The sequence below is a fragment of the Pagrus major genome, chromosome 22, assembly GCF_040436345.1.
Source record: "Pagrus major chromosome 22, Pma_NU_1.0".
Taxonomy (NCBI): domain Eukaryota; kingdom Metazoa; phylum Chordata; class Actinopteri; order Spariformes; family Sparidae; genus Pagrus; species Pagrus major.
Genome location: NC_133236.1, coordinates 23,313,459 through 23,601,816, shown reverse-complemented (window position 1 = coordinate 23,601,816; position 288,358 = coordinate 23,313,459). Strand labels below are relative to the sequence as shown.

Sequence of the window (288,358 nt, the reverse complement as noted above, 5' to 3'; positions counted from 1 at the left end):
TCACCAAAAATACAAATTTCACCGGAATCCGATGGGGACTGCTGTGTCTCGTTCAGCCAGTATAGGAGCACATTTGGGAGCGATTTCGAGTCAATCGGTCCAAAGACCTGGAAGCTATTGAAAAAATGGGCCACTTTTTTCTTTAAAATATTCACCAAAAATACAAATTTCACCGGAATCCGATGGGGACTGCTGTGTCTCGTTCAGCCAGTATAGGAGCACATTTGGGAGCGATTTCGAGTCAATCGGTCCAAAGACCTGGAAGCTATTGAAAAAATGGGCCACTTTTTTCTTTAAAATATTCACCAAAAATACAAATTTCACCGGAATCCGATGGGGACTGCTGTGTCTCATTCAGCGAGTAGAGGACCACATTCGTGACGAATTTCGAGTCAATCGGTCAAAAGACGACCGTAACCCTAACCCTAGCTCCATAACCCTAACCCTAACCCTAACCCTAATGCCAGCCTTAAGGCAGTCTCATGAAACATTGTCTCTTTTCACTAAAATATTCACCAAAAATACAATTTTCACCGGAATCCGATGGGGACTGCTGTGTCTCGTTCAGCCAGTATAGGAGCACATTTGGGAGCGATTTCGAGTCAATCGGTCCAAAGACCTGGAAGCTATTGAAAAAATGGGCCACTTTTTTCTTCAAAATATTCACCAAAAATACAAATTTCACCGGAATCCGATGGGGCCTGCTGTGTCTCGTTCAGCCAGTATAGGAGCACATATGGGAGCGATTTCGAGTCAATCGGTCCAAAGACCTGGAAGCTATTGAAAAAATGGGCCACTTTTTTCTTTAAAATATTCACCAAAAATACAAATTTCACCAGAATCCGATGGGGACTGCTGTGTCTCATTCAGCGAGTAGAGGACCACATTCGTGACGAATTTCGAGTCAATCGGTCAAAAGACGACCGTAACCCTAACCCTAGCTCCATAACCCTAACCCTAACCCTAACCCTAATGCCAGCCTTAAGGCAGTCTCATGAAACATTGTCTCTTTTCACTAAAATATTCACCAAAAATACAAATTTCACCGGAATCCGATGGGGACTGCTGTGTCTCGTTCAGCCAGTATAGGAGCACATTTGGGAGCGATTTCGAGTCAATCGGTCCAAAGACCTGGAAGCTATTGAAAAAATGGGCCACTTTTTTCTTTAAAATATTCACCAAAAATACAAATTTCACCGGAATCCGATGGGGACTGCTGTGTCTCGTTCAGCCAGTATAGGAGCACATTTGGGAGCGATTTCGAGTCAATCGGTCCAAAGACCTGGAAGCTATTGAAAAAATGGGCCACTTTTTTCTTTAAAATATTCACCAAAAATACAAATTTCACCGGAATCCGATGGGGACTGCTGTGTCTCATTCAGCGAGTAGAGGACCACATTCGTGACGAATTTCGAGTCAATCGGTCAAAAGACGACCGTAACCCTAACCCTAGCTCCATAACCCTAACCCTAACCCTAACCCTAATGCCAGCCTTAAGGCAGTCTCATGAAACATTGTCTCTTTTCACTAAAATATTCACCAAAAATACAATTTTCACCGGAATCCGATGGGGACTGCTGTGTCTCGTTCAGCCAGTATAGGAGCACATTTGGGAGCGATTTCGAGTCAATCGGTCCAAAGACCTGGAAGCTATTGAAAAAATGGGCCACTTTTTTCTTTAAAATATTCACCAAAAATACAAATTTCACCGGAATCCGATGGGGACTGCTGTGTCTCATTCAGCGAGTAGAGGACCACATTCGTGACGAATTTCGAGTCAATCGGTCAAAAGACGACCGTAACCCTAACCCTAGCTCCATAACCCTAACCCTAACCCTAACCCTAATGCCAGCCTTAAGGCAGTCTCATGAAACATTGTCTCTTTTCACTAAAATATTCACCAAAAATACAAATTTCACCGGAATCCGATGGGGTCTGCTGTGTCTCGTTCAGCCAGTATAGGAGCACATTTGGGAGCGATTTCGAGTCAATCGGTCCAAAGACCTGGAAGCTATTGAAAAAATGGGCCACTTTTTTCTTCAAAATATTCACCAAAAATACAAATTTCACCGGAATCCGATGGGGCCTGCTGTGTCTCGTTCAGCCAGTATAGGAGCACATATGGGAGCGATTTCGAGTCAATCGGTCCAAAGACCTGGAAGCTATTGAAAAAATGGGCCACTTTTTTCTTTAAAATATTCACCAAAAATACAAATTTCACCAGAATCCGATGGGGACTGCTGTGTCTCATTCAGCGAGTAGAGGACCACATTCGTGACGAATTTCGAGTCAATCGGTCAAAAGACGACCGTAACCCTAACCCTAGCTCCATAACCCTAACCCTAACCCTAACCCTAATGCCAGCCTTAAGGCAGTCTCATGAAACATTGTCTCTTTTCACTAAAATATTCACCAAAAATACAAATTTCACCGGAATCCGATGGGGACTGCTGTGTCTCGTTCAGCCAGTATAGGAGCACATTTGGGAGCGATTTCGAGTCAATCGGTCCAAAGACCTGGAAGCTATTGAAAAAATGGGCCACTTTTTTCTTTAAAATATTCACCAAAAATACAAATTTCACCGGAATCCGATGGGGACTGCTGTGTCTCGTTCAGCCAGTATAGGAGCACATTTGGGAGCGATTTCGAGTCAATCGGTCCAAAGAACTGGAAGCTATTGAAAAAATGGGCCACTTTTTTCTTTAAAATATTCACCAAAAATACAAATTTCACCGGAATCCGATGGGGACTGCTGTGTCTCATTCAGCGAGTAGAGGACCACATTCGTGACGAATTTCGAGTCAATCGGTCAAAAGACGACCGTAACCCTAACCCTAGCTCCATAACCCTAACCCTAACCCTAACCCTAATGCCAGCCTTAAGGCAGTCTCATGAAACATTGTCTCTTTTCACTAAAATATTCACCAAAAATACAAATTTCACCGGAATCCGATGGGGTCTGCTGTGTCTCGTTCAGCCAGTATAGGAGCACATTTGGGAGCGATTTCGAGTCAATCGGTCCAAAGACCTGGAAGCTATTGAAAAAATGGGCCACTTTTTTCTTTAAAATATTCACCAAAAATACAAATTTCACCAGAATCCGATGGGGACTGCTGTGTCTCATTCAGCGAGTAGAGGACCACATTCGTCACGAATTTCGAGTCAATCGGTCAAAAGACGACCGTAACCCTAACCCTAGCTCCATAACCCTAACCCTAACCCTAACCCTAATGCCAGCCTTAAGGCAGTCTCATGAAACATTGTCTCTTTTCACTAAAATATTCACCAAAAATACAAATTTCACCGGAATCCGATGGGGACTGCTGTGTCTCGTTCAGCCAGTATAGGAGCACATTTGGGAGCGATTTCGAGTCAATCGGTCCAAAGACCTGGAAGCTATTGAAAAAATGGGCCACTTTTTTCTTTAAAATATTCACCAAAAATACAAATTTCACCGGAATCCGATGGGGACTGCTGTGTCTCGTTCAGCCAGTATAGGAGCACATTTGGGAGCGATTTCGAGTCAATCGGTCCAAAGACCTGGAAGCTATTGAAAAAATGGGCCACTTTTTTCTTTAAAATATTCACCAAAAATACAAATTTCACCGGAATCCGATGGGGACTGCTGTGTCTCATTCAGCGAGTAGAGGACCACATTCGTGACGAATTTCGAGTCAATCGGTCAAAAGACGACCGTAACCCTAACCCTAGCTCCATAACCCTAACCCTAACCCTAACCCTAATGCCAGCCTTAAGGCAGTCTCATGAAACATTGTCTCTTTTCACTAAAATATTCACCAAAAATACAATTTTCACCGGAATCCGATGGGGACTGCTGTGTCTCGTTCAGCCAGTATAGGAGCACATTTGGGAGCGATTTCGAGTCAATCGGTCCAAAGACCTGGAAGCTATTGAAAAAATGGGCCACTTTTTTCTTTAAAATATTCACCAAAAATACAAATTTCACCGGAATCCGATGGGGACTGCTGTGTCTCATTCAGCGAGTAGAGGACCACATTCGTGACGAATTTCGAGTCAATCGGTCAAAAGACGACCGTAACCCTAACCCTAGCTCCATAACCCTAACCCTAACCCTAACCCTAATGCCAGCCTTAAGGCAGTCTCATGAAACATTGTCTCTTTTCACTAAAATATTCACCAAAAATACAAATTTCACCGGAATCCGATGGGGTCTGCTGTGTCTCGTTCAGCCAGTATAGGAGCACATTTGGGAGCGATTTCGAGTCAATCGGTCCAAAGACCTGGAAGCTATTGAAAAAATGGGCCACTTTTTTCTTCAAAATATTCACCAAAAATACAAATTTCACCGGAATCCGATGGGGCCTGCTGTGTCTCGTTCAGCCAGTATAGGAGCACATATGGGAGCGATTTCGAGTCAATCGGTCCAAAGACCTGGAAGCTATTGAAAAAATGGGCCACTTTTTTCTTTAAAATATTCACCAAAAATACAAATTTCACCAGAATCCGATGGGGACTGCTGTGTCTCATTCAGCGAGTAGAGGACCACATTCGTGACGAATTTCGAGTCAATCGGTCAAAAGACGACCGTAACCCTAACCCTAGCTCCATAACCCTAACCCTAACCCTAACCCTAATGCCAGCCTTAAGGCAGTCTCATGAAACATTGTCTCTTTTCACTAAAATATTCACCAAAAATACAAATTTCACCGGAATCCGATGGGGTCTGCTGTGTCTCGTTCAGCCAGTATAGGAGCACATTTGGGAGCGATTTCGAGTCAATCGGTCCAAAGACCTGGAAGCTATTGAAAAAATGGGCCACTTTTTTCTTTAAAATATTCACCAAAAATACAAATTTCACCAGAATCCGATGGGGACTGCTGTGTCTCATTCAGCGAGTAGAGGACCACATTCGTGACGAATTTCGAGTCAATCGGTCAAAAGACGACCGTAACCCTAACCCTAGCTCCATAACCCTAACCCTAACCCTAACCCTAATGCCAGCCTTAAGGCAGTCTCATGAAACATTGTCTCTTTTCACTAAAATATTCACCAAAAATACAAATTTCACCGGAATCCGATGGGGACTGCTGTGTCTCGTTCAGCCAGTATAGGAGCACATTTGGGAGCGATTTCGAGTCAATCGGTCCAAAGACCTGGAAGCTATTGAAAAAATGGGCCACTTTTTTCTTTAAAATATTCACCAAAAATACAAATTTCACCGGAATCCGATGGGGACTGCTGTGTCTCGTTCAGCCAGTATAGGAGCACATTTGGGAGCGATTTCGAGTCAATCGGTCCAAAGACCTGGAAGCTATTGAAAAAATGGGCCACTTTTTTCTTTAAAATATTCACCAAAAATACAAATTTCACCGGAATCCGATGGGGACTGCTGTGTCTCATTCAGCGAGTAGAGGACCACATTCGTGACGAATTTCGAGTCAATCGGTCAAAAGACGACCGTAACCCTAACCCTAGCTCCATAACCCTAACCCTAACCCTAACCCTAATGCCAGCCTTAAGGCAGTCTCATGAAACATTGTCTCTTTTCACTAAAATATTCACCAAAAATACAAATTTCACCGGAATCCGATGGGGTCTGCTGTGTCTCGTTCAGCCAGTATAGGAGCACATTTGGGAGCGATTTCGAGTCAATCGGTCCAAAGACCTGGAAGCTATTGAAAAAATGGGCCACTTTTTTCTTCAAAATATTCACCAAAAATACAAATTTCACCGGAATCCGATGGGGCCTGCTGTGTCTCGTTCAGCCAGTATAGGAGCACATATGGGAGCGATTTCGAGTCAATCGGTCCAAAGACCTGGAAGCTATTGAAAAAATGGGCCACTTTTTTCTTTAAAATATTCACCAAAAATACAAATTTCACCAGAATCCGATGGGGACTGCTGTGTCTCATTCAGCGAGTAGAGGACCACATTCGTGACGAATTTCGAGTCAATCGGTCAAAAGACGACCGTAACCCTAACCCTAGCTCCATAACCCTAACCCTAACCCTAACCCTAATGCCAGCCTTAAGGCAGTCTCATGAAACATTGTCTCTTTTCACTAAAATATTCACCAAAAATACAAATTTCACCGGAATCCGATGGGGTCTGCTGTGTCTCGTTCAGCCAGTATAGGAGCACATTTGGGAGCGATTTCGAGTCAATCGGTCCAAAGACCTGGAAGCTATTGAAAAAATGGGCCACTTTTTTCTTTAAAATATTCACCAAAAATACAAATTTCACCAGAATCCGATGGGGACTGCTGTGTCTCATTCAGCGAGTAGAGGACCACATTCGTGACGAATTTCGAGTCAATCGGTCAAAAGACGACCGTAACCCTAACCCTAGCTCCATAACCCTAACCCTAACCCTAACCCTAATGCCAGCCTTAAGGCAGTCTCATGAAACATTGTCTCTTTTCACTAAAATATTCACCAAAAATACAAATTTCACCGGAATCCGATGGGGACTGCTGTGTCTCGTTCAGCCAGTATAGGAGCACATTTGGGAGCGATTTCGAGTCAATCGGTCCAAAGACCTGGAAGCTATTGAAAAAATGGGCCACTTTTTTCTTTAAAATATTCACCAAAAATACAAATTTCACCGGAATCCGATGGGGACTGCTGTGTCTCGTTCAGCCAGTATAGGAGCACATTTGGGAGCGATTTCGAGTCAATCGGTCCAAAGACCTGGAAGCTATTGAAAAAATGGGCCACTTTTTTCTTTAAAATATTCACCAAAAATACAAATTTCACCGGAATCCGATGGGGACTGCTGTGTCTCATTCAGCGAGTAGAGGACCACATTCGTGACGAATTTCGAGTCAATCGGTCAAAAGACGACCGTAACCCTAACCCTAGCTCCATAACCCTAACCCTAACCCTAACCCTAATGCCAGCCTTAAGGCAGTCTCATGAAACATTGTCTCTTTTCACTAAAATATTCACCAAAAATACAATTTTCACCGGAATCCGATGGGGACTGCTGTGTCTCGTTCAGCCAGTATAGGAGCACATTTGGGAGCGATTTCGAGTCAATCGGTCCAAAGACCTGGAAGCTATTGAAAAAATGGGCCACTTTTTTCTTTAAAATATTCACCAAAAATACAAATTTCACCGGAATCCGATGGGGACTGCTGTGTCTCATTCAGCGAGTAGAGGACCACATTCGTGACGAATTTCGAGTCAATCGGTCAAAAGACGACCGTAACCCTAACCCTAGCTCCATAACCCTAACCCTAACCCTAACCCTAATGCCAGCCTTAAGGCAGTCTCATGAAACATTGTCTCTTTTCACTAAAATATTCACCAAAAATACAAATTTCACCGGAATCCGATGGGGTCTGCTGTGTCTCGTTCAGCCAGTATAGGAGCACATTTGGGAGCGATTTCGAGTCAATCGGTCCAAAGACCTGGAAGCTATTGAAAAAATGGGCCACTTTTTTCTTCAAAATATTCACCAAAAATACAAATTTCACCGGAATCCGATGGGGCCTGCTGTGTCTCGTTCAGCCAGTATAGGAGCACATATGGGAGCGATTTCGAGTCAATCGGTCCAAAGACCTGGAAGCTATTGAAAAAATGGGCCACTTTTTTCTTTAAAATATTCACCAAAAATACAAATTTCACCAGAATCCGATGGGGACTGCTGTGTCTCATTCAGCGAGTAGAGGACCACATTCGTGACGAATTTCGAGTCAATCGGTCAAAAGACGACCGTAACCCTAACCCTAGCTCCATAACCCTAACCCTAACCCTAACCCTAATGCCAGCCTTAAGGCAGTCTCATGAAACATTGTCTCTTTTCACTAAAATATTCACCAAAAATACAAATTTCACCGGAATCCGATGGGGACTGCTGTGTCTCGTTCAGCCAGTATAGGAGCACATTTGGGAGCGATTTCGAGTCAATCGGTCCAAAGACCTGGAAGCTATTGAAAAAATGGGCCACTTTTTTCTTTAAAATATTCACCAAAAATACAAATTTCACCGGAATCCGATGGGGACTGCTGTGTCTCGTTCAGCCAGTATAGGAGCACATTTGGGAGCGATTTCGAGTCAATCGGTCCAAAGAACTGGAAGCTATTGAAAAAATGGGCCACTTTTTTCTTTAAAATATTCACCAAAAATACAAATTTCACCGGAATCCGATGGGGACTGCTGTGTCTCATTCAGCGAGTAGAGGACCACATTCGTGACGAATTTCGAGTCAATCGGTCAAAAGACGACCGTAACCCTAACCCTAGCTCCATAACCCTAACCCTAACCCTAACCCTAATGCCAGCCTTAAGGCAGTCTCATGAAACATTGTCTCTTTTCACTAAAATATTCACCAAAAATACAAATTTCACCGGAATCCGATGGGGTCTGCTGTGTCTCGTTCAGCCAGTATAGGAGCACATTTGGGAGCGATTTCGAGTCAATCGGTCCAAAGACCTGGAAGCTATTGAAAAAATGGGCCACTTTTTTCTTTAAAATATTCACCAAAAATACAAATTTCACCAGAATCCGATGGGGACTGCTGTGTCTCATTCAGCGAGTAGAGGACCACATTCGTGACGAATTTCGAGTCAATCGGTCAAAAGACGACCGTAACCCTAACCCTAGCTCCATAACCCTAACCCTAACCCTAACCCTAATGCCAGCCTTAAGGCAGTCTCATGAAACATTGTCTCTTTTCACTAAAATATTCACCAAAAATACAAATTTCACCGGAATCCGATGGGGACTGCTGTGTCTCGTTCAGCCAGTATAGGAGCACATTTGGGAGCGATTTCGAGTCAATCGGTCCAAAGACCTGGAAGCTATTGAAAAAATGGGCCACTTTTTTCTTTAAAATATTCACCAAAAATACAAATTTCACCGGAATCCGATGGGGACTGCTGTGTCTCGTTCAGCCAGTATAGGAGCACATTTGGGAGCGATTTCGAGTCAATCGGTCCAAAGACCTGGAAGCTATTGAAAAAATGGGCCACTTTTTTCTTTAAAATATTCACCAAAAATACAAATTTCACCGGAATCCGATGGGGACTGCTGTGTCTCATTCAGCGAGTAGAGGACCACATTCGTGACGAATTTCGAGTCAATCGGTCAAAAGACGACCGTAACCCTAACCCTAGCTCCATAACCCTAACCCTAACCCTAACCCTAATGCCAGCCTTAAGGCAGTCTCATGAAACATTGTCTCTTTTCACTAAAATATTCACCAAAAATACAAATTTCACCGGAATCCGATGGGGACTGCTGTGTCTCGTTCAGCCAGTATAGGAGCACATTTGGGAGCGATTTCGAGTCAATCGGTCCAAAGACCTGGAAGCTATTGAAAAAATGGGCCACTTTTTTCTTTAAAATATTCACCAAAAATACAAATTTCACCGGAATCCGATGGGGACTGCTGTGTCTCATTCAGCGAGTAGAGGACCACATTCGTGACGAATTTCGAGTCAATCGGTCAAAAGACGACCGTAACCCTAACCCTAGCTCCATAACCCTAACCCTAACCCTAACCCTAATGCCAGCCTTAAGGCAGTCTCATGAAACATTGTCTCTTTTCACTAAAATATTCACCAAAAATACAAATTTCACCGGAATCCGATGGGGACTGCTGTGTCTCGTTCAGCCAGTATAGGAGCACATTTGGGAGCGATTTCTAGTCAATCGGTCCAAAGACCTGGAAGCTATTGAAAAAATGGGCCACTTTTTTCTTTAAAATATTCACCAAAAATACAAATTTCACCGGAATCCGATGGGGACTGCTGTGTCTCATTCAGCGAGTAGAGGACCCGATCGTGACGAATTTCGATTCAATCGGTCAAAAGACGACCGTAACCCTAACCCTAGCTCCCTAACCCTAACCCTAATGCCAGCCTTAAGGCAGTCTCATGAAACATTGTCTCTTTTCACTAAAATATTCACCAAAAATACAAATTTCACCGGAATCCGATGGGGACTGCTGTGTCTCGTTCAGCCAGTATAGGAGCACATTTGGGAGCGATTTCGAGTCAATCGGTCCAAAGACCTGGAAGCTATTGAAAAAATGGGCCACTTTTTTCTTTAAAATATTCACCAAAAATACAAATTTCACCGGAATCCGATGGGGACTGCTGTGTCTCCTTCAGCCAGTATAGGAGCACATTTGGGAGCGATTTCGAGTCAATCGGTCCAAAGACCTGGAAGCTATTGAAAAAATGGCCCGAGGTTTTCATGAAAAATGGCCACTTTTTTCTTTAAAATATTCATGAAAAATACAACTTGCACTAAAATCCAATAAAATTGCAGCCTAATTCATTGATGGTCCCCAAGTCAGCCTCCAGCGCAGCGCAAAGTTCTGGGAGGCAAGCTAACCGTCCTCCTGCTGCCAACACTGGGTAAAACTAAGTAAAAAAAATACAAATTTCACCGGAATCCAATGGGAACTGCTGTGCCTTGTTCAGCCAGTAGAGGACCGGATTCGTGATGAATTTCCAGTCAATCGGTCCAAAGACCTGGAAGCTATTGACAAAATCGGCCGACGTTTTCCTGAAACATTGTCCCTTTTCACTAAAATATTCACAAAATATACAAATTCTACCGGAATCCAATAGAAACTGCTGTTTTTTCTATCCGCCAGTATCGACCAGTATAGGACCACATTTCTGATTGATTTTGAGTCAATCGGTCAAACGACCTGGGAGCTATTGAAAAAAATCTCCCGATGTTTTCATGAAAAATGGTGACTTTTCTTTAAAATATTCATGAAAAATACAAATTGCACTAAAATCCAATAATATTGCAGCCTAATTCATTGATGGTCCCCAAGTCAGCCTCCAGCGCAGCGCAAGGTTCTGGGAGGCAAGCTAACCGTCCTCCTGCTGCCAACACTGGGTAAAACTAAGTAAGAGATGCAGCTATAGTGCAGAATAATGTAAATTATTGTTGCATTATAAATATTGAAGCCAGTAAGTGTGGTTTAACTACTTTATATAGTTTATCTCCCCTTGAAGATCAATATAGTTTTAGTCTTAATCTGTATTATTATTTGAAATTATTTGTCGTATTAAACTTAACCTGCAAAGGAATAAGTAATTAAAGCTGTCACATAGCCTAAATATAGTGGAGTAAAACAGTACGATGTTTGTCTCTGTAGGGAGTGGAGTAAACATATTGAGTGGCAGTAAATGTAAATACTCAAGTAGAATACAATTACCGCAAAAGTATACTGAAGTGCAGCACTAAAGATTTTTATTAATTAAGGTGAAAATCAAAAGCTCATGATCCATGTCTAACTTTTGTGTCAATACTATATTGTACCTTTACTCAGAAATCCACATTCACATCGTTTTAAAGCTTCAGTAAACAACTTTTTTTGTCTGCTGCCTGCCAGATCTGTCCAATATTAATGTTCAGTTCCTTTGACTCGCTGCTAATTAGAGCCGCGCTTTGCCATTATAGATCCATCCAGCTGTGTGTCACAGCATTAAGGTGGCATGTTAAATAACACATCTCATGTTTCAGTAACACAGCCTGTTCATGTAGAGCAAAGCCGACAGGGGGCAGCACTGTACAGCTTTTATTACCACACTGCAATATCTTAACCTGTTCAAACACATGTAATTCAGTGTTGTTTAGTGACAATGATATTGTCTGCTTTGTATGGGTGTATCAATATTTTGGACGCCATGGGACCCCAGTTTCTGACTATTTTTAGATTATTTGTATGCCGTATAGTGTGTGAATCTTTTGAACATCTACTCTCAACTCATTTAAAAGGTTAAAGAGGATGAGAGGACATGGTTGGGAATGATTGAAGCCAGACATCAAGTCATTTTTTCTTGAGCAAGTCAAGTCAAATCAAGTCACTTTCCTTACCACTTACCTGGAGTTTCTGACCTTTAAAAAGAGAAAAAACAAGGTATTGGTACCTGGTTGGTTGACCCACATGGACAATCATGTCTGTCCTACTGTCTTGTAAAATAACCTCATGAAGATCTTTGTGCTGGAACATTGTGAACAAAAGTTAATTCCTGATTGCAAGTGAAGAGGACAGTGTTGGGGAGATATTATTCTGAAGCTGTCAACCTTCGCTCTGCACCTACGCACCTGTCAATACACAGGGGTGCGAAAGGTTTTGCTCCATGAAACAATGAGATACTGAAAGCCAGAATAAAAAACACTAAAATAAAAATAAAATAGAAACACGAAATAGACACAGACAAGTCAAGTCATGTCAAGTCACAAGTCTTTAACTTCCATGTCCTAGTTAAGTCTCGAGTCATTCATTTTCGTCAAGTCAAGTTGCCAAATCCATTTGTCAAATCGGTTAACGGCCATAACTGTAAGTGGAAAATCAAAATCAAGAACTTCCATGATGCACAGTAAACTATGTGATGAGGAAGTCAAATAAGACCTCATTTCCGGTGTTTCAAAGGGATAAATATAATAAATAAAGAGGCAAGGTTTCTTGTATGTGGAACAAAGTGATAATCAAAGCAGATGGCCTTGCTCCCTAGACAGTGTATGGTGTGTCTATGTGTGTGTGTGTGTGTGTGTGTGTGTGTGTGTGTGTGTGTGTGTGTGTGTGTGTGTGTGTGTTTGTGTGTTCATCTCCAGGTTTGGACAGCTGCAGTCCCACCAGAAACTTCGCAGAGAAGTGACACACACGCACTACTTCAGTTCAGCTTTCTCCCTTTATAATGAAGGAAAGTAAAGAAAGACACTGACACCAAAGCTGGTGTGTGTGTTTGAAGGCCTGTTGGCAGACACTGCTGACAGTAGGTGAAGTGTTTTTCAGCTGTGTGCCTTCCTGCGGGGCGTGAGACGGCTCCTGGTGGCTCTGCTTAGTCTCCTTCGTGTCTGATGGTAGAATAAAAGACACTTTTGTGTAGATCTGACTGCGAAACATAATCCTGTCTGTCTCATGACACGCAGAGTAAAAATGTGACTGCTCCTTCAGCAGCTGAAGAGGGGCAGTCGAGATGGTTGCGATATTAAATCAAGTCTTTTGAAGACTCTTCGGCTGCATCTCTGAACAGAACACAAACATTAATTATGTCAGCAGAAGGAGGAATAAAGCTTTGCTTACGACGTGTACAGCTGAAGTGTTTGGATATTTTCACTCTTTTCATGTAACTGCTGGTGCAGTGGCCTTCACTATTTTTATCAGCAGTGGCAAACTTTGGCCAGAAGATGGTAATCAGGTATCAGAAGCCCATCTGTTTGATTCATCAAAAGCAGGAGTCTGAATAGAGAAGTTTCAGGGGATGATATGGCCTCGAGCCTATAACTTGAAGATCATGCCAACTCTGCAGTGCATCAGCGGATTTAAGGATTGAGCCAAACAGATGTCTCAGTCATACTTGCTGGTCTCATTTTATGAATATCAAGACATCAAGTTTGATTCTGAGTATGTGAATGAAGACAGCAGCATAAAAAAACATCCAGCATTTATTTAAAGGAGACCTACAATTTTTTTTTCTTTTTTTTCCCTTTCATTCAGTGTGTTTTATATGTTCTTGTCCATGAAAAAGGTCTCAGAAGTTACAAAGCCCAAAGTCAGCACCAACAGAAGCTCTTCTCTCCCACAGAAGATACTGCTAATGAAACGCCTCGTCAGTATACTCGCCTTTGCACTTTCTGACATCGCACTGCGTCACCATGTCACACATTTGCATCATTCATCACAGTAGAAGTGAAGCTAACTGGAAGCTGAAAACAGAGCCAACCAGAGACTTGGTGAGCGGAGCAGGCTCAGGCGTGTGTGTTCTGACCAATCAGAGCAGACTGGGTATTCAGAAAGGGCCTTAAAGAGACAGAGCATTTCAAACAGAGGGGGAATACAGTGTTGCGACACTGGAGAGTATGAGAAAACGTATGTGTTTTTTGAGCTTTAAAGCACGAAAACTAATGTAGATTAAATTACGAACCTGAAAATGAGCATAAAAATGTCTCCTTTAACATAACAGAAATAACAAAAGGAGCTGAAGGAATTAGTGAGGGAATTTCAATCAGCCAATTACATAAATCATGAGTAAAACAGATAAATCCAACTCCTGTAATTCAAGCTTAAAAAAATTAAGAGAAAAAGATAATCAGGATAAGCGCACTCAAGTATGTTGGAAAAAAAATTTCGTGCCTCTGGAATAGATAAAATATCTAAGATCACGTACTGACTAAAAAGAAATCATGCACTGACTGAAAGGTCAGAAACAAGAGGCCATGAAGAGCTTTAAAATGAATTTGGTTGTCTCAAGGTGTCAGCTGACATGAAGGCAAAACACAGGCTGCTGCCAAGATCACTGCATGAGGAGAGACAAGCATGTCAAAGAATCTGTGGAAATTGATTGTATGTCTAAGTATTTCCAAGATGATTGATCAAGCTTTGTAGTATTCTGCTCCAAATCTTATCCAAATCTTATCCAACAAAAAAACACACACCAAGATTTCTTGCAGAGGGAAAGACAGCACATGTGTGATCTCCCTTCATTTTAAGCCAACTGCTTCTGCTTGTCCATATTACATCCTCTGCATGCTCTATCAGCGTCTGCCTGTGCAGAGTTGAGGTTTGGTGCTGCAACACAAAGGTGAACACAAAGCAAACTGACACCCAGCAGAAATGTTTGTGTGTGAGCTTAGAATTCGACAGTTTGATCAGAAATATCAGCCTCTTGTTTAGTTTGGATCGACTCTTGATAACAGGATTATATATATTGTGTGCACTTCATTTACTCAACAGCAGGGAAATGAAAACATGAGCATCTCAGCAAATAATGTAACAGGTGTGGGTGTTTTTCTGTGACAGTCCAATACCTCCAGACTTTTGGCAACACCAACAGAGATGACAAAGTGGAGCAGACAAATGTTTACCTAGTGCCTAATAATATCCCTTCAGGGAGGTGGAATTGAGTTGCAAGACAGTAAAACAACAATAGAGGACAAAATGGACCGGTTGCTGAACAATACCAGCTGCTCTACGGGAAGAATTTTGTTTTGTATTGTCATTTTTTTAGCCTAAAACATACACAACTTGGAAGAAAACATTGTAATTCCACTTTCAAAGCAACATTAATCACCAGAATATATGTTAGCTAAGTATGTTTCTGCAAAACCACAGATAATTTCAAACTTAACTTTTCTTTATGTTGCAACTTGATGTTTGTTTAGGTTCAGTTTTCTATTTTTCCTTGTCACAACGCTGTGCTTATGTTTTGACAGAAACCACTTAGTGAGGGTGAGGAAGATACATGGTTTAGCTTAAAAGACCTGTTTTGGTCGCCACAAGAACAGCTGGATATGGTCCGACTTCCGGTTAAAAAATACTGTGTTTGGTCAGCACAAAAACAGCTGAAAATGTCACCAGGTCTCCTTCAAAAACACCCAGTTTTGTCTGGAGAGTGCATGGAGAGGCTGGGCGGAGCTTCCCACTCACCGGAGCTGCTGACACACGCTCACCTGCAGCAGGTTGGCAATTAGCGCTTGCTGATAAAGCCCTGCTCTCCACGTTACCTGCTGCCAGATAATTTCATCAATTCGATGTGGTACATGGCTCCTGTTAGATCGTCGTTTGTATGACTTTTCTCTCTCGGAGATCTAACATTTTTCGTGTTCTCTCTACACCCAGTGTTCACCTGCATGCCGACTACCAGTGTTTCCAGCTCCAGCCGTTCCAGCTCTCTGCACCTCTGCAGCCAGCAGCCTCACCCTGTGCTCACTGGAGTCCCAACCCGCCGTGCTACCACCAGTGCCACCGTGAGCTATCACGCCTCCACCTTCACACAACCAGACGGGGACTCCGCTTGGGACTCTCTTCACCTTTTCCTGCAAAACCCTGAAGTGAAGTCAATAAATTACCTTATATCCTACTTCCTGCCCCCTGTCCGCATTTGGGTCTACACTCCACCAACCAAGTGTAACAGAGAGCTTGTTGCCTCAAAAACAGCTGGAAATGTCCCCAGCTCTCCTTAAATTACACCCAGTATTGTTATCAAAAAAACAGCTGGAGATGGTCCAACTTCCTATGAAATAAAGCTGGTTTCGGTCACCACAAAAACAGCTGGATGGTCTGACTTCCCATTTAAAAAAACGCTGTATTTGATCAGCACAAAAACAGCTGAAAATGTCACCTGGTCTCCTTAAAAAACACCCAGTTTTGTCATCACATTAACGGCTGGAGATGGTCCGACTTCCTGTGAACAAAAGTGAGCTTGTTGCCACAAAAACAGCTGGAAATGTCCCCAGCTGTCCAAAAATATCAGTTTTTTGTCACCACCAAAAATGGCTGGAGATGACCTTGATGACTGAGCTGTTAAAGTCAATGAATCCAAATAATGCAAAAGATCCTAAAAAATATATCTTATTAATACTGAATAATCATTGGACTTTCCAACAATTACAGGGAAAAAAGTTTCTCTTACTGTCTGTGTAAAGTGGGAAGATCATGTTGACCTTTTCATTCAAGGGATAGATACATAAAGACAATGTCGAGTGAAGAAGGAGACATTTTTGCATGGTCCTTTGATATGAATGGCACTGAGATAAGGAAAGATGAGACTCTGCTGTAAAACAGCGACCCAATGATGCAACTCACGCTCCGTCTTCACACCAGGAGTCTGATCTTTCCCTCTTAACATGCTCAATTATCGCAAAATGTGATTTTCTCTCATCTGGGCATAAGCAACATGCTAGATTAAAAGTCAGGGCTTTGTAGACACAAATTCACACACACACATGCACACACTTGCTCACAGTCACAGACATTGCCCTCAGTTATTATGCATTCATAAATCAAAAGGTTGTGACGGGAATTAATCTAAAACGATGGTGAGTGTAAGTCACCGGATGCAAATATGACAGCTTTATTAGAAAACTAGATTGCTTGAATTTGTCTGAATTAATGTGACACTTTTTTTGATTAAACAGCACACTCCCCCCTCCCCTCCCCAGCCTCTCGCTCACTGAGTTGGGGCTGAACGGGGAGGGGAAAAATAGGCAACAGCAGAAAAACAGAGGTGGCTCATTCCAACTCTGTTTTCTCTGTATTTATAAAAATGAGCAGGGCTCCTATTCTGAATAGATCCAAACTTTCTATGATCCAAACACATTTAGAAAACCATGAAGAGTGCTCTGAGTGCTAACATCTGTACACTAATATACTTGCAATGAGTATGCTAATATGCAGATGTTTCGGAGGAATGATGGTTGCTGTATGCTAATGTTTGCTTATTAGCCCTTAACAGAAAGTACAGCTGAAGTTGATGGGAATGTCACTAGTTTTGCAGGTATTTGTTTTTTTGACCAAATTATTGGACAAACACATTTCTACCTGATGATGGTCAGCTGTTTCGGGAGTTGTATAAAGTTAAAGGCCTACTGCTGGTGAAAACCTAACATTTCTTGATCTCGCTGCTTCATATTAAAAGCTTTTAAATAACTAAATAACAGAAGGCTTTTATTGTGAAGAATTAATAGGAAATTAATTGTGTTTAACACTGAATTAGCTTAGCTTTGTTAGCGGCTATTTTTCGGTTGTACTGTGAGGAGGCCACTACTCAAGACAAGCCTAACCCTGAGTAACAATTTACAGACAAACCTTCAAGTGGGTATCCCTGTTGTAATGGCAACGCAAAGTCCCGCTGCTCTGGGCTGACGTGCCCAGTCAAACCGAGCCAAGCCAAACTGCATTGCTACAATTGCTACACTTGCTAATATCACAATTGCAAGCAAATATCAGCTAACAACAAGCTAAGTAAGCTGTAATTCAGTGCAGAGAAAACAAAGACTGGTGACATCTATAAATGTGTTTTTATTGTACTCAGTGTAAGAAGTAGTCTTAAGAAATGTCTTAGGCTGCATCCAAACGTCCGTACTTCATCGCTCTTGCAGACTCGCGGGCTTTGTGGGTGTGTTCGTGGGAAGTTTGCGACCCTTGATGGCTGTCCAAACTCACATTTCATCCAGTCCACAAGGGCCCTCAAGAGGACTTTCTGCAGACTTCCAGGGAGTCCGCTTGGGCTGCAGACTTCACCGGACTTCACTGAAACAGTTACCCACAATTCACTGCAAAACGGACGCGACATTGTAGAATTTATTAAGAATGCGTAAAACAATACTTTACTATAACATTACTTGTATCATGTAGGCTAAAAAACAATAATCTACAAAGAGGGCAATACGCTACTAATAAGCAAGCTAATAATGATGGTTAATATGTGTACTATTTCTGTCACTTGAATTTTGAACAAAAAATTCACAATAAAAGCCTGCTAACACTAAAAGGATGCTCAGGGACGTGTCTTATTTTTTTTATATTAACTGCTATGACATACTGTTCAACCCCGTTGTTCAGTATTTGTCATACCTGCTTCCTTTTCTTTCTTGCCCTCAAACATTATTTTGTTTTATTCTCTGATGCTTTTACCCCCCATTTCCTTCGGTGCTCGCTCACCCTGCAGCACCTTCTCTCAACATGAGTTAGGAGAAACACACTTTATTTCCTCTTGATTAAAGTCAACAGGAAAGGACGAAGAGGAAGATTTTTGAGATGAGGAGTTTGATGACTTCAGACTTCTCCTGTCAGTGCAGTTTTTCTCTCTTATACAGATAAACCACCCCCAACGCATGTATGTAAAATAAGAGTGGCAGGTGGCGGCAGAGAGGAACAGGGGAAATATATATATATATAAAAATAGAGATGTAAGTCAGGGGGGACGTGAGACAGGTTTGTGGGTTATGATGGGAATATATGGAGTGACTTGGCTGATCTGTCTGGAGTAAAGTTATTCCACCTTTAGAGAGGAGGGGGAGGGGGAGGAGGTGGAGAGGGAGAGGGAGGAGGTGGAGAGGGAGGAGGTGGAGAGGGAGTGATAACCAGGCTGCCGCAGGGAGAGAGAAGCTAAGTGGCAGCTAACGACAGAATGCAGATCACAGGCCGACGTGCACAACTACACTGTGGCCTGGAGGTTTGAGCAACAGAGTTTTGTATTCAATACAAACAGCCTTGTGGAGCTGGAGCGGGGACTACGTGATGTGCGTGCACGTGTGTGTGTGTGTGTGTGTGTGTGTGTGTGTGTGTGTGTGTGTGTGTGTGTGTGTGTGTGTGTGTTTGTGTGTTGGAGGGGAGAATTCTGGATGTAAGGGCTAAAGAGTGCTTTGGGAGCGAAGCCAGGAGGGATGTTGCAGCAGCCCAGGCGGGATGACTAAAGCATGAAAGGAGGGTTGGGTAGAGTCCCTTGCGAGGGGAGGGAGGAGGGTGGGGGTTCTGATACAGTGGATGGTGTGGACTGCAAAACCTGCAGCAGCACATCTACGATACACAACAGAACAGAAGCTAGCCTTGGTGCAGGTGGAAACATCCATGAAACAACCGCAGACCAAAAAAAAAAAACACCTTCTGTGTTCCTCTCGTACTTTCTTTGGCTTACTGAAGCTGCCGCCTTCAGATCATTCAGATGCCTCTCTGGTGCATAAAAAAACCTCCTGCCTTCAAAAATCCAGCATTGGTAGAAATGCTGAATATTTCAGATGAAACCGCAGCATGAGCCACATCTTCATTTACTTCAAAAAAATGAAAATTAAAAGCAGCATTGGAGTAACAAGTCTTCATGTGGCTGCCGGTGGATGTCTTATGGTTTGGTGTTAAATGTGGGACGGTTACAAAAACATCCAAAATGTTAGAAAATAAAATTATTTTCTCTCTCTATCGCTATGCAGTCCCAAATGGCGTGGGAGCCTCGACTGATCATTTACACTCTTGGTGGATTCTGCTGTGCAGCTGCTTTCAGTATTGGTGCGTGAATGTGTTCAAATGTGTGTGTGTGTGTGTGTGTGTGTGTGCGTGTGTGTGGGTATATGTCCATTCTCCCACTGCTGTCTTCCCAGCAGGAGCCAAGCTTCTTAAAGAAAACACACAACATCAAGCGGCGGTGAGATTTGCTTTGTGTGTGTGAATGTAAGTCGCAGTGTTTGCGCTCATGTGCTGTAAGTCCACACGGGTTCGAATGCACCTTCTCAAGTCTGGAGGTGTGTACGTTGGCGCGTGCACACGTGTGTCAGGGTGTTTCCATGTGCCTCATTGTGTCTTTGCATGTGTCTGCGTGGGTTGTTACGTGTGATAGTCATGGGAGTGCGATTCCTTTGATCACGACAGCAGCATGGAGAAACAGATTACCTTTCAGTGCTGCGGTGACAGAAAAGCGCTCTCAGGTTGACAAACCTCACCAGCAGATTTAATATCCTTCTCATTTCACCAACAAACACCGGGCTACAAGAAGTTGTACTGGGAGATGAATTGGATTTGTTTGTGAATATAATGCTAAGTAGTCTTGACAATATCTGTCTTATTATTCCATTTCTTGAAAATAGAAAGTGCGGCGCCGTGCTTCGCTGGGCTGCTTTAAAAAAAAGATTGAATCACTCCACTAAATTCAGCCGTGAGGAGATTAAAATGGATCCCTGAACTATTGATACAGCGCGAGGATTTGTCGGCTGGAAAATTATAATGAAATACAAAGATGTTGGTTATATGATGCAACCAAATTAAAATAGCATGGTGCACAGCAGAAACACATACACAAGATTGAATCAATCAAAGCTTTCACAGGAGTTGGAACTTGGAAACTTTTATTTGAAAATGTGAATTTTTCTGAGATTGCTGTATTTAGTAATAATCAGTCCAGCTCATTTCAGTCAGTCATTTAGATTTATATTCATATATTCATTGACAGATGCTCAAAAGCAGCTCTCCTGGCAATGCCTTTCATATTTTCATTTTTAATGTACTGTAAATAAATAGTATCTACTCAAGTTAGCAGTAACTAAGTCCTTATAACATCTCTGGTAGTGTTGAATATGCAACATCTGGTCAGACTTTCAAAATAAAGCTTGCTGACAAACGTTTCACATATTATGACACATTAAGGTTTTTTGACCTTAATACTTCCATATCCGGTCAAATGCTGAGTACCCGGAGAAAAAATTGAACTATTAAAACTTTCCTAGAACTGTAAGATCAGACACTTCCCATAACTACACAGCCTCTGCTTCCTCATTACAATCTGATTTCACTTATTTGACTACACCTTCATTCACACTTTCATGCTATTAAAAAAATCAAAGATCTTGGTAAGCTGTTTGTCACAGCAGTGAGCATGGCTGCATTCACACTTACACTGATATTAAAAATGACTTCTGTATTTCAATAATTATATTAAAGGGTTTAATATTTTTATGCAATAACCTGGAAATATCATTTTTATTTTGAAAAGCCTCCAATTTCCTGCTGTGACAGTAATAAGAGAAGCAGCAGGATGCTACTGTAACACTGGCCGGTGTGTACGCTCCGTCAAACTCATAATCCAGTCAGATGTTGGCTTTTGTGCTTAGCATCTGATTTCTGTCTCATAATATGGCTTCAAGAATTATTAATGATGGGGATCTGAGGATGCATGCACAGTAAACAGCTTTGTGTGATTATGATTATTACTCAGCAGGATCACGGGCGACCAACTAGAGTGCTGTAAACACCGTCTGTAAACACACTCTGGACTTTTTGGCAGCGTGGTGAAACTCATCATGGGGTGAGCGTGATCAAAGGTTGGTGGCACTGCTGATCCTCAAATCTGTTTTGGCTTCATGGGACGCCCGGGACGGAGGATAGCAGAAGATAAAAAGGCTGCTGCCTCGAATCAACACATAACTAGAGCCAGAGAGCTGTGACTTTGTGATATGTCCTGTATGTGAAATTGTTAGTTTATAGAAGTGCTAAATCTAGACAGCTTTGTCGAAGAAAGTCCAATAATGACACACACACCAAAATGTAAAGATTTACGTTATGGGGTCCAGCATTTTGGTCTGCACGAAGCTGTCAGACTCCGTTTGTGAGTGTGCGCCTGGATTTGGGACCAACAAATGCAGAAAAACAAGAGTATTTCCTCATATGTTAATCTGATTTTGATCAGCTCACCAGAAGTTGGCAACCTCTGCCACATGTTCTTCTGCTGTAACAACACTTTTGACCTGGCACGCCAAGCAACCAGCCCTCAACTGCTGCTGTTCAGCAAGAACTAAATCTGGCAACCCAGAAGAGGTAGAGGAGTTTCAGGAGGAAGTACAGCTTTCATCAGAGTTTTGTAACTTACTCAGGTTGACCTTCTGTTTGAACAAATGAGAAACATTTTTGTACATTTGTCACTTTAGACATTGTCGCGTTGTGACACTCACAAGAGCAGCCAATCATAAGAGCAGCAGCCATTTTGGATACAGTATTCCCCTGAAACACAAAACATCATTTTGTCAGAAAACATTGTAAGCAGCTGTCTTTTCATTCATTGTATTGTCAATGTCCGTTTGTGACTTTCTTAATATAACTTGGAACAATATAACATCCATTTCGTCAATGTACTAACTAAAATACTCCATTATCCTAACACGTACTCTGAGTTCATATTTGCCAAATGATTCCACAAACACTGATAAATCATCGTCGTTCTCAAATACGTAGTTTCTGCCTGTCCAGACGTGAACACTAACATAGCTTCTGAATATCTTCATGTTTTCCTAAAGCTCAATTTCCAGTGACCTAAAACTCTGTTTACATGTGTATGAAAGGTCAAAATGGGAAAAGGCATGTTTATGAAATACCACTCTGTGTGTCGACAGGGCCTCAGTCTCTCTCCCACATTCGCGGTGGCGTTTCAATCCATCATAAAGAAATGCATTTCCTTGCGTTGTACAACCGAAATTTCTAACACAAAACACAACTGTGTTGACACTCAACATGTAACTACTTGCCTTGACTGTTGCTATGAAAAGGAATGAGTGTACTATCTGTTGAATGAACATATAAACATCAAACTTTTTCAAAATGAAATCTATTCAAGGTGAAAAAAGCCATCTGAGGAATACGCTGTGTGGAGATAAACGGCTCTGATGGGCTGCTATCAGACTGATGGTGACATCTGTTATCACTGCAACATTATTAAACATTTAACACTAACATGTTTCAGTGTGAATGTGTGCAACAAGAATATGTGTCATACCTGGTGCAGATGTGTGTGTGTGTGTGTGTGTGTGTGTGTGTGTGTGTGTGTGTGTGTGTGTGTGTGTGTGTGTGTGTGTGTGTGTGTGTGTGCGTCATGTGCACTTTTTCATGTGTGTGCATACATGTGTGCATGTTCCCCTCCTGGTGCTGTTCTGTGTAATGCACCTAGCCTGAGGGCCAGGGTTGCCAGGTTGTGTAAATAAATTAAAGCAACAAATTATGTTTAAAAGCCTCTCCCTCAGGCCAGGGAAAACTAAGATCCATTATTCATAGCTTTTACTGCCGGGAATCTAAAGTCAGGTGTATGTGTGTGACTGACTGACTGTGTGTTCGTGTGTGTGTGTGCATCCATGTGTGTGTGTGTGTGTGTGTTTGTGGTAAATTTTGGTCAATTATTCAAAGATTAGCCGCCCTTACCCCATCACATTATCTTGTTGATGAAATTGAATACCATTTCCATTTTGATAACAGGAATGAAAACAGTGGACGTTGAACCATGTTTCTCCTCGTGCTGCAGGCTAAATCGAGAAATTCTTGCCGCGACCTCGGTCAAGAAACTTTTGAACTTTGAACACTTTTCTTTTTTTATATCAGCAAGCATCTTCCAGTAAACAGTGGAAGATGTACTGTGATGGAGAACACTGCTTATCTGAATATTGTTTTGAAGCTTTGAAATATCCTGATCCACATATTATCTTTAAAATCTTATTTGAAGATTTATCTGTAGGTTATATGCTTTGTGGAAATTCTGAGCAAAAATCATGTATCTGAGTAATTGGAGGGAAGCTCTACACAGGAGAGCTGCAGTAGTCTTTTCCAGGTCAGCTGACTTATAATTCTGCCAGCATGTCCTGGCCAGTATTAGGATGCCCCCAGCATGTAGTTTGTACTACATCTCCAACAGAAACCCAACAGTCTGACCACACCATCCCGGTTTCTGTAATCTCCACTGTAGAAAGACCATTATTAAAATGAAAATACTCATGTAAAACTACTTCAGACATTACTACTCTCTGCCTGTACCTGTCTAATCCCTGCCAGATGCCATATCCACTGCCCTCCACTCAGTCTTCACACACCTTGAAAAATAACAACAGCTACCTCAGGATGCTGTTTGTTGATTTCAGCTCTGTGTTCAATAGTGTCACCCATGAAGCTGACAGGAACTTAACACTCTGGACTTGAGCACCACACTCTGCAATTTGATAGTGGACAGACCCCAGAGAGAACGGATTGGCAGCCACACCTCCTCTACTTTAGTTCTCAACAGCGGAGGCCCCAAGGGCTGTGAGCTCAGCCACCTCTTGTTCGCACTGCACACCCATGACTGCACAGCCATCAAGAAAACTCCATTGTGAAGTATGTGGACGACACCACTCAATCAACAGTCTTGCAGAGTGGTGCACAGCCAACAATCTACAGCTCAATGTCAGCAAAACCATGGAAAAGACACAAACCCCTCACTACATCAGTGCAGCTGAGGAACTGTTTACAGAGGATTAATAGAAAAGCAGCCTGACTGGAAACATCACAAACTGACATGGTGAGTGCACAGCCCAGGACAGGACGGCTCTACAACGGCTGATTAAAATCGAACAGAGCATCAGTGATATTGGTGAAGTGAGATGTCTGCACTGAGCCCAAAGGATATTAACACCCACAGTCTGCTCTCCCTGCTGGCAAAAGATACAGAAGTATCCACTGCCATACCACCAGACACCAGAGCAGCTTCTTTCCTCAGTCTGTGAGACTCCTTCACTCATCCTCAACATTTTTTTTTCCTGTGTAGCATAAGGGACTACAACACGTGAACTACATTTCGTTGCACAACCCTGTGTTGTCAAATGAGCCTTGAACCTTGAACAAGATTCCAGGAAGGTTAGCTACTTCCCGCTGCTCCCAGTTTTTGTGCTAAGCGAAGCTAACCGGCTGCAGGCAGTAGCTTATACAACCATGAGAGTGGTGTTAATTTCCCTGTCAAACTCTGCAAAAAAGCACATTTTGGTGTTTCCCAATATGTCTTACTATGTTAAGTTTGGGAAAAGTGATGATTACAGTATGAGAATGCACTCCCGTTTTCCCATCCTGCATCACTTTGTTTAATGTTGTTTGTATTATCCAACCACACAGTTAAATTGAAAATAGATCATCATTTAACCCATAATTCTGTGCTTAATCGTTGTCTGGATGCTGCTCAGCTCCCAAACAAACCATTACCAGAATGAAAGTGCTGTTCATTTGCTGTTCATTTACCTAAAGGGTGATGAGATGTGGGGTAGGTGTATATTGGAGAGGATGGGGTGTTTGCTTTTTACAAATCAAATGCGCCTTTCATTAACATCTCCACAGAGAATAATGAGCTGAAGAGGTTGAGGAGGTTTTCAGTCATGTTATTTGACCACTCTGGATGTATCAAGACATATAAAGACATACCCTGCACTGTAAGTCATGTGGTTGATCAGATGGTTTCTCATGAGTCACTTTTAGCCGAACGAATACATGATAATGTAATGTATGATGTAATTTACCAAATCAAATCCCTGTACAGTCACTTCTGCTGCACTGGTATGCTTACTGCAATGTGGTTAAAGCTCCATTAGAGCTGTAATAAAGTTATGATTTCATTATAATTTCATTTTAATTTCGTGACAATTTCATTACACCAGGAAAACATCCCGTGAAAACTGATTGCGGGCCGACTCATTCTAATTAAACATTAATGTATTCCATTTACGTTCGGTAAATTATACAAATGTTTCCATTTGAGGCTGCTGACAACAAGATTATCAGAGATGAAGAGGCAGATGCAGATCATTTGATCTTAATGGATGGGGCTGCAAACAACTGGAAGTATCACATGAGACACATGCGAGAAAGAAACTGGGGCCTCATTTAGAAAAATGGTTTTAGATTTATCTTGAACATTGTTTTAAGATTATTTTGATGATGTTCTTACGTTCAATTCATAAAAGATGCTGAGCATAAAACACCTTGTTTAAAGGAGCAATATTTAGTTTGGAGGAAGACATTCAGAAGAGAAAGATCTTCATTGACTGATTTTTTTATGCCTAAACAAACTAAATAAACAAACTCTCTTTGTTTTCATGACTGAATAAACTGAATAAACAAACTGACAACACAATTTCATGCTGTTTTACTTTGTTTACATGCTATACTTAAACTTATTTTCCTCTGAGAACAGCTTGTTTATTCACTTCGTTTGTAGGATTACCTCATTAATAGTGTAAATATTAATATTCTGAGTTTGAATTTCTTCTCCAAAACTACATACTGCCCCTTTAAGCAGATTCTAAGAATCCCATTTGTAATTTATGCACCTGTGATCTATACATCTCAAACGCCAGCACAAATGAGGGTATAGTCAGGAGTAGTCATGGCTCAGCTTCATGAAAGACGAGTTCATGGCGGTGGAGATCGAGGAGATTGAAGCCAGACAACACGTATTATTCAGTCGACTAAACAGTGGGTTGACAAACAAAGCCACACACGCTCTTTGGGAGTGAGTCACCACTGCAAATTTCTCACCACAGGCTTGGATGCATATGTAACACCCCCACATAATCAGCAGGAACATCAATTAGGTCAAGTCTGGACTTTGCTTAGAGATAAGATGATTTCCAAGTCAAAGTAAGGTTTTTTAAATAAACATGGTAGACCCACATATATTTTAATTGAATTATTTTATTACTGTAATTTAAGAAATTGCAGAATGTTTGTGTCAAAAGCCATATCTTTTATCTCATGATATGAAACTTCCACCTCTCTTTATTTGAAGTGTTCACAGTGTTTCTGGTTTGGCTCGTGTGAAATTGTAAAGGTTATATGAGGCTACACGAAGTGTTCATAAATCGTCCTGGTGATCTCATTCTCAGGCTTACAGTCCATTTTTCAGATTTTCCCACCTACTTTATTCAGTCCTGTTTTCCTTTAACCGCGAGTCCTGCTGTCCTCTTTATCTCAAGAAGAATTATGAATTCTCAGTTTGGTCTTTTCTCTCTGTCGCCCACCATCATCTGCTTCTGTTGAAGCTCCCTGTTGGAGTCACAGTCTGATACCGGAGGGGCCCGCTGCAGGCGAGTTGATCCTTATCCCCTTTGAGTCGGCTTCCTGGCGCAACTGTTCATCTTTCTGCCCGGCAGGTTGTTGCTGTTACCGCACCTCATCATTTGCCTGGTGTCGACCTGGGGGCTTGTTAGTCATTGGTCATTTCAAACTCAGACCACCTGCCGTGCAGACAGATAGAAAGACTGGAGAGGGGAGGAGGAAGGGAAATGAAGGGCTGCCACATTACATAACAGTGTAAAAGGGCTGTCTTGGAAAGAGCTACCTCAAAATCATTGGTCAGATCACCTGTAAAAACAATACACATGTTTCTCCAGGGGGTGCATGTAAGTCAATGCAAAGTCTATCTTAAGTGACAAAAATATGTGCGTAGTCGTGACTTTGCATGTGTTTGTATGTTTTGTGGTTTGTATGGAAAAGTTTTCTGCATCACTGACAGAAAATATTGTTAAAATAACATAAAGAACATATTCATTGTTAATATAATTGTTTTGTTTTTTAAAGAGAGAGAAATTAACCCATGAAAGACAAAAATAAGACATTGAAATAAAATGTCAGCAACTTATTACTGGTAGAGATAAAAAAAAAAGAAATAAAAAAAAAGGCATTATATTTCTTTTTAATTATCAAACTAACAGTGGTATTTACTTTTTTCACTTTTGGGGCTCCATATTAGGGTGAAGCTTTAAAAAAGTATTGAAAACGTCGAGAAACATTGCAACAAAACTGGTACTGTTTTTTTTTTATGTACTGTATATTTAATCTTAATTCAATCTTTCAAAGCTAATCCAGAACATGGTGTGCAGAACGCAGAACAAAAGGAAACAAAACCAAGGTTTCAAATGGGCAGGGTTGTTTTCTTTATTATTCATCGATTTCCAGTTAATGACAGACGGATACAGAAACATAACTGTGATAAACTATACACCCCTCGTCCTCCCTCAGTTTCTCTGCATCCTCTCTTCCACTTCAGCCAGACACTTGTCTCTTTTTGCCCCCTCTTCCTCTCTCCAGTTCTTCGTACTTGTCCATTCTTGTCCTCTCTCCACCCTCCTCTGGTTCAGAGCTCATCTGAGTGGAAAGCTGAAGGACAAGCACAGGAAATTAGGTTTTCATCATATGCAGGTAGAAGTTATTACGGACTGTAACTGCTTCTGATGGAGTAATGAGTCTATTTAAGCAAAACATAGATAGGAAATGATTTCCTCTTTTCCGTCTGTCTGTTTGTCTGCTGCTGCTCTGGCCTTGCACCTTTAATACTGTTTATTAACTGCCTCTGTTCATGGTGGAAAAACTCTGACTAACATGTCATCATCAGTCTGAATGAGAGCGCCCATTAAGTGCCGCTGAAGTACTGTGAAATACACAATAAGTTCTTACTACAGTTAATTAACAGTATTTTTTTAATGGGCTGCTGGCTCTGATAATTGGATGAAGAAGATAAGATGGGAAGTTATTTTATGCTGGATGTATTTCCACAATTTAGCAGGTTAAAGGGGGCATCCTGTTCATTATAACCCTGTTAGTCAATGAGTGATTACATTCAGACAGCTACATCATTACTATTATCGGCACGACGCTGTGATGAGCATCCGGCCGCAGCGTACATGAGATGAGTTTGAGGCAGGATTTTGATTTTCAGTAAATTCACATGCCGACACATTAAAATTAAAATGATTCATCCATGATCTGGTGCATGTCACCTCCAGAATAAGACGTCAGGTGGGGGTCAGCATCTTATTCACAGTATTAGTTATTAATGATCTCCAGTGTGAAATGGTTAATTAGTGTGAGGTGATGTTTTCTTACATGTGAGGGTTTCAGTTAGCTGGTGAATACCTTCCTCCTCATCATCGGGAGCGACCAAACTGGCAGCGAAAGTCCAAATCATCTCCAACCAATCAGTGCTCTCCTGAGCTGTGACGTCAGCAGGGACTGCAGCAGGGCCTGCTCTTACTGGACGAACGCCACCTAAATAGAACAGAGCAAAGCAGTAGAACAATGCAATAGAAGAGAGGAAAATATGAGAAATATTTAGACCTGAGATATTTAATGTGTGGACAAAATATCCTTATGTAGGAGCCTAAATGCAGTGTATCTGATGGTTCAGTAATTTACATTTAATAACTTCAGTTCATTTGTATATAAGTAACTGTATAACAGGAATTTACAGGGATTAAGAAGCAATACTTTTACACGTTGATATTCTCAAAGTTTTGTGCAGTCAGGCAGAGAGCCAGACAGTTTTTTGACCTCCAGCAGTTGAACGATTCTTGCTTTAGTCATTGATAACTTTTGGAATGGACAATTTTCTGTACCACATTTTTCTTTTGTGGAAGTAAACTGTTAAACTTTATCGAGTGGTCCTGCTGATTGATCTTGACGTGGATGAAGACAAAGGGAATCATCGGAGCATCAAGCTGAGGCTTCATTCAGTGGAAACCTACACCTTACCTACAGCAGCCTAGTCGCAAGAATGAAATGTCGGCATTGTACTTTCTGCAAACCACACTATATGTTAAATTTGTACGTTTCATACACATCAGTGTTAGGCAAGTTACTTCCAAAATGTAATGTATTACATACTTCTAGTTACATAAATAGAAGGTAATACATTTCTTTCCAGTATTACTGTCTGTGCTGAGGATTGCCAAACACTGCTTTTGCGTTACTTTCACCAAAATAACAACAGAAGTACGAGCAGGCATTATAAAATGGAAGAAGCCTCTGCCTCGCTCCCGTGGCCCTGGATTAACCTGGTCGCTCTTGACAATAAAACCTTTAACTATCATTAATAAAATAGTTTATCACCATTTTTTCTTGTGCTCTCTGTTCTGCTCTCTGTTTGGAAAACAACTGGAAAGCTCTCGCTGCAAAAACTGCAAAACTCTATCTGTCAGAGCCAATTGGCCTTCTTAACTGGGAGCGCTTGCAGTACTCCGGGGGCTGTCCTGGGGTGAAAACTGAACAGAAACACTTTCATGTTGTAGGCAGCAACATATCCAAAAAGAAAATATGAAACAACACTGGGCAGGAAGAACAGAAAATATGTCTCCCGTCAAAAGAAATTATTTTTTTGTTAGATGAACTAACCATGTACAGCATGTCCCTATTGAGTAGGTCCATATTAAGTTAAAACAATTATATCGTTATGAGCCGCTTTGAACGAGCTGGAACTGTAGAAGGTTGAAAAAAACATCATATGGTTATCACATATATATATATATATTGTATAAATTCAGATGACATGTATAAAGCTGACTTTCTCGTTAGGAAGAAGAGGAGATGCTGGTGTCATGTCACCTCGGAGAGACGGCTGCCATGCGAGAGAAGACAGTTGGAGAGCACAGTCCGCTTCCTGTCTCAACCGACAAAATCCAGTACGACTAGCGACGGGAGATGTTGCGGACGGCTTTAAAGTGGGGAACAGTTTGAAAACCACCGCTTTCCTCCACTTTTAATCTACAAATTGGGCAACTTCAGCAACTGTTGGGACATTTTGCTGCTGTCTTTGCCAGACCTATGTCCTACACACACACACACACACACACTGTCACAATAGAAAATCATAAATTGAAATCTCAACATGTCCTTGTTTGCAGAAACGCACAATGGAAACACTTATTCTTGTTATAAGTTGCCTATAACACTGAAAACCTACCATAGAGTTGAAATCACTTTACACACGATACAGTTTTGACAGAAAATTAATATGATAACCTTCACAGAGGTAGTATGTGTTAAAAGGCACGTATATACCGTCTATATACTGTATATGTGTAGGTGTATTTCACCCCATGCAGCTGTTAGAGCTCACACACTGTGCTATAGTTCATTATACGGTTACTGTGAGTCTCAGTTTGGTCACAGAGAAAGCAGTATTGTACAATATTAATAGACATGTTTATATTAAGCACTAGTGAGTGAATGTGAATGTGAATGCAGCATCTTGCCTCGCAACTTCAAACCCCTCTTAGCGATGGCAGAAGGAGGAGGGAGACCTGAGAGGAGAGACAGCATGATGTGACGTTTAAAATACAGGTTGTAGAGAGACAAAGACGGAGAGAGGGCGGGCAAACAGACAGGAAAGATAACTGAAGAGAGAATCCATAAAAAGAACAATGATCAGCAGCCTTCATCGCACTGCGTATTTTTCCGTTTTCAATCATTCACACCCACACGCAGCTTTAGATTTATTGTTCTGCTGCTACGATGGCAAACATGATAATAATAAAAAAGAATGAATCACACACGAAAACACTCCTTTCATCGTACAGAACAGGTTACGGCTCCGACTATTGATGATGTCCGGGACATGCTGAACGAGAACACAGCAACAAACAAGACACAGCAACCACAGTTTCAGCAGCAGCTATTGCTCCCAGCAACATTTAACCATCTGTGTTAGTGTCAACTTTTAGTTTCCACTCCAGTCGACTGACGTTCTAACACGTGTTTCTAATCCTTCATTAATGGATAAATAAAATGTTTAATAATGCTTTATGGATCTGTTTTAAAGTGAAATTCTGGTATTTTCTAATTTGGGGCCTGTGTTATTTTTTGGTGTTTAAAGGCTGTAACTTCATCTTTGAGGGCCATCCAAGTAAATCCACAAAAGAGCTTGTTTTGCCCCTCAGGCTCAGATTATTATTCAAAGTGTCTGACAGTGTTATCGAAAGGATCCCTACAGAGATGTTTTTCAGAGTAAGATCCTTTTAGCTTAACCAGAAACAGCCAACATGTTGCTTTTGCCAGATCCACAAAAGTCCATTTACAGAAACAGTCATTTTATCACCATGAAACAAATTCCTTTCAAATGCTACAGGAACAAAACAAAACTCACCAATGGTTGGTTTGAAATGTACCCATAATTCACCACGTTAGATGGTAGATCCGTGCTTTTCACCTCTAACGCAGTAAATTCAGAATTTATTTTGACCAAACCAGACTTGATGATTGATGGAAATGTGAAAAGACAAAGGTTTATGGTGATAAAAATACTGTTTCCGTAAATGGATTTGGTGAGAGCGACGTAGCTGCCTGGTTAAACAGAAAGGACTGTACTCTTTAACAAAAAATTCTGTAGGGATCCTTTACAAAACGCTGTCGGGCACTTAATTAAGGGCGATTTAAGGCTGTGAAGGTACTGCAGGAGGTCTGAGTTTGAAATTGGCCATAAACTTTTTACGATTAAATATTAAGATTTAAATTAGTACTCAGAACTCTTAAAACAAGATAGTTGAATTAAGGTGTATCTTCATTTATCTGACCTGTTTTATCTGACGTCGTACTGTTTGTTTCCTATCAATATGTGTGTGTGCCACCTACCGACTTTAACCTGCAACCATCGGTGGAGATTAAGGTCAGTGGGTGTTATCACAGGACACATCGGTCTAACAGGAGAGCAACGTTATTTGACCGGGGAACAGACTTCGACACAACATCGGCACGTTTCCTATATCGCGGGAACAGAGTTGTGATTTAAAGTTTGGGGGCGGCCCCAGAAGATTTTCCAACTTCCAATTGGGCCACGTCAGTCTTAAATTTGGAAAGTGGACCAATTCTAAAACATTTCATACCTATTAGTCATTTATGCACCAAAATATTTGAACAGAGGGCTCAAATAACAGAAATCCTCCTCAGCCGAGAATGAGAACAACCTTCTGGGAAATACCTGCCAGACAGCCATTAACTGCTGATGCTGATGCTGATCAATAAAAAGTGCAGACTCAACGGCTAATTATACAAATAATTAATTAATGGCTTATTAGCATTTATAAATACAAATGACTGTTTAACTTATAAGAGTGAGAAACCTGCGTGTGATGCTTATTGACAACACTTCAACACCGTTAACAACGGTGGAGTTTGAATTTGTTAATAACTTGACAATGAATGTCTCACCAGACGGGGAGATTTTTAACAAACTGGCAACCCAAAATGTCTTTTTTATTAATGATTTACAACTCATGCATACAGCATTAATAAGAAGCTTTTAACTAACCCATTATAAAGGGTGACTTGTGAAACATATTAACTGATAAATTATTGTAAATATAATTTTTTTTCTGCTTTATTGGATGTTTTGCACTTAAGAGAAAGTGAAGTCATGGTTCAGCGGCTAACAAAGCTGGTAGAAAGTGATTATATTACACCAAATGATGCACTAGAGGCCCTTTTAGTCAATTATGCCAAAAATTATCATAATTATTTTTTGTTTTATTTTTGTTTCTTGGACCCTTCTGAGCTATTCACAATGGCTTTGTCCCAGCGGCTGCTCTCATTAATTAATCTCTTTAATTTTCCCTCTCCAGGTGGAAGAAGCTTTCTGCCTGTGTGTTGCCCGGTGTGGAGGACTTGTCTGATGGATCCTCATAAACAACTGATTAATGCACTGACATTTCTTTGATTGGCGCTCCAGACACAGAGCAGGAGACACCAGGAATAGAAAGCTAGCATTTCCCCCCCTGCTAACACCCTGTCGTCCTTTTCTTGTGTCTTTCATTCTGTCTGTCTGATTCACTCCTCTTCTCTTTTCGCCTCACTTCTCCCTTTTTCAACAATTTCCCGCCCAAGTCTTACTTTCATGTTCTTATCCTGTGTCTCCCCTATCCACCTGTCTGCCTTTGTTTTCCAGTTTTGTGTAGTTTAGCAGCCACATCAAAATGATAAAACACAAAGAGGAGAGAGTAAAAATACAAATTGTGCCGCAGAGATGAAAACAAGAAAGAGGCTCTGAAACAGCTCTCAGACGAGCAGAGCAGAGAGGAGCTGCAGACACATCTGAGCTGGATAAGGACTGCCAAATAATGCACAGCTTAGAGCTCTCTTTTCTTTTCATCCGTCTGTCCTGCCTCCTTTCCTTCCTTTCTTATTTCCTTCCTTCCCGTCGTCCTCTCTGTCTTCCCTGCTTCCTCGTTTCCTTCCAGTCGTCCTCTCTTCCTTCCTTCCTTCATATCGTCCTCTCTCTTTTTCCTTCCTATGATCCTTTCTTGGTTCCTTCCTTTTCTTCCTTTGTTCCTATTGACCTCTTCTCGTTTGTCTGTCTGTCTGTCTGTCCATCTGTCCATCTGTCCGTCTGTCTTCCTTCCTTTACTTAATAACATACAGGTGTGACACTGACCTTAGAGGAGTAATATTGTGGACACGTGACAGACGTTTTACAGTCCGTGACACTGGATGGCTGTTCCCGTCCGTCTCAGCGTAAAATCATTTTCCATTTCCAGAATAATCACATACATTAATAAACTTGTGTTTCTGCTTCTGTCTCTCTGTCAGAAGAAATAAGGTTTGATAAGGTGACTGACTGAACTGTTGGCAGTGCTGCGTCTTTGTCTCTCCACTCTCTTCCTCCCAGCTGCTCTCTGTTCTCTCTGCCTTGATCTCTTCTGAATCACTGTATTTTCTATACAGTCCGTCTATGCGAGCGTGTCTCTGTCTCCCTATTTCTGTATCTGTATCCTTTCCTTATCTGTCTCTACTTCGTCTCCCTATTCTTTGTAGACACACATACAAAACTCTCTATCTCTGCACATTCACGACCGGGAGAATTGCATTTCTTCTTTATTGTCCAAAAAATGTCTCCTCGCTGTTTCATTTACACACACTGGCCTTTATTGAAATGCCATGGTGGGAGAAAGCCTTGTGATTAAAAATGCAGTCCAGCTTTTTGTCATTGTGGAAGGGAAAACATACAGAGGACACCCTGAGAGAAATGTTTCCTTGACTTAGAGAAAAGATTAGTAACTTTTATTGATACCTCTGCATGAAATACAGCAGATCCATGAATCAATCTTACCCAAGGACTCTGTATTCCTTTTTCTCTGTTCAAGTGTGGTTGGATTATCATTTTTAAAACATATTTTTCAATGTCGGCGGTCACAAGAAATCACATCTATATAATTTAACAAATGATTTGGTTTGAAATCCCAACAGGTCTGAAGATTTACGATCGTCAGCAGACACGAATGTCACAACCCAGCATGAAGATGTCTGTTTTAAGCCTGTGTGTGACGGTTTCCTCGGCGTTAAGGACACAAACGCATGCAGTTTCACACTCATAAAGCAGGTACATGTGCTGAAATGTCGTGCACTTCCTGACAGGGGTTAAGAATGCACAGACTGGTGACAAATTAAAGAAAAGCCTTGAATAAATCAGTAAAAAATTACAATTGCATATGCTGCCACACAGGGCATGGCATAAATTTGAATTTGAATGAATATGGCCTTCACAACCACGAGTTCTCAATTAACCCAATTGTTCACCTATGGAAGGTTTTGAAGGGGATGCGTTAGCCTGCGTTCTTCACCAGCATTCATCCCCTCTAGTGCTTCAGACATTTGGGAAATTTAATAACCAGTAGCACCGAAGTTGTACTGGAGGCATGTGGTGGTTAAACACACAAGGCTTTCTTTAAATCCGCCATCCATCTGTAGCTGAGAGTCCTGACAAACACAGGCTGTTTGTAGTTAATAGCAGACCAGGACAAGAATACATTCTAGTGAACAGATAACTTAACTAACACAATTTTACATCAGTAAATAATGCTCAAAGGGTAAATCAACCTGGAATCACTTAAGCTAACACAGGTAGGATGATGTTCGAAGCAGTTGTCATGTCTCGTCTGAACTTAGGTCATGTTTTTGTGTTTCTGTTTCCTGTTTTATTTTGGTGTCTAACTCGCCTCTTGTTTCAGATCCCCTTCCTGCCTTTGTGTGTTTCCCGTCGGTGTGATTGTCTGCCCCTCCCTGTCGCTATAGCTTATAAAATCTGTGAAAGTATCCAAAAGCTCAATGGACGGAGAAATCTGTAACTAACTATACAGTCACCGCCCACAGCAATAACACCACCAGCACGGCTTTATTTGCTAACAGGGGCAGAGCTGATGCAGAAACACGGCGGGCGGGGGGGGGGGCTTAAAGAGACAGTAAACGATTAATGCTGCAGCTTTGGACAGTATGAGAAAGATAATGTGTTTTTTGAACATTGAAGCATGTAAACAACTAAAATAAAGTTATGAACAAGAAAATGAGCAAGACATGGGAACATTAAGAGATAATAGGACAATCCACAGACATTGCTGTGGACAGTTTTCTTTGAGGAACCATTTTCTACTAAAGGCACGAAATAAAAACTGCCCACAATCTCGAAAGGAATTTTCTGAAAACCTCAGTAAATGTGTGAAACGACCGCTTAGGGCAGAAAAATAGCTCTGTGGAACTTTTAAGCACATTGGCTTCATCCATTAGAGTTGTCCCGGGTCACAGCAGATGTTTAGTTTTTAACAGCTGATGAAAAAACACTTTCAGGTGGAAAGTTTTAACCAATAGAAAGCATTTTTTTTTTTCTGTTGATTTAGTGTTGAGTCACCCTTCGAAATGTCAAATACAGACCGCCATGTTTTGAAATACTGGACACATACCAGGCAGGGATGGTGTATATCTTCTCTGGTCTGTCACAGGCAACACTATAACACAAGCAAGCAGTGCAGTCAAACTGTTAGTAGTGGTTTGTTGTATTTGTTGTTTTTACCAGGAGATAAACACACGGGGTCGTCACAGTATGATGTGTAGTCTTTGGATGGGATGGCAGGTGATTGACGGCATGAGGATGGAGAAGAGGTGAAGGGTTGAGGGAGGAATGGAGGAAAGTGAGGAGAGGAGTTGGAAATGTGTGAGGCAGGACTATCCTTACACTGTAGGATAGTCCAAATACAGTACACAGTGATGTGTGGTAGATGTGGGAGTGGTGGCAGTGATAAGGAGCAGATGTGAGCAGAATGGATTGAAAGGTCATTATCGCAGTAAATCAACCGCACGCTGGAATACACATGTTACAAAATCAAAGTGATTGATTTGCTTCTGTTCGGAGGCAGCTTGACCTTTGTGTGTCAGGTTGATTAATTGGTTCACTACAGTGCATATGGCTCAAAGGTAATTCTTTCAGGCCAATTATTTTTTTTATATTTCCTAATCTGGATAGAGTAACTGAATGTAGGCGAAGTAGGAATGTCCTCGAAAGAAAAGCTAAATTTAAACCACCATAAATATTCATTCATTCAGTCTTTACTGGAGCACATGTTGAAAGCTTCCCTGTAGACAAATTCACTATTCATACAACTTTTTTTGCATGTTTAGCTGATATTCTAGCTATAAATTTAAATGAATTATTTTTTTCAATTTTTCAAGTGCTAGATAGCGTGATTTCCAGGATATGTCTTTTAAATTATTAGAAAATAACTATTTAAAAAAAGCATTAACAAAATGTCATTGTGAGAAATACTTGGAGCTGAGGTAAAACTGCATCCTTACATCATTTCATAGTATTTTAAACAATTTATCTACAAACTTTTGCTTTAAATGTAAAGTAAATAATAACTGGAGTTAAATTACAGTAACATAGCTGCATTTTGTTCCGTGTTTATCATTTCTGGGTTAGTTAACAATCTAGAGTCTCTGTTTACAAAACTAACACATGCTGCAGAGCGTGCCACGGATGCTCCTTCTTGTTTTCTCCTGTTACGCTGTAATCAGACGTCTCTCATTATCTCAAAGACATAAATTAATGGGCGTGCAGAGCCTTGTAAGCCTGATCACGGTGCCAGTGAAAGAGTCTTAAAAGTCTTAAGCAGAACTGAAAATGTTTGAAGGAGTGATCTCAACTGCCACATTTGCTTTAATCAATCAGTAACATAGCAGCGTTCTCAGGGAAATTCATTTTCTGTTATCTCCTGACAATGAAGTAATTAAAGTGTGATCACAGCGAACGGAATTTGATCACGCGAGACAATTAAGTCATGAGGTGGAGATAACAGGATTAAAGATATATGAGGAACAAAGCTGCTCGCCGTAGTAGTAGTAGTAGTGCAGCAGCAGACAATGTAAAGAATTTAAAAGAAGGGCACATAAACAGGAGAAATAATTACTTTAAACTAACAGATGTTGCAATAAAAATGGCGACGGACTGAAAGATGTAACTGTGTTATTTAAAGTGTGCGTGTTAACACCAGGAAGTGGCCTTTCGAACCATTCTACAAGTGTCAGGGAAAATGAGAAGGAGTGGATAGACCTCAGTATGTACACAGCTGTTCTACACTGGTACATACATTTCAGCTGGTGGACTTGTTCATGTTAGAGTCTCGGTGAACGTGAGGTGCCAGAAAATGCACTCCTAAAAATAGAGTCATTCTCAATACATCTGTCTGTCAAGTGAAGGGAAACACACACCACAACATGTGTGCCGCTTTAAACACAACCAGCGTTAAAGTTCCCTTAAAGTCAAGCGTCTTGTTCCATGTCACTATATATTTTGTAGGTATTTTGAAATGGTAGGCTTTTTATAGAGTTTGTAACTTCCTGGAAAAACAATGAAGAATGTTGATGACTCATCCTGCACTCAGAGGCGTACACAAATTTTGTGTCCAATAAACGTTCTCCTAATGTTTGTGATGTTGCCATGGACGAATAAAAAGAAAGATACCACCAGAGCGTGGAGTGTTTCTGCTGCTACATGTAGTTAGCTAGTTAGAGGTCTTATTCGCTGAATCAGCCCAGGGCTTCCAGGAGTCAAACCCAGGAAGAAAACCACCTTGATAATGTATTCCCTTAGAGCTAACAATCTGGGCAGAGTTTGTGGACCTCTAGCTCCATGGCAGGGGGCATAACATACATTAAAGTGATAGCTCGGGTCTTCTGATGTGGGGTTGTATGAGGTACTTATCCCTAGTCAGCTTATTACCTGCAGTGGATGATCGTCAGCTCTCCCCCTGTGTGGAGAAGCAGTGTGTAGCACCAACAGGGAAGCAGGACCTCATAGACAGCACACCTAAAAAATGTCCTTTTAAGTGGCGCTATATTTTGGATGTTTTTGGTGCTTTGCATTGCCGTCAGACTGTCGCTGAAAGTCCGACCCAAACAGCTGTTCTGCTAAATAATACAGTGTGCAGCAGGCACAGCTGCGCTCATGTGTAGGAATATGGATGTTGTACTGTTGAGGGAATGTACTGACAAAGGAAAGGGCTGTCTGACGGCAATGTAAAGCGCCAAAAATGTTCAAAATATAGTGAACAATTAAACAGATATATATATTTTTCAGTGGGCCTTCAGTAGTTCAATGCTCTGCTTACCTGTCGGTGCTACGCGCTGCTTCTCCACACAGTGGAAGAGGTGACGGTCATCTGCATGCAGGTAATATACTGACTAGGGATAAGTATCTCATACAACCCCACATCAAAAAACCCAAACTATCACTTTAAGCACTATTGGCTAAACGCTAATCAATATCCGCTACAAGTCCCTCCCTAGCTGCCATTAAATAGCACTCTACCAGCTGTCATGGGAACTTTAAATTAAGACAGACAGGTTATTATTTAACTTCCTCTCCTGGGATTGGCATTTCAACCCCTAAAAACTCATCTCAGTTCATCAGAATTATGTAGAAGTTTTTTTTTTCATGTTTCCAAAAACGAGATGGTGCGTTTCCCCCTAACTTGACAGATGGATGTTGCTGAAATTGATGACCTCCATGAGAGTATGTCCACTTTTGAAGTCTGCTTCAAAAATGTCTGAAAGGTTTGTTGAAAAATGTTTGAAATGAAATATGGAAGTGTAAATATGTGAACAAATGAGCACAGATGAGTTGAAGGAAAGTGTCATAAGGTCATAACGAAACATTACAGACACATTACAATCACATTTTCCTGGAATTATAATCATTGTTGAATGGTAAACAAATGTTTACTAAAAATGCTAAACAAAATTTATGACAAATAATAATCAACAATGACCTTTGTTACCTGCCAGAGTTCTGTAGTCAAGCAGGTCAAAGAGAACGATGGCGACTCCTGACCACGTGAGGATCAGAGCCACGACCAGCAGCCAGGCCATCGGTGAGCTGAAGGTCAAAATGACATCGTCCAAAAATGTCCTCTGTTTGGTCTGAGCTGGAGGGACCGCCCCCCCGCCGTTCGCCTGACTGCTCATTGGTGGAGAGAGCTAAGAGCAGAGAAAGAGAAGTTAGGAGGACATTCTTACAAAAGAGACCACGAGGAGAAAGAGAGACATAAAAAGATGTATGGAAGAACAGTAGAGGAGGCTCGGATTCACAAATCACAAAGTTTGGGCTAGTTAGCTAACTTAGCTAACAGATCATGTAAGCTCTTATGTGAAAAGTATCACTCTAAAAGCTTCTGTGTGAAGACTCATGAGAGACAGATTTTTTTAAGGCATTAAAAGCTGCAGTACAGACCGAAATATTCTTTTTCTAACATTGTATAAAGCATCAACTGTCAGCCATAAAAAACTGCCAGATCCCACAATCCCCACCGGGCAAACTGCAGCATCTCTCTTTATTCGACACTCCATGCCCCGAAAATACAGCTTCTTTAAATCTCCATGTTCCCAGTTAGACTTTCTCTTGTTACACTGTTGTTTTTACAAGCTGGGTAGGACTCCCAACGGCTAGCAAACTGGCCCGTATGTGTACAATTGGTCGAGTTTGTTTTCTCCGCTGCTTACAGCAAAACTCAACACAATACTGACATATATTCAGTTGATTTGGTTTGCAAACTGTCGCTTATTTGAACGTGCAGCACATACGACAAAGCAATTAGTATTCATCTGCTCATCATTTACTCGTGTGGCCCCCTGAGGAGTTACTCATGAGGGTCACCAGCTTGTTGTCAGCTGTGTTCGTTTGCTGTTGCTGGGCAGGTAATGTACAGTGAACAGCTGCCTGCTGGACTTTTGAATTAAGCGTATAAGAGCAGTGGGCGCTAACAACAATAGAAGAGTCGTAGGAAGGAAAATCAGTTGAAAGACGCAAAAAAAAGCTATGTAGAGCTGAGGGAAACTATAAAGTCAGGTGATACATTTCTGTGGGTTTGTCACCAGCAGCAACACCTTTCACATACAAGTAGTTATTTGATCAATCATTGATGTAAAAATATTGATTTTATAACTTCATTTTTGTTTGTTTGTTCTGTTCTTGCTTGCTGAGAAAGTAGAAGAAACTCAGTAGCTAATCGTCATAATCATGAAGTAATGAGGGACTACTTAGTAACTACTCAAGCATTCTGTCTCACTTTGCTTAAAGGTATGCAAAAAAAGAGTAACTAATGATTAAGTAATTAGTATTTAATGAGTCTACTTGGTAACTACTCAGAATGATGTTTCATTTTACTTGTCACAGTGACTCATGATTCAGTAATGAGTAATTAATAAGTTGTCACTAGCTTGTGCATCTCACCAGCTGTTCTAGAGTTAATCAAGAGCAACTCATGGAGAATGCGGTCATTATGTTGATTCATGGATACTGATTAAATAATCATTTCCTAATGATTTATAGACAATATAGTGTCTCCCTGTTCTCCAGTAACTCATCATTATCTAATACACAGTCCTTGAATCGCAGTTTTTCAGGAATTACTCGTTCAGGATTCATTTAGTATTTAGTATATTTAGTATATAGTATAGTATATAGTATTTAGTATTTGGTAAGTATCGTTCCTAATTGATTCCTTACTCGCTCCTCAGTAACTACTCACACTTCTGTGTATCTTATTGTAAAGTCTTACCATAATTTTCTTTAAGGCGACTTCACCATTAAAATTGTAACTTTATCTCAAAGCGGCGAAAGGATTGTAATGCAATTAGCACTTGCTCTAGAAGGTGATGACTGTCTGGCTTTGGTGGTAGATTGGTGGTAAAATGTCAAAATCAACTATAAAAACCTTGTGAGTATTGCGCGGGTGGAAGATTCACTTTGTCTTAAGGCCTTTTGTTGAGTGCAGCACGGGGTTACAGCCTATGATGGTGTTGGTACTTTAATCATATTGACATCTGCCCACCATGAATCCACCACTGAGTCCAATTTGTGTAACTCTCATCCCTCACTGATATGAATAATATTACAGTATGTACAGCAGCATGCCTGTTGCATTCATGCAACCAATTCTTCTGATTAATGTGCGCAGGAGCTGTTTATTCACATGGATGTCAGTGATTCATGCGAATACATTCTGTGCTTCTTTGTGTGGGGATGAGAGTGACAGATATGAGGAGGAGAAAGAGTGGGAGACAGCGAGGAGAAAGAGAGACAGACACCGATTGCCTGAGGCGATGAGGAGATTAGATTCCATCTCACTTTGAAAAATCTGCTCTACAAGACAAATTACTTCTCTAAAGAAAGTTTTCATCGTTGTATGGCAGTGGGGCCGTGTGCCGTAACATGATTACACTCCCGCGTTAGGTTGTTTGTGTTCATTATGTGGCGCGCTGCGATGAACGCCTCGGATGATTTATTTTTCCCTCTCTCTGCCTGCCGCTCACACAGCTTATCCGCAAATATAAAGTGATAGTTACACTGTGGTGGAGATGTGAATTAAAATAGGACCGGCTCATTTGGAAGAAATATGCCCTTCTCAAGGTTATTAATGAGGCCCTGAAGGATGCAGGATCTACATGAGTCCTGTACGCTCTGAGCCGGCCGAGCTGAGGCATTCAGCGCTATTCATTATGACAGTCTCGTTGACACAATTAGGTGGCGGTTTGGACTCTAATGGCTCTCATCTTCACTGTCAATTAATAGAAACAAAGAGTAGATCGGTGACAACGTTCCCTTGTCTCCTCATTATAGCATGTATGCAGCTCAAGGCACAATTCAGTTCTTCTCTCTCAGTAAGGGTATATGCTTCTGCTTGGCGTTAAACCCAATCACTTGAGTAAATTAGCCATAATATAGCCTATTATGGAGGCTGTGCACTCAAAACCAGAAGGAGGTGAACTCGACTGAACTGACTGTTAAACAGTGAATGCAGCAACAAGTATTATGATTTGATGCAAAGAGAAGGAGCATGTTGTCGTGGCCGGATTAGCCAGTTCGAGGGCAAAACATCAACGCAATCGCGGGATAATATATGTTTCAGTTATCTATTTTATGTTGTGACAATGCTGTGCTTGTTGTCCAGTTAGGTTCGGGCAAATTTGGCTACAAAATGTCCCGATAGGTTGCTAAAATTACCCAGTTGAAGTGGCCTATTTGTGGTTTGCAGAGACGTACAATGGCAACAGTTTTTTTCTAGCACTGAACTTTTGAACTTTTCTTCGGTTAATTATTTGACATAACAATATCAGTCCTGCCTCCATATTTGGACAAGGTTGAAAATCACGGGTCATGCTTTATCAGATGCTAGTGGGATTATAGTGTAATTTTATTAACATGAAGATGGAGACTTGTGTGGAAGAGAGAGTTTGAGAAAGAATGGTTGAGCAAAGGTTGAGATATCTAGACATTTAGTCTTTTATAGGCGATGCTGGATCGTTTTTTACAGCCTGTAAAGTACATTTCAGAAGAACATTTTCGTTCTCTTTGTAACAGCAGTTGCTTTCAATCCATCCTTCCACTGTACAGTGTGTATATGTCTTCCCGAGCGATTGTTTAATGTGAAGAATGGATGTGTTTTGATTCAGTAGCCGGTCCAAGGCTGACCTTTTTGCTGCTGCATTCACATAACAAACTACAAAATCAATTTAACATAATCCCTGCCCACGCACGCTTCGATGTGCATATGTGGTGTGTGCGTCAGATTCAAGAAAGCTAACCATTGATCTGGTGAACAACAGCTGGGAGTGTGTGTCATTTCAGATGTAGAGCTGCGAGCGCCTGCTTGCGTGATATAAAAGCTGACCATTGATCCAGCAAAGGCCCCGGCAACGGCTGGTCGGGGGCAAACATATTGATCCGCAGCAGGTAAAACGGTCACGATGGTACAATGACAGAGGGTTAGAGCATAGTCTAAATGTCCCTCAGCAGATGGATCAGAAGGGAGCTGCACTGTGCAATCATCCACTTCGCCATTCTTCTCCGAACCATGCAATTACAGTATACCATCTTTTATAGTTTGAGTCACAGCCTGTAAATATTTTTCCCTATGTGTCTGTCCTCTTTGCACAACCAGATGACCCGGTCCACCTGTTGTTACCACCGAGCGCCGAGCTGATCTTCACACGCACAAACAAGGACGCCAACTGCCGCCGCCTCCTCCACGCCAAAGGAATGAACAGAATTAGAACGATGTGCGTGCAGGCCACTCACCGGCGTCTGAGGGCAAATGAAAGGCGACAAATGGCGCTGACGAGAGTGTGAGTTATGAAATGCATTCCCCCTCATTATAAGCACCAACTTTAAGATCAGTAGGCATGGTACTGCTTCTAAAGTGCTCTTGTTAGGCATTATTATTATAAAATAGTTTAAACAGTAAACTGCTGCTCACATATTGATGCATCATTATGGTAATATGTCTGGTAAAATGACAGGGGTCATTTTTCTTGTTGCGTTGACACATTTCCGTACAGGATAAATACAGTTCTTCCACCACTTATCATTACGTGATACTACAATATCAGCCTGGCATCAACTTGGAGAAAAAGCACAGACGGATAATACATTTCCTGTAAGCGGACAGAAGAATTAATGCCCTAAAAGCTCTCTATGCTGTTAAATTCAGCTTATGTGCGCAGATAATGAAAGCAGTGATTTACATGTCAACCATTCCTCTTAGTTACATTTTTTTTAGCAATTACGTGGCGGTGCAGGGAGACGAGGGAAACAGAAAAATGAGTGAAGAAAAAGGCAATTGATCATTTCAACATCAAAGCGAAATACTTTCAAATGCAGTTGTTCCCAACCGGGGGGTCTGGACCCTGTAGGGATCCCAAGACACATCTGAGAGATCCCAAGATGATTTAAGGAAAAATAGTTTTTTCTCATGAAATACTGAATACCTTCCTCTCTTTAGTCCTCTAAAACATGACACGATTACTGTTTGATTGAGCTGCGCATGACTCACATATACACCGAGGCCATAATCTGTGTTAAGAGGACCTGAGTGCTGTACACGTTGCTTTATTTAGCCAAAAATGTGCTGACGCAGCATTCTCACTGTTGTTCTCCTGCTCTTAATTATTAGACGTGACAATAGAGCGACAGGCTACAGTGTGGAATACACCAAAACACTTGTTCTGAACATTTCTATCACACAATCACTACAAAAAGTTGAAAAACACAATCAAAGTTGCAGTTCGACGCCTCAAAGTTTGGCATCGCTCCCTCAGTCTCAGCTAACCTTTAGTAGATAAACGACGTGTTCATAGACCTCCGGCATTCACTCACATCAGTATCAGATCATCATTGTTAAGTTCAGCCAGATAGAAATGGATTTTTACAGCACCTTGGACTTTAGAGTTTGCTGGATGTTCACTGATAACCTTCAGTCCTTCAGCGGCTCAGGAAATGCAGCGTTACCATAGAAACAAGCATGTAACTCCTTCGTTAAATCCTTTTTGGCCCCGGTTGATTGCGAGGAGAAGACGATGGAGGCAACGCTCAAATCCGGCAGTGCACTGCAATTGTGTTAAGCTGGATCACAGCAGGTCTAAAAATATACTAAAACCTTCCCCACAGGAGTAAATTGGAAGGAAATCCAGTGAAGAGTTTCTTCGTTTTTTGTGTAGTGTTCTTGTTATTTTCAAAGTGCTTCCTGAAGGTTTTGAGTTTGTGTCCAGGATATGCTCTCAAAGTTTCAGTTTCTAGCCGGTCAAATTCTGGAAAGAGTGAGGCGGACAGAGATAGAGCGAAGCAGGGAGAAGGGGCTGACCTACTCAGAGTCACCCTGCCCCCCCTCTGAGGGTCCAAAATAGAGAGATAGTGGAAGTGGAGGGAGGGAGGAAACGAGGGAAGGGGACAAGAGGAGAGGAAGAAAAAGGAGTACAGGAGCAAAAGATCAAGAGATGGAGAGAAAGGGAGGATTAAGTGAAGGGATAAAGGTCGAGAAGTCTCCAGTGCTACGTGTCTCTGAAAGCTTATTAATCATGTTTTAATGATGGAGAGCGATAACAGCTGATGTTACATCGTGTTTCCCATTACTTCACTTCTTACCTGCCTTAAACTGGCCTGCAAAATCACAAGGCAGAGATCTCGAGCCATCACTGATGTTGTTTTACTTAATTTGTCTGTTGTAATCTGATTTGACAACATTTAAATGATTGGTGGGACCTAAACCAACAGCAGCACCTCGGCCGAACACGTTCACCTTGTGCCTCTGACAACAGCTTTCACTCAGAGCTTTAAACTTCTAAATCTTCCAGACGTTCTGTAACTTCCACCAGAGGAAACATATTTCCTCCCGACTTGTCAAACAGAGGTCACAGCGAAGAGTAAATAAGTGAATAAGTATCCAGTTGGCTCGCCCCGTGTGAGTTCTTAATCCCCGTCAGAACCTGTTTTTGAGGCCCAGTTTAAACGGCGGTGTGTGTGTGCGTGTGTGTGTGTTTGTGTGTGTCCATGTGAGAGAGCATTGGGAAGAGGTAACCTGACCCCCAGTCTGGCCCTGGGAGCCTGCACTGCAGAGGCTATAATTAGAGATACAGGCAGCAGCTGGTGTTAACATTGGACTGGACCGCTTTATATGTAGGGCGCACTGAGGGCTGGTGGGGACATAAACACACACACACACACACATGCATCATGTCCAATCTTCTGTAAGACCAAAGACAAGAAAAATTAGGACCCTCAACTCAACTTAAAAGACTTCAATACCCTCATGTCTCTAAATAATATAACACTTGAACTGGTGCAACTCGTTTAACCATTACTGGTGCCACCATCACTACACAATGTGTAACTTCTGCCTCGAGGGATCTCTCTATCAAAACAAAACAAAAGACGTTTGCAGAAAGGCTGGGCAGAGAGGAGAGAGTCAGCTGCTGTCAGAGCCAGACCTTCTGGAGGAGTTAACACCCAGAGTCACATCAGATCCTGCTCTGAGCTGGCGTTGTTTACCAATAAGAGGATAACTCAGAGATTAGTTTTTAACTTTTATCTTTAACTGAAAAGATGATTTAAGACATTTAAATCTTATTAATATTCATTCTTTAAAGTTGCTGCCATCATGATAAAAACAAAATATTGCTCAGTTTCACATTGTGGTGGATAAAGTTTCTCATTTTAACGCAAACCTTTTCAGTTTTTGTTGCTATGACCTATTTTCTCATTCTTACTACAAATTTTATTACTCTTCTAAGTTTGAAAGAACAAAGTTACAAAGAACATCTCAAGTTACACTGTAAGAAAATGTGCTGAGAAGCAGAGCTTTCATTATGTAACATAACTTTCTGTACTTTTTTCCATTGTATTACAGAATAAAGTGAAGGTGGGAATACTGGTGATGGAGAGCACATTTAAAGGTCCAGTGTGTAGGATTTAGTGACATCTAGTGGCTCTGAGGTAACAAAAACACAATGATTCTTATTTTCCGGTGATTAAACATTAATGAAAACATAACTATGAATATTATATTCCTTTTCAGGCCCTAAATCCTACACATCAAACCTTTAAAGACGCAGTGAAATTATAAAAAATACAATTTCCATGCTGTGACGGTGCCTTAAATATACTGTATGTAAAACAAAATCATGCTTGTGTATTCTTGATGACTCATCTTCAGCTCAGGTGTGTATAGATAGATTTATCCAGACTGATGTGATGTGTGATGACGAGCTAACCTGCCCTTCATACACAACTACAATTCACAATTAACCTGTGGGTCGTAGCAGCTACCTGAGTGATGAAGACGCATGTGTGTGTTGTGACCTGAATAGATTATAGACTGTCGTTGTCTGCATCAGACACAAAAAGTCTTAATCTCACGAGAAACAGCGGACATTAACTATAAACCTGAGTCACAATGAAATCAAAATAACCCTCATCCAAAAGAGAAAAATATATAACTATCCCCCCAAATACCTTTTACAAAGTCCATTTTCAGCCCGAACGAATGATGTGTTTCTTGACAAACACTGACAGTTTTCCTTTGAAAAAAAAAAAGTAAACATCAGACGAACATACAAAGAAAGACAGGCGCACAGTTCCCAGTCGCACTAATATTCAAAACATCTCCACCACCTGATAAACGTTTACCGTTGGCCTCATTCTGATTTTTTGTTATTTATCTGTCATTTATTTTTCGTGAGACGGCTGCCGCACGCACACAACCTGCATACCCATGAGTGATGAAACCAGCCATCCAAAGTAATTCTGATGAAACTAACAGCAATCAACAAGAACAACGCTCATGTCTGCACTCCAGTACACTGTGTGTGTGTGTGTGTGTGCGTCGCTGTGTGTGTGTGTGTTTCAGAGATAGGCTGATATATGCTGGATAATCCTTCCCTCCATCTGTAAGTCAAGATATCGAGGAGATAACACACAGAAACATCCTGGTTGCTGAGAGTCAATCCTTTCTGAGGATCACACTCAGGAGTTGAAGGATATTTTTGGCTCTTTGGACAAAAAGTTAAGACACTTTTCCTCGGGGCTCTGGTTTAGGATCAGGCCATCGGACAGGGTGGTGCTGGTGAAGCACCTCTAAAAATGGAGAACAGCTGGATTGGATCGGGACCAAGATCGCCTTAGGGAGACACATCGGGTCTCACGTAGACTCAAACCCCTAAAGCTCTGAATTGTGGGAAGAAGGGAGGTTACAGTCCCTTTCTTTTTGCCTTTCGGCATGGTTACGCTTGAAGATTAGTGTTACACAGGTCATTATACATATCTTTCACCACTGCTACAGTAGAGTCAGACCTTTAAGACTCCAATTACTGTCATGTCCAAAGGTCTGAATCCACCAAAAAACACAGCGGCTGGTCTGAAATTTCTTCATTTCAGACATATTTTGTCAGTATGAACCTCCTCGACATTTTAGATTTGCAGAATTCAGCCTGTTGCTTCTTCCCACACTGGGTCAATACAAAAACACAGAGAAGCTACATTTATGCAACATACGCTTTGAACAGCCTCTGCTAAAAATCTTAGCCACTACCCAAGTGAATTTTAACATTCACCATTTATCTCAAAACCATCTTTTAATCGTGCATCTTTGTTTTCAAACTTATTCTGTGTTTTGTGAAGAACTTTGAACAGCCACTGTGAACGAAATGTGCCAGATAAAGATATCGCCTGCCCTGTCCTTGCTCTGTCTGAATTAAAAGGCTGGTAACAGAAGCCTGATAACAACCCATTCATTTGAACCTGGTGTGTCAACATCTAAAGCATGCAGGACAGGAGGCGACCAGATTGAAAAACACTGCTTTAATTGACTGTTGAAAGCTGATTGAAAACAAATTTTCTATCAAACTACATGTATCATTCAAGATTACACAATTCTGATATATTTAAAGTGTATTATACATGCACATTTTCAATAAGTGCTTAGCATTTCCTACCTTATATATATGTCTTGATAGGTCATACAGGTTAGGGTATTCAAAGGCTCACTTAAAGGTGTTTCCTCAGAGCAGCAGCGACCAACAACACAGGATACAACTTGAGCTTATTTTTTCATGGTACCAGGCCACCACTCTGACTGAATCACCAGCCTGCCTTCAATTTCCCAGGAGATTTTGCAGGTTTATTGGGAATCAGTCCTAACGCCGACGGTGTCAGTATGCTATAGCCATGACATTGTGCAATCGACATTTACTTGTCATTGTTAGTTTAAGTAAAAGAGTGTTGTCAGCAAATGTCTTCATTACCTAAGTATCAAAAGTAAAATAACTCCTTGTGCAGTAAAAGTGTTTTACTATTAATATACTACCTAGATGATGTAGGATTATTATTATTACTGCATTAATGTGTATGTTGATCAGGCATCTCCCTCCAGGAACAAGATGGGTGGAGGGCGGTGGTCCTCAGGGTGATTCAGCTCACCTGTGTCTCGTGGCCAGTGTATATAAACTGGTTGAATTCAGCCAGTCTTTCTCTTATATCCACCCTATTTGGTTGTTTTGTACTTAGTTTGTCTTTGTCTCAATTTCCTCTCAAGTTATGTAAAATCAACTCATGTGTGTTTGTCCAGCCTTGAGTCGGGCTATGACACGTTTTAATGCAATAAAGATGTTTGAGATTGAGCTAATTTTAAGTACACATACTGTTGGGTAGTTTAATCCACAATGCATCATATTGTATTAGATCATTACATATTTGCAGCGTTGCTTGAGACGAGGCATTTTCCAGCTAATCCAAGAGGGATTTTAAATAGTTTATTTAGCATAAGAAGTAGGAGAATTTATTCAACCCATGAGGGGAAATTCATCCTTTGGTTTATCAGAAAAATTCAAATTCGAAACATTAAGATTTGGAGATGACTTGACAGGAAGGGTATGAAAAAAAACTGTAATCTGAAAAATAAATAATCACTAAAGCTGTCAGAAAATACAGTTAAAGGTGCAATGTGTAAGATTTGGCCATCAGGCAAATTCACTCTCAAAACAAATTTAGGAGAAACATATCACAAGAGTAACCACTAACTGCTGCTAACTGTAGAAGCAGTTAGCTAGTTAGCTCAGTTAGCCATGCTGCTAAGATAAGATAAGATAAGATAAGATAAGATAAGATAAGATAAGATAAGATAAGATAAGATAATCCTTTGTTAGTATTATTGTTTTTCACTGCTAGCACAGGAACTTTGGTCGGGGCTAGCTGGATAGCATGCTTACTTCTTAAGATATTTCAGGAACATAATACATAGACATAATAATTGTTTACAATCTGTTGATAAATTGAGTTAATTTTTGAAGTACCTCAAATTTGTACTTACAGCACTTGAGAAAAATTACTACATCCCACCACTGATTTCCATCATGCATTCTAACTCTACAGTCTAATCAACTTCTAGTCTAATTAATCAGATTAATATCACCTGTGTATGATTGCAGAGCCTTTAAATAGAACAACAAGCAAAAATGAACAGCTGTTTTTTTTCACAGGTACGTGAGGATAAGAGAATTAATTAGGTGTGTTATTAATTATCTGGTGAGATTGATACTGATATTATATTTGATAGCCTGGCTGCAGGTACACGACGAGGTGTCACTTACGAGATTTCTGTCTTCACTTGTTAAATGACAACATATGACAGAGTATGCTGTGAAAGAGAAAACAATATGCATTCTTTCTGCATGGCCTTCATTTACAAATGTATTTTGGGTCTGGCTCTGTGTGTTGTGTTGGTAATGCTGCCTCGGGGCTACAGCTACCTGTTCTGGGCTCCCAGACAGCTGCAGGCCTTTAACTGGCAGAGGACAGCGAGGACATTGAGTCTGTGATTAAAGCAGAAGTGAAGAACACAAGAGTCACACATCAGCCATACATCTCTGTCTCTCCATAACAGTCTCTACTTCTTCATTACTGTCAAACTCCCGTACCTACACACCTGCGTTCTCTCATTTCTTTCTCCTTCCTCGCTCCTTCAGCGCTTCTCTAACTTTACGTCCTCCTTTCTCCCTCACCCTTTGGCCCCCTTTTTTCCTCCTCAGTCTCCTTTTCTGTCCTCCTTTACTTTATTTCATCCAACCCAATTTCACCTCTTCCCTCCTCATTCCTCTGCTTGTGAAATCCCCTCCTTCCCTTCCATCTTCCCTTTTCACCTCCTGCCCTTATCTACCTCTATCGCTCTCTACCTCCGCCATCTTTGCTTCTCTCCCTCCCCAAATACATGCACGCACAAACACATGCACACACACTCAACTCTTCTTATTAAATTAGTAATAATGTCACCATGCTCCCTCCCAGGAGGGCAGTGTTATTGACTTCATTATGCAAATGTAAACCAGCCCAGAGCTATACTACTGATGGGATAAGACATACACACACACACACAAGCAGTGTTTGTAGGCCGAGCTTGCTGGCCAGGGAGCATTTCTTGCTGTTTCAGATAATTATGTCAACCAGTGGAGGTGATGTGTGTATTCACGTAAATCTGCTAAATCGAATGAGCCTGGGGCTTATTATGTCTGTCTTTGAGTGACAATGCAGAAAAAGACAGACTAGACGCCCACAATACAATCTTGTATCTGCATCTGTCACTTTGTGTACATATTACAAACAAAAGCGTAAAATTATAGTGTGTTCTTTAATCAAATTATTATTGGTTTGCTCTCCGCCTCCTCCTGACCACATTTCCATCAGAGCGAGAAGAAGTCTCGGGCTGACTCCTGGTTTCAAAAAAGGATCTTATTATTTAACAAAAAGGTCTTGTGTTGTCAGGTACAACCTCATCCTTTCATGGCAAAAACATGGACATAACTTTGACTGTCGCAGTTGCACCAACGGATTACATTGCAGTGGTTTTACACATGGCTAGGCAGATGTATTGTGTGTAAGCTATTAGCGACCTAGTGCCACAAGAATGGCAGAGAAAGTGCAGCTATAATTTCCCGATACTGACATACTAGCTTGATAGCGGTGAGTACTAACAATAGCCATGTTCCTTGTTTATGTTCATTATGATAATGTTAGGTGTTTTCTTTCATGTGAATGAGACATGAGGTCGTTGGAAAGGGTTAGCAATGACGACGATACTGCCAACTCCTCTAGCAAGCCTCCTCTCTCCTCTCTCCTCTCTCATCGCTCCTCACAATGCATTTATGAATCAAGACATCCTTCAATATGGTGCACTGAGATTGATTTGTGGGTCACAGGCAGGAGGATGGAAGAGAGAGGAGACCAGGTGTCCTGCAGCAAAACATTGAACTCCAAATTGCTGATTATGTGTGTACATGAGGGGACAAATGAAGTTGCTTTGAACAAAAAAATGTCACTTTTTTTAACAAATAGATTTTTTATCATATCTGAGATTAAAGAGCGTTTACACACACAGAACGTTTTTCAAAGATTTCATTCTGGCCAGCTTAATTTACATGCATGTTGGCTCTTCACTTTATTTTCAACGCCAGCTCTAACAAACATATTTGGCTGTGAACAATTCTCCACAGGAAACAGACTGATGGAAACACAGGCCAGGTGGATGTACCCAACAGGTACCTGAACGGCCCGTGTGCATCAGGAGCAATTTGGCTTTGTGGCTTGGCCAGGAAGTGAAATTCCTTTCATCTCAACTCTGATCCGCCGGCGGTGCGGCTCTTTCGGTCGTACTGGCGACGGCTGGTCACTGTCGCCAAACCACGCTGTGTCTTGATACAAGTTCACAGACCTGGAAACAGCCTGGACAGTATGCAGTAAACACACATGCACACACGTGCACACACACACTTTCAAAACACAGTATTGGCAGAGGCAGTTCAGACAGATGGAAAGACAGCAGAGAGCAGAGAGGAAGTGGAAATTAAAGTCACAGTGTCAGGAAGAACAATTATAGCTCAGGGAATGATATTACATGTACACCGGCTGACTGAATACAAAACAATTTTCATTTCATCATATCATGATATTTTCATTTATTTTTTATTATGTTGGTGGGTTGGTCCGTCTACTATTTTGGTCCAGACTAAAATATCTCAATAAATACCAGATGAATTGAATTGATGGAGCCTAATGACTTTGGTGATCCTCTGACCTATCATCTAGTATTATCAAATGTTCCCTATCCAGTGAAATATCTCAACATCTACATTGTTTGGCATAAAATATTGTATTTACCTTACAGTATACAGCACAGAGCAGTAACTACAGAAAATCGAACTTTCGTTTAGTTTTCAAAGTAGTTATCTTAAGCTGAATCATGATGTTTTCCTAAACCGAACCGAACTGCGAGTGTATGTCGATTCTTTCCATGTTGGCACGTGAGGTTAAAGGTTGCGGTGTGACTAATTCCTTTCCTGACTGGTTGTCTGAGAGACTCAGCAAACTGCTGATTTTGTTTCCATTTGCCTGTCAGAGTAACTGACTAACTGATATAAAAACAGCTATTAAACACAGTTATTCTGGGAGATGATGCCTAAGCTTCAGACTGTCTGGACAGAAGGCATTAGAAATGAGGAGCTGTGCACCAGACACCTCATGCATTTTTAACTAATCAATATCCTCTTTTCTACATCTCTTTCTCCGTCTCCATCCCTCCATTTTTTCTCTGCCTCTCTTTCTCTCTGTTGTCGTATTCCTTTGTACTGTAATTATTCTCTCTCTCCCTCTCTCTCTGTTTCCTTTTCTCCTTGAACTGCTCATAGTTCATAAATTTGTCTCGTCTCTCTCGTCTCAGTCTATCTTGTCCTCTCCATCTCCGTCAATCTCTGGCCATGATATCCTTCTCATCTCAGTCTGTTGTCCTTCCTCTGCTCTTTCTCTCTTTGTTGCTCTTAATTTCGCTGCAATCACTTTCCTCTCTCCATCTAATGTTCCCTGTCTCGTCCCTTCATTACACCATAAAAGACTAAGCTTGTACATGTAAATGACCTGCCCCATTTGACTAAGTTTGGAAATTATCTGTCCCAGTTTACTTTGTCTTGATAATAAAGTTTCCCTGAGCATCACAGCCCCGACATGCACACAGCTACCACTTCAAAGACGTTAACACAAAATGTTAAAGGGCTGGTTCACCAAATTGCTAAAGAAGAAAAAGAAAAAGAAGAAGACCCTTTCCTGGCTTAATTTGTCCAAGTTTTGACAGCTGGTTTCTATTTTGTAATGCTCACAAGAGAGAAAAATGACATTTAAAAAACTGTCACGGTAACCTTTTCTTAACAATGTCTTGGGTAGTCTGATATACAAAGGATGGACATAAAGTTCAATTTTGATCCAATTCCAAGTAATAAACTTGCAGCCAGTGTAATGTCATGTAGGGGAGAGAAATGGGTCATGATGTACGAGGTGAAGGCTACTTCTTATTCAGTTACCACTAAACAATATGATAAACATAAGGCATTTCTTTTTACTGTTCTCTGTTAATCATGTAACCATATGCATATTGACATGTGAGACGGCTTTAAGTGGTAGAAAACAAATGTTTGTTGCGTAAATTTTCTGATGTAACAAGGTGATCGCGCTCACACAACATCATTAGAGAAGCAAAGTACACCAAGTGTCCAGAATGTGAACTAATTGATGTGATATCGATACTTTGGGGATCAATCTGCTCATCCCTTTACTCCACAGAGCACATTGTTATCAGTTTTAGGTGGAACTACTACCACCAAAGAAATAGTCTCTCTAAGTTGTTGACGGTTTGTTGTGAAGATTATGAGAAATGGGTACACTGAGTTTGTAAAGAGACGCTGTTGTTGATGTTTTAATGAGATTTGTGGGTTTTGCTTTATATATTATTAATCAAATGTTGTGCAACCACAAATTAAATTCTATTCAGCGATATCTTGAAACCTTGAAATATGAAGCAGAGATAATGTTTCTCACAATCCCACCAAAAATCTGCACGGCCACATACCACTGAGAGTGAGTGGGAAACATTGACTGTATAAAAAATCGAAGAAGCTTACAGGTCTGAAAAACAGTATTCTTTTTAATGGCCAGCAAGGGGCGACTCTACTGGTTTCAAAAAGAAGTTCCATTGTATTTAAGCTTATGAGAAAATGACGTTACTTCATTGCTGATTAATTACCTCAGTTCACAGTTTCCTGATGAGTTTATGGTCTCAGTCGCCAGTTTCAAGTCTTCTCCAACACAGCATGATACTCATTTTGTAACTTATGGTCCCATTTCAAGCAAAATAGACGATAAAGTAGGGTTTCCTTTCGGGCATTGGCTATCTTGTGACTATCAAGTTGCTACCATGGTGTGTCCTACAATCAGGCAACCCAATCACTAGTATAAGTGCTGGAGCTGTATATTTCTACAGGCACAAAAAACACTTGATTAGGGTTAGGAAAAGATTATGTTTTGCCATAAAATACCTGTTTTGGTCCCCCCAAAGACAGATCGAGATGTCCCGAGGTCTCGATTAAAACGATTCTGTGGACACGTACAGTGTGAACATATCAGTGGTTTCACAGAAAGGTTAATGCCAACATTTTATCCTGCCGACTGAGCTGAATTAGGATATCCTCCCTAGCTCCACCATCTCATCCAAATATGGTCACATATCTGGCTCCAAAAAAACAAGATGGTGACGACTGTAATGCCAAACTCAAGGCTCCTAAACCGTAGAGCACAAACCAGTGGGTGAGTTAGTCAGGGTGGGTTTACACTTGGTGGGACTCCATTTTTCTTCCTATAATCCTTTAAAACATTTGTACTTGTTGAATGCACAAACACTACAGCGTCTGCACAAAGACTGTAGAATAATGCACCATAAGTCTTGCACACATGAGCACTCTCTGGACGTACGTACTTCTTTTCTCAGAGGGCAAACACCTGAAAGGTAAATTACCCCGTGATTTACTGCACTCAAAGCCATATCCATTTGGGGGGTAATTTAGTGGTTACTTACAGTGGAAGTCTCTGGCTAACAAACCAGAGCGACAAGGAAGTTTGATAGGAGTGTTCTTAGAGGTAATTCTGCTTTGTCTTAAAGTGGAGACACAGAAGGTAACAGATGAGGCTGTCCTTGACAATATTTTCTGCCATTAGAAAAAAAATAATAAAGAATCAGAAGCTGCAGAATTAAAAGTATTTAGTGAAAATTGACCTCAGGGTTGTATTTGATTCGGGACTTAAAGCTTGTTGTGATTTACATTATACATTTAGCCGCCGCTCTTGATAAAAATGACAAACGCGGCGAATTGCATTGAGCTCCCGTGAGCTACTGCTGCAATATCCAGGTCTAATAGCACTTACAGTTCTGCCTCCGGGCACACACACACACACACATACACACACATGACTGAGTACATGCGCTCACATGAACCCTCGCACACACACACAAACACACACACACACACACAGTCGAGACCAGCCTATTAAAAAGGAAAAACGCTTCCCGAGACAAGGAGCACAAATAAAACTGAATTACTGTGTGATTCATGTCTTTATCCACACGGCAGAGAAAACACACACACACACACACACACACACACACACTGAGGTTGTCTTTTTTATTTCTTTTTTGCATGCTAACCTGTTGAAGCATTACTTACCTGTGTGTGTTTGCGTGTGTGTGTGTGTGTGTGTGTGTGTGTGTGTGTGTGTGTCTGCTTACTGAGGGCTCTCATTTGTAAGAGGATTAAAATGGAGTTCTTCAGGACGCTGCTACAATAGTTAGTGCTTCGTGTTGTGTTGTTTTTAATTTTATTTTCATGTCCTTGTTACTTTGAATGTTGAGTACAATTGTTTAAGTGGACTGAACTCTGGCTATGCACAGTTTTCAGACTCCAAGAAAAATAAATACTGCTCAATTCCTGGAAAGAAAAACAAATGACTCTTCTTTTTATGTGTTGTAGTCACTTTTGCAAATGTTGTATAAGCAGTTGGATGTAAAAAAAAAAATAGTGGTGCTCATTGTAATCGTCTTATGCTATAATAATAATTCCACGGGTGACGACACCTCGGCTGTTGGACCACTCAGGAACATGCTTGAGGGCAAATAAGATAATTCTATAATTGTGAAATTAATGACAATCATTTCACAAAGCCTGAAGGAAAGTCTTTACAATGACTGTAGATTAAAGTCACTTCAAGGACACTTTCAAGGTTGTGTTACTCTTTCAAGATAAGAGAAAATATAAGCATATAAATGTATATATATATATATGTATATGGGAAAATGTGTGTGTTTCTCTAACCTGAAAAGATACAAATGTGTATCTGCTTTCATTAAAGATGATTAAATAACATGACAGCATCTACCCATCATATTTTAATTCATAGCTGTCTTTTTACTCAGTTGATCACAGTATCAGTTATGAGCTACAATTAGTGTTTCCAGATAATTGTCGTATTCGTACAATAATTTTGCCCTCAGCACAATGAATCATTTTACAAAAAGCCTTAATGTACGATAATTTGACCATTTTGTGACGCTTATATTAGGAGTACGTTGTTTTAGTTCATTTCCTGACATGATCAGGATAGCAAAATATGGATCATACTTCTGTGTTACCTCTGTCAAGCCAATCATGCTTGGTGTAGATGACAAACGTGATTCGTGAGCACAGCTGTCCTCTCTGCTGCTCGACTTGACGGTATGCTGTGTCCGGTTAGGGTTAGGGTTATTGGCTATTTGTTTGATGTCTTCTGTAATATTATACATTTTCAGCCTCTTTGTTCTTAAGGTTATTACTCGCGTACCCCCAAAATACAATACTTTAAGCCTCTGGTACGATGGTTTAACATTTCCCATCTGGCAATGCGGGTTACAATTAACATGTCACTCATCGTGAACACCAACTGTTCTACTCAAATGACTAATTGGCCATAAAGGTTAAATTATCAGCCTGGTTGCTGTAATAAAATGTTGGCAGTTAACGTTCAACATCTGTACATGTCACAGGCTTTACCTACCATATTGACTTTTCAACAATACGTCATATCACATTAACGTTACATGTTTATGACCTGACTTTAATATCTTGAGGTGGAGGGGATGGGATGGTGGTGGAGTTACAGATGAGAGGGGTGCCAAGCCAGTGACCGCAGTTCAACATTTGTAAGTGTGAAACCACGGGGTATTTTTGAGAAGACCTCGGGGCAGTTTCCAGCTGTGTTTGTGGCACAAACCCAACTGTTTTTGAGGACACCCCGTGATACCTCCAGCTGTGTTTGTGGCAACCGAGGCAGGTATTTTAAGCCAAAACATGACCTTTCCTAACCCTAACCAAGTGGTTTTTGTGCTTGAACCAAACCAGATCAGTCACAACATAAAATTGAAAATGAGGAAAGTTGCAACATAAAGAAATGTAAAGCGTCAAGATATCCGTGGTTTGTAGAAATGTACATTGCGAACATTTAGTCAGGTGACTGGGCTGTAAATTATGCTGGGTGAAATGATACAGCGGCTGTTCATTCATGTGTACAATATCTGTTGAGAGCTTCTGTGTTTTCTGTGTTACATGTTATTGAATATAATAGTCTATTTCAATAAGAAGCTTTATTTTGTGGCCACAGTTACTGTTGAATAAAATCATCCTGTTAACATGGATGTGCTTAACTTTGAAGTCCTTTCAGAGGTTAAACATGCTTCAACTTGAACACTTCCAATATCCACTGCAGGCTTTAATAAAAGCAAGACTATGAAGATGGAAATGTGTTTAAGACATTGAGGGGTTTTATTTGACCTTGTAAAAAATGTTCCACGGATGACTCTGAAAAGCCTCCGTGAAATTGACATCTCATTCGCTGTAAAAGTGAATACAATCTTTAGAGAGTGTTGAATTGTCTTCAGTCCCAAGGGCGTACTGGGCAGAAAATGTATGTATAAAAAGAGAGTGTGACGCTCCAAAAAAAAAAATGAGGGTCTTTATGAAACGCGTTTGAAGTACTGAGCCAATGGCTAAAAGCTGCTCTCTGGCTGCATAAGCACTTCAAGAGATTGGAAAATGTTTGCCAAGATGTTATTAAGTTCGGACCTCATCCTCTCTTTAGCCACCATGCAGCTCCGTGCTGGAGTTAAATGGCTCCCTTTATAGATGGCCACATTGTAAGATAATCCTTTCTTAAATACTATGGTGACAGGCAGGGGCGGACTCAGGTTGTTTGAGGGGCAGGGGCGGAAAAAAAAAGGCACGAGCTGTGTGTGAAGGGGGGGCAACAGTACACGGAAAGTCATGTTTATATTATAGTGAAAAGAAGGCATATGTGAGACAAATATGCAGCTTTCTTAATGACAGTTAATTGAGAAGATCAATATCATTCTCATGTCTGCATGGTGAATCTGAAGCTTCCACAAGCAGCCGGTTAGTTTAGCTTAGCATAAAGGGCTACAAATGGGGAAACTGCTAGCCTGGCTCTGTCCAAAGCTAACCAAATCCAACTACCAACAACTCTAAAGCCCACTATAGCATGCTGTATCTTGTTCTGTTAAATAAAATTAAGTGGAAAAATTACAATTTGCCATTTTACCAGGAGTTGTGGTGGACTGTTTTGTGGGTGGGTGCAGTAGCCTCCTGGAGTCTTGTAGTCAAAGCTAAGTGAACCGATTATTGGCGATAGCTTCATATGTCAAAACGTTTTAATGCCCAACTCGTCATCTACAGCAGCTTTGTCAGTGGCCTTAAGCGTCAAATTGTTATGTTTTACCCAATCCTCTAGCTTACATTACGTAATTTACGGACGTTAACTTACTTACGTAACATTGCTTAGAAAGAATCTATCCTGACTGTTGGTCACACATTGGATGTGAACTCTGTTCTCTGAGGGAAAGTCCTGTGCATGACCCATCCAACCACCCCAACCATACCAACCATCCCCTAACTTGGACTTTTCTCACTTCAGTGCACCAGAAGGCCACTTCCAGAACTACAGCTCCAAACTTAAAAGCTTAGGGCCACTGACCAGGCTGCTGTATTTGAAGCATTGGATGTGTGGACGGGCTGCATACTGTATTTTCTGTTCAGCAGTAAGAGTAGGATCAGTCTTCTCATGAAAATCCCTGCAAGAAGAAGAATAAGCGTATTATCCAAAATGTTGAACTCTTAATTGAAAACAGCAATTGTTTCTTTTAATTAACTGGATGAGCTGACATCACACACATCATCAAAAATAATAAAAGGAAATCCAAATATGTGTGACAGATGGCAGTGTATCCTTGAGATGATTTCTTCTGTATTGTACCCATTGTGCCCTATAAAACAACCGATCAATACATGTCTCTCTGTAATAATACACATTTTTCTGTGATTTCATTATGATTTTTGTTCATTGGTGCTAGTGATGGAAAAAAAGGACAGCCAGAGGCAAGCAGTCTTGTGACTGTAATTGAGTAGCCTTTATACTTTTTTCGCACGCTCTAAAATTAGTAAGTCTTCTTTTCAGCTGCTTCTGAAGAGAATGGAGCTGGAGAGTCGCCCACAGTTATGCCACAGTCAGCCAGTCAGCAGGATATTTCACTTAAATACTCTGAACTCTGTTATTCTTGCACAGGGGAATCTCTTTTCTTATGAAGAAAAGGGTGTAGACTCTGGATTGCATGAGTGGATTTGGCTGGTTGCTGTTGCCTTTTGATGTGGTCACAGTCAGGCTACACCATCAGCTCATTCGTTATGTACAACTGGTGTTCAAAATAACCTCTTAAAGAGCTACTTTTGCAGTTTTTACTTAAAGCAGCCATAATTCATCTGTTTTTGATAACAACGGATCAAATTACAATGTGTAATGTGACTTTGCGGTTCCCCCCAGCTCCCAACAAAGTGTTTGAGCTTCTTTCCGCTCATTGTTTTGGTTTTCCCGCCCACAACATCCAGGCACCAAACAGCAGCCAGACAAAGTTAGCAGCTAGCTAAGTAAGCTAGCAAACTAATAGTGAAGCATTTAGCGGCTAAAGATCCCCCAGGAGTTGTTGGAGACTAATAATGGTGCTAAAATTTGAGTGAACATTGGACTGACACCAGCCAGGTGGCTCTAAATAAAAGCTAATGCTGCTCTATGCTTGCTGGAAGTTGAAATAAGCAGCTGTATGCTTACAAATTCACCATATCAACTTAAACCCACGCATAGGTAGTGTGGGATCATGGGAGTTTTTGTCTTTATTGTTGAAGGTGCAACATGAAAGAGTTTTAGTTGAACACATAAAAAAAAACATCACCGACCAAAAATCAACAGCATGTGGAAAAAATAGCAACGTTGCTGCTACACGTTATGCTAACCAGCCTGTCCGGTCCAAAGCTCCCGTGCTTGCGGTGTAAACAACAACACCCCCCGGTGCTCTGACCTCCCAGTCCGGACTGCTAGATGCATGGCTAACCAGGCTAACAGCAGCTAATATTAGCAGCAGTCAGCGGTTACTCTGGTGATATGCTGCCACATTTTTGTTTGGAGTGGGCTATTTCTTACATATTGTACCTTTAAGCAACCGCCATCGCCAATGAACTTCTACTTACATGACTCAAGCTAAAATGTTTACGGACTAGGTAATGTAATGTAAAGTTTTATTCACGTTACGTTAAGTCTTGTTCGCTGACTTCCTTCCTCACTCTCTGACTCTCTTCCAGAGGTTAAAGCGACAGGCGACCAAACGAAATGGCTATAACTTCTAATAAACTTATGGATTTCTTTGAGTTTGAGTATTGTTGAGGACGCTTACAGTAATTTTTTGTCATTTCAATGCAGAAACTTAACATAGTGTACCTTTAAAAGGTTAGTTTGTCAGTGTTGTGTTCACAGCTCGTCTCCACCACCCCTAATAGACCAAGAAATCCGTTCAGGTGCAATTTTTAGGACATTTTGAACAAAAATAATCTCACATTTACTTTTGTTTATATTCTTATAATCTCCTCACTTGTGATTGATGTTTATCTCCACCTTTCTTCTACGTTTTATTTTGGTCTGTTTGCTGCAGTTCTGTCAAGACAACTCCCGAGTCTCTTAAACATAACTCAGTGTGTACTTTTTGTTGCCGTGATCTATTTTTTTCTTTCTATTTTTACATCAAAACCCTTAAAGTGGAGGTTACCGTTTTCTCACCAGCGCATTATCCCCCTCTGGAGTCTCACTCTCCCTCCTTACTCTTCTTTTCTCTCCCTGTCATGCCGCGTCTCCCTTCATCTCTTTGAGCCTCTTGTTTTCCCTCTCAATGTCTCTTTCTGTCATTCTCAAATCACATCTAAATGTTGTTTATCCTCCACATTACGTGGTGTAAACAGTATATTTGGATCTCCAGTGGTTCGGTCATTGAAACTGATATTTCACATATATGCTGGCTATTTTCAACTACCTGGGTCTGCAGTTAGATTGTTTTCAGATAGGACAGGGTGTAGGAGGTGTAGCATGTCAGAGTGGCAGACGGTTTGTGTGTTTTTTTCTTGTGTGTGTGTGTGTGTGTGTGTGTGTGTGTGTGTGTGTGTGTGTGTGTGTGTGTGTGGGCTGAGATAGGCTGGCAGCAGCAGGCATCTGGTGACATCTGGTCCCGACAGATAAAGTAATAAACACGAACTATCTCACTATCTGGATGGAGGTGTAGCCTCTCTCTCTCTCTCTCTCTCTCGTTCTCTCCCCCTCGCTCTCTCGATCTGTCACTTTCTGTCTTCGTCAAAATCAGATTCAAATAAGCTTTATTGACATGACAGGAAGGCAGCAGTATATGTTGGAAAAGCAGTGTGGTTTTTCAAATGAGACTGCAACAACAGCCTCGCGCTGTGTGTGTTACCTTTTTCTTTACTTTCAAGCTGACACTGATGAGGTGTCTCATTTTTTTGCTTCCCACATTTCCATGACAACTGGACAACTCCATCTGCTGAGGAAGGTCACGCCGTACGATTGAAAGCTCCAGACGAGCCACTAAGTGGAGATTGTTTTATCAAAATGCTGTTTCCAAGGCCAAGAATGAACTGAAAGAGACGGGAATGGTCACATTTTTCACGTCACTTTATAATCCACTCACACGTGGCCAATAAAAAACTGGTAAGACATGTAAATTGCTACAAATTGTCACATAGAGCCCCCTTTAAAGGAACATTATGTAGAAATTGGCATTTTGCGAGTTGTGGCGCCCCCTACAATTTGTCATACCCATAACCAATTTTAGATTAAAGGTGCAAAATATAAGGTGAAAACATTAATAAATCAACGAAAATGATGAACAGAATCTAAAGAAACAACACATATTGTGTTGCAGAGATATCTACTGAAGATAGCGTGCTACCAGCTAGTCCTGGCCTGTCCTGGTCCAAAGCTCCTGTCTATTGTTGTAAACACAAACACCACCCCGGTGCTCAGAGCGCCCAGTCTGGACCCCTAACTGCACGGCTAACTGAGCTAAGCTATTGTTTGCAGATTCTTTTTTGATTAAACGATTAATCCTTCAGTCAATAAAAAGTCAGAAAATAGTGAAAAATGCTTGTAGGAAGATCTGGGTGACATGTTTTCAAATGTTTTGTTTCCTCCAAGCAACAATCCAAAACTCAAAGGTGTTATGTCAACTGTCATAAAAGACTGAGAAAAACAGAAAATAATCACAGTTGAGAGTCTGGCACCGGCACATTTTTGCTATTATTCCTTAGAAAAGTGTCCAAATATCTGTTAATTAATTTCCTGTCACACTGTGCCACTAATTGATTAATTCACTCAGTTCCAGTAGCGCCGACTTCATATTCTGCTATTTGCTCTTTTATCACACTAACAGATTTTCACATGGATTAAATCTGAGACATATTCGCTCCTGAGCTGCCAAACCTCTGAACACCTGGGGCCTCGCCATCAAGTGAAACCACAGCCGTGGTCCCAGTGGTCAGAGGCCCCCAGGGCACGGACCCAATTGTCCCGGTCGGGAACCTTTGTGAAAGAGCAGAAGATGTGCGACAACGAGAAAAATGAAGGAGGCTGAATTTAGGAGCGACTTTAACAAAAGCCAAAGAAAGATGACAAGAAATGGGCACAGAGAGAAAGAAGAGGAGCAGGTGATGATGGACGGATGTTGAAGACAGAAGAGGGGAGTGGAAAAATGGGCGGATGGGGGCGATGGATGGATGACTTGGTAGATGAGATGATAAATAGAAGAAGAAGGGATGGATGGATGAATGGGTGGATGCTTTGACACATGGCCCCGGGGAATCAGCCATTATACATGCCACTGTCACTCAAGATTAGCGGCATAATTAAACTCCTGTCGCACTGCGTGTGGCTCGAATTCGTGCGTGCACGTGTGCGGTTGTTTGTGTGCGTCCCAGTGTGTGTGTGTGTTGTTGTCCTGGGTGTGTGTGTGTGTGTGTGTGTGTGTGGGAGGGGTGGAGTGTGACAGAGATTGATGGTGAGGGGAAAGCAGGCCATTATGTTGTATAGCTAAAGCAGTGATAGCCTCTACACCTCTGTGTCTGTTTAAACTGCTGGCCATTTTATAGGCGTGGCACAAGTGACCCAATAACACACACACACACACACACACACACACACACACACACACACACAGATCCCACACCTATAATTGCTTGTTTTTTTCCAGTAGCTTTTCCTTCGCTGCTTAATTTTGCTTGTAGTGGTGCAGCCGTGATGCCTTCACTGAACTCCAGCCACTGTGGGAACAACTCCTCAGAGCTGCGGAGCTTAAATTAAGTGTCATTCATAAATGGGGCAATCAACCTCTCAAGTGTTAAACCCAAGGCTCCTTCCAATAATTGATGGACGGTTGTGAGCAATTTTAATATATAACAAGAACATTTTAAGCACCATCTTTTTTTTCTTTTTTTAAAAATATTGAGCTTTAATAGCAGGTTATCAGGAAACCCTTCAGCTTTCAATTAAGTGAAAGAGAAATGAGAGGATGAAATGATTATCTTGACAACTCAGACAGGACCCCCCGCTGAGAGAGAGAGAGGGAGACAGAGAGAGAGAGAGAGAGGGAGAGTCTCATTGAGAATAATGGTTGAAGGCCATGTTCTGGAGCAGCTGCAGGCCGACCACCGCTCCATCTCTCTCCCTCTCTGTCTGTGTTTGTGTGTCTCAGTGAGTGAAAAGAGCCCCGCCGCTCCCCTGCCGAGCGGAACATCAGCCTCATCAAGTCAGCCACGGGAAGCCAGGACAGCGGCGGAAGTGAGACCCTCCAGCCTTCAAAATAAGAGCCCGGAAAAAAGTCCACAATTCTGAAGATGGATTTACAAAGGGGATGAAGAAATGACCTTATATACAATACAAATAAATCATAATCAAGACAACTACATTTTTTATGTGACCTTTTAGCACACACTAAGCAAGATCACGAAGGCTACTGATTGCATATATTGCTGACACACATTTCATGCACACAATTTGGTTACAAAGAATAGATTTCATAATCCTGCTGTTGGTTTATAAAGCACTGATGGTTTACGTTTCTGATCTGCTGTTACGTCATGAACCATCCAGACCTCTGAGGTCGGTAGGTACAGGTCGGCATTCAGTCCCTAGAGTCAGAACTAAACATGGAGAAGCAGCGTTCAGTTATTATGCGCCACATATCTGGAACAAACTCCAACTCTCACCTGTTTTAAATCAAGGCTGAAGACCTTTCTGTTTGCCACAGCCTTTCAACGAAGCTGTTTCAAGACTTTAAACTACACTGTGACTCTTTTAAATGTTTCTATTTTAGCTTACTTTCCTATTTCCTAACTTGCTTTAATGTTTTGTTTGTCTTGTCGTCCTACTTGTTTTTAATGTCTGTTAATGTCATTTTTACGCCCCTGTAAAGCACTTTGAGTTGCCTTGTGTCTAAATTGTGCTATACAAATAAACTTGCCTTGCCTACAATATTCCACAGATAAGATTTGTATGGGCTTTGCTGTGTTGAGGTGCATTCAGCTTCTGTATTCCCCTTTAAACCCAAAAGCCCATGATTTCTAGCTAACAATCTAGCTCAAACTTGTTGCACAACTCTAGTCCATGTGGACCAAACCACTCTGAGCAGTTTTGAATTAAAAGTGCAAGTGCAGCAAAGTATTCACAAGACGTCTTTGCATCGTAAAACGTATTTTTCTTATGATTGTAACATATGATCATTACAGAGGAGTAATAGAAAAGGTTAGTGGCGTTTTGACTTCCCGACAATGAAAGTACCTGGAGTAGTACCTTAGCGCCCGGCTAACTTTAAGGGGGATAAAGTAATTTAATCGTGCGGCTCTTCTAGACTTTACAAATGTAATTGGACCGAATGGCTCAAATTCTGAGAGTGAAACGAGCCATTTCATGGGGGTTCTGACACTCAAAATAATGTATCCAGCGTTTTACAGACGCTTCTTTCACAATGGGTCCAAACGTGATGTCAGTGACGTACAACGTAATGCTTCAGATAAAAATCACAGATGGGCTGACTTGCCTGCGGGAACAGTGTAGACCTGCTAATTTTGGTGGAAAAGTGGGATAACTCTGCTCGTAGTGCTCTGGAGAAGGTTTATTGCAAGTTGGTCCCCCTTTTTGTTTATTCTCATGTGTGGGTGACTGGATATAAATAGCTGGTTTCACACTTTTTGACTGATACCGCTTTTCCACCAAAATTAGCGTGTCTACATGGGTTTTTTAGACGCTAAAAATCACCTATTGATCACCTATCACCCATAGGAATGATCGGGGCTCCACCTCCAACACTGTGTCTAGAAATAAAACGTCCTTAATAGACCGCATCCCAAATTCCTTCTTTATGTACACTTTTAACGCGTCATCACTTCACGCGGCGGTATTGAGCGTGCTCACTCAGGTCTTACATTTGGATCAGAGCCGAACCTGCGTCTACTGCAGAGTCAACTGACCCGGGTGTAAATGCAGAGTTTACACATTCCCACTGCACAAAAAAAGCCTGATCTTAGCGTCTTTAAGTGTGATTTTCGACCAGTGGAAAAGGGGGCGTTACATGCATGAGGCCAATTAATCAGCTTTACGCCACACCTGCTGCTTTTATTTTGAAACTCCCAGCCGGAACAGCCCCGTTGTTGCGCGGTGTTTGACTTGACAGATGGCTGGCGAGAGACGCTCCTCTCGGCTGTCTCTCTCGGTCCGTTGGTCCATCCCGGTTCCCATTGTCTCCCTCCGGTTCGCTCCTTGAAGACAAAACCCGGAGACGACCCGCTCAGCTCAGCCTTTCATTTCCGCTCGTGTCGCCTCTCGCACGTCACGTTTGGACACTTACCTCGACCTGATATCTCACCCTGTGTCCCCTCTCTCCATCCGAAACGTGGACTTGCTTGTTTTTCTCTCTCCTGTCCGCCTCTTTTTTTTTTGTTTGTTTGTTTCATTCACGTTGAAGAGATTTAATCACCGGAGGAAGCGGGCGGTGAGTTAACCGAGCAGCGGCCGGCTGACGGGGGCTGACACACCGGCGGAGCTGATGGAGATGAGCCGGAGGAGGACTTCTTCTTCTTCTTCTTCTTCTTCTTCTTCTTCTTCTTCTTCTTCTTCTTCTTCTTCTTCTTCTTCTTCTTCTCCTTCTTCTTCTTCTTCTTCTTCTTCTTCTTCTTCTTCTTCTACTCCTTCTTAGCCAAAAGAGGCGCCGAAACCAGCTCCCAGCCTCTGTTGACACATCACAACAAACCCTAGCAACAATTTCCAGTGGATAAAACCCCAAATTAAGCGGAAAAACCCGGGATTACACGCAAGGTTTCTCGGGGTTGGGATGAAACCGTCGTTTCTCGGTTGTGAGTGACCGATACTTCCCCTGAGGAGGAGACAACAGAAGAAGAAGAAGGAGGCACTCGCACTTGTTTTCTCCACCCTGAAAACAAATTAGCCACATCCAAGTCCTCTGGATTATTCAACAAAAGAGCACTTAATCCCGTGGAAGTACATCCATCTGATCTCGCCAGCCCCTCAGTGTTTGCTGCACCGTGACAATTCAGTGTATTGGTGAAATAAGGATGCGGTCAGTGGACCTGGTGCTGGTGCTGCTGGTGTTGGCGGTCGACCGGACTCTGGAGTCCAGCGGGCGATGACTGGACAAGTGGACTCTGCGTGGACGTAGTTGGGAAGTGTCACTCGCATGATCAGAAATCTGAATTCATCCCTCGGTCAGATCAACATGCAGCACAGCACCTGATCTGTCAGTCAGTCAGTCAGTCGCAGAGGCTCGGACCAGGATCTGTGGATACACCAAGTGGACTTGAATCCTCCTGGAGGCCCACCCTCCATCTCCATCTCCATCTTTGATCCCCTGACCCTGTGTGTTGGGGACCACGCTCCCTGGCTGCTCACCTGTCAGCAACCCCCCCACCTCCAATCTGAATGAAGTAGTGGCCTTTTTTTATTCCCCCGAGCTCGGAGCCAGAACCCGGGGGCTGACACTCCGGTCTGTGAGGCCGAGCAGGGAGCGCCTCTACCTGGGCTGCCAGCCAGACAGACGGGGCCCTCCAGGGGAAGGGGGAGTGGGGCTTTTGGATTTTTGAAGGTCCAGCTGGAGATTTGGGAGTTTTTTTTTTGAGTTTCTTCTCCACGTGGATCAGTGGAGAGAGGGAGGAGGACACCATGGGGTGCTGTAGTGGCAGGTGCACCTTGGCCTTCATCTGTGGCATGCAGCTGGTAAGTTAAGATCACTATTGATCCTGTAGGGGAGGGTGGTGGTTAAGTGGGCAGATCAATCAGGAAGAGGGATAAAGCTTTTAAAAAATGCATTGTAGGAGTTCATGACAGGGAGGAAAAGACACATTTTTTGCTGGCTAGACGTGGAGCAGGGTGTGGATGGATGGATGGATGGATGGAGGGAGGGGAAAACAGGATGAATGACTGAAAGGTCACATTTCAAAAGTTAATAGGTGTTTAAAAGGTCATGATACAAGGCAGGATCAGGTGTGAGGGACAGATTGACGAATAGGTGGAGTGAATGGACGAATGGCTGTAGGTGGAAGCTCCAAGACAGTACTAAGAGTCCATACAGAGCATTGATGGATAGACGGAGGCTGGGAGTGATAAATTGAGCCGGTCGAGCCAAATGAGGGATTGGATGGCTTGGTTGGCAGGTGGATGGACGTGTGGAGCAGGTACATGTGATGTATGGGAAAAAATGTATGGACGGAGGGATGGGTGGAGGAGAGGACCTGGTACAAACTCAAGGAATCAGCTGCTGCTGCCATTCCCTCTGTGTCTGTCTCTCTTTGTATCTCATTCTCCCATCACCATCTGTGTCAATGGGAACCGGTGCCAGGCAAGACAATAGGGAGGGAGGGATGGGTCTGTAGGCGTGTATGTGTGCATACATGCGAGGACGTGCGAGCAGGAACAACCAGCCATTTCATTAGGTTGTGTAAATCCTTCATGTGAAAATCACATCTTGAACCCTAATGATGATCTGTAGCCTCACAGGAAACAAGAATGGCCAAATGTAGGTGATTTTCTGTCAGGTCAAGACATTTCCGTGACAGCTACAGTACAGTGGATTTGATTAGCAGAGGATTTTTCCACCTGAATCATTCAACAATTATACAGAGAGACATCCATCACAGAAGAAGGAGGAGAGACTTAATGCAGTATTAATTGATTGTTTTGGCTATTAAGAGCCGGTGGAACAAGCTGCAAACACAACGTTGATATATTGTGGCTTAATAAAGTAGGATTGGACGATTGATGAAACATTGTGATGGACGATCAACAGATCAACTCTCGCAGCCCTGCTTCACGACTGCCCGACATACATCCCTGTGTTGGATTTCAAAGGGTCTTCATCTGCGCGCTGGTCTGTAACTTGGCTGTGGCCAGCTTCAAAAGCTTGTAACAAAGTTAGCTGGCTAGCTATACTGAGCAAGCTAAGATAAGACAACACAAAAGTTAGCTGTTTAGCTATACTGAGGAAGCTAATGTAAGAAAATGCAAAAGTTAGCTGGTTAGCTATACTGCGGAAGCTAAGGTAAGAAAATGCAAAAGTTAGCAGGCTAGCAAGGCTGAGCAAGCTAAGATAAGACAAAAGTTAACTGGCTAGCTATACTGAGGAAGCTAAGGTAAGAAAACGCAAAAGTTAGCAGGCTAGCTCTACTGAGGAAGCTAAGATAAGACAACACAAAAGTTAGTTAGCAAGCTATACTGAGGAAGCTAAGGTAAGAAAACGCAAAAGTTAGCTGGCTAGCTATACTGAGGAAGCTAATCCTTTTGGTCACTCTGTTTTTGGTCTCCACCTAGTATTTTCTTATTTTCATTTCTTATATAAAGAATATTTGTTACTGAAGTGTTAATATAAAATAAAAAGCATTCACAAAACATTCTGAGTGAAGTGCAAAACTTTGATTTTGTACCAGCTGTCGAACGGTGGTTGCTCGCTGTATTGATTGCGATCATCATTAGGCTCCACACCTTGGCTACATTTAACCAAAGCCGCATTGTTACAGTGTGTGAATAACAGCCGTAGATGGAGAGGTGAGTTCAAGCGGGTTTCTTTGTAGGCTGCACTGGGAAATTAAGGAAATCAGTACCTCAAGTTGAAGCAGAGACGGGAGGTTTAGGCAAAGTGGTACCACTCACCACAAAATAAATGCTGCACTACTTTCAACATTATAGATTTATGAAATGCAGCCGTGTGAGAGTCTTAAGGAGGACTTTTTCTACACGTATGCATAGAAACTGATGATGTACTGTGATATAAACAGTATCATTGTTTATGCATGTGCACAGATGCATATAAACATGAGCTTGTGCTGTAGCATTCTCAGCTCATGGAGTCATGTACAGTGAGTCTGTTGCAAACTGAAGGCCTATTGTCATGTTGAATAGGACACTGTTACAGACACGATACCCTGTGTGTTGCCTGCATGCGTGTATTTGTATGTATGCATTGCACAAAAGCATGATATATGAAAATCACCTAATTTACAGAGAGGTTATTACTGTGTATGACCCTCGTTGCGTGAGGGCGTGCTGATAAAAGACTATTGTGCTGTGAAATAGGACATTTCTATGCATATTTCCATTCAAAGAAGGAATAACCGGCGTGTAAGTTAACGTGTCTGCGGCACAATGACATTGCCACATGTGCTGTACATGCATGAAACACGCCATTGTGCTGTAAACGGGGATGCTGCTGTGTGTATATCCGTAGGTGAAAAAGAGGGAGTGTATGTGTGTGTGTGTGTATGTGTGAATGAGATGCTGTCACAGTGATAGTCATTGTGTCTAATGCGGTGGAACTAATGCTATGCCATAGTCAACAACATGTTTTGCTCTGTTAACTGTTGTAATAGCTAAGCCAGCTGATACCACCACTAGCTGAGCTGGAGGTCTAACACCACTGTATTTTTACAGTTTGGCCATGCACGGTTAGCTCTGTTGTAGTCGCAGGCAGTTAGACAGAAACCTCCGTACGGTGAAGTCAATGAAAAAGACACAGATTCTTAAGATACTAAGATATTTTTTAAGTGTCAGTAGTAGAAAAACCACACCGCCCACAGTCCTCTTTGTCCAAAGCTTCCTAATTGACCACAAATTAAAAGAAAGCTTCTCCCCTCTGCTTGCTTCTCTGCTGCTTACCCCCTGCTGGAGGTAATTGTTTCTGCACCGCGAGCTTCCACCTGATATGTGACCTCGCAGAGTAGAAAACAATGCCGGTCAGCACGTCTTATGTAGTGGAACTGATGTCTTATGTAACTCTTAACAGCAGTTTCTCTCCCGCTTCGTTAGCCGGGTTAATTGGCATAATATAGGTGATGTCACCATAGCTGAGCAGAGATCAATGATCCAGGTTGGAGATATGCGATATCTGCTGTGTGCGAGGCTTATTTCATTCATTCTCATTGTTTTGGGTGTCAGACCACAACTCAAAGCTTTCCTGCTGTAGTTACTGGTTTCTTTAGATATTTAAAAGTAACTCATTATTATTTTAATGAGTGATTACTGATAGATAATACTCATAGATGCCTATCACAGTGTGAGATCTTCAGTTTGCTTGTTTTGTCTTGCAAACAGTTCAGTATACCATGACGAGAGAAGCAAATGAGAAGCTGTGTGGAACCAAAGAACGTTGAGAAATGATTTGAAAGATTAGTCGGCTGTGATAGTTGCAGATCTTTAATGTCAATGGACCAAATTCGATTAATGGAGTAATTGTTTAAGCTACATTTGAAAGGCTGTACGGCTGATCCTAAATTGAGGCGTCTCAGATTCAGTGGGAAACACTGATTTGAGGATTGGCTCGCGTGCTATAATCCAGGAAACAGAAGTAGATGGGGAGTCCCAAATTGATTTGAGAAGACGTCGTTGCTAAGCTAAAAACGTTATCCTGCAAGCAGTCCGACTTTGTTGCACATGCGTTGAGGGTGTTGGAGACTGTTACTTGGATCTCAGGTCGTCTGAAGACTTGGATCAAGCCAGGCGAGCTGTGTGGAGCCAATTCTTTGTGGTTGTCACTCTGTGTTTTAATACAAGTCACCATCTACAAGAGAGTGTTGCAACTCTGTTTGGCTGTGACGCTCCACAAATGTTTCGTGGACCACGAAACTTCCCCTGACTTTTCATCGGCATGGGGTTGAAATGATAATGACAGAATTTTGCATTTTTGGGTGAACTTATCCTTTAATACCGCTGTCTTGTATGTATGTTATAATAAACATGAAGCTACAGCCAGCAGCTGGTTAGCTTAGAAGTAAACAAGGGGAACAGCCAGCCACACATAAATCTGCACCTCTACAGCTCACTAATGAACTCCTTATATCTTGTTTGTTTAATCGGTACAAGACCAAAGTAGGAAATTCAATGACTTTGCAGTTTTACATGGGGGATTATGTGCCAGGCTGCGCTTCTACTGGAGTCTTGAGTCACTGTGAGGTTGCAAGGAAAAATGCGTGTTCAAGAGTCACTGTGAAGAAATGGTCTCTCCCAATCAAAAAAAAGGAGATAAGATGTTTAACCTACAGGTTCACAAGTGGTGTCAATCTCCAACGCTAAATCTTAACAAATAAGCTAAAAAGATACATTTTGAACTTCATCTTTAAAACACATGGTGAGGACGATGAAACATGCAAACTATAAAAAGTGTATCATGGTGTTCTGGGCCCAACTGAGAGAAAATATATAAAGTTGAACAGCAGCATAGACATCATAACAGATCAGATGGTGTTTTTACAAACACCTTTTACACACACACATACACAGACACATATGCCACCGGTGACTCACTTTCTGTGGCGATGGTTGTGGTCCTCGTTGCTATATTAGTTCACACACCCACCAGCTGCTGTCACAAAGATGATGACTAAATCCTCCGATGGCGCGATAGGTAAGAGAGGACGGCAACCGATGGCCTCGCTCCATTGGCTGGTTTAGTGGAGCTTGTGCAGACGGTTGGTGGGTGTTGATGTTGATGGAACGCTAATTATGTTGTTGGTGTGCAAGTTAATTGAATAGACTAAATGGAGTAGAATTATAGCTTAGTGCAAATTAAGCATAGAGCACAATAACAGTGAGATAATTATTGATGATCTAATAGAATAGATACATAATTGGTCTTTCGGAAAACAAAGACAAAGCTAACCATTAAAAGAAGTGGCAACTTTCCCTGAAACAAATTTTGAGAAACATCTTCAGTCACGACCCAAAAATGGCCGAACACACTTAATCTTTGCGCAACAAGAGGACGAGATAAGGACTGTAAACATACTGTAACGAGATTGGACATATAAAGCGGCCGTAGGCTATCGGAGACACAGTGTTTGTCTGTCTGTGGCGCTACATTCCAGTGACATTTCCACCATCGAGGGACGTAATGAATAATTTACCACTTGGAAGCTGCGACATGAATGCAGAAATTGTATCTCGGCATGTGAGCCGTGTGTGTTACCTGATTGCAAAACAGTGACTGTGCAGTCATTCGACACCAGAACTCGATGCTTATCTAAGATACGTTTCGGAAAAAGGAAACACAAATCAATGTTGACACGCTGGATTCCCCTCTTGGACTCTGGAAATACTCTGGCCAACATCAATTTTCACAAACTGACATGAAATAAGGACTTTTTTTGTGACTTTGGTTTAATAATATCGATCGGATTGGTTTGCAAATTGGAATTGTCCATTTAAATTCAAAGTTCTCCCACTTAGTCCAATCCTAGTTCAACTTCCATACAACTTTGCCAGTGATATTCAGTCTCAGAATGCTGGATATGCATCAAAGCTATTGGTTTTCCAGCATTTTCAAGCAAATCCACTTTGATTTGAAGGCGAACGCAGGCTCCTGCACTCTGGCAACAGACATAATCTTCATGACTCCTTCCTCATCGCCACAACTCAGTGAGATAAAAAGGCTTTGCTATCCTTTATGTACAAAGCTGCTTTCAACACGGGCCACACGCAATCTCCACTTCGAGTCTATAGATTTCCTGTCGCTTTTTCTTTTTCGCAGTCTCTAATTTGTCAGTCTTTTCCCCCAGGTCTATGTCTTTCTCGCCCTTTTTCATTTCTTTATCTGTCTCCACCTCCTCTCTCTCTCTCTCTCTCTTGCTCAGTCTCACACCTCGGCCACCGACTTTGACTGGCAATTCATTCAATGTGTTTCAATAGAGTCTGTGAACAAGACAGGCTTTCACCTGCCGGTCCTGTTGAGGATCGGGAGGTGATGTACTGTTCAATTGTGCCAAATCAGACCTCAAACCTGGTAGATCAGACCAAGCTGCGTTCATAGCGTTCAGGCTGTGCTCTGTGATTAAGGGCTATTGTACCATTCCGGCTTTCAACTGTCAATAAAATACAGTGTGTTGGAAAAGTGCTGGCATTTCGAGAAATTGCTGCTGAACGTAGGTAAGAAGGTTTAAAGTCAGTGGAATAGGTATTTTCCTGCATGGTTTTGAGAAACTGGTGATAAAATGTGTACCTGTTGAGGGAACGTGTTTTTACATGATTGAGTCTATTCTATCTTGAAGACCTTATTAATCAACTGTCTGCAGTTTCCAGCCAAATGACTACTGAACGTTTAATTTAATTTTACCATCCATTCAATAGAAAATTGAGTAATAAAACAAATCAACTCTTTTCTTTTCTCACATGGCACATATGCAGTTTAGGCAGATTCAAAACTCAAAATGTATAGTTAATATTTTAAACAATGGGTCACTGATTTCACACAAGAGCATATTTAGCACTTTAGCCAGTGCCAACTGAAATTACAGCCTTTGCCAGCTGTTTTTATCAGCTGCATCTCGCTAGGTTAATGCCGACACTAAAACTCCTTAAGTTGGTTCAAACTCACTCACTTCAATAGTTAGTTTCAGTCACAATGAAGCAAAAAAGCCTGGACTATAAATATGCACATGATAGCTACATGCATGATATTGCGCTAAAAGTGAGCTAACGCTACACATCCCAGGCTAAAACCAGGCCCCCAGGTAGAGCAACTTGAGGTCGTAAGCCAGATAAAGGGTAACTCCTCAGTAGTAGTATAAAGCCTTTTGTGGCTCCAGAAGGAGCTGCTTGTCATCTGATAAATTGCCTCCAGTGATGTCACTCAGTAGCTGAATTGCACTGTGGGTAAAGCAGGTACCAGGTTTTGAAAAGAAAGAAGAATGCTTACAATAAAAAAGGTGATATCGCTGGTTCTGCTATACCACATTTTAATCATTTGTTTTTAAACTGTCCATAAAGAGTCCAACAGTGTCACAGGAGTGCAATGCTGAACTAGTTCACTGCTTTTCAGAACCTGGCACCTGGCACCCACAATGCAAACACAGCTTCCTCTGGAGTCACAAAAAGCTTTATACTACTTTTTTTTTTTTTTTTTTTACATATGCAGTAGTGCTCCCCAAGACCTGTAAACACACTTTAAAGTGTAAAAGTGGTGAAGTTACCCTCATGCTGGTTGGCAGCGTACATTGGAGCAGGTAAACACAGACTTTAATGCATTCCTTAAGCTTTTTGCTCTGGTACTTTTGATTTTGGAAAGGCTAACAAAAAATGACAGGAACCTCCAAACTCTTTAGCTGGAGAGTATTGCTTCTGATAGAGCCTTATGCACACCGGTTTGGCATCGAGAGAAATCACAAGCCTGACATAAAAACAAAAAATAAAGCTCGACAGACCTTCAGTGCCTACTAGTCAAGGTTGCTTATGTATGTTTGGACATTAGCTGTTACGGGTTGGGGTTTAGCAAGTGGTCAGTTTCACTGTAAGTGTTTCTGCAGTATAGGCATGTTTATCTGCAGATGCTTGCAAGGTGCAGCCGAGGAAACAACAGGCCAATCAATCTGCACCAGGACACAGTGGTTACCATTTTTTGCATTGGTGCAGAGCTAATAATTCTGCTGAAGGAAGTAAACCTGCAGTGGCTCAACTCTCCCAAAACAATTACTGCGCTATTGACAGTCAACCTCAGGAGGAGATGTTCAGTTTGTTTTAGGGCGATGTGCTGTGGGGCTGTGATACACATTATCCCAGGTCAGACAAATGGATCCGCTCCGTTGCTGAAAGATATTTTTAATTACTCTGTCGGATCCTCTGCTTCCTCTACATCAGGACTCTCACGCAGAATGAAAGTATTTCTTCCTTCTTCTTTTTTTAGCTCTCAGCATTGATTTTCATCTTTTGCTCTAGTTCTTTGCAAGTTAACTACAAATACTCCCATCCTCCAGTACTGAATCATTATGAAGTTATATGTTTTTCACACCCATTAATGCCTGCTCTTGAAAGTATAAGTTCCCTGGCCTGACATTGCTGTTGAGCAGCAATACACTGCGTGCATAATCAGGGTGGTCGGTTGTCATGGTGAACAGTCATCTCTAGGGGAGGGTTTGAAAACTCGGCATGATCAAACGTGTCAGCGTCTGCATATCCACAAGTTTCATGCATTAGTCGGCTCGTATGCTCCTCTCATAACTAAATTAAACCATGGATGCAGTTATTAAGCATTAAGTACAGGCCCGGCCCAGATGTTCTTCCAATCTAATTGAACTCAAGCTGCCACAGATGAAAAGTTTTAACATCTGGAATGTCTGGAATGCTGTGATAAATGGCATGCAGATAATGTATGGGGGAAAATCTATTCTGTTTGCTCGTAAATGTGGTACCATTTGCGTTGTGCTGGAGAAAAAAAAAAAATCCATCAGCCGAAGAAGTCTGTCAGAAAGCTGTCAGCAAACAGCACATAATTCTGCACTACCTGGAGTCAATCGATGCATTAAGGTTTGGAAAAAGACCAACTTTTGCAATGGAAAGTGTGCAGTAAGGCGTATTTTACACTGGAATGTTTCCAAGGGCTGGCTGAGCAGAAGGCTGTTAGAGCCTCTCAGCCTGGATGTTAGACTGCCGCTGCTGCTGATGATGACGAGGTCTCTTTCAAGGAACATCTGGAGGTGACAGAGCTTCTCCTGTCACCAATTGATCTCAGATGGCTTAGATAGAGTAACGGAAGTGAGAAGTTATCTTTAGGTATTTGATCCCTACTCTTAGCTCCTGGTATCAGATTTAAGTCAATGAGTCACTGGTGCTTTAGAGAGTTGTAGACCCTCCCCCTGTCTTACCTATCCGGTGCTCCATCAGAAACTGCAATTCAATGTGTTTTCTCATGTTCACGTTCACATTCTCAAAGTTGGTGAGAATTCCATTAGTTGGTACCGATCCAGTAGCTAGAGATGAAGTCAGGCTGTAATCAAAGGATTCCTCCTCAGGGGACCACTAGACTATTAAACACTTCATTAAGGCTGCAACTAACTAATCTGTCAATTTATTTCACAATTAATCAATTAGTTGTTTGGTCTATAAAATGTTAAAAACTGGTAAAATATGTTGATCAGTGTTTTTCCCAAAGCCCAACATGACGTCCTCAATTGTCTTGTTTTGTCCACAACCAGAAGATCTTCATAAAATATTCAAATTGACAAAGCTGGAATCGGAGAATTTAGACTTTTATGTTCTTAAAAAGATGTTAAAATTGATAAATTGATTATAAAATTAGTTGGTTGTTGATTAATTTAATAGTTAACAACTAATTGACTCATCAACCGACCGATCAACCAATCGTCAGACACAAAAATTCTGACTTTACTCCATGTTTCCTATTGTAATAACTTAAGCACTTCCTATTTGTATTTAACTGTTTTCAGATTGAATTCTCACTCCATGTTCATCTCCATAGACCTCATTAAAAGCATTAAATCTTCCTGTTGGGCACAAAGTTGAAAAACTTTATATGTAATCTGTGTCCAACAGACCGCCTTATCAGTACCAAGCTCACCGCAGCATCACTGTTCTGCTTTTCTCTTTAGAAAGCTTTTCTCATAAACTGCAATTTTCCACACTCGATGTTTTTATTGTAGAAACACTAGTTCTTCTCCCAGTTGTGGCACGTCTTGTAAAGCATTCAGAGGCTCATAGCAAGGGTGCGAAACCATGACACTGTATCAACTGACAATGTCATCATAAAACAGTCTGTGAAACTGTGGAACAGTGGAAACAGTAAAAAGTGAAATCTTTTCTGTTTGACTCAGAAAAGCTGACTCAATCTATATCCTTCCACAGCTCAGTGGAGGCTATAAATTGGACCCTCACACACATGGATTATTTGTTCTATAGTCTTGGTTGTACTGACACACATTTAGTGTGAAATCACATCCACTGTATAGACCACTGTGGGGCCTCTATGTGGAGTACTACAATGTAAATTAGCACACAATGTTATCGAACAGCAAACAATGTCAATCATCACTGAATTGCGCGACTGCAATACTTAATTAGGAAAGGTTTGGGTTTTATGTGTAACTTTATCCAGTTATATTTCCAAACCATAGCTGCTACAGTCTGCGGTTTACATTCCAACATGTTTGGTTGAGAACTTGTAATATTTACTGTAATGACTTTGCAAAGTAAGAGAGCCAGCTGGCTCTGGAAATAATTTTTCCCCACTTCAAATTTTCCTTTTAATGACTTTCTCAATATAACTCAGCATAGAAACAAACAAGTCAAGGCTATTAATACTGCAGTGCACATGATTCTTGGAAGCTATTGCTATGAAGAGGAAGCCAGTTGGAGACCTAAATCTGAGCAGTTGTACATTTATAACAATTGCTGCAGTTATAGTTGCGAAATTCAGCCAAAATTGAACCCCCAGAATCTGAGACTGAATTCAGCCAAGCTATAGGCGAGTCCTGTGACTGGTTTCTGTTTCCTGCCATCTCACGTCGCTGCCTTTACTGCGGTGCCAGCTAGTGACAGCAGCATGAGTAGTTGGATTTTAGACGTTAGACAGTGGACCACAGCTGCCTAGGAAGGTACCTTATATGGGTGGTGATCCTAATGGTGCAATATGTAAGAATTGGCGAAGCTCAAAACAAACAAGGGACAGCATATTGCCAGACTAACTGCTGACTGTAGCTGCATTTAACTAGTTTGTTTGGTTAGCAGTGCATCTAGTGGTCCGGACTGGGAGCTTGGAGCACCTGGGGAGTGTTTTTGTTTACACCACTAGCACAGGACTGGATGGGCCGGGGCTAGCTGGTTAGCATGCTAACTTCAGTAGGTATCTTTGCAACGAAATACCGTATATAGATGTCATAATGTCAAAACTGTTATTTTTTCACATTCTGTTGATGATTTTAGAAATGTTTTTATGTTTTCAACAAAAAATGTTTACATATTGCACCTTTAAAATTAATCAGATTCGACTTTTTAGACATTGGTGACAGCAATAGCCCGAGTAGTTGAGGGAGGGAAAAAAAAGAATCTATATAAAGAGTATGGTCTCAGACAGGGGCACTGTTAATAAAGTAAAGGCTTGTTTGTTTTGCAGTTTCAGTCTTTTCAAAACTTGAAGTTTGCCACAACAATTGGAGCAACATCGGTTCTTCCTGATGTCCAAGACATTACTGTAAGAAGTAACAATTCATAGAAAATAAAGCTTAAAGTAGAAAATTGTTCACTTCATTCAGTTACTGTATAGATTGTAAAACCTCAAACTAAATAGAGGCATTTTTCTCAGAAGATATTTTGATGAGTCACAGCAGGAAAAGCTTAAACACTTAAATAAAAGACAGCAGAACTCTATTCAGCTGCTTCACTTTCACGGTCCCGGTATTGTTCATGCTGGCTCACTGTCTGTTATCGGAACACTTGAAAAGAAAAGAGCCGTCTTAATGTTGTTAGTAACGCCTGTGCTATACCACCATCACAAGTCAAAGTGTCCACTGTGAAAAAAGGCCCATCTTTAGCTTCCCAAACCCAAGAATCCCCAAGTTCACTTCCCTTGGTTGTATTTCATATATATCAAAAGATAATATAACGTATGAAAAACAACAGAAAGCTCAAGTACAAATGTATTAACTTTTATCCACATTTTTTCCCCCTGAAAAGTTTAGCATAACAGTGTTTTTAAATCCATCAAAACTTTCTTTAATACGTCGTTAGTGAGAGTTTTTGTAAAGTAATTTTCACTGCATCCTCCCCAAAATCCTTCAAAACCTTTCATCTTAAACTGGAGCTGTGGAGGGCACCGAACGAAGCTACTGCACCCAGTCACATTCGATTGCGTGTTCCTCCGGAGCAATCTGCTGGCCAATTTTCAATCTTCCTGCAACATATTCCCGAGTCATGACCACATCTTTGAAAATCGCCGCCGGTGTCAGACCAGCACTCAGCAGTGGAGAGTGAGAGGAAAAGTGAAGCGACGACGTGCAACAAAAAGGTCATGTACTGGATTTGAGCGAGCTATACCACGGGCGCGTGTGCCTGCTGAGCTGCGAAGATGTGTATCGACGGAGCTGGAAGCTGACCTTGTGCGTGACCACCACTGATGGATGAGCTGAGATGGTGTTTGGCCAAATACTGCTGCCTCAATATTTACACACAGGCAGACAGGCAGAGAGACAGCCTGACAAAAAAAGGGCAGACAGACAGACAGACAGATGCTTGATTTTGTCTCTGTTTTATTTTAATGCACTTCAAACTGTTGGTTGTGGCGCCGGCTTCCCGTTGCTTGCTGCTCCTGTATCACTATTTACCCCTTAAGGTGAAACACTCCCCTATTGTTCTCTGAGAACTCATATCCTGTTGATGTGGTTCTTGCTATTGTTGTTGTTGCCGTGAATGCTGATATTCCGCCTGTGCAGCCGTTTTGATCTTATTACATCAAAGAAGCGCTTGAATCATAATGGCGAGCGACTGCAAAGCAATGCCTCGAGCTTCATTACACATAATTATGAGATGGAGATATGACTGGTGTCAGATGAACACTTCCTATCAAGAGAAAAAAAAAAAACAACCGTGTTTCCAGAATGACAATGACATAGTCTAATGGATTTCGGGTGGCTGGGAAAGGAGTATGAACTTATCAACACTCGATATTTAGCTGAAAAAACGAGAAAAATTAGGTGTTTGAGGTTGGAGCAGTGATAACATTTCATGTTGCTGTTTTTATTGCGGCTTGCTGCAGAAGTAAATTCTATCTCTGCTAACGATTTGAAATTCCTCCCTTCAGCAGCAAACCGCTCGAAAGTTTATCATATTATCCAAAGCAGCATAAACATGGTGTCCAATTTTAATCTATTCACCATATTTTGTTCTCTTTTGGTTCCTTGTTCTAAGCCACCGTATTCTTCTCTCTCTGTGCCACTGTTGCCCTTGTTGCCTTGTAATTTTTCTCTCTGTGTCTCTCAATCTTTCTCCCAGGCCCTCGCTCTCTCTTTTATTCTCTCCTTCGCTGCTCTGCACAGACTCTCCCGGGCCATTTGAGTTGCTCAGGGAGCTGTGAAAACGATGTCTGTGTGTCTTTGCGTCTGCATCCTGTAGGGAGTGCCTCTGAATGTGTGTGTGTGTGTGTGTGCACGTGCGTGTGTTCACGTGCAGGGACAGCGGAGGTGGTGGAGCGTGTTAAGTCTTGCTGTAGAAAGCCTTACGACTGGGATGAGGAGCCAAGGGAGGAAGGAAGGAGGGAGGGAGGGAGGGCTAGAATAGATGGTTGGATAGATATATTCATAGAGGATAGATGAATGTCTCTGTATGGATCGATACTGGGACAGGGGGATTGAGATTTGGATGAATGAATGGAGAGAGGGCCGGGGGAGATGAGTCGGGGAAGCCGGGGAGGGGCAGATGATAACAAGAGGGGATGGATCGATGATGGATAGATTCGCAAGATGTATGGACGGACAGATGATTAATGGAGGAACGGGTCGTTTCACACTGCAAAGTTATCGGTAATGACCATAGATGGCAGACAGTGGAGAGAGCCAAATGTGTTGGGTGTTTACTTTTTGAAATTGGAACGAATGTGGGCCGAGGCACACCAAGCAGGCATCAAAGAACAAGTGGTGACAAGAGCTGACTGTTGGATCGCCTCACATTGCCTCCACTTGAAAATACAGTGAAGACTACAGCCGATGGCCTGTAAGCTTTTACGCTCTGCCCCTGCTTGAGAGGAAATACAGACATGGGCTGACTAGCGCTAAAGAGATGGCCCTGGTTCAGAGTTAAAGTCCAAATAGCGAGTGTTATCCGTCACCAAATGGGGATCTTGCAAAGACAGTTAACCATCCATATAATACAGAGTGAACATCTTCATCTTCTTCCCCAAATGCTGATTTGTATGTCATTTACCCAGGCAAGAGTAGAAGCTTCCAAGCATTTACCTGAGCCTTACTATTTTACATGGGAGACTCTTGACAAGGCGATACAACCTGCATGGCGAGGGTGGGGTAGCCGAGCTAGCGCTAATGCTGGTGAGCTAATCTGTAGAGCATTTTTACAGGAGGTGTCGTCTCAAAGTCTTCCTCAGCTTCAAATAGTGTTTCATGTATCGTCGTCCTCTGTGGTTAGGGTTAAGGATAAGTTAGGCATCATCGAGACGGTGGGTTGGGAAGAATTATTGTAAATGACTGGTTGGAGTTGGGGATATATTTGGGCCCAGGTTCAGGTAAGAGGAAGCAAAGAGCCCTCCAGATTAAACATCAAAATGCGTCATCATGCCCTCTCTACAGCGACACGTTTTCTCATCTGATGCCCTGATGACAGTGTTGCTTTTATTAAAAAATGGTACAATGGATACGCTTGAATAGGAGCGGATTATTGAAAATGACATTTGCTGTATTTTGACTCCATTCAGCTGTGTCCCCTTCATTATCTGATATTTCTCCAGCCAGTCATTCTGAACAGAGCTGATGAAAGTCTATTGCTGGGTTACAGACCCACACATTAAAAAAAGTGTGATAGTAGAACTGTAATAAATCGGAGTAACTCATATTGAAGGCTAAGGGTTAGACCTTTGTTTTACTAATTATACCAAGGCAGATATATTATGCGCTTGTTCATGAGTTACCTTATTATAGTTGACTGAAAGGCAGTTTACTGACGACTACTGACACTTTCTGTTGTCTCATTCTGTTACATGACTCACTCATTTACCTGAAAACTCTCCCTTTTCACATTAAGCCTCTCTTTTGCTTTGATGTGATTTGCTCACAGTAAGAGGGAGAGAGCAGTGGCCAGAAAGTGACTAAGTTTGAGAACAAGCCAAAATCAAAGGTTATTGTTGGAGAAAGTGACCGGCCAATAGGCCACTGACCTCTATTGATTTATCTACTAAAGATTTACTGTCACTTGGTCGATACAGGCTCTTCCTCGGATTCAGAGGTTCGATTCACGCAAGGAAGATGTGTTTTTTAACCCTGACACCGTCCATTCATGGCTGTTGAAACATGAAGAAAACTGCATGCAGACTTGTTTTTTTCTCTTCTGTTCTGCTTTGAAAGGGCAGGATCTGAAGTGAAGAGGATCTTTGTGTTCTTGTGCAAATTAAGTATTAATCATTTCAGGAATCAGAAAATATGGTTCACAATGAACAAATCCTTACCACCGAGTACATCAAGTGCTGAGTACCAAGCTGACTATCAAGCAATTCACACAGTAGAAATATCTCTCTCTCTTACTTTTCAGTTTTTGACCCAGTCTTTGTTCAGTTTATTGATACTTGTTGCTCAGTTTTGTAGTTATTTTTGGCATTCTTTAGACTTAAGTGCAGCAACACACCAGATGGTACAGCATCGTTGTGTACCAAGCACCAAGCTGAAAAGCAATGATACCCAACACAATGTCTCTTTTTACTTCTTACATTTTTTGCAAGTGTTTTAGTTTTATGCTCAGAATCTTACATCCTGGCTAATCATGACTTCTGTAATATTTGGCAGGATAATTTAAAAAGATAAGGAGAACCAGATGTACTGAACGGTTCTGATCTCTAGAGAACTATCAAATGAACACTTGCAATTGTGTGAGATTTAGCATATTTCCACTGAATACATTATTCTCTCATTCAATATATCTCTGCCAATACACCTCGCAAAATCTGTGGAAACAATAATGGGTACATATTTCTGCTGTTGCACAGTAAATACGTCAGCAGAGACAAGGGTCTGTTGTTGGGGAGATTGAGGTATTTAATGATCCTCTCAGTCCTCCTCCTGCACTTCCTGGTGTAAACATCTTGCAGTGTCGAGAGGTGACCTCTGATGGTGCGTTCTGCTGACCGCACCACCTTCTGCAAGGCCCTGCAGTCCCTCTCGGTGCTGTTTCTGAGCCAGCCGGTGTTGCTGCCTTTTAGGTCGCTCTCTGTGGTGCAGGTTTAGAAAGTCTTTCACACCTTGAGATGCAGCCTGAAGTCCTCGGGGTGTCTGAGGCGGTAGAGACACTGATGTGCTTTCGTCACCAAGGTTTCGACATGAGAGGACCATGATAAGTCCTCTGTGACGCAGACGCCGCCGAGGTATCTGAAGCTGTCTGCCTTCTCCGTCGGGGCCTCGTTGATCCTGAGGGGATGGTAATTCCACTCCTGCCTATCCTGCTATATAAAATACACTCAACGCACTTCTCAAAGTCCGCTATCCACTCCTTTGTCTTGCTGACATTCACTGGGAAGTTTTTTCTTCTGGCACCAGTTCTTCCTACTTCAAGGCAGACCCCTTCATTATTCGAGATCAGGCCCACCACTACTGTGCCATCAGCCGACCGAATGATGGTGGTGAAGTCAGATGCAGACACACAGTCATGTGTGAACAGAGAGTACTGCAGATGGCTCAGGACACAGCTCAGGCTGATATTTATGTCATTCGGGGCCAGAATGCCTAAAAAATTGTTGCGAAAGCCTCAGTACATCCGAGAGTATGCTCAAGAACTTGGCAAAAAAGACCATTCCGATGGTCCTACATTGTTTTCTTGCGAAAACAGCTCATTTTTGCTCGCTACAGTTTTTACCTTACTCTTTTATTGGGGATAAGAATCCAATTTCCCCTGTGCAACCTTCAACCACCAGCCCTGACATCATCCTCTTCATTTTAAACCTTTTTATCCTCACTCTGTTGTGTAGATTGTCTGCTACACCTTCCCCTGTGTTTCAATCATGTTTTCCACATTAGGTTTCCTGACTTGAGAATCAGCATCCTCAACTGTTAATTTTGATGTGCTCAGCTTCTAATATTTGCATATCCTGGATGAAAATATACAATCATTTGCCATGTTTGATGATATTTTTGTAAATTCGGATCTGGATGGAAATCTGGCAAATGCTAGAAATCTTGCAACAAATAGGATGCAAATTAGGTTCATTTCCTTCATCTGTGTTGGCTTCTACCTGAGCACAAGGCTCCAATGTCAGGGAATAAACATTGCAGAAAAAGCTTTGGCTGTCTGGAGCTTACTGCTATTCGGCAGGCTCATTTGTTTCAGCTCACATGAGACCATATTTCTTGCTTTCCAAAGCAAGCTGATGACAGAGAGATGCCAATAACACGTCTCTTGATTTATGACAGAGAGTCTCCCAGACAGGTGCGACAGTGCGCTTGACAGCTTTGATGAAAGTTATGCTGGAGATCATAACTAACAGTCCGTCGCTGTTTCATTTTAGGATTTTTTAACCAACAAAACATCTGTCATGTAATATTCACTACAACTGTATTTATTTATTCACCAAATGAATTTTTAGTGCATATTTGTTGCATAAACTCTTCTCTTGACAAATGGGGTAAAAACACTTTAGGCGAGTGTAAAACGTTTTCAGCAATAATATGGAGATTTTGTTAAATTTTGTTGCTTTCATCCTATTTTTGGAATTAGATTTGCATTGCAACTTGTTTTAGAACAAGCCATTGAAAACTATTGATAGATTAATTGACACTCTTTTACAAACAACTGCATCTTTTCCATGAGCAGCTATCGAAATTACCAAACACTGGCTGTCTCAATAAATTCTGTTATATCCAAATTTACTGTCCAAACCCCAAAATATATAGATAGTGATACAAATCTTCCTGTTTAAAATGCTGGAACTGCAGTGAGTGTTTGATATTAAGGTTGTTGTTGATTCATTTTATGTTACCTAAATGTTTAATTAGCACAAATCTTGTCCTTTGTTAAGCTAACCCACCAAACATACATGACTCAGGGAAAAATCTCCTGTAAGTCTTGCTTCTAGCTCCCTTGTGCTTCATGTGTTTGTAAATGAATATCAGGCGAGTAGATGGCTTCCATTTTGACAAGGGCATTCATGTTTTTCAAAACGCAAGATAAAGCACATCATTGTAAAGCCCTGATACTTGTTAGCCTCTGCGTTTTAGTAGCATGAAAACATAACGAACAAAAGCGTGTTTTGACAGCAGCTTCCTTATCTTAGATGGGTCACATTTTCACTGCTGCCTGCCAAGGTCTTCTGTCGCATCTCCAAAAGCTGCCATTATTTTGATCTATAAATATATTACTTGGATCTATGTTCTCCTACACACAAACACACACATACACACACACACACACACACACACACACACACACACACACACACACACACACAAATGAACCACATTGCCATGCAATGCACAAATTCACATCCATACACTGCCAGGCATTTACACACACTGAGATGCAGCCTTGCTGTTCTTCGCTCTGATGTCTTGCAATATGAATCCAGAGAATCCGCTTCTCCTCACTTGGTCCCCGAAGGCACCATTGAAGAAGAGTTTTGTTTCAGTTTTGAATCCCTTTAAGGACTAGAGAAGATATTGGCTGATGTGTGAGAGCAGAAAGCTCAACATTACACTTTCATCTTTACCTGTAATCATTTTTTTCCTCCACCACTCATCCCTCTCTCATGCCCTCCTCTCCTCTCCACTCTCTCCCTCTCCTGCCTCACCCTCTCAGTATGAATTGATTTAGTCTTATTACCTTACACACCTGCCCTCTGGTTTGGCTCCACTCTTATCTCTCCCTCTCACATAGACACACATATACCAACTACTGCTTTCTATTTTTTCCCCCTGCTCCCCCTGTCATACTCGCACAAACACACACAGACAGTAATCAGATCCGCCAATCTCTTGTATTTTTGAATACGGCTGCTAAAGTGAGATACGGATACAGTCTCAGCTTTCAGCTTGGTTTCCGTATCAGCATATCAGCCCAACTGTAGGCACGTCTCACCAAAATAGAAGCACAGTGTGTTTTTGAATGTAGGAGACATTGTGGTGGCAGTGGGGTTCAGTGTGTGTGTGTGTGTGTGTGTGTGTGTGTGTGTGTGCGTGTGCGTGTCTGTGAGTTGGAGAGCCGACACACAGACTTGTATATAGACCAGTGCTGGGCCTCAGTGGCATGCCTGCACTGGCAACACGGTTAGGACTTTGGTTCCCACAGGACCACCTGCATAAAAACTTCAGGTAAATATACGACTTAAAATAGAATCTCTGAATACGTATTGCACATATTGTAAAACAGTCTTGTGCCACTGGATGTGGGCTTTTTGTTTTTATCACCTTATATTTTATATTGTATTTTATTTTTTAATGTTTTACTATAACTGCAGGCAGAACAGAAAATAACATTTTCCCTCATAATTTAAATAGAATGTGATTTAAATGATGATGAGAGCATTTTCTGATCAACCATATGGAGCTTTTGAAGCTTTAAACAGTCATTCTTTCTAATAGCCAGCAGGGGGCGACTCCACTGGTTTCATAAAGAAGTGTGATTGTATGGAAGCTTATGAGAAAATGGCTCTACTTCTTACTTGAAATATTACCTCAGTAAACAGTTTCCTAAAGAGTTTTTGATCTCAATCTCTAGTTTCAAGTCTTCCTCAATGCAGCATGATGCTCATTTTTTAAAATTATGGTCCCATTTAAAGTAAAACAGACAGTGAAGCAGGGTATGATTTAGGGAGTGGCTACCTTGTGATTGACAAGTCGTTACCAGAGCCCCTCTCGAAGAGAGAGTCGAGTCATCTCCCTTCACTCCAATGGACCATTTTTTCACAGCAATGGCAGATTGTGGAGCCTCTCAATAGTTCCTGGAAGTTAGCCGCTAATACTAGCAGCGCAGAGTTTCAGCAGAAGAGCATTTATGGATATTGACTACTACTAACCAAAAAACGCTTTTCTGTCGAACGAATTGCCTGCCAAAAACTTCCAGAAAGTATCTGAAGTCTCCGTGAATCACCTGACGATCAGTATTTTGGACTTCGGTTTTCACGACTCTCTCTATTCAAGGGTCCTAGTCGTTACCACAGTGTGTCCAGGAGTCAGACACAATCAGGATATCCTGTGATGTCAAACTCAAGGCTTCAAAAGTGTAGTCCGAAAACCAATGGGTGGCGTCACTTGGTTTGGGTTAGGGAAATATTGCTTTCATGGCCAAAAGACACCAGAGTTCATCACCCACCAATGCCTAGCTTTCTCCCTGTCCTCAGACTATTGGTTTTGATACAAGGACATCATGCTTTTTCCAACTCTGCCACTGAAAGGGAAGTCATATTAGAGTTGTGAAGTGGAGGGTTTTTTCATCACCAACCAAGGTTCTGAGAAAGTGTGTCATTTTTTGCATGGTGACTGGCAGTTGGAGTGCTTCTAAGGCTCGTATGGGCGAGAAACTCTCCTCGGTGAATCACCATTATAAAAGCTGAGAAGCTTTTTTCAAAAAGAACTGGTACCGTTGAGAGGCTGACCATGACCCACATCATCCCTAGTTAAAATCCAGCTGGGGAACATTGTTGAATCTCTCTACATTTTCATTATACATTGAGTAATGGAAGAATTCAGAGGTTGCATTTTGATAAGAAATATCCAATCACTGAGCTTTGATTCATGTAATGTGTGCTGCTGACAACGAGCAGAAACGTAATGCTTTATTAAAAACTTAAATCACAGTCTGCAACTTTAATTAATTCACCTCCTGGGTCAACTTTGAATGATTTAGCAATTTTGTCGTCTCAACTGGCGGCCATAACATAAACATATAATATGCTATAATACTCCTGAGTTTCTATGGAAAGGAATTTACAGTCAGGATAAGTAATAAGTCTGTTCACACCAATGCAAGAGGTTGCTCAGAAGGAAGCTTTAACTTAGGTCACTTGATGTTTTTCACAAGAAACAAATGCGGTAATTTTTTCTTGTGGGGTCAGTGTCACTTGTTATAACCATTTAATATGTTGTGCTACATGACAAGTTGGATATTGAACCGAGAATAGTTTTTTGCAAACTGAAATTAACATTGGTAATTGTCATACATTAGCATTCATAATAAGGGCTGCAGGGACGCCACTTGCATCTAAAACAGTTTCAACAAAATAACCTTCATGACAACAAGATTTTTTTTTTGTAGGACTGTTCTTAAGACTGCCATCGCTGAGAGGTTAACCGAGTCCAGTGTCCCCTCGAATCCACCTCATGAGCAGAATTTAAAAAATGAGTGCATTTCAAATTAAATATATAAATAACTTTCTTCCTTCCTCCCGGCAGTCCTTATCATAAGGACAGCAACTAGTCAGTGACTCAGGAAGTGATGTCTGAATTGTGTTTTTCTTTTTCACCTTTGCTCGAGGGCAAATGAGTCGGTGCTTTCTTAAACTTTTCTTCAACCTCCTACTCATGGGCATATTTCATTTTTGGGTGATAGAAGAGGCTGTTTGTGTTGCCCTGCACAGTCAGCAGATAATCATCAAACTTTTCAAAGCCAAACCAAGTCCACACTTTGTCTTCTTTGCCGTCTGTTTTATTCGGCCTATCGGTGAAATTGCCTGCGGGACATTAGCGGCTGCATTAAACAGTGTGAAATCTCATACTGGGACAAACTATACACCCAAATTCCTGCCATATCATGGCTATCAGGGGCAGCAAATGTAAAAGATTTCATTCACTAAAACGTAACCTGCGCAAAACGTTGCCACACAAAGCAAGTCTCTCCTCTGAATCCGACATAATCAGTCACTGAGTGCGATGAAAGCGAGCCAATATCATTTGGCAATCTTTTCGGCCTTTTGCAGCATGGAGGACATGATTGATTGAAATAAAAGAGGACGGTGCGTAATGCCGACACTGTCAGCTGTCCAATCCCCAGAAAGGATTTTATGATTGATGGCAGGCAGTAGCATTTAGAAGTCTCACACCTCTGCACTGCACTCTCAGCACTCACGGTGATTACATCTGAGGGTGTGTGTATGTGCCTGTGTGCGGAGTAAGTGTGTATGACAGACATATGTGCAAGAGGAGTGGAGCGGCGGTGTTTTGTGTGCGATTTTTGCATGTGTGGGGTTGATTAGCGTGTCGAGTGTCTGCATGTATTTGTGTGAGTGCGTGTAAAGGTGATGGTGCAGTCTGTGGGATTTTGTGACTGTGTGTGTTGCTGTGGAGCCCCGAGTGCCTGTGGTGATAACGTGGGGAATAAAGGAGGGAGGGAGCGAGGCGGTGAAGGACAAGTGAGGATGTAGCAGAAAGGGATAGATGTAGGGAGGAGTAAATCAGGGATTGAGGGATGCACAAGAAGGATAAGACAAATAAAGGCAGAGCAGACAAGGTCAGAGGAGGGAGTAGAAGGTGTGGAGGATGGATAGATGGTTAAATAAAGCTGCAGCAGATAGGAACAGAGAGACAAGCTGGTGTTAAGGGAAGGAGAGGAGGGATAAGGACAGAAAGATGTAGGGAAGAAGTGGATTTGAGATATAAGATAGAGAGGAAGGAGTAATGTTCGAGCAGAGATATAGAAAGAAAGGTCACAGGGAACAGAGGGCGGAGGATGGAAAGATGTACGGAGAGGAGTGAAGGGCACGTAAAGGTGTGGCAGAAGGGAATAAACAGGTGAGCCGGAGGGGGAAATGTGCTCATGGTTGGGTAGCTTTAGCGATGTGTTAACTGCAAGTGGTTTGTGTGTGTGTGAGAGAGAGACTGTGTATTCAACCAGAACCAAGAGCATGTGGTCCATTTCAAACTGTAACCAAGTGGTTATTGTTGTAACTATGATGAAGAAGGTCCTCTAACCATAATGAGGAAGTCATTCTAACCCAAACCACAGTCGTAATGGCTCTGGACAGCTCCGACAAGTGACCGTCCTGAAGGGCAGTTACAAACAACACATTTCCTTTTTTTGAACAGTCAGGGGCCAGTCGGAGAAAGACCAAGGAGGCAATTGACGTTTTATATCAAAGACCATCTTTTAACAGAGTCAGGGTTTATGCTCTGAGCTGCATGTATGACCATCTGTTAGGGTTACCTAACCAGTCCCATGCTGGGCTTATGTAATGATAATTTAACCATGTCATGATAACTGTGCACTCCATCAGAATGTATCAAAACCTTGTGTTTTTTGAATCTTTCGTTTTTGTCAAGCTGCTTTTCCAAAGTTAAAAAGACCCTCAAGCTCCATTTTTGTAAATATCTCTGAACTCAGTCTTATCATGCAGATTATTTTCTTCATCTTCCTTGTTTTTTGTTGCGAACAACTTCCACTGCTTGGACCGGGTCATGGCATTCCTGTGTCATGTCTCTCCTGTGTGATCTTGTAACGTGTGACCCCCTGTCGCTGATCAGTCATGTAGTGTGCAAACCACAACAACTGCAAGACTCCAGATTACAAGACAACAAGTCTTGTAGTGCGATCTTGTGATTTATCTCTTAATCTACTGGTTCATTGTGTCTACAGATTGATTCTGTAGCACATACACATTCATTGTTTTTAATTGTGACAGTTTTATTTGTTCACACTCAAAAACACTGTCTACTTCTTGAACTTAATGCCTGACAAACTGTTTTGCATATTTAATAATTCAAGGTCCAAATTCTTTCACATTGTTCTTGTGCACCATTACAGCTGTCTCCTTGAATAATGGGAATGGCAGAATTACTGGGTTGTGTTTTTGCAAACACTCAAAAAAGTTATTTTAGATTACCAGCCTGTTCTTTCTTCAATGTTCTATTAAAAATGTAGATTGTGACCCTCTAAGAATGAAGAATTAATCATGCTGAGGTGTGTGTGTGTGTATGTGTGTGTGCGCGAACACAAAGGCGTCATTGTACCGAGAGGCACACCTGAATGTTGCACAGTCATGCTGCATTCAGGTGTAAAGAAATCTGGGAGATGTTGGAAATCTCTGATGTCTCATCGATTAAGTTTTTTCCTCTGATTCAGGTTGACGCCAGGACAATAAGAGTTTTTCCACTGGTGCTTTTGGCTGTTCCAAGTCAAACTGCGCCGCGCTGATTTGAATTTCCATCACCAGTTTAAAGGCGTCGAGTTGAGAAGCGCTGCACCGGGGATGAACCATCTTCAGAGTAGGGCCAAAGCCCGCCCGACCTGCCTCCAAGCAGGCTGCGGTAATGTCTTGCGACCGTGGCCAACCTGTGCCGTCCCCCATTCTCCCACTCGCACAAGGGTGTGTTGCTGACTCAGTTCGTGTCTAGAAAACCTGAGAGAAAGATACTTTAAAATATCTGTGTGTTCAGCTCACGGTTCTTCTGCAGCTTCCAACTGAATCTTTGTGGTTTGAAGTTTTTCTCCTGTGTCCCTGTTTGTACTTTTAGAGATCTGCTTTGTTTTTACTGTTTCATCATGTGAAGTTACTGCAGGTGAAAACATTTACACATTTTGCTGCTTCAGAATTAAAGCTTTTAACTAACAAATTAACAGGGGACTTTTATTGTGAAGCATTTATAGAAAATAAAACCTATTTATCACTAAATTAGCAGAGTGTTGTTAGCAGCAATTTTTGATGACACTGTCGGGAGGAAGAGTATTTACAGCCTCTCCTTTGATTACTATTCAAGACAAGTGGCGTGCAGAATCAGACCGAGTCCAGCAAGTAAATGGAAAAGCCCAAGTAGTTACTCATGAGGACATTGAGGTCATGTCCACTGTATTTTGCCAGATTCATGAAACTTTTCCTCAGATCACAGTGTTACATACATGTTTCCTTCGAGATATATGTTTTCAAGACATAACATTGTCGTTGACGTAATGAGTTTTGTTTGTACCTACATTACGTCTCACAAATTATGACAGAGCTGGGATTTGTATTTACGACAGTGGTGTTGCCCTCAGAAACTTTGGGGGGCGCCAAATCGCACAAAATGCCAGTTTCTACATAACGTTGTTTGAAAGTTCAAAGCTTGCTTTTGGTCAGTGGTGCAAAGTTGTGGATCGGTGTTAACCAAAGTAGCATATGAAACAAAAAAGTGGACCTTCAAGTTGATCCACTATTCCATCCAATTATTTGAAAGCATCGCAAAATTTGGCCATTTTGAATGCAGGTCTGACCAGGTTTTCATCTACCAATTCGTTCTGGCTACATCTCTGGTGTAAGCGGATGTGCTGCTGTTACTTGGATATCATCATGATCAAAGCGATCATACTAAATGGGCTATTTTAGGTCAAAGTTCTGTGTTATTCCGTCAGTTGTAAGTTGAAAGTAGTGCTAATAAAAGTTTGGTGGCTCAATGAAAGAATGGTATGTCGTTGCACAGGCAGCATATATTTAGCACGTATTTGCGTTCTACAGTATACTGGAAAGAGAAACCTTTTACAATCTGCTTTTATCTTATTATTTCCCCTAAAAGCCGCAGTGTGGCCGAGCTCAAGCAGCTCCACAGAACTGACTTCCCCGGTTTTCAGGAAAAGAAATGACATCTTTGAAACTTTCCAAGTAGAATCGAAGAGCCCCTCACTGCACCTTAAAATTAAATATCGATACCAAATTAAATTTGCTACAGTTTGCTCCGCTGTGCAGTTATCTTTTAAATATGGATCATTATTGATTTGGGGACCATTTCAGCGTCGTGCTGCAGAGTTTATTTGACAAGAACCATCAGTCTCTGACCCATATTTTACAGTTTAACCAGACAAAATCCAACAATCATCGCTGCGTGTATACAGTCCCTACAGCTGACAACTACAGTAGTCATAAGAAACTATCGTAATGCACATAAGCCAACAAACAGTCTGCTGGAAAACATTATTTCCTACGAACTTATTATAAGTCTCAGATCCATGTTCCACACTCGTACCATTTAGCCTTAATGAGGCATCATTTAATAAACGTCCCGCTCTATTGCTGAGTGGTATTACACATTAGTGATTCAGTCTGATTATGATTCTTAATAGAGGAGACTGAGCAGTTAGCCACCACAGTCATCAGTACAGTGGCAGTGAGAGACTAGCACCAGAGACGACCCTCAAAAAAGAAAAGAATTTAAACCAAAAACATAAATCCCATTCTTAATAATGATATTTACATAAATGTTAAATCAGTAAAGTTTACCACCACAGCATTCCCACAGTTCTTACCCCAAATGGCCACTAAACTGAAGTGCTGCTGACTCCCTTGTCAAGCCATTAGGCTAATGAAAAACAAACTACAGTGACACAAATACACAAATGCAGACTCGCACTCATCCTTTCAGTCTTTCTTTCTCTGGAGAGAAAGAAAAAAAAAACTGAGACTTTGTAAGATCTTTTGTTCGGTGCAGGCAGACGATGCTGAAACTAGCATTTTTGTTTTCTGCACACTAAAGAGTAATATCTTTAAGTAGTGTGACAGCTGGAGTCGCTGGTTGGCTTCAGGGGAAGATAGACACAGGCACAGATGCTGAAACGCACACACACACACCCACCCTCACACAGACTTGATGAATTGAAGTGGTTGATAAATCACATTACAGAAGAGCATTTAGAGGCCCACACATACAATGTTGTAGGTTGAAACTCTGGCGTCATGCACACTTGCAATCACACACAGGAACTTATTCACTGGTTTTATTATAAAATAGAGCTGAAACATGTAGTCACTACAGTACTGAGGTGTTTATATGTTTATTCAAGTAATTTATAAAGGATAGATGTCTTACGTTCGCTCGTTTCACTGTCTCAGATGTAACGATTTGCTTTTTGCTTTGTTTTATATTTTCGTAAACGATGTAAAAATGTGATTTATTTGTGTTTTGGACTATTGATGAGACAGAACAAGTGATATAAAGTCACCTTGGGCTCTGGAAACTTTGAAAACAAACAGCTATTTGGTTATACAAACAGTTACCCGACAGATTCATCAATAATGAAAATCGCTGGTGGGACTGCATTATCGGTTCATGTGACATTTATTTTTATGATTGATCGATTTATTGTCAAGTGCTCATAACAATTTCCCAGAGCTTAAAGTGACGTCTTTAAAATGCTTCTTTGGTCCAACCAACAGTCCGAAACCCAAAGACTCTTCATTCACGATCATGAAAGATTATAAAAAAAAACGCTGCAAAACCTTAAAGTTAATGAGCTGGAACCAGTAAATGTTTGAGATTTTCGCTTGAAAAATGACTGAAAATAGGGTTATTAAGGGTTAACTATCGAAAATATCTTTGGACCAGGTACGCGTGTCGATCTATGCATAGGTATGCAGTCTAAGGTAAAAAGTGAATTGCGCTTATAGGAGCACAGTGTGGCCTGGCTGTCATGTCTGAGGATGACTCACAGCCAAAGATCATGTAGCTGCTAGTCGTGGGGAGAAAGTGTGATGCTCTGGTTCAAGGCGAAGCCAATCAGTGCGGCTAGTTTATTATGCCATCGAGAGCTACTGTGGTTAAATGCAGGGGAAAGCACTTTTAGAAGAAGGATGAGCTAAAAGTCGAGCTAGCCAGGGCAGACAGGCTAACGTTAGCTCTGACTTCTGGACAGCTCTGTAACTTCATCTATGCTGACTTGGAGTTTCAGTCCAGTGTGCTTGTTTCTCCAGTGCTGGACCAGCCACAAAACAAAGTGCAGAAATGTGTTTTTTCTTAATGATTAACCAGGTAGTTGTCGGTTTATAGGTGTCAGACTATCAAAATCAAAATCAACCAAAACTAACACCTCTAACTGAAACAATACATTGATTCGCGAAATAATTGACAAGTAGTTCTCTGTCGATCAGCTAACCGTTGCAGATCTACTCACTGGTTGTAGCCAAAGTATAACATATCTATTTATTTTCTCGTGCCTTTTTATTTAGCAGTGCTCTGATTTCCTCTTGTTATGACTCAGCTTGCACCTGCGGTGCTATTTTGTCCGACAAATGAGTCAAATTTTTATGAAGCTATGCCAGCAACAATGTACAAAACAAATCACAGGTAAATTAAGGATTTGCAGAAATAACCCAGTTTGGAAACCAGGTCAAGTGTGCCAGGAAGCAGAGACTGAGCTAGCCCAGCTGAGAACACGCTGTCTGTTTAGCCTGTGGTAGCAGGTAGCCTGCTGATGAAGCGCTGCAGTGGCATCCACATTCACAGCATCATAAATGGCTTAAGTGCAATCTGCTTGTGGGCGTTTTTGTACAGTAAACACACAGACGAGCCATCGTGTCCACATGCACCGGGAGCAAGCGCCGACTGGATGTGCTCCATCGACAATAAATGGGCGATCAGCAATGCGGCCTCAGCGATAGCACCCGGAGTAATATCAGGGAAATATGGCCACATTTTCTGCCTCATAACAGTGAGCAGGAGGGGGAATAAAGCGTCCGGCGCCCATTGATGCTATGAGCGCTGCAAGCACAATGAAGCTCATTTAAATAAGGTGACAAAGTTGGCCGGCAGTTCATTGTCAGCTGGGAAACCACAGGTTCTTTTCATGTCTCCCATTCAGCCCGAGACACAAAGTTAATTCAGTCTTGGCCCGCGATCCCAACACAATAAACCACACTGATGCTATTGTCTCCTGACTTACTGAAGGGGCTGAAAGCTTTTTGGGTGGGGGGGGGACAGCTTATGTTTAGAGGGTCTACCTGGCTGTTTTTATGCCCCTGTCAGTTCTCAGATACAATAAGCTCAAACATGGGACTCACACTCTTTCAACTTTTTTATTATTTATAGGTTCAAGTTTACCAAAGATGATGCAACACGCGCTCACTTGTATTCCTCCTCTTGTACACGTCTATAAAAACACACACGCACACACCACAACCACCGATGATGTGGTTGATTTCATTCAGCTCCCATGAGGTTATTCAGGGAGAGGAAGCGGCACACATCTACTTACCATTCAGTGTGTGTGTGTGTGTGAGAGAGTGTGTGCGTTACTGTGTGTTTGTGTGTTAATGTGTTTGTGCAGCCTTAATGTTTCTTAGCCCGCTGGGCGTCCATCTGTGGGTTTGTCTGGTGTCATTTCCACTCTACATATCCCGCTACTCCTCACACACACACACACACTTAAAACACTAAACACACCGAACACACACCACATGCACTTCCGTCACATCGTTCATGCACAAATCGGACAAAATCCGGGGCTCGTATAGTGAACCACACACATTTAACATGCGGGCGTGAACACACAACGAGAGCCCCTGGGTACGATAGAGGTGCCTCCTAATACATCCTATTTATCATGCAGCAGTTGAACCCCCCTCGTTCTAACCGGCACACACACGCACACACACATTTTATCCTCATAAAAGCACCGCCTGCATAGATCGGCCATTAAGATATAAGAGTGTACGAACGGAAAAAACCACTGGTGGGCTGATAATTCATTTACAAACTGACTGACTGAGGAGGGATGGTACTGTGTGAGTGTGTGTGTGTGTGTGTGTGTGTGTGTGTGTGTGCGTGTGTGTGTGCGCGTGCGGTGAAAAGCAACACGCAAACCGATTAAGCGAGGGAGGGGAGGACGGAGGCGTGGGGTGAAAGGAGGAGAGAGGAGGACGACGAGATAATGGAAGCAGAGGCAAGAAGGGAAAAAAGAGAGAGAAAGGCTTATTGCAGGAAATGATTGAGAAAAAAAGAGAAGGAAAGGAAGAAGAGAAGGGTGAGGGAAAATTGACGAGCAAAAAAGCAAGACGGAGAGAAGAGAGGTTTTGTGATGAAGAAAGGCGAGAAGAGAGAAAGGGAGAGAGCCACTGGGAGGGTTGCAAGATAAAGAAGGAGGGAAAAGCCAATAAGCAGAGGAAGTCCAAGCCATTAAAGAGCCAGGAGGGGAAAAGGCAGAAGAACAAAAACGTTTGCACAAATTGAAACTCCTGACATCTATTTGAAATCACTGCAGCTGTACAGTTCTTGGTTGTACAACCACACGGCATAACAAGGTTTGACCCTTAACAGGCTCCAAAATCATGAAGTTCTGAATAATGCATCAAAAGTATAATTTGAAATTTAAAGACCGGCCACTCCTCTGTCTTTTTACAGAGTTGTCTCATCCCACTGAGTGTCTGTTGTCTTCTTCCTCTCTTATGTGCTTTTGTCAGAATCGGTCCGGTTTAGATCAAAGCGGAGCAGAGCAGATAAAACATATCGAGACAAATCCGAGCATTTCACTCTCTTCTGCTTCCCTCTGATAATGTCAGCATTTCTTTTTTGGTCTGGGCCGGATCAGACGGGTGGGGGAAAAAAAAGCAATCTGACAGACAGATAGAGGAAGAGCAGTGCTTTCAAAGGCAGCGGCGGAGAGAATAACAGATGGACAAGCTTTCCATCAAAGATGTGAAATTTGCTACTACATAGTTTGATTAATAAGGCAGAGATAGAGCATCAGACGGCGGGTGACCAGGCGAGACGGACAAAGACATGGAAGAAAGTGAAAGAAGAAAGTGAAGAGAGAGACGGTGAAAGGCAGACAGGTGCTTTTCTTCGGGTGATGTGTACTGTATTCATCATAATCAGTCGGTAATCATGGTAAATCACTCTAAAGAGCGTCTGCTGCAACCCGCAATTATTAATAATGACACATTCAGCTCGGTATCAGCCCAGGGCCGACACACAGTCCGACACACACACACACACACGTTCTTGTTAGTGGCAGTCGAATGGTATCCGATCGGTGGATATTCTGTTGTCTGCACAGAACAACAGATTGTGTGCTTCTATGTATCCATGTTGTCTGGCTTTTGTTTTGTGCATGTGTGTATTTGGATTTGGGTAGACTTGAATGCACGTGGGTGTATTGTTGTGTGTGCACCATTCAATTGCCGGTGCTATAAATAACCCTCCCTCTGTCTGTATTTGTTGGGATGGGGACATGCCATCAATTGTGCTTCACAGTTTGAGGTGACACTCAGATCTTGTTTGACAAGCTCCAGTTAATTTCTCTGCATAAAAAACCCTTCAAGCACTGAATTTGAAAGTCAAGTCAAACCCGGAATTAAAGCTAAAAAAAAATCAAATCACTCACCTGTCATTCAGTACGGTTACCCTTCTGAATGTACACGATATCGATCAAGATTAAAAACAGCTTTTGGCCGTTTAAAGAAAGACGGAGAAGAAAGAAATTTCATGTGACACCGAGACCGATCTGAAGCCAGACTTTTTTGTCATTGTTGTTTCCAGGCGAGGAGAGAGCAGCGTCCAGCTGACAGAAAACAAAAGAGCAACAGCAGAAAATAGATGGAGACAGAGGGGTGGACATTCACAGACAGAGGGAAGATCTGTTGAAATACCAAACTGATTAGCCGGTGTTTCTGACATTTAAATGCCACGTTTACATAAAGAAATGTTTCATAGGAATATTAATCACTCTAGTTAATTCACAAGGAGATGGGAAATGGATCCGTGGTGTTTGTGAGGGGAGACAGGGACGGAGGGAAGACGCTGGCAGAATGGAGTGTTATTGATATTAATGTCAGTGTCACAAAAATAGGGACTCTTGTATTTTTAAATGTTATTTCAGTATTCTGGCACCTTCGTTATAAGATTCAGGTATCTTGATGACCATCAAAACCCAATGGTGTTCAACACACCATAATACTGTACGACCAGCAATATGTAAGAAATACCATTTATTTAATAGCATTCATCCAAAGTACCGTAAAGTAGGAGGAATGCAAACATTTTCAGCGTGCAGTAGGTAGTTTCAGTATAGAATGAAACCTCTTTTAAGTCAATGGTCCGATCACAGCACAGCCCATTGAGCTAATAGGTGAAATCATGTTGTCTACCTTGAAACATGTTCATCTTCACCGCAGGGCTGAAACAACTTCTCAACATGTGGGCACCGTGATGCTCTGATACTTGTTTCAAAGTGAGCAAGAACCTGAAAGTGTTGCAGCACTGAAGCACTTTGTCAGTGACATTCTAAGCTGAGAATAAAAAACGACAGAAGGACAAAGGAGAGGAGAAGCAGACACATACACAGAAAAAAGGTAATTCCCTCTGTGGCATTTCTGGTTAGGTAGCAGGAATAAGATTTACGTAAGGTCTACCTGTCTGTCTTCCCACTGACATTCCATTTAAGCATTTCGGACGTCCGTGGGACCCAAATTGCTGTTAGGATTTGTTCAGGTGCTGGGGCTTATTACTGCAAATTAGGCGAGGAACTGGATTTTGCCTGTGGGCCAGCAGTAACTCATTGCTCAGTCCCAAGTAGCCTGTCTGGAGCTGCAGTATAGAGATGAGTGACCATAATGACAGCCTACGAGTGCTCCTCCACAGCAGAGCTTTCATTAACACGCTGCCATCTCGATCCATCTCGGTTGTTCCACATGACACATCAGGGTACTTACAGGGTGTTGCTTACTGGCTAACACTGCCTCCATCCTCTCTTTCCATCTGTTGACAGCCATGGCAGCCAGATACATAAAAACTGACATTATGACAGGCCAACAAAAGTGCAAAACAAACTAATCAAATGCGTATAGTTTGGACAGGGATCTACTGTATGAGTCGTGACAAGTGTGGAGTTCGACTCATTTGTTGGGCCAATATTTTTAGTATCAGATATTGGCAACTCATGCAGTGTTCTCTAAGTATGACTGATGGTTTTCCTTCAGCTAATTAAAAACAGATATTCTTGCACATTTTTTAAATTATATGTATTGTTATATTCCATTTTATGTATATTCAGCCTACTGAACGTAAAGCCGGTAATATTTCCAGTTCTGTCCAAATAATAGGCTGGGTTAGGGGCATGGGCTGAAAAGTGGTGGGGACATAAGTGGGAATGTAATGAGGGGATTGTATGAGGTCAGAGAAGATGGTTACAGCAGTAAGAAAATTGCTTGATGACGCATCAGAATTCATTTAATCTCATTTGTAAATGAACATCTCTTGGTGCTTTTTATTAAGCACATTTTTAATGTTTTTAAAAAGTGATAGGGACAAAATTGGTCATTTCAAAAAGTGGTGGGGACATGTCCCCAGTCCAAATGACACCTGTGGATCGGGGGACACACAAACCATCAGGGACCATCTAGTGTAAAATAATTTCTAATGATCTTTGGTTACATAAACGCTGAGGAGCGCTCAATCAAAACAGTGAAGCAAATGACGTAGTTTGATGATGTCATTCAGTAGCGTGGGATTGGGGTTGTTGTTGTCTTCATTGTTAGACAACCACCATTGCCAATGAAAATCTCCCAGATGAGGTGATGTTTTAAAGAACCCCTCCAGACATGTTTCAAGATGTATATAAAGCACCGCACTTTGACTAATCGTGTGTTTGTGATATGCTTTCTCCATAAAATTATATGTATTTGGTCTCCCTCATTAGAAACAATATGCAAACATGTGTCACTGCAAAACTTCAGATACTTTCACTGTAAAGTCCATTCTCAGTGAATGTGCTCTGGAGGGTTTGAGTTTCCACATCACACTAATGTATATTGAATTCTGGACCAGGATTACTTTGCAAGTATTTGTGATGTCTCAGATCATGGTTGTAGGCCTGTCTCTTTAAAATTTAATTTTTAATGAGCACAAAGAAACTTTACACAGACTTCTAGAGTCATTTTTGACTGGAGGAGGACTTTAAAGTTTCCATTTGGTCACATTCGTCGAATTCCTTGCTTAACCTATGACGTGTCATCTGAAGTTTTACCAGAAATTACAGCTTCAGGCGACCCATGAAAAGCAAACGTTATACCTTGAGTAAAACAAGGGGTTTGAACATTGTTTGAAACATTTAAAATAAGGTTGAAGGTACCCAACTTAACAAAATACAACATTTTAATGTGAAAATGTTACACATTATACCATTACAGGTACAATTTGTAAGAGTTCCCAAGTCGTATATTCGTATACTGACACTTTGGGATGGCAGCCGACCCAATCTACAATCTCAAAGCATCAGTATTTAACAAGCTGGGAATAAGATTCAAACAGTTCTTACAGTTTGGACCTTTAAGATTGTTTGGGCATGTCTCATTCAGCCGTTGGCACAGTGTGTTATTTTTGATTTTGAGAGAATTCAGACGCAAACTCCCTCCCCTCACCATAGCAACAATTCCCCACATCACATTACAATGCACTAAATTATTTGAACCCTCCTGTGTGTTTTTTCACCCTCACCTCAGCGTGTGAGAGCAACATGATGAAACGCGAGCACAGAACTAAATATTAGGCAGTTTCTCCTGAAGTGTTTTGATAATTTCACTTCACCTGCCGAGAAAGATCAGTAAACTTGAAAGGTGCACCTCGGGGCTTTGGAAGCGCTTAACACAACTCTGTGCAAAGTTCTGTTAACTCATGCAAAGGTAAGACATCTGCTGTATGAGTCACAGATACATTTCCACTTCCTATTCCCATGAAAGCTCTGTTTAAAGGTTTATGAGCACAGCTTTAAGTATACCAGTCTAATGGCCACACTGTAATGTTAATTTAAGTGGGACTCTCAGTTGGAGTTTGGCGCAGTCTATCTATAGCTGAGTGACTACAGATATTACGGCTATTACAGATATGACTGAACGGTTGTGACAATGAGTGGGCCGCAGAGGGGAAATTGGATATTTAATGGAGAGATCTTCACCTACGATCATCGTTGTTTCTTTCCGTCCCCGCCCTTCTTCCATCTCTCTTCCTTCGCTCCAACTCCTTCGCTCTGCCTTCCTTTTTTCTTTCCCCTACATCCTTTTATCTTCCCCCCTCTCACTTTGCTCGCCCCATCTTCCCTGCCGTCTCTCTCCTCTCTCTCTGAGCCCTAAGTAGCCACAAATGGTCCCTAATAGCCTCCAATGGAGATGAATTGATCGTTGTGTGAACCGAATCGATAGGAGATTGCTTTTCGCTGTACACAGTGGGATACGGCGCAGGCAGGCGGCCTTAATTAAGTTAACAGTAAACCACGATTGCTCGCGGAGTTTTATTAGCAGAATAAAGTTTACGATGAATACAGAGGGAGGAAAAAAAAAATGATGCTTTCGGAATGAAAGCTGAGGAGCGAGAAAAGGGTATATATATTTAACTCGATGTGTCTGATTCGTTGCTACTTGGTCGTGATGCTCCCTGTCTGACTCATAAAGTGTTTGTTGGACATTTTCTCACCTTCCTCCTGCCTGTTTTTCTTCTCTCCGTTCCTTTTCCGTACCTCCTCTCCTTCTTCTCACTCTCCGTCTCACCCTACCCCCGTCTGACCTCATCTCCCGCCCTCCTCCTCTCCCCCCTTCCCTCCCTCTCTGTCGTCTATAATGGGATGAGCAGCAGAATTTGATCAGCAGTTTTTTAAAGGTCACAGAACCAAGCGAAAACTCTCAGCCAGAGCGCCGAGGGAACGAGGAAGGAGAGGATGAGATTGAGGAAGGGAGGAGGCAGGCAAGGCAGAGAGAGCGAGAGAGAGATAACGGGGCTGGCGGAGTGGAGGGGAAGGAAGGAGGAAATTCTGCATGAGGAGAAGACGGAAGGTAAATGGAGGAGTGAGATAGAGAATGGAAGGAGGAGAGGGAGGAGGCAGATGAGGTAATTTGTTGTTCTATGACACATCCGATCTGGTAACAGATGAATGCATATTAAATATGTAAGAGAGTAGAAGAGGAGTGAGAGCGAGAGATGAGGGGAAAGAAGAAAGAGGTTGGGAGGAAATGAGAAGCAGGGAGAAGAAAGAGGTGGGTGGGAGAGCGAAGAAGGTAAGGACGGAGGAATTGAGAGACAGAAGATGAGACGTTTCCCTCTCTCTCACCCTCCCTACCTCTTTTTCCTCCGTGACTGTCGGATCCTAATCACCTCCTCCGTCTCTTCGGGGCCCTCTCGTCAGATCTCTTGGCCCGTCTCCTCCGTCCCCTCGCCAGCGTATTCTCTCTGCTCTCCTCTCTGTTCTGTCTTCCCTTCTCGTCTTTAAGATAAAAGGCGCTTTTATCGCTCTGCAGTGTCTCATAATGGTCACACGGTGCAGCTGTCTCCCTGTCTGGAGCAATAATAATTCTTTGATATCATTCTATCATTCATTATCAAATAGGCCAAAATCTTTCCCAAAACTCACTGAAGACTCTCCCTCTGTGTTCTCCGCTGCCTCTCTCTAACGTCTCTTTCATCACCCTCGATCTATTCCCCAAGCGTTCGAGTGTGAGTGTCTTTTTCAATCACTTCAGCTACATGTCTGCAGAGTGTGTGTGTGTGTGTGTGTGTGTATCCATGTGCGTGGGTGCTGGATGAAACACACTCACAGGTTTTTTTGGTTTTGTGTTGTTTTTTTTTAGAAATCCTTCATCTCCCTCCATAAATGGCCAATTTCTGTCTCTCTTTGCATTTTTACCCTCACTTTTTAGTTCCAACCTTTATTTATTGAACCAAAACGAACCACCTCCCGACTGATATACGGGAAAAAGACGACAAATGTCACTATTCAAAGACATGTTTGAAATCTTTGTAGTGAATTATACCAAAACTAGGGCTGAAAATTCCAAGGTGCCAGCCATAATCTTGTTTCTACACAAACAGAATAAGATAAAATAATGTTAAATAATGCAGTCGTTTGTTTTTGAGATCCCTTCAGGGTTCGAACCAGTCAGAGAAAAGTCAACTTTTAAAAAATAACAAGAAAACTGAGGTGTTTCCCACAGGGGTTTGTGAGACTATGGTGGGTGGACCTTGGACACTCAACGGGGGTCCGGGGGTGCAAGAAAATTTTGCACATTTTAAAGTTATGTGCTATATTATAAAAAACATGAACATAAGAACATAAGATGAGAAAAAACCTGAGCTTTGGCTCTGCTACCTAGTAATTACTCCAGTCCTCCCAGTACACTCTATTGTACAGCTTTGGCTATACAATTTCAACACAAGCCTATAGGCTATAGTCAGTAGTCAATACCAATCCATTACATTGTGCTTTAGTCCAGAGTGTAACTAAACATTGACTGAGAGACTAGATAATCATTGTCTTGTCCACACAGCATTTGCTACTGGAAAATCAATCAGTTTCATTTTGTGCGTGTGCACACATGTTCCTTCATGTCTTCCTGATGTTATTTTTCTGCTTTCATCACCAGAAGGACAGTTCCATCTCATTTAAGTTTTTCATATGAGGGAGAGGCAGCGTAACACTGTGTGTGTGTGTGTGTGTGTGTGTGTGTGTGTGTGTGTGTGCGTGTGCGTGTGTGCATGTACAAGGGGCGGGCGGATTTGACTGACTAGGAGTGAAAGATGCTTTGCTGAATTAACGACGCAATACATGAGAGAGCTTTAATTAGACTGTGGTGGGCCACTACAGTCTAGGTAATTAATAGGAAACACCGCAATTGACCAATTAAGGACACATTCATTAAGCTATTAACAAAACTCAATGAAATAATGTTAATATTTAAATGTGATGTTATTGGTAACCTCATTATGGTGACATCACTGCTTTTGGACAAGCGTGACGCTGTTTAATGTTGACGTTAGCTTCACAAAAGTAGCAGGTCGAGTTGCTTGAAGCCATCTCAGCTTGATGTGAAGCAGGACCACCGCCCTGCTGATGTTTCTGAACAGCAGAAGAGACTCAGCCCACTGTCTGCTTTGTCAAACCATCAAAGTGAGACCACAGCATTCAGAGAGCATGTAAACCAGACAACAGCTGAGACTTTCATTTTTGTTGTTTGGCCAACTCACGCAATCAACGTTAATTAGCGCCAGCTGGGTATATTTGCCGGAGAACGTTGTCTTTGTAGCAACGAAAAAACGGTTGCCGACTAAACCTTTCACCTTCTGCAGCTTGTTAAAACACTGTTGATGGTGTAAATACCAGCGCGGTGCTTTGGACTAGAAAATTGCACGTTTTCAAATCACGCTTTTTGTATAAAAGTGATCGTTAACCCTAGCTGTAATCCGTACAGTAGCAACAAGCAGATCGTTGCTAATTGGTTTACTTTTCCTTTTTAAATGAAGCGGCAGATATTGTTTCCAGTGCCACTACAAAACTAAATGATTTTGACCATGTTTTATGGGTAGATATCCAGTGAAAGCAGGAGAGTGACGGATGCAGGCTCCCAGCTAACCGCTGCATTTGGCAAACTCATGCTAACAAGAGCATCAGTCTACGCTAACAACACAGTAGATGGAATAAAGAATGTCCCTGAGGGCTTCATGCTGTTACTAGATAGATTGACAGAAATGCTGCGTATCAACTTGTTTTCCATGTTTTCTAAAGCATTCAGGCAAAGATAAGTGCTGTATTCACAGACACAGTTATTCATAGCAGACTTGCCATGTTTATTCAGTCCTGTAGATAGTTATGTGCAGCCACTGCAGAGCCATATCACTTTTATGAGACAAAACTCCTCAGTCAATACTTGGAATTAAGACTAATGTGCTGTGTCCACAGGTGGATGTACAGTATATGCCTAGATAAACAAGCCGAATGTGAACATGCCCCTGCCCCTGCGCTTTGAGCAGCAGAACTGAAATGAACATCTCTCTCGGCAGCATCAAAGCCTGTCGCAGCAGCTCCCATAGGACCCTGCTAGCCAGCTTGAAGCTCCACCTGCACAGCGCCGAAGCTTTCATCAGCTGTACACATCACAAAACTGCCATATCTGCTAACATAGCCCCTGCTTGCGACTGCGCTGTCTGCAGCTCTCCATCCCCAGGAGTCACGGCTGTTGAAAGGCCGGGCGACTTCACACCTTATCTGAAGCTCCTGTCATTTGACACATGCAAAGGATGCTGGGATGATGGCAGTGGGGGGCTGTGTGCGTGCTTTTGTCTGTCAGGAGAACTCGGTGACTTAATTACAATGAATGATGTACTGAGGCAGCTGAAGTTCGTTGTTTTGCAGCTGAGCCATGTAATGAGGGTTTCGCATCAAAAGATGAGTGCGCCGCAAACGAACAGATGGCCTGGGTTTGAATACTGCTCTTTATAGGCTTCCATAGTAACCCAGGTTAGAGCAGTAAATACCAACAAGAAAAGATTGTTTTTGTGGACTGACCCTTCAGGATGTGTGTTTTAATGACCAAGAGAAATCAATATGGTTTTAGCCTTTAGTGTAAAAACAAATTCTCTATCTGCTCCACCACTTGTGTGTCTGTGTGATTTATTGTGTGTTTTTTGGGGAGTGTGTGTGCGTCCCAGCTGGAGTGAAGACTGTTTATATTATTGGTGATGAAAGAGGGGCCCCCAGGGGCCTTCAGTAATGGGCTGGGAGGCCTCTGACTTCTTATAATGGCCTCTGTATGTGCGTGTTTGTGTCTGTGAGCGAGCGGCACAATTGCAGCACTATATAATTGTCAATGGGAGGACACACTTTTACAGAATAAAATGAAGCCGACTCACAAAGAAACAGAGACACAGAGATGGAGCCTGTCCCGACACATAAAGGCACCGACACAAAGAGACACAATGTCTCTCTCTCTCTCTCTGTCTCACTCTCTCACACACACACACACACACACACACACAGTCACTTACACAGACACACACTCGCACATTGTGGTGCCAGCTGAGCCCAGTGTGTCCAATAACAGCAGGTGCTGTCAAGTGCAAGCACAGCAGACCTGCCCTGACATGGAAACACACACACACACACACACACACACACACACACACACACACACACACACACACAACACACACTCACGGGTGGATGCACATATGTCAGCACACCACACACTCACTCACACACCTTCATCTCCGTGTAACACTCTCATCCAATAAACATTCTCATAGTTAAAGCTAATATGTCGGATAGGTGTAGTTTATACAAGGTTACAGTTTATGTGTGTGTTATGCAGTGTGTGTGTTTGTGTTTGTGTGTATGTGTGTATCTGCTATTTGGCTGTGAAAGTCTGTAGTGTTGCCATATGGTCTCACATTAGGGCACTCTAAACTCAGCCATCCAGAAGTGTGTGTGTGTGTGTTAGCGTGTGTGTGAAGAGAGTGAGAATAACAGGGAAAAAAGCCCTTTGTTTGATATGTAAGCTGTTGTGTTTAAATACTCGTAGTTTGGTAGTGTGGAACAGTAAATATTGGTCTATTTTGAGGCTGAATTCAACTAATAATGCTCTTTCTTGTTTTCTTTCTTTCTTGTTTTCTTTCTTTCTTTCTTTCTTTCTCTCCTTCTTTTCTTTCATGTACCTCCTCCTTTGTCTCCCTCTTCCTCCTCATGTCTCTCCCTCTCTCTATGTGTCTCCCTGTGTGTTAATATATCTAGCAGTGCCATATCGTACGCTGTGCTGACTTCATTAACTATCCCAGCATGAGGCTCCAGTGACTGAATGATAATAAACCTAGACACATGCACAGAAGCAGCAATGGGAGCCTAACAGTAATGCACAGATAACTGATTACAGTACTCCGTTATGATGAAAGCGCTAATTGTAAATACATTCCTCTTTAACCCCACGGACCTTTGAGCAACTCCGTCACTGAGGAACGGACTCGACCATCATTTAAACTCTCGTCAGGATCAAGTTTCCGGGAAATCACAAAAATAGACTGAATATGAGGTGCACAAGGGCTTCATTTACACTCAGCACTGTTATTTTTGTTCCCATTTTTCACAAGTTGAAGCAAAAGATATGTCACACCTGTCAGGCAAAGGCGAAGTGATCACCAACACAGTTAATTGATAAATGAATACATTTTCACTCAAAATCTTAGGGAACCAATTATTTCCTGTGCATCTTGTAATTGAACTTGTGAAAAAATGGCAGCAAAAACAACAGTGATGTGTTTATATTTTTGTGAAATCACAGCACAGCTCTCTATGTGATTGTAATGCGAGTTATGTGAGTATAAATTTCCAATACGGAGTAGTGGCTGATTTCCCACAACAAAACACAGAAATGTACACATTTTCAGGAGAGTAATCTGATGATTACATTTTATTAATTGTTTGATTGATTGCTTTGTTTACAAGATGTCATAAAATAAAATTAAAAAGTCAATCAATTTCACAGAGCCCAGTGTTTCTTCTATAAATAACTTTTCTTGTCCAACCACAGAAAAAAGGGTATTTAGTTAATGATCACGTATGAGAAAAGCACATTTTAGCAAGTGAAACCATCAAATGTAGCTTGAAAAATGACTGAAACACTCACACACATTTTCTGTCAATCGACTGATCGTTTCAGCTCCTCATCGTAGAATTTAATGTTAATATCAAACTCCAGTGGTTACGACTCATTTCAGCCTAAAGAGGTGGATTTACTGTTATTGCAAGTTAAAAGTTGTGTGACACAGATCACGTCCGTACTTTATATTTCACCTGCTTGTGCTTGTTTTGCTGTGACAGCCCACAGCTGTCAGATGTTGTTTGTTATTATTTCCTGCCACTAATCTCCTCTCCTCCCTCTTCCTCTCAGGTCAGTGTGTTGGAGCGTCAGGTGATAGACTTCCTGGGCTACCAGTGGGCTCCCATCCTGACCAACTTCCTCCACATCATCATCGTCATCCTTGGCCTGTTTGGCACGATTCAGTTCAGGCCGAGATATGTTACTGGGGTGAGTTTTACACTATCTCACACACACACACACACACACACTCACACATTCATTGGAAAGAGCCATTTTAGATATCCTTTGCCCTAGATTTAGCAAAGCCTCTCATTAGCCTCTCCTCAGCTCGCTCGACGTTAAATAACGAGGACTGAATATTATTAGAGTGTGTTACTTTTAGGCTGGAAGTTACTGAATAATTTTTAGGTTTCACTTTCATCAATGAAAACCACATCATAGTGGTGTCTTCTACTGTCCTGTGTGTACAGAAGAATGATAAACACAATGTGTTCGACAAGCGATCTTCTCTCATATCTTATAAACGTTTCTTTCTAACCTTGAGAGTGCACTGTAAAATAGTAAAGCTGTACTTATATAACAGGAAATGTAATATTTATCATAAAAAAAAAAAAAATGCCTGCCAGTGGATCCAACATAGAGGGAAGGCAATGTATATAGTAAATAAAAGGTTAGGACAGTGAGTGGGAGTCGGAATAACTTGCCAAGTGGAATTATTTGATTCTCTTTTCCGTCCCTGGCAGCTGTCTATAAAATGATTTGTTACAGAAAACTTTCACAAGTTCCCACAGCGGCTTGCAGGCCTCCACACAGCCCTCCCACACACCATATGAACCACACCCACCCGTCCCAAAGACCTGCACGTGCGCACACACGCAACAAGCAAGAACACTCAGATAATGAGTGTTAGATCCGAGCATGTAAATTCTGCCCTACCTCCATCACTCATGCATTGTTTCCTGCTTCTAACTTAACACACATACACACTCTTGTTATCCGCAGTATGTTCTCTCCCTGTCTGGTTTGATTCAGGTGATTGGTTGCTCTCTCCGCTGTTGTTTTTGTGCCTCTGCATCTTAACAACATCAAAAGTGAAGCCCCCCTCTGCCTTCTCTCTCCATCTCACTCGCTCAAATGCAAGACGTGAACATGCTTTTTTAATTCTCCGACAGAGGCCTGTCAGATCTCGCATGCCGCTCACTCTCTTCTCCATCCCTTCCCTTCTTGTTTCTCCTCTCTCTGCAGTACGCAGCCTGGCTGGTCGTGTGGATGACCTGGAATGTTTTCATCATCTGTTTTTACCTTGAGGTTGGAGATCTGTCCAGAGTAAGAAAACATTTTCTTGGATTATTTGTGCATCCTTGTCAAGTTGTGTACTGTACATGTCCAGAATAACATACATTACAGCACTGTTGCATGCTGGATTTCTGGAGCTAGCATGGATCTCTCAGGCCCCATTCACTGTCCGGTCTCCTACCAAAAGATGCAAGAATGAGGATGGCAGTATTTTACATTTTTCTTCTTTGCAACAAATCCAGTGAAAAGACCAAAACCAACAACGAGCTGATCCTTCTAACAAGTATTGTCTGTGTAGCGAAAGCCTCGAGTCCATGGTCTCGAGTCCAAAGTCTTCCGTGTTGTGTCCATCCTGGTTCTTTCATGCAAGATATAAATGTGGGTAGACCTTACTTCATTGCAGGAGAGTGGTAATTCACTTAAAGCTGTTTGGTATCTGTCAAAAAACGCCACAAGAAGAATCAGTTTAGCTCAGTACTTTCCTCAAATGAATACAAACCCATTGATGACTACCTTGAACCATGCACCACTCAGTCTGCTCTCTTACCTATACAGATCACTGCTCTCTGAAACTAGATTGTTGTCTTTTTGATATGCTCCCTGCAAGCCAGTGTCTGCACTCGACAAATATCACTTGCAAGGTAAAAGAAGTGCCACTCTGTTTGTGTCGCTCTGTGATTTGTGTACTTCACAAACATCCCGTTCAATAAAAGGCTGAGGAATGATCTCCCTACTTTGACTGTAAGTGCTGAAACAGCGTTCTTCCTGTCTGCCTCTGACAGGAAGGGTCACATAATTTCAGTGTCATTTTAGTGTAAACTCAGCTGCCATGATGGCAGGGGCAGGACCCTGTCAGTGGCTACTTCCACACGCTGCTTACTGACAGCGTTACACTGGAGAGGAATGAAGAGCAGGTCAGCGGCCTGGAGAGATGGATTCAACACCTTTTCAGGCTAGAGTAAAATCGTGAGATGATTACGGTGATGTGATTGAAATAATTCTCTAATACTTCTTGTTGATATTCATACTTTTCCCCCTATCAGATCAGATCTGATCCACCCGAGTCACATTCAGGGCCTTGTCTTAAACCTGACGTGAAATGTAATTTTCATGCCGAGCGCACATGTTGCGCAAATAGCAAATGCACTTGCCACCACCCATTGGCGTGTTGGTCTGGAAATGAGGTTTGGTCAGATGCATTGTTGCCGTATTGCTACCTTGAGGCAGCAGATTGCACCATTGACCAAAAAAACACCTGTTCCAAGGTCAAGTGTGCTGTATATTTCCTGTTTTTTAAAATGGCGCATTATTCAGGTAGTAAGATGGGCCTACACAGGCAGCTTCACAACGTGCATACACTCTGCTTCATTGATCAGAGAGACTGCTTTCAGTCATTTGAAATGCTTCCACGCACGCATTTATGTCACTGCAGCTAATATCATGGCACATTTTAGGAGCAAACCTAAAAACTGTAGTTATAAACTTGATAGGACAGAGGAAACTCTCCAGAGGAAACAGAATTAAACTTCTAGATTCTGAAATAAATATTTTTGATAGCTATGATGGAGCTCAGGATTTATCAGGAGGACAGCTGCTTTACTCCAGAGATTTCACAATAGTATATGAACCTACTTATCAGGTATGCTGCTGGAGGGATTGCTGCAGATAATGTCAAAGGGAACTGCAGCAGAGCTCCCCCTCAGTTAAATATCAATGCATTTGCTCAGTCTAATGGAGGCACAGGACCACATTACCTGTCCCTCAGCGAAGATGAGTGCCGCTGTTTAAATAGCAATGCGCCAGGTGCAGGCACACCTGACTTTTAAAAGGAATGGGAGATGACACTCTGATTGGTTTGATTCATGTCACGCCCAAAATTCACCTAAGATTAATTAAGACATTAAATACAGCCCCTTGCGCCTTACTTTGCACCTGGATTATGTGGCGTTTAACTAGCATAAAGGGGTTGGACACACCCTAAATGCACTTGCTCCATGAATTTTAGCTTGTAAGCTGTAGATTCTTTAAATAGGTCCCAATGTGGCCTGATGTAAACAAGGAAAAATCTCACCAATTGATTTGCAGTGATGTATGCACATATAATGAAAGGGTATCACCTTTTTGGATCGCTAATAAACACTGACATAGATATGAGACATGAGCTGAGGTTGTTCAAATCTTCTCAGACTCCCTTTGCAAAAGTTTGGCCTTTGTGCAGTAAAATCAGTGGATTTTCAATAGAGATTATGAACTTGGACAATTAATTAGGGCCAATCAGTGCTTCTATAAACAGAAGAAATCACTTGATGGGGAGTGCTGATTACGGCTGATTAGACTCTGTAGCGTGGTATTGAACAAAATGGAGTTTTTCCACCTCAATTTGCTCCAAAATGTTCGTTCTATTGGACAGTTATGTAACAGGTCTGCTACCAGTTTGATAGATTGCACTAAAATGCAGTTACAGCAGCACATATCATCCATCCTAATCCTCATTTTATTGGTATTTCCAGCTTTTTGATCATAATTACTTATAATTTGGACTTAAGCGTAAATGGTGCATATTCTTGTGCTAGTTTTCCTGTTCCCTCTGGTACTCGATCACTGTTTGATACACACACACCCAGCCTGTCTGCTCTTCCCACACACACAACGAGCCTTGTTAAGTCTTGTTGTCATTCAAACTATGGACAGAAGTTGAATAGTGAGTCAACACATATATAAAATCCCCCGACTCTCTGTCTAGAAGCCTGAAGCTTCATTGATCTCTGATTTTAAGGATATTTATGCCTCTCACTGTCCCCGAGGCCTAGTCTGTAACAGTTATAACAACCACAGCAGCCGGGAGCAACGAAAACTGACGTCTTTATCACACTGAAAATATAAGGCTGTCTGACATTTTGGCAGGCTCGAGAGCAAGTTAAAAACAGCTGGAAAAGCCGCATAATAAGGGTTCAAAAGTCAGTTAAGTAGAATAAAATTCATTATTTTACCAAATGAATGCTTTATTTTCTATTATAAAATTATATGAGTCACTTAATTTTATTGGAAAAAAAGCTATTTATTCAAAGGCTTCAGCCTCCCGACTAAAATCAGCACATCTGGTTACTAACGAGGGTGATACAGCTAGTTAATTAGGGACACCTTTATCAATTACCTGCCGACCAATCAGAGAGAAGCACATAGGGAACCAGACGCTGAACAGCTTGTCTTTATGACCATAACAGTTTGCGTGCGCCTCACTCAAGGGCACATCAACCTTGACCCAGTTGCTGAGGCAGAGGGGAGCCCCCCCGCCTGAATTCACCAGCTGTTGTATGAGATCCATCACCTACATTTTCAGGACTTGTTTGCAGACCTGAGGGCTATTATTACACCGGGCCACATGTTAACAAGTGTGGCTGCGTCTGTGATTGTTGGCGCTCATTTAAGGACAAATCAATCCCCCAAAGGATGATGAAACCTGATTTATGCACTTAGAAAATGACAAGGAATTCACTGACAATCAAAAAGACAGTCAAAAACTAAAGTGACCTGTTACAATGATAGAATATATAACTTTTTTTATGACGGACATTTTGAAAGGGAAAGGATAGGTGAAACAAATTTTGTGAACAATGTCTCAGCCCCATGCTAGTAAGCTAGGATGCACAAAGCCATACCTGCAGGACCCCTGGAACTAGCTCACGTAAATGGAGAGCAGTTTTTAATTATTAGCTAGCTGAGTCTACAATGTGAAAGACAGACACATGAAGAAATGAAAAGATTACCGCAGTCGTATTCAATGAATCAGGCATTACAGTACGCTCCTGACCTATGCCGCCGAAATGTCGTCTCTTCAAAGGTTTGAGCGGTTGCTTGACGTGTTGGGCTAATGAGCAACGTCATACATCTTATATCAGTCACATTATGTCTCAGTAATGTGTCAGATACTGAGAGAAAAATGTAGCAGAACAACAAGATGAGAGGCGACGAAAAGAAAAATTCAAAAGCGGCAGATATGTATGCTAACATTTGTTCTAAAAGAAAGCTAATGTTAGCTTATGTTAGCTAACATTGCACAGCCCTTAGCAGTTTAATAAATGAATAATGTGCAGAAAGCTGTCAACCGATAAAATATTCCCCTACAAGTTTGCTAAAGGAATATTACTGTGTTAATATTATCAAACATCTTAGCAACTTGCCAACAGCTAAACCCAGACAGTGAACAACAGACTGTTTTAGGCTCCGGCAGCACCTGTAACCACCGTCACTTGACACATCAAAGTAGTACAAGCCTCTGAATTTTTAGTAGACACAAAATTATTTGAAAAAATACATGAACAAAAGAAAAAAATAGACTTAAAGTGAAGAAAAAATGTGACCAAAACATATTTTCATCAAAAGATTAAGACTAAAAGTGAATAAAGAATAGGGTGCCTAATTAAACGCTATTATTAAGAGCAAGAAATAGCAAAATTGAAGTTAAGAGTTGAAATCTAATGTCATGACAGCCCAGTAAAAGTAACGTAGACAGCACAGCTGTAGAACTGGCTGACAAAAGATCAAAAAGAAGATCAAGATGAGTGTATACCATATCGACACATTTGTCCTGCGCAGCCTCGCCTGTTTTTCATGCATCCTTCTCACTGGATCAGAATAACTTCTCGGTGTTTGATAAGGGGTAATGATGGTGTGCTCTGTGCCTCAAGAACGCTGTGATGTAAATGAATATCTCTTAATCTCCCTCTCTGACGCTTTCTGGTGCCGCTTCCCGCTTTCTCTGCCTCTCTTTTCTCCCTCCTCCTGTGCCTCGCTCTCTTCATCTCCATGTAATTCATCCCTCCTCTCCCTCTGCTCACCCTATAATCAAGTCTTTTTCATGTTGTTTTGCAAAAGTGCCATGTGAATCCGTCCCGTGCTCCTCTTCCGCCTCGCTACCTCTTCACCTTCTCGCCTCCTTTTCATTCACTCTCTTCCTCCATATTTCCAATGTCAAGACTTGAGGAAATGTGTCCCTGTCATGAAAGCACTTCTCTTTGTGCTCAATAGCACTTCACACCGCAGGGCTTTATGTATTGGCCAGTAGCGAGCGCCAATTTAATACATTACTTTATACACTCAGGCCATTTACTTTGGGGTCACAGGACAAAAGTGATTGCGACAGACTCCCATTTTTCTTCATTACGGAGATCCAGCATCTTTCTGTGTATTAAAGAGGCAGAGGATCCGCCTCGCTTTGATTTGTGGCATGTTATCAGTGACGCTTAGCTTTGTAGTGTAGCTTTGATGTAATTTTCCAGGGTTTAATCCATGAATAGACCTGATATGTGCATCCCCGGTGCCATCAGTGTTCTTTTATTAGAACAATGATCATGACTGTCAGGGAGGTAAGTGAATATTTAGGAGCTTCGCATCCAATCTAAATGAATTTAATTGAATTTACATACATGTTGATGTTGTATTAAAGAATAGAAAATTGTGCAGACAATTCGTGAAGTCAGTTTAAGTGTGCAGAACGCCTCCTCTCAGACTATTTGATGTTCAGCAGTCGATCTGCAAATATTTCCAGAGTTATAGTGCTGTGGAAAAGTCAGAAAGAGTAGGGCTGAACGGTATGAAATTTGCCAAAAAGCCTTTGACATTTCTTCTTGATAAGGAAAGTAAACCCCAGAGAGTGAGCGGTAAGGTGTGAGAGACAGCGAGGAGGGGAAATGCATCAGAGTCCGTCAGCTCAGTTTGAAATCCTGAAGTCTGTCGGCCAGATGGACGGACGTTGTAGGAACGGACAGGTCATCGCAATTGAGATAATAATAAAGTGGCTTCGATGAGACATCATCATCGTTAACAGGACAGTCTGAGGAGCATGATGCATGTCAGAGTCACCGACATTGTCCCACTGCAACTCAAAGTTGGATTTAACTCACTTTTTTTTACTCATCTGTTATTTTGAGCTTGACATTGGAAACAGCAGCTGACAAAAAAATCTCAACTTAATGTCCAGTTGCTGTCTTGTTCTGGAGCTTTCGAGTTGCTTGTTTGCAGTAGAAGTGTACATTTTCTTGAGCTGTGGGCAGTCACCCTCATTCATTTGAATGGGACCACTGGGCTCTGCCAAAAAACTAACCTATCTACAACATTGCTGCCAAGGTATGGCTTTGGTCAATCAAACACATGCAAGCACTCATTCCTAGTAGATTGATTGGATTAGTGAACGTTGTACTTGACAGCTTGAAAGCTTGACAGATCATTCTTGACTTGGTGTTCCAGTGGTTAAGCCAAACCCAGTTCTTTTAACTTCTGAAAGCTCCTTCCAAAACCACAGAACTGTTAATAGATTTTTACACAATGCCACTCGCCACAAGCTGCTTGTTTTGTCAGATGAGTGAACAGCATCCTTCCCACACCTCACTGACGTGGCAACTTTTGTGACTTTCTGGAACCCACAATCCAAAATTCATGCTCACGTCAGACAGGTGTGTGGAGGTGTGAGAGTAGGCTGGATTTGAACTCGATGTTTGATGTGTTGTGTCTGGGCTGTCACGGCAGCTACTTGTGATCCAGAGTTTCTGTTTTTTGCTGAAAAAATCTATCTGTTCCCCAAATCCACTTTTTAATCCCCAAAGTTTAAAGATAGTCTCCGAGCTCTCCTCCCGTCTGTAAACGTCTCCGGATCAGAGCAGAATCCGAAGTGACTTTAGGTGTTTATTCCTCCAGAAGGTCTGGCTCTGGCGACACTCAGCAAATTTTGTTTAAGAGAGTAAAATGGTTTATTAAATTTAAAGCTCTCCTGATTGATAAACTGCTCTACCACCAGTCTTTTTATGACACGTTTGACTTCTCAACCGTTTGAAGGAACTTTCTATCTAATGTGTATCTCTGCCTTCCATAAGGCCCCAGTAGAGCCCCAGCGGCAAGATAAGGTGTACATCCTGTCTTGACAGTAATTTGAGTTTAAGCCTGAGATTCATACCAAGTATCAGCCTGTCACACTCCCATCCTCCCTGTCACTCGCTACTGCACTATCTAATATTGCAGCGACGCCATAAAATTAATCTTTAAAAAGATTTCTGATGTGGCATTCCTGACAGATTTGGAGAGGAGCCTGTGGAGAGAGAACTGTCACCATGTTACAAACACACACAGACACACACTTGCATATTCAACTCTCTCTCACACACACACACTCACTCAGAGACGGCTAACTGTCAGTAGTCCACTGTGTCATATAAAAGATGCAGCCACCCTCTGGGCGTCAGATGACACGGAGATACAGACACATGCATATACACATACGCCACACTCAGCTGTCAGTCTTTCGCTGAGGAGGTGGGGTGCTGTGTGGGCGGGTTGTCCCACATGCTTTTTTGCATACTGTATGTGTGAAAGTGTGCGTCTGCAAGTGTGTATATGCGTGCGTCAGTGTCTGTTTGCTTTGCTAGTAGACGGAGAACCTGTCATTTATTTCAGTCGGCCGAAAACATGAGGGACACACACTTGAATATGTGCACACACCAAGAAATGTGCAAAATAAAAATCTCTCAGAACAGCGTCATTGTGAATCCCATATCCGCCCAGGCGTCCAATTTCAGCTCACAAACACACAATGGAGCGGTGACAGAGAGAGGGAGGAGTGACCGCAGGGAAAGTGGTAAGATGAGAGATAAAAGTGAAAGATGGAGAGAGGAGAAAAAGGGGTGATAGTGAAACTAAAGAAGACTGAAAGATTGGGGGTAGAGGAGGCAGGCATCAGGGGCGGACAGTGATACGGAGAGGTTCAGACAGGCGAAGGTATGATAGGAGCTATAGAAGATGATGTGCATCAGTGTCGCTTTCAAGTGAGGACGGCGAGACAGGGGACGAGGGGAAAAGTAAGAAAGCAACACGGAGAAAGTTAGAGCAACAAACCTCTTAGAAAGTAGAGTCATCCATCTAAGAGGAAGAAATCAAACATTTCCCCTTTATATCAGTTTTATATCAACATCAGTAGCTGCTGTTGTCAGTTGCAGTGTGAGCTTTTTTACTGCAGGATAAATTATCAGGAAAAAATACGACATTAAATCAAATTGAAAACCACCCAGTTTATCCCCAAAGAATCTAACACAACAGATATCTGGGGTCGGTTTGAATGCTAATAGTCACTTAATTTTACTCCCGTCAGTATTCATTCTGCACCGCCGCTTGAGACGATGAATGAGAGGATCCCACACATTTAATCAGACGTTTCTAGTTAAAACATCCACCCTGATTCTCTGAGTTAATGCATCAACTCTAGCTGTGTTTGATCAATGGATGCAATTGTTGAAATCATGGCATGAAATTGCCTTTTTTCATCAACACACCTCTCGTGGGGGCAACCCTACCAGCCAATCTTGTCATTAGGGCCCTGAGCAATTATTACTGGTGATTTGATTTGATTATTCATTGTTACTGTAAAGGTTCATGCGCAACGACAAGAGTTTGCTTTTACTTGTTAGAACAGAGCGAGCCGATTGAACACAGATTGGCTGTGTGCCGCAGTAGATAATGGATCTGATTGACTTGCCTGCCGCAGTCAGACTCGTTCCAGGGTTTGGAAGGTTGCTGGTGTTAATTTCAAGCCTTGATTGTAATGGATTTATCCTGGCTGTGTTTGCAGTAATGTTTGTTTTATTGTCCATGTTAGGAAACTGTGAAACTGCCTATGCTTTACTGTAATGGGGATTTCTTAAAGGTTTGGTCCGATGAGCTTTCTCAGAACTGAGCAAGGCCAGTTGATTATTATGACATTTGACTCATAAAAGTATTTTTTCTTACTCTTTCAGACTTCCTTGTATTGGTGTGGCCACCTTTCCAGATGTCAGCGAACAACTAATAACATTTACATTGTTATTACGACCAAACGATTGACCCAACGACAACATAAACCCCAGTTTTAATAAAACAGAATTCACCTTCTTACAAATATGTATCATTAACTTTATCATGAATATCAGTCCAATATTGGCTTTTTATTAGCTCTGCTTTGGTCTCCACCAACACCTGAGTGAAATATCTGCCTCTTTAGCCTATAATATATTATATGTTCAGTGTTTCCCACACATAGACTTTTATATTAATGGCCCATTATTTGGCAACCCATTTAAGCATTTTTTCATCTATCTATCTAACTGCCTGAGAGAACGACGCCATCCATGATCATTAACTAGCGGACAGTCTGCCCTCGCTCTACCCCTCCCGTCTACTGACATTTGCACATGCCCTGCAGAGGAACACAGAGAGAGATGTTCTCTGGTATTACATCCCTCCTGTAAATGCACTGATTATTATGTTACCTCTCCAATTTAATGTCGGCCTACTTGTTTCGTACAAGCTTGCATGCTCACCTGATGTCGTTCGGTACGAGGTTGGTCACGATAGTTTCGATAGACTACACGACAGGCTTCCTCTACAGCATTTTGGCAGAAACAGCTGCCTAGAGTGAAACGTCAAACATGGACCTTATGAAAGATAATTTTTGATAATTCTCTTTGTGTTCACCACTACATAACAGTGTCTTTTCATCTATTGTTAATCTGAAAATACTGATTACAGCAGCTTCAACATGCCGCTGCGTTAATCATGTGTGCTGATGTTCTTTTTTCAGTGCGCAAAAAAATAAAACCCAAGCTCCGATCCACTAGATTTCAGACTTATTGCGTGAGGTGTGGCTAGAGGGTTTTCAAAAAACCAATTAACCCATTGAAAGCTTGAATTAGCCACCTCCCTCCTTCATGCAACTGTGGATCCCACCTGGGGTACGGGTAGGAGCGCTATAATTGGCCTACCAGTGTGAGAGATCGAAGGGTTAAGATAGTTATGTTGGGGAATTTGCTTAGATGTGGTAATGGGTTTGGAGTGGGTAAGGTCAGGGTCAGGATCTGGAACAGACTTCATCTTTACCCGCCCCCAGCATATCCTCACACACACACGCACACGCACACGCACACACACACACACACACACACACACACACACACACACACACACACACACACAACCAATTCCATAACACCCCCAACCAATCTGATAGGAGCGAAGTGCTTTAGGCATTATGGGTTAAGGCCTCATCTAACACCCATGGGAAATCACAGCAAAACAATGTAGGGAGATGCACCGTGACTGATGATATTGGTGTGAAATAACACAGACTGAGTGACGTTCAGAGAGAAAGCGGAGAGAGAAAATGATAGAGAAAAGGGGCCACAGATAGAGGTTCGGTTAAATAGAGTGAAACATTGACTTTACAGAGAATAAAGCTAACATCTTCCCCTCCCTGATTTTCTGCCCTTTAGTTTGATGATCGCTGATCTTTCTATCTGCCTGCTGGACGGACTGAATATCCGACTGACTGTTGTTTTGTCAGAATGTGAAACTGACTGTTTCGTTGACTGTTCGTCTGCTTTCTGGAGCTGGTGTTGTATTTGTAGACTATTTGAAATGTGTTAGAGTATGTGAAAAGGTGTTAGATTTTGTGCAAGTCGGTATGTTTCGTAAGATATAAGATGTGCGCTAGTGTGTGTTGTTGTGTGTTTGTGTCCAGGGAGCAGATGCTGAAGCACTCATGGGGAAAAACTGGCACTCCCTCCCTTATGCCCTCCATCTATCCATCCATCCAGAATATATCTGGGTCAGAAGACTGAAAAATACAATTATCTTATCCTTCTTATCCTTCAGAGTTCCCTTGAACATTGTTACTGTATGTTGTACTGTGTGTTGTTACATTGTAACTACATACAGTGTATAAAATTGGACAACACATCTGTAGTTCTTCCTGCTGTTACAAAATGAAGCCAAAGTATCCTGGATACAGCCGCTGCCATATTGAGCATTTGGAGTCTGCGCAGTAGGGATTGAGCGGTGGAGCCACTGTATCCAGTTCCCGCCAACACCTGCCTCTCAAAAGCAATCTGGGCTTACCTGTCAGTCATGGCATCGCATGACAGAAACCGTCTTTGGGAAAAAAGTTCCTGACTTGACCGAAGTCACATGACGGGGGCGGGATTTATGAATTATACTGCAGCCAGCCACCAGGGGGCGATTGAGATGTTTTGGGTTCACTCCTGAGGGGCCGTCGTGTCGTCCATCCTGATGCATACGTTGCTCCAGGTCTGAATTTAGTTCAGAGTCGGTATTCCAATCTAAATGCGTCCCAGCGCATCTGCTCGTAAAAAAAAAAAACACGGATGCCCACAGCAAGGGGATGTTTGTGTGGCAAGACTCTGAGCTTCACACGCAACTACAGCAGCTGATTTAACAGATTAGCACGCTTAGAAAGAGACAGGAGGAGTAGGCACGCAAAGACTTCTATCAAGCGTAAATCAACTGATTGAAGATGGAAATGGCAACTACAATTCGTGACAACACAAACACAACTTAAAAGTAAGAAGTGATGCAAAGGCAAAAGGTTATTATTCACTGTGTGGCTGCCATTCTGCTGTGATGCAATCCAAATCAGAATTGGACACCGTGTGCCCCTTTTTTTCATATTCTGCCAAGGTTTAGAGTTTTATTTAACACAATATTTTTCCTAGATTGTCTATGTTGCCATCAACTCTCAAATTTGGCCCCAGGTAGCGTTACAGAGGCATTACTCCCCCCCATGCGGACTATCAGACCATCAGAGGAAATACCATTTTCAGTGGTCTGTGCCCCCTCCGCCCCTCCATCTCTTGGGAGTGGGAGACAAAGGAAAATAGAGAAGTGGTAAATTGAGGGGAAATTGAGAGAGAGAGAGAGAGAGAGAGAGAGAGAGAGAGAGAGCTGGGTGAAGAAGAGGAAGAGAGAGAAAGAGAGGCAAAGGAAGAACAGATGTGGTTCATTGAAGCGGCACTAGCCCTCAGTCAGAGACAAAGACCTGAGAGCATGAGTGCATGATCCTCAACTGGAAGCACACTGGAAATTACAGACTGTGTGTGTGTGTGTGTGTGTGTGTGTGTGAAGGAGGGCGAGAGAGAAGGAGGATAACAGGAGAGAGTGGTGAGAGACACAGAGAGAGGGGAGGGAATATATGGAGAGACGGGAGACTAATAATCAGAAATGGAGCTTAGCAAGGAACTCATACGCATGTACGCACAAAACACACACGCATACACACACAGTTAGAAATACTAATATAAATCTAGTCAATAATCTTTGTTTGAGGTTGCACGCCAAACAGCCCATTCATCACCAGACAGATTAATATCTCAAGATTATTTTAGAGCTGTGGCTTCATCATCCTGTTGGGTTAAATGCTGCAATGCTAAATAAATTCCACCACATGAAATCAATACATCAATGCCAGCACACAGCTCGCAATTTAATTGTTTTGTATTCCACCGGTGTGTGTGGACTAATTTGAGTTTTTGCCTCCAAATTCTTTATGCCGGCCGTGAATACGTAAAATGTTTCATATGTGGATAATTTGTTACTACAAACACTGGTTCTCCACTTAGGCTTCATTTTGAATGTGCTTTTTTAATATCAGATTGCCATTTGCTGGGGTCACTGCTGCTGGATGAATAGATAGTACCATTTTTTATTATTAGTACCTGGTCCTGAGCTATATTACAGACCTGTTAACCTCAGTGAAGTCATACACAGGCACAGGATCATCAGACACAGCTGAACAGAAAATAGAAACTGTTGTTACTGTAGATGTGGTATGTTCAGTGTTTTTGAGGCTGAAATCATCTTGATTGAGTTTCAATGCAGTTACAAAGGAATTTAAAGCCACAGTTCAAGAAGATGAATACCACTCTCGCTTAATATGAATTAATATTAATATGAATCCAGGAGACAGTTACATTAACTTAGCATAAAGATTGGAGGCAGGGTGAAACGTTTAGCCTGGTTCTGCCCACAGGTAATAAATTCCGCCTACCAGCATCTCTTTAACTTAACTTGATATATGCTGTTTGTTTAATCCTTCCAAAATGTATGTGATTGCCCCCTGCCTAGGAAATACTCCCATACCCAGTGAAAACCCTCCACAAATCCACAGCACATTGTTTTTACACATCGGTATGTACAGAGCAGAGGTGCTATAGGCAGATTTTGTGAACCTTTGGACTGAGCCAGGCTAACTGTTCCCCTTGTTTACAGACTTTTTAGTCAGATACCAATCTTGGCTACAGCTTCGAAAATAACATATGGCTGTGAGAGTGGTGTACATCTTCTCATCTTCTTTTTTCTCTCATCTAACTCATCAAAAAGCATATAAGCTTGTTTCCCAAAGTGCCAAATGATTCCTTTAAAGTAGACATAATGAGTCTAAATATTAAGTTTCGAACAGATTAACCATTTCTACACAATTTTGAGGGATGTTCCAATATCATTTTGTCCTTCACGAGATCTACGTGATACCAGAAGTTGCATATCAACCCATACCGAGCACCGACCTGATAACAGTTTTTTGTTTCTTTCGTTCTTTTTCACATTTTATCCTTGGTGTTTTTATTGATTTAATCATTCATTGTTACAAGTTTTACTTCTCTTTTCGTCAGGTTACTCAGAAAAGGACCCAAATGCCCAAGACACACAAGTTGGCAGATGAAGAACAAAAAACAAGCTTTAATAAAAAATTAAGCTGAAAACCAAGGTCTGAAAAAATACAAAAAACAAAAATACCAAGAGGAAACACAGAAGCTAAACAAAGTTCAAACCAAGAAAAGCAAAGTACAAGTGAAAAAGCAAAGTTCAAGACAGCAGGGAGCACACAGACTATATACCCAAGGGCTGAATAACTAATAATTAGACACAGGTGAACTCAGAAAAGGGGCGGGAAAGCACACAAAGGGAGGAAATGAAAAGCAAAATACAACACATGGGGGCAGAACTTCAAAATAAAACAGGAAATAACAGAACTTCAAACTATGATGCTTTTATTTCATACGTCGGGCAGTTTATTCATACCTTTATTGTTATTATTATTATTATTATTATTATTAACTGTGTGTTAACAAATATATTTATTTTTTAACAGCTGTATAGTACTAACCATGGCTGTGATATGATTGCTACATGTATCATTATTGTGTGGCCTGGCTCAGATTAAACCCTTTGTAAAGCATCAACATATACACACATAGAAATTTGTTTTATTATGTAGTTTGACAGTCAGTTATAACTAAAATATCCACAAATTTAAATTTGCTGACATGTCAAGTTACACGGCTCACTTCCAATTAATATATATTGGCTACTTGTGCAGTAAAAGAGTTGCATACAGGTGTACCAGGAAGTAGCAGACAACATACTATGTGGTACCGGATCAGTGCATGATAAGTTATCCAGCATTTTTTACTCTGGCAAGATCACTCGTGTTTTTTTGAGCCTCATTTTACTTTCTGATTTTCAACAAAGTTTTGCATAAATTAGTTGATGCTTCTTTCTTTCTTCAAATTGAATAAAGTTGCAGCTTGTTTTGTTCCTATATCCAACAAGTGGTTCACGCTGCTAACTTTGCCAAAATAACAGCTTGGACACATTTTTCACATTATGTCCCTTTTTACAAAGTGAGAGGATACTGCAGAGTTAGTAGCAGCGCGTCCTGCCTCGCATTGATGACATTTTGCCAAATTCAGCTTCTCACTGATAATTACTTTTTGTGTTTATTTGGTGTGTTTGTTCGAGAGGCTCATTAGAAGAGCACTGATAGATACTGTACCGAAATAATTACTACTCCTCCCTCCCAACCCCAGTTAACAGAGAGAGAGGACCGTGAATGACAAAGAAACAAGAGCGAGAAAGAGAAAGGGTGAAGAAATACGAAAAGAAAGATTTGAAGCAAGACGTTGACTGTAAGAGACGGACAGAGAGAGAATGATGTCAGCGAGAGGAGAAGAGAGAAATTTAGAGAGATTTTACTCATTAAAAAGAGGAGCACAACAAGGGGAGATGGCATTAATCAGAGCTCTGCACTAATGAGGCATTTACTCATTAGGCTGAAATAGAGAGAAGCCAAGGAAGAAAAAAGAGGGGAGACAAAGGGGGGACGTGGGAGAGAGAAGAAAGAGAGACCACGGTATAAATTAATGGAGAACAGAGCAGGTAAATATTAAATAAGAGAGAGGAAATGTGGAGGGAGGTGACGGAGTCAAGTGTGGATATGGAGGGAGGATAAGTGGCGAATATACAATGTACAAACAGACAATGTTGACCCAAGTGTTTATGTGTAATAACTCAATCTCTATGGGTCTGGTTAAAGCCCTGCAATTTGTGTTCAAGTGTTTCCCGTTGAAGACTTCGAGCTTTTCGTCCTTTAAGATGCTGACAGCAATCCAGAAAGTAACTGGACGAAAAAGAGAAAATCCAAGTCTTAAAGATGTAAAGATGTAAAAAAAAAAAAAAGATGTATCATCACAGAGGAAATTAGCAAATGAGGGGCTAAGCTATTTTTGCTCTCAGCGTGCTTTAAAAAAAGGCTTCCCAATGGACTAATGGCAAAGCAGCGTTAGAGCAAACATGGCATGTGTGCAAAGTGTGTGTTTGTGTGTTTCAGTGCGGTTTGCAGGGCTGTCTGAGGAATGATATATGTCTCCCCTTCCTAAGTGGAGTCGTTAATATGTGCATTATTTAAACCAAGACGACTATCATAACTGATTTATTGCGCGTCTTCCAGGCTTTTAGAATTAAAAGGATTGAAGAGGAGCCGGAGCAGATACCCTGCATTGCGACTGCAGGGCCCGTTTGCTATGTGGTCTTTCTCTGCTGCCGCCGCCACTGTGAAGTAGAACTGAAACAACGAGGGACCGAAAATGTTTATTTACTCGCTTGTAGTCGGTTGTGCTATTCTTCGCCGCTCCTGGCTATAATTTAAGTTATCTCGGCCAGTGAAGGGACTGCTCAAGCTGTGGTGGACAAGCTGAACAAATAAAAGAGAAGAAAATGTTTCTGTGTCTGTAGAACAACACGACTACAAGAGTCTACAGATATGCTAGTGGCTCTGCGAGGCTTTATGGAGACGCAGCAGTGCTTGGAGCTAAATGCTAATGTCAGCATGCTGGTGATGTTTACTGTCTCTATCTTAGTTTAGCGAGTCGGCGTTAGGAGGCGCAGTCACCGACTATCTCGTGCTACGATATGTCACCCGTGATAATGATGGAATCACCATACAGCGATTCTGAGATAATTGATACATTGCAAGACAATCATCTACATTTCATCATATCTGTGTGACAGAAGAATACAAATATACCCCTAAAAAAAAATCAGTGCACTGTGGTGTCAGTTTGACAACTGAGATGAAACGGTGTACGAAAATGTCCAATATGTGCCAATAGAAAACCTTTTTTTACAGAACAAAAAGCCGAAAAAGATGCTCGAGGTAATTTAGAATTATTAAATTCCCAGTGAAGTTAATTGTTTCGGTGCACTGATGTCATCTTGGGAAATCAACTGTAATGTTAACTGTAAAGTATCCTGCCTCCATCACGTATGTGTCTTTGTCACAAGTGTTTGATAACCACATGTGAGGGATCATTGCAAAAAGCTTTGTTTTTGTATTTAAGAATATCGACGGATATCTCCATTTTCGTTTTCAGCATCAGCTCCACAAATCCAGTATCAGACTGTGCAAAAAAGTGCTCAGTCTTATCTTAGTGTCTCTTTAACACACACACACCCTGACTGCAACTTGTCCATGTCAATGTGTGCCATCATCCCAGTGTGAATAAGCCATTAACTGGCAAAAGGCTGAACAGCCAGAAAGCAGAACAGTGCTGCAGGTAAAATGTTTAAAGGAGGGGCACAGCTGTGCTCACTAAAATGTTTCAATCTGTTTAACTCCAGAGTTTCTTTCATTTTACCCTCATTCATTTGACAAGCTCCAATCATGAGGAGCCATGAAGTAGTGACTCTGATGAGTCTAATTGGCACGGGAAACTGTTGAGAGCGCCTGTTTTAATGAAATTATCTATATTCTGCCAGCGTGCCAGTAAAACACTGTAAGAGGAAGTGCTACATTGTGTTGCTGTATTGATAGTTGCAGACAGAAAGTACAGCTGAAGCTGATGGGATTATTTTGGCAGTCATTTGGTCATTTAACAAATTAATCATTGAATCATGGTAGCACTAAAGGAAAAGTCGGGGGCTTAAAGTCGTTTGGATTCATCCTCTGGGAACCACAGATGTACAAAATATAATAGTTTTTGTGCCAATACATGTTGTAGATGTCGAGATATTTCCCATGATAGTTTTGACTTGCTGGTGAGAAGAGATGAGAAGCTGGGAGTCCCCAAAGTCATTAGGCACCATGGAGATTGGTGCCAATTACATGGCATAAAAATCTCAGTCTCATGTCGGCAACACAGCGAACATCAGGGGATCACCGAAGTCAGTGAGGCTCATTCTCTGGGGGCCTTGGATGTCTATACCAGATTTCAGGGTAATCCATCCAGTATTTGTGGATATATTTCAGTTTGCCTCTGAAGTTTTAAAGACACCCTCAGTGTTGGGATTGTCCTTTTTAATAAGAAATAAATGAGGAGAACAAATCATAACTTCTTTGCCTAAAACCAAAACAGCTACACTTTAGTTAGTGACCCTCCCCTGACACCACAACACAAAGCCTCTCCTCTCTCTCCTACACTGAAATCATAATACGAGAGCTTTTTGGTGCATGAAGAAACACAAAATGAAAACTGAGCTTCTCACACCCCTCTCGCTTGATGTTTTCCTCCCTCTGTCTGGCCCCCTCCCATCATTCATCCCTCTGCCTCGCTCATTGTCCTCATCATAACCCTGCCTGTGTATGATTGTGATCTAATCTGAGCGAACCCAGATCATTGGAATTATAAATCTGACATCTATTTTTAGCTCCAGCCAAACCTTCTCCTATCTGTCTGTCTGTCAGACCTCGATATGACAAACAGTTTGGTTTTAATTAAAATGTTTTTAAAACCTGCGCTGCCATTCAGCCTGATCTGCCTTCTGTCTGAGGAGGTAATTCAACTCTCTCTCTCTCTGTCTGTCCCTTTCTTGCCAGGACTCTGACCTTGTCCTGACGTTCAACCTGTCCATGCATCGCTCCTGGTGGATGGAGAACGGCCCCGGGTGCAGGGTGACACCCATCAATCCCCCTCCCTCCTGGGCACCCGAGGACCACCGATATATATCTATATCTGGCTGTCTGATGGATTTTCAGTTCATAGAGGTGGCTCACTCCTCGCTGCAGATACTCCTGGCTGTAAGTACTTGAGCCAAATTGGTACTCTCTAGTATGCACTGCAATTTCAAACTCGAGTACCTGCATGGAGCTTACAGACAATTACATCTCAACCTATGGCTTTAAATCGCCTTTAAACTAATAGGGGTGGCCTGTCGCTCACACTGGGTGCTGTTGCTAAAACGATGCAAAATGCTAATTTTTACTTTCTTTCTGATATAAAACAGTCTGTTCCTTAAGCAGTAGCTGGCATAGGGACTCGCAGCAGGTGGAAAAAATGGAAATTGAGGGTGAGGTTTGGATATCAAACATCTTAACATGCTAAAGGTAGTTGAGTTATGATAAGAGTTCCTATGTGTCTTTTTTATTGCCTTTCCAAACCGAAAATGGAAGGAATGTTATTCAGTCATCGCACAAAGTTAGCGTTAATTAGCTAGCGAGCTAGCAGTTGATTAAATCGGATTATAGGATAAAGCGCTAGCTCCATCCTGGGCTTGTAGACATTCTTTCCATCTTCGGACAGGCTAACTGTTTCCCCTTAACTCCAGTATTTACACTAAGTTAAACAAAACACAGTGACTCAAATATTGGGGCAGTGAAACAAGCTGCAAACACTTTAAAATATTATCACCTTATGAGGTTTTTATAGCGAGAAGGTTAGCAAACTGCTTCCCATTGACACATTTAGCAGACAGGAAGCAACATAGCATTTATTTAGGGTCGAGGTTCTGGTCAACCAGTAAAGTAAGCCCAATATTCCCCCTACTTTTTTGGTGTCCACCATCTCCTGCTAGAAGAATTTTGGCTCTTTAGCTGCTAAATGTTCTCCGTTCTTCTGCCCTTTTGGGACCGGACAAGGTAGCGTACACTGGGTAGGAGCTGGTTGTTGCTGCTGGAAAACAACGCCGATGAAAGCATTGAGACTGAACCAAAACACCACATGTAGGAATCGCGTAAAACCAAAACAAGGAGCTGAAAGATGGTTAAAATAGAACTGCAGAAAAACAATTGACCCAAAAAATTGGACTATCCCTTTAAGTTTTTCTAAAGACTAAATTTGAATGTGATAATCTGCTGTGTGAGTACAAGTCAGCGCAGTAGTTAAACTGTGGGGTTTATGTTATTTTTGTGTGTGCGCTCGAGTGTGACAGTGCTGTGAAATGAACGCAATTATTCAATTGATGGTCTTTACAGCTACACTAAGTCGTACATTAGGTTTAATGTATTCTAAAGTGTATTGCAAGCACGCCAACTTTCTTTGTGTGTTGCAAAGGGTTTTGGGAATTGTGGGCGATTGTGCAACTTTGTGGTATCCGTTTTTTTTAGAGAAAAATAAAGCATCTAGGCTCCATTAAGTTAATAACTTCATATCCTCATTAACATAGAATGGGGCTGGATAAGCTGCTTTAGAGACTCTCTCCCTCTCTAGCTGAGTTTTTTTTTTTGCCATTCTGTGTTGTTCTCTCTGTCTTATTTCATTGTTACAAAAACGATTTCCTCCTCTGTTTTCCTCTGCCTGTTTCTTACCCCTCGCCCTCTGTATTTCTTCCTCTCCTGCACTGTCAAACTGCGATAATTAGCAGGATCAAAGGAGACAGCGGAGAGAGAAATAAAGAGCGGGAATGAGGGAGGCCTGTCACTTTTCATCTGAGTCTCCTCTGTACTTTGGCTCTGTTTTTTCGGGAGTGTACTCAGGCATTTGAATACAGACGCACACGCAGTAAACAAACCGGCGCTTTAATGCGACTGCATGCGTCATTACCCGACAGAAAGAGAGAGAAAGACTTTCAGAGAGTTTCGGTGCGTCTACCCCTTTTTCCTTTCTCGTTCTGCATCTTCCTCCCTCTCTTAGCATGACTGTCTCTCTCTCTCTCTCCAACCGGCTCTCCTCATGCTCTGTCTGTCAATCGATAGTGGTACTTATAGTGTGGCTGAGTGCCAAGCCACCACACAGCTGTACCACTGTCTCGCTGTAATTGGTGTGTGGAAACACTGTCATGCTCCATGAGCACACACTCAACAGTCTGACTGTTTCACTGGCTGACTGGCTGGCTGCTTCACTGTAATTGGTAGAAACACTGTCAGGGTTGTTAATAACATACGTTCAACCAGTCGACAGGCTAAGTGAGGGGATAGGGGTTTGGGTTTGGTTCAACTCTGGTTTATCTGCATGTGAACTGGTTAGTCAGCTGGCTGGGTAACTGATGTTTTCTGGAAATTAAGGTACTCTTTGTTGGACAGGATAAAAAAATCTCAAAAAAAGTTATGTCAGGTCAGTGTGTGGAAGGTAGAATAGCCGCTGATGCATTTCAGCTGTCAAGGTCTCCAGCAGAGCATGTTTTTGTTTGTGGGTGGTTGGTCAGTTGGGTTTGTGACTGACTGGTTTGCCTGTCTAACTGGCTCACTGACGGTTACAGATTCATCGCACACCAATCAAGTTATTCTTTATTTCCACATAAGATAAAACAGTTTCTCATAAGAAAACATATTTTACACCCAGCTCCTTCATGCGTTGCCATATGGTTCACATATTTTTACTGTTGACAAGTAACACTAACACTAACACTATTTCAGGAGAAATTCAAACACATAATTTTAATATAACCTATATTAATGAGTAATAAATATGTATGTTTTCCATAACTGAATAAACAAGCTGTTCTCAGAGGAAAATAAGCCAGGAAGATGGCAGGGTCCTTTAAGGTCAGTTTGTTTATTCAGTCATGAAAATGAAGAGAGTTTATTAAGTTTGTTTAGCCATAAAAAATAAGCCAATAAAGATCTTTTCTCTTCATAGTGCACCTTTAACTGGCTTATTTTCTCAAACTGCAAAACACAAAGTGGTTTCTTTACAATTTGGTGGACAGTATGAAGATCGGGGGTTGAAACTAAGCATAGGACTCTGGCTTCTCCAGAGAGTCCTCAGTAAGACATCAGCTAATGCCATCACTGTCACACTGCAGCACAGTGGGGGAATGTGCGAGTACGACTGTGATTACAGCTTTTTTTTCCAGCTTTATTCTGCCTTCTAATAACGCAGGCAGAGTGATAATTAAATGATATTTTACAACAAAAAAACAATCTGAGATGAGGCTCCGTGCTGGCTCAGTGGTCGAGAGTGCACCTCTGCAAGTCATTTCAGTGATTAACATAACTTCAACCAGAGCAGAGGAACTAATCAGTGAAATCACCCACTGTTGTTGTTATTTTGGAAAAGTCAACCTGCATACACTCAGCCCTCCGCTGCAAACAGTGGTGTAACCTTCACAATGAAGAGAATGTGCACAAATTACGACAATTTTAGACCAAATAATGAACAATATCAACAACTCTAGTTAAACATGTTTTGCTCCAAATTGGCTCCTATCTTTGATTTATGCGTGGTGTGAAATCCAAAATGAGGCAGTTCTTTTAAAGTGGCTTTTTAGCTATCAAGACAGTCTGAGACGGACCAGTATTCAGTATGCATGATACAAGTAGAACTAGCAACACAGAACCCTGTTATTAGGTCACCGAGGAGGCAATAACAAGAGTCTGCAGCCATAGCTCAGCTCCATGAGGTTGTACGTAGGGACAGAGGTGCCTTCAGCTAAATACGAATCTCAGTATGCTAACATGTGCACACTGACAATGCTAACATGATCACTAAAGTGATTATATTTATTCCTGAGGGGGATCATACATGTGTGTGCTCAGTTTCATGGCAATGCATCTAATCGATGCAAGGTGAGATATTCCACTCAAGATTACAAATTTTAACCTCATGCTGTTAATATGGGAAAAGTCAGGAAATCACAAAATGTATTAGGATTCATAATTTTAGGACCATGAATATAACTTTATTATACTTATCATGAAACATGTGCTGCACAGGGAGTTTATAGATTGAATGCTAATTTTCAACTCCTGCCCCTATTTGGGCTTTTACATGTACAGCATAATTAAAATGTACAGCTTTCAGTGGTCAGTGTCTTAAAACCACAAGACACACAAAATACAATAAGATACACATACCACAAAACATCAATACACAAATAACCTACATACATACTTTATAACCTGCACTTAAACTTTCTAATGTGTTCCAGAGTTAACAGTCCCTTATGAAGAAAGATGATTGTCTAAATTCAGATTTACAATGTGGTATTTTACAATTGCCATTCACCATGTTCTGGACTAGACTGTTAATACATTTGAAAATTAATATGAGAAAACAAAAATGAGTAAAGCTCTCAAGAGTAATCCATCCATACGTCGTTCAGGTATTTCAGTCTGAAGAAAACAGGTGGACAGACGTACAGACCATCGAGCCAAGAAACACAATCAAGAATGTTTTTTCACATGATGATGTACAAGATGTTCCGTACAAATTACTTAATTACTTAAAAAATAAAGTGAACCACTGAAAAAGACACAAGTAATTAAAGGGAAGCTTTTCATAGACAGTCCCAGGTCTGTTACTAATAATGAGTAGGATGGCAGTGTTTTCTGTGACCACAACAAAGGGACAGTGTTTTGTTAATTCTGTTATCTAATCAATGTCAAGAGAATTCATAGGGTAATGTATTATTGTAATAGTAATTAGTGTATACTGTAGGAAAAGAGAACTCATTATCCGTCACTGTGGTACGAAATGGAGTCATTAGCATCTGAAGTGTTGTTTTTATTTTCATTGTTATTGACAGGATTGAATGTGACATCGTGCTCTTTGACCAGAGACAATGATGTCGTGTTCGGGTCAAATCATATTCATGAAAAGCAGCACGGGGACCCGATTTGTTTTCACAGTCGTTGTTATTCAAAGATCAGGGCGGAGAAAGAAAAGAGAAAGAACAACGCTGAGAATTGAATGTCAGTCAACCAAGACAACCGCTGTGCTCTACAGCGCTAATCCCATATTTGTTGAATAAGTAAAACCTCCCTTTTTTTTTTTGTCTGTCATTGGTTTTATATTTTTGTTTTTCAAATTAAAATAGGTAAGAACTTTCTGCATTAATCTAAGAAAAAGCTTGCAAAGGGGATGATAAATAGCAGCTGCAAAATTGTTGCATGATTCGAGGGGTGAGCGAGGTTGGTAGTGGATTTTAATTTGTGATTCATTTGTTGCTCTAAGTTTTGTGCAGTTTTACACAAGCAACAAATGGCACAAACAAATGTAGATTTAAGTAATTGGACGTAATTATTGATTGCAGTGTTACAGTGATTTTTCAAAGCAGTGTTGACTGGCTGACAAAATATTTCCATCACACATAATTTACCAAGGGCATGGGGGAAAAAAATGGAGCAAAATATGAGTGTGAGCTTAACCAAGGCCTCTTCAGTACATAAACAGATTTAATCCAATGAATGTGACACCTTGATCACAACACAATTTATCTGCAGTAGAATGATGCAGCTTTAATTGAGGTTAATACATTTTCATGGCAGAGTAATACATCCAACACAAACGAGATTATCACACAGGCAGACACCAGCTCTACAATTAAGATTCCTCATAAACAGTCTGAAGGTTGTGGGTGTAAAGACGCAGGAAATGGGAAATAATTAATTATGGGTCTAAATAACATCATGATCTTCTGAAATGTTGGTCATACATCAACCTGTTAGCTGATTCAGTTTTTTCACAACCTTGAGGGAGATGATGCCGTGGCGTCAGCAAATTTCCGCTGCTATTGTTTTGGCAAAATGCAACCTCACCTTCCTCCTTGTTGGAGGTCGAACTACGTCACAGGGTGACTGACCTATAACTGCCTTCCCAATGGCATCGGTCCTTGCATTGGTGAAAGGTCTCATCCCTTGACGTTTCCCCCTGAATTTCTGGTCTCTGGCTATGCAGAACACATACTGGAGGTTTTCCCTTCCTTATCAAACAGCTGTTTGACATTCAGCTAATTTCTGCCCAAGCTCCTTTGAAAACTTTCAGGTTTTATCAGAATCTTTGCTAAGAGGGCCTTTGGGACTTGATTGGTGCAGGAGGGAAAGATTCAGTTATCTTTTGTACTTTAATGGCATTTCCTCGCCACATGGCAAATGTAGCCCGACACTTTTATGGGATTCATTATCATTTTGGGCACTGATGGTAAAGCATTCACTAATAAACCTTGTAGGGCTGATTAATCTACTGATTGTTTTCATGATTAATTGATAATCATGTAGTGTAGATAATGGGGTTGGGACAATTTAAAATTTTTCAAACCGGTTAGGTATAAGGCATAAGTTGGACTGGACCGGTTATACAGAATCTCACCACTAGATGTCGCACAAGACTCAGTCGCTCCCAAGAGGAACATAATGACAGCCCATGAATGAGAGTGTAGCAGCACTACAGTCCATCAGGGCAACTGCAACAGGTTGTGTTTCGCTACTTAAGTAGTTTGATCAATACAAAACAAAAGACAAAACAAATTCCACTGTAGTTGTTACATTGATTGATTTTCTATCAAAGGTAAAAGTACACACAGCCATCTTAATAGGATCTAACCATCTGGCAGTATCTCTTTGTGGTTGGTAGTTCGTTCCACCACTTTCGTCCTGACTGAAATAAATCAACATCTATCGGACAGATGCTATGAAATCCAGTACAGACATTCATGGTCCTCAGATGATGTATCCTAATGACATTAGTGATCCCCTATTTTTCTTACAGCCCCACCATGAGGTTCATATTTGGTTTAAGTGAAATGTCTCAAAAGCTGTTTGATGGATTACCTTTAAATAAATGTGGTACAGGCATCGGTGCCCCCCCAATTGTCTCCAATATTTTAGTTTATGATGAAATACCTGAAAAAGCTGTTGACATATTAGCAAATGCTAGCATGCTAAAAAACCAAAAGGGTAAATCACTTATGAGGACACTGTGAAACTAGAAGGTGTAGGAAGCCGACTTTGCAGTCATTATTTTTGCAAACATTTGTTCAGAACATTCAGTTCAAGCTCTGAAAGGGAAAATGTCAAGAACATTTGACAGTCTTTTACCCACACCATTACTTTTCCCTGCCTTGAAATTATGCAATTACATTTTGCTGACTTGCTCATGCATAGCTTACTATATTGTTTACCATGGCAACGAGCACCTGCTGCACAGTATGTTTAAGAAATGGGATGAAGACGGTCCTCCTGCCTCCTGGGAAAGTCCTTCACCAAGCACATAAAAACCTTTTTATATGGATTTTGCTCTGAATGAGCTCCATGCCTCAGCGGGGTGCATTGGTGAAGTTGTACAAGTTATTGGTTGTCAGGCTGATCAGGGCAGCAGGGATCCTGTCCATGCTGAAGTGGTGCAATTTCCATTTCCATTTTCACTCGTCATCCCTCAGTTTGCTGCGGTAACTAGGTAACCCTGATCCACAGACAAAATGGATCAGTGTCTGTCTGAGAAACCTGGCTGGCTTTAATTCAGTCGATCTAAATGCAGACAGAAGCTGCAAACCAGGGAGGAAATGTTGAAAGCAACAAAGAGGGACAATGGAGATGCTCTTTTTCTCTCCTTTTATCTTACACATATACATTTTATGTCATTTTTATCTCACATACACAAGTGTTTGTCATTATGAGGATCCTCAATGATACATTGCATTCCCCTGCCCATGACCTTAACCAACACAACAAAGTGCCTAACCCCAACTCTTACCCTAACCTTAACCTAAACCTAATTCTAACCTTAACCTAAGACCAAGTCGTTACCCACAAACAGCCCTTTAATGTCCCCACTTTCCAAAACTGTCCCCACTCCTTGTCAGCTGATAAAACAGAAGTGAATGCAGTTGGAGCTTTCACTCAATACAGTGCATCCCTCCGCCAACAGTCCCTTTTGTACTCACTCACTCTTTCCTGGATCGGTACCAAAGGTTAATGGGGTCTGTTCTGGGCCAGGACCCATCCTTCATCAAAGTTTTGTGTATTCCTGCTGACAAACCAACCAACCAAATGATAAACCAATCAACTAAACAACCAACTAACCAGCCTCCCAACTAACCAATAAACAAATGGACATGGGTGAAAACAAATTAATTGTTATCAATAATATGTTCAGTTTAATATGTACATAATAATAATAATTAAGTTAAAAATTAATTCTAACAGCTTTTTTCCTTATTTGCTTTCTCATTTCACTTCGTGGGAATATAATAATCTGAATGCTGTGAGCTTCAGAGTATGAGTCACTCTGACAAAACCTACGGTGGACCAAAAAAAGAAAGAAAGAAAAAAATTACTTTCAAGGAGAAAGTCAATGCCAAGACATGTGGATGGTTGTTGTTTTTTTTATGTTAATCTTAGTCTATCAACATCTGTTCATGACATTTACCTGTATATTTCATGGAGAACTTTTTAGCCCTGCAAAAATCAAAATACTTGATACTTTAGTTAACATTTAACAGGCTAGTCCAAATATAGCCACTCAAACCCAGAGCTCCAGCAACAAACAAGATAAGGCACATTCACGTCACAACCCCGTGGCTCGCATCAGTGCAGCCCTGCTATCTTATTTGGGTTTCTTCACATCTTGACAAGATATAATCAGACTCATTGTAAACAGGATATTATGTTTACATGCAGCAACACCAAAACCAAATACTTGAGCATCCAGAATATTAACAGGATATTGATGTGCAGAGAAACACGCTCTGTCACGGCAGATGAAATGCTCTCCATTGCTAGGCGGCACGGCTCTGCACCCTGTTCAGTGGCACTAACAAAACTGCACCCAAAAGTCATTTTCCGAGGCAATGGGCCCGCAGAAGACAGAACAGGCTTCGGTTCGGATATTATTGCAAGTGACAGAAAACTCGCCCCAAACTCTTCAAAGCCTTTTAAACAACAGTTTGACTTTTTAACATTAAAATTCTGCCAGTAATAAAACATTTTAGCTGGCGGACGGTAGGTGGCAGAGGTCATATTAATCTTTCAAAATAAAGGTATTCTGTGAACTCCTGTCAACGGTAGTGACATCAAAGATTCAGTAGCCAGTAAAGTTTATCATCAACTTTGAGCGGTGGTAATTTTTCAAGGCATCGCTGATACATAAAGCCTCCTGTGTTATCCAAATTGATTTTCTCATCACCAGTGATCCCCTTGCTGATACTGGCAGCGTTGTCTACTTCCAGTATTTGGCTGAGCTTTAAGTGGATTCATCCCCCACTGAGCAAAACACTATATTTCTATGCCTCATCTACTTGTCAGAGACAGAGGGGGAAAGAAAGAAGTAGGAGGAGAGAGGAGAAATAAAGGAAAGGAAGGAAACGGTGATTGTGGAGGAAGAGAGAAAGGAAGGAAAGGGTGAGAGAGGAAGAAAGTACGAGGAAAGGAGTGAGGAGAGAGGCGCTTCGGGAGCTGAACATTATTTAGACTAAATGAGGTCAAGACCTTGAGATATACACTGAATCTCAAATGTGGTTGCTGTGTGTTTACGCCCTTGTGTACGGCTGTGTGTGTGTGCTGGCTTGTGTCCATGTAGTCAATAGAATACCAACCGGGTCAATGTCATTTTTCCTCTACTTAAAGCCTTATTTGGACAATAAGGGCTCTTTATTCAGGATAATATTATAGTCTAATGCCTCGTATAAACACATATGCCTCCATCACTGTCTGCCCACATCATTCCCCTCTATCTCTCTTTTCCTCCTCCATCATTGCTGGGTAATAAGGCCACTAAAAAAGCCGACCTTCCATTGAACACACCTTTCTGCATCTTCGCTCCTATCAGCCACCGCCTGCAGGTCGCCTTGGAAACAGATATCCAATGGGAGAGCGGATCAGGGAGCAAAGGTGTTCAGCTTGTGTGGACTGCTATATCACTGCACACACACACACAGAGCGAGCGTAATGCTTTTTGTGTGACAATGACAGCACACAAAAACACAGCATGGCGTCCCCTTTTTTGATAGTTCAACATGCAGCCGCTATTTTTTTTTTTTTTAGGTTTGTGAATGGCTCCAAACAGAGGTGAGACCACGAGGGGGAACAATGCGAGGCTCGCCTCGAGGTCACAGCGACACAACCGAGCCGGTGTGAGCTGTTCATTTCGACGATAGCAACAAATATGGAACTATCTACCCTGACGTTGTAAAAGTAAAGCAGTGGAGGGAGCTGAAAATTCAATTTCACCGATCACAATCTTATAATGTTAACCCTCAGCGCCATAATGGAGACAATGGTGCGACAATTTATTTTTTATATAGTCGAAAAGGGTTTGAAGATGTGTTTTAAAACAGTGTCCGCACACCTCTGAAATCGTTTACCTTTAGGCTGACCTTGTGGATGTCATTGAAGATGCCTGACATTCAGTGTGTGTGTGTGTGTGTGTGTTTGTGTGTGAGTGTGAGTGTGTGTGTCCATTGATTCAAGTGCTCTATTTTGGAGCAAAATACCACAGTGCTGTTCTGCTCCACTTACACCAACACCTGTTTCCTCTGTCTGTTCCAACTATCTGTTCAATGCCCATGCTTTCTCTATCTATCTATCTATCTATCTATCTATCTATCTATCTATCTATGTATCTAAGAGTAATCCTTCTGTTTCTGTTGCTCTCTTCCTCTCTAGTTGATGGGTTTTATCTACGCCTGCTATGTGGTCAAGCTCATTTCAGAAGAAGAGGATAGCTGTAAGTACAAAGTCAAACACATGCATGCACACACACATTTTAACAGCAGATCAAAAAAAGCCTTTAAAAGTAGATGTCTGTATTCATCCTTTGGTAAAAGTCACATTTTCTCAATCAATCCACTGTTCGCTAAAGTGCCACTTGTTGTTTTGCCTGTCAAGCTTTCCACTCCAGCTAATATGCAGTAAAAAATAAAAATTAATATTTGTATTGAATTTTTAAACAATGGGTCTTTGATTTCAGAAGAGTAAACAAAAGCAGGCGTCTGTCTCACTGCTAGTCGCTGCAGAACAAATGTTGCTAGCACTTGTAATCAGCTGTTGCTGGTTGGCTAATCAAGCTAATGTTAGCACAAAGAGTTGGTCGAACACCATCTTAAATATGCACTTGATATCTTCACTTCTCAGTCATCCAGGTCAGGGTAATTCTAGGTGCTGTATCGTAGGCAACTGGACTTGTTTCAGTTTCTTGAAGATGTTTCACCTCTCATCCAAGAGGCTTCTTCAGCTCTAACTAACTGGAGGGGAGTTGCAGGCTTTTAAACTCTGTGTGGGAGTGTCCTTATAGAGTCGTTAAGAACACGTGTGAGCTCTGAGGTGAAACGTCTTCAAGAAACTGAAACACAAACTTAGAAAGGCAGAGAAAGGGTAAGATTAGGGTTATTGTTAGAGACAGCTTCTATCCAGTGGAGAAGAACAACACAGTGGATGTGCTTGTTGAGAAGAGGGCTGTTTTACAGTAATATAACCCGTAACCCCACAAACCAACTACTTAACAGAACATGCTAACAATTGCAACAATTGTTTTATTCATTTCATATAATGTTTTTTATTTAAATATCCAGTCTAAGTGTAAGACAGCCCCGTGCACACTGCTGCAACATGTGTAGAAATCCAAAGCTTGACAAACTTGCTGTACTTAGTTATGGCTGCTAAGCTCTCATTGGAAAAATCACTGTTTACTGATTAGCAATTGAGATTTTATGGCTCAGTGTTGGCAGCAGCCATTCTTGTGAACAGGATATCTCAGGAGGGCCTTGAGGGGATTTCTTCAAATTTGGCACATGAAGTCCACTTGGACTCGAGGATGAACTGTTTAATTTTGTCGGTCAATGGATGAAGGTCAAGGTAACTCTGACCTCATTAACACAATTTTGGCCATTACTCAAATTTGTATGATGTCTAATAGGATAAAATGATTAAGTAATGGCATTTTATATCCAAAAGGTCAAAGGTCTACTTCATTGTGGCATCTGAATATTCAGCAAAAAATGAAGATAGTTTGGTGGGTGGTTCTGAGTCAAACTTGCCTTGTTTTCTCTTCTTCCCTACGTTCCTCTCGCTCACTCTCGTCGTAACGAAGCGGCAGGGTTTGAATGGAGCCATCTTGGACTGAGAGGCTTTTTTTTTACTGACCCTTACACAGAACTCAAAGTGAAACTTGTAGCCTCCGGAGTTTTGCAACCGGCGCCTCATTCATTTACAGTAACACTTGGAGAAAGAGACGAGGGGGTGTGAAGGACGAGGAGAGCTCGGTAGATGGCGGCGAGATCAAAGCTGCCTGTCTTTCACGCGTCTCTCCCACTTACTGACCACTTTCAAGCACCATCACCAGGCAACAGTCCTGGGAGGGAAAGAACAACCGTACATCATCTGTTTCTACGGCCTTTTATCAATTCATCGATGTAACCGTGGAATTTGGAAAGTGCGTATGTTCTTCAGCTGACGATCATTTATTGAGCGTTCGAAATTAATTTCATTTGAAGTGAGATACAAGTAACAGAAGAGCAGGATGAGGCGGATCAACATGTTAATTCTGTTGTGTTTTGAATGCAGCGCGTGTCCGTGCGCATTAACTCCAATGAGCCCATTTACCTGAGGCCATCAGTTTAGTTATTCCATTAAACCAGATGCGGACGTTTCTGCCGGTGGATCAATACCCAAGCATGTCTTATTCAACACTGAATTGAGGATGCTGTTTGCTTACACATAAATATTGATAGGCAATAAATGCAGGCTGGATCAGTGGAAATAGTTCTGAAGCGCTGAGAGGAGGCACGTTTTCCTGCTTTCCCTTCCTGCCCGAGGAGGATCGGGGATTGAGATTGACGGGGGTAAATGATTTCCATCTGCTGTTAAAACTGTGGGCCAAGCACGCAAGGCCAGCTTCTGTTTCGAACGCCTCTTCATGTGACTCCCCCCGTGCTCAGTGAGGTCACAGATAAATATTAGATCAGCAGATTGTAGTTAAGAGTGATGTAACACAGTTGTTATCCCACTTTTATGGCTTGTAATTGAGTTTCAGGGGTTATTTTTTGAAATGAGAATTTTTCAACACTGCGTTTTAATAAGCTTTGTGATGACAGGAAGCCTAAAATGCCACTTGTTCCATGTCTGAATAATTAATGTCTAACAGTTATTATTTGGCCTTTGCTTAACTGTTGTATTTTGGCCCTCGGCTCTCGACGCTGCACATTCCTGCTCGTTTTTGCACCCTGGGAGAGAGTTTGTTGGAACTAAGCACCGACTTTAGATGAGAGAGAGCATTTACATATTAAATCATTCTTATCTTCACTGTAGCAACTGAAATCTTATTTACAGGCTTAATATTGGAGCCGTCATCAATCAATTTTGTGTCTAAAGGCCATGAAAACATGTTTTTTTCTATGTGTGATGGAGCTCTGCACCATAAGTTTTGGTTATTCCACGTGCAGAATTTTGGTATTTTGTCTCGCTGGTTTGAAGTGAGTTCAGGAAAAGATGATCTCACAACAGACGGGCGCTGCAGGCCGTTCTGTTCATTATCGCTCTGCGCTCCGATTAGATTTCACCCCGCTCCGCTCAAATTACTCACTTTCTCCCAAAAAAAGAAGAAGAAATCTGCTTTGTATTTTAATTTTAGCAAATTAGGTATCAAATAACTGAGCAGCCAAAATTTCAGAGCAAGAATTGATTTATTTCAAGTTACACCTAGATGCATTCTGGGTCGGGTATACTTTTGATGCCTTTGGAGCGGGAGATGAGGCAACGCTCCGGCCTCCATCCAAAATCCTCCCGCCCCTGCTTCCTGCTTGCTCATGCTCTGTCTAACAAGCAGTAGCTAAGGAGGGAAAAGGGGTCAAAAATTGGCATTAGCATTCACCTAGCAGACAAAAGCCAGATGTTCGCTGGTGTTGGTGGGTTTTCAGTCCAGTGTGAAAGGGGCATTAATGACAGTTGTGTGATCGTGGTTGGCTTGCGTTGTCAGCACTGTAAAATCTGATCAAACCAGACCCTCACAGCCCTGAATAAGCAGATAAGCTGAGCTTTAGAATATTAAACTCTTCATAAATAAGTACAAACACTTTGGTTTTAATTGTGTCTTATTTAGTCATGAATATTTAATGTTTTAAAGAGATACTTATAATTAGAAGCGTAGCTTACAGGGGCTTTTACAGATTCGGACACGTTTCACTGCCATGCATCACCAGCTCACCATCTATTCCTCCACAAGCTGTTTGGGAGCTGAAACCCAGCATGAGAGGCATGTTACACACCTGACATGTAACCAGCCTGTCACAGGGCTAACACATGCAGACAAACACACTCACACTCACACTCACACCTGAAGGTAATTTGCAGTTCACCTAAATTTAATCTCTTTAGACTGTGGGAGGAAACGAGGGCACAAACACAGGGAAAACATACAAACCTGAAAACAAAGAGTGCTTAATTGTAAGTGATTGCCACACGTTTTCTCAAGGGACGAATCCTATCAGAGGGAATCGGGATTCAAATTGAGGTTTCAGGCCACTATTAAGGCTTAATGAATGCGTAGGCAACGGTGGCGCCGTGTCACATGCATCATTTTCATGCGACAGGCAGATAATTTCCCACCCGTAATAATTTTTGAGATTCACTGTAATCTTCGTGTTTCCGAGCCTCGGCTCCTGAACGCGCCGCGCGATAATGCAGTCTGGGAGACTAAACAATAATCAGGGAGCTTTGTTGGAGAAATGTGCCGTGGGTGAAGAAGCTAATACTCATTGAGGACCTATGAAGATTTTGAGTTGCTGAGGAAGCTAATTACTCTGATAATTATGCTGTGCGTGTGTGTGTATATAGGATGTCTGTGTGTGTGGTTGAGTCTGTGTGTGGGAGATTAATCATTACGGTCCGTCTTATCTGCCTCACAGCGACTCAAATGTGTCAGATTCTTATCACACACATGAACAACACGCATACAGACACACGGCCATCCTTCTTTATTTTAATAATGAACATTCACAACTGGAAAAATAATTAAATGCCACAATAATTTTAAATAAGCCGACCTTAAAAAACAGGAAATCTGTTTGCTGCTTTCCTCATACTACATTTTGTGGCTTCTGGAGATATTCACTCATTGGACAAATCCTTGGCCTTACAAATGACGGATCAGAATTTTTTTTAATCGCGCTGCTCCAGTTTGATAAACAGCACAGCGACAAGGTTAGAGGCTCCATTTCCTCTCGTGTTCGAAGGGTCGAGCGTGGCAGAAACTGTGCTGAGACTATTTGACTGCGGCATGAATCAGCAGGAAGCCCTCACCGTTCACACCAGGCCATTCCTCCTCACAAAAGGCTCTGCACAAAGGAGGAGTACATCAAGCGCAGGCAGTGGCTCTGCATTGTCTGAGCGGGAAACAACCATAATGAGCAGAATGATCTTAAAATATCACAGCGTTGCAGCGGTTCAGGCAGACTGCTGATAGACAAAGAAGATCATCTGTTGTCCCGTTGTGTGGCGAAATCACAAATTTCACATGAATGTGTTAAGAGGATTAAAGGGGACGTGTGAGAACTCACAGCTGAGATGTGCTGATGAATTTTTACATCACCTCAGATGAATTAAAAGATCAAGAAAAGGCATGTGAGGGTGGAAACCTTGACCCGCAGAGTTGAATAGCTCTTCAGACTCCCACACTGTGATTAAACGTAACAAATCATTTTAATGCTGAATTGAACCTGATGAATGGAAATCAATTAAAGTCATAGTTATGCGTTTTGTAAAACAGAGCAGTGCATTATTTGGGGGGAAATATACGTATTATCTTTCACACCTAGAGTCAGATAAGTAGATACCACTCGCAGTTCTGTTCAGTTACACTCACAGCTGATTAGCTTAGCTTATCATCAAGACAGGAAACACAGGAAAGAGCCGCCTGCTAGCTCCTCTAAATGTCACTAATTCTTGTTGTATCTTGCTTGTTCAATCTGTACATGAACGGAAATGTAGAAATGACAAATTTGCGGTTATAAGGCGAGTAACATGCTGAAAGCAAAGATATGCAAACCCCAGTAAAACTACATTTACATTATTTTGTTTTTCTATAAGAATGAAACAAACTCAATATAACACTCTGGGGTGTGACTATTTTGCCTGCATGTACGCAACAAAATCTGTAAAGAGTGACATTTCCATTGGTCAGACCGGTGCCAGGGGCGCCCCCAGAAATTCTTCATATGGGGGGTTAGAGGAGGCCACTGTAAATATTTGGGTGGCCACCAAAAGGTGGGGCTAAAAGGTCGGGTGGAGTGGAGTGACAGAGGGTCAAAAGCTCAACTTTTGTTGTTGTTTTCATCTTATTTTCATTATTGATTTACTGTAAATGAACAGTAACTCATGCTAAATATCACATACAAGCATATTATGCATACAGTAATCATTACTGAGAAGCTTATTATGCACATGAGCTCCTAGTCCGAACCGTTAGCTGCACAGCTAACTGAGCTAACGGCAGCTACAGTTAGCAGCAGTCAGCGATCACTCTGCTGCTTTGCTGCCCCTTTTTTGTTTTAAGTGTGAATTTGAGATGCAGTTCTTACATATTGCGCCTTTAAAAGGAGCTACAGCATTACATCCACTCAACACATCATGAGATGTAAAGATATGAATACATAACAGCTCCATGCATATTCATTCACTGTTTAGTCAACTAGATTTTTTTTTTGATAGGCATCCACAAACAAGTCAGTGAAATCAGTGCATTTGTTGGGAATCAAATTACCCGACTGCGTTTGATGCTGGCTTGGACTCGTATCCCTGCTTATTGCAGGCTTTAGGTAAACTTACAGCTACTTTTATCTCGCGGCGACAGCCAACTTCCACATTGTACTTGATGTTATGAAATCATACTGAATAAATAAGAAAGTATGCTGCTGATCAAGGTGAGGAAGCGCCCTTTTATGAGCTCTCCAACATCAAAGTAAAAAAAAAAATATCCTGGCCTCCTCTCTTCAAAAGTCCAGGCGCTCTGCCTTAGACTGAGGGAAGCAACCACCTGCTGGCAGCTCCACAGCCCGGGAATCTGTGGAGCCATCCTCGATAATTTAGGAGCCGAGAGTATTCTCAAGGCATAAATATATATCGCTGCGTAAGTCTTCGTCTTCCCCCTCTAATAGGAATAGAATTGCATCACAGGGTTTTTATATAGGTTGAGGCAAAGTTTTCACTCTAAGCATTTCCCTCCCCTGATTAGCTGTGCAGCAGCAGCAATAGAGGTGGTGCTTCTGGTACAAAATGTCCTGTTGAGACCTCTGTAGGTGTGGGAGGCCTAATGCAATGAATCATCTGTGGTGGGAGGTTCCCAGCTGATAACCACAAAGGCGCACACGTCTCTCTAATTGATGTTGTTTTTGTGCAGTTGACTTTATAGGAGGGTTCGACTCGTATGGTTACCAGGGGCCTCAGAAGACCTCCCACCTTCAACTACAGCCCATGTACATGTAAGTATATTTATACTCACTGTATCTTCATGTCTGCCCACAAACACGTTTTAAAATACACACCCACAACATTTATTTTAAATAAGAGCGTTAAATAACATACATTTGGTAAACGGTGAGCAGATATCCACTTTTCATTTCTCACTGCTTTGAATCAGCCTAGCCACAAGGAAATACACTCCAGGGGCCTCATGTCTGAAATCCTATCTTAACTCAGTTCTGGAGAACATTTAGGAGTTTTGGTATTGCAGGATCATAAATGCAGTAAAAAATCATATATTTTCTTAAAATAGGAATTAACTATTATAGAACCATCCTAACTGAAGAATGCCCTAAGTTAGGAATGCAAAGTTAGGATGGTCTAAATCAAACCAATTTTAGCCTGTTCAAGAAGCTAACACTGATGTTAGCCTGTTGGAGAAGCTAACTCTGATTAGCCAGTTAACTTTAAATTTCTCTGACCATGTCCAAGAGTTAATATAATGGGTATACATCCTCTCCTCCACCGACACCAACACAATAATGTCTCTGACTTATCAAAGCTAAAATTGAACACCTGTCTTCAGTTGTCCATGATTGCAAGCTAGCAAGCCAGTGACAAGTGAAGTGAGATGGTTGTTGTCACACACACACACACATACAAACATGACAAGATGAGTGCCAATGGTAGAGTCAAGGATACAGTTCAAGGATACAGTTCTGGATAGCATTCATCTGCCTTTGATATCAAGAGTTTTGCAGTGTGGATGATATAAGCACATTCTCGCTGTATCAGCATCAGGGCTTATCATTTATCAGCACAAGGTCTCATCACTTATCACTGTTCGCTGTATCCTTGATGGCGTTTTCGCTGAAGCTGTGTTTCATAATTAGGTATTTTACCCACATCGACTGAGAAGATCATCCTCCTGAGAATTGTTGTTGAGGAATAAAATAGGTTTTGTTTGTTTTGTTTTGTTTTGTTTTATCTGTGGGATGGATTCTAGTTTATATGGTGATTTCCTGAGGCTGAAACCATAGATTCCAGTTTCATGGAGACTTTCAGCTATTCTTAGGTGGGAGAGCCAAAAGGATAACGCAAAATGAGTCTGAGTCCCGGCTCAGACAGCCCTGCATCAATCTCGCCGTCTCGCCTCGTCCGGCGGATGGCGAGAAGCAATACAGCAAAAGCTACACCGCTGTAACAAAACAACAATACGCAATAATGGTGATTCCACTGATGCGCAGCGGACAGGTGATCAATAGTTGCTTTTATTAGAGAAAAGAGCCCGAGCGAATTAGAGAGGAGGGATACAGACGGACCGAGCGAGAGATCGAGAAAGAGAAATTGAGATCAAGATGGGCGAGAGAGCACTGGATAGAGAGAAGGAGAGAGAGCGGGACAGCGGGAGAAAGGAAACACAGAGTGATGGATGAGACGTTGGGCTAAACAAAGAAGAAAGGCAATAAAGGGCCATTCTGTAGTTTTATATGTCCCTTGTGGAAGTCATAACACAGATCATAAATCACCGACCCCCAAGATAATGGCTACACACACACAAACACACACACAAGAGCTGGAGCATGACTGCAAATATCTATGCACACACAGACGCAGGTACGAGCACACACACTCAAAACGCCGCACACAAACACACCTGAATGTGCTGATAGACATCTTGCGTTTGCTCATTAATGTACGCACACATACAGAGACACATGTAACATGCACACACACACACAAACGCACAAACATCATCAATATGCTATCATTGTTCCCCAGCTGTTGTCCCGTCGCTTTGGTGTTTATTAGCTCTGGCCAGAGGGACCAATAAAGAAGCATCAGCTGTACCGTCCCAGTGGAAATCTCTCCCTCCTCTTTCCAAGACACTCTTTCAAGCAGCCACCCACACAGATACACACCAACAAAAAATAAAATAACAACAATTACTGCCTCCAGAGTTTTGTAGAAATATGCTCTCCTTTTCCAGAACAGAAACTCTTTTAGATCAACTTATCGTTGACCTCCAGAAGCATGTGTTTCTCCGGGTGTATTCAAATGAGAGTAAGAGAGAGAGAGAGTTTAGCATAATCCCAAACACTGCCTAACCTAAAAATATGTAAATAATAACAATACACAGAGAGAAAAGAAATCAGGTGCTGGCCACAAACATCTTTATTCATTTTTTTTTCCCACAACTGGTGTTTTATTTCTGCATCTGTTGTTTCAGCCTCGTGATTACACTCGTGATTGCACTCATAGCTGGTTGGTTTTGTTCAGTTCATGAAACACGTGGAGGTTTTTATCCCTGTATCAGGCTTTTGTCCATGGAAAAACATATTTCTTTAGGAATCCAGGATACTGACATTATTAGGTATATTAAACAAAACAAACTAAACAAACAACTCTTTGTTTTCATGACTGAATAAACTGAATAAACAAACTGACCTCAAAGGATGACACAGTTTCATACTGTTTTACTTTGTTGACATGTGGCGGACCCTGCCACCTTTCTAGCTTCAAACAGTGTTCTGGGGACCTTTTTTTCCTCTCAGAACAGCTTGTTTATTCAGTTAAGGAACTAATAAATATTTCTGAGTTTGTATTATTACCTTATCAATATTGTAAATATTACCTATTAGTTTCTACATTTTTTTCAAAACTACATAGTGTACCTTTAATTGAAGACTTAAATGCCTTTATTTTACTTGTAACAGAGTATTTCTTCACTGTGGTGTTGCAATGTTTTCTTCTCTAAGCTATAATAAAGTAGCACAAGTGGAGAAGGGTCATAAAGTCTTGGGAACTAACTCAGTAATGTCCATTATACAACAAAGATTCGCTAATGTTAGCAACCACAAGCTAACGGTCATACCAGACCAAACGAGCAGTGAGCTTGTATTCGTGCCTTTCCTGATACTTTAGGTGAAAGTATCAGAGCCAGTGTGCAGACGTGAAGCTCTCCCTTGAGCATTATTATCTTTTATAAAATACGCAGCGCCTCTGATGTCCTCATCAAGCAACATTATGTTGTTGGGCTAATTTGCCCGAGTGAATCTCTTTATCAAGGACGCCGCTGAGCTAAATGCACCACTAAGCATTTTATCATAAGCCTGTTAATCTTTACTGTTCTCAGTTATGCCTCAACCTTCTCAAGTAGCTTCAACGTTACATAAAACATCGTTTTTTCAGCGTACAGTACGACAGCAGACTGAATGTTCTTTATGAGGCTCGACATGCCGTCTTTTCACGACTCGCCAGTGACGGTTTAAAGAGCTTCACATAAACATTTAGCTTTAAATCTATACAGCAGTTAAAATGGATTCAGTCACTGTTTTGAATAACACTCTCCTGTTTTCTTCATCCAGGTCAAAGTAAACCCAGGAGCTACACGAGGAGCGCTGCCTTACCAGTGACCACTGCTTAACATCCTGCTTTTACTACTCCAACTGTCTTTTAATGAACAACAACCGAGACACAGACAGACAGGATACAGAGGACGCCGAGACACTTTCAACCTACAACCCCCCCCCCCAGTACTTGGTCAGATTGTTTGCCTGGTTTTGCCCGTCTGTTGTTTTGTCACGGCGTTGGATCTGTTCCTGATGAAACACTGGCCTCGTGTGGTTGAACACGGTAACTGCAGGACATGTGTGACACAGCCAGCCCCCAGTAACAACATTTTTTCTTTTGTCTCTGAGGGATCAATCAGGAGCCAGTGACTTGCTTGCTTCCCTCTTGTGCCGTTGGGTATCTGCATTGTGAAAGAAAACCAAAGAGGCCACGGCTCATTGGTGGATTGCTGACGCGTTTCTTTCGGGCCTCTTCAGGACAGATGTTAATACGGAGCCCTGTGTCGTGGTATCTAACAGCTCTCGAGTGCAGATACCAAAGAGACACTTCAACATGTACACAATAGAGCCTGTTTATCCATCTCTGGAACGTTTTAGCTCTTTGTGCCTGACAGATTTAGACACTGGACTTCCAACCATCAAGCATCTACTAACACGACTACCGATACAGGAATGTCACACACATCCTTTTCTTTCTTTTTTTCTACTTTTCGGTGCATTTGGGGGGCGACGAAGCGAAGATGGAGGTCGTGGGCTGGACTTTTTATTTCTGTTGTTACATCAGAAAACATTGAATGTTAAAATAACAGCGTGTGATGTGTAGATTAACATACTGTCACTTCATACGTGCATGTGTACAGGAAACAGACACGCTCAGATACATCAAGCATGCACACACATACACAATCGCACACACACACACACATAACAGATGTATTAACTTTTTTACAACTAATGTGAATCTTAATGTTTACAATAGAAATTCAGTCTGCCGAGACAGAAAGACTGAACACCGGACAGACGGACAGACAGATTGGGAGACAGACAGGAGACTCTGTGATGTTTTAAGCTGCAGCATCCTAAAGGCTGTGGGGTGTTTTCTGCCATATTAATACAAACGGGGCGGTTTGTTCCTGATGTGTCTTTTTGGTCTCTTCCTGTCTAAATATTTTGTCTTCCATCTAAGACAGACCGGCAGAGGTAGATAGAGACAAAGAAAAAACATCCACCGAAGAGGGATTGAGGTCAGTCAACAGTTTCCCTTCCACCTCTTGTCTTTTTCGTAGCTCTCGATGCCAAGCTTCTGTTGATACTCGCCCCATCTCTTTCAGCAGGCAACTTATTCCCTTGTTTTAAAAAAAAAACCCGCTGTGAGCCCAGTACAGCTTCCCAGAAACAAGCCTTATCTGAAGCATCCACAGAAATAGTTCAAGCAGCAGCCAAAAAAAAACGTCCACAGGCTACGCTTACGTAAAGAGAAAAAGACACGCCGTTTACAGAAATGACAATCACAGTCAGAGTGGCCTGAATATCATCTCGATTGGCTTTTTTTTTTGCACCGTAAATGTGACAAAAAGCTGACAAATGACTGTTGTCATCAAGCAGGAGCATCTAAGTTAGATTATTTGGTTATTTATTGTCTTTGATTGGAGGGAATGGAAACGACAGAGGCTGAATCTTCGACGACACCCTCGCCTGCAGACTAACTAGGACAAACATTATACCAAACATTACAGGTGAAAGGGAAGGAGGGTGTCCTTCCCTTTCACCTCACTACTCGAATTTTAATGTTGAAAGTGCCAACTGTCTCACCACGTGGATATCTGTAGAGCCTGGCTGTCTGGAAGCCGCAGACTGGGACCAAAATAATGGGTCTCAGGTTCTTTTCTTTGGCTCCAGTGTAAGAAAAAATAGAAAAATACACATTTGCATTCCAGGCTGTCAGCAGGTTTTCTTTTTTTTTTTTAATCTGCTCAGAAAAAATCAAACCGATTCCTTCTGGAAATGTGACTGAACAGTTCACATTTGTGGACCAAACGTTTCGAGGCCTTCAAGGTACATTTCTGGGTGCAAACACTGGCTTCAAGGATGGACTGACCGACTATTTCGCCTCAACAAACTGATCTCAAAGTCCACCTTCCTCCCCCCACCGCCTGCCGGTTATCTTCAGCAGTACATGTTTTGTAACAAAACTCTGTGGGTTACGTTCAGAGCCACTGCCCCCCCGCGAGGCTCCGCTCACGGTCACTCTGGAGGACAGGAACAACATTTTTGTGTGTTTGCATGAGTCGTTTCCCAAACTGTTGCGTATTTAATCTCATGCTGCGTGTGACTAACTAGCTACTTAAAAATGGGAACTGTTTGGTTTGTCGAATGCTCCTCAACTCTCTTCAAAGAGTCCTAAATGTGAACTTTGTGATTTTTTCTATAAATAACACAGTCTGAAATGTCCGCCGAGTAAAAGGAGTAAAATAGCTACTACAATGTAAAACGATGAAATGTAACTTTGAACTTCTAGACGTTTTTTAATCACATGTGGCCGTGTTTACTGTTTTTTCTAGTTGACTACTAATGTATGATGTTGTGTACAAGTGGGACTACTATGTTTTATTTCTTCTAATTGTACAGCGTATTTGAAATGAGCGAGCGAGCGATGAGGAGGACGGAAGGAGGGAAGATAATTAGTTGCACTATAGTCTGTAATTCTTTCATGAACCGTTCTGTCAGGGCACATAATTAACTTTACAGTGTTCATTTATATTTGAATTATCAACCAACACCACACACGGCTATTCCATAAATAAAGCGACTGCAGATAATAAAGAGTCATTTTTCAAAATTCAAATCAGGAGCTAATGCGGTGAAAAAGGGTACAATCCATTATTTAGAAGCTTAATTAAAAAAGATAGTCGCTCATATCATTAGCAAATGACGCTATTTGAACTGAAAGTTAATTTATTTTTGTATTTATTTGCCTTTAATTGAGTCGATCAGTTCGATGTTACCTAACCAACCCGACACATCTAACATACAGTCGAGACTGAAGCAGTCGTTCACAAACTCAGAAAGGATTTCAGATGTATAATGTGACTCCGGTGTGTGTGCGTATGCGTGTGTGCGTGCCTGTTAAGACTTTGTACTGCAGTACGCCGTTTCTGTGTCATGGTGAACTCGAACGACACTTAACCCAGAGGCTGCAAAAGCAACAACTTCAACCCGGATAAATCACAAGGAAATTAAAGATCTCCTCAGAGATTGTTAATGAAAAAGCAATAACAACATTAATAACATATTAAAAAGTAATAATAATGACAGGATGTCTCTTTATCGTCACGGTTGTTTGATCACATTCATACTTTGGAACAGTCAACAGAGCTTTTTGTCTGTAGATATAAGAATGCACATCTGTACAGAGAGCGGTAAATATTTGCAGAAGAAGTCGGAGCTGTTATTTTGTTGGTGGTGTCAATAAACATTCAGTCAAGCTATTGTCTCTCAATCTGTCCTGAAATAGAACAACTTCATTCTGTCGTGAGTGTTTATTACACTAATATGACACTGAGTGAATGTGAATAATGTAGGGGAGGACATGGATCTTGTGTTTGGCCAGAGTTCACAAAATCAGAAAATAAATTGTGCATTTGATGAGCAAAGTGCAGCATTTCAGATTAGCTTTAACTATCTCAGCAAATGTTGTGACGTCTTCAATCATCTAAAGAATGTATGATTAACTAATAACAGCTAACAATTGTGTTTAAACCATTAATTTAAAAAAATCAAAATCGTTCTAACGTGTAAAATCCCATCAAAGAAATTAAAGAAGCTGATTAAATTAAAGGAGCAATTTGTAAGTTATGTAAGATATAACAGTTTTGATGTTATATTGTATTGTGTTGCTGAGATTTCTACTGAAGTTAGCATGCTAACCAGCTAGCCCTTATCCGTACAGGTCCAAAGCTCCTGTGCTAGTGATGTAAACACCAACACACACACAACTTAGTGCTCTGAGCTTCCAGTCCAAAACCGCTAGCTACATGGCTAACTGAGCTCACCACCTATGGGCAGTTACATATAGCAGCAGTTAGTGGTTACTCTGGTGATATGCTGCCCTCTATTTATTTTGAGAAAATGGCCAATTCTTACATATTGCACCTTTAAGTCTATTTAATTATTGCCACTGTTACTTTTCCAATTAGATTAAAAAAGAACAAAGCTGTAAATGGCAACAACAAAAAAAAAATTCAATAATTAGATTATATGAATATAGATAAATAGATCAAGCAAGAAAAGTGTAGGACCGAGGATAAAACCCTGAGGTACTCCACAGCTCAGCTCAGCTTCTTTATACAAGCAGTAGAGAGTGCTCATCTTAGAAATGTGCTCCTACACATCAACTAACATCAACATTTAATTACTTTCATGTAAATGTAAAGGGGAATATGGTGTGAGAGGAACATTACTCAGTGTCTGTACATCAATACAGGAACATGTGTAACTTCCAGTGAAAAAACAATAACCAGATTTTCTCCGTGGCTCTGGGTTGACTTGTTACCGTTCACCACTGACTAGAACCATCTATGTTGGTTTAACTCCTTCTCTTTTCATGGTGGCTTTCTCACAGAAGTGACTGACTGTACATAAACTACACAGCTGGGAATAAAGTAGACAGTGGAGAAGGAAAGTCTGTACTGTGTCCTCTGTTCTCTGACTCCTTTCAGACATTTGTTTTGTACTGTCCGTGACCTCATATTATTAACATCTGCTTCGTTATGCATGTGAATGAAAGTATTTATACTGAGAGTTATTTCTTTTGGGCGTCCCGTGTTGTCCAATAATGTTTTTTCCGGTATTTGAGCCCTGCAGATCCACTTTTAAAAATGACTGAAATGAAGGTGGACCTGTTGGAACAGGATCCTAAAAGACAGCTGAGGGCGAAACCCAGATCACTTGCTCTTTCGATTTGAGTTCACTCATCTGACCAGTCATCCGTTTCTCCTTAAGTTGCACACACACACACACACACACACATACATACAGAGAGAGAGAGAATCATTTCCAGGAAGCACTATTGTTCATTTGCCAAGGATATACGCAGGTAATCAGTACGAGGAGAGGAGTGGGTGGTTTTCTTACATCCTCATCTAGCGCTCAAAGCTAAATTCCGTGTTTAAATCCCTGAGAATAATTGTGTTTAAGTAAAACATGAAACATCTACCCAATTAGCACTAAACACCTATTGAGTTAGAAAGAAAATCCCTCTTTATGCTGAGTTTAAGATAGAGAGTAAATGCTCAAGGTTGGAAGTGCTTTATGTATTTGTAGCCTGCAGAGCGTGCCCACTTCTTGACCTGTTTAATGTGGAACAGCACACTCCACAAAACGTCTGTTGGGTTTTTCTGGCTCCTTGAAGCAAAGCTGAGACTCGCACTTGTAAAAAAAAAAAAAAGGCTTTTTAATATTGTTGGCTTTCTCCACTAAAACCAATTGGGCACAGCCAGGACAAGCAAACTAATTACCGCATGGCTTACACCCTATGGCATTAATGAGGAATTGTAACAGCGCTAACAACCCATTTTACGGCCGCCCCAGTTAGATTTATTTGAAAGTTGTGCCAACGGCGTCGAACGAATAATGTGTCTATCCAAATTACTTCCATTCTTATGTGTTCAAGTGTCACTTTCCCTTTCCAAGTGAAATTAATTCTGGTTAAAGGGGGGATTTTATATAAAAGTGAGAAATGTGTGTGTGGTGCGATGAAAAGTAAAAGATCTACAGCCTTTCAAAAACTGTATGTAGCCTGGAGCTAGCCTGCCATAATCACTACATCCGAGAGTAATGATATAACAGTAATTATAATAACAGGACATATGATTTCTGCAATTCCATCTTTTCTAGCAGATGAAGACGGCTCAAACTGACAGATTTAGTGTCACCTCTCTCTCCTGCTGGTAAGATAGTTGATTTTTGAGTCTCGTACCAATGGCAACCGACCCAATTTACAATCCCAAAGCATCAGGATTACAATCTCACCAACAGGAGCTTTAATAAGGATGGTTTTGTTGATGTGAAGTGCTTATAATCTGGTCCTTCGACTGTGTCAGACAACACCACAGCTGCAGTTCTGTATTTAAGTCCAACCAGAGCAAGACCTTTTTCATTTTGTTTTTTGGATACGATACTGTTTTATTGCGACACGTTCTGGAAAAGGTGCAAATAATTCAGAAATATTCACACACATCCAGGAAACATTGTTGTTGAATGTTGCACGGTCTTCATCAGCAGATACAGTAGAGTACGCTACTTCCTCCTCCGCTAATGAGATGTAGTTGAAAGCACCTTGAAAAGTTAGCAAGTAAACCTGGATTCAAGACTTTTTTTTGTCAAGCTCATACTTCACATTTTCAACCTGCAGAAACATCTTCCACGCTGCTTTGAGTTTCACAGTGTGCACTCTGTCCTCCTCATGTTATATTTGTCCAAGGGAATAAAAAAGTAAGTACTTAAAACCAAATTTGCATTGTATTACGACCCAGTTCTGTCGTTGCTTCTGAATCCTTGAATACAATTGATAATATAATATGTAAATAATTTATAAAGCTGCTTTTAAGTGGAAGAACAGCCAGTGCAGCTCCGAACTGTAGACAGCACTGTGCTGTGAAACCTTGGACACATCTCATCCATGAAATCAGATGATGTGAAGCATTAATAAACACAGACGATGTGTTTTTTTTTTTTTATGCATGAGACAGTCGTCTGTGCTCAAAACCGCTGCAGCCAATTTGCAACAACTTTGCCCTCTGGCAAAAACTAATTCCTCTCACTCACAGTACAGTGTGTACAGTTTTTCAATGATGTTACACTGCTATTCACACATTAACACATTAATGTAACATATCAAAGCAACAACTCAGGTCTTTCAAATTAGATTTGGTCTCCTCTCATGACAAGGACCATAAAGGGTAAGTACACCCACAAATCAAAATTCAGTCGTTATCTACTTGCCTCCGTGCTGGAATGGATGTTGTAAATAATGAGCTGTATTGAGCCATTTTATTTTTTTCCCCTGTTGTGTTTAATGTTTTAAAACAAGTCCTGCTGCTAACTGTAGCTGCTGTTAGCTAGTTAGCTCAGTTAGCTGTACAGCTAGTGAGGCTGGGACTGTGAGGGGAGCATTTGTGTTGACACCTCATTCATGCAGGAGCTTTCGAGCAGGATGGGCCTGGGCTAGCTGGTTAGCATGCTAACTTCAGTAGATATTCCTGCAACACAGTACGTAGACGTCACACGTTAAAGCTGTTATTTGTTCAGATTGTGTTGATAACTTGAGGTGATAGCTGGGGTCTTCTGATGTGGGGTTGTATGAGGTACAGGTGTGTTACCTGCAGTAGATGACCCTCAGCTCCCTTTGTGGAGAAGCAGGGAAGCAGTGCAGGATGTATTTTAGCAACCTAAAAGAAAAGCACACCTAAAAAAGAATATAAACATTTAAGTATACGCTACATTTTGAACATTTCTGGCCCTTTACATTGCCGTCAGACAGCTGAGCAACACGAACGTTGTGCGGTTCCCATGTCTGACGGCAATGTAAAGCACCAAATATGTTCGAAATACAGCGTTCACTTAATCGTATTTATGTTTTTTTGGGTGGCTAAAATACGTCTCGCTGTCGGTGCTACGCTGATTTGGGAAAAGCACCTCATACAACCCCACATCAACTCATCACTTCAAGTTAATGTTGAATGTTTTCAGCTAAAATTCCTACATATTGCACCTTTAAGTGATAAAGCAGGATCCACCACATACTTTCAAACAAATTCCCAGTTGAACTCAAACCAGTTGACACACAGTACAGCTGGACTCTGCCCACCACACTGTCTCCACCTGCCCCACTGGTGCTGGTGTGTCGTCACGTGTGCCAGTCTGCCAGGCTGCCCTCCGCCACCAGGCTTCCCATCGGCCTATCGCTGCTCTCCTGCGCGCTGACGACGACACCCGGAAGCAGCCCGAGCTGCTGTGCTTTTGTTTTGTTTTGGTAGTAGGAGTTGGACAAGAGGCAGACAGGCGGAGGGGGGGAGAGAAACCGCTCGCTAAATGGGGAGAGCCACATCGGGGATGGAAGATGACGGACCGATAGCTGACGCCTGTGACATGCCGAGCTTCATCGGCAGCTTCGAGGAGGGGAGGGCGAAAGTGTCCCGCAGCCTGCAGACAGAAACTTCCTTCACGGACGGCAAAGTTGAGCGGTCGGTCAGAGATTTTGGATCCGACTCCGGGTTGACCCCGGACGGAGGTGAGAGGGAGCCGGAGGAGGAGGAGGAGGAGGAGGAGGAGGAGGAGGAGGAGAAGGATGCGAAGGGCAACAACAACAACAACTGCAACGGCGGAGGTGGAGGTGGAGGAGAGAGGAGGAGGAGGGCGAGCGCCGTCGAGATTTTGAGGAGGAATTTCGGGGTGACAAAGTCTCCCTCTCTGCGGCTGAACGCGGGCAGCCGGATGCAGTGCGGGGACGAGCGTGAACACCGCGAAGGGAGCGACTATAACGACGTGACGAGCGGGTGGGATGGGAGCGACTGTGGGAAGTCGGAGCGTGAGGCGGGCGACGCGGTGGCCGAAAACGAGCCGACCCCGAGCGACTTGACGACTTCGGGCGTGCGAGGAGTTGAAATAATCACCGTGACAGGTCAGCGTCCTCTTAAAGGGGACGCGGACGGCAGCGCGGACACCAAAGAGCACGTCTACTGCACTGTTTACTGCATCGCCAACGACAGCCGTCGGAAAGAAATCACGGACGATGAGGCGGTCACGTCACCAGAAATGGACGAGGAGACGGGACGGGAAGCGGGTTCGAGTCCCGAGCCGGCGCTGTACACGCTGGACGACCTGGTGGACCCTTTCGGGGACATGGCCCACGGGCTGTCCACCGCGCAGGCCGGCGCAGAGACAGCGATGCAGAGCTGCCGGGTGTGCCTGGAAGGGAAATCCATCGCACCCCTGCCCTGCTGCAGGAAGGCCGTGTGTGATGAGTGTCTGAAGCTCTACGTCAGCTCCCAGGTTGGTAGGAGGGAGGGAGGGAGGGAGGGGGAGCAAAAAAAAGGGGGGAGAGGTGGGTGTGTGCAGTGCAGCAGGGTGAGGATGTCCCAGAACCAGGCAGTACTGGGTCAGTCAGCACCGTCCCTGTCACACTTTTTCTACCCCGAGGCAAGAAATTCTGGGAACTGTTGTTAAAACAGGCCCGGCCCTCAGCAGCAGGGTCGACTTATCTGACTTCCATGTTTTTTGATTAAGCTGCTAAAAAAAAAAAAAAAAAGCTTCCATGAAATGATGTGATTATTCCTGAAATGTAACAGGTCACCTCATCTTGTGATGGCTGTTTTCATGTGAATCTGGGTCAGCGACGTGGATTCTGCACAAAAATCACAACCCGGGCGGGAATGGTTTTCACAATAGATGACTTTGTGCGCCGTTTGGTTTTATTCTCTCAGGTTTCACGTGCTTGAGGGAGAGTTCACCCTCAGATCCACGATTTAGATTCAGTCGTGTGTTGACGAGGTGTGACTAACTCATGATACGGTGCGGCTCAGGATACGATGCCCACGATAACGATAGTATCGCGATACAGCGGTTCTGCGATAATCAATAGGTTGCAAAATATATAGATACACAGATTATATATCTGTCTGAAGAAAACAAAATACTCCATGATGTTGTGAGAAGAACTGAGATTGGACTGTACATCAAAAGTCATTCATGTTTGATGAAAATTCAGCACATTTAACTTATTGTAAGTGTTTTTATCGCGATCCGCCTTAAAAATCCTTTATCGTCCCATCCTGATTCACGCCATAAAGTCACTAACCTTAGATGTTAACGAATGAATGATTCGCTGTACCAGTCGCTCCGAGAAAGAGGATTAGTATCCTGTTACCGCGGAAAACGACGGCTCCGGTTTAGTGACAGGACGCACTGGAAGTTGCGTCTATGATTCACGGTTGGTATAATGGGCGGTGGGAATACGGTGGATAAAAACATGCACAGTCTTAGCTCAGTGCCTCTTTATCACATACACTGACTGGAGTGCAGATTAAGTTTACAGAAGTTTACACCATGACGTCATGAAATAGTGACTCTAGGAAGTCAAATTGGCAGGAGAGTCTGTTTAGTCTGTTTCCACGAGAGGAATCAACATATTAGTGCGTTTACAATCCCTCTGCTTGGCCCCTCGTCTTTTTCTATATTGCTTCGTTGACGTCCAAACATGCCTTTTGCTCATGCCAGAAAATACATCAGAGCATCCCAGCAGCATGTTTTAGGTGTGCATGGAGAGAGCAGCACAATAGCAAAGTCTTTTTTTAAAGTAAGTCGACCGAATCAGGTCACAATAGCGACCCAACTCGTCTTGTGACTACAGTTCATTCTGTCTTCCGCCTGCATGATTTTTGAGAGTTGTTGCAAAATAAGGAGTTAATTGAGAGCTCCTGTTGATCGATCCCAGTGAGGATTCACACTTGTAAATCAAGAAAGTGAATAATAGCTGGATGAAATATTTACTTCCATTAATCCAGTGTAGCTGCCATGGAGATAGAGACTCGGCGATGAAAGGCAGATTTCCAGTCACTGCTCTCTAACAGAGCCAAAGTGTTTCAGGATGGATTTTTCTTTTTTTCTTTTTTTTTTTTAAGTGCCTTGTTCCTGAACTGGTGCCAGAGTAAGTTGGGATCTTTGCTCCTTGCTACTGTTGCTATAATCTGCTTTACTCTGTTTAGATAAAACAGTTTTTTATCAGTCATCATGACTCCTGTTTATCTGCAATTATCTTGCTTTGATAACAAGGCTTGAATAATCATCCGAACACAGAGACAAGCGTACTCTCTGATAAGCACGCTGAGGATGAGATACGGGTCATGTAAACTATCCTGTGTAGGTGGAATATTTTACTGTTAATGTACTGCAAACTTATTTTAGCGCACATGCTTGGTGTTAACTCTCAGTAGATGGAGTAAACATTATGTCAGAGAGATTAGAGGATGCGATCATAGATACACTGTTGGAGGAGATTCAGTACATTGCTCATATGGCGAGGATGCAGGTCAGGTAGATAGATGGATGCAGCAGGAGACTGGAGTACACTGGTGTGGTGCTCACTATGCTCTTGTGTAAAGGGATTAAACCAGCCTCTTCAAATCAAGCCAATGTTGTTGAGCTTGTTTTGAAAATTATTAATTGGGTTGTAGATTCGTTTTTAGACTTTATTCTACCTTTACATGTTAAGATGTATTAGATGTATTAGCTTCACTTCATCATAGTCCAACTGTTTTTTGTCCATACCTGCGCCCACAGCCTTATTGGATGATCTCAGGTACCCCTTCTTTGATACAAATATGGTTTTATGAATAGATTATAAACTATACTATAAACTCAACTATAAACTTATACTGTTATTTTCTCATACAGCTAAATTGTCAAAGTTTTTATTTTAAGTGGCATTTAACAGCTTTTTCATCATTTTTAGCTTATTATTTAAAATGTGTATTTGTTATTTTTACTATTTCAACTGTTTATTCTACTTGTAGCTAACACATTTAACTGCTTGTCCATCATTTTAAGCTATTTCAGCTCTTGAAGCTAATGCATTTAGCAGGTAGTAGTAACTGGTTCAGCCTTGACTGAGCTTATAGTCACCTCTGCCCATATGGCCACTGTTAGTTTCATTGTTTTACTGTTTTAATCTCATATATGACTTTAAGTTGGCCTATGTTTTATCAAATGACAGAACGAAGTCACCCACGTTTTAACCACCACACCATACTGTGACATGTATGTGAAAGACACAGTGGCAGCAGTCCTAACCCGTCCAACCAGTCTGGCAATGGTCATCACAGTCTTATTGTTGTGGCAACAACACACATCAGCTCTCATCCCTGCAGAGGATACATTTTCATAATCATGTAATAGGCTTTTAGTCTGTGGGTGTGTGTGCACGTGCTGTAGGGGATGTTGGGTGTAACACCATCAGAGGCTGAAGCCATTGTTCTTTGTTTGTCTGTCCGCTGTCATTTCACACACTCGCTCACATACACACAAGCTGCGTTATCATGTGTCAGTACAGCAGGTCTTGCTGGCTTTGATGGACTTAAAGTATGGGAAGATAATGAAATGAGGAAGAGAAAGAGAGAAGGAACTAGAGAAGAAGAGCTGCCCTGGGAGGAAATAAAGACAAAAGAGAGAGTTACATGTTGAAAAGGAAACGAGAGAATAAGAGGTGAACTTAACTGAGGAACTTACTGTCTCTGTAGGCTTCCCTATTCCACTGTTTAAGTCCGGTTGAATGATGTCTGAACACACAACAGTATTTCTTTGGTTTTTGTTGAACCCAGCTGTGAACTGATAGAAAAATGTGTGTTCTTATGTAACAAAGTGTAGTGAGATTATGAAATAGTGCATCCTAGAGTGAGAGCATCACTTGTGTCCTGTGCGCAGGTAGTAAAATGCAAGACCCTGAAGGCAGTGAGTGTGTGGATAAGGTCCACGTGGTTTACGTGACTGATGAACACTTGATCTGGACAAACTAATGTGTGTGCTTGTGTGCTTTTATACACATCAACTTCCACTCTGTCCTGCTGCCTCCTTAAGCCCATCATTCATCTTCCTCTTACGCCCTCTATTCTTTGGTAAATTATTTACCATCCCTCATCCGTGACGTGAATATATTCCACATCTAGGTTTGGCACAGACGGACCAACACAACAACAAAGAAACCCACAGTAGACAGATCCAGTGAACACACTGTGCAGCAGATGATGTTGCATAACATTTTCATGTTAACATATATTATTTTAAAGGGGCGATTGTTAAGATATGGCCAAAATTTTAGATTGAAACATTCAAAAAATGAACATTATCAACAGAGTGTGAAGAAACAACAGTGTTGACCTTATGTCAAAGGCAACTATGTATTGTGTTGCAGAGATGTCTTTGAAGTTAGCATGCTACCCAGCTAGCCCCGGCCTGTTGGGTCTTACAGTACTGCTTCTCCCGTCCCAGACTGCTGTGTCGTGTCGTCCCCGGAGTCAGAGTTGCTGTAAATCGCCTCCTTCCTGTATCCGCTGTTTTCAAACTGGCATCTGTCGGTCTTAGAGGCGTTGTTTAGTCCCAGTCTGGTATCCAGCTGTGTTGACTGAGCCCTGTTGCCGGCTGTGACTCTCCCCCATCATCTGAGGTTGTGGTGTGGGCAAACTCTCATCAGCTAATAGGGCCACTTGGCTCCACCACTAACTGAGCTACATGCTAACAGCAGTCCAGTATAGTGAGCAGCAGTAAGCAGTTATGCTGCCCCCTCTTGGAGCTGCACTCAAAATCTGGCCAGTTCTTACAAATTACACCTTTTGATATCCTTCAGTCTGGTTCTCCTGCAGTAATAAGCGCTCTTGTCTGTGATGTTCTCCAGGTGCGAGTAGCCAAACCTTACATCAGCTGTCCGATCCCAGAGTGCAGCGGCTACCTGGAGGAGTGGATGGTGATTTCCCATTTAGCCAATGAGGACGTGGCGAAATATCGATACTTTTTGGAGCTGAGTCAGCTGGACTCGAGCACCAAACCCTGCCCCCAGTGCAGCCAGTTCACCTCTCTGAAGGAGCACCACCCCACCCGGTCGGAGCACAAGTACAAGGTAAGAAGAAAGACGTGGCTCCAAAATACAAGTAGCCATCTATTGCATTATTTACAGATACATTTTAAGTAACTGTTTTGTCTCGACTCTAGATCCAGTGTAGCAATTGCCAGTTCGTGTGGTGCTTTAAATGCCATGCTCCATGGCACAACGGGCTCAAATGTCGCGACTACAGGAAGGGCGACAAGCTGCTACGAAGCTGGGCTAGCGTCATCGAGCACGGGCAAAGAAATGCCCAGAAATGTCCGCAGTGCAAGGTAAGAACTGGCACAGGCTGTGTTTTCTGAGGAACAACATAGGCGGAAGGATGCATGTGAGGTGGGTGTGTGTAAATGGAAAGGGGTTTGACTGATGAAGGATGAAATGATTGTGGATGAATAAATCGATGGCGATTAAGAGGCACAAGAGCAAACAGAGATGATGGATGGAGAGCTGTAGGTGGAGGCCCCGGGTTTAAAGTGCATGTGATACAGCAGAACAGAGACACAGAGACGGTGGACATATTGGAAGACAAGAAATAATGATGTCTCTGCTGCACAAATCTGGTGGACTCACTCTCACGGTCATAAAACGAGCCTGGTCTAAGTTAGTCTACACAATATCTAATTTGACTGTCAGAGGACGACTAGAGCAAGACATAGATTAGACTAATTACCAGTTTATGGGAACTGTTTGCTCACAGCAGCAAACGCTTTCCATCTGCGTCCGTCACGCTGACGCTTCATGTCTCCGAATATCTGCTCTGGAAGCAGAAGAGAGGATCCTGTTCGACTGTGAAGCCAACACATTGCTGTCATGCTGCGTTGTGTTGTGTTGTAGCTGGAAAAAGAGACCGAGAACAGCTAAATGCACTGCCCAGTTTAGAAATATAAGGCTGCTCTCTGCTAAAGAAGCCACAAAGCAAAGATCTATTAAGTGTACTGTTGCAAGACCAGTAAGTTGCACCCGTCTTACAATAAACTGAGCTGAAAAGGTTATTCAGCTCCAGCTGAAGGAGTTAACGTACTTCTGACCTTTGCAACAATGCATCTAACATTTTAACAATATGTTAAATAATGCATAGAATGAGAAAGAAGACAGACAACTCTCTTCTGTTTTTCCTCCTGTCTTTCTCTTCCTTTCACCTCTTGTTTCTCCTTGTGTCTGTCTGTAGATCCATATCCAGCGTACAGAGGGATGTGACCATATGACATGTACACAGTGTAACACTAACTTCTGTTACCGCTGTGGAGAGCGTTACCGTCACCTAAGGTTAGACTCTTTTTGGTGTGTTTAACTTTTAAAAATGTATTCTCTCCGGCTGCATTTTCCATTAGTGTTGTCACAACACTGAATTTCAGACTATTATTTAACACAATATCTTCTCTTCTGCTCAAGTATGACTTTTGGGTACTTTTACAACACTGCTTCTGACTACAGTCCTTGGTGCATGTGTCAACTCCCAATCAGACAGAAGAGAGAGCGAGAAAGTGCAGCTTTTACATGTGTTATTGATTTTTTGGAAGGTGTTGAAATGGTTTCAGATATTCAGAATCGATTTGTTTGACAACACTGTTTTCCATCCCTGACTGTGCAATCTGATCTGATGTAATCTTAACCTTTCGGTTGTCAGGTTTTTTGGGGACCATACATCCAACCTCAGTGTGTTTGGATGCAAGTATCGCTATCTACCAGACAAACCTCATCTGAGACGGCTAATTAGAGGGTCAGTCTGTGGTAAGTTGGTGTGTTTGTATATCCAGAAAAAGAATCCTGAATCTGTACTTTTCTTAATTGACGAGTTACCTGTTAACATCAGTTGTTTGAGGACCTTGAGTGGCTCTGTGCAAGGAAGTGTTATTCAGTTGGTGCGCCAGACTAGAGCTGCAACAACAAATCTTAGCTTAAGAAGTCCGACCTCAAAGAGATGCTAGCATGGCGGCTTCAGACTTGTTTTTCATTGCATATAGCCAGGAATCTTTTTACAGCAACACATTCACATTCCTGCTAACCAGTAGGACAGCTACTGTGTCTGTGTTACTAGGCACGGATTTGCCAATGCTCTTATTAGGCAATAAACTATTGTTGCTGATAAACAGTTCACCGGCCTGGTGCTCCCACATTTCCTCCACCTGCATTATTTTCTGTAAATCTGCTTAAAGGGAATCTTTGAAACGTTGATTCATGTTTGCAGACTCCATTTCTAAACTAACGTTAGCTACTGTTGCTCTCTGTCACAGAGAAAAAAATCCGACCAGTCCTTCACAAAGAAAGTAATAAACAACATCATGTTACAATCCACTCACATAACACAAATAAAACAGTGATTAATACATGTAAATTGCTACAAATTGTGACATAGAGCCCTTTAACTAAGTGATTTCCTGTGTTGCGCAGGATGCTTGTGACCCAAAGTAAATCAGCTTTTACCATGTTGCACTCAGCTGTGGATTATAATGGTAGATTAAAGAGAGAAATAGCAGCAAATGTTTCTACATTGCCTAATGGCCTGTTGAGACTCTTACTGAGAGCAAACAGCCGCGTCTCATCTGTGACGGACATGAATTCACCTCTGGAGCAACGGCAATGAACCCCTCCACATTTAAGGCCACGGCAGAGAGCTTCATAATGAAGTGTGAAAGGAAGACATGTCATGTTAGTTATAATTATCCATTCACAGTTATCAGACATATGCAGTAGCAAGCCTCCAGGAGGCTGAGCTCCTCCGGTAGATTTGTTTGACTCAGCTCTCCATGACAGCTACAGCTAGTTATATCAGCATGGTGCCTGTTGAACTGGGGGCCAATTTGTCCCTAACAAGAACCTTTTACCCATTACAGCTCTCATCACTGTCTTCATGCTATGGGCTGCTTGCAGTGCAGATTTAGCATGTAATAAGGGACATTTTACTGCAGATTGAGTTGATTTTTTTTGGATTAGCATCCAGGATTCAGTCCTCCACAGTCATACTGATGCACCGGTGGACAAACATCTTAAATATTCTGCAAGGATGCATTAAAATTTAAACATAAAATGTAACAAAACAACACATTAATTTTAAATCAGACTATTTCTCCTCTGTCTGACATTTATTCATTATTAATGATTATTATTCTGCTCCTCTTTCTCTCTCTTCTTTTTTTGTACTCTCTGCAGCCACCAAGGTGCTGATAGCTCCGGTGGTCATTTTGCTGGTCGTGGTATTCGGAGCTCTCGCCCTGGTGATAGGTAACATAATTACGCGCATGAACACACACGTGCACGTTAATCAGGATGAAGCTCCAGAGAGAGCGGTAAACAGATAACGGCTGAAATGGTTCGACCATTTTGCAGATATTTGCTTCCAAACAACACATGCCAGTACATTAGCATGCATGACCATAATGTGCTACAGCGCGCTAAGAACTAAACTGTTCTACATCCAGATTATCGCTCTCTTACTGTCACTTTACTTCCCCGAAGCTACATTTTAGTCATCCAGCTGCACTCTGTGTGCACTCTGTCAGACAGTGTTGTGAACTATCGAGGCCTCAGCTGAACTGTAATTAGTGTTAATCTCTTCCCCGTGTCTGTATGTCTGACAGATGATCCGCTGCAGGCTAACGTGCCGTGATGGCAGATTCATATTTATTTTTGTCGTTATTAGAATCGGCGCTTCTGTGCTGCCGTCTCTCTCCAGTTCTCTCTTTTTCTGCTCAATTAATTTTCACATAATGCCAAATCTGTTAGCAGTGTGCTGTAGGATGGAATAATCCAATCAGATCCTATATAGAAAATTCATCAGTGCTTGTAATAGTTTCACAAAAATTAACATTTGTATCATTAGGAAACGGTGATAGTTAGCTTTAAAGGGGCACTGTGTCTGCCTCCTCTGTTATCTCTACAACCATCTCCTCTGTGTGCAGGTTTGGTCGTGTTCCCGGTCTACTATGTGTGTAAGAGGAGGAAGAAGCAGCGCACGCAGGGCTCCGGACGCTGGATCTGAAACCTGCCGTGCACCTCATCCAGACCACACACACACACACACACAGCTCGGAAGACGACGCCCGCATCTCCTCAGGGACGAAACACGGCAGCCTGAGTCATCGTGAAAAGTCTGAGAGCGGAACATCGCGGAATTAACACCGGCAATTAGGGAAGTACATAAACCAATAAGAGCGATGCCTGGATAAACCACGCACGTCATCACGTCGAGAATATTCGTATCTCACGGGACCACTGCTGCAAAAGTAATGCTTTATCAGGATTATTCAAGCGAGAAACCGTTGACTTCTGGAGCAACCACTGTCTTGTAAAAGTGTTTGAATCCTTTAAATCTCAACTAGATTTCACAGATATTTTAACCAGAGGGGACTTTCTTGCTGGCCAGCACATTGCAGGAAGCTTCAGCAGTGTACATTTGCAGCTTTTCACTCCTCTGTCACACATTTAACAACTATCCAGCTGTCTTTCAGGAGAACAAACACAGGTTATAAGACGTATGCAGTTTTGTTTACACTTGTGATAATGTGTTAATTGCAGCCTGTTGGTTAGCCCGATATGATGACATACTATTATAGATGGAAGGTTTTAAATGTTTCTCAGTGTCGGATACAGGAAATTATGAACACTGACTGCTTGGAGAGCATGAAGAGGATAAGATGAGCTCACAGAGAAATTGAGGAAATAAGATTTTCCTCACTGAACTTTTGCACTGTTGTGCTGCAGCCCACTCGTGCAAGATGGAAACAAGCCATGATGTAAAAATTAGTTCTTACAGGTGCAACACAGCGGGACGTTGTTCATCTTCCTCTGCTGGGAACTCAGTTTTCATTGGATTTAAAAGTTCCCCGCCGGTTTGAAGTGTTTGACGAGCACACACTGAATAACATGAGAGGACAGAAGTTATAGGGATGGAAGGAAGATGCTTAACTATTCTCCGCTAACCTGGTTAACCTTGACTAAGCCTGATCTCAAGTGTTTGCTAGAAGGGTTGAGTTGGGTCGTGGGTCCCCACCTTAAGAGCAACGCCTAGTTTTAAAGGCCGTATACACCTTAGCTTTAAAAGGACAGTCCCAAAATCTAAAAGTGGTCCTCCTTCCTGTGCTTTTTATCCATCTAGATTGTTGTGGTGTGAGTTGCTGAGTTTTGTAGAGATGTCTGCCTTCTCTCCGATAATATCAATGCCATTTAGGCAAGTCTTGCTGCTCAGTAGCCGTCTTGGCAACGCCCCTGTGCAGCTATTTCAAGCAAACAAGACCAGTAATTATAATATATCAATAATATAATATGTGGTTTTCAATTTATAGTATAATGTTGGAACTATATTCTTCCAACCAAACTACACCCACCAACCGAATCACAGAAGGAAGCGTGCATCTACTCATGCTGATTAAACTAAAATTTGATCTCAGCTGAGGAGGCCGCCATTGTTGTTTACATCCGGTGCTGTCACAAACACGAGCCTCTCGTCCATGAGTGGATGCACACTTGTTGTGTGTTTCGACTATCACATCTCTACGGTCGATACCTCTAAAACCCTGCAACTCACAAAATGATCTGTATGGATAAATAGCACAAGAAATAAGAATTTTAGATTTTGGGGTGGACTGTCCCTTTAAAAAGGGTTCTTTTTGCAAATACTCAGCCCAGTGGCCCCTAAATGAAATAATGCCAAGAGGCATTCTGGCAAGCCTCCATTGGTTTCTGTTCTGGTTTTAAATCAACTCCTCCTTCTGTGTGTCCCTGTCCTCCTCACTCTCCTTTGGACCGTCCTCTCTGCCTGCCTGGCTCGATGGCAATCACACGCCCTCCCCGCCTGGCAGGTTGTCTCTGCTGTGCCCACACACTGTATGCCAGCGTCTGCATCATCAAAAAAAAAAAAAAAGAAAAAGAGCTGCTGTGCGGCAATCGTGCCAAAACAAATCGCTGAATGTGGCAGGACGGACCTGTCCCTTTGTTAGATTTTTTTTGTTATTTGTTTTTTAGGGGTTGTGTGTTGCTGAGGTTTGGGTGGTGATGCTGTCGGTGTGTAGTGGAGTCTGGACAGGAAATGACTGAACATACTATTGCAAATGGTACCTGTAGATAAACAGAAGTATTTAAGATTTGACTTTTTTATGTAGTTGGGTGGTGGTTTGCTGAGAGTTAAACAGGGTGTTAAGTTTTTAAAGAAATAAGTTCTAGAGCTGCAACAATGAGTCAATTTATCATTTAACTGAGCAAAAAGAAAACTTATTTGCCAACTGATAAATCATTTCAGTCATTTTTCAAGAAAAAATGTCAAACATTTGCTGGTTCCAGCTTCTTAAATGTGAGGATTTGCTGATTTTCTTTGTAGTTTATGATCGTAAATGAAGAGTCTTTAGGTTTTGGGCTGTTGGTTGGACAAAAGAAGAAATTTAAAGACGTCACTTTGGGCTCATGATGAGCATTTTTGAAGTTTTTTCTCCCTTTGTCTTGCCTAAACGATTAATAAGGAAAATGCAGCAGATTAATCTTTAGTTGCAGCCCGAAGAAGTTCAGAGGTTATCATCAGGTTGCTTTGCACTGAATATGTGTTTGATTAAATTCGGATGTTAATTATTTGCCGATCAGGTTTTTAAGGTTTTTAAGAGTCGATGCCGAGAGTTTGGTTTGTATCTGGTTTTTGCAGTGACGAGGGGACGTCTGTCTGCTTGAGAGCTGGATAGTGACCTCGTGGTTTTTAACCTACGCACTCAACCTCTTAGCTCATTCACACTGGTACCTACTGCAAGAAAGCACACGCTTGGAGCGCTGCCAGGAAACAGGAGATTTACAAGAGCTTTAAAGGTCATCACCTGGCGGCAGCCAGCTTGCTGTCCTTCACTTATCCCCCTATCCTCTCCTCCCTGCTGTCTCTCCTTAGTTTTGAAAAATGGGCGCACGTCTGCTGGAGCTGTGGCTGCCATTTGGCCACACAAATCCCCCAGACTGGATACTGTTGAGGCTCTGATATGTGAAAAAGACACAGAGCTACCGAGGGTGCACGCTGCGGTCAGGTTCAAATGGTTTCAACATCAGTCACAGATTGTTTTTGTGTGTGTTTATCCCACCACTGTTTTTTTTTTTTTATTGTTGTATGAAAAATAATGGAGAGACTCAAGGAAAAAAGACAAAGATGAGCACAAGATATCTGCACATAAGAGATGTTTAAGTAAGAAGGAGATGATAAAATGATAAAGGGTTGAGGGGAAATGTCCCCACAGGAAATGAACACTTACAGTTCAGTTTTAAGTGGTTACCAGTGGATTGTATCCCGAGTGTTACAGCACATTTCAACACTGAATCTTCACTAACCAGGATTTGAGGCATGAAGGAAAAGCAGGGCTGATGTTCATGCATGTTTGACATTTTTGCAGTGCAATGCCACGAGCTTGGCTTTTCTCCCAGGGATCTGAAACACTCTCATCTGGGAGTTAATAAACACAAACTGTTCCTGAAGGGCACAGAACATGTATTGTTACACACTGCTTTCAGTAGGTTCCTGACTCTGGGTTTGAATCCACTCTCAGGGAGTTTGTTTTGTGTTCACTGTACCCAGAGCCCTCCATACAGAAACTCCTGAGCAGCACTGCAGAGTGTAAATGCTTCCCGATGCGTTTGCTAAGAGCTGCTTTGCAACCATATTTAATTCCAGGAGGTAAAAAACACTGAAGTGTCAAAAGAGATGCAAACATCTCACTTTCCCAACCTGACTCAGCTGTGTTATGAACGCGGCGTGGGGGTCAGAGGTTTAATCCAGGACTAATAAGGGGAACAAGAAATATGTGTAAGCACTGGGAAATGTAATGTGTAAGTTACAACACAGTCACCAGAATAATGCTGCCGATGTGTGTCTCTGCAACCACTTTTAAAACTTTTTGTTTGTTTTTGTCCAACACTGCGAATATGGTGTGGATAGGTTAATGGTTCAAAAAGCACTTGATCAGGGTCGGGAAGAGATCATGTTTTTGCTTACCTGGTTCTGTTGCCACAAACACGGCTAGAAATTGTCCCAACGTCTCATCAGAAATTATCCGGTTCTTGTCACTGAAATGGCTGGAAATTATCCCGAAATCTTGTCCAAGATATTTTTAGGTTTTGTTGCCACAAACACGGCTTGAAATTGTCCCAACGTCTAACCCTAACCCTCTAAAAATGATACACGTATGATACATACAAAACGTACAACTCTAACCTATCCACTGTTTGCAGAAACGGACAATGCCAGCATTTTATTCTGGCGACTGTGCCGTCTACTTAAACACTGAAACAATCTACTTAATTGTTCACTTGCATCTCGTGCATAACTGCTCAGCTAGTTCTACACTGACATGTTGAAATGCTGCAATATTTTTTTTTTTGAATGACACACGACTGACGTGATCAACATCAGTGCTTGAATTCTCTTTAGCACTGAAAAAAAAGCATCAGCAAAGTTAAACGAGCTGAATTTCCTGGGGGCTGTTATGAAGTCGTGAACATGTGTTTTGTACTGTTTTCATGGCATTTTACCAAAAAACGCTGCCCTGCGGTTTAATCTGTACCACAGCTGAAACCATTAGTCCATTGATCAGCTCATTGCCAGAAGAATAACAAACGGCCTCTGTGATAACTGATTAATCTTTCACATAGCAGCTTCTACGGAGCGTGGGTTTACTGTCAGATTTATTCGGCCTCTGAATTTTGTTCTGCCCGCTCCGCTGCAGGACGAATGATTTCTAACAGCATGGTGTTTGTCCTGGTCCGCCAATAATATTTGATTTCTTTCACTTTTTTTTTTACCTGTGAAGGGCGAGGTTCATTCAGAATTCTGCTCGCCGATTCAATGTTAAGATGCCATGTGGAAATGCCATCGTTCCTTTGTTGTTTTGTTGTTATTCTCACATATTACTGACACGATCACTGACATGTATCTGAACTCTAAGGAACTGCTCGGGTTAAAGCTTAACATGCAAAGACACTTACTGCATTTTTAATTTATTCAGTGAGAGGAGACTTATCGTTTTTGGCCAATGATTTTTCCTTTGCCGGGGTGTATCGGCTGACTGATACCTCCGGCCTTTTTTGTTTATGCTACGGTCCCAGTGATATTGGCATAAATATGCAATAGTGCCTTCACAGCCAAACGGGGTAAAAATCTATCAAAACAACAGCTGAAATATCATAAAATGGGGCTCCTAATGTAAAAGAAAGGTGATACCCATGTGCAGTGCAATCAGAATCGAAATCTAAATCAAGTTTTCTGCTAAAAATGTTGTTTTAATAGCTAAAGATTAAATCGAACCTGTTTAAGTCCTGCAGGTTTCACAATACAGGGTTTCAGCTACGTCCCAAATACTCTTGTACCTTTGCACAAGTTAAACTGTCACTTTATTTTGGCTCATACCCACCGCAGTCTAGAGACTCTGTAGATTATCACAAGGAAGCAACAGCAGCAGCAGCACAGCGACGCCTGTTTCCAACATTGGCTGAGCGTCGTACAGCTGGTATGGACTGACGTGCTCAGTGAAGGAAGTGATTAAACCAAAAAAGATGTGTCATTTCCAACCAATCAAATGTCTAGTCGGGAAACACTTCAGTTTACAGTCCTGCTAATTTCATGATAAAATGTTTCTTTGAAATCGCCCCCAGTTACAACAGTAATTACCCCAACGTGATTTAATAATAATGATCTGCTGTTTCCGATACGCAGTTGATAAATAGTCTGGCAGTGGTGATTTCCAGCTGGTTTCTGCTTAACTTCTGCTCATCACGTCGTTTTAATTTCCAGCTCATTTCCGTCTAACTTCTCCTCAGCCGGACGCTGAATTGAAGTGGATCGTTGTAGTTTAATTTCCTAGTTTCTGTCAAACTTCTGCAGATAAGTTAGGACATTTATTAACCATTGACATGTTCCTCAGTTTCTATAATTTCAGCAGGTCAGTTCAGCTTTGGAACAATTTTCCTTAATGTCTTTTTGTCAGCACCATAAATTGTTTATTATCAACAAAGACAACTTCATCATCAGAAATCGTGTTGGACCTGCTGAAATGATAGAAATTGGTGAAACTGTAAATGGTTAGAAAATGTGTTTCAATTGACTGAACTGCACAAACGAGTTGGAAATGAAGCTGCAACAACTCACAATAAAAATGTCACAATCACAGACGTTAATCAGAAACCAGTTGGAAGTTTCCTGGAAATGTGTTTCCAACTGCTTGTTGGAAGATATCAGATTGTTATTATTAAACAATATTGGGGTCATTTTTCATTTCAGGGGGTAAAAGGTGTTGCTTGGTAATTACCACCTACCTAACATGACATTTCCAGACCTGTAAAATCAAGTGTTACCGTTAATTTAAACTCAGGAGGCCTGTGGATAATTGTTCTGATGAGTTTTCTCCATCTAGACATACAGACGTTATGGAAAATGGCAACATTTATTGAAGTCTTTACACAGCTTTGTCTTGAAGGGTATTTCTATTCAGAGAAATAAACTTGATTACTTGTGCTTCTTGTTTGCACCGAGAACAGACTCCTCCACCTGCTGCCACTGTTAAAATGTCTGCTGATATTATCGTTGCTCACTTGGACAGGCACAGATATTGTTTTCATCTGATGAAGAATAAACTAAACTGGGTCAAATGCCAAAATGGCTTGGTGTGATTGATTGATTTGACATCAGTACCATATCTGAAACAGGACTGTTGATGCTTTTCTCTCTGACTTACTGAATGTTTTGATGATCAACAGTTTACTTCACAACCTACAGTATACAAATGATCTGTCACACTGTTAGTTACAGCAGCACTGACCTCTCTGTCTGCAGACACAGTTGTAACTACAGTTTCATGTCAGTAGGGGTCATTACTGCACTGCCAGAGGCAAATCTCTAGAGCCATGACTGCAGATCCAGAGTCTTAGGGGAACGGTCAGTGACACAGAAAACATAGCAAAGTTAATTAATATTACTCAGAGGTTTAATTATATTTAAAATAAGTCATTATTAGATTAAAAGTCACGTTTTTTACATGTATTTATTGTCTTTATCATCGTTTATTTCTTAATTATATTGTTATTATGTTGAATAACTAGTACATGTTGACAATACACTGAAGTACATTGCATAAGAGGTTTAAAATTAGACATTTTACAGGCCTACATACACCAGTGGTAGAATTTACATTTACCCAAGTACATACATTTTGAGGTACTTGCATATTTTGTGAGTATTTCTATGTTTCTTCCACTTCAGACCTGCACTCTGCTACATTTCAGAGGGAACTTAAAGGGGCACTGTGTAGTTTTTGGAGAAGAAATTGAAATGTTTAATATTCACAGTATTAATGAGGTAATAATACAAACTCAGAAATATTTATCTTTTCCATAACTGAATAAAGAAGCTGTTCTCAGAGGACACTGCTTAAAGCTAGAAAGGTGGCAGGATCCGCCAAATACAAACAAAGTAAACCAGTATGAAATTGTGTTGACCTTTGAGGTGAGTTTGTTTATTCAGTTTATTCAGTCATGAAAACAAAGACAGTTTGTTTATTTAGTCTGTTTAAGGACATAAAAGTCAGTCAATGAAGATCTTTATCTTCTTCCCCAAAATGAAGATACTTGTACTGTTCTTGCGTACTTCTGCTACGTATTTTACTGTGAAGGAGTTGTTGCTATAGTAAGTCAATGACGATCTTTGTCTTTTGATTAAAATGTAAAAACTACATAGTGCACCTTTAACTCCCTCAAACTCTCCTCCTCTAACTTGAAGTACACTTTGATATTAAGTTGTGCACTTTTATTTATATCTAAGTTTTAAACTTGGTTATTTTTACTGTCTGTTGCTTCTTTAAGACAAACACACAATTATTTATTCAGCTTCTTGTTGTTTCCTGTAAGAAAATACGTCCAGTAAGTAAATTATGCAAATTGAAGGAGCGCGGCGCGGTGATTGGCTCGTGCTCCATAAGCCCCGCCCTCTGAGCGCGTGACGGCTGGAGGAAACCCGAGGCGAGCTGCGCGTGCTGACGTGCCTTGTCAGTGTGTGAGGGGAAGTTCACCTGGCTGTATCTGATGGAGACCAGGCAACAAGGTGAGTCCACGTTTAACAAAATGTTGCGTTTACGTCTCCGGGCAGAAGTTGGAGGAGGAAGTGAGCGTCTCTGGTGCGACTCGGCTGTTTTCTGTTGATCTGATAAAGAGCTGAGCTGCACACGTCACTGTGTGAAGGCTTGAAGGAGTGAATGGTATTAATCTGAAAATGCTGTCAAGTCACAACAACAGTGGAGGAGTGAATACATGGAGCCTGGCTCTTGATTTAATGCAGTTTGTGCCTTTAAATGACTGTTTGAACTGCTGTGTGTCATTTGTTGTGCTGCACAATGTTTATATTTTGCAAACTGCTCATTCATAATTACTGTATGCTGCTTTATTTATTTATTTATTTTTATTTGTGGTGAGTGCTGCCTCAAGAAATACACAAACGAATATCCTCAGTCATGCACACATACAGTGGGCCGGTGTGCTGCAGGTTTGTGTTACTGTTTATTCACGACATCATGGAAACTCCAGACCAAAGTGAGCCTCGGAGCTGGATACTGTTTCCTGCCTCAGAGGCTATCTGCTGGTTTTAATGCATGAGCCTTCAGGTACGTCTGGTATTTATAGAAGATCAGCAGCAGAGTGCCAGTTTTCTGTTGGTCTGTGAAATCAGTCTAATCGCCCCTTACGTACACTTACTTTATGCAATAACACAGATATTAGTGAGAGCTTGAGTCCGAGATGTGTTTGTTTTTATATTAAAACAACAAGTGAGCGCCTTCTCACCAGGAGCTGGTGAAAAATCACTGCTACGGATGTTTTTTATTATGTTTATCTTTGTGTCCCTTTCATATCTGACTTTGAATGACGTGGGAAGACATTTTAATCAGAAGAGAGAGATCTTCATTGACTGATTTTCTATGCCTGCACAAACTAAATAAACAAACTCTGTTTTCATTCCTGAACGAACAAACTGACCTTAAAGGACAACATGTTTCATTCTGTTTTACTTTTGTTTATATGTGGCGGACCCTGCCACCTCTCTAGCTTCAAACAGTGTTCTGTGGACTGTATTTTCCTCTGAGAACAGCTTGTTTATTATTGAAAAGATAAATATTTCTGAGTTTATATTATAATATTAAAATTCTGAGCTACACGGTGCAACTTTTAATAAAAGCTGTGATATTTCTGCATGTGTAATATTTGAGGATTCGTATTTCTTTTTTTATTGAGCCCATGTTTATGACGAAATGGGGAAGTGAAATGAAAGTTAAAAGTGAGACATGAGCTGATCAAGCAGGGCAATGACTCCTTCATCCGTGCGGTCAGTGGGATAAAGGTAGCGTTTGTTTATGCAGGTAGTTCGTCGCATTCCTTTGCATGACAGCGTTCCTGTGGCCAACTTGGAGTCAGCAGGGCAAAAAAACTTTATTATGAAAGTTTATAAACATTTACATTTGTTATCTCTCACTAAAAACATCCCATAGATTTTATAATCCATCTATTTAGTGTTTTAAAGATACCAAGATACAGTATGAGCGGTATTTTTGGAGTTTCGGCCACACTGCAGGCATCTTGGCCTCCAGTTTAGCTTCAATTGATTTTGCAGCCATATGACCATCCCCAGGCCTCTGATTTAGCGTAGCCACATGACCAGCGGGCCAAATAGAAGTCTTGTGACTGGAGGTATTCCACCCCAGGAAGAAGGAGAGGGGGGAGAGAAACAGAAAGGAGAGTGCTAAAATGTATATTAATCGAATATTGTCCATAAGTAATGCCTTATCAAAAGAAGTGTTTTGGTACATGCAGCAAGAAAATGAGTGTTTCTTGACTGATATTGTCTGCGAGCGTCTCCCCCCACCTCATGTTAATGTTTTCCATGGAAGTCTGTGGTTTTTTCTTCCCTGAAAGAAGCAGTTCACCAGTCAGTCTGACCACAAGTCAAACCAGAAGGAAATCACAACACTGGGTGCCCGTGCTTGCTCCGCATCTTCCTGGAAGAAGTGCGAGAGTGTATGGCGTAATGACATTTCGTCAGCAATACGAGAACTTTGATTGCTCAATCATCTCATTGTTACAGATTTGCTGACCGATGGGCTTTTTTTTTTAAATAGCAAGAATCAGGAAAATCCTGTTTAAACTGCTGCAAGAAGTTCAGCTCGGTGCCACAGAGAGTGAAAAGTCAGAGTTCCTGTTCCTGTGCAAATGCAGACTCAGATAAGCGTCATAACAGACCTCACTATTATCAAGTTACCGACAGGACCTGGGATGGACACTGGAGAAACACCTAATCTCCCCAAGTGGGATGATGTGTGAGTGTGTGTTTGTTCATGTGCATTATAACCTCGTTTTCTTGTCTGCTCTCGCCCTGCTGCCTTGCTCGGCTGCAGAGTTGTACTCTAGTGTTCTGAGTGATGCAGTGGTGGACTGGGGCAGCATGGGTCCCGGAGAGGAATGGGTTAACTCAGCCAAACACGAGGGAGAGCAGGGTAAGACTCGACTCTCCCAGATAGAAGAAAAAGAAACATAAGTCCACGCTGAATCACAGGGTGGAAAATTGCCGCTGCGCACGGATCGCATCGCGAGAGGTGACGTCAAAGTGCGTTCACTCTGCGTGTGACGTCAGCTGTCCACCTGAAGTGACATCACTGACTCAGAGGAAGTGCAGCACGTTTGAACATTTAAATGTAGAGATCAGTGCAGCAACAGTTTTCTTACTTATGTGATTCAGCGTGGATTTAACTAGTAATAGTCAGGAGAGTGGGTGAGTGTGGTCTGAGTTGGTACATTGATTGAGTTGACTTGCAGATTGCATTTTATCTAGAAAAAGTCAGAAAATAGGAAGTATTTTTGCTTGACACAAAAGATATTCAGTGCTAATAATAGTAATAATCTGAAAGGTTTAGGGTCGGCTTTGACCAAAATACAAACAATCTAAATACAATATACTCCGTTAATGGCACATAATTTAAAGCTGAGGTTGGTAAGATTGTAGAAACCAGCAAAAGTAAGCTAAATTTTGAAAGTCCAACTGAAAAATTCCACCTCAGGCCTCCCTTTAGAGCCACTAACACACACCGCCTGACCACATTGTTAGATAAATGGACTACACAGACTGTCCTGTGGCCACCTGGGATGTATAAAGTTAATCTAATAAATTTAAGGCTAATAAATACATAAAGAAACAAATCTATTAAATGGCCACAATCATGTAAACACATGCAAAATAGGCATCACGAAGGCACCTCCATCCAAAAAGGCTACGGAGCGCAACAGTTACTCCGGATGTGTGCTTTATGCTAACATTAGCCACCGAAGGAGGCTATTTCTGCTGCCACGGCTCTGTTCGGCTCAGGGGCTGTGTGCTTTATGCTAATGTTAGCCGCTACAGGGTGTGTTGCTGTTGCAGCGGCGTTTGTTTTGGGCTCAGGGGCTGTGTGCTTTGTGGTACGCTGTTAGCAGCTAAGTCAGGAGAATTTCTACAAATATAACTTCGAGAATAACTTACCAACCCAAGTTTTAACTGTTTAGGATTTTAAAGTACAATTTCACATGAAGGATGCTTTACTAATAAATCTGAACATAGATGAATTAGTTTGCTTACACTGTCGGATGAATAACAGATATAAATGCAACTAGGCCCCTACTGACACCCTCTTCCTGCCCTCTATACAAGGTATAAGTACCCTGAAGAAGTTTCTATCAAGTCCAACAAGTTATACTGGAATAATTCTTAATATGTGTCAGTTTTTGATGCTGTGATTTATCAAAACCTTAATATAATTCTGCATTATATTATTACAGTTTGAAGTAAAACAATCAGAAGGTCTTAAAATTAGATTTTGACACGAGCTCCTTCCACCAGGCAGCTTATAAACAGATTATAATGCAGGACTGCCTCGCTTGATTTTGTAATTTAGTGCCACATAGAATAACATTCGCATATTGTAGCTGTGGGAGTTAATAGTTGTTCTTTTTCTCAGCACCAGATGATTTATTGAATAACTTACCAGCAGCTGAGACTTTCAGTTAACAGAAACTTCCTTTACACTAACATGTCAAGGCCAGTTTCAGTTGGCTCATGATCAGCAATTTTTTTTTGTCAGTTAAGCAAAAACGTCATTAAAAGCAGACGCGTGACTTGCGACATAGGATGAATCAAGCACTGTGTTTCATCTGAAATATGTTCAACTGTTTCCTCACTCAGGTTTGAATGAGGGTATGTTTTACTCCTCTGCGGAGGAATCCGTTAAAAGGAGCTCACATGGTGAATTGCCTCCCGCAGCCCAAAATGGGGGAAATCTGACAGAATGGGGTAAAACTTCACCACCAGGGGACGAACAGCAGGGTCAGACATCGATGTCCCACTCTGACAACTGGGTCATGTCCACCACTTGGGATATGCAACTTGACAGCACAGGTGAAGAGGGATGTAGACTAGAGCCTGTAGAGTAGATAATCTTTCACTTTGGTTGAACATTTACTTCACATCGTTACTGACCTCTGTGGGAACCCACAGCCACACTGGGGCTATAAATGCCACTGAGGCCACTGAGGTCGAGTCTTTTGTATTTTATCTGATAATTCGGGGAATGAGGTACTCAGGCTGTGGCTGTAAGCCGTGCAGTCCTTGTGTAACCAAAGGTTGATCTGTGCCAAGGTTGCAACTCCCCACCGATCCTGTTGGCGATATTAATGAACAGAATCTCAAGGTTCAGTCAGGTCAGAGTTTCGGGTTTGGGGACCTAAGACTAGCATTTCTGCTTTTGAAATATAAAGTGGGTCTGTTGGCTTTATCAGACCATGATATTCGGTATACACTGGGGGGTTTGCAACCAAGTGCGAAGCAGCCAGGATGAGAGTCAGCACCTCCAAGTCGGACACCATCGTTCTTTGCCGGAAAACGGTGGATTGGTCAAGTACCCCGATCTTGCTTGAAGAAAAGTATATCTCATCTGGCCTAAGAACACCTTGGGATCCCCTAAAAGTAGCTGGAAAATGTTGCTGGGGAAAGGGGATATCTGGAGTATCTTGCTCAGTCTGCTGCCACCACGACCCAACCCCAGATAAGTGGAAGAGGATGCATAGATGGATTGGTGGATGGATCGATACAGGTTCTGTGTCACTTAACTTCAGTGCTGATGGACTGAATCATTGTATATGTTCAACCAAAGTGAAATGTTGCCTTAAAACGTAGTAGTGCCACTACAAAAAGTTGCACCAGTAACATAGACGAGCACGTTTTAAAGCAATGTAGATGACAAATTACATTAAGAAGAATTAGAGTTCTTGTTTAAAAAGGAAAAAAAGCACATAGCTGCAAGATAAGATTTTGGTTCACATTGCTCTCAAACGTTGCCTTTGTAACACGACCTTAGAATTCCCGTTGATCCAACCCCCCTATTTTAGTAGAGACCTTCGGACCTTAGCTTACTTTGTATCGAACCCGTTTCATGCAGTGAACCATGACTGTGACAGTTTACTTACAAGTCTCAGCATTCTGCACATTCCAGAGAATTGTCAGTGCCACAGCAGTGTATCATTACCAACATAAAACTGAGTGTGATGTCATTTGAAATTTGCCCATAAGATCTCTGTCTCATAGAAAATGGCACCGCACCATCCGTTAGTGTCGATAACACAAGAAGCAGCTCAAACACTGTGGCTTTTGTTTCCATGACAAACTGTAAAACATGTGAGTCTCTCTAACTTTCCTTATGTAGGTCTACATCTATAAGACACTTAAAGAAACAGCTAGAAACACATACGAAAATGCCTTCACCTATCTCAATTTTTTCTTTAGATTACCAAGTACTATGTTAGCTAAAAAGAAACTTAACTAAAAGAAAGGGTTTAGACCTGCCTGAGCTTAAAAGAAACCTGCCTTAGCTGAGGAAACCCATGTTAGTGGTTAGCCAAACAAAAACCTGCCTTAGCTACATAGAAGTCTGTACAGGTTGTTATTTTTTAGCTAGGGCAGGTTTCCTTTAAACAAGCTTAATCTGCGTCAGGTGACTTTTTAGCTAATGCAAGTTCCCGTTGCGCTAATTAAAAGAAAACCCGCCTGAGCTACGAAGAAGTCTGCGCAGGTTTCTTTGTAGCGAAGGCAGGTTTCCTTTAAACTAGCTTAACGGAGACTTACATTAGCTAAAAAATAACCTTCCGTAGATTTAAATAAACCTGCGTTAGCTCAAAGGAAACCCGCTTTGGCAAAAAGAAACCGTCTGCAACATGGCAATATGCTAAATATCTTGAATAGCCTACCTGTATGTGAAATTGAGCATCAATATGGTCACTCGTTTTTAGCAAGTTGCATGGATCTCTTTTTTGCATTTTAGTGTTCCATGTTTATTATAATTATAATTAAAATTAATGAAACACTTAATGTTAATTGCCCTCCTCTAATGGACTAAAAAACACTCATATCAGTGCTCTATCTGGCATTTAAAGGTCTTCTCTCGGCTTCGTGAACAGAAACAGCTCGGCCTGACTTCTCCATTCACTAGACAGACATGAAAAGCTTCCATTTCAGCCACAGGGGTTTAAAAACTGTGATTGCCCTGCTGCTGTGTGATGTAGGCAGAAATAGCTCCCTACTACAGAAAAGGCCTGTCTTGTATTGATGCATGCTGTGCTTGAGTTTAGTGCTGTGAGCTACACTTTTGTGTGTGATTGCTGCATGTAGTGCCTCGTCGCTTCGAACCTTTGATTTTAAAGCGCTGAACTGTTAACAGAATTTTGTTAAAGTCACTACTTTGCTCAGCAGACGTAATGCCAGTTTTTATTTGTCACTATCTACTTCACTAACTCTCCCCTGACTTGTGCTATAATGCTGCCATAAGAGAGAGGACACCTCACTGCAGGTACAGTAATCCTTTTTGATTTCCATTCTGTCAAATCTGTGTTTTTAGACGCAGTTAACATGCAAAACGTTCACAGGTCCGCCACAAACACAGTGACATAAGTACCTACATTTGCACTTCTCGTTTTGTGTACAATGGTCCTTTTGTTTCCTGGTGCTGTGTTTACCTGTATGTCCTGATTTGCCCTCCACAGATGTCAGAAATCCTGCAACAATAGACCGTATTCACACGGCGGCTATTTTCCTGTCATGTCACGCTCAGGGTTGGAAGCTCGATCGCTGGGATTATATTATACCGCTGTGTCGTACGTCGCAAGTTGTATAAACGTAGGAAATCTGACAAATCGTTATATGTTTTCACTTTCGGGCTGAAATAAATGTTCGTATATAGAATTACTTTAGCTATGTTGACGTTAGCCATGAAGCGGTTGAATGCTAACATTAGCTGTTGCTCGACGGTAGCTATGGGTTATCAAATGTAGTGTTTTACCTTGAAATATGGCTGATGTCCCTACACATTTTCACTAATCATTGTCTTTTCAGCTGCCGATCGATCATAAAAAGGTGAAACGATAACAATTTGTCACATTCCCTACATTTATAGGACTTATAGGACCACCCTGAGCATGATGTCAGGGGAAAATGGCCGCCGTGTGACTATGGTCTAAAGGATAATCAGACGTAAACAGTTTCTTTTGTAAATCAGTTGTTGTCGTTTTAGTAATAATCCCGTCACTGTTGGCTCCCGATTTTATTCAGCTTGGCAGAATTTTTCAAGCTTTTGGGAAAAAAGATACGTTTAGTGTGTTTCTGCAGCATCATCTTGTATAAGAGTCAGCTGGTGCCAGTAAGATGACAGTGTGTTTAATATCCAGCTCTGCCTAATGCAGATCTTCATTCATAGAGACAGTTTGCATTTCGTGGTATATTCTGTGCTGCATATCTGCTTGAATAGATATGAATTTATGCCAACTGTCATACTACTTTTTTTTTTAATAGGGAACAGTTGCCATGGAAACAGATCATTTGTTTATTGTTTGTTTTGCTTAATAAGTAAAACACCCCTGATTTGTGTTCTGGAAACCATTCACGTCCAATAGAGTGTGACTTTAAGTTCAATCTGTCTTCAGAAACAGCATCGTGTTTGTTTGTGTGTGTGTGTGTGTGTGTGTGTGTGTGTGTGTGTGTGTGTGTGTGTGTGTGTGTGTGTGTGTGAGCCAGTCTGTAGTGTCCATCAGCAGAGTTAAAGCAAGATAATCCATGTCAGTTAATCCAGATTAGATCGCCACAGGCCGCAGCCACAGATTACATAACAGTTGGACAAAGTCAGACATGCAGACGTGCAGACAGACGGACAGATGGACGGATGTGTGGACTCGGACATATGGGGTGTCCGAGAAAGTTTGCAACACAGACAGAACAACAAAATAGGCAAAAGAACAGAGATACATATTGAAATACAGGAATCTTAAGTAAGAGAAACAAAACAGCAAAGGTCAGAGGCATTTATTTCCTCCGAAGGCCTTTGACGTTTCATTCAAAGGTTATACATTCTCGATATAATTGATGGAATAAAGGAAATATCTCGAGGCCAAAATCAAATTATTACTTTAATTCACACATCTTATTTCCTGTCTCCTCTCCTCTGTTTGTGCGTCTCCATCACTGTTTTTTCCACATTCAGGTTTTCTGGACTCGGAGCCCCTGAGGGAGGCCGATGAAGATTATGTCTCTGAAGTCAGCTTAAACAACTCCATGATGACGGAGGAGGAGCGAGAGGAGATCCATCAAGAACTAGCCAAAGTATGTTCCCACATGCACGTCCTCAAGCTTCAAAAGAACAACAAGTGTTGATATAACGAGGACAGTGATGGGACGAATGCCTGTTGAGTAGCTGTTTTTGTCTTGTTTGCGTCCAGCTGGAAGAGGAGATCAGCACGCTGAAGCAGGTTCTGTCATCTAAAGAGAAGCAGCAAGCGGACCTCAGACAGAAACTGGGCATCTCTCCTCTGAGCGAGCTCAAAAACAACTTCAGCAGAGGCTGGCACGACGTGCAGACCTCCACGGCGTGAGTTTGCACGTTTTAGTAGCGTTAAAGGGAAGTGTGTAAAGTGTGTGTTTGTGCCTGAAGCACATAACTGAATGGCTTCCTCCTGTTTGCTGTCAACATAGATGCCCTTTACAGGACTCACACACACAAAGACAAGTTGATATTGCACCATACTCCAAACTGAGTATCTGTTATAAAACACTGATATCACAAAAACCCAATTAAAAAGACATAATCCTCTGCTCCTGGCTGCATAGCATGTGTGTGTTTGTTATCTTTGTTGTGCTCAGTTTAACAGACATCATAAACCTGATTAAAAACACATCAAATGGCTACATGGTGCTGAAGGCTATTGTCCACACACGGTTAGCTGAACGTCCTCTCCAGCCACTGGAAGTGATAATAATCTTTACCAGCAGCGACAGCGTTAGCTGGTAATGTTTTCACTTTGTGAGTCAGTGTGTGTCATCATGGCAAAGTGTGGTCCTGGAGCCACCTGTTGTAGCGGGAACTAGGACAGTAGCCGTTTTTGAGTATTAAGATGTTTATACGTCCATCAGTCACAACCGCGCAAGCTTTAAGAAACTTCCCAGGTGTGTAGTTGAGATCAAAATGAAGGCCGACTTCAAAGATTGGCATGGTCCGAATAAGGGGGCTGAAATTAGGGGGTTGTCCACCTCACATTTGACCATCCGGGCCCACATTTGTCAATAAGATGGGTGCGGTTCGACCCATGAGTACTGAGTATTCATGTAATAATGCAATAACGACTACTGAGTACTCATATGTTGGAACGTGAACATGTTGATGGACGTCTCTAGTTGACATTTTGTGTCATTGATGCATCAAATCATATTTGTCTGGATTTTGGGGAATAACGGGAATTTTGCACTAGTTAAAGTCTTTTGATAGTGGATTTATTGGGGGGTAAACTATTCATTAAAGAATACCAATATTAGATCTTATGTTCTAGTTGAAAGTATGCTCATTTAATTTAGTTGTATGCCCCACATTCAGCAGAGCACTCGTCCATCACATGAACAGATAATTTGCCAGCAGCCCATTTAATAAAAGGAATTCAGAAAAATTCCTTCCCATGCACAGTGAATTCTTCTATCACATGAGCAGCCCAACATCCTGCCAGCACTCCTACTGTCTGAGCCTGTCTGTCATGTTTTGATGATATTACTGGAGTAAATATATATTTTATATTTTTCTTCATGATAATTCAGTTAAAAAGAAAGAAGCACTGAGCAAAGTACATGTTTTTAACTTAGCTGTTAGCATGTGGGATGTATCTTTAGTTTTCATTTCAGTTTGAGATTCATTCTTTATTGTAAAACATTTATTTTATAAATTAGTTGTTCACTTTAAATTCTTAATTTGCACAAGATAAATACAGTCTGAGCAAATAACCCCAATATTTCCATTTTATTGCCATTATTTCCCATATATTCCTGTTAATTCCTATGGAAAACTTCCACCTTAAATATAACAATAACATCTTACAGTGTTGCCTGATTATTCAGATACAATAACCAGTTTTTTCCTGCATTATCAGGAGTGAAACACGTCTCTATTGCTCCTCTAAACCAGGAAATGACTTGTTGGAAGAGTTACATGTTTTTACCTTTAAATGTCTCGAGAAATGACTCAATTTCCTCACCGGCCTGCGAGCTCTTACCCAAACACCAAGAGACAGAGAAGAGCAAGTGGATATTCTCTGCAGGCCTCCCTTCTTATCTAGTTACACTTCAACCTGAAGATCAGTTTACACACAGCCGCCGTCCTCATGTATAATGAACCAGTGTGACCTCAGGAGAATAAGATCATAGAGATTTGTAAACTGTAAAGTTTGATGTTTGAAGTACAGTCTGGTGTAGAGAAGAGCTTGTTGCGTATTGTAAATATTTATCTGTACACAGAAGTGGTATCAGTTAGCAGGAGACGGAAGCTTTTGTTCATTGGTTTGGAGATTGAGGAAGTTATTTGTCATTTATTTATTCTTTTGTTTCTTCTTTGCAAGGGAAGTTTAGCACATGCTTGTAGTTTTGGGAACGAAACAACAAGCATCGCTCCCCGAAGTCAAATAAACTCCTACATTTGAACCTCGATTGTTATTCTAATTGTCCTAAAGACATAAATTGTGTTTGTATTTTTACAATAAAGTGATGTTGATCAGTATTGGCACACATAAACTTGCAGTGTATCCTGTGCGGAGGTTTATATAGGGAGAGATTGAAAGGCCAGGCTGGTTAAAACAGACAATGACAGAACAGTTGATGTGGGTTTTATTGCCTGTGATTAGTAAAGATTAATGGGAACAATCATAATGTCGGGCCAGATCACCGAGAGGCCCTTTGATCTGATGATCCCATTTGTTCTGTCTGTGTCCGACTCATGCATGTATGAATATTGTGTTAATGACATATTCTTTGTGTCGCAGCTTTAAGAAGACATCAGAGACGCTGTCCACAGCTGGACAGAAAACCTCAGCAGCCTTCAGCACGCTGGGCAGCGCCATCACCAGGAAGTTCGGGGACATGAGGTACAAAACGATGTCAGATCTTTATATCTCGTGTCAGCAGTCTGTCTGTGTTTACTGACGATATATCATGCAAATAGTGCAGTGAAGCTGGGATTGTGTCTCTCGCAGCCATGGTTACCCATCATAAAGCCCCATCATCGGCACATTTGCATATCGAAACCTATCACAACGCAGCCCGCCCACTCCCCACTGATGCATCTCCACTTTCATCCAATTCACCAGTTTTATCTGTGCCATCCATCCCCGTCTCTCTCTCAGAGTTTTTTGACTCTTGCTCTATCCAGCTCAGGGGGGAAGTCGAGATTATGTAAGCCCACATTAAGCTGTTTTCTGTGGGGAGCTCAAGGGCCCCGGAGGCAACGTCTGTCCTCCTCAGTCACTGTCTTTCCTCTTGTGCTGTCTCTTTGCCTCCCCGTCACTCCACGCTGCTCTGTTTGAGACGCCGAGTCAACGCAAAAGTCTGTGAGCCTGCATTGTTCTGCGCGTAAATAAATAAATAGAGCGCTTGTGTTTGTGTGACGACAAGAGACAGCATGTGCGACTTCATGTATGTGCAGGAGAAAGTGGAGACTTTTGAAAAATAGCATATCTTGTGGAGTCTGCAATATGTTGACAGTGGCTGTGTTGTAAAGACAAATGTGGTATTTGTATTTCTGGATACACTGCAGCTTATTGTGTGCAGAGAGGAAACAATGCATTATCTCTGATTATTCCAGCATGACTGGTCTAGAGTTACTGTTCCCTCGGAGGTACGTTCCTGCAGTGTGTGGCTCACAGTGTGCATAGTAAGCATGTTTTGTTTCATTTTTTTTGCCGTGGATGTGTTTAAAGAGTGTCCTTACACGTCATTCTGTCCTGTAAGTCAGAAATATTTAACCATTTTCTAACAGACTTTTTCTCAACAGTTGGATTCTCCAGGGATACAGCATATCACAATTTATTTGTATCTGCCTAGCTTGTCATTGTATGTAGTTTTGTTGACTTTGGGTCCTGTTAGACTGATTAAAAATTCATTATATTAATTCTCATTATGTGAGCAACACAAGAAAACCTCTTAGAATTATGTTCTTCTGGGATAGGAGCTATTTATCTGATATAATATACAGAACAAGGTAACAGAAAAGCTGATTTTCATCTGAAAAAATCCAATTTTGCTGTGTTTCTGCCATCAAATCAGCCATAAATATAGCAAATATTTGTTGTTTTGGTGCAGTTAAACACCAGAATTTCCTCTCTTGAGCTGTGTTTCTTTGCCATCACTGTCAATTCTTCTCTTTCAACAACTAACACTAACTCTTTATTCTTGTATCTGCTTTATTCTTGCGTCTGTATGGAGGGCTGTAACCGTCAAAATAAAATAAAAATAATAAACATAAATAAATGGCTAAATACATTAATTAACAGACCGATTAAAACATAAATGTCAATTTATGCCACATTTTATAAATAAATAAATGTATATGGGTCAATGACGTGACGCAATTTTTTTTGTGTTCTTATGGTTCAGTTGAATTTAAAAAGGTTAAAATTAGAAAATAAACGTACAAATTACTTGCATACATTCTCTTTTTGAAGACCTCATCTAAAATTTCTGGATTTAATCAATTTTCAGAGAATATTCAGGGAATAATGGCAAAAATGTCAATGAGGTGTAACCATAAAAACTTTGTACCAAATAGTTTAACTTGTTCAAAAAAGGTGAAATTCTCAATAAAACAACCGATCAACTAGTTTGGCATAATCTTACATTTGTGTTGTTTAATAATGACTAAAATAAATGGAACACCATTGTTCTGAATATTATAATTAATTTGGGGAATTGTGTCTGTCAAGTCAACTTCCTGAAGTGTAACCAACATTCAAGGAGCCATTTCTCTCCAATAATATGAGAGTTGTCAAACTACGTTGCCCTGAGAACAGAAAAATACAACTTCTGCCCTGAGACCAGGAGAGATTCACCTGCCCTCAGACAACTTCTGCCCTGAGACCAGGAGGGATTCACCTGCCCTCAGACAACTTCTGCCCTGAGACCAGGAGAGATTCACCTGCCCTCAGACAACTTCTGCCCTGAGACCAGGAGGGATTCACCTGCCCTCAGACAACTTCTGCCCTGAGACCAGGAGGGATTCACCTGCCCTCAGACAACTTCTGCCCTGAGACCAGGAGGGATTCACCTGCCCTCAGACAACTTCTGCCCTGAGACCAGGAGGGATTCACCTGCCCTCAGACAACTTCTGCCCTGAGACCAGAGGAGACAGTTGACTCCCTTTTGTCCAACTACGTTGCCTTAAAACAGAAAAATACGACTTCTGCCCTGAGATCAGGAGGGATTCACCTGCCCTCAGACAACTTCTGCCCTGAGACCAGGAGAGATTCACCTGCCCTCAGACAAAATTGTGGGAAACAATGGTCTCTGCCCTGAGACCAGATGAGACTAAACAGCCATGAGGAAAATCCTACAAAACAACTTCTGCCCTGAGACCAGAGGAGACAGTTGACTCCCTTTTGTCCAACTACATTGCCTTAAAACAGAAACAGAAATACGACTTCTGCCCTGAGACCAGGAGGGATTCACCTGCCCTCAGACAACTTCTGCCCTGAGACCAGGAGGGATTCACCTGCCCTCAGACAACTTCTGCCCTGAGACCAGGAGAGATTCACCTGCCCTCAGACAACTTCTGCCCTGAGACCAGAGGAGACAGTTGACTCCCTTTTGTCCAACTACGTTGCCTTAAAACAGAAAAATACGACTTCTGCCCTGAGACCAGGAGAGATTCACCTGCCCTCAGACAAAATTGTGGGAAACAATGGTCTCTGCCCTGAGACCAGATGAGACTAAACAGCCATGAGGAAAATCCTACAAAACAACTTCTGCCCTGAGACCAGAGGAGACAGTTGACTCCCTTTTGTCCAACTACATTGCCTTAAAACAGAAACAGAAATACGACTTCTGCCCTGAGACCAGGAGGGATTCACCTGCCCTCAGACAACTTCTGCCCTAAGACCAGGAGAGATTCACCTGCCCTCAGACAACTTCTGCCCTGAGACCAGGAGGGATTCACCTGCCCTCAGACAACTTCTGCCCTGAGACCAGGAAAGATTCACCTGCCCTCAGACAACTTCTGCCCTGAGACCAGGAGGGATTCACCTGCCCTCAGACAACTTCTGCCCTGAGACCAGGAGAGATTCACCTGCCCTCAGACAACTTCTGCCCTGAGACCAGGAGGGATTCACCTGCCCTCAGACAACTTCTGCCCTGAGACCAGAGGAGACAGTTGACTCCCTTTTGTCCAACTACGTTGCCTTAAAACAGAAAAATACGACTTCTGCCCTGAGATCAGGAGGGATTCACCTGCCCTCAGACAACTTCTGCCCTGAGACCAGGACGGATTCACCTGCCCTCAGACAACTTCTGCCCTGAGACCAGGAGGGATTCACCTGCCCTCAGACAACTTCTGCCCTGAGACCAAGAGAGATTCACCTGCCCTCAGACAACTTCTGCCCTGAGACCAGGAGGGATTCACCTGCCCTCAGACAACTTCTGCCCTGAGACCAGGAGAGATTCACCTGCCCTCAGACAACTTCTGCCCTGAGACCAGGAGGGATTCACCTGCCCTCAGACAACTTCTGCCCTGAGACCAGAGGAGACAGTTGACTCCCTTTTGTCCAACTACGTTGCCTTAAAACAGAAAAATACGACTTCTGCCCTGAGATCAGGAGGGATTCACCTGCCCTCAGACAACTTCTGCCCTGAGACCAGGACGGATTCACCTGCCCTCAGACAACTTCTGCCCTGAGACCAGGAGGGATTCACCTGCCCTCAGACAACTTCTGCCCTGAGACCAGAGGAGACAGTTGACTCCCTTTTGTCCAACTACGTTGCCTTAAAACAGAAAAATACGACTTCTGCCCTGAGATCAGGAGGGATTCACCTGCCCTCAGACAACTTCTGCCCTGAGACCAGGACGGATTCACCTGCCCTCAGACAACTTCTGCCCTGAGACCAGGAGGGATTCACCTGCCCTCAGACAACTTCTGCCCTGAGACCAAGAGAGATTCACCTGCCCTCAGACAACTTCTGCCCTGAGACCAGGAGGGATTCACCTGCCCTCAGACAACTTCTGCCCTGAGACCAGGAGGGATTCACCTGCCCTCAGACAACTTCTGCCCTGAGACCAGGAGGGATTCACCTGCCCTCAGACAACTTCTGCCCTGAGACCAGAGGAGACAGTTGACTCCCTTTTGTCCAACTACATTGCCTTAAAACAGAAACAGAAATACGACTTCTGCCCTGAGACCAGGAGGGATTCACCTGCCCTCAGACAACTTCTGCCCTGAGACCAGGAGGGATTCACCTGCCCTCAGACAACTTCTGCCCTGAGACCAGGAGAGATTCATCTGCCCTCAGACAACTTCTGCCCTGAGACCAGAGGAGACAGTTTACTCCCTTTTGTCCAACTACGTTGCCTTAAAACAGAAAAATACGACTTCTGCCCTGAGACCAGGAGAGATTCACCTGCCCTCAGACAACTTCTGCCCTGAGACCAGGAGGGATTCACCTGCCCTCAGACAACTTCTGCCCTGAGACCAGAGGAGACAGTTGACTCCCTTTTGTCCAACTACGTTGCCTTAAAACAGAAAAATACGACTTCTGCCCTGAGATCAGGAGGGATTCACCTGCCCTCAGACAACTTCTGCCCTGAGACCAGGACGGATTCACCTGCCCTCAGACAACTTCTGCCCTGAGACCAGGAGGGATTCACCTGCCCTCAGACAACTTCTGCCCTGAGACCAGGAGAGATTCACCTGCCCTCAGACAACTTCTGCCCTGAGACCAAGAGAGATTCACCTGCCCTCAGACAACTTCTGCCCTGAGACCAGGAGGGATTCACCTGCCCTCAGACAACTTCTGCCCTGAGACCAGGAGAGATTCACCTGCCCTCAGACAACTTCTGCCCTGAGACCAGGAGGGATTCACCTGCCCTCAGACAACTTCTGCCCTGAGACCAGAGGAGACAGTTGACTCCCTTTTGTCCAACTACGTTGCCTTAAAACAGAAAAATACGACTTCTGCCCTGAGATCAGGAGGGATTCACCTGCCCTCAGACAACTTCTGCCCTGAGACCAGAGGAGACAGTTGACTCCCTTTTGTCCAACTACGTTGCCTTAAAACAGAAAAATACGACTTCTGCCCTGAGATCAGGAGGGATTCACCTGCCCTCAGACAACTTCTGCCCTGAGACCAGGAGAGATTCACCTGCCCTCAGACAAAATTGTGGGAAACAATGGTCTCTGCCCTGAGACCAGATGAGACTAAACAGCCATGAGGAAAATCCTACAAAACAACTTCTGCCCTGAGACCAGAGGAGACAGTTGACTCCCTTTTGTCCAACTACATTGCCTTAAAACAGAAACAGAAATACGACTTCTGCCCTGAGACCAGGAGGGATTCACCTGCCCTCAGACAACTTCTGCCCTGAGACCAGGAGGGATTCACCTGCCCTCAGACAACTTCTGCCCTGAGACCAGGAGAGATTCACCTGCCCTCAGACAACTTCTGCCCTGAGACCAGAGGAGACAGTTGACTCCCTTTTGTCCAACTACGTTGCCTTAAAACAGAAAAATACGACTTCTGCCCTGAGACCAGGAGAGATTCACCTGCCCTCAGACAAAATTGTGGGAAACAATGGTCTCTGCCCTGAGACCAGATGAGACTAAACAGCCATGAGGAAAATCCTACAAAACAACTTCTGCCCTGAGACCAGAGGAGACAGTTGACTCCCTTTTGTCCAACTACATTGCCTTAAAACAGAAACAGAAATACGACTTCTGCCCTGAGACCAGGAGGGATTCACCTGCCCTCAGACAACTTCTGCCCTAAGACCAGGAGAGATTCACCTGCCCTCAGACAACTTCTGCCCTGAGACCAGGAGGGATTCACCTGCCCTCAGACAACTTCTGCCCTGAGACCAGGAAAGATTCACCTGCCCTCAGACAACTTCTGCCCTGAGACCAGGAGGGATTCACCTGCCCTCAGACAACTTCTGCCCTGAGACCAGGAGAGATTCACCTGCCCTCAGACAACTTCTGCCCTGAGACCAAGAGAGATTCACCTGCCCTCAGACAACTTCTGCCCTGAGACCAGGAGGGATTCACCTGCCCTCAGACAACTTCTGCCCTGAGACCAGGAGAGATTCACCTGCCCTCAGAAAACTTCTGCCCTGAGACCAGGAGGGATTCACCTGCCCTCAGACAACTTCTGCCCTGAGACCAGAGGAGACAGTTGACTCCCTTTTGTCCAACTACGTTGCCTTAAAACAGAAAAATACGACTTCTGCCCTGAGATCAGGAGGGATTCACCTGCCCTCAGACAACTTCTGCCCTGAGACCAGAGGAGACAGTTGACTCCCTTTTGTCCAACTACGTTGCCTTAAAACAGAAAAATACGACTTCTGCCCTGAGATCAGGAGGGATTCACCTGCCCTCAGACAACTTCTGCCCTGAGACCAGGAGAGATTCACCTGCCCTCAGACAAAATTGTGGGAAACAATGGTCTCTGCCCTGAGACCAGATGAGACTAAACAGCCATGAGGAAAATCCTACAAAACAACTTCTGCCCTGAGACCAGAGGAGACAGTTGACTCCCTTTTGTCCAACTACATTGCCTTAAAACAGAAACAGAAATACGACTTCTGCCCTGAGACCAGGAGGGATTCACCTGCCCTCAGACAACTTCTGCCCTGAGACCAGGAGGGATTCACCTGCCCTCAGACAACTTCTGCCCTGAGACCAGGAGAGATTCACCTGCCCTCAGACAACTTCTGCCCTGAGACCAGAGGAGACAGTTGACTCCCTTTTGTCCAACTACGTTGCCTTAAAACAGAAAAATACGACTTCTGCCCTGAGACCAGGAGAGATTCACCTGCCCTCAGACAAAATTGTGGGAAACAATGGTCTCTGCCCTGAGACCAGATGAGACTAAACAGCCATGAGGAAAATCCTACAAAACAACTTCTGCCCTGAGACCAGAGGAGACAGTTGACTCCCTTTTGTCCAACTACATTGCCTTAAAACAGAAACAGAAATACGACTTCTGCCCTGAGACCAGGAGGGATTCACCTGCCCTCAGACAACTTCTGCCCTAAGACCAGGAGAGATTCACCTGCCCTCAGACAACTTCTGCCCTGAGACCAGGAGGGATTCACCTGCCCTCAGACAACTTCTGCCCTGAGACCAGGAAAGATTCACCTGCCCTCAGACAACTTCTGCCCTGAGACCAGGAGGGATTCACCTGCCCTCAGACAACTTCTGCCCTGAGACCAGGAGAGATTCACCTGCCCTCAGACAACTTCTGCCCTGAGACCAGGAGGGATTCACCTGCCCTCAGACAACTTCTGCCCTGAGACCAGAGGAGACAGTTGACTCCCTTTTGTCCAACTACGTTGCCTTAAAACAGAAAAATACGACTTCTGCCCTGCCCTGAGACCAGAGGAGACAGTTGACTCCCTTTTGTCCAACTACGTTGCCTTAAAACAGAAAAATACGACTTCTGCCCTGAGACCAGGAGAGATTCACCTGCCCTCAGACAAAATTGTGGGAAACAATGGTCTCTGCCCTGAGACCAGATGAGACTAAACAGCCATGAGGAAAATCCTACAAAACAACTTCTGCCCTGAGACCAGAGGAGACAGTTGACTCCCTTTTGTCCAACTACATTGCCTTAAAACAGAAACAGAAATACGACTTCTGCCCTGAGACCAGGAGAGATTCACCTGCCCTCAGACAACTTCTGCCCTAAGACCAGGAGAGATTCACCTGCCCTCAGACAACTTCTGCCCTGAGACCAGGAGGGATTCACCTGCCCTCAGACAACTTCTGCCCTGAGACCAGAGGAGACAGTTGACTCCCTCTACGTTGCCTTAAAACAGAAAAATACGACTTCTGCCCTGAGACCAGGAGGGATTCACCTGCCCTCAGACAAAATTGTGGGAAACAATGGTCTCTGCCCTGAGACCAGATGAGACTAAACAGCCATGAGGAAAATCCTACAAAACAACTTCTGCCCTGAGACCAGAGGAGACAGTTGACTCCCTTTTGTCCAACTACATTGCCTTAAAACAGAAACAGAAATACGACTTCTGCCCTGAGACCAGGAGGGATTCACCTGCCCTCAGACAACTTCTGCCCTAAGACCAGGAGAGATTCACCTGCCCTCAGACAACTTCTGCCCTGAGACCAGGAGGGATTCACCTGCCCTCAGACAACTTCTGCCCTGAGACCAGAGGAGACAGTTGACTCCCTCTACGTTGCCTTAAAACAGAAAAATACGACTTCTGCCCTGAGACCAGGAGGGATTCACCTGCCCTCAGACAAAATTGTGGGAAACAATGGTCTCTGCCCTGAGACCAGATGAGACTAAACAGCCATGAGGAAAATCCTACAAAACAACTTCTGCCCTGAGACCAGAGGAGACAGTTGCTCTATATTACAAAAACGCATACAATTTTAATTTAAAATAATCCTAATAAAATCTATTTTCATGTGATATTTTAAAATTAAGTAACTGTTTTCATAAGTACACTTGCATACACTCTAGCTGGAAATAAATATTTAATATTTCTCCTTTTGTTGTGGCTACACCACTTGACATTTTCAGGGGCAATCAGTCTTACCTTTCGTAAAAAATAGTTCAAATGCTATTTCAAATTACATGAAACCAACATAAATACAAAATATACATTTTAGCAAACCTGATGCAAGCTTTTAAAACAATTTTTTAAAACATTTTTGAATTGCTCATAATGCAAACCCTTATTTGTCACTGACCCATATATCTATTTTTAATACACTAAAAAAATGATTTCCCTGAAACATTGACATTATGAATTTCAATTACATAAATTACAAATAGGATTTCCATATAATTCAATTACATAAGTTCTTATTATGCATAAGAGTAATCCATATGTAATGCATTACTTTCTAGTATAATACTTGAAAAACTGCATGAACTTGAGACATTAACAGACTTTTTAAGTTGTTTAATTAATGATTTGTATGATTAAAATATGTTGCATTAAATGCTATACTTAAAGTTGAACGTAAGAAATCTTATATGTAATTAAAATACATAAAGGAATCACATAAATTCAATGTTTGATGGAAATTATTTTTGGCAAATGGCAAATTTATTTAATGAGCCATTTATTTTTTTATTTTGACCAATTTAGTCCTCCATATGTGTGTGTGCTCACATAGATATTTTGTTTGGTCATCACTGACCCTCTATAAAGTGACTTACGGTTTCCTTTAGATGTGTTGAGTGTGCATAAGATTGTGTTCTTGTGTGTTTAACTTCAGTGGTTTTGTCAGTGAGTCGTGTAGATGAGATGTAGTTCAGTACAATCTCTTTCCACTTCCTTCATGTTTAAAAAAGCCTGTGTCTTTACAATGTTCTCCGTCTTCCTCCATGCCTCCCAAGATCCAACTCTATAGGGTAAGAACCACACAGCTCCCGTTTGTTCCAGACTGAGAAGTCAGAGGCAGCGAGTCTTAACTCAGTAGATCTGAGTCAGATCAGCTGATAGCGCTAACTGGTTGGTACAGTCTGGACTCGTACAGTCAGCTGAGACTGCTGCTGCCATGTCGTACTCAGTCAGTCAGGCGCTTCTTGTCTCAGCTCAGGATCACATCGAATTGATTGATGAGTCAGGTGAACAAGGTGTCACGAAGTAGCTAATACAGTCCATGCTGAGACTGATTGAAGATCATTCAGGCGTCTCACTTTTGAGCACTTACTGATTTTATTGAGCTGATGGTTGAAGACGGACTAATTAAGTTAACTGTGAGCCGCAGCCTTCATGATATCACACCATAGATTTTACACTATCAAAATAAAACATAAAACATGTATTTCTCCAGCTGACTCTACGGCCAATGCAGCTCTTGCTTTGTGTCAGTGTGTGTTTCTGCGTTTGTGACCTTTGCTAACCATTAACTCCTCTCTCACAACACGCTTCTCTGAGGACAGCTACTCTATCAGACACTCTATGAGCATGCCCACCATGAGGTAACCACACTGTGCTCGCTCTGCTTTTGTGTGTCAGAGAGTCAAGTTGTGTGTGTTTTTCTTATCTTTATGTGATGTCATCTTTTAGACACAACATTCCACCTTACTCTCGTTTCAGTAAGTACGTGAAACAGTGCTCAAACACCCGGTACATTACGAGAGCACATTGTTTAATGTGTTTATTAAGTCATTGGCTGAGTGCTGATAACTTAAATCCGATACGAAGACGCTAAGATGTTTTTCACATGGTATTGACACCTGTTTACACCCCGCACTGATGCTCCCAGTTCACTCAAGCACATGTATGCTTGAGTGTTTTAGAAAAATATAAATAATGTTATGCAGTTGTTCTGAAATGTTAAAGTTTTTTCCTTCTTTTCTCTACAGAAACTCTCCAAGCTTCAAGTCTTTCGAGGAGAAAGTTGAGAACACAGTGACCACTATAAAGGTAAACAGAGTGTGTGTGTGTGTGTGTGTGTGTGTGTGTGTGTGTGTGAGTGTGTGTGAGTGTGTGTGAGACGGCTTCAAAATACTGTCAATTATTTCAAGACTAGCGAATCAATGTTGTTTGTTGACTAGAAAACCGATGCGCCACGTAGCTGACATTCTTTTCTAATCATGTTATTTCAAATTGTAAACATCTCATTCAATTTAAATGCAAGTTTGATGCTTTTCATATAACACCACCGCTGACAACAGTGTTAGTTGGAGACCTGATTTACCAGTTGGGCCGCAGATTGAAGAAAATGACGGATCGGTTTACCCAAAACTAGCCATTAGTCTTAATGGAGGTGATTTATTTCTTTGTTTTTCTGTTTTTCTCCGGGGATTAGGTTTATCAGGAAAGCTACACAGAACCTAAAAATAAGAAGTCAGACCACTGTGCTTAATTATTTATCTTTAAATGTTACAGTTACGGCTGAAAAACTAAAAAACTAGAACCAAAAGGAGGCTGATTTCATATTCAGTAACTGACTTACTGACAGTCACACTAATTAATACCACATGCTTTGTTTGGTAGTAAGCTGTGACAGTCAGAATTGTGCCTGTGAACGTTATAGGATGTCAGTGAAGCAGCGAGAACACAACACTATAATCTGGGTGTAATTGCTGGCTTACACTGTGACTCCTTCAGCCTGTCGGTTATTTATATTCACACTGATCCCGATGCAGCCTGAGCAGGAGCGCACTCTCACCCTTTGTCTTTACTTTTGAGATAGCCACTGTGATTGGTAGAAGAAGGTTTTCAGATCCTTTACTTCAGTAAAAGTACGAATACCACACTCTGAAAATACTTCAGTACAAGTCGAAGTCCTGCATTCAAAACCTTACTTACCATAATTGAGTACTGAGTACAATTTAAGACGTTTACTCAAGTACTGTTCGTATGGATGACTTTCACCTCTACCAAGGTAATATTTTAACATAATATCTTTACTGTTGAGTGACTTGTGGTTACTTTTTTACAACACTGTTAATATCATTCAAGGATAACTGGATAACCTCTTTAGAAAATCAAACAGTGGGTAAATACACACTGTCGAGTCCAGTTACTTTTCAGCTTTAGTTACCTGTTTTTAAAAAAAGAAACATTACTCTCTTCCTCTTCTGTGCTCGGATGGGGGAAGTCTTTGTAAAAGTCTGCCACCTTGAGTCGATTCTGCAACACAACAGCAACCATGTAAAGATCTATAAAGTGAAGGCAGCACACGTAATGTTGATAGATTTTTTCTGCTGCATTTCCACAGACAAAGGTTGGCACTACGGAGACCAGAGGCAGCTTCGAGGATGTCCTCTCCTCGGCAGCGAACGCCAGCTCTCAGGACACGCCCACTAACGACTTGACGGACAGCTCCGAGAGGCCGTGTTAGAGCTTACGTCCGCACCACGAGGCAGAACTTCAACCAGGAACTCTTGTCACTGCTGCATCTCAGCACATATCTACTCGAGGCTCTGACTGAAATGTTGCTTTAATTCGATCGCACGTGTTACAAACAATCCCGTGTATGTGATTAAGTCTCCTAACACTTGGCTGGAAGTCCCTGCAAAACCTAAGCACTCAGATTTTTTTAGAAAATTTAAACCATTTCTTGTTGGGACCAAATTTTTCCCTAAATATTCTCATGCAGTAGTCGTCTGCCTTTATTTTATAAGATCAAGACAGCTGTAGCTTTTTGTCGAAGCGCAGATTGTTGTTGGATCCGATGGGGGTTGATGGGGAGAAGAAGCGATGCCTTTATGAGAAAATAATGAAATGAAAGGAGGATGAGCAGATTCTAAGAAACCAAAGCCGAGTATTTCTTCCTCCTCATGGTTTTTCCTCATTAAACTGTCATCAAGACGGGGAAACTCAACAAATCACAGCCGGAGTTCCTCACAAACAAAATAAGGAGATTAAATGTTCTTTCTGTTGCTCTGTAGAAACATCCACTACCAAAAAATACAAAACTGCATGTTTGTGTTTCATTAAAAAAAAAAAGGAAAAAAAAGAAACATTTTATGTTACATTTTTAACTACCTTAGTGCGTTTTACTAAAAGAAATGTCTGCTACTGACAGTTTGGGTTCGGGCCTATTTGAATGCTGGATCATAACACACACACGTTTTACCCTGAAGTCACATGAAACACTGCATATGTGCTACGTGCAGTGATATTCAACATACGTAAATGTATGTATTTTTGTTTTTAACATGGCTGCCTCGAGAATCTGATTAATCACTTGGGACATTTATAATAACTGCTATTAATTAATTAAACATTAAGCAAATAATGGAATTATTTATAAACCATTTATTAACATCAGCTGCAACTTAACAGTAAACAATTGATTAATAAATGGTTTGTCAAGCATTCAATTGTATGTTAACAGTGAAATACTATCAACTAAAGCTTAATTAACTATAAATGTATAAATTTACCATTTATTAATGATGGTTTTTACTGAGCGGTAACATTAAATCCGATGCTGGAGATTGAAAAACAGCAGCGGTTGCATTGTTTTACCTCGTAAAAGGTAAATAATATAACTTTCAAGTTTCATAACTTGGACATCTAGAATCAGCGGATTTGTGGGCGCATCATCCGTCTCGTTAATAATGTATTTTTGTAGTAGGATTATTGAATTTAATGTCATTTTAAACATCGACGGCCACATTTCCACATTGTCAGACCAGTACGGAAGAATAAGTGAGCAATAGATTATATACAAGGCCTTATAATTGTAATATATCCCTAGATTTATACAGTACCGCTACTGACTTTGACATGTTTCCTTTGATATCGTCAATACGTTGTTTCCATGTTAATTTAAGATCAGTCACACCCTCGATATTCAATATTAATGTTGCAGATTTTTGATTTGATATCCCCGCTCAATGTATTTTCTGATACAAGCTGTATAATATTGATATAACATCATCATATTGTAGATGTTGTACAATCCTTTACTGTAATGTGACCCTGAATTCCAAGAATTGCTGTTACTCATATTTTTAACTTCCTTTTGCAGAACTAACTTGTTTAACACTGAAAGAAAGTCCGGACTGAGTTTTTACTTCTTATCTAAGAAAAGGTTGGTGCCACAAAAGATTAAAAATCCTTTGTTTTCTTTTTAACTCTTCAAGTATGGTGTCTTTGGCCGCTGCATGACTTTGCCATCACATAACGTCCTGTTTTTAATATTTAATCTGTTTTGTGTTTCATATTTCTGAAACTTCTGACGCGATTTTCTTTGCTGTGGTTTGAGACGACGCCTCCGGATCATTTCCTGTTTAGTTCAGTCTGTCCGTGAAATTTATTTATCAAAATTCACGTCATAAATCAAGTGCTGACATAAATCAAGTGCTGATGCATCTTTTGTAGCAGGAAAAGGTTGTCAGGTCTGACCTAAATAACTGAGGAAATGCATGTTCTCTCATTGGAAAATGAATTACAGTATATTTCACGTGTTTTCACCAGTTAAAAGACCTTTATACGAACTCCATAACCTCACAGCCCAAAGACCTAACTGTGACATTCAAATAAAATAACATTGTGTCCAACATGTCCGTCTGTATTCATACAATTAATTACACACCATTATAAATAACTGTTTTTATTGCTGGTGTATAAACAGTAAAGATCGTCGTAACCAAACTAAATATCACCGTTTTTACAATGAAAACTGAAAACTGCGACAAAACACCAAACAACAGTAAATGTGTTAATTAATCTGAAAATAACATCTGACCACTGTTTTCTTTTATCTGACAGCATTAAATTCCTGAGTATGCTGTTCTTCTCAACAATTTAACGAACGTATATTAACAAAATATTTTGCATATTGTGCAGTTAGACTGCATCAGAAAATGTTAATGTATGCATTAAATGTCAAATATCCATGTGAAGCCAGTTTATTTACTCAAGTACTGTACTCAAGTACAATTCTGATGTACTTTCCATGATGTACTCCATTTTGCTGTTATTTTATACTTCAAACTAACTCCATTTAATTTAAAGTTGTGCCGTTTCAAAATTTAGAAAGAATTATCAGTGAACTTACAGTATAGAACGACTTTATATACATACATGTACATATACATACATGTGATTTACTTTTTTTTGTAAAGTAGTATTTTAACAGAATATCTTTACTTTTACGTGAGTCAGACTTTTGGGTGCTTTTTACAACACTGACTGTCCCAAATGGCTCAAAACTGAAGAGAGTTCAAAAGTCCCAAAATACAGTTTTCCACACTCACTCATGTGCCTGATCCTGTTATGTGTTGTTTTTTTTTTTCGCATCCTCACACGAGCACGTGTTACATTACTGTCCAGTATCAATGTCCTTCCATTAAGGAGGTGTTTGCAGTCAGGACGAGTTGTGTGAAGACTCTGTGTCAGCCGTCTGTGAGTTCCCAGAGCTCTTTGTTTCGTCTGTTTTTGTCATGTGACGTCCTCTCTCTTCATTCAAAGAGCCGATGAGCTGGAGCACGTCAGGGTGGTGGAAACGACCTGAGAAACAACAATGCAAGGAAACGCAACTTGATTCAGAATTTTTTTCAAATCTAAAAGAAAACTCTTAAGCTGCATATGTATATATTAAACAAATAATGCATAAAGAAATGTAAGAAAGAAAGAGAGAGAAAGGTTGGAAATGTACCGTTGGTGGAGTCAAAGAACTCCTGCAGTCGTCCCGGCGTTCCCTCCAGCTCCTCGTACTCATGAGCCTGCAGGATCATCTCCAGGAGGTCGAACTGTTTCACCAGCCTGGCCTCCGGACTGCTCTGGGTCTCGTATTCCTGCAGTTAAGACAAATGCGTGTCTGCTATTAGATTAGTTTGATTGTCCATTCACAAGCTCAAAACAAAAACCCACAGGTTCATACCTCCCACAGGCCGTAAATCTCCTGTTTGAGTCCCTCCGGCAGGAGACCTGCCAGATGTGTCATGGCTTCCTGAGAGAGAGGTCGAGAAGGGGAAACTATGAAGTATCAGGAAGCATTGACACGCTCTGTTGTGTTTGGATGTGAACACAAGCTTACCTCTTCTCTCCTGTGTTTCTCTGCTTTACTGACGTTGTCTGATGGAGCGATGTCTCCCACAATGCACTCTGCCATGTCATGAACCAGAGCCAGCTTTATACATCTAAAGATAGTGAAGGAAAGCACAAAATATGAGCACGATAGAGGTAGTATTTAAGTATTTCATAACCATTTCTACAACCCAATACTTGGACTAAATTCTGATGAATATTTCCACTTTAAATGTTGTTAGGTGGTCATATAGAAGTAATAAAATAAAGGCTATATCTAAATTTTGCTTTTATTTCATTTTGGAAAGTTGCTGCTGTGCTATCGGTGTGAGTGACGTACCTGTCCTTGTCCACTGTGGGGTCAGTGATGGTCAGAGACATCATGGCCATGCGGTACATGTGGTCTGACACGCTCTCAGGTTTCTTCACGTTCCTGTAAACCCAGCCGGTCCGCGGGACCCTCTGCAGGGAACGTCGACCACAACACACAACTCATCAGTGGCACAGAAGAGGGAAAAAAATCTAACCAGAAATGTGTGACCTCACTGCACAAATCATTGAGAAGTTATTGTATGACTGTGCATCATTACTAGACTTCTAATCTAATAATCTTATAGGCATTTTTAAGCAAAAACTAACTGGCTCCTGCTCATGTAAGGTGAATATTTTCTGCTTTTCTTCATCTTATATGATAGTAAACTTAAACCTTAGATTTATCTAGGTCTTGTACTGTTGGTACAAAACAAGACATTTGGAGGTGTCAGCGTAAGCTCAGCAAACTGCTTCTTGTTTTCAGTACTGAATAAACAAACTGATCTTCAAGGACAACACAGTTTCATACTGTTTCACTTTGTTTATATGTGGCGGACCCTGCCACCTTTCCAGCTTCAAACACTGTGCTGGGGACCTTATTTTCCTCTGAGAACAGCTTGTTTATTCAGTTATGGAACAATAAACATTTCTGAGTTTGTATTATTACCTCTTTAATACTGTAAATATTAAAATTCTGAGTTTGAATTTCTTCTCCAAAACTACACGACGCCCCTTTCACTGATTAATCTATCTAGATGAATCAAAAATGGAAATATTAGCTGCAGCACTTCGCACAGCCAACTCGGTGTATTAGCAACTGTAGCTACATGTTTAAAGCACACAAATTAACAATAAAGCAATCCAGCTTTGGAAAATGCAAGAATGATGAGTGATAATGATAAATTATTCAGTCCAGAGGGGATTTTTTTCACTCTAGCAACAGCAAAAACTAGCCATTGAGTTTCAATACCTGCAGTCCCAGAGCCACATAATCTAGTTTAATTACGATATTTGTTCTTCATTTTGGTCCGGGAATTAATCACCTGAAATGTTGCCTTAGTTTTGGGAGAAGTCTTACTTTGAGCTGTCCGATAAGTTTCATAAATTGCAGCATTTTGCTCATGCCGGCTGCAGCCTCCATGGTGGCCGCCATTACTGTCAGATGACCCGGATGCAGTAAGACGGTTCTCGCTGGTGTAGTAGCACAAAGCAGCCGCCAGGGGGCGACATAAACAACACAACGAGCATGAGTTTAAAGACATATAGTTTAATCCTCTGCCTGGTTAGTAGATATTTTTATTCTGGTGTTTTAATGTTTAATCGAAAAATATTCACTTGGTATTATTTTGTTTTTTAATATTTTAAATTATCCGCTAAAAGCAGTCAGAACAACTGTAGGTGGCAGTAATGCGACAGGCGGACGCGTAAATGTCACGAAGAAGAAGCGGCTGCACCGGAAGTTGGAGAAGCGGGAGATTGGAAGACGTAAACAAACCTGTTGTTGGGTTTTCACACTGGAAGTCTGCGAAAAATGCTGAACAAGGCACCCAAATTAAAACACACAGTAAAGACAAAAATGAAGAGCAACGTAAACGTGGGGCCGGCGTCAGAAGCGATGGTAGGTGGCCGACAGCAGTGGTTCCTGACGCGCTAACTTACTGTTTGTTTTGACTGTTAGCTTTGTTCGTGGCTAATGCTAACGAGCCTCCCATGTTTCTCAGATTGAGCTCCTGACGCTGCTGTTTCTGAACAGTCTGGCCGAAGAGGCGAAGGCCACAGCGTTTGAAGAAAAATCAGCAACTATAAGAGCTCAACATCTCAAAGCAGTGTCCAAGGTTAGTCCGAAGAGGGCTCAGATCATCAAGTTTGCTGCTGGTTGAGCTGCATTTGTGACAGTCAACACTCACAGAGCACACTTACACGTTAAACAGCTCTATAACATCGTGTTATACACATTTCTACATATAAAGAAACCGTATATTAACTTAATATCTTGTGTGTCACGTGTCTAAATGACTTCTGATCAGAGCTTCAAGTATTCTTTCATTAATATCCTGTAAAATGTCAGAAAATAATAAAAATATGTCATCATAATTTCCCAAAAACAAAGGTGATACACCTATAGAGGCTCAATTTGGTATTGAGGACTATAAAAATAACAGAATATTCATATTTGAGAGGCTATAACCACTTACATTTTGGACAATGTGCTTTAAATACAGCATACACGATCAATCGATTATGTTTAGAAATGGTTGTAGATTAATTTCCTGTCGATCAGCCCTACCTCTGATGAACCCTTCAGTGCACGAGACAAACGTTTTCTGTACATGTACAATTGGGTTAATGCACTGTATTTTATAGAGGTCGGTTTGTCTGAAAGATTTTCTGACATATTGTAATGTGACCTTAAACTAATGTACAAAACTAGTTGCAAGTTTTAGAAAACTTCATAATTTTTTCTTGTTGTCGTTGAATCAGCGGTTTTATTGGCATGATCTGCAGATTAGGTAACAGAGAAGTGTCCTAGACTTTTGTCAGCAGCTCACATAATGTATATTTGTCTTTTGCAGTTGATGTTTAGTGTTTTTTACTTACAGGTTTATCAAAACTTTTCAATTAGAGATAGAATATAGGATAGGGTATTTACGAAAAAACATTTTTGAGGACAGAGGCTTAATTTATACTGTCCAAACCAGTTTTAAAAAGTTAATTTAGATACTAACTATCAAAATCTCTGTATTAGAGGCTCCAGTTATTGGAAAGTTTCTTAAATTCTGGCTGTAGTCTGAGCAAACGTTGAAATGCTTCAGGGAAGTTAACTAATAAAGACTGTGCTGCTGTTTAAAACACACCAAGTGCTGGAATCGACTCAAGACACTCAACAGTGTTTTTAATGTCACTTGTACCCATTTCTTGTTTAAACTTCAACATGAAATGACATAACATGGAGTGTATTTGTTTAAATTTAATTGGATTTAGTCAAACATTAAAGACAAACAATTATATAATTTTTTAGTATCTATAATTGATGTTGAGAGTTATTGATGAGATGTTGAGTGTTTCTTACCATGATTATATTTTTTTCTTGCAACACTTTTTGAACATGCGATAGACTTACAGATATTTTCTTCTTTCTTCGTAGAAAGTGCTGAAAAAAGCGAGAGGATGAAGACAATGACGTCCCTCATCATCATTATAACAGCATTATTATGAATGCACATTATTATGAATTTCTTTTTTATTAACTTTATTTTGATTTTTGTTTTCTGTAATTAAGGCTTTTGTTTCTTTTATGCTGTCCTTTGTCCTTGTAAATGTCTATTATCCTGTCATGTAAGTTTTTTGTTTGTTTGTTAAATTCTTATACTGAACAAATGACTCGTGTACTGGTTTATGTTTTAGACTTCAGTCTTCAGATGCTAAACATGATACATACTATCTGTAATAGCAGACTTGTTTACAGAGATGTGGACTGTATTAGGCTTTGGATAGCCCGGAGTAAGTTAGTACTTCCAGATCTCCTCAGCCCCCGTCTCGCTCTCCTACCATCCGTCACGGTCGGTGTTTTAAGCTGCGTGCTTCACAGCCTCTTCACTGAGCTCGGGCTCAGCCTCCTCCCAAATTCCTCACTTCTTCACGCTACGTAGATTATCTGTGTGCTGAGATGCTCCGCTGCTCGTTCCTTATCACTGCAGGGTTCCAGAGACATTTTTGTATGTATGTGAGCAGTCAGGTCAGAGTTTGTGTACTATCTTCTAATATATTATTGCAAAATATGTTGCGTGCCAACGCATGTTCTCCCGAACCTTGATAGCAGGTGGTGACCGGAGAGCTGTTTCTGGTTTGTATTACAGAGGATCTTTATAGCCTTGGCCAGTATGAAACTGAAGACCAAGTGATTTCATACAAATTGCATTTGGATTTTGGCTTAATGTGAACATGATCACAGGTATGTGTCCATGTGGTTTAAATTTATCACAAACTTTATTATTCATGGTGTCCTCTGTCTTTATCACGTTCCTTTTTTTCCTTGTCTTTCTTTTTGGCAGCTAAAGACATTCCTTGGCCTCCAACCGTTATTTTCCTCAAGAATCTGATCTGGCACCCCAGTGAGCACAGCCGCATCATGTTTATGTTCCCAGTCAGGTTGAGGAGGTGTTACAGGGTTTGTGGAGCTCCACCCTTCTGACCTTAAACCCCTGGCACCTATCTCTCATTCTTATATCCTCGTTACAGAGCCCTTATGCATACATTTCACTCTATGTTCTCCACAATCTAATCTATAAATCTCCTGTAGCAGATGGATGGTTGATGTTGCTCGGTAGCAGCTGGCTGAGGCTCCTCAGGTGTTATTTTATCGTCCTCCTCTCTATATTTGCTCTTGTTCTCCAGGGATTTGACAAACACACTCCTCTTCTTCTGTCAAAATAAAGAAGTAGTCTGAGCACCTGTTGACAATTTAAGCCCTGTCCAGCTCCTCTGTCTGTCCGCCGTCTGGCTGACTGCGTGTAACTTTTAGCTGCGTCACTCTCAGATAAATCTGCTCCAGTGTAAAATATCACTGTAAAGCTCCTGCTGATTCCTCTTGACATCTTTCCAGACAAGCAAGGAAAGCACGGCAGTCCTTTCTGGCAGAGATGCTGTTTTGATAACTTGCTGTGCCTTTTCTTAATCAGGAGCACATGGCTTCAAAAGTGACATTTTCTGTTCTTGCCTTGGCTCTTTGGAGGAGTAGCATTATTTTGGTCTCACACAATATGACATTGAGAAATAAGCAAAAGCAACGTCGCCAAATTTGGCTTATTAGCAAATCTGGGACTTTCTGATCTTATATCATTTGACAGGCTCTGAAAGGATTATGGAGCGAGCAAAAAGAAACATGATTTGCAGAGGGAAACCGATTCCAGGAAGGGGAACACCAGAGAGTTCAAATCTGTTTTTGAAGAACCACAGAGTTCCCAAAACAGGCGATAATATGTACCAGGATGCCAGACAACAGATCCTCTGGAGAACTTTCATCACCTTCCAGCCTGTTTGTGGGAATCAAAGCTCTTCTGTGACAACTCCATCCCTATTTCTGTTTTGTAATTGGGAGGTAGTTAAATCTCTCTGTATTTTGGGTTTTAATTTCCTCAGTCCAGTCTTCATGGGAGACATTAAGTGCTCTACGGCTTAAGTTCAATTAAATCTAAACAGTGTGGGTAACATGGTAATTGCAGTTTATATATACATTTTTTACTGTATTCCATTATTTTGGCTTCATCCTGCAGTTGTGAGAAGCCTTTAAAAAGCTGCTGCTGATGCTGTGATGACATGCTCCAAAGAGCAAAGTCATGCCTGACTGATTTAAATGGAACCAAATGAGGAGATATTTTGTTGCCATGGATACACACTGAGGTACAAGACGGGTTTGTGTATTTGATCTGCTACAGTCGCCTCGAGACCAGCTCCCTTATCAACCTACTGTGGTTAATGTTAATGCTTTGGGACATTGTGTGTGGCACTAGTGCTGCAACTAATTAATTAATTTCAATGTTGATTAATCTGTTCATCATTTTCTTGATTCATTGATTGGTTATTTCAAATGTGAATTAGTTATTCCCAAAGCCAAAAAAGGTCCTCAAGTGTCTTCTTTTATCCACCTTTGTAATATGCAAGAATTGGCCACCTTTTGAATTCACAATAAAAACAAATATGGGACTATCACTAGAGTAACTGCTAACTGCTGCTAAATGTAGCTGCCATTAGCTAGTTAGCCCAGTCAGCTGTGCAGCTAGCGGTCCACGGTAACTTCAGTTGATCTCTCTGCAACACGATACATAGATGTCATAATGTAAAAATCTTACATTTTGCCCATTTTAAGAAGCTGGAATTAGGAAATTTTGACTTTTTGTCTTAAAATTTAATCAAACGGATTAATTGTTAATGAAAATAGTTGCCGATTAATCTAATAAATATCTAAATAATTATTGATAATAAGTGTTATTAGCCTAATGATGAGAATTAGGGGGCTACAGTCAATTATGTTGTATTGCGAAAAATATTTTAAGATCCCCTCCAGACATGTTTTAAGATACAAACGAAAATCTGTTTTGAATAGATGTTTTTGTTTAGATCCAGACTGATACTAATTATAACTATGACCATAACTAACTAATAAAAATGGGGGCCGATGCTGATACCGATGTTAAGTATTAAAAAAAGTTCCAATATCGATATATCGGCTGATAGACAATTTTTATGGACTGATCCCTAAAATGTGGTTATCAAACACTTGTGAAAATATATGTGTATAGAGGCAGGATATTGTACAGTTTAATAACAGAGTTTAAACTTACAATAACAATAAAGTTACAATACAACAGTAAACAGTTAACTTAAATCGGAATTTGATGATATAACGTCACGCTTAGCATTTTTTCTGCTTTATACCGATATACAGTATCTGTGATATTATCATATCAGCCAACTGATTTATCTGTTAGGCTCTATTTTTGTTCTCACAGAGAAATTACTTACCTCTAATTAATTAATTGAAACTCATTGAAAAGTCGAGAATTTATGACAATACAAATATTATTGATTTTAGAAGTTAACTACTGAACATGAACTGTCTCCTGGTTCACTGAAAAGTCCATCATCAGTGTATCTGCACCAGACTCTATTGGCTCCCAGTTGTCCTGCTTGCACAGACGTACCTACAAGTCTTAAACTGAGATTTAAAGTGAGCACAGAAACTTTCCCAATTCAGCAGATGAATGTGAAAACAGCCTCTGCGGAGTGAAGGTCAAACATCCAAGTGAAGTAATAACACGCACAACACATTTTTGAGTGCAGGGGGGCTTTAAAAGACAAACTATCGTAAGATTTAGTCAACTAACAGATGTAGAGAGTGTGACAGATGAAGTCAAAGAATCATGTTAATGCCAGCACTGCTCCAATTCTGTGAGGAGACGCTGTTAGATGTGATAACGGATCAGGAGGAGGGTCGTGAAGGAAGGGCAACACAGGAGAGGAGGCTGGGAGTGTGGGAAACAGAGACAAGCCCACAGCAGCAGCAGCTCGCCACAACTTACATTAGATCAGCGTTGCGACTATCATGATGGTTTCTCTTCTGTTTGCATTCTTCATGGCATTCTGACGGCTTCAGTGATCTCATGGAATGCACATGGGATTTTCCTTCAAGAAAACTTTTGGCTCAACCCTGCACTCGACCGCTCTCGTACACCAGACTGAGGTCTCTACATGGGATCGTTTGAATGAACTTTGTGGAGGAATTCACAGGCACGTTTACTTTTTAAAACGCATGTCATGGGTTTTGGGATGTGATGGCACGGCTGGATCAGTGCTGCACTGGAGGTGAAGAAAAATGCGGATACCTTTTTTAATTTGGGTTCTGCACCTTGTGAGTCTTACAAAAGGCCTGGACAACACAAAGATTCTGCGATACAGACGTAAGTGTTCAAGCGTGACTTGTCATTTCCACCTCTCTCACACTCTTGTTAGACGTGGCTGATGTGAAATGTGCATTATCTCTCCACAACAGCAGACAGACAAAACATATGGAGACAATAAGTGTGTTCTTTCAGCTTTCAGGGAAAAATCTGCTCACACAGATTCACACTGGGTTTACCCACTTTCACACTGAATTTGAAAGCTCTGATCTCATCAAAGCAACTTTAAAATTGCATACTGTAAATGAGGCAGACACACACACCTTGTATCCCTGTATCCACAGGTAGCTCCTCTGTGAGCAGACTGTGTCCGGCAGGTTGTGCGACATGCTCGGCCCTCAATGGCTGTCTGTCCTGTAAACCTCGCCTCTTCTTCCACTTGGAGCTGGACGGGATGCGTCAGAGGGGCGCCTGTCTGTCCTCCTGCCCCCAGGGCCACTACGGCACACGCTCCCAGCACATCAGCACCTGCACCAGTAGGTACCAAACATTGTCTGATTCTGTTGAAGAGACCTTACAGTGGCAGATGGCTGAACATTTAGATTAAATATCTCTTTTCTTGTGGTTTGGAGCCCCGGGTAAGGCTTAGAATACATACAAACTGATTTAAAGGAAAAGTTTACCCAAAAATGAAAATGAATGCTGCGATGATGTTTTGCTGTGAAGCTCCAGAAATGTTTTGTGGACTACGAAACTTCACCCGGAGCGAGCAGATAATGACTACATTTTCATATTTGGGTGAGCCTTTCCTTTAAAGCCGGATAGTGTCGAGAGAATAAAGTGAACAAGAATATATATTGGTGCCATTTCCATTGGTCTGCAGGGTGCAAGGAGGACTGCGCTTCCTGTTTCAGTGAAAATTTCTGCACGCATTGTCATCTGGGTCACTTCCTGTTCCGGGGCAAGTGTGAAATCAGCTGTCCGAACGGGCTGACAGCGAATTCAGCACTGAGAGAATGCACAGGTGAGCACCCTTGTGCGCAGTATACATGTGTCTTTGTGCATGTAATACTGAAATGAGGTCTATTTCAGAGTGCTCCACGGGCTGTGAGGTGTGTGTGAGGAGGAACATGTGTGTGAGGTGCAGAGCAGACCTGTACCATCTCCACGGCCTGTGCCATCTCACCTGCCCAAGGGGGTTTGAGCCTGATGTGCAGCTTATGCAATGCCTCCCCCAAGGTGAGAGACATTCCCTTCCTTGTTATCACAAGTCTCAAGTCTCATTTGCATTTTCCCAGCTTGCTACCTGAGCATATCTTCTCTCGCTGTCTCCCTCCTCAGTGCACTGTGAGGTCGGGGAATGGACGGATTGGGGTCCGTGTGTTCGGAGAAGGAGCATGCGGGTCTACAGGAGGGGAGAGGAGACGCGTACCCGACAGGTTCTACAGTCCCCGAGTGTCAGCGGTGACCCCTGTCCACATGTGTCAGAGATCAGGAAGTGTGTCATCAAAAAGAGAGCAAAGAGTCCAAAAAGGTTGTAATATGTTGAAAGGGAGCCCATTGTAAACTATCTGTTTATATTACAGAGATATTCGACTTGTTGCTGCACATTCGTCAGTGGCTGCTAATTTAAAGACTTGCCACGTGTCAAAGTGTAGTTATATTCCTCTATTTTTCTCTGCAGTCTAACAGGAGTAGATAAAAGAAATGGATTGGCCTCATCTGGACTTTGGCTGAATCTGAAGCTGAATATTAATCATGTGCAAAATTGATGCTTGTTTTACAAACTGACTGTTGTCTTCTTATTTGTAATAAAAATAGTTGAGAAAAACATGTTTTTGTCATTAGCCTTTCATCTGAAAACTGGAAAAGAAAAACAGCTACATGCTGTACAGCCAACACTTACTCCATCCTTTTACCACAGAAGACATTTTGATGTATGAAACGAGGGAAAACACAGTTGTAAATCATAAAATAGAGGACGGCTGGATTCCCTTTTAGCTGCATTAGTCTCAGGGTCCTGATGTTGTGCGCGCTGACTCACTGTAACACAGTCATGGCTTAACAGGACACATGATGGAACAGATCCATGATGTTATTAATAACACCTGTGCCTTTCAGACTGTAAAAAGTCAAGATTTCTGCTGTAAAAAGCCACAATACATACATAAAAAACATAAGAGAGCAAAAGTGTATTGTAAAAAAAAAATATTAGTAATATAATTGTATTACTATTATTATTGCTATCATCTTTATTATTATTATTATTATAATTAAAAATAATATATTATATTATAATGCCCCATATGGAAATGTTGCCCCTGTATGGAGCCAGGCTGCATTTTCATCTTCCTCCGCTCGCGATCGTTTTCGTCGCCTAGTAACGACTTGACGCGCGCGCCACAACCCGACTACGCAGCAGGCTGACCTGTGGATGAACAAATAAAATACAGTTAAGTCTGAACTTATTTTAAATCCATTTTCATTTATCTCACGGTTACGGTGTTTCCATTTAATCTGTTATAGTATTTTATAGTATTATACGTTTTCAAATTAAGTATTATTACACGAGAGGGTGCTTTACTTCACTTCAGTGATGCTAACGGAAAGAGCCGCTGACCGCATCACTGTCGTGACGATAATGACGGTAAAGCACACCCTCTCGTGTAATAATGCGATTATACAACAACCACCAATAAAAATAAAGTATATTAGAAAAATGTATCCATAATGTGGAACAATACGCTCGCAAAGTATAAGTGTTTTGCTGGTGTTTGTCCCCGTTTCAATGGAAATACATGACGTCTGGCGTTAACTAGTCCCTGACTGTCAGCTGCAGCCAACTTCAACTACATCGCAATTTCCCAAAACTGAATAAATACCACACATAGCAACACACAACTGCTTTGCTAGCTCAATTGTGTTGTAACTAAGATATCCGCTAGAAAAAATATTTTTGTCATGGACTAATATAGTTATTACGTCTGCCGACTTTAGTCATTTTAAGCTAGTAGCATTACGGTAGCAAGTGTCAACGACTCATCAGCATCTACAATGATTAACAGTTATACTGCTTTCATTAATCAGCAACTTGATAGTTTATATGATCCATTTTTACATTTACTACATCGTCTCTTACATCTAAACATTTATTACTTCTGCTTATTATGCGTAGGCTTCAAAATTAACAACAAAATGATCCATTTTGTGTCAGATCAGGTCAGCAGCTTTAGCTCCATTGTTAGCTAGCTGTGTTTCTCGCTAGCTGCTCCTGCGTAGTTTAAAATACAGGCGGAGTGATATTTTCAGCGATGAGGCATTTTTCATTTGAGCACAATCAGTCTATAATGTCTGATTGACCAATCAGATTGATCGGTCGGATCTACGTGTTGTATGATTAATGTTATTTAATTGTTTTAAAAGCAGGCTATTTCTGAGATTCCACTAGAGGGAGTCCATAGTACCATAGTTTGAGAAAGGCAGGTGTAAAGTATTTTCATCCATCTCCATGCTACATACTCCGGTACAATAGGTGGCGGTATGCACCTTTAAAAGTCATGGTTGCAACCCCACATAAAATCAGAAGAAGAACATGAGAACAGGGAGGCGCCAAGGACGTCAACACACACGCACGCACACGCGCGCGCGCGCGCACACACACACACACACACACACACAAACCTGAAAGTGAAAGTGTTCAGTCAGACTCCATTTAAAGACGACGGAGCAGAAGCAGAACAGCTGAAGTCTGAGGCAGGGTGAGTGTTAAAAACACATTTTGATTATTTACTGTGACTTCACTTATTGTCTGAACATTTATATCTACATGTTGCTGTAAAAAAAAGCCAATTTGTTGAATTTCTTCTGTGGATTTCCACAGTTTGTGACAGAGGGTGATTTCTAACTGAGATGTGTTGTTTGTCCTTCAGAGAACTGGAAATTCAAGATAACGAGGGTGACTGCTATCAGACTGTCAAACACAACACACAACACACACACACACACACAGATAAACTCACCTGACTTCCTTTTAAGGAGAGGCGAGGAGCAAATGACAGGTACATGACAACAGGGAGGAAACCTGCAAGTGAAAGTATTCAGTCAGACTCCATTTTAAGAGGAAGGAGCAGAAGCAGTACAGTTGAAGTCTGAGGCAGGGTGAGTGTTAAAAACACATTTTGATTATTTACTGTGACTTCACTTACTGTGCGTCAGTTTTCTCCCTGTGGACTGTGGAGGAAAGAAATGTTGGAGTGAACTCAACAGTTTGACTCATCTGTGGACACAAAGTTCTGATTGGCTGAATAATCCTCTTTAAACCTCCAGTAACCCAAGAAAACAAGCACAGGTGTGAAGAAAAGTGACCAGGTGGACTTCTGGCTGCTTTTATTATATTGTATAATGTGTGTGTGAAGGGGAGAGAGAGTGTGTGTTACTTCCTGCTCTCTCGGTCTTGTGTGACTCTTGAACAAACTTGTTTCCTGATTCTTGTGTCCTGAGCTCACAGCTACTGTTTCACCTGTCAGACTGACTTCAGAGCAGAAGATGAGTGTTTGTGTGAAGGAGGAGGAGGAGGAGGAGGAGGAGGAGGACAGAGCAGAGTCTCCAGTATCCAGCTGTGTGTCTATGAAGAGTGACCGGTCAAAAGACTTTCCTATGAACTTCAGTAATGAACCTGGACCATCAGACTCAAAGTAAGACACCTAATACTAGCTCATGTATGTGACTTTTTTCTGTTCCCTGTCTTACTGCCATGCTTTGTTTTGTTGATTTTGTATTTTTATATTCAAAATTCATCTAAAATGTATTTTCTACTTAAATCTAACAGACTTTTCACAGCTCATGTTCCTCTTACTATCTGTGGCAGCTGTCAGTCTCCTAAAAAGCTGTAATCTGATCTAAGAGGACAAATAGAAACTTTGAAAGCAACTTTTTATCCACAGTAGCAGTAGTTTGTGTATTTAGAGCTTCTTAAATTACTTTGTCATTAGAGAATTTCTCAAAGATTCATGTGATTTAAATACAAACATGTTGGTGTTTGCAGAGTTCAGTCCAACAGACAGAGAGCAGAGTCTCCAGTATCCAGCTGTCTGTCTATGAAGAGTGACCGGTCCAAAGATTTTCCTATGAACTTCAGTCATGAACCTGGACCATCAGACTCAAAGTAAGACACCTGATACTAACTCATTTATGCGACTTTTTTCAGTTCCCTCTCACAATGACATGTTTTGTTTATGATGTGTTTGTATATTTCAGCAACAATGTATTTGCTAACTAACTTTAACAAACCTTTTGGGACTCATGACAGAGAGATCATTTGTCCCATCTTCCTCTTAGTGCTGTCAGTCACGTAAAAAGCTGTAATCTAATCAAAGAAGACAAATAGAAATTGTTAAACTTCTTATTTATGGACAGGAGGAGTTTGCTCCCTCAATGAATTTGTAATTAGACTTTTTTTCAAGGATTCATGAGATATAAATACAAACATGTTGGTGTTTGCAGAGTTCAGTCCAACAGACAGAGAGCAGAGTCTCCAGTATCCAGCTGTCTGTCTATGAAGAGTGACCGGTCCAAAGATTTTCCTATGAACTTCAGTAATGAACCTGGACCATCAGACTGTGGACACTGGTTCTGCAGACAGTGCATCACATCATACTGGGACCAGTCTGCTTCACCAGGACACTCCTCCTGTCCCCAGTGTGGAGAAAGATCCAGAACAAGAGCTGGACTGCAGACAGCCAGTCTGACCAGCACTGTACAAAGTAAGACTATATATCTGTCTGCTGATGTCTTCATGTCTGAACACACTACTTGTTGTTTTAATACATTTGTTATGTCACACATTAACCAATCAGAAAGCTGTTTGTTCTCTGTATGCATAGATGGAGATGGAGAAGTGTCAGACAGCAGGTTGAGACAAAACACCACTTTAAACAACAGTCCACATTAGCTTTCCTGCTAACATCTCCTCCTCTCTAACTTACAAACACACACCTCGTCCTGCAGATCCACTTGTCGAACAAGCCACCAAACAAACATCCAGTGAGGAAAAGTGCACTGCTAACATCTATGTTCAGGCTACAGCAGATAGCTAACTAGCTGCTCAGTTTCAGCACATTAAACAGCTTAAAAATGTAACCTTCATTACAATACGTTCATTTAGCTGACGATTTTATCCAAAGTGACTGAAAATAACTGATTGAACCATGTGGATACAACATGAGTAGATCAAATGTATCAATTATGCTAAATTGGCTCAAGAGCTACAATTAGAAGCAATAAGAGATCGAGAGAGAGATTGTTTTTATGGGCCAAGGTGCCGTCTGAACAGGAGAGTTTTCAGTCTGAACAGGAGAGTTTTCAGTCTGAACAGGAGAGTTTTCAGTCTGAAGTTGTGTCGAGTTTCTTCTGTTCTGATGTCACTGGGGAGTTTGTGTCACTATTGTGGATCCAGGACATCAAACAGTCTGGATTTAGTTGAGCAGTAGCTGGTCCCCCCTTTGTAGTGAGGGAATAACAAGCAGTTAGCAGCAGCAGAGTGTAGTGGACGGGCTGAGGTGCAGGTGGTGGTCATTTACAGGGGCCAACCTGAGATGTTGTCCCTCAAGCAAAGGAGTTCAGTTCAAGAAACAGTGCTGTGCATAGAGGTGAGCCCAACTAAATCTAGTTGGTACTGCCCCACACCAGCACCAGCACCTGTTCCTTCCCCCATGAGAGGTGACATTTCCTGTCCTGAGGACCAGTCTGGGATGCCAGGAATCAGTACACCTACCTTCTTTTGCATGAAACTGGCACACACCCGACCCCAATACCCGTCCCTGCTGGTAGTCAGCCCACAGGGTGGCGTCTCCATGTAGTCAAAGGCCAGCTACCAGATATTCACCAGCGACCTCCACTCCCAGGTTTAGCTCCAGAAAGGTGCCCTGATTTCTCTTTCCTGGTTCAGGTGCTGCAGCACTTTTGTGGCTGATTCATATAGGTTCTTTGAATCACTCTCAGTCTGGCCCCTCCTCTGGGGCTAATTAGCTTTGCGAGACCCTGCCAGGGGCTAATGCCCCCGACAACAGAGCTCCAAGGATCACAGGGACACACAAACCTCTCCACGACGTCAAGGTGGAAAGAAAGAAAAAGAAAACAAAAAACATATTCTTATACTGATGGTTTTTTAACTTGTAATGAAAAGACCATTGACTGCTGATTGTCACATTGTATTTTTTCTCCCCCACTTTTTTCTCTTTTTTCAGTGAATGTTGGTCTGCAGGAGGTTTTCCATGAACATAAGCTCAGTCTGAGGAGGAGATGTGAACGTGTGACTGAAGGAAGTGATGAAACAGGAAGTGGAACCCTCCTTAACAAGATCTACACTGAGCTCTACATCACAGAGGGACAGAGTGAAGAGGTTAATACCCAACATGAGGTGAGGCAGCTTGAGACAGTTTCCAAGAAGAAGACCTTCAGTGAAACTCCAATCAAGTGCTGCGACATCTTTAAAGCCTCACCTGACCAACAGAGACACATCAGAGTGGTTCTGACGAACGGCGTCGCTGGCATTGGAAAAACCTTCTCAGTGCTGAAGTTCACTCTGGACTGGGCAGAGGGCTCCGAAAACCAAGATGTCAGTCTGGTGGTTGTGCTTTCGTTCAGGGAGCTGAACCTGATCAGAGATGAGCAGTACAGTCTTCTCAGGCTGCTCCATGTTTTCCATCCAACATTACAGAAGGTGACAGCAGAGAAGCTCGCTGTCTGTAAACTTCTGTTCATCTTTGACGGCCTGGATGAAAGCAGACTTTCACTGGATTTCAAGAACAATGAGGTCGTGTCTGATATCACACAGAAGTCATCAGTCAGCGTGCTGCTGACAAACCTCATCGAGGGGACGCTGCTTCCCTCGGCTCTCGTCTGGATAACTTCCCGACCTGCAGCAGCCAATCAGATCCCTCCTTCACGTGTTGACAGGGTAACAGAAGTACGAGGCTTCACTGACGCCCTGAAGGAGGAGTACTTCAGGAGGCGGTTCAGTGATGAAGATCTGTCCAGCAGAGTCATCTCACACATCAAGACCTCCAGGAGCCTCCACATCATGTGTTTGATCCCAGTCTTCTGCTGGATCACTGCTACAGTTCTGGAGCACATGTTGACTACAGACCAGAGAGGAGAGCTGCCCAAGACCCTGACTGACATGTACTCACACTTCCTGCTGGTTCAGACAAAGAGGAAGAAGCAGAAGTATGATGAGGGACGTGAGACGAGTCCACAGGAGCTGACGGAGGCTGACAGGGAAGTTCTCCTGAAGCTGGGGAGGCTGGCGTTTGAACATCTGGAGGAAGGAAACATCATGTTCTACCAAGAAGACCTGGAGCGGTGTGGTCTTAATGTCACAGAGGCCTCGGTGTACTCAGGAGTTTGTACAGGGATCTTCAGAAGAGAGAGTGTGATCTTCCTGAAAACAGTCTACTGCTTTGTTCATCTGAGCGTTCAGGAGTTTCTGGCTGCAGTCTACATGTTCCACTGTTGCACCAACAGGAACACAGAGGTACTGAAGAACTTCTTTGGGGACGAATATGTTGATTCAACCCTGAATGACTTCCTTAAGAGCGCCATGCAGAAATCCCTCAAAAGTAGGACTGGTCATCTCGACCTGTTTGTTCAGTTCCTTCATGGCCTCTCTCTGACGTCCAACCAGAGACTGTTAGCAGGCCTGCTGGGTCAGACAGACAACAGGCCAAAAATCATGCAGAGAGCCATCAACAACCTGAAGAAGATGAACAGTGATAATATCTCTCCTGACAGAAGCATCAACATCTTCCACTGTCTGACGGAGATGAACGACCACTCAGTCCATCAGAAGATCCAAGAGTTCCTAAAGTCAGAGAACAGATCAGAGAAGAAACTCTCTGAGATCCACTGCTCAGCTCTGGCCTACATGCTGCAGATGTCAGAGGAGGTTCTGGATGAGTTGGACACACAGAAATACAACACATCATTTAATGGAAAACGGAGACTGATTCCAGCTGTGAGGAACTGTAGAAAGGCTCGGTAAGTCCAGATGTGATTAACATTAAAAATCATGGTAAAGCTGAAGCCTTCAGTATTAAAGACAAACACTTTACACACATGCATTATATAAAACCTCAACACGATACATGTTTTCCTGAACAAGTATGAAGGCAGTTACAAAGTGCTGTACACACATTAAACAGCAAAAAAAATTAAAGTCACAAGAAAAAGCAAGTTTTACCCCGACATTTACAAATATAAATATAAAGACAACAGAATGAATAAAACAAACCAAAATCAATCATCAAGATAAAAACATCCACATCAGGGGTTAAAAGCAGCTTTATTCAAGTTTGTTTTGGGGGTGATATAAAATGGGGCAGCGATTCAGCCCCTCTGATCTCCTCAGGCGGGGAAAGTCTGGGGCCTCGTGGACAGAAGGAGCTCAAGTTTCAAACTACAAACCTTGTGATCAATGACTGACCAGCTCAGGCTGACCAACTGACCACCTGTGCTTTGTGATGCAAAATGTATGAATCTGTTTTCACAATAAAGTCTCACATTTTATTTTTTAAATGATCTTTTATCTGTAATCACAGATTTATTAAATGTGGACTCTCAGAGAGTCACTGTGAAGTCGTGGCCTCAGCTCTGAAGTCCAACCCCTCCCATCTGACAGAGCTGGACCTGAGTGACAACAAGCTGCAGGATTCAGGAGTGAAGCTTCTCTGTGCTGGACTGGAGAGTCCAAACTGTCGACTGGAGACTCTGAGGTCAGTTCATGTGTTTCTGTGTAGATCTATGAAATTTAAATCCAGAACAGAAGTTTTAAATTTCCTTCAGTTCACTTGTTTTCTGGGTTTGTCTGAGGTCAAATCACAACAACTCAGTTTAAAGTTTGACAGTCTGAACAGTTTGTCTCCAGATTATGTATTTATATCTCTCTCTCTCACACACACACACACACACATACACACACACACACACACAGCGACAGGTGACACTGCATTATTGTATATTGCTGCCTGACGTACAGCATACACAGATACACAGAGATTTAAATCTCTGAAAAGAAAGTGTTGAATCTTTGAAAAAAGGAGGTTGGATGATGTTTAAGTCACGTTGGACAAAAGACACACCTCGTTTCATGTATTTATGTGCTCTTAATTGGATAACAGCGTCTCTTTTTATTTCAATATTAAAGGATTATTACGTACCTTCTTAATGTATTCTTACTGTTAAGTGCACTTAAAATGAATCACATGACAACTATGTCCCAATAAACTAACTTAAATTTATTAACAGAAAAATAAAAATTCTAATAGCCATAAAAAATAAATGTAACCATCCACAGTAAATCACAGTAAACCCAAAATGTGGTTTTCTACTGACCTTGTTCAGAATGAAATTTTAACAAGTCAAACCAATGAATTCAGTGCAATGTTCCTTTAACCTTGTTTTGTTACTATTCACTGTCAATTTACTTTTGTTCAAACACAAAAATGCTCTTTTAACCTCGCTCTACTATTGATCACTGCTAATGAACTTTAGCACAAAAGACCTTCATTAATATTAAACACACCAAAAGAACTCTTATAGAACCTTTAATGATACTTAATTATTTTGTGGGCCCACACACACCCAACAAGCTGGCAACCAGGGAACACAAGAAAGCGAAATAAGACAAACGTCACGTTGCAGGCCTGGTTGAAGCTGGGGAGCGTGGCGGCCAAATACAGTTGAAGCCAGTTCACGTTGACCGTGCAGAAACAACAGGTAAGTACTCACCGTAGTAGAGCTCAAGTCACAAGAGTCCCAGTAGTGCACCTCCAAGCTGAAGGGGATATGCGGTGGGCTGATGGCAAGCTGACTGTGGAGGACCCTCGGCGGCAGACGTCTTCTTTCTCACTCGGTGGTCTCAGAGCTCAGCTAGCAGCTGCTCTCACTCTCACAAACAGTCACCGAGTCCAAACAGCAGTCTCAATTTCACTCCTCGGAGCTGAAGGGGTAGCGGGTGGGTTATAGCCAACTGTGGCGAATCGCGGAAGAGGAGAAATCATCGGGAACGAGACTCAACGAGAACGAGACCTACGATCCCAAAGCGTCAGTATTTGACAAGTTGGTAACGAGACTCAAAATTCAACTATCTTAATAACAGGAGCTTTAAATAGTAGAACCAAATGTTAAATCAGTTTCTGTGGGTTTTTATTTGGCTGCACAACTTGAGTTTGTATAGATGGAGCCTCTGGTGGAGCTGGCAGAGTTTAAGAGGTGACATCGCTACGTCTTTATTGAAGCAGCAGCACGTTGTCATTAATATTAATGAGAGCTCTGTTTCACTTTGTGTATTTGACAGTGTTGAACCTGCATCCTGTTGGGTTCAGGTGTTTGGAGTTTCATTTTCTAAACGTCTACATTCTAAACCTTCTTCAGCTCTGAACAGATTATTAAACACTGAATGATTTCAAGCAGGAATATTGTCTTTTAAAGTTACATCATTTATCCTTTATTCAGATTGATGAGCTGCAGTTTGTCAGAGATCAGCTGTGATTCTCTGGCCTCAGCTCTGAAGTCCAACCCCTCCCATCTGAGAGAGCTGCAGCTGAGTCACAACAAGCTGCAGGATTCAGGAGTGAAGCGTCTCTCTGCTGTACTGGAGAGTCCAAACTGTCGACTGGAGACTCTGAGGTCAGTTCTTGTGTTTCTGTGTATCTATAAAATTTAATAAATTTACATTTTTTCTCTCTCTCTTTTGCTCGACCACACATTCTCTACACACAGCACACACGTGTGGTTGTTTATCACAACAAGGAAACTAGCTTTACTTGAGAAAGGCTGCAGGCAGCGAGACAGAAGACTGCTGAAAAGGTAGAAAGTGAAATGTTACTTCAGAGCGTGGAGGACGAGACGACTCTGGCTGTTCCGACTGACCAATCAGTGGTCTGCAGTGTGTTAACTCCACCTTTTAGCATGGGATCAGTGTGTATCAGTGAAGCTAACAGTGTTCATAGCTGTTTCAGACAGCCAAAGGTGGAGCGAAGAGCTGCTGGAGGCTCAACAATGGTTTAAATATGGAGGTACCTTCTCACATGTTCTCTCCTGGAAGACATTTGTAGTGTTTCACTCAGTTCATATTTCAAAGTGACAGAAATAGTTGTGTAACAAATGAAAAAAGAGCTGAGAGAGAAGTTCAAACTTGGGCTCTATCTCACCTCCACTCAGCTCACCAATCACAGAGCGAGGAAGGTGTTCATGTTTGTTTGTCAGTTTTGTAAAGTGACAGAAACTGTTGGACACAGACCCCTAATCTGACATCAGAAAGGTGTGGCCCCCTGCAGAGATTTAAATCTCTGAAAAGAAAGTGTTGAATCTTTGAAAAAAGGAGGTTGGATGATGTTTAAGTCACGTTGGACAAAAGACACATGAGTGTAATGTAATCTCTGATTCAACACACTGCACGTGTTGAATGTGTGAAACTCTGAAGACAAACTTTAATAACAATGAAAACATTACACTGCTGATGAATTATAAGTGTGACACAGTTATTTCACACATGCTGTTGTTGTTCTCACATGTTTAAATCCATTTTAATATTTATTTTAAACCGTGGTTAATACTTCGAAAACATTATTCCAAACTGTTTAAATCTTAGTTTTCATGTCATCAGTTCTGAAGGGGATTTGACCACATAGATTCTGTCCTGATTCACACTGAGCATCTTGTTCTGCTTCATATTCAAAACATGTCTAATATAACATAAAAAATTCAACACTGTTTTATTCTCTATCAACCTGTTCATCATTGATTTGCACTTTTCCTTCTTGCTTCTGAAAATCAAAACACAAACGTTGTTTTCTTCTCTGCCAGACAACAACAAACGCATTTGTTCCAAACCTTTATGATGATATGTGACGTCTGTACTGACTGAAAAACTTCAACTCAGGATGACTTTTATCTTAAAGCTCCTGTTGGTGAGAAAGTTGATTTTTGAGTCTCGTTCCCAACGTGTCAAATACTGATGCTTTAGGATGGCGCCCGACTCGACCTACGATCCCAAAGCGTCGGTATTTGACAAGTTGGTAACGAGACTCAAAATTCAACTATCTTAATAACAGGAGCTTTAAATAGTAGAACCAAATGTTAAATCAGTTTCTGGGGGTTTTTATTTGGCTGCACAACTTGAGTTTGTATAGATGGAGCCTCTGATGGAGCTGGCAGAGTTTAAGAGGTGACATCACTACGTCTTTATTGAAGCAGCAGCACGTTGTCATTAATATTAATGAGAGCTCTGTTTCACTTTGTGTATTTGACAGTGTTGAACCTGCATCCTGTTGGGTTCAGGTGTTTGGAGTTTCATTTTCTAAACGTCTACATTCTAAACCTTCTTCAGCTCTGAACAGATTATTAAACACTGAATGATTTCAAGCAGGAACATTGTCTTTTAAAGTTACATCATTTATTCTTTATTCAGATTGATGAGCTGCAGTTTGTCAGAGATCAGCTGTGCTTCTCTGGCCTCAGCTCTGAAGTCCAACCCCTCCCATCTGAGAGAGCTGCAGCTGAGTCACAACGAGCTGCAGGATTCAGGAGTGAAGCTTCTCTCTGCTGGACTGGAGAGTCCAAACTGTCGACTGGAGACTCTGAGGTCAGTTCCTGTGTTTCTGTGTATCTATAACATTTAATTAATTTACATTTTTGCTCTCTCTCTCTTGCTCGACCACACGTTCTCTACACACAGCACACACGTGTGGTTGTTTATCACAACAAGGAAACTAGCTTTACTTGAGAAAGGCTGCAGGCAGCGAGACAGAAGACTGCTGAAAAGGTAGAAAGTGAAATGTTACTTCAGAGCGTGGAGGACGAGACGACTCTGGCTGTTCCGACTGACCAATCAGTGGTCTGCAGTGTGTTAACTCCACCTTTTAGCATGGGATCAATGTGTATCAGTGAAGCTAACAGTGTTCATAGCTGTTTCAGACAGCCAAAGGTGGAGCGAAGAGCTGCTGGAGGTTTAACAATAGTTTAAATATGGAGGTAACTTCTCACATGTTCTCTCCTGGAAGACATTCGTAGTGTTTCACTCAGTTCATATTTCAAAGTGACAGAAATAGTTGTGTAACAAATGAAGAAAGAGCTGAGAGAGAAGTTCAAACCTGGGCTCTATCTCACCTCCACTCAGCTCACCAATCACAGAGTGAGGAAGGTGTTAATGTTTGTTTGTCAGTTTTGTAAAGTGACAGAAACTGTTGGACACAGACCCCTAATCTGACATCAGAAAGGTGTGGCCCCCCGCAGAGGTTTAAATCTCTGAAAAGAAAGTGTTGAATCTTTGAAAAAAGGAGGTTGGATGATGTTTAAGTCACGTTGGACAAAAGACACACCTCCTTTCATGTATTTATGTGCTCTTAATTGGATAACAGTGTCTCTTTTTATTTCAATATTAAAGGATTATTATGTACCTTCTTAATGTATTCTTACTGTTAAGTGCACTTAAAATTAATCACATGACAACTATGTCCCAATAAATTAACTTAAATTCATTAACAGAAAAATAAAAATTCTAATAGCCATAAATCATAAATGTAACCATCCACAGTAAATCACAGTAAACCCAAAATGTGGTTTTCTACTGACCTTGTTCAGAATGAAATTTTAACAAGTCAAACCAATGAATTCAGTGCAATGTTCCTTTAACCTTGTTTTGTTACTATTCACTGTCAATTTACTTTTGTTCAAACACAAAAATGCTCTTTTAACCTTGCTCTACTATTGATCACTGCTAATGAACTTTAGCACAAAAGACCTTCATTAATATTAAACACACCAAAAGAACTCTTAGAGGACCTTTAATGATACTTAATTATTTTGTGGGCCCACACACACCCAACAAGCTGGCAACCAGGGAACACAAAAAAGCGAAATAAGACAAACGTCACATTGCAGGCCTGGTTGAAGCTGGGGAGCGTGGCAGCCAAATACAGTTGAAGCCAGTTCACGTTGACTGCGCAGAAACAACAGGTAAGTACTCACCGTAGTAGAGCTCAAGTCACAAGAGTCCCAGTAGTGCACCTCCAAGCTGAAGGGGATATGCGGCGGGCTGATGGCAAACTGACTGTGGAGGACCCTCGGCAGCGGACATCTTCTTTCTCACTCGGTGGTCTCAGAGCTCAGCTAGCAGCTGCTCTCACTCTCACAAACAGTCACCGAGTCCAAACAGCAGTCTCAATTTCACTCCTCGGAGCTGAAGGGGTAGCGGGTGGGTTATAGCCAACTGTGGCGAATCGCGGAAGAGGAGAAATCATCGGGAACGAGACTCAACGAGAACGAGACCTACGATCCCAAAGCGTCGGTATTTGACAAGTTGGGAACGAGACTCAGAATTCAACTATCTTAATAACAGGAGCTTTAAATAGTAGAATCAAATGTTAAATCAGTTTCTGTGGGTTTTTATTTGGCTGTACAACATGAGTTTGTATAGATGGAGCCTCTGGTGGAGCTGGCAGAGTTTAAGAGGTGACATCACTACGTCTTTATTGAAGCAGTAGCACGTTGTCATTAATATTAATGAGAGCTCTGTTTCACTTCATGTATTTGACAGTGTTGAACCTGCATCCTGTTGGGTTCAGGTGTTTGGAGTTTCATTTTCTAAACGTCTACATTCTTAACCTTCTTCAGCTCTGAACAGATTATTAAACACTGAATGATTTCAAGCAGGAACATTGTCTTTTAAAGTTACATCATTTATCCTTTCTTCAGATTGATGAGCTGCAGTTTGTCAGAGATCAGCTGTGCTTCTCTGGCCTCAGCTCTGGAGTCCAATCCCTCCCATCTGAGACAGCTGGAGCTGAGTCAGAACAAGCTGCAGGATTCAGGAGTGAAGCGTCTCTCTGCTGTACTGGAGAGTCCAAACTGTCGACTGGAGACTCTGAGGTCAGTTCTTGTGTTTCTGTGTATCTATAAAATTTAATAAATTTACATTTTTTCTCTCTCTCTTTTGCTCGACCACACATTCTCTACACACAGCACACACGTGTGGTTGTTTATCACAACAAGGAAACTAGCTTTACTTGAGAAAGGCTGCAGGCAGCGAGACAGAAGACTGCTGAAAAGGTAGAAAGTGAAATGTTACTTCAGAGCGTGGAGGACGAGACGACTCTGGCTGTTCCGACTGACCAATTAGTGGTCTGCAGTGTGTTAACTCCACCTTTTAGCATGGGATCAGTGTGTATCAGTGAAGCTAACAGTGTTCATAGCTGTTTCAGACAGCCAAAGGTGGAGCGAAGAGCTGCTGGTGGCTCAACAATAGTTTAAATATGAAGGTAACTTCTCACATGTTCTCTCCTGGAAGACATTCGTAGTGTTTCACTCAGTTCATATTTCAAAGTGACAGAAATAGTTGTGTAACAAATGAAAAAAGAGCTGAGAGAGAAGTTCAAACCTGGGCTCTATCTCACCTCCACTCAGCTCACCAATCACAGAGTGAGGAAGGTGTTCATGTTTGTTTGTCAGTTTTGTAAAGTGACAGAAACTGTTGGACACAGACCCCTAATCTGACATCAGAAAGGTGTGGCCCCCCGCAGAGATTTAAATCTCTGAAAAGAAAGTGTTGAATCTTTGAAAAAAGGAGGTTGGATGATGTTTAAGTCACGTTGGACAAAAGACACATGAGTGTAATGTAATCTCTGATTCGACACACTGCACGTGTTGAATGTGTGAAACTCTGAAGACAAACTTTAATAACAATGAAAACATTACACTGCTGATGAATTATAAGTGTGACACAGTTATTTCACACATGCTGTTGTTGTTCTCACATTTAAATCCATTTTAATATTTATTTTAAACCATGGTTAATACTTCGAAAACATTATTCCAAACTGTTTAAATCTTAGTTTTCATGTCATCAGTTCTGAAGGGGATTTGACCACATAGATTCTGTCCTGATTCACACTGAGCATCTTGTTCTGCTTCATTTTTAAAACATGTCTAAGATAACATCAAAAATTCAACAGTTTTATTCTCTATCAACCTCTTCATCATTGATTTGCACTTTTCCTTCTTGCTTCTGAAAATCAAAACACAAACGTTGTTTTCTTCTCTGCCAGACAACAACAAACGTGTGTTTGTTCCAAACCTTTATAATGATATGTGATGTCTGTACTGACTGAAAAACTTCAACTCAGGATGACTTTTATCTTAAAGCTCCTGTTGGTGAGAGAGTTGATTTTTGAGTCTCGTTCCCAACGCATCAAATACTGACGCTTTGGGATGGCGGTCGACCTGACCTACATCCCAAAGCGTCAGTATTTGACGAGTTGGGAACGAGACTCAAAATTCAACTATCTTAATAACAGGAGCTTTAAATAGTAGAATCAAACGTTAAATCAGTTTCTGTGGGTTTTTATTTGGCTGCACAACATGAGTTTGTATAGATGGAGCCTCTGGTGGAGCTGGCAGAGTTTAAGAGGTGACATCACTACGTCTTTATTGAAGCAGCAGCACGTTGTCATTAATATTAATGAGAGCTCTGTTTCACTTTGTGTATTTGACAGTGTTGAACCTGCATCCTGTTGGGTTCAGGTGTTTGGAGTTTCATTTTCTAAACGTCTACATTCTTAACCTTCTTCAGCTCTGAACAGATTATTAAACACTGAATGATTTCAAGCAGGAACATTGTCTTTTAAAGTTACATCATTTTTTTTTATTCAGATTGATGAGCTGCAGTTTGTCAGAGATCAGCTGTGATTCTCTGGCCTCAGCTCTGAAGTCCAACCCCTCCCATCTGAGAGAGCTGGACCTGAGTCACAACGAGCTGCAGGATTCAGGAGTGAAGCTTCTCTCTGCTGGACTGGAGAGTCCAAACTGTCGACTGGAGACTCTGAGGTCAGTTCCTGTGTTTCTGTGTGTCTATAAAATTTAATTAATTACATTTTTGCTTTCTCTCTTTTGCTCAACCACACGTTCTCTACACACAGCACACACGTGTGGTTGTTTATCACAACAAGGAAACTAGCTTACTTGAGAAAGGCTGCAGGCAGCGAGACAGAAGACTGCTGAAAAGGTAGAAAGTGAAATGTTACTTCAGAGCGTGGAGGACGAGACGACTCTGGCTGTTCCGACTGACCAATTAGTGGTCTGCAGTGTGTTAACTCCACCTTTTAGCATGGGATCAATGTGTATCAGTGAAGCTAACAGTGTTCATAGCTGTTTCAGACAGCCAAAGGTGGAGCGAAGAGCTGCTGGAGGCTCAACAATAGTTTAAATATGGAGGTAACTTCTCACATGTTCTCTCCTGGAAGACATTCGTAGTGTTTCACTCAGTTCATATTTCAAAGTGACAGAAATAGTTGTGTAACAAATGAAGAAAGAGCTGAGAGAGAAGTTCAAACCTGGGCTCTATCTCACCTCCACTCAGCTCACCAATCACAGAGTGAGGAAGGTGTTAATGTTTGTTTGTCAGTTTTGTAAAGTGACAGAAACTGTTGGACACAGACCCCTAATCTGACATCAGAAAGGTGTGGCCCCCCGCAGAGATTTAAATCTCTGAAAAGAAAGTGTTGAATCTTTGAAAAAAGGAGGTTGGATGATGTTTAAGTCACGTTGGACAAAAGACACATGAGTGTAATGTAATCTCTGATTCAACACACTGCACGTGTTGAATGTGTGAAACTCTGAAGACAAACTTTAATAACAATGAAAACATTACACTGCTGATGAATTATAAGTGTGACACAGTTATTTCACACATGCTGTTGTTGTTCTCACATGTTTAAATCCATTTTAATATTTATTTCAAACCGTGGTTAATACTTTGAAAACATTATTCCAAACTGTTTAAATCTTAGTTTTCATGTCATCAGCTCTGAAGGGGATTTGACCACATAGATTCTGTCCTGATTCACACTGAGCATCTTGTTCTGCTTCATATTTAAAACATGTCTAATATAATATCAAAAATTCAACACTGTTTTATTCTCTATGAACCTCTTCATCATTGATTTGCACTTTTCCTTCTTGCTTCTGAAAAGCAAAACACAAACGCTGTGTTTTCTTCTCTGCCAGACAACAACAAACGTGTGTTTGTTCCAAACCTTTATGATGATATGTGACGTCTGATACTGACGCTTTGGGACGGCGGCCGACCCGACCTGCAATCCCAAAGCGTCAGTATTTGACAAGTTGGGAACGAGACTCAAAATTCAACTATCTTAATAACAGGAGCTTTAAATAGTAGAATCAAATGTTAAATCAGTTTCTGTGGGTTTTTATTTGGTGGAGCTGGCAGAGTTTAAGAGGTGACATCACTATGTCTTTATTGAAGCAGCAGCACGTTGTCATTAATAATAATGAGAGCTCTGTTTCACTTTGTGTATTTGACAGTGTTGAACCTGCATCCTGTTGGGTTCAGGTGTTTGGAGTTTCATTTTCTAAACATCTACATTCTTAACCTTCTTCAGCTCTGAACAGATTATTAAACACTGAATGATTTCAAGCAGGAACATTGTCTTTTAAAGTTACATCATTTATCCTTTATTCAGATTGTGGAGCTGCAGTTTGTCAGAGATCAGCTGTGCTTCTCTGGCCTCAGCTCTGAAGTCCAACCCCTCCCATCTGAGAGAGCTGCAGCTGAGTTACAACGAGCTGCAGGATTCAGGAGTGAAGCTTCTCTCTGCTGGACTGGAGAGTCCAAACTGTCGACTGGAGACTCTGAGGTCAGTTCATGTGTTTCTGTGTATCTATAACAATTAATTAATTTACATTTGCATTGGACAATGCAAAGGAATGATGCTACGCAATTCAATGAGTTTGATTATTTATTAATCAACTAAAATTAAGATCTTTCACAAACTGGCATTTTTTCACAAATCCTGTAAAGTGTTCTCTGTTTCACGTTTACAGTACAGTGCACTCTGAATATACCTGGCTCACTGAATTAAGGATTAATTGTGTGATTAAGATTCTCAAGATTATCAAGACCAGTAAAGTGCAATATGAAAAACTATGCTTAGCACTTTTAAAGCAACCTGTAGGCTAACTCACCAGTGAGTAGCACAAACCAATTTTTATATTATGAACAATAACAATAAATGAACATTTCACAAAGAGGTCTTCTGTAACAGTTTACACATAAAAAATAAAGTAGTATCAGCGGTCACATGCTGCTGTAAACAAACATCAGCCTCACTGTCATCATAACAGTCCCGACAGTAAGAAGTATGTAAGGCTGGATATCTTTACAAATAAAGAGCGCTGTAGCGTCAGTTATTAGCTGTTAGCCAGCGGGGAATGGAAAAAACTTGTAATACTTTGCTCACCACTCGTGGGGGTAGTAATGCTGGCTGTTGATGAATCTGAAGCCGAGGCGGGGGATGCCAGTTCACTGACAGACGTTGAACAGATTATTAACCACTGAATGATTACAAGCAGGAACATTTTCTGTTTAAGTTACATCATTTATTCTTTATTCAGATTGATGAGCTGCAGTTTGTCAGAGATCAGCTGTGGTTCTCTGGCCTCAGCTCTGGAGTCCAACCCCTCCCATCTGAGACAGCTGCAGCTGAGTGAAAACGAGCTGCAGGATTCAGGAGTGAAGCTTCTCTCTGCTGGACTGAAGAGTCCAAACTGTCGACTGGAGGCTCTGAGGTCAGACACCATTTTTTACTTCTGTGCTCAGATTAATATGATGTGAGAGTTGTGTTGACACTAAACTGCAGACATCAGGCTGATATTATACTGATCCACACTGAGTATCTTAATGCTAAAGTCTGTTTTCTTCTTCTGTGGTTTAGTCCATTGACTGTGGCAGAGCAATGTTGAGCTGCACATTTAAAACCTTCATATAACAATATAAATAATTCACTCTGAGCATCAACTGTTGATTTTCATCTTAGATTCCAAATCATGTTTTTTAAAAATGTTTTTTTAAAGTGATGAGAAAAATACATACTACAATGAAAAGTTAAATAATCTCTATTTTAACTATCAGACAATAACAAATATATTCAGAATTGTCTTTTAACAACATTTTAATGAAGCTTTGTGACATTTATACTGACTGAATATTTAAATTGTGAAGTTTCATCATTTATCCTTTATTCAGATTGAAGAGCTGCAGTTTGTCAGAGATCAGCTGTGCTTCTCTGGCCTCAGCTCTGAAGTCCAACCCCTCCCATCTGAGAGAGCTGGAGCTGAGTGACAACAAGCTGCAGGGTTCAGACGTGAAGCTGCTGTCTGAACTTGTGGAGAGTCCAGACTGTAGACTGGAGACTCTGAGGTCAGTAGTGAGTTGGAGTCAGTCCATGCTGGTTTCAGCAGTATTGTAATAAACACAGTCAGTATCAAAGTAAAGATCCAGCATTTCCTGCTTTCCTCAGTGAAGCTGTGAGAGGAGAATGGTGACAGGCTTCAGGATTGGACAGAAAGAGATAGAGGGGGAACAGTCAGCCAATCAGATGAGCCAGAAGCTTGTTGTGTTCGTGTGTTTGAGTTGAAGTGAAGACGACTGTTGTTGTTGTGTTCATGTCTACAGGAAGTAAAGCTGGATCACAGCTGACAGCATCACAGGATGTGTAGAGACAGCGGTCCTCATCCATCAGACTGTTGTAGCATCAAATCTTTGTTCTCTCATTTCAACACTAAAGAACTGATCAGTCCATCTTTGTCACAGCTCTCAGGTCTACGGTGGCCCTGAAGGTCAAAACACAACAACATTCCACAAAACATCAAACTGTCACCAGAGACTTGGGTTCTGTCCAATAACAAACAAGAACGCCGTCCCACCTTTTCCATAATCTGAAGTGTGGTTGTGTTTTGACCTTCAGGGCCACGGTACAGATCAGTCTGACTGAAGCCTGCAAATCACTGACTCTTATTTCAGAGAACCATGGTTACATTTAGTAACCACAGACCAGAACCTCTGCTGAAGTCCAGTAACCACAGCTGATGTTGACTGTTCAGTCTTTGTATGAACATGTAGGAGCTTTAACATCAAATATTTATCTGTCCATCTGTCTTTTGTTTTATCCAGATATTTTTAGAACAGACTCCATATTTACATATTTGTTATATTTAAAGTAGATGAATTATTCAGGTGTGACTGAGACTCTGGTTTTTAACAGCAGTCAATCATCATTAAAGTGTTTCTGCAGTAATGATGCGTTCAGGGACTCTGAGCAGTTTATTTCACTGTGTACTTCAGTGAAACCTGCAGAGTAAACACACTTGATGTGTCTGCAGGTCTGTGAGCTTCACTCCAACACGTTAACATGAGAGCTGAAAGGAAGCTGGCTACACTACACAGCCGCTCCACTTGTGGTTTGAACAGGACTGAAGTCCTGCTGGTCTTCATATCACTGACTGACAGCTGATGGAGGGAGTCTCTGTAAACACTCATTTATCACTTCTGCTGTCTCTCTGCTTCTCTCATCAGCTTGTGATCTCTGTCAGAGTGATGAGAAAGGTGGAGGTGTTCAGAGGATTCAGCTGTGTCCTGATGATCCAGAGAGGTGGAAGCAGCACCATCAGCTGGTGGGTGGAGAGGCTCTGACTGGGCGGAGAGGAGAGCTTCATCCAGCAGTGACTGACAGACCAATCACAACACGTGGAGATGACTGTCAGTGCTGCAGTGTGAACTGCTCTGAGATCAGCTCCACTGTCCAGTCCAGCATCATCCCTGTGTTCCTCTGGATGTGACTATAGGCTCGTTCGAGATGAACTGCGCCTCGCCTGGAAGGTGGACGAGACCAGGCGGCAGCAGCAGGGGGCAAAAAGCTGCAGTCAAGTCGGACAGTTTCCAGCTGCCTTCAAAAAATATACAGGAAGTCACAGAAATATTTACATCCTGTTAGAGCCATCTGTAGGCTACCTGTAGTTTTCAGAACACGTTCGGATAGCTATGGCTGAAGAAATTGCGTATGAATGACTGAATTAACAGTCCAAATGGTCTCACAACTACATATATAAGCTACACATGGGGAGGACAAGCAGCAAAGGTTTCTTATAATCTTTATTGATGTATTTATATTTGTAATTATATACAGTATATATGTGGGAATATGTGTGTATCTAGCATTGTATTCTATCCTTTGTTCTTTTTGTCTGCCTTGTAAAGCACTGATTGCTCATTTTGATAAGTGTTACATAAATAACCATTATTATTATTATTATTATTATTATTATCAACCACACAAAATATGTTTGTTAACAGATTAAACCTTCATTGCACAACATGAGATTCATATAATCTAGCATTAAATATAACAATTACACAGAAAATTAGGATTTTCGACAAAACGTAGTGTTTGTAGTCCTAACTAAGAGCCAATCAGCTCTTTGATCAGGCGACAGCCAGGCGTTTCCCATCATGCCCCGAGGTCTTGCAGTCGGTGGAGAGCAACTGCAGCGCCTGGCTCTAAAAAACTGCGACTGCCTTGATCTCGTGAGGTTATCCTTGCCGGCGCGTGCATGACGTCAGAGCAAGTCGGGATCAAGTTGGACACAAATCTAACCGGCAGGCATTGTGCGGTGGTCGCCGGTGATCGATTCTGCGCAGGCCTGGCTCATCTCGAACAAGCCTCGTGTCATCAGTGTATCTGGACTGCTGTGCTGCATCTGCCAAGGAGCCGTCACGTCAGGAGCAGACAAAATAATGAGTTAATTACTCGTTAAGAGAGACTTGATGTTCTCTGCAGTTAGGTGAGAAAAATATGTGCATATATCAGCGTCGCCTAAAAGGCAAAAATCCAATATTGTTCATCCGTTGTGTAAATCTACAGTCATTTAAAGTGTACACAGGTTAAACTAGTGTGAACTAGTGTAAAGTCTGTGTTTGTCTCTGTTTTTCTTTGTGTCTCACCTGCTCACTGTTGAATGACACAACTGTTGTTCATTTTCACTTTATCCTGAATCTTGGAGGCTGATGCCTCCCTTGTGTTTCTGTGTTTGTGTCCTCACCTATTCTCAAACTGTGACACTGTGGCTAAATCATTAAAAAAGCCAACATGTTTCAAACATCAGGTCTTCATCAGTGACCGTTACTGTACTTCAGTACGTTTCAGGTATCTGTACTTTACTTGAGTATCTCTGTGACTTTCCCTCTCTACATCTGAACACAAATATCTGAACTTTCTCCTCCTCACATTTTCAAAACGGGCTTGTTACTTTAGTTTGATGCATTTGAGGGGAATTATGGATTATTTTTATTTGGCGTCATCGCACGGCGCCTTCCCAACATCACGGGACCGATGTTGACCTATCAGTGCACATCACGCACGGCAGACGCAGCGAGACAAAACAAAGACGTAAGAAGACGTAGACAGACAGAGGGAGACTGGAATGGGGAGAAAAGGCGTGTTAGTGTCTCGTATCTGCAGAGATTTTCTTATTTTCTCACTTTGTTGCTGCTCGGGACGCTTTACCAACCCCAAATGTGGCTATTTGACGTCCTGGGAATGAGACTCAACAATCAACAATCTTTGTGGTGTGTTCAGGAACAGCTGGGACAAATCCTACTGATTCTACCTTTTAACTTTAATAGTCTTTGAATTCTATTAATATGACGTGAGCTTCAGTTAGCTTTGACCACAAATGTCCTTCAGAGAGAGACGTTGATACTCTGAGTACATTTCAGAGCCTGTACTCTATTACTTTTACTGGAGTAAAGAAGTTGAATCAGTATTTGTACTTTTACCAGAGTCTGTTTTTACACAAGTATCTGAACTTCTACTGGAGGAAACAATGTGTGGACTTTTGACTCCTCTGGATAAAATAAGACAGAACTTTATTGATTCTGAAGGAAATTCTTGTGCCAGAGTTGCTCAAAATTACAGTCACAAAAGAGTCCAAACCAAAGCACATTAGATTAATAGTTTAAAAAAGTCTCAAAATAGAATAACAATAAAGATCAGATCCATTTAGGAAGATGAGCCGTCACCTCTGCTGGCCGGGCCAAGACCACTTCCTGCTTCAGCCTGGTTGAACTTTGAGCGCAGGCCTGAACTCAGGCACAAATGGTGCTCTGTCTGAAAGGCCCAAAATTAAAGCTATGAAATGATAAACACATAAAAACAGAAATGTCTGCTGAGGAAGAAGGCTAAGACCTTAAATATAAATAATATAATAAATGGGTGCAACTTATCTTTTCTGCTCATTGTTCATATCAGGAGCCATAGTAGCGTAGAGTTGAGCGCACGTTACTTACAGTGCGATAAGTTGAGCACACGTTACATACAGTGCGTAGCTCCACTAGATCTACACAACACGGACGTCGACACCGGTGACGGGCTGATTGGCCAATCGGAGCTAACGTGCTAGGGAGGCCCTGGTGGAGAAGTGGTGGCTGGCACAACCGGACTGCGAATGGACAGGAGATGGCAGAAGGAAGTGACGGATCAGGAAGTGAGTTAGGGATGGAGCAAGGTGGCGGGAGAAATGAAAGTTGGAGTGAGGTGAAAGCGGGGAAAGCCAAGCAAAGAAAACACAAGAAAACGAGACAGAAAGGTAGAAGCTAAGAGTCGAGACCATCGGGTGGGAGGAAGTGGAGGACATCTTGAAAGGAGGGTCACCCAGTTCGCAGACACCATCACAATCATCAATATGGGGTGGGGGATCTTCATGGTCCTAAGTATATTGCAGTGGAATGCAAGAAGTCTTGTAACTAATGGGCAGGAGTTTAAGAAGTATATTTCAGATTTGCAGGACAAACCCAGTATAATTTGTGTTCAAGAAACATGGATGAGAATGCAATGGGATTTCATAGTGCATGGGTACACGGCAATAAGGAATGACAGGAAGACTGGGAAAGGTGGTGGGGTAGCCACTTTTGTTAAAGATGGGATAAGGTTCAATACTGTTCAATTAGGGAGAGAACACGAGTCCATAGCAGTAAAGATCTGGACGGGTAGATATGAGATAGCAGTAATTAATTACTATAACCCATGTAACAAATTAAGTGCAGATATATTGAATATGGTATTGGGGGAAGTGCAGGGGAAAGTAGTGTGGTGTGGGGATTTTAGTGCACATAGCACTCTTTGGGGGAGTGAGAGAACAGATGCAAACGGCTCAATAGTGGAAGAATTTATAGAGGATAAAGGGTTAGTGTGTATGAATGATGGGAGGGGCACGAGGTATGACTGTGTACGAAATAAGGAGAGTGTGATTGATTTAACCTTGACGTCAAATGAAATAGCTGGCGTCACTGACTGGGAAGTGCTGGGTGAAACATTGATGGGTAGTGATCACTATCCAATAAGTATTAAGGTTGGAGTAGAATTGCAGCAAAAGGAGGGAAGGAGGTTGCCAAGATGGAAAATTGATAAGGCCAAGTGGGACATGTTTCAGGCACTGAGTAGAAACAGTTTTGAGCAATTGCATGAAGAGGACGGGGCAGGTGTGGATGAGTGGAACCACAGAGTAGTCACAGCGGTAATACAGTCAGCTAATAAGTCGATACCAAAAGGATCAGGGTGCAGAAACATGAAAAGTGTGCCATGGTGGAATGACAGTTGTAGACTAGCAATAAGAGCACGGAATAGGGCATTCAGGCTGTTAAAGAAACATCACACATTGGAGTCGTTAATTCAGTATAAAAAATCGCAAGCAGTGGTTAGAAGGACAATTAGAGTAGCTAAGCGTACATGCTGGAGACAATATTGCAGTGGGATAGGTCGGGAGGTACAGTTGTCAGATATTTGGGGAATGATCAGGAAAATGAGTGGAATAAGAAGGAGCATAACAATCCCGATGCTGACAAATAACAACAGAACAGCGGTTAGTGGGTTAGAAAAGGCGACGCTATTGGCTGAAACAATGATTAAAGTACATAGTTCAGATAATATCTCGGCAGAAGCAAAGCAGCAAAGGACTACTATGCTGGCACAAAATACCTGGGTAAACAAGAAAAAACTTGCAACAGAGGATAATCTAGATCTACCCTTTAATATGTATGAGTTAAGGAGGGCCATCTCCAGCACCCGGCAGTCAGCGCCAGGGAAAGATGATATATGTTATTGTATGTTAGATCACATTGATGATAGGTCATTAGAGGTAATATTGAAGTTATTTAACAACGTATGGGACTCAGGGGAGGTTCCAGGTGCGTGGAAACACTCGGTTATAGTGCCAATTTTAAAACCAGGTAAAGGCGTGTCAGACCCATCAAATTATAGACCAATTGCTCTTACATCCCAATTAGGGAAAACTATGGAGAAGATGGTAACAGAGAGGTTGATGTATGTCCTAGAGAGTAGAGACCTTTTTTCTTCGTATCAGAGTGGGTTTCGTAAAGGAAGAAATACAATGGACTCAGTACTGAGTTTAGAGTCAGATATTAGGAAAGCACAGACAAATAAAGAGATAGTGGTGGCGGTGTTCTTTGATATAGAAAAAGCGTATGACATGTTGTGGAAAGAAGGCCTGCTAATCAAACTGGATAAGATGGGAGTGGGAGGGAAGTTATACAACTGGGTTTTGGGCTTCCTGTTTGGGAGAACTATAGAGGTAAGAGTAGGGACAGAATATTCACCAGTGTATAAGGTTGAAAATGGAACGCCACAAGGGAGTGTATGTAGTCCAGTATTCTTTAACTGTATGATTAATGATGTATTTGAGGAGGTGGGTGGAGGAATAAGTAAATCATTATTTGCTGATGATGGGGCGTTATGGGTAAGGGGGAGAAATCAAAAATATCTGCAAAAGAAACTGCAGGTAGCAGTTGATAAAGTGGAGCAGTGGGCAAATAGGTGGGGGTTGGGGTGCAGTCACTTTTCGGCAGGGCCTGCCGAAAAGTGACTGCACCCTGTAACTCTGGATTGGGAGGGGTTACATTCTCTGTCTTTTCAGCATTAATAGTAGAGGAAACCAGGTGCATGTACAGTGAATTTGGTCAATATCACTCCTTGCAATAAGGACTTACAGGGTGCAGTCACTTTTCGGCAGGGCCTGCCGAAAAGTGACTGCACCCTGTAACTCTGGATTGGGAGGGGTTACATTCTCTGTCTTTTCAGCATTAATAGTAGAGGAAACCAGGTGCATGTACAGTGAATTTGGTCAATATCACTCCTAGCTATCCAGAGTTACAGGGTGTAGTCACTTTTCGGCAGGGCCTACCGAAAAGTGACTGCACCCTGTAACTCTGGATTGGGAGGGGTTACATTCTCTGTCTTTTCAGTATTAGTAGTAGAGGAAACCAGGTGCATGTACAGTGAATTTGGTCAATATCACTCCTTGCAGTAAGGACTTACAAGGTGCAGTCACTTTTCGGCAGGGCCTGCCGAAAAGTGACTGCACAGTGACACAGTGATATTGACCAAATTCACTGTACATGCACCTGCAAACACAGAGAATGTTATGCAGAATGTAAAGGCAATCCGTTACAGTTAGCCTACAGTTCTATATATACTGCATTATTGTATTCACAATTATGCTCTTAAAAGTACAAGTTATCCACCTCTGACAGCACTTACTAATTTCTCAGTATGTGTTATATGATTGCTATCTAATGTGACGTGGAAACACTCCTGCATTCTTTTCTGCATTGATTTCCTAATCCTCGTTATAAAATCACTGAAACGGGGATATTGAATTATGACTTTATTTATAGATCAAAGCGGTGTAAAATCACATTGCAACAACGATAACAACAACAACAACAACACTAAAAGTGGCAAGGTAAAGCACCTCTTCACTTGGGCTACAGGACTGCACAGTAAAAACAACATGTCTCTGGTGCTGCTCTGCCAGCTGACCCGGAGCAGACCTGCGCCCACTTCCTCTGAACTGATGCGCGTTCCCGTCGGGGGCAGTCGGTTTTCGGCACTACACCTGAACGATGTCCCGACAGTAACGCAGTCGTTACCTGACGTACACAACTTTACAACCAAATATAAATGCTGTTTTATAAACATCTCCACCTGCGCTTCTGCTGAGGACGCCGCGAGAGCTTTCCTGATGTTCAGGTGAGCAACGCTACATGAATACACACGTTTAAGAGGCAGCGAGCGCGCTGACAGCTAACATGCTAACATGCTAACATGCTAACTGCATATGCTACAGCAGCTGTCAAGCTAGCCTTTGGCCTAGCGTTAGCAAACCCCGGGTCAACGTTAGCTTGACATTAACTAGTGTTGCTTCACGTTAAACGGACGAACTAATAGCATCACTGTCAGGAATGTGAGTTTATTTTCATTTAGCGACATTTGAGTATTAGCGAGTTAGCTCACGTTAGCGTAGCTGTTAGCTAGGTGGGGAGGGTAGCTAACGTTAGCTCTGCGAAACAGAAAGTTAAGGAGCCCTTGATGAAGCAAAGTCGTCCGCATGAGGTCATAATAAGTACTTTATGTATCTTAATTTAGCTTCATAAACGAGCATTATTGGGAAACTTAATTTTACGTGTATAGTTTTGGGCCGAAACCGCAAGTCTGTGTTTACATGAGGGCGTTTCCAAAACTGTCAACAGAGCAGCGCATGTCAAGTTGCAGCAGCACCAAACTGCATGTCTATTATATTATATTAATGTGTACGAGCTACAGCTTTGTAATACTGTAAACAAGCCGTGTCAGGTGTGTGTGTGTGTTGTGACAGCGCTGTGTGTCTCTCTGCAGTATGGCAGGCTCTGGAGAACTGGACTGTTCACTGAATGCACCGGCTCCCTCCAAGCTGATAGAGGAAGTAGGAGACACCTGTGCTGCAGACACCTCCAGCTCCACCAGCACCCCCGAGTGTGCCATCTGCCTGCAGAGCTGCATCCACCCCGTGCGCCTGCCATGCTGCCACGTCTTCTGTTTCCTGTGCGTGAAAGGTGCCTCCTGGCACAGCAAGCGCTGTGCTCTCTGCCGGCAAGAAATCCCGGAGGACTTCCTGGAGCGGCCGGTTCTCCTCTCACCTGAAGAACTGAAAGCAGCAGCTGCGGGGGTGAGCCGGAGTATAGGGGCCGGGGGCGTTTCCCGTGGAGACTTTGCCTGGTACTATGAGGGGCGCAACGGCTGGTGGCAGTATGATGAGAGGACCACCCGGGAGCTGGAGGAGGCTTTCTCCAAAGGCAGGAAGAGCACAGAGATGCTGATTGCAGGGTTCCTTTATGTGGCTGACCTGGAGAACATGGTGCAGTATCGACGGAATGAGCACGGCCGCAGACGCAAGATAAAGCGTGATGTTGTTGATATCCCAAAGAAGGGAGTTGCGGGATTGAGGATAGATCCTGAACCTGTCCCCATTCCTGCTTTGCCGGCTGTCACCCCAGCTGCAACAGAACGCGTCAGCTCAGCTGATGGATCGGACAATGCAGGTCAAACGCAGCCTTCAACCTTTGGGATTTTGGCGTCTCTTCCCCCTGTTAGACCTCCAACACTCCTGGGGCGGCATCTTCCCAGTCCCCTTTCTCCCTCACCCTCGACCCTGGAGGAGTCTCTCTCCCAGCTCCTAATCAGCCAGCCACTGGGTGAAGAGGTGGAAGGAGACGACGAGCTGCAGACGTATGACTATGCATCCGGCAGCAGTGAGAGTGAGGAGGAACAGGAGCGTGAGAGAGCAGAAGCAATGCCACGCAGAAGACAAAGGCATGGACCGCTAAGAGAGAGCCAGCCAACCAGAATGCCTCCGAGGGGCGGGCCCTCCAGCTCTACGCTCAGTCTCCGCTCTCGTAGTCCTGATGGACAGTGCACTGTGACAGAAGTGTGACGACACTGGACAGTGGTTCTGATCTACTGATGACAATTCTTCAGCTTTTATCGGTTAGCAAAAAAAGTTAAGAAACCTGTATGCATCTTTCCCACAAAACAAAAAATACCTGATATGTGTTGTTGCTTGTTCCACTACGTGTGTTTCCCCCATCGATCATGTGCCAAATATCATCCTGATCTACATTTAAACAGTTTTTTTAATAATAAAAGCTAGTCTCAGCCAACATTATAGTTCATGCAAGGGTAGTTTTGCTTTGCTCTCAGCAACAAGCTATGTAGTGAAGCATAAGAAGTCGACTTCATGCTACGTGTTGTCCAAAAACTACCATCTGTCGCTGCCTTTACATCCCTTTATGACATAGCAATACAACCTCTTTGAAATCTTATTTGTTCTGAACTTTTAGCTCATGGTTAACATGGCTGATATTTTTGTATGTTTTTTTTCCCCTCAATTTTGGACTGATGGTCTAAAAATCAAGTTTAAATGTAGCACCTTATGCACCAGTTCCAGAGGGGTTATACTGGTTGCTTTTTCCTGCTTTGCTGATGAGGTTTTTTTGAAGTTAATAAGTTTTAATCAGGACGTAATTAATTACTATTTAAACTGGAGTTTGTGTGTGTATGTGTATGTCTAAGTGTGTGAGGGGGAGGAAGACTGTATTCCCTCTATTTCAGTGTAAAAGTCCTTTAATAATGGCGTGTGCTTGTGTTGTTGTGAGCGTTGTTGGGTGCTGAAAAGCTACTGGCAGAACCACTGGAAAGTATTAGGCTGTGTATGCAGAGACACATTTGGATTTCTATTTCTTGTCATCGTATTCTCGATAGGACCACTATCGGAGCGCTGGCAGTGACATGTACTTGGACGAGCGCGAGCTGTCCTCACATACTCTGTTTTTTTTGTTCCCTTCGGGCTCCAGCTGCTTTTATTTTAACTGTCAACTTTTCACTGTTTGTGTCTTAAAATCTGAACGGCCTGAAACAAACCTCTGTCTGTGTGGTGTGGCCTCTGTGGTGTTCGGCAAGTTATTAAAGGTGTTTATCTCTAATTTAAAATCATATTTTTTGGCTGATGTTTCTTTTCTTTCGTGGAGGAATGCACAGTTGAATACATTACAGAATTATAAGAAGACAGTGGAAACAGAAGTGGCTCTTTAGGTCTGTAGGTAATGTGTGTCCTGATGTTAGGGTGAATGCAGTGTACCTTAAGAGTCCACAGGAGGGAGCTGTTGCACTTTATCCCTGAGGGCTCCACATGCTATTATGTAGTCCCATTGAGATATGTTTGTGTACACAGTGCATAACACTAAATCTTTTAACTGTGTTTAAAGCATATTTTTTGTCAATTTAAAGGAATAATTTGACATTTTCAGAAATACACTATTGCTAAAATTAGATGCAGAGATCAGCAAGAGAGCAAATAAGCTTTTCTTTAATACCTCTTACCTGCCAAGTCCAAAACATTAACAAAAACAATCTTAAAGGTACCACAATAGTTACAGACACACTTTTCCTGATTTACGTCTTTAAGACTTTATTTCTGATCAGTTTGATGTCGTTAGGAAGTTCACCTTGGACGATTAACAGTGATTAAAGCCTATGTTAGATTTTAAATTGTGTGTTGTACAACTAACCTAAGAGCCTGGATGTGTCACAGATTGTTTTATTTGATTGTGATGTGGCCCTACCACTCGACAAAATAAGTGTCCTACAGGCTTATTAAAGGTGATGGAAACACCTCAAATATTTATGTGAACAACTTGTGACCCAGTTCTTGCATAATATTTTATTACAGTGTTAGTTTTGTTGTTCAGTCTCGGCTGGTGCATAAAACACCAAAATCAAAGCTCAGGGCCAATGTCTCGTTTATTATCCAGTTAATGTTAACTGACATGTTTTTGTGATTCCCTACAAATAAATCAGATCATCTACTAAACTTATTTATCTTCTGACAACACGAGCAACATTTTTTTTCCTCGATCCTCTCCCATACAACAGTGGCTATTTTTAGCACCTTGTGGTTTTGGTCTTGTGTAATACTGCTAGGAGGCGCCGGGGCCCTGTGACTGCCTGCTGCACAGTTACCGTGCTGATTTAAGTATTTTGGCTTCTGAATGTTCAGGTTTATTTCAGGTTTGTGTTCAGATGACATAAAACTAAGAGCATTGCCACCAACGCAGCTGAGCTGCAGCAATTGCCAACAGAAGAAAACCACAGGCTCAGTGTGTGCCGTTGGAGTGTGACTTGAATTAGAAACATGGCTTAATGAGCCAGAGTTTGGCGAGTGTCCTTTCAGAGCTTCCATGTAACTGTGTGTACGCTAACTTCAGTGACTAGGGTGGTGAAATGTGTAAAAGAAATATGCTCATCCCCCACAACACAACCATTGTTAGTACTTTTAAATGAATGTCTTGCCCGCATGGCATTGTTTGGCCATCAACTGACTTTATGTTTGGGATTGTTAAGCTGCCCTTGAGAAACTTGCATTTATCTATTACGGCTGTTCAGTTCTCACTCGTACATCTCTGTCCAAAGAAGGATTTAACTAACAGCTGCCACCAACAGGCTTCTCGTTTTGTTTCCCTTAACATATTGTGTAAGTAATACCTTATTGTTTCCCTCATCTGTTAAGTCTCTTATAAATAAAGATCCAAAATAAATAACATTTTCATGGCGTCTGTGCAGCCTTGTTTATTCACTGTGTCACCCCGTTAGCACGCTGATAGCCTTCAGGGCATCAAATGCTACTAGTAGCTGGTGAATCACAGGGCAGATATCATTACGACTCAATGGTGTAAACTCTCCGACCCTCATCAGGTCCCAAAGGCAAGAGAGGCTGTTGAACCTGAAACTTTCCACACATCTTACTATATTGTTTTTCTCTGGGTCAAGAGCCCTGATCGCTTCTAGCATTTCTACCTCCTTTTGAATGATGTTTTCATCACTGTCTGTGTGGCTCTTCACTGCCAGACACACACATCTTTTTGTACTTTGTGCTCTTTCCTTGGCTGCATGAACGAGGCGGACCACATACAGAGACACAAGATAAAAGTTTAATGTGAGCTGGAGTCAGTGCGTGCGTCCACTGTGACAGGCCGCTGGAACAACAGACACAGAAGACTGTCTTTGTTTTGCAGGAGGGACTGACAGTCAGGAATGAGACCCAGAGTTCATGGAGAAGGTGCATCGTTACTGAGTGGACAATGAGGATGATGATGATTTTTGGAATTAACTATAATAAAACCAGTCGATCACACATCAACACAACAATCAAACGCCAACAACTAAACAATGTACAAACCAGATTGACACAAATTGAGAACTGAAAGAAGGAAAACACATCGACTAAGTACACAAGAGGTGAAACTAATCAGGGCAATCACTAAGGCGGGAAAACAAGACAAAGACAGGAAGTAAAACAGCATCAGTGAAACTTTCAAAATAAAATGGGAAATTACTGAACGGAAAACCCCAAACCATGAAAGTAATACGAGGAAATCACTTGAAAGTTAAAGCTGTTTTCCACAAACTGTTCGAATTATTACTTGTGCTGCAGTCAAAACATCACACACACTAACAAAGTGTGATATTTGTCCGGTAAAGAGCTCAGCAGCAGTCCTGTACACATAAACATTAAAAGCGTGTTAAGTGGGGCATCGCTGTAACATGCAGCAACGCTGAGGGAGGGATTTATATATCATGGAAACATAGACTGTATTTAGATTGAACATGTATAGAGCAGCATGGGGACATATAGGGACATGAGACATGTGTGAAGGACAACAACAAGAGGAAGACCCGAAACATGATGATGTTCACAAAGGAACATTGTGTCTGAGTTAAAAGGAGAGTGCGTGTCTCAGCATGCGTGGTAGCATGTTGGTGACTGCGTCTGGTCTGGGCATGCAGTATATGATAGGGCCACAGACAGACCGACAGACAGACGGACGGGAGACAACACTACTATATGTTTTCAGACACATAGCTGCCCTTTAACTCCCTCATACGTGCGATCATATCCTGGTCAAATGCCTCCTGTAGCCTTCCTCTTCACACTACAGAAAAAACACACACTGTGTCTAATAATCCCTCCACAAATAGTCCCGTCACACTCACATCTTTCGCCACGGCGAGGCCCACCGAACAGCACTGTTGTTGTGTGGATTATTTATGACCTTGTTTTTGTTGAACAAGGTCCACCGGTCATGTCTATAAGGTGTATATGTTGTTATAAAAGCTGTCTAGGTATTGATGCAGCAGCTACCGTATTTAAAATTATTTGGATGCTGTGCATGTTGCGCCTGTACATTTATGTGCAGTATGTCATCGTTATTTCTAACCATAATGCAGAGATTCACAGACGGGGTATCTCACCCCTGCAGGAGCCAGGAATGACCTCACCCCTACTGTAACCATCATCGACCTCACACCATTAGAGCCTATCAAGTGACACGCCTTGCTAAGCCGGGCGCTACTGAACCATTTATAACAGCGGTCGCGTCATTACTATGATGACTTCTAAAATCATAAAGTTTATATCATGGGCATAATCCATCTCTAAATACGGCACCATACTGTATGCCTGTCTGCTATTTAAAGAAGACTGTAACAGGTGAGATGTAAAAATGGGAAAGGAGGTCACTTTATTACAGACACTGGAAGTTGAAAGTATTCATATTCATGCATGTACAGAAATGTTCTGCAGGAATCCCAGCACATAAGAGCCTGTTAATGTCAGACTTGTCAAAGTGCATTCATGCTGTAAACATGATTTTCCACTAAATGTGTCAAGAAGTGTCTCCTGGTGGGACTGGGGGACATAAACACAAAGCTGTACTGTTGACATCAGGCAGGATGAAATCATTAAATGCTATGACAAACTACAGTACATGTACAAACCCTTTACCTGCACTGGAAAACTTGAAAAGACAGTGAATACAAAGCGTTTCTTGCTCGTAACGTGAAAATTGTCTTAAATCAAGCCCCGTTTATCTCCCTGACATGTTACTTTCTGGGTGATCGTGTTGATTGTGTCATCTATTAAGTGCAATGAGATATTTTGACTATAAATTAGACAAGTATATCTTAGAAGATTTTGTGTAATTGATCATTTGGATCTGTAACCACCTCCTCCACTTCTCTGACACGGACTGCTTACAGGCCCACACTGAGAAGATTCATGACACTTTTATGCTTCTACGGTAAATATAAAGCCAGACCGTTGAGCTTAATTTAGCAGTTTTTAGCTTGGCTTAGCTTAGCATAAAGACTGGAAGCAGGCGCAGAGCACTCGTACGGAAATGGCAAGGTGTTTCCCCTTTTTATCAGTCTTTATGCTAAGCTAAGCTAATTTCCTGCTGGCTCCAGCCTTATTATTAGCATACAGACATACTGTAAGAGTGGTACTGATTTTCTCATCTGCCTCTCGAAAGAAGTGCACACGTGTATTTCAAACAATGTCAAACTATTTATTTAAAATTCAAAGAGCAAGTGAAGGAACAAGCGTTTAAAATGAGAGTGAGACTGAGTTATTTTGTTGTCAGGACCCCTGCAGGCTTCTGTGCTCTCATCTTTCCCTTTTCAGACAGAGTCAAGGACACTTTCTCCCACTGATGCAGACAAACAAGAATATATCTATCTAGATATATCAATACTGCAGCTCCAGTTTTCATAAGTCAAAGAGTACAAAATCATATTGCATCATCCTTTGACCACATGATTGATAAAAATTAGCTTGCAGAACTGTAATCTTCTTGAAGTTAGGATCTATTGCAGGGCTGTTGTTTTAGGTTGCATTAGTTTTAGCTAAGTGTACCATATAAACTGCCAAGTGGTAACTGAGTGAAGTGTGGATGTGCGGACTGCCTTTATGATAAGTACGCTTATCGGGGTAATCATCACGCTCATCGTCACCTTGAATCACCACGGTGAAAACAACAAAGGCTCAGTCGGTCACATCATCACCAGGTATTTCAGGATTTTTGTCAACCGCTCCCACGTGCTCCACCCGAGTTTCTGTGTATTACGGGGGGAAGACGTGACAGTCCTCCATTAGCTCTGGATCTCATTCCAGCCTGTCAGTCGCTCCCGCAGAGCAAAGACACCCAAGAAAGATCTGTTGTGTGTCTGTTGTTCCCCTCAGCCCGCCACGTGAATGCAACCTGCTGACTCCAGCTTACATTTAACTTTTTATCCTTTATCTTTTGTATCTGGTCTGCTTTATTCTTGTCCAGCCAAGGAGAGGGTATAAAACGCAGATGCACAAACATGAACGTGAACATCAGGATTTATTGTAATGATCATTATCGGGTCAAACTAAGGACATTAGTGCTAATTAGCAAATGTTAGCATACTGACACGCTGAACTAAGATGTGTTGTGTGTGTTCCAACTCAAAACCGGCTGTATTTCTACTGGACCAGTAAGTAACAAAACCTGATTACTTATACCAACCAAGTGTTTCACGGGTGGGATTCTTACAGTTGTTTTTTGCTTTGGACGGTAACCAGGGATGCCAGCAGTAGCTATGTTGCTAATGCTGTGTTTGTGACAGCAGCGGCAACCGTAAAATCACAGGGAAATGTTTGTGTTTACTGATATTTATTAAGTATACATAGTTTCAATTCCATGACTGTGCTAAACTACGGCATGCTGTCATTGTCACATGTTAGCATACTGATGTTAGCATTTAGCTAACATGCACACAGAGCTGCTCACATTGCTGTAGACTCTTATAGTCGTCAATGATCTGTATTTCCCTGTGCTTTGAGTGTGTGTGTGTGTGTGTGTGTGTGTGTGTGTGTGTGTGAACATGTTTGCGTGGGCCACAGGCCAGACGTCGTGCCATGTAGTCGCTCCCAGCAGACCACTTCACTGAAACCAAATTAAAATTGGTCATTCGTCACACGATAAATAGACCACTATAGTCACCTCTGCCGGGCAACACCAGCTAATCCCACGAGAGCACCCCGCTCTTGTTTTGAAAGGCGAGCCTCACGGGTTGTCTTTCAAAGTGGAGATATTTGGGCCCCATTCTATTTTAATGGAGGGGTCTGAAATTCTCAAGAACCCCTTTAGGGTCCTCCCGGCTGTCCTTGATGGTCCCACCTCTCGTACTGCTACACTCATCAAGCGGCATTTGAGATGGCCGATTCAATGGATGGACGCAGACGCAGTGACAGTTGGGACATGTGGACGAAGATAGAGCGAACAGGACCGTGACACTAGCCGCGGCCCAACAGATGGGACGTTTTGTACTTTGCTGATAAAGTGGGTGAAAATGGAAGTGTAGACTGGTGGGATTTAAAAGTACACCTCTGGTCTAACAGGGTTGACCCTTAAATTCATAACTTAAGCCGTCAACACTCCCAGTAGACAGACGACAGCGTAGAAATCCATGATACAGGTGCTCGAGAGGACTAGGCCCAGAAACTATTGCAGCTGTGTAACTCTGACAGAGGGATAACTTTCTTTGATCTCATTTAATATCTTTAAAATCTCATGTATTGTTTAAAAAAGGGGTGTTTCTTGTATCCGAGTAGCCAAAAGTCATACTTGAGTTAAAGATCTCAAGCATCTAATATGACATGTACTTAAGTATCTAAAGTAGTTTTCTTGCAATACATGTACTTAAGTATCAAAAATACAAGTAAAAGTAAATTAAACATTGATTACATGTATGTATAAACTGTACTTGACTTGGCGTTGATGTTGTCGGCACTGGTGTTTACGGCCAGGCCACTTATCGGATCTGATAGTCAGCAGTTTATCAGAATCAGTGTTTTGTTTTTTTTCTATCTGATTGAGGATAAATAAGTTAATAAAAAATGTGCTTTGATGGCTCTGATGCAGCAATCTGCAATGTAACTAGTAACTAAACTTGTCAAATAAATGTCGTAGAATAAAAAGTACATTTGCCACCAGATGTGGTGCAGTGGAAGTATAAAGTAGCACAAATTTAAAATATTCAAGTACACGTATGTCAAAGTTGTACTTAAGTAGTACAGTACAGTAGTTTTGTCCTTAGAAAGGACGTTCAACACCAAAACATCATAAAAGGCTGCAGAACAGGTGTCCATCTGCCCGGCTCGCTTGTGAAACCAGGCCCTCACATGTCCGGTGCAGGTGGATGCCGGTGAGGGAACTTCCTTTGAGAGTAGCAGAAAAATGCAAACACTGTAGAACTTAAAAGTACACTGACATGCATGCTGTGTGAGACATGCAAACATCTTTACACTATTAAGTTTTTTACAAGAGAAGACGTTCTGTATAACGCAGAGAGATGGGCTGGATAACCCTGTTAAACAGCTGTAAAACAGCTCAGTTTCGGGTCGTATGGTCCCCCTTTACGTTTAACCTCTGGAACAGGGTGGTCCTGTCACTCTCCGGTTTGCATTTTTGTGAGACACACACACATTACAAGTGGCAGTTAACCATCTATTTTGAGTGTGTTGCAGTAGCAACTGACACATGCTGAGGATTTCAGTGTGGACCCCCATGAGCAGCTCCAATGAATGAGAGGCTTGTCATGACTGGAGATGCGGCGCAGGGGGCAGAGGGCACAGGACAGGGGACAGGTGGACGTGGGCGAGAAGAGGCAGGAAGGAACGTGAGATTCACACGTGCCTCAGACAGCCACGAAGACATTATGTCAGCCACCGGGGGCTCATTCAGACACTTGTAACGCTCATAATCACGCATGTATAGGAGATAAATGGAGCTTACATGAATATGGGCCTTTAAGTCTGTCTAGCAACTGAATGCAGACAGCACGTCTCTGTCAAGTGAACTCTGAATCGTGAGAGCTAAATAAACCCAGCTGTGGCCGATATGTTTCACATCCAATATCATATAGAGAGGTTGTTGTGATACTAATGCACCAGTAGTGAAAAATGATACGCAATACGTCTTTCAATACTGTGGAAACCTCGACTGTGAACCTTATATCTGCCATGTAAGAGGGATTCTGCTTAGATATGGTGGTTAAAGAGACACTATGTGGTTGTGAAGAAGAAATTCAAACTCATAATTTTAATATTTACAATATTAATGAGGTAATGGTACAAACTCAGAAATATTATTTTTCATAACTGAATAAACAAGCTGTTCTCCAGAACACTGTTTGAAGATAGAAAGGTGGCAGGGTCCGCCACATGTAAACAAAGTAAAACAGCATGAAACTGTGTTGTCCTTTAAGGTCAATTTGTTTATTTAGTTTGTTCAGGCATAAAAAAATCAGTCAATCTTCTTCTTCCGATAAAAATTGCATCCCCGAAACTACATGGTGCACCTTTAACAATGAAAAAGACAACTCCCATGATCCCTCACTACCACAGTGTCATCAAACTACATCTTTTGTTTTCATTGTTTTGACTGAGGAATTAAATATTGTGCGCTTTGAATCCGCTCAGAACAGCCTTAACGTTTTATAACAAAGTAAATGTTTGACGTTATTTAATTGAAAGGCGATCAATGAAACACAACAGACTTATGTTAAAGTCAATGTGTCATTAATTAATAGCTTGAAATCTACAAATCTAACCAAACAGTGAGTGATCAAAAAACTTTTCACTCAGCACTGAAACCACAGGTGTGACTGATAACGTTAATGCGGGCCCAGTTCCGTTAAGTCAGCCATTCCCCTCGTTATTTGATTAATTACACCTGCGCTTTTTCTGCTACTGCTTATCAATATATCTGCTGTGAAAAGCCCTTTTTATAACATGATACCCCCAACTGTCTCCTGGCTACAATACCTGCAGCTGATATTAACTACAAATGTTGAACATGTCGTTCACTGGTTAATGTCCTTGCTGACATCACAGGACATAAATGTACGTGGGTGTCCTCATATGTCTGGGATGGTCGTGCACACACACACACACACACACACACACACACACACACTAACACATATATACTCTTGTACTAACTCATTCAGAAGGGCAGATCAGCACCCTTGCCACGATCAAAGCCATGAGAACAGATCAGGCTTGTACTCAGATGTCATGAATAAGACATCAGTGTGTGCAGATGGCGATACATCTTGAACGTGTATGTGTGTGTTTGGAGGATTTCTTTAAATTAGGAACACCTGCACATAAAATCTTATTATAAGAGTTGCATCATCCAGCAGAGATACTCCTAGAAGTCGTCAGTGCCGTGATGCAAAGCTAGTTTTTAGTGGGTGTTTCCTCCTCCGGGTGTCTGAGTGGGTGTGATAACTTGGTCTGCTGACGTCAGGGGAGCCATGGCTACAGTTCAGCTGTCTGCTCTTGTGTTCCCTGTTCTTTCTCTCTCTGTCATCTGTCTGTTTCATCTCTCATGAATAGCCTGTCCAGTGGAGAACATGCTGTGCCAAGCTCCGCCATGATGTGTCCGTCTGCACAGCTGTGTGTCCTCAGTCGGAGAAGCAGGGAAAAAGAAATACACAAAAGATCATTTGTAGACTTTATGCTGCGGATCTTCTGCTGGACTGTTCATGCAGGCGGCTTAAGCTGGGGGCCTGATGAGGACAGTGAGTGGTGGCCAACAGGACGCCTTGTTAAAATACCCTCATGCAGTCCAAGTAGGTGCCAACCTGTAAGACGGGCTCTCATTTACACACAAGCATACTGAGAGGTGAGACAGGAAGAGGCAAGGAGAGGGGGAGGGGGAAAAAAGGCATTGTAGAGAAGAAGAAAGGTAATAAAATGAAATACAAAATCATTATTTAACTGAAAAAATGCAGGAAATTGACTAATTAATAGAGTTGGAAAGAGGACAAAGCTCTGTCATTAAGAGAGCAAACGAAATCCCTAATTTGTCATCATTTGATCAATATTACATGCTTGATGTCTCATTGGCAGGCAGAAATAGCGATGGGCGAGATGAAAGAAAGAGAGCTAGGGAGACAGAGAGAGGAACCAACGCCCCCCCCCTCCCACTCTTTATTTATACCCCCAAAGACAGCGGGCTAAGATTTCTGGCACCAAAACACACGTCACGCTTGCTATTTCCGTCTGAGGTGCCACATAGCACCGAGAGGTTGGGTGACAGAGCTGAGGCATCATGGGGCCAAAGGACTTCCGTACACCCAACCCAGCCTTTACATGACATTTCACACTCTGGCCACCTCTGCCAGAGGAGAGTGTGTACATGAATGTGCGGCATAGCATGTGTACAGAAAAAATGTATACTCGGCGAGGAAATCACAAAATGTGTGTTTTTGTATAATTTAAAGTTGTGTTTCCAAGTGTGCATGTGTGAAACTGAGAGTGTTTCCACATCTTCGGCAGGGCAGGAGGTGTCAGGGAAGTCTTATGAGGCGAGAAAGACACAGAAGGAAAGCTGATCCCTGATGCTACAGAATCACTGTGCTGCACACTGGATATCCTGCTAACGATGGCTAACGTAACGGCTTTTGTGCAGCATTAATGCGCTTCGTTGTGACAAATGATTTAAAACCACACAATCAAAGTACTGTGTCAAATATAAACCTCAAGAATCGATTATGTTTTCGTTCTCCTGCAGTTCCTTAGTTATGTTCTAACCAGTCGATGTGTTGAAGTCGGTGGACAGTTAGCTCGTTTGCAAACGGCGACTGACACGACTTGAGCTGCTGTTGCGCTGGCATGCAGGGAGCTGCTGGTATCAGATATCCATAGGCTTGACATGCAGTAAATCATCATTACCCTGCTTTACGAGCCGCCATTAACGGAACAATACAACGCAATGCTGCAAAAGAAAGAAAGAGACCAGAGTCTGTATGTCAAAGCACTGTCATATTTATTACCAAGAAAAAAAAATTACATTAAAGGCATATCATAGTCATTTGTCACAGCTGTTATTTGAACATCTTAAATAGATTACTTTGACAGTTGGATACGGTAAAACACACTGTTGTTGACAGTTAGCAGGTTGCTGCTGGGAGCACAGTTGCGACTTAATCTCCTCCAAGTGGTTGCCAGGTTGAATTTGATTCAACCTGGCAACCGTGAGGATTAAACACAGGAGCATGCACCCTCAAACTAGGGGCTGCATGCAGAATCTCGTTATACAGAAAACACCTGAAATTGGATACAAAAAATAAAAGGAGAGTGGATAAAGGGAACTGCAACAAAGCAACATGTCGATGTGTTGGCAGAGGTTCAGCACAGAAGAAGCAAAAAGCCACAGCAACACTGGGGAACGTCGTGGATGTGTTTCATCTCGAACTCGGCCTTTTTCTTGGCAACTCTCGTGAAGCGTTGTGTTGAGCAGAAAAGTCCTTACTATTTACACAGGGAGAGGGTTTTCCAAGAGGAAGGGAACAAGCTTTATTGAAGTGGAAAGGTATCACATGATGACAGTCTCAGTCTGAAGAGAATAGGAAACGAGAGGCCGGTGCTTCAAGGCAGGACTTGGGGTTCTGGTCATGGGGCTCGGGGGGCGAGTAAGGGGACTTGGGGAACGGTACATCGGGCCTGATGGGGCGGTGATCCTGGCAGTAGGGGTGCGACTGGCCCATCTGGAGGGAGGTCGCTGGTTGGCTGGCCGTGCAGGACGAGAGAAGCTCTTGTTGGTTGTGGCTTGGGACAACTCGACTGGGTTTACCTGGATGGACACAAAAACACATGTCAGCTCATCCAGTATCAGTTCAATTGGTTGCTTTCGTAGAACTGATGCTGAACTTCATCAAATAACGAGGTAGAAAGAAACCTACCTGCTGTGGATCCTGTCTGTAAGCTGTGTGTCCCGTTCTGGGACTGGAGCTGTACTCGTGTTGGATCTCCAGCATGTCCAGCAGCTCGATAAGTCCTTCATCCCCCACTCGGCCACAACCAGGCAACTCCTGTCCCCTTAACCCTCCCCTGTGGATCTTCTGAGCTCCAGAAGAAGCTGATGAGACCTTGTAGTCCATTTTGGGCTCCACATGTTGGAGTGCAGGCTTCCTTGCCAGTGCTCCATCTCTGTCAGCCCCGCTGTTAGCCCTGGGTCTAATCTTTGGGCTTCCCGCCACCTGTGATCTCCTGTGGGATTGCTGAGGACTCCGCTGGGACCCTTTAGATCCGCCGTAGCCTCCTCTGTGATCTTTTTGGTTCTGCCTACCAGAGTCTGATACTAACCCCCATTCTTGGCCGGGCTCTAACTCTGCTGTCAGCACGTCACAATCTGCTTGGCATTTCTGGGTAGGCACACGCACGGGCGCCCTGCCGGCGACTGCAGTGGCTCCCAGAGCTCTGCGCTGACAGCCAGGGGTGGGGCACTTTGGCTCCGGGGCCAGTCCCTGATGGGTCACCACCCCTGATTCGGTGAGCATTTTGCCCTCGTTTTCTTGAAGCATGGCCCCAAACTTCCTGAGAACAGAGGGGCTGCCACATTTCCTATCTCCCAGGACACCAGGAGCGAAGGACTTCCTGTCCAGAGCAGGTGATTCGGCTGTTGCGATTGGGAGCTGCGAGCGTGGCTGTACAGCAAAAGCATCCCTTTGTCCAAGAGGGGGCTTGGCACCTGTGTTTTCTTTGTTGGGGGAGCTCTCTCTGCAGGGGGAGCTCTTCATGTGAGATACTTGGTTCTTCCTGTTTTCAGTCTCCTCAAAACTGCCCAAAAACTGCTCTTGACCGAGCCTGAAGCAAACAGAAGCAAACAGAAAATGCGATTAACCGGTTGTTTCCCTCACATCACTGTACAAAATGTGATAAGTCCAGTGTGAAGTCACGAACCTGTCATTTCCAGAACTTCTTCTGATCTCATTCTGGTATGCAGGGACGTCCGGGCTCACTTTGATTGTGTCACTGAAGCGCTAAAGGAAGCAGGGATAAATGTATTTAAAAACCATCCACATCAACCTTTAAATTAAGAGTGAGCTACTTCAGGATCACTGGCAAGCTTCCCTTTACTGTACCTTACCAAAACTGAACCTCAGCTGACCTTTGATCATCCCTCGATATAGCGCCGCTAAGACTATTCTGATCTACTGTACTTCAACGATGGAAGTACACGTGGCTTTTCATGTGGATAAGGAAACAGTTTCATGTCTTGGCTTCCTTCTTGTCAGGAAAAAAGCAAGACTTGGGGAAAGACAGTATGTGAAACTAACTCCTATCTGGTAACCTGTATGTAAGCAGACTTGAAGGAACCACCTCACTGTAATCAATATGTTCCTGACTGGACCCCAGCTTTCACTCATGTCATGACCACCTGTCTGGTTTCCTCAGATGTGCAGATGCCAACAGAATGAGGCATAAGGCAGGGAAATGGTGAGAATCCTTTACTTACCACGTGGCGAGCTCCGTTGTTCTTCCGGCTCATTTGCTTGCCCTGCCCCAAATAATCCTGCAATAAGTCTCCGATCTCTGAAACTCCATTGGCGTTGCAGTAACCGTAGCCGTTCTGATGACTCACTGGGTAGCTGTACCCATTGGGGCTATAGTTACAGCCGTTACTATAGTGATGCGGCACGGTTATAGCTCCAGAGTGATTCTTGCCGTGATGGCCGGGCGCGAAAAAACCATCGCCACGGTGCTCCAGCTCGCCACCATTTTTCTGGTTGTCGGCGGCGACATCGTTTGCTCCTCTGCGGGCCTGAACTTCATTGTACAACTGAAAATTGGAAACGGAGGAAAACATTAACATCTTCCAGCTTACTTCCTGTTTATTGGGTGTATTCTTCACATATCAATAAAAGATTACACAAACTAACTATATTCCACGCAACAGGGAACTGTTTACACAACAAACAAGTCTTAAAATTATCACAAATCATTACGCAACCTAACCTAAATTTACGCTCAGCACATGTTATTCCAACGAGCATCTGTTTCCCGCTGCAACCATTAATATATCCTTTAGTATCCGCTTTCAGACTCCCGTTGTGTCCCGTCAGTACATCACAGTTTAATTAGCTTGTTAACATTTGTCTGTATCATTGCTCCAACAAGGCCATGAGGTTGAGTCAGTCAGTGCGCTGCCAGCAGTTTATTATGGTTCACCAGCGCGCACACACACACACACACACGTGCAACACACACGCGTATTACACCAATTAACACACACTCTAGGGGATTATGGAAGCACTTTCATAACCTGGAAACGAAACCATTAACATTTTCACACACCGCAGTGAGAACAGTGTCATAATTGGATCATTGTTAAACCAAACTCTTATATCTGAATAACTACAGGTCAAGTTAAAGATGGAGGACAGAAATGACCATAAACACAAGCAACTTTAATTTAACTTCAACGTTTTGACATCAGTGGGTGTCGTATTTTAATTGTAAAGACCAATGAGGGAAGAAAAAGGAAAATAAGTTGATTTATGACACTAACGCTGGTGTCTAAGAGTCAAAATCCCATTTTGTCGTCCACTGTTTCTATTATACGAAACCTTACCTCTTCGATTTTCCTCTGGATGTCCTGCAGCTGGTCCTCCCACTCCTGCATCTCTGAGTCGAAGTTGTCCATCAGCTCTGGCCTCTCTTTGCCCCAGCCCCGGCCACCATGCTCCAGCCCACGCTCCAGATCGATGGCTGCCATGACGCAGGCGGCTCAATACCCAGAGGCCCTTTTTTTAAATGGCAATTTCCCCTTTCTCCTGTTTCACTTTGCTTTCAGTGGTCGCTGTCGGGTTGCCAGCGAGGGAGGGACGGATCGATGGCCTGGAAACACTATAGAGACAAACACATCGGGAAAAGAGAGTTGGCATACATTTTTATAGGACGAAACAAATCGATGTTTCTGTGTCATTTAGCCCCTAATCTGGTTTTCAATTAAATGTTTACTGATCTAGAACAAAACATACTAATGCACCTTGACACCCGATCGAGGTTTAACTGCAGCAAGTGAAACCTTTTTATCCCCTTTTGACTTTTCTCTGTCGCTGAAGTGACTCGTTACGCTGGACGCTCACAAAGTTCAGGTATTCACGGCACTCTCCTTTCACATTCTTGTCCAAAATTCACAGGCATGTAAGCCTACCTATGTAGCACGTGTGGACACGAGTGTGGCATTACAGCACTGCCAAGTGTTTGGACTGTTGGTCACTTTGACCTCCAGGCTGCCTCTGTACATAACGCCTCGCGACACGGGAAGAAAGAGCTAACATCAGCGTTCGACATCGAAATGTCTTCTTGGAAATGATCATGTGTCATCTCCGGAGCTGTGACGATTAATTAATTACAAATAAATGTAAAAAAGTGAAAATGATCTGATTCCAGCTTCTTAATTGTGACGATACTCTGAATATCTTTGGGTTGTGGACAAGAGAAGACATCTGAGTACATCTTCTTGGGCATTGGGAAACAGTGATCAACATCTATCACCATTTTACAGACCAGACAACTGATCCATTAGTTAAGAAAGCAATCGACAGACAGATAAACAATGAAAACAATCTTAAGTAGCAGCCTTAGTCACATCTCAGATGGCACGGCATGGTGAGCTTGTGTCCCTATGGGAGCACTAATCACCTAAAGCTCATATCAAGTAAACAAAATCCACCAGGGTTTGTTGTTGTTGTTGTTGTTATCACTGAATATGACAAGTATCCTGGCCGAAAGTGCCCGAATGTACCAGCCACATCCCTCCCACCTGTGATGTAAGAGTACAGATATTAATAATCATCTTGTAACTATGCATAGTAAACTGGCTGCGCATGGGAGAGGGGACGCAGGGATGAATGTATGTCAGAGGGGAAGACAAGGAAAGCATTATATATATATATATATATATATTTATATATATAACGAAAATATACCTTTTAGACCTTAAAACTGGTTAAAAATGGAATTAAAATTAGTGACATTTTTAATTAAGTTGAAAGAAAACGCCATAAGGAGAAATGTGCAAAACACTTTTAAAGTTTTTCCATTTATTCTGTCTAAATTATAATATTTTTATCCTACACACGGTCCTAATTTCAAGTTATATAGTCCCATATGCCACTAAACCATAATTCCTGCTGCCATTGAGTCCTCAGTAATGATCAGCTGTCCTTACCTTCCTCAACACGCAAGTTTTTGTCCAGTAACAATCCTCTGCCTGCTGCTGTCCCTGTGCGCTCTTGGAGCTCTCCAACACACTCTGCTGCGGCGCGTCCCCTCCTCACTTCTCCTCCTCTGTGTTACGTAAAAACCCGGCGGACTGGGATTTAAAGGGGCCCCCCTTCTTCCCGGTCACGCCTCGGTGTCGGGGGGTTAAGTCCGTAGAGCGCCGGAGCTAAAAAGCTAAAGGGTAAACAACTTGTGTTCCAGCCGGGGTCCCCGGGCCTTTATACCGCGCCCCGGTGTTTACGTGCGCGCGCCATTGGAGCCCGGCTCACATATCATAATGTCAAATTTATTCCAGCATTTGAAGTCTCCATGGGACAACTGTCGTCACCAGCATCCTGGCTATAATTACTGGGGCTCACAGAGAGAGGGAAAGTGTTTACATAGCTATTTCAGCTGCTGCAAGCCTCTCGGCCAATGGGCTTCTCTGTTGCTACTCTGCTTTAGGACGCTCGGGCAGATTTGGTCTTGTGACCACGCGCTACTGCAAATCATTTTTTCCAACGGGTGCCAAATGGGCGTGGGTGACACAGTGAGTAATAATGTGTCACGGTCAATAATATCTTTATTGAAGGTAGTCACGGAAAGGAAACTGCAAGGTGGATGCCTGGCGTGTTTGGCAAAATCTCATTCATGTTTTCTTTAATTTTTTTTTAACCATCAAACTTCAGTTTTTTGATGATTAATATATTTTCTAAAATGCTAAACCACGAAATATCACAGGTGTATTCAGGTAATGTGTTGCAAAACAGTAAAATGTTTGAAATGTCATACAGTGTCCTGAAGTAACCAGAACCTGCGACTGTTCTCGTGACGTCCGAAGACAGTTGCTACTGTTCATCACCATCAATTTACTAATGCCTGCCTCTAATCAGGGGTCCTGTTGAGAAATTATGCGGGCCCCCCTCCCACCACCACCACCTCGGACATGATCTAACACATGGCACTCGTAATGATCATCAAGCATTCCTTCCAGCTTGAAGCCCACCAGGATCATCGGCCTTATTCCTCCACCTGTTGTGTTTCCTAATGACAAATCCTTCAAGAGCGAAGGAGAGAGGGATGAAAACAAACGTTAACCCGACTTTACCTTCGGGCAACGACAGCCGGATTGGACGTCGAGTGTGTGGTTCTGAAAAACAAAAGAGGTGACTGCTGTCATAACCTGCATGGAAATATATTCTAGGGACAAGGTTAAACCAGGACATAAAGCCACATGGAAATATGATTTATGTTCCCTCCTTCCTTGCAGGCCTGTGAACTTAAAGCTCAATGTAAGCATTGCTAAACCCTGTATGACCTCCGTTTCTGAAATCTATTCTATTTACAGTGTTTCTTGGCTATCTAACATAATCTCAGCCAGGTCCGCTAGCTTTCAGTCACATCTCATGAGCCTCATCAACAACATGAGCTTTCCTGTAGGCTTAAAAAGAAGAAGATGAATGTGGATGAGGTATTTTTGTTGGCCGATCCGGACGTTAGCATCGCCCCGGTTCCCTCAACAAAAAGCTTTGGGGGTTTTTCACTGGATTTTAGATTATTGCAGATAATAAACTCGTGGCAAACACACATTTAGGATATTTACATGTTTTATTCAGCCAGATTAAATGTTTTTTGAGGCGTAAATGCGACCGACAGAAAGCTAAACGCTGTTAGCATACTACATCACGATCCATGGACCCTAGAGCTGAAAATCTGTCTCTACACTGTCTGCTGGGTTGTAGTCCTTCATATTTTCCTGATTAAAGGGAAGCTGCACTACAAACATCACATGTGTGACACATTTATATTGTTTTTTAGTTAGCTACAGTGTCGACAAGCCTGATTCTTAAAAACTCACCTTCTTGAGGGGACTGATGTGGACGGTGATGTGTTATGGAAAATGTGGACTCCAGTGTTGAATCTAGCCACACTTTTCTTGAATGTGACTGCAGCCTTGGCAAGTGCTGAGCTTTTCCTGTGCTTTTGGTTACCTTGGCAACAAAGGATGCGGGGAGGAAAAAAAAATCAAAAGAGCAAAAAAACAAACGAGGGATGATATGAATTAAGGGAGGCGTACATCACAGGACGAAGAAAAGAGTGAAAAGAAAGACTAGTTTGAAGATGGTGGCGTAGGAGAGGGACGAGAATAACACGAGTATGAGAATGAGCAAAATGATGGGCTGGAACATCTGGAAGAGTGACAACAACATAACAAGATGAAAAACAAGAGGTTGGATCGAGTAAGAAAGAAGGAAGAAGCAGAATCAGCATTAAACGTTTTGGGATATTTCACATGCCACCATGAAACTCATTTTCATTTTTCAATCTTCATCTCACCGACAGTGGCTCCTCCGTGTCCCTGTCCTCCAGCCTCGGCACTTCCAGTCTTTCTATGAAGGCCTGCAGTTCTTTCCGAAAGGCCTTCATCTGAGCATTGATGCGATACAGCAGCTCGTGTTCCCTGATCCTGCTCCCATCATCCTCTGCACCGTCCTCCCCTCCCCTCCCGAACATCAGGTCGCCGTTTGAAACGTAGACCCTCGCCTCGGAGATGACGGTGGCCGTGTCAGCGATGAGCCGGTCGATGGTCCGAACGAGCCTCTCCGCTTCCACGCGGATGTCAATCATTTGCTGCCTGTCGCGCAGGCTGCACCGCCCACCCGGCAGGAAGCGGGCCAAGGCGGAGGAAGCGGCACCCTCGGGCCCCGTAGGGGTGTAGAGGCCCCTTGTGGGCGTCAGGCAACGGCTGCTGCCGTTATTGTTTCTGACCTCATCTGAGTCGCTCTCCCCGCCTACGGGGCCCTCGCGTTTGCGGTGCGGTGGGAGGAGGCGGGAAGAGGTGGAGTCCTCGTCGCTCTCGCGGCGACCACTTGTCGCACCGCCGGCGTCGCTCTCTGCGTCGCTGTCCCGCGGGCTGGGCCGCAGGGAGAGGTGGGAGGCCAGGTCATAGCGCTGCATGTTGGAGAGGAGCACGCGGTTCTCGTACTGCAGCTGCATCACCTGAGGAAACACAGAGAGATGGAAAGTTGTAACATCAGATTTTTACTTTAGATTGAATTTTAAAATAAGAAAAGACTGGACACTTTTTTGTCACACTAGCAACATGGCTCTATTGGTCTTTGGATGGACTGCAATAAAATTTGGCACAGATATTATGTTCCCCAGAGGATTATTCTTACTGACTTTGGTGATCCCCTGACTTTTTATCTAGCACCACTACGAGGATGACATAATCAAAAAGAAAATGATCAAATTCATTTAAATTAACTTGTATTACCTTGCCACTGAGGTCATTAATCTGTAGCCTCGCTGCCTTTAACTCCTCCTGCAGTGCTTCTGCCTTTGCTCCATCCATCCCTGCGCCTCCCGCTCCTCCCCCGTGCCTGGCGCCTCCCTCGTGGGTGCCGGCTTTGAACCGCAGCTTGTTCAGCTCGCCGGTCACTCTCTTGTTCTGATCTTCGGCATCAGCCAGGTTCCTCCTCAGCAGCTCTGCCTCGTCCTCCACCAGCTGCAGCTGCTGGCGGAGCTCCGTCAGATCGTCGCCGAGGCCTCGCCCTGAGCCCGACCCGCCCATCCCTCCGGACGCAGAGCTTCCGGCGCCCTCTCCTTCACCACGGAGGTCGTCGAGCTCGGCCCTCAGGCCACGGTTCTCAACCTGTAGGGCAGAAAGACTCAATACTTAAATCACTCCCATTGAGGTATTACTCCATTGATAGACTGATGTAGCATCCTCAGCTCTTACCTCCAGCTCTACTATTTTCCTCCCCAGGATGTTGGCCTCCTCCTCCACCAGGCGGAGCCGCAGCTTCAGTTCTGACTCGCGGGTGGTGGGCGGACCCCCGGCCTCTCCTTTAGGATGGGTGCTGTCCAGTTCACCATAGAAGGAGCGGTACTTCTGCAGCTCCTGCTCCAGACGATCCTTCTCTTTGTCAATCTTGGCCGTCTTCTTTCTCATAAGCACTGCTTCCTCTTTGATGAAAGCTAGCTGGCACTTAAGGTCCTCGTTGTCCTCCTGGAGCACGGAGACAAACACAGACTGTAAATGCTCAGCAGAAACGGTTATTACCTAATCCTGAAGTTCACCGGGTTCGTTTACGCAATAAGACATAAAGAAACATAAGTACTTAAGATTAAAGAGAAGATTTTGTCCAACAGTCCTTCTAAGCTACAACGTTATCTATCACTGGACCGAGAGGATGTTTGACGTCTGCTAAGTCTAAAGTAATTGCTGGAGCTCTGCAAACTGTCAGCTTTCATTTAAACGTACTTTCTTGCAGATGATTGGAGCGCTTGCTTCGGCCCCAGGCAGAAAAAAGGAAAGCATCTCACTCGAGAGCTTCACATGAGGATGTGAGCGAAACCTGCAGTATCTGTGTATTTCAGTAAGACTCTGAGATCTCTGGAATATATGTTCATGACGAGGTTGCTAACAAATATGCAACAAGGTGGCTGAAGGGAAAAGATCATTATTTAAAAGATGAGATCACACACTGTGGAAAGTGACAGCAGATGCTCCTGAGGAAGATGCATCTCATTTCTCATTTTCACATAATTTCAGAAAACATTCAGTCTCTCCTGTAATGGAATTATCATATTATACTGTTGTGCAGCCCTAATCCTGACGATTCTCTTTATAACTTTTAACAGTGAGATTTATGCATGAAAAAAAGATAAATCTCTTCAGAAACATCTCACCTCTGTAGGAGTCTGTGCTGGTTTCCTGTCCGTCTTCTGGACGTCCTTGCTTCCTCTCCTCTTTTGAGACTGTTGGAGGACAGTAAATTGAAACAATTACTCAAACTGATTCATCGATTATCAAAATAGTTGACGACTAAACGATGAATTGTTGCAGCTGTGAAGCACTTTAAGCTTGTATTCCCGGGCTGAACATCAGAATTGAATTACTTTGTGCTCACTCGTGGATGTGAGGTGGACGGACGTGGGGTAACGTACCTCTTTGGTTTTGTCCAGTTCGTTCTGCAGGGCTTGTTTGGTCACCTCCACCTCGATGAGCTTCTGTCTCAGTTTCTCGTTCTCCTCCTCCGTCTTTGTGCGTTTCTCCTCCACCTTCTCCAGCTCGTGGTGCAGCCTCACGGACACGTCCTTCGCTACCTGGAAAGTGATTTCATCCAATTCTTGTGTGAGTGTTTTCACTTCAACTCTGGTGATTTTAATGTTTTATCTGCACTTTTAATAATGTCTTCTAATCTTTAGGCATTTCAAAAACAAATACCTCCATTTATAAACCAGTAATATGTACAGGATTCAAAGCTACAACTGTGCATCTACTGGACCCAGACGGAGCACCTCCCCCTCCCCTCTGTACCTTGAGGTCCTGCTCCAGACTCCTGAGCAGCTCCTCATCGATCTCTCCCGTCTGGGCGTAGCGCAGCCTCTTCCTCTCCGCCTTCCTCAGACGATACTGCAGGATCCGGCAGTTCTTATTGGCCCTCTCCAGCTCTCGCCTCATCTCCTGCAGCTGACAAGTGTCTTCTTCGTAGAACGTGTCTCGCATCTCGTCCATCTCGGTCCTCATCTCCTCGATTTCACACTGGCGGTGGGTGGGGGGGAGATTATGTGTCTCAGTTATGAGAGATGGTTAAGATTAAGCACGGCTGTGGCTGATCTCTGCTGTTTATGGTTTCACAGTCTGACTTTTTGACTTCACAGATGGATTAATGGCTGTTTTGGACGTGAGCCAAAAATTACTCAACTTCAGACAAGTGTTTAAAAAACAACACATTTATTTCATGTCCCGTATCTGGATGAGTTTTATTTTTTATCTCTTCAATGCAGCTGGAAACAAAACGACTCAAACATGCAAATCACAGCTGTTGCCCCCCCCGGTTGTCCCCTCATTTTAACACAAGATAAAATTGATCACAGGAGATCAATATCAGTGTGATCAATAACCAATTAGTCATCTGTGGCCAGTGTTTTTTTTTAGCTGAGGTCTCAGTTTTATGATCTCTGAGGACATTGAGGATGTTCAACAGACAAACCAGTTGTTTATTTACCATCTTTCAGCCAGTAAACAAGTGCAAACATTAGATCCAGTGCAGAGAAATGCAGATGGGCTGATTTTTAAACACAAACATGTTTTTTTCCTGCAGTCTTAATGTGATGCAAACAGATGTGGCCTACGATCCTGGTGAGGTGACACATTATATTTGATCTACTATATGTTAAATGACTTCAAGCACCAGAATACATGAAGAAATAAACACGCATCCAACCTTAAGATCTTCATTTTCATCCAGCAGTCTCTCCATCTCGTCCTCAAAGGCCTGGTCCTGCTGTGTCACGGACCCCGCCTCTGTCGCCTCTGCAGCCGGCTCCATCTCCACCAGCGCGGCCTCCTCCGCGCCCGTGTTGTCGGCCTTGGTTTGCATCTTCGCACCGCTTCTTTTGAGTCTCCTCTGCAGATGGTACTGGATCAGTTCAGCCTGTAAGCATCCTCCTCTCCACAGATTCAACCCGAGGCCGCAGCCCGCAGACACGCCGCTCCTCTCCCCGCGGCCGCCTTCCTCTCCGCCGGCTCTCCGCGCTGTCTCCTCCGCGGAAAAGGACGCAGCTCCGCCGGGCAGCAAACGCTGGGCGGACGGGTCGCCTTTGAGGCAGGGCAGGCGCAGAGCGGAGCGACGGACCGGTGCTGATGAATCTGTCGGATCTTCCCCGACAGCATCCGCCCTGTTTGCTCCGACTACATCAGCTTCAGCACCATCCGGGTGAACAGCTGCCCCGACGCGGCTCTCGGGCTCCCTCTCCCTTCCGTCGGCGGAGCTCAAACTCTCCCTCACCCCGATGTTTCTGCTCCTTCCTGCGGCAAGAGGGGACCGGGACCTGCCTGGCTGTCTCGGAGCACGCTTGGCCGCCCCTTCCTGGACTGTGGCCGGTGAGGGAGCCCGGTGCTGCTGCCTCCTCCTCCTCCTCCTCCCTGCGCTATTGTCTGCTGTTGACGATGATGGAGGATCTGCAGCGCCGCCGGCGGCAGGCTTCATTTTCTGCAAATAAACTCCACAACTAACGCTCAAATGTGCAGTTGTTTATCGCGAGTGCACGTGAAAATAGCGGCAAACGACATCCAAGTGTGTTTTAACACAAAACTCAGTCCAGTTTGGACTGTTTTTAACAAGGAGGAAGTTTGGAGACGCCTCCGCTGAGCCACTAGATGCCGCTTTTCTCATCCCTCATCCTCCTGACCCACAGCAACAACTTTAACAAGGGGAGGCCTACTTGTTTTTTTTTTGTCCAGAACCATTCAGGGATGGACCGAAGCCTCCAGGACAGACAGCCACGGACGGACAGAACTTCTGCAAACAGTCCAAATGAATGCGTAATGGGCTGACTTCTCCCCCGCAGAGCTGTAACTGTGGAGAGTCGCTGACAGCCCAGGCCTGCACACATCAGGGCACCACCAGCCACTGCAGGGACCACTGACCATATGACGTAATGATGTACGTCAAACCCGGAAGCCAGCCACCTCTTTCCTCCTCTCTCTCAAATTCAAATTAGTTTTTTATTGGCAGGGTCATGGTGATGGAAGCACTGCTGCCAAAGCATTTTGCACAAGGTTTACAGCGTCAGTATAAAACTTTAAAAGAATAATGGGCAGAATATTAAGATTGTAGAAGCTTCGTAAACTTAAATTTATACTGCAGGAATACTTCACTATGTTTTATACGACAGAGCTAATGGCAGGGCCGGACTAACCTGCCAGGGGGGCCCAGGGCAAAACTGGGACCCCCATTTTCACCCCAAGACTGAAATAACCCTGATAAAATCTTGGATTAGACTCGAGACAGATTAGATGTCAAAATTCTCATGAGACAGTGAGTGGAGTGCGATTCGCTTCAGTATATTTATGTGTTTTGTGTGAAAACAGGCGGCGAGGTCAAGGACGTTACATTAAATGTGGACACAGCGTTGGAGGAGTGTTTTGAAGCCAAAAAAACTGGACTACCCTGATCATCCGTGTTGCGCGGCACGTAGAGTTCAGGTAACTAACTTCCGGTTTAGCGCACGGCTAACTTGAATGGGGATAAAATAAATTAATCATGCGGCTCTTCTAGACTTTCCAGATTTCATTGGAACGTATGGCTCCAGTTATGACTCATAAAACGCTTCTTTCACAATGTAAGCTTATGGGAAAAAGTCTTTTTGGGCCGCAGTGCATCACGTGACGATGTAATCACACAGTTTGGCCGCTACGACAACTGGCTTCAAAGCCCGCTGCTCTTCCTGGGGGCTTGCGAAAGGATAAGGACATGTTGCAGATGTTGATTGGCGCTTACAGTAGCCAATGGTGCTCCCAGAAAACGACCCTCAGAAACACTCTGCTCAGGCAGCGTCCTTCACGTCACACAGCCATGGCACCGTCATAAAATTTTAAGGGGAGGTTTAGTGGAAGCCAAATCAGTATACACCCTTGAGTGCAGAATGAGTCATCAATTATTTTATCATTTTTCTTTTATTGTTTTCCAGGAAGTTACATTAAGAACACTGACAAAATGACCTTTTTGCTACGGTGGCCCTGGAATTAGCGTATAGGTGAGATATAGAGAAAGACACGTGTAAAAACACTTTAATCTGCTGTAAGCATTATTTTCCTACTAAAATAAGGGTTAAATAGCTCTATATTCCAACATTAATCAAAGTTATTGAGTGTTTTGTTTAGTCCCACAGAGGCCTCCTGTTCTGGTACCTACACGGCGATGGCAGAACAGGGGAAGCTACTAATTGCAGCACTCCTGGTGACGGCTCATATTACCAAACAGGTCAAGCGATGAACACATTTGAAGGAAAGAAAGAGGCAAAGAGAGCTGCCTCGAACAAGTGCAAGTGTGGTGACGTAGAGAGGAGGTAGGGGAATACAAGTTAGCTACAATAATGCTTACAGCAGCTTTAAACATCGATTCTGACTTCAGAAAGTCTCTGTTATAAAGTTGGGTAATAGAGTTTGAAAGTTTTGGGCATTAATCAGGCAGAGGGACTGACAAAAGCCAATATTAGGTTGCATTATGGGAATTGCAGGATCCAGTATTTTTTTTAAGCTTGAATGAAGGACTAATAGTATATCTACTCTGGATTTCACCTATAATTGAAGAACCCTTATAATTTCAATGTATGCACGAGTCATAAAGCAGTAAGCAGGCAGGTGGCTGAGGTGTTTGGTGATTAAAGAACATGAAGCTGTGAAACCTTAATGATTGTGATATGTTCAGTTGTTACTGTCAGAGTCACAAAATCACATCATATTGAAAAGAAACCAAAATTAATTGTTGAGGGCATTAGGGGTTCAGGAACTCACATTAAGAGGGGTATTGAGTCCAGGTGAGAGCACAGGTCAGGGTGTTGTTGGCGTTTTTAAGGGAAACGGGTCTTTTATAGGTTGTGAAGGAGTAGCAGGGACGGTGTAGTAACAGGGCATAGATAGAGATAGTGAATTGGTATTAGATAAGGATAGGGTGGGTGTGTGTATAGGTGGGTTTTAGACTGTAAGCTTTACTGTCTGATTCACACTCCTGAGCAGGAGGTGGCAGTAATGCACCATTAAGCTGGATGCCAACCGCCGAGAAACCAGAAGAAGAACGCTTGGAGAGTCAGGTAATGCAGGTGAACAGGCTGCAGGAGCCCCAATTTAAAGCAGGGGGCATAACCCCGTCAAGAATTTTTCCTCATTTTTACTTTTAGTTTGAAAGTTTTCAATTTATTCTTTCTTCAGTTTTTGAATTTATTTTGTTCCATCGATTTGGGCCGAGCTAATCAGCACTGTAAATATGCTACAGGCTTCCACTGCTTCAAAAGTAAAATACAAGAAACGGCTGAATAGTTAAAGAGCCTCATTGTTGCCTCCAGCCTCACAGTCACATTACAGGAATTTACCCACAAATGTAGTGTAACTAAATCCAGGCCCAGCAGAGGGGGCTCTGCACACACGAAACCCAGCCGGCACAAGCTCTGAAAGCAATCTGTCCCACACAGACTGAGAGCCAGTAAAACGCTGACTGTTTCCACTCTGTTAGGCTCGAATGAGCTCCTTAGTCATTTAATTGCTAATGAGATGAGTGAGTGACGGGTCAGGTTTGCAGAGGTTTAACCCCTGCAGACTGACCCTTCCCCCCGTTCCACAGAAGACTGGGTGGGTCAGTCGGCTGTCAGCCAGCTTGTGAAATGATAGGCTTGTGGATCTGCAGCACATTATTAAAGGCAGGGTAACATGTTTGGGAGCCACTGACTTGTTAGTTGCACAGGAATGCATCAACTTCTACATCAAAGTGCCTGTAGTTGATTTTGCACACCAGTATGGGCTTAAGTTACATATTATATGTGTGCATACAGGTATGTGGGCTGTATGCACGTTCCTGCAGCAGCAGGGATGCAGGTTATTATAGTGACCTGCGCTAAATGCCTTTGATAGAAAAGCCTTGGCCCTTCTGCAATCCTCTTAGTCCCTGGCTTAGATCCCTCTGTGTCCCCATGGAGGACATACGCCACGTCTTACTCATCTCATCCAGTCTATCATTCACATCTACGCCCTTAGACCTCCTTCCACCTCCACCCTGATGCCATGGGTGCAAACAGACAGGTGGTGGTGCGACGGGATAAGATGGAAGATTGCAAAGTACAGCACGATGGAGGGAGGAGGATGTAAAAGTGTCAGGAATAGCAGGACGAGCCTGATCTAAGGCCTTTGGACTGCAGAAATAAAGATATAATAAAGATAACAGATGAATGATTTAATAGATGCATTAGTGAATTCACAGTGTGGTGAAGGAGCAAAGGGATGAAGAAATGGGTGGAAAGTATGCAAATAAATCAACTACGTGTTTGAAATATATTATCCATCACTTAGGGCCAGCACATGCAGGTCTTTTTTGCTCACATTAAAGTTCACGTCATGCATTGTCAATCAACACTATATTAAAACTAACTGTTAGCTAATAAACAGCTAGTTTGAGAGTTTGAGTAGAGACCTGATGGCAGATTAGTAAAGGCTTCTCTTCCAGTGACCTGCTTTCCTGGGTAACTCATGGAGTGACGTGGAAATAAGCTCTTTTGGAGCTAAAGCCAATTTAACCCCAAAGATTAGGACAGATCTGTCTGGACAGGCCAAAGACACACAACCTTCCTCGGCCTCTCACACACAAGAGCCCTTTTCCATCCTGTAGATCCTGGGATGGAGGAGAGAGAGAGAGAGATAAGGAAGGAGAGGAACGAGGAGAAGAGATCTAAAGATGGGGGGGATGGGAAGCTCCGGTGACATTTTGATCCAATGTACCACACTGCTTTAAGGAGCTGATTTAAAGTTAATTTTGCAAGTGCATGACTTGTGCACACCGATGCTTACACAAAAACACACAAACATGAACTATGGGGTGCTGACATTGTCTTTATTTCAGTTATATGTGCAGCCCAAAGCTGTGTCGTTATTGATTTGTAAGACAATGAAATAACCATTTGTTTTCTTTAAAATAAAAAAGAAGCTCTTTTCAGGTTTCCCTTCAGTCCTACATGGCAGTGAGACAGTACTGAGCTGAAATTCAATCTCTTATTCTTGCACCTCGGCTACATCGCACAGCAAAAAGAAATAAATCATGAGGACCCACAAAAAGAAATATCATAACAAAGATGCCCACAAATTTGCATAAAGACTAAAATAAAACTACAGTCCCCTCCCAAAGTGTTTTAAACCAGGGTTTTAATTCACAATGAACACAAAGAAAACGTCTGCGAGTGCAGCACAGTTTACGTCAGATTGAGACAGCAGAGAAATGTAAAGTCATGACATGTTGGATTGGTATATAAGTGTAAATAATTAAAAAGTAGTTCAATACAGTAGATGGCAGTCGTGAGATTTGTAACTTTTTTTTTTGTTTGCTAACTTTGCTCAACTCTAAGTATTCGTAAACAAAAATCTCCCCCCTGAACCAAGAAAATAAACCTTTGGTATAAACTTCTGCATGTTCTTTTGTCGGTAATAGTTAAATTCATTAAAACTCTTTTAGAGCACTAGAAAATAAATTAGCATATTAAAGACTATTCAAGCTTTCAGTTAAAACAATACTGGAATCCAGAGTATAAAAGTTGGAGGTGAATTTTGGTTGATAAGTTAATGGATGCTGAGCAGTTTGTAGGCCCTTTTAAATATTTTGGTCCTACTACGGTCCAGAACACAGTTGGACAGACGAGCGCGGAGCCTACGTGGTCAGCATTTTGCTTTTGTTGATTCAAAAAAAAAAAAAAACTGTTATGGAAGACAACCAACACCCCTCACTTCCTCTCAAATCCAGAAACCCTTACAGACACATCCACAAACACACACACTGCTACTTTTCCACCTTTCCAAGTTGGTCACAAATCACATCCTTCTACATTACTTGCAGGGAGGATGAAGCCGGTCTGGTTTTGAACTTCTCTGTTTATCCCTTCCCTCCCCTCCCTCCTTCTCTGGACCTTTTAAAACAACTGTCCTCTCTCTGTTAATCGTCGAGCACGCCCTCTTCCTTCTTTACTCCCTTTTCGCTCTTCCTTTCTTTTGCCTCTTCCCGTTCTCCTCCACTTCCTCCGCTTTGCTGTGACCGTTGGTTACCGCGGAGGTGCCGTTGGCGACGGGCTTGCCTCCCTTGTGCGAGGAGGAAGGTTTGCCTCGGTACGCGTGGTAGTAGAAGTTGGCGAAGAGGATGATGAAGGTGACAGCGTAGCCGATCAGAGCCCACTGCATCCAGGCGGGGAATGGGCAGCCTGTGTAGAGGGAGTGGCCGGCGTGGCCGATGGTCACGTGGAACTGGATCTGGAAATGGTAACACAAAAAAAAAAATTAACCAAGGGGCAATATATTGATATTATATCATTATCGTGATATTAGACAATACATGATCTTAAGAGTTTGGATGACATTATATCATGATATGCCCAAGGCTGCATTACAGTAAAGGTCTTTAGCAGCTTAGTTATTATCACATTACTGATCATTAATGATCCAATGTGTTAAAGGCGACATATTATGCAGCAGCACTGTATTGCCCCTCTGTCTGAAACGCTCTATTCTAGCTCCTGTCTCTTTAAGGCCTCACCAGAATACTCAGTCTGCTCTGATTGGTCAGCTCACACATGCCTGACCCAAAACCGCCAACAACAACAGAGCAGCTGTACTAAATCAATTCTTAAGAGCCAAACTAGCTGTGAGGCATAAATTGTGTGACATGGTGATGCAGTGTGATGTCACAAAGTCACAGAATTGAAGTCCAAGAGCAGTGTTTTCTGTGGGAGACAAGCTTCTGTTGGCGCAGACTTTGGACTTTTAACTTTCAAGACCTTTAACATGTACAAGAACATAAATCAAAAACTTAAGAAAAAAAAAAAAAAGCATAATATGTCTCCTTTAATACTTTGTGAGTACCAATAGTCAACTCTACAAGACTGTCGCAATATCTATATTTGAGGTATTTGGCCAAAAATGTTGTGACATTTGATTTTACTGCCTAGTCCTAGCATATATTAAGTGCCCTTGGGGAAATTTTAACGTATTTAGAGATATAGAGATATATATTTTTGCGATATAGCCTACAAATATCACAATATTATTTTTAGGCCATATCGCCCCACAGCCTTAAACACAGTAAAAGCACGATTAATTGCCACATGTGTTGCATAAAATAACTTTTATGTAACTATGAAATGAACTATCATAGAAATAGATACAAATCTGTACAAATTGTCACATATGTTTAGTGCCTCTGAATAAAACATTGGTGTATTTTAATCAATTTTAACACTATGACAAAAGTTTATCTCATTTTTCTCTTTCTAGTGCTTCCAAACGATTGAATGAGTTAAACACAAAGTCATGACTCAACCAGTAAACAGTCAAATCAGTCTTTATAAAACTGTTATTTTAAGGAGGATATTTCACCAAATCCTGCTTAATTCTGTATACTTTGGTCTGTAAATACACAAGTCTGTAATTCTCTCTGAACGCACATGCACACAAAAACACAGCCCTAAAGTAATACCCACCATCTGGATAATGGTGAGGTATTTCTTCCACCAGAGGTACTTCTGCATCTGAGGTCCCAGGGCTGCCAGGCCGTAGTATCCGTACATGAGCACGTGGATGGAAGAGTTGATGGTTGCACCAAAAAATGCTGTGGAAAGATAAAAGGGCAATTTAGATGAGTATCATATGCGATGGTGGTCCTGTTATTCATAAACGGCTCGCATGCAACTCAGTGCTTGATGCGTCAGAAGTGAAAAGCACAAAGATAAATCTGATGAATTCAACAGCTGAATATCATTAAAAATCAAGATCTTTTCACTCACACTGTCCACCGGGGACCCATTTGATGCCAATCCACCAGAGGATGAACATGGTGCAGTGGTGGTAGACGTGGAGGAAGCTGACCTGGTTGAACTTCTTCCTCAGGATGAAAAAGACTGTATCCAGGAACTCCACGCCTTTGGAGATGTAGTACCACCAGAGAGCAGATGCTATCTGAAGACACAAAACAGGGTTGAGTGAATTAATGCAGCTCACTGCGGTGGATCTTAGACACTGACACCACTGTATGGGATAGCATCTTTGATAGATTACAGCTCCAGACTGTAAATTTAATCTGCATGCACACTTAAAACTCAGTACAGTCCCTCAAGGTCCTTGTTAATGAGCCCTTTACAGCCTCTACCTGATTCCAGTTATGCAGGACAGTTGAGTAAAGAAATATTCCCTATTTCTACTGCAGAGAGTAGTTTTTATTTATCGATATATCGAACAAAATACTGAAACACAAAACTAAATCAAGGTTAAAACACACAGTAAAGTCATGTCATATTGTAGGATCACCGTATAAGAAACAAACAACTGGCCACCAAGATGTAATCGGAAAATTGTGTATGATATACAGTACATTTCCCCTAATTGTAGTGCTGTTTCTAAGTGTAATTGGGAATAAATTATACATATATGACACCCCGCCTGGAATCAATATTTGAGCTGTACACACCAGACAGGATAGGATAACAATTGATTCCTCTGGAGAAATTTAATTATCATATATCATATATTCATGTACAGAGACTTGGAAACCAAATATATTGCAGATGTATTCCTTATTAGAAGTCCCATTTTCCCACATCTACTGGCCATAAATCACTCTGTGTGTGTGTGTGTTCTCCTCTTTAACTCTTCATTCCTACCAGCCTGACACACACACATGCACAGAGTACACATGGTCGCTCTCTAAGCCACGGTGGCGTGGCATCCTGCCATCATGAAAGAGCGAGGCTGGAAGGTGGAGACGGGGGTGGAGAGTCATGGTGGTGAGACCAATTACTCCCGCCTATCTGAGTGCAGGCCACACCCTGCACTGTCCTGAAATCACAAGTATCACAACTAACTCTGACCTCTCCCTGTTTCTTTCCTTCTTAAACCCAAACAAAGCTAAATGCAAGGGTTGCTACCTGTGTTAATCTGTGTACTGACACTGGAAGTGTGTAGCTGTGTTATGTGATATGGGTGTTGAAGGGAGCTTACCCTGACTTCGTTGACATCATTGGAGTACTTGACAGGTTGACAGAGGTAGCTGTACCCGGCTGCTCTAGAGCCTAGTAGGAGCTGATGAGAGGAATGAAACCAAACACAAGTCAGAAAGAGGCTGAGAGGAAAACAGTTGACATTTCCTGTCGTGATCCCTGTTGAAACACACTCTTTCTGCAAAGGAGGGTGCAGACAAGTTATTTCTTCTAAAATATCCAAGTTCCTTTTTAGGAAGCGATGTTTTGCCAACAAGTATTGAGTTTCCTCTAAAATCAGTGGATTATTAGAAACATCTGAGGGCTATTAGACATTTCAGGGACTGGAGATCATTACCATAGTAAAACCCATCTGCGCTGCGTATGCAGAAACTGCAGCATCTTATGTTTCATTGGGTGGATGTATCACAAAACATTTCAACATTATTTGCTGTAAAAGAAGTAATTAGATGCACGACCACTTATTAGTTGCTTCATTGAGATACTATGCAGACTAGACTTAGTGTTCAACCATTTAAATGGCATATTAAATTGGTACAACTGTGAGGTTTTCTGGTCTCTTTATATGAAGTGGCGAGGTTTGTCTCAGTGGGCAGCATCACTGGTGTCTCTACACCATCCTTATTGTATTTTCTTACAAAAAAAAAAACACCCAAAAAACACGTGCCTCATACAACATGCACAAGTATAATGAAACTTGCAAAATTTTTGGCAAAATGAAAACAAGTGATAGGTGCAAGTAAGCTCCTGTAATTAGAAGAACGTATTAGGACCTCATTTCATATTTGCCACATCATCATCCCTTTAACATCCTGACACAAAACAGGGCTTTATTCACGTTATCAGTCATGTGTACTGCTCTAACACACGAGCAAGACATAGTCTTTACCTCTTTGGCGATGTAGAAATTGAGGACCACCATGCTGAAGTTGTAGACTATGAGGGTCTTCCTGAGCGTATAGGGCTGGCGGTCCTGCATGTATCTTGGCCCCGCCCACAGGAAGAGCAGGTACAGGCAGCTGATGGCCAGAGTGGGGAGGGGAGATGACATCATGGGCCACTTCTCCACCCTCTTGTCTGGAGGAAAAAGGGTTAGTTTCAATGGAGGGAGAACATCAGGTATAGTGGTGAAGCAAGTCCACTGCTCTAGCATTGCACTGCTATAATACTGTTGGACTCATTATGGACAGTTTAAAAACAAATGATCAAAACTGACTGGACCAGTGGACTGCTTTTCAAAACCTGGTGCCTACATGTCCCAAACGCAGCTTATCCACTGAGTGACATCAGTGGAGGCAATTTATCAGATTACATGCAGCTCCTTCTGGAGCCACAAAAGGCTTTGTACCACTTCTTTCACATATGCAGTAGTACTCCCCAAGACCTGTAAGGACTCTTTAATGTGTAAAATTGGTGGAGTTACCCTTTAAAGAACAAGTTCAAGTAAAATCTAGTGCGCTTATAACACACTTTTGCGTTTTTTTTGTTTCAGTTGACATTATTAATTTACTTATCTGCATTATTGTAAAGATTCAGGGACAGTGCACATAATGTCACTACATGGGTAAAAACCAAGTCCTCAGTTTGACCGTGTTGTCTAAACTACATATTTGGAGGTGAAAACTGCACGTTCAAATGATTAGCTGTGGCTGCTTCCTGGTTCACCTTTGACCTAGTTACATCATTTTCCAAAGCAACAAATATTTATCATGATGACCATATGAAGCAGACTTTTGTTGACACCTCTGGAAAGATAACATGGCCAAACTGGGCACTTCCTTTCTTTCCTGTGCACTCCCCTATCTCTAAAACACAACTGGTGACTTACACTTATCATAACCCCCCAAGATTTACCTAATGATTTCTGTAAAGCTGGTAACAAACACAAATGATTTTTCCTATGATGTAGAAACAAGTGATTGTGAAGATCTTACCTGCTATAGTAAGGCTCCATTTGTAAAATTCTACAGTGTCATTCACAAAATGTGTTACAACCTCCATGGCTCTGCCTTTGGTCTCGATTATACTGTGGCAGAGAGGGACAGAGAGGGGGAGAGAGGGAGAGAAGGTTCAAGTCAGCGAGAGCCACCCAAATTAAATTACAGGCCATACGTATCATATGTATCCTATCAGTCTAACTAGTAGCATGAGGAGCTGGCTGACGCCATCATTTTAGATGTGTCAGCCTTTTAAACTACCGAAACACATCTCTGCCATGATTAGCCTGAATTTGTTGATGTGCACGTATTCATCAGGCCAAAGAGACGCTTTCCACCATCCTCTTCAACTGACTCCTCAGGGTGTAATATGTGAGAAGTGAGAGCCTTTTAGGCCGGGAGTTTGTATTCTACTGTGTCATATGAATTATTCAGCTTATTACAAATGCATGTGTGCAAGTTTATCCATTATACTCTTTTCAGCATTGCTGTATTCACCCTAAAAGACCATGTTAGGCCTCTATTCACTGTTTGAAATGGTATGGTAACATTATCCTCCTCGAGATGCTAATGCGCTTTCCATTGATTCATGTGATTGCTGGTCACAACAGTTTGATATAATTGTAGGAAATAGGATAGAGGATATTGAGCAATTCTCTTGTATCTTTTCCTGACAGTACTGATGATTATTCATCAGAAATCTCATTGTGGTACCAAAAGACATCCCTATAATACTGCAGCAATATCGATATTGAGGTATTTTGTCAAAAAATATGTTATTATTTGATTCTCTTGCCAGGTCCTAGCATTTATGAAGTGCTTTTTGAGGAGTTTTCAAAACATCTAGTACTGTACTTAAGTACAATTTTGAGGTAGTTCGATTTTCTTCTGCTTTATACTTCAGATCCGCCACATCTTGGAAGCAAATATTGTACGTTTCACTCCACTACTTGTATTTGATAACTTTAGTTACTTTGCAGGCTGCATCAGAGCTAAAGTAGTGCTTTTTAGAAATTAATTCATTTTATCAGCAATCAGATGATAATCAGAAAAACGCTCAATATCGGCTCCAATAATCGGTCGACCTATAGCTCACAGTATAAACATACATGCAAATACATGTGCAGTTTGCTTTTACTTGTATTTTTGATACTTAAGTACATTTAACATCAGCTATTTAAAGACTTTTACTCAAGTTTTAGTCATATAAGTGACTTTCACTGTTACCAAAGTAATATTTTAACATGATATCTTTACTTTTACTCAAAGTAGCATGACAGTACATCAAGACAGACAGACACGTGCACATCATTAACCTTAATTAAGCAGCATTACATAACAAACAGTTCTCATCCACCTGGCAGCAGGTGTCTCTATATTAATCTATAATTAATCCGATGTGTCACATCAGCTGCCCTTTAAATAATGAATTGCTCTGTATACAGTGACTGACAGCTGTCCCACTGACAGCACGGTGTCGGGAGTGTTTTTTGCAGGAATATCTGCACATGGGTGTGAGGCAGCACATGGCCTGCAGAATGGACGCCTGCAGGACCTCATCAGAGCCACTGAGGGGGTTTACTTTGGTGGCAGTGGGCCGCGGAGGGAAATGAGATAGAGAGGGTTAACCGGGTTTGTGCGCACACACAAAAAGGCAGGGGCGCATGTGTCAGCAGGTTTCGCTTGGACCGCTCAAGAGGCTTAAATTCAATTGATCAACGAGCTTAGATGTAGGCCCTAAGTACAAATGCCCAACGACCCACAAACCTGCGCGATGGTTATCTGCCTATATGCGCTATGGCACACTACAAAAAAAAAAAAAAAAAGCCCTGATCATGAAGAAAATGGGAGCATAAAAACACACACTGTCATTTGCAATAATAACACAACATTTAAAAAAAAAAAACCTTACAGATAGCTACATTTAAAATAGCACTTAATAGCACAATAAAACAATTTACACGTTTAATTTGAGCTGTGTGAGTCTCCCCATGGCTTAACAGGTGGGTGTCTGATAGGTGCTCAACACAGAATGAACGAGAACAAGATTAGCAAGAATGCTATATTTAAAAAAAACACACAAAAAAAACACACACATGAAAAGTGTCTCACACGACCCACGCAGATATAATTGACATGTCGTGGACAAAGGGCTGGGCTCTGTGGCACGCTGGCGTCTTAATTACGCCCTAAAATAAGACTGAAAGCCTTTTTTTTATATAAAATACGCTATAAAATACGTGTAGCATGCTCGAAGCTACATTACGACAGCACACAACGTTAAAAAAAACGATACTTACGTCCTCGATATTTAGGAGCGTGTAATGACATCCGGTGCAATTTGATGCCCAACTCCTCTCAGTCACCGCTCCGCTCCTCTTCTTCCTCCTCTTCCTCCTCTTCCTCTCCCTGCTAACGAGTTTCTACACCGCACCGGTTACGGTTCGACATTAAACAGCAATTTGGCAAGAAACTGGACAAGGCAAGTGAAAATCTATGACTAAGATAGGCCAATTATGCATTCAGTCCGCTCAGCCGCATCATCTTCTCGCAATCTCCTAGACACCGAGGGAAGCCAGGTGCCGCTGCGCATGCGCGGGGAATTCACACTCCCCGTGTGCGTCTCGCGTGCGAGGGTGGCGGGCAGCGGCAGACGTTGGCACGTAATGGCCGCCAGGTCGCCAGTGACAAGAGACTTTCTTCAGTTCATCCTCGGTATTTATTTATTTATTACTGCTGTTTAACTTACATAATTAATTAACCAACACACAGTTAGCTTATTAGCTGCCTAAATTCTACTTTTTGTGGAGAGTAACACGCACTTTATGCTTGTTTGTGTATGCTACAAAGCTAGCTAAACATATGCGTCCACATCCTCTGACATTAGTCTCATCTGCATCCTTTTTTTCTTTGGTTGCTATCTGGTGATAGATGTCATCCCCCTCTCGTCTCTTCTCGGTTTCTTCCACTAGATGGAGCTGTCAAGCTGTCTTCTTCAGCTCACCTGGCCTCCTGACACCGACAGGGCCTCAGGACAGGTTTGGTTTCTCTGAAGGAGGCCTGACTCGGTTGCAGTAAGTCAGTGGAGTTCCTGCTTTTGCTGTAGTCTGACCAAACACCCTGTTCGTCAGCCAGTTTAAACTGCAGTACCCTCACTGGCAGAGTTGATTAAGTTAGACTGCCAAACGTCCGAGTGAAATTTAGTTATGACTAGCCTTCTTGAAGCGCCTGATCCCCAGTACATCCAGGGTCTTACGGCACAGAGGTTTCGCCATGCCGTACACTGTGCCATTGCTCTGTCCTTCCCCAGTGTCATATTTGGACTTCCCATGGACGATGGTGACAGATCCAACTGGACTTCGCTAACCTGGATGAGAGACTAAAGAGCTGCTAGAATCCAAAACAGTAAAGAAATGGGAGTCTGTGTGCGTGTGGAGGAAAGAGTTGGTCCCCACAAGACTACGTGCTTGCCATTTCCCCACTAATCTGAGGCGAAAATCTATCTACTGAATCCTGCTAAGGACAAAAGCATTTGCATGAACCAAATCACATAAATATAGTGTTTCAGAATAGATTTACACAAACACCATGAATGAGCGCTGCCTTTCCTTTTGGCTGTAGTTCCATCAAAGATCTTAGCGTATTGACATCTGTGGTTTAGCAGTGGATTCACATCATATCATGCATCAAAGTATTGTAATTAACCATCCTCAATTTGGCATGTTTGATAAAATATGCAAATTCAATGGCAAATTCTCTGTGCACACCACAATGAATGCAGTAAAAAAAGCTGTTTCGAATGGCACAATTTATTCCAGATTTGCCTTGATGGTTCAGTTCATGACTGCAATTGCACTGTAATTATGGTACTTGCAGCTATTTGCTCAGAAAACAGAAAACCCTTCATTTCTAAAATTGACAATCTGAAGAGCGTCCTCCCCTCTCGCCTACTTTGTTTTGGAGAAGAGATTTGGTGTTGGAGAAGAACATTTGAAGGGTTCAGTTGTGAAAACTGATATCTACATTTTTATTTTTTGCACTCAATGGAAAATAAATCAAGCTGGTGTTGGGTTGTTTTTAAAATGTGCCTAAATCTTTTTTTTAATTTTTAATCCTAAATCATGCTGTGCACTCCAGGGAATTCATGTATTCATTCACTCTTCATTTATACCTGAGAGATCATTGAGGGGTGACCCTCATTAAAGGGGCACTAAGACGTTTTGGAGAAGAAATTAAAACTTTAACAATGACATCGAATCAATTACAATACAAAGAAAAGCAGTAAGACAGCAAAGGGGTCTAAAATAGATAATGGGATCCTACAATCAGCTGATAATAAGCCATCAAAAACTTTATGATTATGGAAGATAATTTGCTAGATAAATTAAATGTAAAATAAAAATACAGTTATGTTAAACAATTACAAGTAGAGGTTGGGAGAAATTTCTAAAATGGCGGAAAGGTATGAGTGTATATATATTAAGGAGGTGCTGTGTTTTGTTCCACGAGTCAAGTGCACTAATATCAGTCAAACTGGTGTTGGTGTATTCGTACGCTGCTTTTGCAAATGAACTGACTTGTTTTGTCATTCAGTATGTCTCCTAGAAGCACTTCTTGTAGGTTAATAGGTTGTAACAAAATAGAGAAAAAATAAGTTCTTCACAAAAAGCAAAATGGGTTCACGTCATTGAATTAAGTTGACAAAGGGACTGCAACTTGTTTAGGCCTGCAGATGTAGACATTGTGTATTGATGTTTGCCACCTACAGGCCAACTACGGCCCGTATGCTCAGGACCTGCAGGTCACAAAAGTGTATATACTGTGGGTGCTATGTCTACATTTCCAGCTTACACTGCTGCTGGTATCACTTTCCCATCCATTAGGTGGTGCAAGTTGGCATGACTGGCTTGAACAGAATTTTAAAAAAACTCCAGTGTATTTTTTGCCAAATTCACCTGCCTGTCTGCCTGCACACTACTGGTCTCACCCCCCTCGCACGCAGACACGTTCATATCTGTGTGGTCCTCGTACCAATTTAGTTTGGAGAGGTTCAGTGTGCGGTGAATGCAGAATTTGAAGGAGGCACGTTGGCGGTCCTATAATCACAAATGTCATGACTACCGGTCTGAAGTTCCAACGACCACATCACGGCAACCTGGGAGATTGGTTTGGCTGCAGACTGCCACTTGAATAAATACACTTAATATTAGACGAGCCCTGAATAGTGCACTAACAACTCTTGGCTGTCTTACGGTAAGGCAGAGTTTCTGTGTGAAGTGGTTTGAGTCATGTGGCATCAGGAAAGTGAGTCCCATTGAGCTGCGGTTGCTCAGATTGCGGGTGTCTACAAATTCTGCATAAAGAGACAATTTAAAATTAATGGGCTTATTATATAATGTGAGTCAGATAATTAAATAAAGATATGTTAGATAAATGCTCTGTCGTGCGGTAACGGAAATTCTTGCATTTCTTGAGTTCAAATATAATCATGAAAAATAGGTTTGAAGATTAAGTGGCATTTTTTGGTCAAAGACGCGCGGAGAAACTTGGAAAAGCTATCTAAAATCAGATATTTAAGTTGACGGAAATTAAAAAGAAGAAGAAGGAGACATCTATTGCTATTTAGGGCATCGAGTATTAAAAGCACCGAACAGTATGGAGCCAAACATACATTCCTTTTAACATTGATGTATGACCTAAAGGAACACTGGCATCATTAAACTGAATGTACCGTAGTATTTATTGTATTATTCCTGTATAAAACTGGTAGAAGTTTATAAGGGCTTCATGATTTTTCAATATTATCATTAGGGAAGCATGTTGTACTACCACAGAGGTTTGATTCTCATCGTGGAAGGCACCAGTAACATTACTGACCTTATAAAATATTAAAGCAAATGCTTCTTCTAGTGCCTGTATCTGAATGTGCTCTTCATGTGTGTGTGAATTGGCAATATAGTAGAGTTAAAATGTCATGTGTTTGTGAGTGCACTTCCTGTTTCTACCCTTCCTTTTTTTCTCCCTCTAACTTCTTTCTGTCCTGTCTGCTCTGTCCCTTACCTCGCTGCACTCTTGGGCTGCATATTGAGTTTTCACCCCTCGTAAAGTTTGCGTCTGTTAGTCTTATACCCTCTTTATCACTCTTTATGGTCATCATATTTCATTCTACATCTGGCAGTGCCATTTTCAAAAGGGTAAACATTTCACAGTTTCCAATGCAGTGAAGCCAGAGCGTAGCCATCTTTTTTTTTTTTTTTTTTTTTTTAGCGCCCTAAGCATCCATCAGATACATTACCTTATGATTTATGCTGGAACACGCTGTGCACACAACCGCCGAAATCTCTGTAAGGGAAATTTCCTTCTGTAGGGCACATTCACAGTCAACCACCTGGGACAAACCATTTTTCCACATACCTCTGGAGCAGTGCACTGCTGTGAAGAGAAAAAAAAGCCTTTTGCGAGATTTTTCCAAAACACTCTTCGAGTAAGGGGGTCACAGTCTTCACACAGGCCTCCTGTAACTGGGATAGGTGGGAGGTCATAATTGTGCAACATTAAGTATATCTTTAATACTAGAAGATGCACATGTACATCCAAACATCTTTGATATGAGCAATTTTTGATGATGTTCCAGAGTAGTATAGATAAGAATAACTCAGTCAAGATGTATTCTGAAGTCCTGCCTCTGTTTCAGCACGTGCGGCCAGGAAATTACAAGCTCAAAGGAGATTTGGCTGCATGTATACTTACTTTTCTGAATGGTTTCTCCGTGCATATGTATTGTGTAGGTATGCACGTGAACCCATGTGTGAAATCTGTTAGTTTATAGCCGTGTCTGCACAATGCACATGAATCCTAAATCTTTGCACGTTGATTTAAGTTTTTGTTTTGGGTTAAACACAGCAGATCGTATCATTCTCTTTTGCAGAAAAAGTGCTGCAATTTCCCTTAAACGACCAAATCCGAGCTCCTTTAATTAACGCTCCTGCCCATAACTACAATTTCTCCAGTTGCATCTAATTGCAGTGGATCGTTTTCTTTCACAGTTTCTGTGTAATCTGGATCAGGTCCGTTCCATTGGAGTCTTCTCAGATGGTTTTAATTTGAAAGGCATATGCATCAGGCTGAAATTTAACTGGCCTCATTCGGTAGCTGATCCCCTCTGTCTATAGTGGCTCACTAGATGTGGCATTAGGTCACAGCTTGTGCCATTTTGAGGATAACGTGGCTTCTTTTACAGCTTCCCATAAAAACAGGATTTGAGCAGCACACATATATATGTACTCTACATGTGCACACTCTGTGTTGTCCTCATTTGGCCTCTGTGTCAGGGGAAACCCTCCCACTGTTGTAGTGTGTGGCCAGAAGTGCCCAGGGCCCACATGCAGAAAGTACCTCAACACAGGGCTGACGATGGAGCACCAATTTTCCTGTTATTCTGTTAGTGTTATGGCTTTCTTTCTTTCTTTCTTTCTTTCTTTCTTTCTTTCTTTCTTTCTTTCTTTCTTTCTGTCTTTCTGTCTTTTCTCACATTTACTGTGTTATTCTTCCCGTCTCTCAACCCCAAACCGTTTTTATACATCATCGTCTTTCCGAGGCAGTTTCTCTTCTGTTTTTCGTTTCATTTTCTTCCGCATGTCATATGTCCATCCACAGTCTTTAGTGTGCCTTTCCATGCATGCACACTCACACGTGGTTGTTTTTTTAACCTTTATTTATGCTGGGTAGGTTGGCTGGGCATGCAGCGCCACCCTGAAAATTAAATGTAATGTGGCAGTATAAATGGAAAAGAATACGACAATAAACAAACAGAAAGAGAGCAGTATGGGGTGATTATTTTGAATTGTCTTGAAATTACAGAGGGCTATAAGTGCTTTAATTTTTAGGTGGCCTCGCAAATAAATCCAGTAAAAGTATCTTTACTAAATGGCTTCTCGTAAATGGTTTCTGACGCATCAGTTAGTCATGCAGCAAGTTCAATATGAAGCATAGTTCCAGAGAACTTATAATACTGACTAAGATGGCTGTTCTGATAAGAGCTTCTTAAGATAAAAAATGCCAGTAATTATTACATCTCACGTGCAGGGAAGGCCAATCTACCTTATCATTTCAAATGGTGGGTATTATAATTACTATAAGTAGTGAATCTCTGGTTAACTCAGTCGAAGGGTTTAAGTGTGGAGGCAGGACTAACTGCTTCATCAATCCTATTCTGACAACTCAGAGAGAAGTCAAGGTATAGTCACAGATTATTGTCTTTATGTCGTTTTCTTTCTGAGTTACATGTATTTTTTATTTATGTTAGTATTTTATTTTATATACATGATAAAATGGGTGAGGCCTAAAGTAAACCCCTGTGGTACACCTTAGTAGTTGCCATATGTACCCATTCACTGATGTCTTAGCTCTCTTGCGTCGTTTTCGGCTGCATCAGGATGCTGCTTTTCAGCGACATGTGACAAAAACACACAGTCCACTACCTGCTCAACACCAAACCGCAGACAGACACAGTTAACAACTAGTTGGTGAACATAGTGGAGCATTTAACAGCCAGTCATTTCTTTCATGAGTTAGTAGAGACCAAAAACAGACCTAAAACAAAGTGAATATTGGACTTAGATTCATCGCTGGTCAGAGACAGGACTGCCAATAAATGTTAAAGTTGCTCTGTAACTACTGGGTGTGTAGACAAGCAACTGTGAGCGAACAAGTTTGGCATATCAACTTTAAAGGTCACGATATGTTAATGTTGACTTCACAACTTGTTTCCACCTCCTTCAAGTAGCCAAAAAAAAAAATCCCAATCATTGCAGGTTAAAAGCCTTAATACAGAATTTGTCTCAGAGTGTTTGCATTTTCAGTCCTAGCTTTTTAATGGATGGGAAGAAACCACTGCAGACATGAAAAAAAGCTCTTTTCTTCCAGTTTTTGTAATATGCACATGGAGCATTATTGAGACAAAAACGAACCAATAATGCATAGCAGCAAAAATGTGAGGAGGTAGGCCTGCTAGCTGTGTAGTCAGTCTGTTGAAATATTTAGCTAAAGGATATATAAGCCATTATGCATGCATTGTATATGTTACCCAGTTAGCACAATATTAGTGGAATATGCTGTCAAACATAGCCAAGCAACTGAATGAATGAAATGGCCTGTTAGCTAATGAGTTTTTATGCTGACTTCCTCTGAAACATGCATACTGTCTGACCAAAATCTACCGCAAAAGTTAACATTTTCCAACACATTCCCTTAGGAATGAATTGACCTCTGTTTGACTAGCTGACCTACACAGAACGAGGCCATATGCACACGTGCACAAACATACAGATATCCACACTGTGATAAAAGTAGTGAGCGTGTCTGTGCGTACATTTTCATTTCTCTCAAAATGGATGTTATAACTGAAGTGAGCTTTGACAGGTTGTAAGATCATTACCTCAGATAGCACTAAAATAACGGACTATATGGTCGACTAAAATATTTTCATTACCTGTAGTACAACCTGTCAGTAACAGATGAGTGCAATCCATAGTCGTAACACAGCAGAAGAAGATGTCAGGGTGTGTGTGTGTGTGTGTGTGTGTGCGTGTTGGACTGCTTGGCCTGCTCTCTTGCTCTGAAATCTGAGTCTCCAAGCTGCAGCCTCTGTTAATAAGGAAGGACATTCTTTGTGCTCTATGCAGTGATCCTAAAAAACTTGTTTGTCATGCACTTAATGAAAAGCAGGTATGTTAAATAGCTGCTGAACATGCCACTGAATGTTGTGAAGATTGATTTTCAAGTGAAAAAATTTAATGATGTGTCGTATCTGTTTGCTATCGTGAGCCTCTGCTATATTCTCTGTAAACCTGCGGCGTTGTCATCATGCTTTGTTCACAGCACAGTTAATAACACTGTCGACACAGCAACAAATGCACCCCAATAAACTCATAAAAATCCACTTAGTGTTCAACCACCTACAGTATATTAATAGTGTTTTTAAATACTGTGAAAAAGACTGTTAAAAGCTCCCCATTAGCTCACTTTACAAGCCCCTACAAAGTGATGAATGTGCAGTCTTGACGTGAACAGTATTGCTGTCTGTGTCTATGAGTATGATAATATTTTGAGGGAAAATATTTTCCTCCTTAGTCAAAAGCTAGCTGAAAGCAGTTACACTTTGTTCACTGACTTGGCATTAGTACAGGAAATCTGATTCCCAGGGTTTTTCCTCGCTGGCACCCTGTGCCGCCTCTTATTTTGACTGCGTTTAGCAAGGTTTGTCACAGTGCTTGGTGACTGTTGTAAAGTAAATCCATAAAAAAAGTAGCCCGCTGCAACACAAAACAAGTTATTAGATCAGTTTTAGTGTTACAAGAAGTTGGAGGGGTAGCCAGCAGAGAGGGTCTGCAACTGTGGCCTGGAAAGCAAGAGTCAACACGAGGCACTTCCAGCTCAATGTGGTCACTAATTATATTTACAGCTGGTTAAGGACCATCTCTGCCAATAGGCCCGTAACTGGGACATGGCAAATGGGCAGATGGATGTAAATTTGCTCGAGCTCTCTCCTTTCTGGCCTGTTTTTTTTTTGTTCCAACAAAGCTTTTAGACACACATAATGAGGAAATAAGAAATAGGGAAATCATTAATAATAGTGTCAAAGGTTTACAGAATGTAATATCCTAATTTGAAAATACATTGTTTAACATAATGCTGTGGTTGAGGGATACCTGTATTGGCACTTTTATTGCTTATAATTAAGTTTATTAAGTTTATAAATAAACTGCAAGATAGCGGACACAAACATCGTAACAGTAAGAATCACAGATAGATACAAATTCACTTCACTTATAAAAATGTATCATCTAATTTTTATTGTTTCTTTTTATTGACCTTTTACTGTTTTTTTTCTATTGTCACGTCATCATGTCACATGGGCTTTTGGTTAGTTAGATGTAGAGACCGATTGATATTATCAGCTAATATTCGTCTTTCACAGACAAGTCGGTATCGACGCATACGTTGTCTGATATGGGCAGTTATTTCTGTAGATTAAAATACAAAAAAAGATGCTTTGAGTAGTTTTCTAATTATTAAATCCAGTGTTAGAGTTAGAGTTGGAGTTAAAGTGTTTGATAGCCATATTTGAGGGATCGTTGTAAACGATGTTGGCCGATGCATTATTATAAAAAAGTAGGGGACCTGTGAGAGACAGATGGTCAGACTTGTGGTTGAGGCCGAGACGTTGTGACTTTCAGTTGTGGTATGAGTCAAACTTCAACAATGCTGGCTCTTACAATTCCCATAATGCAACTCAATAGCATGCCCTGCCTTTTTACTGCCCTAATCTTTCAAACCCCTTGCCCCTAGTTTAGGAGGCAGGTCTGTGGTCAAAGTCTCAAAGCTAAATCATGATAACATCATCAGGGTTGTTTTCTCATGCTTTGAGGACGTCATACAACTGCCGAGAAATACTCTCTATGACGAGTGCTCTGACCTTCGTGTGTAAAGTCACCGTAGTGCACCTTTCTTAGTAAGCGAGTTGCTTTGCTGCTGATGTCTTCTAGTGTACTTCATTTTTTCGTATTCCACTGTGACAACGCTACACACTTTAAACCCGCTTATATTAGTATGTAGTTTGGAATTGGGACAGCATTAGTTGTAGGTAGGGACTGCAGGTATAGCAGTCGGTAGTTAATCCTCTGCCCCAGAGAGCTCAAAGCCTCTCAGCACTGTCACGTTCTGTTACTGTTAATCTGAACTGGATGCGCTGCCAAGGGGCTGACCCACTGCCTGCGACCCTGCCACAGCTGAGGTCAGTGTCTGACGTCTCTCCGAGAGGCAGGGTGAGCTGTGCCAGTGCGCTGTACTGTGAGAATTACCTGGGTCTGAAATACCAGTGACCTTAGATAACATTTTGAAACTGCAGGGTCTGGAGTTATTTGGTCTATGATTTTTATTATTTCCACATTTCAAAGGCATATAAATAAATGAAATGACTTCTAAAAGGTATTTATTTTTGACAGACACGCTGAGGTGAGTTATTATCATGTTGATGGACATGGTTGCTGAGAAGATAGACAGCAAGAGGAAAGCACTTTGAGACAGAGGCAGCGACTGCTGCTTTGCACCAAATAGGCAGACACTTTGTGAAATGGCTGCATCGAGGAGGCAAATTTGAAACAGTTGTTTTCAGGAAGGAATTCAGTTGTTTGAGTGGGTCTTATTCAACAAATTACAGCCACTCAAAACTGTGTGGGCTTATATAGCCCATGTGTGCGCAGAATACACCAGGCATGTCGGTATTTTGTAGTCTCGCAGCACTGTGTCAGCGCTGGAGAAAGGTCTGCGTGTACCCGTTATCATTCTGCTAAAATGGAAAAAACGCTCTAGCTTGTTTGTGTTCTTTAAACAAATCACAATCGTCTTGGGCGGCACAAGCCCAGGATGCAGCAAAAGAGTGTCAGGGGGAACTTGTTTTGGTGAAACACTTGCAGGTGCAGAGGTGAGCCCTGTCATTAAAATGGCTAAATCTGAAAAAGAACAGGTAACAACTGCTAGCTTGTTTATGTTTGCGTACCGTAAGCAACCAGGTTAGAGTTAGGGTAACATGTCATTTTCAGCACGTGGGTTGCTAGCTCAGAGGTTTTTGTTGTTGTTTCCCGTCAGTTATGGCTTGAATTAAGGCTGATGGCAAACTTACATGCAAAGAGCCTTCACTCAGAGCGAAGGAACAAAGTGAATTCAT

General features: G+C 42.0%; 9 protein-coding genes and 1 pseudogene across 12 annotated transcripts; 7 read left to right on the top strand and 3 right to left on the bottom strand.

Annotated features, from left to right (window-relative positions):
* The first annotated feature begins 68,859 nt into the window (after positions 1–68,859).
* Positions 68,860–153,560, top strand: nkain2 (sodium/potassium transporting ATPase interacting 2). The gene is made up of 7 exons (XM_073493020.1): positions 68,860–68,938; positions 110,058–110,195; positions 111,234–111,314; positions 129,247–129,447; positions 139,966–140,026; positions 146,690–146,771; positions 150,120–153,560. The coding sequence occupies exons 1-7, from the start codon at positions 68,885–68,887 to the stop codon at positions 150,127–150,129; spliced, it is 627 nt and encodes a 208-aa protein (XP_073349121.1). The 5' UTR covers positions 68,860–68,884; the 3' UTR covers positions 150,130–153,560.
* A 4,656-nt stretch (positions 153,561–158,216) lies between these two features.
* On the top strand, positions 158,217–174,365 carry rnf217 (ring finger protein 217). Its single transcript, XM_073493071.1, has 7 exons — positions 158,217–159,155; positions 163,549–163,770; positions 163,863–164,027; positions 164,924–165,021; positions 165,383–165,486; positions 166,906–166,977; positions 167,655–174,365. Exons 1-7 carry the CDS (start codon positions 158,217–158,219, stop codon positions 167,732–167,734), a joined length of 1,680 nt encoding a protein of 559 aa, XP_073349172.1. The 3' UTR covers positions 167,735–174,365.
* Positions 174,366–175,665: 1,300 nt separating this feature from the next.
* Positions 175,666–201,324, top strand: tpd52l1 (tpd52 like 1). Of its 2 annotated transcripts, XM_073492535.1 has the most exons (7): positions 179,974–180,172; positions 182,595–182,615; positions 184,299–184,417; positions 184,534–184,682; positions 187,111–187,212; positions 197,669–197,729; positions 199,030–201,324. In XM_073492535.1, exons 1-7 carry the CDS (start codon positions 179,974–179,976, stop codon positions 199,150–199,152), a joined length of 774 nt encoding a protein of 257 aa, XP_073348636.1. In that variant the 3' UTR covers positions 199,153–201,324. The 2 variants fall into 2 exon arrangements, with proteins under 2 accessions (XP_073348634.1, XP_073348636.1); XM_073492533.1 differs by lacking the exons at positions 179,974–180,172; positions 182,595–182,615 and adding an exon at positions 175,666–175,804.
* Positions 201,325–201,349: 25 nt separating this feature from the next.
* On the bottom strand, positions 201,350–204,258 carry hddc2 (HD domain containing 2). The gene is made up of 6 exons (XM_073492532.1): positions 204,184–204,258; positions 203,134–203,255; positions 202,804–202,906; positions 202,648–202,716; positions 202,423–202,561; positions 201,350–202,274 (listed from the first exon to the last, which is right to left on the bottom strand). The coding sequence occupies exons 1-6, from the start codon at positions 204,256–204,258 to the stop codon at positions 202,132–202,134; spliced, it is 651 nt and encodes a 216-aa protein (XP_073348633.1). The 3' UTR covers positions 201,350–202,131.
* Positions 204,259–204,586: 328 nt separating this feature from the next.
* Positions 204,587–206,483, top strand: cenpw (centromere protein W). Its single transcript, XM_073493341.1, has 3 exons — positions 204,587–204,723; positions 204,827–204,940; positions 206,251–206,483. Exons 1-3 carry the CDS (start codon positions 204,637–204,639, stop codon positions 206,275–206,277), a joined length of 228 nt encoding a protein of 75 aa, XP_073349442.1. The 5' UTR covers positions 204,587–204,636; the 3' UTR covers positions 206,278–206,483.
* A 3,931-nt stretch (positions 206,484–210,414) lies between these two features.
* Positions 210,415–212,043, top strand: LOC141017740 (R-spondin-3-like; annotated as a pseudogene).
* Positions 212,044–214,242: 2,199 nt separating this feature from the next.
* LOC141017943 (NACHT, LRR and PYD domains-containing protein 3-like) lies at positions 214,243–234,508 on the top strand. 3 transcript variants are annotated; one of them, XM_073492758.1, is made up of 15 exons: positions 214,243–214,260; positions 214,432–214,660; positions 215,029–215,196; positions 215,547–215,666; positions 216,005–216,264; positions 217,747–219,538; positions 220,099–220,272; positions 222,014–222,187; positions 223,971–224,144; positions 226,256–226,429; positions 228,209–228,382; positions 230,038–230,211; positions 230,969–231,142; positions 231,600–231,773; positions 232,929–234,508. In XM_073492758.1, the coding sequence occupies exons 3-15, from the start codon at positions 215,048–215,050 to the stop codon at positions 232,933–232,935; spliced, it is 3,720 nt and encodes a 1,239-aa protein (XP_073348859.1). In that variant the 5' UTR covers positions 214,243–214,260; positions 214,432–214,660; positions 215,029–215,047; the 3' UTR covers positions 232,936–234,508. The 3 variants fall into 3 exon arrangements, with proteins under 3 accessions (XP_073348859.1, XP_073348861.1, XP_073348862.1); XM_073492760.1 differs by having other exon boundaries at positions 215,010–215,196; XM_073492761.1 differs by lacking the exon at positions 230,969–231,142 and having other exon boundaries at positions 214,432–215,196.
* A 4,800-nt stretch (positions 234,509–239,308) lies between these two features.
* On the top strand, positions 239,309–242,234 carry LOC141018453 (E3 ubiquitin-protein ligase rnf146-like). The gene is made up of 2 exons (XM_073493432.1): positions 239,309–239,454; positions 240,100–242,234. Exons 1-2 carry the CDS (start codon positions 239,447–239,449, stop codon positions 241,172–241,174), a joined length of 1,083 nt encoding a protein of 360 aa, XP_073349533.1. The 5' UTR covers positions 239,309–239,446; the 3' UTR covers positions 241,175–242,234.
* Positions 242,235–260,241: 18,007 nt separating this feature from the next.
* LOC141018473 (microtubule cross-linking factor 3-like) lies at positions 260,242–265,164 on the bottom strand. Its single transcript, XM_073493457.1, has 8 exons — positions 264,400–265,164; positions 263,490–263,714; positions 263,117–263,275; positions 262,859–262,927; positions 261,906–262,175; positions 261,441–261,818; positions 260,501–261,163; positions 260,242–260,352 (listed from the first exon to the last, which is right to left on the bottom strand). The coding sequence occupies exons 1-8, from the start codon at positions 265,162–265,164 to the stop codon at positions 260,242–260,244; spliced, it is 2,640 nt and encodes an 879-aa protein (XP_073349558.1).
* Positions 265,165–269,565: 4,401 nt separating this feature from the next.
* On the bottom strand, positions 269,566–278,145 carry elovl4b (ELOVL fatty acid elongase 4b). The gene is made up of 7 exons (XM_073493533.1): positions 277,932–278,145; positions 275,629–275,720; positions 274,584–274,771; positions 273,696–273,776; positions 272,486–272,657; positions 272,183–272,310; positions 269,566–270,956 (listed from the first exon to the last, which is right to left on the bottom strand). The coding sequence occupies exons 2-7, from the start codon at positions 275,693–275,695 to the stop codon at positions 270,675–270,677; spliced, it is 918 nt and encodes a 305-aa protein (XP_073349634.1). The 5' UTR covers positions 275,696–275,720; positions 277,932–278,145; the 3' UTR covers positions 269,566–270,674.
* Positions 278,146–288,358: the final 10,213 nt, after the last annotated feature.

What these genes read in the sequence shown, in the direction of transcription:
- LOC141017943 (XM_073492758.1), top strand. Translation starts at nt 215,048, where the DNA reads ATGAGTGTTTGTGTGAAGGAGGAGGAGGAGGAGGAGGAGGAGGAGGAC. An exon ending in TGTCGACTGGAGACTCTGAG is followed by an intron (nt 222,188 to 223,970) that starts GTCAGTTCTTGT and finishes TTCTTTATTCAG; the next exon opens with ATTGATGAGCTGCAGTTTGT. An exon ending in TGTCGACTGGAGGCTCTGAG is followed by an intron (nt 231,143 to 231,599) that starts GTCAGACACCAT and finishes TCCTTTATTCAG; the next exon opens with ATTGAAGAGCTGCAGTTTGT.
- nkain2 (XM_073493020.1), top strand. Translation starts at nt 68,885, where the DNA reads ATGGGGTGCTGTAGTGGCAGGTGCACCTTGGCCTTCATCTGTGGCATG. An exon ending in TCATCTGTGGCATGCAGCTG is followed by an intron (nt 68,939 to 110,057) that starts GTAAGTTAAGAT and finishes TCTTCCTCTCAG; the next exon opens with GTCAGTGTGTTGGAGCGTCA. An exon ending in CGCTGCAGATACTCCTGGCT is followed by an intron (nt 129,448 to 139,965) that starts GTAAGTACTTGA and finishes CTTCCTCTCTAG; the next exon opens with TTGATGGGTTTTATCTACGC.
- rnf217 (XM_073493071.1), top strand. Translation starts at nt 158,217, where the DNA reads ATGGAAGATGACGGACCGATAGCTGACGCCTGTGACATGCCGAGCTTC. An exon ending in GAGCGTTACCGTCACCTAAG is followed by an intron (nt 165,022 to 165,382) that starts GTTAGACTCTTT and finishes TTCGGTTGTCAG; the next exon opens with GTTTTTTGGGGACCATACAT. An exon ending in AATTAGAGGGTCAGTCTGTG is followed by an intron (nt 165,487 to 166,905) that starts GTAAGTTGGTGT and finishes TACTCTCTGCAG; the next exon opens with CCACCAAGGTGCTGATAGCT.
- LOC141018473 (XM_073493457.1), bottom strand. Translation starts at nt 265,164, where the DNA reads ATGAAGCCTGCCGCCGGCGGCGCTGCAGATCCTCCATCATCGTCAACA. An exon ending in ATGAAAATGAAGATCTTAAG is followed by an intron (nt 263,715 to 264,399) that starts GTTGGATGCGTG and finishes ACCCACCGCCAG; the next exon opens with TGTGAAATCGAGGAGATGAG. An exon ending in TTAATGACCTCAGTGGCAAG is followed by an intron (nt 261,164 to 261,440) that starts GTAATACAAGTT and finishes GTGTTTCCTCAG; the next exon opens with GTGATGCAGCTGCAGTACGA.
- elovl4b (XM_073493533.1), bottom strand. Translation starts at nt 275,695, where the DNA reads ATGGAGGTTGTAACACATTTTGTGAATGACACTGTAGAATTTTACAAA. An exon ending in ATGGAGCCTTACTATAGCAG is followed by an intron (nt 274,772 to 275,628) that starts GTAAGATCTTCA and finishes TTTTTCCTCCAG; the next exon opens with ACAAGAGGGTGGAGAAGTGG. An exon ending in ACCTCACCATTATCCAGATG is followed by an intron (nt 270,957 to 272,182) that starts GTGGGTATTACT and finishes TACCATTTCCAG; the next exon opens with ATCCAGTTCCACGTGACCAT.
- hddc2 (XM_073492532.1), bottom strand. Translation starts at nt 204,258, where the DNA reads ATGGCGGCCACCATGGAGGCTGCAGCCGGCATGAGCAAAATGCTGCAA. An exon ending in AACTTATCGGACAGCTCAAA is followed by an intron (nt 203,256 to 204,183) that starts GTAAGACTTCTC and finishes CGTTCCCTGCAG; the next exon opens with AGGGTCCCGCGGACCGGCTG. An exon ending in GTTCTTTGACTCCACCAACG is followed by an intron (nt 202,275 to 202,422) that starts GTACATTTCCAA and finishes GTTGTTTCTCAG; the next exon opens with GTCGTTTCCACCACCCTGAC.
- cenpw (XM_073493341.1), top strand. Translation starts at nt 204,637, where the DNA reads ATGCTGAACAAGGCACCCAAATTAAAACACACAGTAAAGACAAAAATG. An exon ending in GGCCGGCGTCAGAAGCGATG is followed by an intron (nt 204,724 to 204,826) that starts GTAGGTGGCCGA and finishes CATGTTTCTCAG; the next exon opens with ATTGAGCTCCTGACGCTGCT. An exon ending in ATCTCAAAGCAGTGTCCAAG is followed by an intron (nt 204,941 to 206,250) that starts GTTAGTCCGAAG and finishes CTTTCTTCGTAG; the next exon opens with AAAGTGCTGAAAAAAGCGAG.
- tpd52l1 (XM_073492535.1), top strand. Translation starts at nt 179,974, where the DNA reads ATGTTTTACTCCTCTGCGGAGGAATCCGTTAAAAGGAGCTCACATGGT. An exon ending in GACGTGCAGACCTCCACGGC is followed by an intron (nt 184,683 to 187,110) that starts GTGAGTTTGCAC and finishes TTTGTGTCGCAG; the next exon opens with CTTTAAGAAGACATCAGAGA. An exon ending in AGGAAGTTCGGGGACATGAG is followed by an intron (nt 187,213 to 197,668) that starts GTACAAAACGAT and finishes TTTTCTCTACAG; the next exon opens with AAACTCTCCAAGCTTCAAGT.